General features: G+C 39.3%; 8 protein-coding genes and 3 long non-coding RNA genes across 13 annotated transcripts; 7 read left to right on the top strand and 4 right to left on the bottom strand.

Annotated features, from left to right (window-relative positions):
- Window positions 1-10,229: 10,229 nt before the first annotated feature.
- On the bottom strand, window positions 10,230-25,089 carry LOC141578830 (uncharacterized). The gene is made up of 5 exons (XR_012509575.1): window positions 24,826-25,089; window positions 17,967-19,494; window positions 17,212-17,355; window positions 16,009-16,107; window positions 10,230-11,392 (listed from the first exon to the last, which is right to left on the bottom strand). It is a non-coding gene; the product is annotated as an uncharacterized LOC141578830 (long non-coding RNA).
- A 17,125-nt stretch (window positions 25,090-42,214) lies between these two features.
- On the top strand, window positions 42,215-43,504 carry LOC141578936 (uncharacterized). The gene is made up of 3 exons (XR_012509848.1): window positions 42,215-42,303; window positions 42,802-42,961; window positions 43,390-43,504. It is a non-coding gene; the product is annotated as an uncharacterized LOC141578936 (long non-coding RNA).
- Window positions 43,505-64,137: 20,633 nt separating this feature from the next.
- On the bottom strand, window positions 64,138-74,443 carry LOC105070082 (membrane-spanning 4-domains subfamily A member 6A). Of its 2 annotated transcripts, XM_010956364.3 has the most exons (7): window positions 74,289-74,443; window positions 73,525-73,687; window positions 71,734-71,868; window positions 69,846-69,902; window positions 67,212-67,415; window positions 65,189-65,290; window positions 64,138-64,414 (listed from the first exon to the last, which is right to left on the bottom strand). In XM_010956364.3, exons 2-7 carry the CDS (start codon window positions 73,669-73,671, stop codon window positions 64,319-64,321), a joined length of 741 nt encoding a protein of 246 aa, XP_010954666.1. In that variant the 5' UTR covers window positions 73,672-73,687; window positions 74,289-74,443; the 3' UTR covers window positions 64,138-64,318. The 2 variants fall into 2 exon arrangements, with proteins under 2 accessions (XP_010954666.1, XP_074228063.1); XM_074371962.1 differs by lacking the exons at window positions 69,846-69,902; window positions 71,734-71,868.
- A 6,665-nt stretch (window positions 74,444-81,108) lies between these two features.
- Window positions 81,109-99,475, bottom strand: LOC105070175 (membrane-spanning 4-domains subfamily A member 4A). The gene is made up of 7 exons (XM_074371961.1): window positions 99,255-99,475; window positions 93,371-93,521; window positions 92,160-92,294; window positions 88,890-88,946; window positions 87,562-87,708; window positions 83,856-83,957; window positions 81,109-81,533 (listed from the first exon to the last, which is right to left on the bottom strand). The coding sequence occupies exons 2-7, from the start codon at window positions 93,503-93,505 to the stop codon at window positions 81,408-81,410; spliced, it is 702 nt and encodes a 233-aa protein (XP_074228062.1). The 5' UTR covers window positions 93,506-93,521; window positions 99,255-99,475; the 3' UTR covers window positions 81,109-81,407.
- A 17,102-nt stretch (window positions 99,476-116,577) lies between these two features.
- On the top strand, window positions 116,578-134,117 carry MS4A7 (membrane spanning 4-domains A7). 2 transcript variants are annotated; one of them, XM_045517679.2, is made up of 7 exons: window positions 116,578-116,780; window positions 121,083-121,236; window positions 125,906-126,040; window positions 127,490-127,546; window positions 129,630-129,836; window positions 132,778-132,879; window positions 133,726-134,117. In XM_045517679.2, the coding sequence occupies exons 2-7, from the start codon at window positions 121,084-121,086 to the stop codon at window positions 133,795-133,797; spliced, it is 726 nt and encodes a 241-aa protein (XP_045373635.1). In that variant the 5' UTR covers window positions 116,578-116,780; window position 121,083; the 3' UTR covers window positions 133,798-134,117. The 2 variants fall into 2 exon arrangements, with proteins under 2 accessions (XP_045373635.1, XP_010954667.1); XM_010956365.3 differs by having other exon boundaries at window positions 116,592-116,780; window positions 121,080-121,236.
- Window positions 134,118-138,891: 4,774 nt separating this feature from the next.
- On the top strand, window positions 138,892-156,609 carry MS4A14 (membrane spanning 4-domains A14). The gene is made up of 6 exons (XM_010956491.2): window positions 138,892-139,029; window positions 140,874-141,002; window positions 143,349-143,399; window positions 145,895-146,044; window positions 148,561-148,659; window positions 154,813-156,609. Exons 1-6 carry the CDS (start codon window positions 138,892-138,894, stop codon window positions 156,607-156,609), a joined length of 2,364 nt encoding a protein of 787 aa, XP_010954793.2.
- A 6,328-nt stretch (window positions 156,610-162,937) lies between these two features.
- MS4A5 (membrane spanning 4-domains A5) lies at window positions 162,938-182,896 on the top strand. The gene is made up of 5 exons (XM_010956492.1): window positions 162,938-163,090; window positions 169,096-169,224; window positions 171,555-171,611; window positions 172,591-172,743; window positions 182,783-182,896. Exons 1-5 carry the CDS (start codon window positions 162,938-162,940, stop codon window positions 182,894-182,896), a joined length of 606 nt encoding a protein of 201 aa, XP_010954794.1.
- A 4,886-nt stretch (window positions 182,897-187,782) lies between these two features.
- Window positions 187,783-206,787, top strand: MS4A1 (membrane spanning 4-domains A1). The gene is made up of 7 exons (XM_010956367.3): window positions 187,783-187,939; window positions 192,866-193,040; window positions 193,490-193,609; window positions 194,994-195,053; window positions 196,634-196,870; window positions 203,943-204,044; window positions 204,910-206,787. Exons 2-7 carry the CDS (start codon window positions 192,882-192,884, stop codon window positions 205,123-205,125), a joined length of 894 nt encoding a protein of 297 aa, XP_010954669.1. The 5' UTR covers window positions 187,783-187,939; window positions 192,866-192,881; the 3' UTR covers window positions 205,126-206,787.
- A 5,677-nt stretch (window positions 206,788-212,464) lies between these two features.
- Window positions 212,465-244,605, bottom strand: LOC123617235 (uncharacterized). Its single transcript, XR_006725368.2, has 4 exons — window positions 244,519-244,605; window positions 244,263-244,343; window positions 213,922-214,037; window positions 212,465-212,946 (listed from the first exon to the last, which is right to left on the bottom strand). It is a non-coding gene; the product is annotated as an uncharacterized LOC123617235 (long non-coding RNA).
- Window positions 224,633-237,773, top strand: LOC105070178 (membrane-spanning 4-domains subfamily A member 12). The gene is made up of 7 exons (XM_010956493.3): window positions 224,633-224,703; window positions 229,171-229,458; window positions 233,072-233,209; window positions 233,846-233,902; window positions 235,486-235,602; window positions 237,123-237,233; window positions 237,431-237,773. Exons 2-7 carry the CDS (start codon window positions 229,192-229,194, stop codon window positions 237,548-237,550), a joined length of 810 nt encoding a protein of 269 aa, XP_010954795.2. The 5' UTR covers window positions 224,633-224,703; window positions 229,171-229,191; the 3' UTR covers window positions 237,551-237,773.
- Window positions 244,606-248,031: 3,426 nt separating the features above from the next.
- MS4A13 (membrane spanning 4-domains A13) lies at window positions 248,032-263,503 on the top strand. The gene is made up of 6 exons (XM_074373008.1): window positions 248,032-248,088; window positions 251,330-251,470; window positions 254,776-254,832; window positions 255,829-255,948; window positions 257,901-257,996; window positions 263,444-263,503. Exons 1-6 carry the CDS (start codon window positions 248,032-248,034, stop codon window positions 263,501-263,503), a joined length of 531 nt encoding a protein of 176 aa, XP_074229109.1.
- The last annotated feature ends 7,202 nt before the right edge of the window (window positions 263,504-270,705 follow it).

Below are 270,705 nucleotides of genomic sequence, written 5' to 3'. Positions count from 1 at the left end.
TTTTGGTTTGAACTAGCCTGAGTTTCTGCAAGGCCTTGGTCATGGTGATAGGTTTAGGCTGGCAATTAGTCTATGTCCGAAAGTTAGGGGTTTTACATGGTAGAGCAGTTTTTGATGATTTTTTTTTTCTCAAGAGACAATAAGATAGATGCCTATGCTTCCAGCCAAATCTTTTGCCATTTGTAAATAAATTAATATTTTACCTAACAGGATTCCATGGTTATGACAATGGACTAGAATAAGGGCTGATTCCCTGTTGGACTCAAGACATTTTGCTGGAACCCAGAACAGAAGATATGAATATACTGTGCATCCTGCCTTTAGGAGCTCATATTAATATAGAGAAAGAGAGAGATTCACCTGGGCAAACAGAAGATGCTGTTAGAGCACAGAGGGAAGGTACCATGGGAAATCAATAACTAATTCCAAAAAGTTGAACTGGGAGTCTAAATCTTGCAGGAGAGTAAGAAAGAGAATAAAGCTAAAATTAATTGAACTTCCAGGATGTCTGCTGATCTATGTTACTTCACTTTTATCCATTAAAAAAAACTTTTGAGGTAAGCAAGTATCTCTTTTTTAAAGCTGTAAGCTTCTTTATACAACAAAGACAAAAACAATTGGCTCATGGCTGTTTAGTCAGTAGATCACAGAGCTGGGATTTAAACCCAGGCCAGATTGTCTTCAGCATCCATGTTATTTCCACTCGGCTCTACTGCCTCTCTTAGTTATGGGAGATGTGCTACAAATGAGCCTTGTCCCCCAAGTGACTGGTCATCTGTTCCTGTTGTAGAAAACGTGGAGTGTTGGAGTGACGTCAGCATCATGGCAACATAAGACAACCTTCCTTTCAGGTCCCCTCTAACCTTTTGAACAACCAATTCTGAATCCAGCCCTGAACAAAAGTATCTCTGTAGGAGTTGTGGGATTCAGTAACACGTACAAAAGAGTCTCAACCACCAACACATCTGCTATTAGCAGACAGACCTTGGTAGGGGCCTTGGAGCCAGCAGGAGCTTGCTACCTGGCCACAGCCTCTCTCAGTCCCAGCAAGGGAAAGCCAAAAAGGTGTTGACTTGGGAAGACGCCCATGGATGAGAGATACTTGGCAGAAGTCCAGCCTTCCCAAGGAGAGATTCTAGGTCTCCCTTAGAGAAAAGAAAATGAGTTTGGACATGTTAAAGTGGGTAAGAGGAACTCTGCCAGTGGCTCTCCTTCCTGGAGGTGGTGCAGCATGGGGATGAAGTAGCCAGCGGTGGCTTCTCCCAGGGAAAAAGGGAGAGCAGTGCATGGGCTCCCAGCTACCCCAGTGGTGGGGGATGCTGCTGGAGAAACCCATTTCCTTCCTGCAGCATCTTGAATATGGAGGCAGGACCTCCATGACTTGGGGGAGGAAGAGATCAGGAAAGAGAGAGATAAGAACATCAAAGGGCATTCAAGAGATTTCCTTTAGGACTCCAGCAGGAAGCCCACCCACATTGCTGGGAGAACCTCACCTAAGGTTTCCCACATGGCCCACGGGGGACCCCCAACACCCCACCTGCTAAACCCACACCACCCCCCACACTGTGGCTCATTCCTTGTGCACGTTCCAGAGTGCAGCAGCCAGAAAGCCCCAGGAAACAGTCTCCTCAGAAAACAGATCAGGATCTGTGGACAAGGGAGAAGCCACAAACGTGAACTATAGTGTCCCCATCTGAGAAAACAAAAGAGTTTTCCAGGAGTCAGCTTGATGAGATGTAAGAACCAGAGAAGACAAGCGTCAAGAATTCTCGCCACAAGGAGTGAGAAGTGTGGAGCAGGTGTATCCAAACAAAGTTGGAGAAAACACCAGACACAAGCAGAACCAACCAAAAACATCTCCCACAAAGAGATCTGAGGAAGTGCCTGCTGATTCACACGTGAAAACAGCAACACAGACTCAAAGGAACAAATACAAAGAATCAAGGAAACATGCCCCCACCAAAAGGTAAGAGTCTTCCAGTAGCCGAAAGGCACTGCAATTTATCTGATAAAGAATTCAAAATACTTATTTTGAGGAAACTCAGTGAGCAACAAGAAAACACAGAAAGATAATTTGATATCAGGAAAACAATTCGTGAACAAAATGAGATATTTAACAAAGCGATGGAAATCATAAAAAAGATCCTAGCAGAAATTCTGGAGCTGAAGATCTCTTTTTCTCCCAGTTTTGTTGAGCTATGACATACAGCACTGTATAAGTTAAAAGTCTACAACATAATGATCATCTCATATGGGTACAAAATTAAAAGAAACAGAAAATTTTTTCTTGTGATAAGAACTCTAAGGAACTGTTCCCTTAACAACTTTCATATATAATGTTCAGCAATGTTAGTTATATTTATCACGTGCACTACATCCTTAGTATTTATCTTATAACTGAAGTTCGAACCCTTTGACTACCTTCATCCCTTCTCTCTATGGATTAATTTATGTTCCCTTTTACCAGGAAAAAGGAATTTAGAATGGAACAGGATGCTGGTGTGGAAGCATACGTCTGTTATCAGAGACGACTCTCCATAAATAAAATTGAGGGGTTCAGTATGTGGGGAAGTAAACTACAAGCCATAGTTTCTTTTTTTTAATTAAGAATTCTCTCTCTCTTTTTCTTTTTCTTTTTTTTTTTGGTGGGGGAGATAATTAGGTTTATTTATTATTAATGGAGATACTGGGGATTGAACCCAGGACCTCATGCATGCTAAGCATGCATTTTACCACTGAGATATACTACGCCCCCCCCCCCCCCCAGTTTCAATACTGTCTTTCTTCCACATCTTTGTGAAAATGCTCAACTATATTTGTGGATCTGTAGTGCTATACATAATGTCTGGCTCAACGTTTGCACCTTAGACAGTTGAGTCACTCACTAAATAGAAAATCTTTACTCTTTGTTATTGTTAAATACTGGTTCTGTGTGTTCCCAGTGATGGTGTTGAAGATAATTCCATATCTTGTGCAGGAAAAGGTGGTCTCGCAGATTATTCCAGAAAGAGGAAGTTCTCTGCAAAACATTATCTTTCTTGCCTCTCTTCCTTTCCCAGTCATAATGTGGTAACACATGCAATCTCTTGTAATAAGTAATGTACTGGTTTTTTTTTTTTAATTTGGATTCTTTCACTCAGTAAACTTATTTTGATGATCTTCCAGGTTTCTGTGTGTACAGAGTAGTATTCCATTGTATAGATGCACCATTATTTATCAATTTGCCTATTGATAGACATTTGGACAGTATCCAAGTTTGGGCTATAACAAATTAAGCGGTTATGAACATTCAAGCTCAAGTCTTTACGTGGACCCAAGCTTTAAATTCTCTAAGGTAAATTCCTTTCTATCTATAAGTGAAAAGATGTTTTACATTTAGGAAATTGCCAGATGATTTCCAAACTGATCGTGCCATTTTACATTTCCACCAGCAGCGTATGAATGATTCAGTTTCCCAACATCAGTGCCAACACTTGGTATGGCCAATATTCTTAATTTCACCATGCCAACAGGTGTGAACCATTACCTCACTGAGTTTTATTTGTATTTACCTATGACTAATGACGTTGAGCTTCTTTTCATGTTGTCATTTGCTGACTGGGTGAAGCATCTGTGCAAATCTTTTGACTTCTTTTAAACTGAATTGCTTGTTTTCTGGTTGTTGAGTTCTGAGAGGTCTTTATATATTCTGCATGTATCTTAAATATGATTTGAAACTCTTTATTCCCAGCCTTTTGCATCTTTTTATTCTATATCAACATCTTTTTCTTTTTTTTTTTTTTTTTTTGGCTTCAGGGCAAGACCGGTCCGGGGAGCGCAGCCCGACGGACCGCGCGATTCTCCGCCCTGGCGCCCTCTGTGCGTCCCCGGGGACGGCTCCCGCGGGGATCGGGGGAGGGTCCGGGGTCGCGCGGCGTTGGTGGGGGCTCGGCCCCGGGAGGGCGGGGCGGCGCCTGTCCCCGACGGACCCCGCGGCGGAGGGAGGGAGGGCGGACGCTGGCTGCTGGCGGAGGCGGCCCGGGGAGGGGGATGGGAGACGGTACGCGGGCCACACCGGCTGGCGCCTGTCGGGGAGAGGGTGGGACATGCCCCGCGCCCAGAATCCAGGCCGCGAAAGGAGCCCGAGCCTCGGCCAGCGGTGCAGCGGGGCCTCGGCATAGAGCGCTCCTCCCCATTCCAGAACCGGGGAAGGGGGCTCGAGGGACTGGGGGACCCCCGGGCTCCGGACCTAGGGGCGGGGGAGAGAAAGGTGTCCCCGGGATCTCAGAGCCTAGAGCCAGGGCGGGGTGGGCAGGGGAGGAGAAAAGGGGCCGGAGAGTCGGGAAGCGGGGCATGGGTGTTAGAAAGGACTGGCGACGGTCCTGAGGAGACCTGGAGTCGCCAAGTGTCGCTGTAGCGCCCCTGGGCTTCAGAAACCAGCGGCTGGTAGCGCGTGAGCCGCGTCTGCGCTCGCGGTCCGATGTCGTCCGGAGGCCTGACTTCAACCAGGCGCTGCCAGCCCGGCTGGTGGTGTCTACGAACCCCAAGATCCCCCCGTACCCGCCTACCATTCCCTGGTCACCTCTGCCCCGACCCGCGTTGTGGGGACGCCCAGACGTGGCGCTGAGGGCCTCCCAGGCTCCGCGGAGGGCGGGCCCTCACCTGTCCCTCAAGCTGGGGACTGCGGCTCTGGGTCGGGAGCGGGGAGTCGCGGGCAGCGGGGATGGGGAGCTGTTTGAGCTTGAGGCCGGAACAGCAGCGCAACCCGAGTTTCTTTCTGAAAGACTGAATTTTCTCTTCCCTGGGCCCAACTACCCACCCCCACCCCCGCCCCCGCCTCGCTCCCCCAACCAAATTCCTCTCTCCCCTGGGGTCAGTGAGGAGGGCAGTACAGAGGCCGGAGTGTCCACAGGGTAGATGATTCCGCCCCCCACTTTAATTTAGAAAGCATCGTCTGATCTATGCCAACATCTTTCAAAGAACGGACATATTACATTTGAAGTCCAAATGCATTTTTAAAAGTGGATTATGCTTGAACTGCTTTCTCCAAATTGATCTGGGAAAGCAAGAAAGAGGTTCTTCTTTAGCAAGTAAGAAAGTCTCTGCCAGTTTACAGGGTACAGGGAAATCCAGGAATTCGTTTCTCAGATACACTCATGAAAATATCCCCACTCCAAGTATCACCATAGCATTTTTTTTAAATTAAGGTCCCTGACAATAAATAAAAGACTTGTTAAAGATACATATCCAGTGTCCTTTACAGTTGTATTATCTTTAAAATTTAAATTTTGTGCCTGATAGATAAACTAAATTCTTCTCTAGTCTACCAGGATGTGAGAACATTCTATTTTCCTTCCATGAACTCAAATCATCTTTTTTCTTTTTTAACATTTTTTTATTGAGTTATAGTCAGTTTACAATGTTGTGTCAAATTCCAGTGCAGAGCACAATTTTTCAGTTATACATGAACATACATATATTCATTGTCACATTTTTTTTTTCGCTGTGAGCTACCACAAAATCTTGTATATATTTCCCTGTCCTATACAGTATAATCTTGATTATCTATTCTGCATATGCCTGTCAGTATCTACAAATTTTGAACTCCCAGTCTGTCCCTTCCCATCCCTCGCCCCCTTGGCAACCACAAGTTTGTATTCTGTGTCTATGAGTCTGTTTCTGTTTTGTATTTCTGTTCTTCTATTTCTTCTTCCTCTTCTTCTCTTTTTTTTTTTTTTTTTTAGATTCCACACATGAGTGATCTCATATGGCATTTTTCTTTCTCTTTCTGGCTTACTTCACTTAGAGTGACATTCTCCAGGGACATCCATGATGGGTGTGAGTGAACTTGACCTAGAAGCATAATATTTGGGGACATAGCCATTTCCAGAGAGAAGAAAAGATGCCCGTTGTAGCTCCCAAGGTGGGATTAACTGTGTCATGACCTGATCTCCATAAACCTCACGTACCTAGAAAAAAATTTGTGGAAAAAAAAGCAGAGGTGCCACCCTCTGAAAGGAAAACGAATTTCTCTAAGAGGGAGAAGAAGATTGTCACGAAACCTTTCTAAACAGCCTTGAACTAGAGGAAAGGTGATGGACTCCCAGGGGTTTTATCCTGGGAACCCTTTCAAACTCAGGAGATGAGAAACAGCTATGTGTAAAGACCAAATTCACCTTCCTAGAAACCTTCAGCTTCACACTCTGAGCACCTTCTTTTTCACTCCCCAGGTGACTCAGATCCTGACTGGTCTGATGAAAATGTGCCTGTTTGGCATGGGCCTGTGGTTCTGTAAACCTTACGTAAATTGGTGTTATGTCTTAACCATCCCCTCAGGATATCCACTATGGGGATCTTTGTTTGTAAGTATGTCAGAATATCTCCGTGGGTTCTGTTCGTTATGGGTTTTGTCCAGCAGAAGTCCCACCACGGAAGAACGAGATTACTCAAGACGTTATCAGGTCAAGAGAGTGAGAGGGAGCCGAAGACCAACTCCTCGAGCTCCTCCAAAGCTCTTGTATATATCGAGAAGAGTCAAAGAATCAAAGTAAAATACGTCATAGGAATGAGTAAGGGGCATGGTGTGGGTGCAGGGATGCAGGTCAGCAGTTTCAGTTCCTGAAAAACAGAAACATTATAATCTTAATTTATACTTAGAGGGAAGGATACAATATTGATAGTACAGACGGTTATTTTAAACCTCAATCAATCATGAGCAAGGTATAGTGTTCTGAACAATTGATAATAAAAACCAGACCACCACAGAGTCTCCATACAATGATCAGAGAACATCTAAGCACGAGAAGCAGCGCAGCTGTTCCCAGCTAAGGGCTGAGTCACAGCCTTCTGTGAGCGAGAGCAGCCCACGCTATCCGCCTATTCCTGGTAAGCGAAGCATGTCCTGCCGGTCAGGGCAGGGGACAAGTTCTGGTTTTCCGTAAGCACAAGCAGCCCTGAATCTATGACCTCGAACTAAGCAAAGCGAGCAAAGCATGTCTGTGCTTTTTACGGCGAGGACACAGTTTGTAGCAGATTCCTGCTGGCAAAGCAGCTTCAAGGCAGCTGGGCTCAGTTCTATAGATAAGGTGGTGACTGGTACTTAGAGTTCAGTCTTTCGCACTCTTAGACATTTTGCTTTGAAGTAGCAGTATAAAGACAAATATAAAAAGCATTGGTTTTGACTATACATTTCCTATGTGTTTACATAAAGGTGAGAATATGATTTGGTAAAAGCAATCATTACAATATCAAAGTTTGTTAACCCAACTTTGCACTCCCACATATCTCCACATTCTCACTAGTAGACTTTTGCAAATATTCCTTCCAGCTTCTCTTTCAAAAAACTATTTACTTCAACATGGTCAGTGCCATTAATAGCAGTTTGCTTCTTAGAGCAAAGTACCTGGCCTAAATCCTCTGGGGTTCTAATGATGTCTGATACAGGTGCAAATGCAGGTACAGGGTCATGGGGCTGAGTGGATTCTTCCATTTCCAGTTCTTCATCTCTGGAGCTCTGTCTATTGCTGCTGGAAGAAAAATGACATTGAACCTGGTAAGTATTTCCCGGGGCCTGGAAGCAACAGCAAAAAAAGGAAGTGCTCTATCTTAAGGCAAAATACGTCATTTTTGATTCTCTGAGCTAACGGGGCTCCAGGGGGTCATTGCAAAGTCTTCCATCAGGAAACTGAGGCTAGACCTCCTATTCCTGCTCCTATTGTCTGAAACTCCATCCCTGGTGTTACTTTGTGAATACAGAATCCAGTGCTTCAGCAATGCTCCTCTCTCCTGCTGAGACTTTGGAAAGTTACTTGAGAATGTGTCTTCAGCACCTTCAAATTAAGTGTTTCTCAAAAAAGAGGAAGGACACGAGACAGAAGAACACAGTGAACATTTATCATTCTCTTACAGATCAAAAGCAGCCTGGGAATGAACGTGATCAGTGCCATCATAGCAGGAATAGGGACATTCATATCAACTATAGAGCTTGCTGCTTCAGTTAGACCTGAAACAGAGTGTCTTATTCTTGTAAGTGTTTCTGAACTGCTTTTGTTTTGGATTTACTTTCCCCCCCTAAATTTATATTAGTATTATCTAAATGTGTGTTAGCCTGTGATGACCGTCCCTCAAAAGATCTGGGACTTTGATTTCATGGGCAGAATTTTCACTCCATTTCCAATAGGTTCTACCAGAATGGTTACCTTTTTTTCTGATAGTCTTCTCTGAATATGATTATGTTACCAAATTAGTAATTAGGCTGTTTCTTCAAAGACTGCAGTTTCAAGTTAAGATGAAAAGGGGCTACTCTGGCAGTCCAGTTAATCCCATGTTCTTTGTGGGGTGGGGTGAGGCAAGGGGAGTTAGAACACCAAGCCAAGATGGTGAGAGCCTCTTAGCTATATGCATATGGGGAAAGGACAATGATATAGCTTTCATAGAGCTAGTTCTTTGCTCCTTAGAGGATGGCAAATTATAAATTCATCCAGGGAGGTTACTGTAAGGCCAGTTACTTGAAGTAGACAACAGAGAGAATTTATAAGCCAAGAAAACTATGGGGGTATATCTGATTTAATCTCAGTTCCCCTAAGGATATTACATGTCAGAATAGAATTCCTCTGAACCCATTTTAGGATTTTTCCTTTTCAAATTTTCTGTTTTAGTTTGACATGAGAAAGATCTACTTCCATAATGGAGAAGGAGTCAGGTAGGAATCAGAGCATCTGAGAACAAGGAAGGTATCCAACTATTAACAATATTTCTCTGTCCTTTCTTTTCTCTCTTCACGGAATCTGCTCCTTTTTAGAGGGCATTTGATATTGTGATATTAGGCCTCTCCCTGCTGGAAGCCAGCATCGCTATCTCTGTGTGTGCATTTGCGTGCAAGGTGACCTGTTTTGATACCCAGGGAAGTTTTCAGGACCTGATTGGGGTTCAGATTTGTCATGCAATGTTGAGACTATGTCTTTGTTTCTTTCACTGTCTCTCTCTTCCCCTCTAGACTAGTGAGCAGGATGAGGAAGCAAAGTCAGGGAAATGTTGTTAGGTACTTGGGTCCTTCCTGAAATTGGAGGAGACAGCAAACACAGAAATAGAACTACATCAGATGTTTCCAAGAGCCTCATAGCTCCTGTTGTATATTGGTTTTTGTCCAGCAAGGGGTATAAATCCCTGAAGGAAGGGATATTATCTCATAGGTCCCAGAAAAGAAGCAGGGGTTCCCAGAATAAATGTGAATTGCTATGGCTGATGAAGTATGTAACTAATGGTATATACTATTGTCAGTTTCCACAGGTGGTGGTTATTCAGTCAACAAATGACAATATGCCCTCAGTCATAGCCCTTTATGAACATATTTATGAGGCGCTGGAGTTTTAATAGAATAGCTTCTGATTTTTTAAAAAAAATTATTCATTGTATATCACTATGTCTATAATAATTCACCTGCCTGAAGGTGTCCAGATCTGTATATGAGGACATAGTTAATACAAAGCCAAATAAAAACATTTTTTTTCCTCTACACTGATTGTGATTTTGAATTTTCATCTTCCTACATCCCCCTACTGAACTTATGACCAGGATGCTTATTTTAACTTTTGAAGAAACCATGACACACATACAGAAAAATGAACAAATCATGGTTGTAACACCTTTATCAATTTTTTTTCCTTATCTATTTTGATCCTGTGTTAGTAGGTGCATACATGTTCAGGATTTTTGCATCTTCTTGGAGAGTTGCCCACTTTATCATTATGTAATATCTCTGTTTATTTCTGGCAATCCTCCTTGTTCTGAGGTCAAATATTTCTGAAAAAAATAGAGCCACTCCAGATTGTTTAAATTAACTAAACTACAGACTTTGTTCCAATTTCATCATTTCTCCATTAATGTTCATGATGATGTAATGTTCTACATTTGAGTTTTCCAATATGATAGCCACTCTCTACAAGTGGTCATTGAACACTTGGAATATGGCTACTGAGACTGAGAAAGCTAGGTTTTAAATTTTATTTAATTTAAAATAATTTAAATTTAAATAGCCATATGTGGTTAGTGACTATTGTACCATTATAGCACAGGAAAAGGATTCTTGGTTTCATAAGACACAGCTTCAATTTTACTAGACATTGAAAAATTCTGGGTGTATTCCTCTAGGTAAATGGAGAACACTTAGATTAATTGTCACTGAGTCAATTAGCCAACATAAGCTTTTATTAAGGACATACCTTATATTTATAAAAATCACAAAAGCGGAATGTACTTAGAATGGTACAGTATATCTAAATTAACCTAATGCTGTTTAAAAATATTATAATACATAATATTTCATATAATTAAAAGTATTTTTGCATATATTTACTATCTTCTTTGCTGGTTATATCAAGGAAGCCAGTAACCAAGTAATCATCTGGTGTAATCAGATATAACCATCTGAACTGAGTAAGCACAAGCTCAACCATTTCAGAAATAAGAAAATTGATGTTTAGTGAGGAAATAAACATATTCAAAATCAGTGATAGAGCAAAGGCTTCATGAAAACTATTTTCACAATTAGTCCAGGGAACTCTATCTTTAATTTGCTGTTTATCATCCAAGCTTTAAGGAGGGGATGGAACCTTAGGTCTGTACACCATAGAGTTGTAGGAACTGAAATTCTTTCTTATGTTCAATTATGAATGAATGAGGGAACATGATTTCCATGGGTTTACGATCTCAGATACTAGATCATGGCTAGTAAAGAAAACTTTGGTAGAGATAATACTATTCACTAATGTTTTACATTTCCCTTCTATTTTCCACCTCCCGTAAAGTTAGTGCTGGGAGTGTAACCATTTAATGGTTTGGGCCAAAAGTGACACATGCTTCTTCCAAGCCAAAGTATTTCATTGCCAATGTCCAACCTCTAAATTTTCCTTCCTCTAACCTGGTAAAATGAAAAATTATTTTGAAATTGTATCATTCTACTTGATAGAACCCATATCAGTATGGGTCTGAAGTGACCTGCCAACTAGCAATAAACGTGTGAAGAATGCAGTAAATAAACTTCTGATGTTTTAAGCCACTAATATTTCAAGGTTAATTTTTTTTTAATCAAAGCATAACCTAGCCAGCAATGACAACCAACCAGAAGAAAAAAGAAGGGGTACAACAAAACTCTTGATGTCATAGATGTTAGTTGCTGTCTCTGTGACTTTGAACTACACAGTTATAGCCGCATATGCATATATTTACTTGAACTTCTTTCTGTCACTGTGGATCCAAAATACAGAGGTACAGGCTCATATTTGTTTACTGGTATCTGTGAGTTAACATGATGGCATTGCTTCTTGTGCTCAAGTTCTTGATAGATTGAAGTTTGAGGCAATAAGTCTTGATAAGGACTTTCAGAAGCTGATTTCCAGCAAAGCAATGCAGAAATCTGTAAATAACCCAAAATACCATTCAGAAGAATGTAATTTAAAGTCCTCAGTGATTTGTTTTCAAATACATGCTCTCTTATTCAAAAGGTAAGCTGTGTGGACTTTGGACCCAGAGAAGTTTCATGGTTGTTCTCCAAACAAGGTAGAAGTTGAGATCAATTTCAATCATAACTAAAACTAACCCATGATTTATTTTTTTCTAGATATTTAGCCAGGTGAGTATTGGGCTAACTCACATACTAGTATTTATAGAGTTTGAGGAAGCTAAAGGAAAATGTAAGCATATCATTGAAATAATTCTTGAACAATAAAAATAAGGGGACGTAATAGGGCTTACTTCCTTCCTTTATGATTTGGGTATAAAGAATATAAGCCAGTCAATCTTGGGACGTTTGTGTATGTGGTTCATCACTGGTGGGTTAGAAAATGATGAGCTACTGATAAAATATAAATGAGCCTTTAAGAGTGTCTAAATATGTTATGATTTTTTTTAACATTTTTTATTGATTTATAATCATTTTACAATGTTGTGTCAAATTCCAGTGTTCAGCACAATTTTTCAGTTATTCATGGACATATACACACTCATTGTCACATTTTTTTCTCTGTGAGTTATCATAACATTTTGTGTATATTTCCCTGTGCTATACAGTGTAGTCTATTCTACAATTTTGAAATCCCAGTCTATCCCTTCCCACCCTCCACCCCCCTGGTAACCACAAGTCTGTATTCTCTGTCTGTGAGTCTATTTCTGTCCTTTATTTATGCTTTGTTTTTGTTTGTTTGTTTGTTTTTGTTTTTGTTTTTTAGATTCCACATATGAGCGATCTCATATGGTATTTTTCTTTCTCTTTCTGGCTTACTTCACTTAGAATGACATTCTCCAGGAGCATCCATGTTGCTGCAAATGGCATTATGTTGTCGGTTTTTATGGCTGAGTAGTATTCCATTGTATAAATATACCACATCTTCTTTATCCAGTCGCCTGTTGATGGACATTTAGGCTGTTTCCATGTTTTGGCTATTGTAAATAGTGCTGCTATGAACATTGGGGTGCAGGTGTCATCCTGAAGTAGATTTCCTTCTGGATACAAGCCCAGGAGTGGGATTCCTGGGTCATATGGTAAGTCTATTCCTAGTCTTTTGAGGAATCTCCACACTGTTTTCCATAGTGGCTGCACCAAACTGCATTCCCACCAGCAGTGTAGGAAGGTTCCCCTTTCTCCACAGCCTCTCCAGCATTTGTCATTTGTGGATTTTTGAATGACGGCCATTCTGACTGGTGTGAGGTGATACCTCATTGTAGTTTTGATTTGCATTTCTCTGATAATTAGTGATATTGAGCATTTTTTCATGTGCTTTTTGATCATTTGTATGTCTTCCTTGGAGAATTGCTTGTTTAGGTCTTCTGCCCATTTTTGGATTGGGTTGTTTATTTTTTTCTTATTGAGTCGTATGAGCTGCTTATATATTCTGGAGATCAAGCCTTTGTCGGTTTCACTTGCAAAAATTTTCTCCCATTCCGTAGGTTTTCTTCTTGTTTTATTTCTGGTTTCCTTTGCTGTGCAGAAGCTTGTAAGTTTCATTAGGTTATGATTTTTGTGTGCGTAAAATTTCAACTTTTTTGTGTGTGGTTTTCTATGTGTCTCATAATTAATGACTGTTTGATGAGAGAAAATAATGTGAGTCTTTTAAAGTAAAAAATGATTATTATATTTTCACAACTTTTTTATAAGACTAAACCGATGGATCTGTTACTAACATTTCCCTTCTTCTCTTGACAACATAATTTGTTTTTATGGAGATAAACTTGTAACTGTGTTTCTTAGGCTCTTTTGCAGCTAATTATGGGCAAATTTGTTAAATAGGAGACAGTGAAATGTGAGGATAAATAATGTGTCTCACTTCGGAGTTACACACTTAAAAAGAAGGATGTGTATTCTCACATCCCTTTTTCTTTCTGCTGGCCGGGATGTGAATGTGATAGTAAGAGTTGGAACCACCTTCACAAAACTAGAGATGAAAGCTACATTTTGACAGTAAAAGATTTATCCTTCCACCCCTGTTTTTGGTGAAAGTACATTGCTATAGATGGCAAAGACCTGGCTTCCAACAATCAGGGCATATTTGAAATATAAAGCAATTCCAACACTTCCTGTACCATCAGGAAGTGGGAAGCAAATGTTGAGAAGCACCTAAGAAGGGTGTAGTTGCCAATGTCTATTCTAGTGATGGACGTGAAAATCAGCGTACAAAGGGCCAGAGAGGAAAATGGATAAACTAACTCCTCCCAGAGAAGTGATATAACTTAAGTATTTTATATCATTTCAAGGGGCAGGGACTCTCCATAATTCCTGCCTTAGAAAATTTTGTAATTGTTATAGATCAGTAATTTCACATTTCTCTTTTTCCTCCAAGTTGTTTGTTTTTGTTTTTTGTATAGCATATTTGTATAATGAGTCTGAGTAGGGATAGGGCAAATAATTTGTCTTTCAGACATCATCATGATGAGTTACTTCAGGATTTGTTGGAGAGAACTAGAAATATACAAAGATCTTGGCATTTGACTACAGGGCAATAAATGGTTTGGGTTATTGCTCTTTGAGTGTTGGTTACTGTATTTTATACATGGAGAGAATGGTAGATGTGAATGTTTGGTGGCTATATAGAATAAGATAATTGAGACTGCTGCTCATTTCCCTTTCATAATAGAAACTCTATATATTTTAGCTAAACTTGAACCTGACAGAATTCTGAAGCCTCCATTACAGAGCAGTGTGGTCATGCAACAAATGTTGGGTCAATGTGCTATGCGGGAAGATACATGTTTCAGAAGTCTCTTTAGATCCATGACCTTACAAGAAATAAATATTTCTTCATCTTCTCTGTATCTTTTCTCACCGGGTGGTGCACAAATGTAAAGAAAGGAAGTGTGGTGGGCAGAATGTTAGTGGTGTTATTTCTGCAATTATGTTACATCACGTGGCTAAAAAAAGGCATTATCTGGATGAGCCGACTCTAATCACAGAGGTCCTTTAGAAGCAGAGAGTTTTCTCTGGATGGTAGAAGAGGAAGTTAGAAAGTTTCAAAGCATGAGAGATGTTTGACAAAGAGGAAGTTCTCTGTTGTTTAAGTGGAGAGAACCACAGGAAAACACCTGAGAGAGACTTGCAGGAGCTAAGAGCAAGTGACCCCTGGCCAACAAACTCAGTCTTTTCATCACAAGCAACTGAATTCTGCCAACAAGAATGAATGAACAGATTTTATCCTAGAGTTTCCAGATAAGAGTCAGGTCCAGCTAATACATTGACTTCAGCCTTGTGAGATCCCGAATAGAGAATCCAGTTTAGTCCCCCCAGGGTTCTGATCTACAGAACTATGAGCTAGTAAGCAGGTGGTACATATTGCTTTAAATTGACATGCTTTTTGTTACATACCAATAGAAAATTACCATGTGTTTTCGTACTGGAAATGGGGTGATCCCATAATCAGTATCTAAAATATGGGAGTGGCTTTGAGATTGGGAAGTGGGATGAAAGAAGTTTGAAAAGAATTTTGACAATGAGCATTGAGAACACCTAAAATACTTCAAATAGTTTGTTAGTGGAAACAAAGACATTGAGAATGCTGTCAGTGCGGCTCAGAAAGGAGTGAGGAACACATTTTTGAAACTGGAGAGAGGATCTTGTGATGCAGGGGCAAAATGTCTGACAGAATTTTCTCTTGCAGTTACCTGGAAAGCATAACTAATAAATGGTGAATTTGGATATTCAGCTGAGCATATTTACAAACAAAGTGCTAAAGGCAAGTCTCGGCTTCTTCTTGCTTTTTGTAATAAAATACGAGAGAGAAATTCCACCTCTGGATGACCCCTTCCACCATGCCCATGGGTTCAAGCCAACCTACAATCTTTCTTTCCTGACTGCCTGCCCTAAGTAATTCAGACTTGCTTAACCATCCCTTATAATCATGTAATCCAACTGCTTGTAACAAATGTTTTATACTTAAAATTAGGGAAGTTCTGACTCAATAAATGTTTCCATTTTTCTGTTCAAATTGACCCTAACTGATACACAGCAGTAGCAATAATTTTAACCCAAAAAAGGCCATGTAATAAGGTTAGAAAAAGTATACTGCCAGCTCTATATTACTTATATCTATTACATGTGATAATGAAACAAAAAATTTTAACTATATTTGTATCTCTAGTTTATTGTATGTTCAACTGGGTATGTCTGCCATAATATATTTCATCTCTTCCAGGCTTTTCAATTCATTATAACTTGACTCTTATTATTTTTGGATGGTATATACTTTCTGTATTCATCACACTAAATTGTGTATTTCATATAGTAAATTAATAGATGAATGAATGAATTAATGGATGAATGAGTGTTTGAATTCATGGGTATACCAATGGGTGAGAGTTTCTGTATGAACTAGAGAATTTTGTACCATGTATTCCAAGTGTGCTCAATACATAACTAGCAGCCCCTAAGTTATCCACAGAACTGCTTATAGTTTTTGTTCATTTTACCAAAGGTAAAGAATCATAGAAAACAGGATTTAATGAAATAGTCCAATTCATCCTCATTCTTCCAAGAATTGTACTTACCCAGCCAATATTCTTGTCCACACTATAGATGAGTACGGAGAGAGGAAGTGAAATTAAAATTTGCAGAGAGGTTAGGAACATTAGGATAGTTACAAGTCCCTGTTAAAGAAAATAAAATTTCATGGCATTATCTTCCATCCTGACGGTTGTTTAGAAAGTTTTATTTCAGAGCTCCACATCAGGCCCTCAAAAAGGGACACATCATGCTATACAAAACAGTGGCAAGGTGTTGAGTCAGAACCAAGAAATACATGTGCTGCTATAGAAAACAAGAGCTAGAGATGATACTCAAGATTCCTGGATATATTAATACAAGATGGGAAGTAAAACTTGATGATATTTCAGAATTCACAATGATTATCCCACATCTGATTTTTAGGAATAGTATTATAATTATTGGTGGTGGTGATGGGTTATTAATAATATTCTTATTGATGTTATTGTTAATCTATAATAGATACCATAAATGTTGCCAATGCTTGCCAAGCCTACACTTCTAAATACACATGGGAGAAATGGCAAGGGTTCAGATCTCCCCAGGGAAATATTAAAATTTTTCAACTTTCCATTAGAGTCCTAATTAAAACTAGAAGGTCTCCTAAATTTTGAAGACATTTTAGGATAAAAGAAAATAACAGTTGTGAAACTTCTGGTCATTGTCCTCATAAGAAAATTTTATCTTCTAACACTGCAATGTTATTGGTTTCTTCTACTGGTGAGCTCACCTCTTCCTCTGCACCAAACCATCCATCTCCATTTCTTTCACATGGCCTTATTGCGAAAAAAAGGTCTACTCTCAGATACTGGCAAGTCAGAATAAATAATAATTCTCTGTTAGCTTTGGGGAATACTTATTTTTAAAATCCTAGTAGTAATGAATCCTTAAATACAAAATAATTTTAAAATAATGAAGGATAAAGTAACATTACCCCAATCTTTGACTCATATTTTAATATCTTCAGTCTATTTCTTCACCATTTTTTCTTGAGAAATAAAATTTAGATCACAGAATTTGGGGCTCTCTGCCATTATAGAGAAATATTTTTCCCTTCTTAAATATGACCTCTTTAGGGAGGGATTTAGAAAAAATCTAGAAGCAAGAATTTTTGTCATGTTCCTGAAATATATCAATGATTGTGTCTCATCTTCATCATGCTCAAATAAACATTCAGTCTTCCTGGAATTGAGGAGGATAATACTTACAGTTGCAATTGATTTAATGCCAAAGCACATGGTTTCTTCCTTGCAATCATGGTGGAAAATTTTTATTAAACTGTATGACAGAATACAGATCCCAACAATTGAGACCACAGTGCTAAGAATGTTAGCACCCAGATTCCCCGTTAGCTGGAAAAAAAAAAAAAAAAAAAAGGAAATAACTAGCTTAACAGTTAAGGACCATGGGTTTCTAGACCCTATAAGCCAGGAGGGGAATTCTGACTCCCTAAATTTATCTGTGCGATCTACAGACATCCATTACCCCTATACTGCCAACTCAGTTCAATGGGAAATCACAATTGGAAGAAGGAAAATTGGAGAGAATTGATATTTCACAAACACATACCATGAATAGGATAAAAATCAAACATTTTAGTGTCTCTAGTTTCTGCTCTGTGTTAGCTCTTCCCTCCACTGAAAATAAAAGTCTGCCTTACTCAGACCTAAGCCATGCTGGTCTCTTTATTAACGTTCCCCTGTCCCACCACCAAAGAGACTTTAATAACTACATAAACTTTGACCACACTTCTTATGGTGATAAGATACAGGGATCAGCATTTCTAAAATCCAGGAAGATCCACCCTATCTATGTCTAGTCATAGGATAATTACATAATTCATTGTCCCAAAGGAACAGTTACATGATGAAATGTCCTAAAACATAATGAATTCCCTGAGTGACTCGTGTTTATATGTTCTCATTTTCTCCCTGAATGAGGAATGGGGAAATTGTTAACTTACCAGTAATTTTGTTTGCTTCTTGGCAGACACAATAGCCAGAGATCCAGATATGACACACTGTTTATAAGATAAGAAAGGTATCTACATCTCCTTCCAACTCACCCCTTGCACCCCACTGCCAGATGCATATCTTGCTTCATATCTAGTGCCCCCTTCATGGGCCATCCCTTCAAAACTCTGAGGAAAGCAGATTATTAAAGTGTATGCACTACATGATTAAAGCATCATAGTCATTCTTTTTTTTTTTCTTATGAGGAGTAAAATTTCCTTAGCAAAATAGGAGACATAAAAACAATAATGGAAAACTATTCAATATTGAGAAAATAAAGTAGGGTAGATACAGTTTGAAGACACACTTTGGGGTGAAGAAGAGGGAAGATGTGAGCTCAAATTACATGGCATTTATCTCAATGTATTTGGCCAAGAAGGATGATGACACAAGAAGAGTAGCACTTCCCCACCCCCCAGCCTCTCCACCAAGCCCAAAACTATTACATTTCAAAGACTCTTCTTCCAATTCTTCCAGGATTTTCTCCTAAACCAAGATAGCATTATGCTATATACCAATGCATAGAATTCAAGGGTCTTATTATATTAGACACATATTAAAGGTTGGAAATTAAATCTTAACTAAATATCTTTGAAAGTACTCTAGAACTGACAACATGCCAAACACACAAGTTGTGATGATTTGATGAATGAGTGAATAACTGAGCGATCATTAACTTGAGATGTACATGAAATACTCACAGACAGTGCCCCCCACAAAGGGAAGCCTGTGTAAAATGAGAAGAAAATACTTCTGTACTTTCCAGAAACAAGAGCAAGATATCCAGCTGACCCATAAAAGATGCATTTTGCAGCAATCATAGATGAGAGACAAAATAAGCAGAATTACCCAGCATCCAAACTAATAAAATAAAAATACATATTTTAAAGACAATAGTGGGCATTTTTCAGGGGAGAGAACCACTTGACCCCAAACATCATGGTTACCCATAGGATTGACCCCCCCCCCTTGAAAATCATTAAAAGATCTACTGAAAAAAAGACAGTGCCTGGAGAATCTGCTCCATTTTCAGAGGCCCGGGCCATATTGTTTAACCTTGTTCAAGTAAGTATAGTCATTATAAGGCTCATCCAGGAGATTAGGACTTCTATAATCTCTTCTCATTGCACCCTTTCCATCCCCATAAAAACATGGTTCCTTGCTTTTAATCAAAATGTCTTTATTTTACTCCACAGAATGATTGACAGAGGTAATAATCTGACACCACCTTGCCAAGCGTATCATTAGCCAGAATAATCCCCTATCCTCAATATAGCTCCCAGCTTCTTCTCATTCAAACTCTTTATTAGTGGTTTACTTACCCCAAGAGCTTTTAGATTCCTCTTCAGGAATTCCTGCAAAAAGTCTTGTAGATGGTCCAAGGTATCAGGTGTTTCTGTCTTTCCTAATGAGGTTCTTTGGTTTTGGTTTGGAGGAATGTCCACAGTCATCCCATCAGAATCCAAAGTTTTGTTCATTCTGTAATACATGGTCATCTGTTAATAGCATCAGATATGCACTGTTGTATGCCAAACACTGTACTTTTGTTGTAATGGAAGTAGATACCATGATTGTTTTATTTGAGGTCCTTGTCACATATAAAGATAAGTCATTGGCCAAGTGGTGTTCATGTGTTCATGCTGCTAAGCCTGCTATCACTGATGTGATAAGCAACACTGTATGTCAAGAAGAGAGATGATAAGAGGCCGGGAAATATTAAGTCCCAGGTAACTGTAAGGCATTCTAGGTTAAGGAATGTTGTAAACCTCCAGCACAGTTTTTTTTCCCCCTAAATTGCATGTGGCCACAGAATTGTATAAAAACACCAACCATGGGAGTGGTGATACATCTATTTAGCCTACTCCATGGGACATTCATAGAATACAGGCCTACATCAAGAAGCAAGACAAATCCTATATAAACGATCTAAATGTACATAGAAAAAGAAGATGAAGCAAAGCCTAAAGTTAGTAGAAGCAAGGAAATAATAAAGATCAGAGAGAAAACAAATGAAATGGAGATGAAAAAAATTAGAAAAAAATCAATGAATCTAAGAGTTGGTTCTTTGAAAAGGTAAACAAAATTGGAAAACCTTTAGCCAGACTCATCAAGAAACACAGAGAAAGAGCCCAAATAAATAAAATCAGAGACGAAAGAAATTACAACCAACTCTACAGAAATACAAATGATCATAAGAGAACAGTATGACCAATTATATGCCAACAAATAAGACAACCTAGAAAAAAAATGGATGAATTCCTAGAAACATACAATCTTTCAAGGCTGAATGATGAAGAAATAGAAATTTTAAATACACTGATTATAAGTAGTGAAATTGAACACTCAGTTCAAAAACTCCCAAAAAACAGAAGTTAAGGCTTCATGGGTGACTTCTACCAAGCATTTAGAGAAGAGTTAATACCTATCCTTTTCAAATTATACCCAAAAAGTTGAAGAGGAAGGAACACTTCCAAATTCATTTTACAAGGCCAATATTACCCTGATACCAGGCAAGTATGCCCCCTACCCCACAAAAATTACAGACCAATAACTTTGAACACAGATACAAAAATCCTCAACAAAATATTAGCAAACCTAATTCAATCATACATTAAAAGGGTCATACATCATGATCAAGTATCATTCATTCCAGGGATGCAAGGATCATCTAACATCTGTAAATCAATTAATGTGATACATCACATTAATAAAACAGAGTGATAAAACCATATTAACATCTCAATAAATGCAGAAAAAGCATTGACAGAATTCAACATCCATTTATGATAAAGACTCTCAAAAAGTGGGTATAGAAGCAACGTACCTCAACATAGCAAAGGCCATGTACGGCAAACCCACAGCTACTATTACACTTCTAAGATCAGGAACAAGACAAGGATGCTCATTCTCACCACTTTTATTCAACATAGTATTGGAAGTCCTAGACAGAAAAATTAGGTAAGATAAAGTAATAAAAGGAATCAAATTGGAAAGGAAGAAGTAAAACTGTCACTATTTGCAGATGACATGATACTTAATCTAGAAAAGCCAAAGAATCCACAAAAGCTATTAGAACCAACAAATGGACAGTAAAGTTGCAGGATACAAAATTAAGGTACAGAAGTATATTGTATTTTTATGCACTAATAACAAACTATCATAAATGGAAATGAATAAAACAATCCCATTTACAATTGCATCAAAAATAATAAAATACCTAAGAATAAATTTAACCAAAGAGGTGAAAATTCTGTACTCTGAAAATGATGACACTGAAGAAAAAATTGAAGATGACACAAGTCAATGGAAAGATATTCCATGCTCATGAGTTGGGCAAGTCAATATCATTAAAATATCCATACTACCCCAAGCAATTTACAGATTCAATGCAGTCCCTATCAAAATAATGCATTTTTCACAGAACTAGAATAAATAATCCTAAAATGTCTATTAAATCACAAACAACGTTTTTATATGCAAAGCAATCTTGAGAAAGAAGAACAAAGCTGGAGGAATCACAAACCCTCATTCTGAACTATACTACAAAGCTACAATAATCAAAATAGTGTGGCACTGGCACAAAACAGACACACAGGTCAATGGAACAGAATAGAGAGCCCAGAAATGAATCCATCCTTACATGGCCAATTAATCTACAACAAAAGAGACAAGAATATACAATAGGGAAAAGACAGCCTCTTCAATGATTGGTGTTGGGAAAACTGAACAGCTACATGGAAAAGAATGAAACTAAACCACTTTCATACAGCATCTATGAAAAAACACTTCAAGATGTATTAAAGACTTAGATTTAACACCTGAAACCATAAAACTCCTAGAAGGAAATATAGACCACTACTCCTTTGACATCAATCTTAGCAAAAGTTTTTTGGATATGTCTCATCAGACAAGGCCAACAAAAGCAAAAAATGAACAAGTGGGCCTGCATCCAACTAAAAAGCTTTTGCACAGCAAAGGAAACCACCAACAGAAAGAAAAGGCAACCCACTGAGTGGGAGAAGATATTTGCAAATAATATATTCAATAAGGGATTGATATACAAAAAAAAATAAAGAATTTATACAACTCAGTATAAAAAACCAAACTGATTAGAAAATGGACAGAGCACCCGAATAGACATTTTTTTCCAAAGAAGACACACAGATGGCCAACAGGCATATGAAAAGGTGCTCAACATCACTAATCCTCTGGGAAATCCAAACCAAAGCAACACCTGTTAAAAAAAAACAAGAAATGTTAATGAGGATGTAGAGAGAAGTGTGACCTCATGCACTATTAGCGGGAATGGAAACTGGTTCAGACATCACAGAAAACAGCATGAAGTTTCCTCAAAATACTGAAAATAGAACTACCATAAGATCCAACAATTTCACTTCTGGTTATCTATGTTAAGGAAATGAAACAACTAATTTGAAAAGATACATGCCCCCCCATGTTCATTGCAGCATTATTTACAATAGCCAAGGTATAGAAGCAAACTAAGCGTCCCTCCACAGATGAATGGATAAGGAAGATGTGTCATAAATATTTATATATATAATGAAATATTACTCAGCCATAAAATTGAATGAAATCTTGCTATTTACAGCAACATGGATGGACCTGGAGGGTTTTATGCTAAGTGAAATAAGTCAGACAGAGAAAAACAAATAGTGCATGAGTTCACTTATATGTGGAATCTAAAAACAAAACCAATGAACAAACGAAACAAAACAGAAACTGGCTCATGAAATACAGAGAACAAACTGGTGGTTGCCAGAGGGGAGGCAGTGGGAAGACAGACAAAACAGATGAAGGGGATTAGCTGGAACAAACTTCCAGCTACAGAATAAATGAGTCACAGGGATACAATGTACATCTAGAGAATGTGGTCAATAATATGGTAACAACTTTGAAAACGGGTCATAGCTGGTCTTATTGCAGTGATCATTTCATAACATATAAAAATATAGAATTATTAAGTTGTATACCTGAAACTAATACAATGTATGTGAATTATAACTCAATGTAAAATTAATTAGTTCACTTAAAAATTTTAATTTAAGAGAAGAAGTTAGTTAGGATGTGTTTTGGTACTCATTTTTGAAAATAGTGGTGGAGTTCCATGGTAGAACAAACCTCAGAAAGGCCACTCTTGTAAACTAGAATCTGATCCTTCATATAACCGCTTATTTATAGAATTTCTGGATCAAAATGGAAGCATAATTTTTGGCTCTTGAGGTTCACATCAAATTTCTAAACAACAGCGACAGAAAATTACACTGGCTCTAACAGTGTTTGGGTGTGTAAACTTCTCCGCAGTCCCAATGAAAAATTAAGATTTCTCAGCATGGAACTCGTATGGGACACGTAAGATTAATTAAAACAATGCAACTTTTCTCTTCCCAATAGTTGCTTTCAATTAAAGAGTTGAAACAAGGAATTTGTTTTATGTGATCGTATTTAAAGTGCTTATGAGAGAACTTTTTAATTTTCTTGGTGGATGATTCTTGTCTGTTAATATTTCATAAATACTCATTTCATTAAAAACTCGATTGGTTATTATACCTTATATGTAAAAGGTGACCCTTACATACGAAGATGGTAAATAACTTGCTCAAGTTCACGGACATATTTATAGACACAGGACCAAAGTCCACAGGTCTGTTGAACAAAATCTGCTCTCTTTATGTAAAGCATGGCTCAGCCTAACACCTCCCTTATTTACTCCCTGAAATATGACAAGTTTGAGTGTTTGAGGTAACAATTGCTGTCAGAACAATTTTGTTGGGAGAAAATAAACCGTTGACTCTGAAAAGTATTCCCTGTCACTCCTCACTGCAAATCTCGTTAATTTATTCCCTCATTTATTCATCCATCCTCTCAACAAATGTATTTCAGGCTCAGAATCATTGACCGTAATCTTCTGTGGGCACGTTTTTATTCACTGATGTCTTTAATGATTCTTATTTCAGATACATGTAATTGTATACAAAACAATTCTATCAAGTCTTAATAGTAATTCAGCCTTTGACTGCTCCTTCAAGCTACAATCCAACTGTCTATCAACATTCTGAGTAAGATTTTCACATTTACATAGTCATCCTCTTTCCAAAAAGTCCTGCTCTTCACTTCTGCTGTCTATTTAGAAAACAACACTGCAGTATCTCTTAATTACTCAATTCAAAATATAAAAATTAGCCTTGTTTACCATATTGTCTTCACCTTAAATATTAACGTCAAAATCCTATCACCCTTCATTAGTTAATATAGCTTCAAATCTACCCAATTTCTTTCATCGTATCTCTATCACATTAGCTATGAAATCCTCATGATTCTCACTATTCCTACAAACTCAGCTGGCTCACCATCTCCAGTTTTGATGTTTCAAATTTTCCTTGCAGATTGCAACCAGAAAAGTCTCTATGTCACAACTCTAATAAAATTATTCCCCTGTATCTTAAATTGAGTCTGCTAGAAAATATGGATGGAGAAAAACTTCCTTGTTAATGTTGTCTTTCTACCTATCCACTGATGGGTAAGTTGCGCTTGCATAATAAGAAAGGCAGACAGCAGGAATGAGGACAAAATCAAACTCTTCTAAGTTACAGACACTTTGCATATTATCTAAATTTTTTTTCCTGAAGTATTTGGTATTGAATATCGACAAGTGGAAAGAAAGGACTGTCTCTGCCTCAAGCCCACGTTCTTTCCAATCTGTCTGGCAGGTTCTACATCTTTGCTTCTCAGAGTATAGACAAAGGTACTTTCTGGTGCCCTGATACAGAGGAACAGAAAAGTTCTGCCTACCTGGGACCGCTGCAGCACACAGACGTGGAAGCCTCGAGTCTTAAGCTTGTCTCCTCCGTATCTATCAAAGACAGTGCCAGCACGTGAGGGAGAAAATCTACACTCTGATCTCTGTGAGCTTCCTAACTTGCTATATTTCCACACCCGCCAGATAAGCAGTTCTGATGTGTTTAGACAAAGTTGGTATAAATTGTGTTTCATCGCTCGACATTAGAAGCATTACAAGCATAATCCTCAGTGCTCACTGGTAGTTTTATTTCAGCATCCTCTTTCTTTCCATGTCTTTTCATTAATCTGACAGAGATCTGACAGAGACTGTATTTGTTCTTCTAACCGAGGAAATAAAATCATTTCCTTTGAAGCAAGTTCTAGTTCACATTTTCAACCAACTTCTTCTTCTTTTCTTTTTTTTTTTTGCTTCAGCTCATTTTTTTTTTAATTTTTAGTTTTTTCTCTTTTCAACCAACTTCTCTTGGTCTTTGCTTTCACATCTTATTAACTATGCTTTCACAAAAATAAAATAAGTATATTTCCAATGAGGAATATTAGAATAATAATCAGTAAAATTGATTGAACTTTGTTCACATTGACCAAGGGAAAAAGAGAGAAAATTAAATGATCAATGTAAGGAGTAAAAGAAAGGACATCACTGCAGAATCCACAGACATTAAAAGGATAAAATAAGTTTATGAAATAAATTTTACATCTTGAAGAATATAGAATAATTACTTGAAAGACATAAATTATAAACTTTCACTCAAGAATAAATAGATGACTTGAATAGTTCAATATCTATTAAAGAAATTGAATGCATAACAAAACCATTCCAACAGCAACAAAACCATCTCCATATTATACTACTGGCTAATTCTACCAAATACTTAAGGAAAAAGAAACAATTCTACATAATTTCTTCTGTTTTATGAAGTCAGCATTACTCCAATACCAAAACAAGAAAAAGATGTGATAAGAAAATAAAACTACACAGCAATAACTCTCAACATAGATGCAAAAATCTTCAACAATTTTTTTTTGAGTCAAATCCAAAAGTATATCAAAGGATAACACACCACAACCAATGGGATTTAGTTCAGAGAAGCAACACTGGTTTAATTTTTAAAAATCAATGTATACAATTCACCATACTAACAGAATAAATCAGGAAACCCATATGATCTTCTCAATATATGGAAAATAAATTTGCCAAAATGTAACATTCATTTATGATAAAGAAAAACTCTCAAATAAGAATAGATATGATTTCTCATTTGAAAAAAGCTATACAAAAAGCTACAGTTATAATGTACTGAATGGTGAGAGACTGAATGTACCCTCTTATTCCCCAACATTAGGGTATTTGCCCTCACTCGTCCTATTCAACTTTTAGTGGAAGTCTTAGCCAGTGTAATATGGCAAGAAAAGGAAGAAAAGGCTTACAGTTTGGAAAGTAAGAAATATAAATGTCCTTATTGAAGATATAATTATCTGTGTATAAAATCCCAAAGATTCTTTTTAAATATCTTCTAAATGAGTAGTAAATGAATATAGAAAAATTGTGGGATGCAAGATCAATATACAATAGTTAATTATATTCCTATATACCAGTAAAAAATTTTAAATTTAAAATAAAATATATCACTTAAAGTAACACCAAAAAAGCAATAAAGTAATAGGTTTAAATCTAGCAAAATATGTGTAGAATCAATATGTGGAAAATACAAAAGCTGGTAAAAGAAGCCATAGACGAGCTAATTAAATAGAACATGATATTACGTTCACGGGTTGGAAGACGCAAATTGTTAAAATATTGAATGAATGTAGAGGTAATTTTATTATGGTGTGACCTGTGTATTGATCCCAGATCATACTATATTTAATTTAGAATGGGTATTTACAGCATGTAATTAAAACAATTAGCATAGCCACACCACCATTTTGTAGAATCTTCCTACAGTGTCAAATTATTCGTTTGTTATCCATATTAGTCAAGTTAATAAGTGATATAAAAAGAAACTCTAAAATTTCAAAACCTTAACAGGATGAAAACTTTACTTTTCTCCACCTATATTGAGATATATTCCATTGTCTGGGAAAGACTTCAAAGTTTCATTTAATAGATTGTTACTTTCATCCTACAGGATTAATGGCATATATATTCTTCTTCACTCTAAAAACACACCCTGGACTAACTACATTTTATTTTTAAGCTGAATTGCCTAGAAAAACTTTTTGTTTTTTTTTTTAAAAACTTCATCGCCATAGCACCCTGCATGGTTTCTGAAACCGCTGATCAGTAAATCTTTGTGGTCTCAAATTCAACTCTCCAAACTCCAGTATAGTGGACTTTGCTTTGGGGAAGAAGAGCATTAAAATAAGAGATAAAGTTTAATTTGTTAAGCCGCAAGTGGAAGTCTCGTCTACATTTTTGTTTGTTTGTTTGTTTGTTTGCATAGATCCTAGCCTAGTGTTTACTGCCATTGACAAAACGCTATCAAATCACACTACTTTCTATGTTGGGTTCACACAGTGGGGCGCCAGTGTCTTATCCTAACGCACATGATGCAAGGCAGTTCTGCTTTCAGCCACCTGCTATTACCTCCAAAAAATTTGGCTAGACATATACTAAGAGGGACAACACATGTCTTTTGGCTACAGATTATAAATTGATAATGTTCCAGGTCTTTCAAAATAGTTGAAATGTGATGATGACTGTTCCCGTGTGGCACAGTGTGTGGACTATTTCAGGCTGCATCAGGATCCATGAGGCAAAGGGGAATAAGGACCTGCAGGGGAGAATCACTGAAGAAGGGAACCTGTGTGCAGAGAGTGTATTCTCCTATTTTGAGACTTCAGTCACATTTTACTCACTGGGTTGGTTTTATAGAACCCTAAGATTAAAAGACCTCATGGTGTCAAATATTAATTGTGTGGAAGATACTAAAACGGAAATGAAAGGAAATCATGCCAACTGCGAGGTCAGAGAATAAGAATAGGGTTTATTTTAATTCATGTATTTCATGGAAATGTGTACTCTGTAGGGAAAGTGTCAGAAACAGCACAGCTGGTCCATTGAACAACTACAAGTATAGTGTTAAGTATATGGTCTGAAGTGAACGGCTTCTGAGAAATCGTGTGGATTGGTAGTTTTGACACCTACTTCCCAAGGTCAGACCAGAGTCCTAGAAAACCTACAACCTTTCTGACAGGTCTCTTTTTTCATGCTACAAAAGTTATGAGATGATGCCAGTACTGACGCAGATGAATTATACGCTTCATTTATCACATTCAAATGTAATTTCATAAATTAGGCAAAAAGTGACAGACTGTAGCAGAGCCAACATCAACAATTTGCTGTTGACACTTTAAACTATTTACTACTTGATTACGAATATACCTTGAAGAATATAATTAGAGCAGGTGTAGGAATAGCTCAAGAGTTGAGACAGCAAACAACTAAGTGGGTTGGAAAGCTACGTCATCATAATCATGATAAGAATCAGCCGTGGCAAGTCGGCACTCACTGGAGGATAAGTCGACAACCACCTGCAGAAGGAAAAAAACACAATAGATGATATTTAACTATATGATATATTTCACTTGCCCATGGCCCTCATTCTCCCAATGTCAGGCAGATCCCTGTGGGATCTATTTTAATTCTTTTCTTTTCTTTTTCCTTCCTTCCTTCCTTTCTTTCTTTCTTTCTTTCTTTCTTTCTTTCTTTCTTTCTTTCTTTCTTTCTTTCTCTCTTTCTCTCTTTCTCTCTTTCTCTCTTTCTTTCTCTCTTTCTTTCTTTCTTTCCTTCCTTCCTTTTTTCTTTCTTTTCTTTCTTTTTTATTGATGTATAGGCAGTTTACAATGTATCAATTTCTGGTGTACAGCATAATAGTTCAGTCATACATATACATACACATATTCATTTTCATATTCTTTTTCATTATAGGTTACTGCAAGATACTAAGTATAGTTCCCTGTGCTATACAGTAGAAATATGTTGTTTATCTATTTTCTATATAGTAGTTAGTATCTGCAAATGTCAAACTTGTAGTTTATCCTTTCCCACCCAACTGGTAACCATAAATTTGTTTTCTATGTCTGTGAGTCTGTTTCTATATTGTAAATAAGTTCATTTGTCTTTTTTTTTAGATTCCACATACAAGTGATATCATATGGCATTTTTCTTTCTCTTTCTGGCTTACTTCCCTTAGAATGACAATCTCCAGGTCCATCCATATTGCAGCAAATGGCATTATTTTATTCTTTTTCATGCCTGAGTAGTATTCTGTTGTATAAATATACCACAACTTCTTTCCACTTGTCAATGAAAATTTAGGTTGTTTCCATGTCTTGGCTATTGTAGAGAGTGCTGCTGTGAACACTGGGGTGCATGTATCTTTTCAAATTTAAGTTCCCTCTGGATATATGCCACACACCCAGGCACCTTCCACTAATGCTAGTTTGATCTTATGCATGTGGCTGTTAGGGGCAGAACAGAACACTACAGGGTCCAAACATGAAACAGAGGCTCAGGTGTTTTATATACTTTGAACTTTTAAACAAAATGTAGAGACATAAATGTAAAAATGACGAGGGATATTGTAGAACACATTCTAAGTTCTCTGGATCACAGACACTCACGGCGGTCATATCGCAGCAGATAGCACAGCATCCAAATGCAGAAAGAGACACCGAGATGATGAGTCCAAGTGCTGTGAGGATGAGCTCCACAGTCACGATCCCCTGTAAATTACAATCACGCGTACAGAAGAGATGGGAGGACCAAGCAAGGGAGTTTCTGCGTGAACCCTGCTTACCCTCATTCTTAAGTAGCTGGCATACCATCAGTGGTGGTAAAATACCCCACCTTTGCTTTCTCTACAGATAAAATCTAGGCAGAAATGCATATAATTAACTATACAAATTTACCAACTCTAACATTTGCAATTTCATTCATTTATAGTTTTCACACAACTGAAATGAGATCCTGTTTTCCACTCTTTCTCCATGTAACCAACTAATAAAAAGCCTTTTCGTTTGCAAACCATGCTTTTTTGAAGTGTCTGAAAATGAGAATGTTTTAGGATCCCTTCATACCTCATAGTAATTTGCACCACATACTCAATACATTAATGTCAGTTCTGTTAAATAAACTATCTCGAGAAGATCCTGGATTTTGTTTATCATTGTTTTTGAATGGAACAGAACACCTAGACTTTGCTCCTTTTTTGCCTTAGTGAAGACAGGAATCACAATTGTTAAATGAATTCATTGGTAGCCATTCTGATCTTATCTTAAGTAAGGGTTTTATTTAGCTTCGCCTGATGTAATTAAATCTTAACTTCACCAGTTTACCATACAGAGATATTTATTCACTCAAGGTCAAGCCCTGACCCTCTTTCTTTAAGTGATTTGTCAGTTTTAATCTGTACTCTGTTGCTCACCTGTAATGAGAAATCATCTGTGAGGAATTTTGCATAAGTAGATAAATATCAGAAAATCTTTTCACTGGATCTGGAAATACTTACAGTCATGAGTTTGTTAACTAAGATGCGTGACATGAAATATTCAAATGAGGCCAAACTGCATGCAAGGATGATCAGCGACAATCCTGCTAGTATGGCAGCCACAGTGTTTATTCCAAGGCTACCACGGATCTGAAAGAGAATCAGAAACTGAATCCCTATTGTTACACCCTTGAACCTAGCAAATGATTATACATATGTGTGCAGTATATTTAAAATTGGAACCTATGATTCACTCCCCAGCACCTCCACTGAAAAATAAAATAAAATAAAATAAAATAAAATAAAATAAAATAAAATAAAATAAAATAAAATAAAATAAAATAAAATAAAATTGGAACCTATAAAAATTATGCCAGGAGTTGCTATCAACTACTAGGGAATTTGTCATGTGAGCCAGACATAAATGACATGACCTGTAGGGGAACAGGTCAGGAGATAGGTCACATCCTGGGACCTCAACTCATGGCAAAGCAAGACCTGTGAATCTGAGACATCTCCATTATTTTGGAAATCAAGGTTGATCTCTGCTACATCTCTTTTAACTTTCTGAAATTATCAGTAAACTCACCATATTCTTTGTAACTCTCTTTCCAGACACAAAATACACAGTTCCAGATATGAGTAACTGTGCTAAGGTAGAGTTCAATGAGTTAGTTCATGAATAGATTATCTGCAGTCTTTTTTCCTAACACCAAACACTTCTCAATGCTTTTCCCCAAAGTCTATGCTCATAGATGATAAATGAGATAAACATTAAGGATTGTATGAATATTCTAAGTCATAGAGAAATCAGTGATTCTAATTCACTTACAAAGATTGGTCCCAAAGGGACAATGAAGGTAAATGCAGTGTCAAATAGGTGTAGATGTAGGTTGTGAAACAAAAGTAAGAACTTGACCATAATCCACAGGCTTATATTCATCAGGCCAGTCATGATTTGGCTCACCTAGAGAACAAGAAAGTGCCCGTGAGGGAGCAGACATAAGCTTTACCCTTAGGATCTTTTTACTCCTAGAATGCTAGGCCATGTTTGCAGGTTGTGAATGACTCAGGTCTCTTAATTTGGGGAAATTCCATGAAGACCAGTGCCAAAATTTTCATTTAGTGTTCCCAAACACAAAACTGTTGAGTGATCTGGCTAAATAATACTGATGGTCTCTTACCTAAAAGCCCTATTTTCCTCTTGATGTCGGAACTACCGCGATCACTCCACACTCTCGTGTAATCCTGTAGCTTTGACCCAGGGCAAATTTAGAGGAATGTTAAGCCACATCACAGTCCTTAGGTGGCCTTCGTTGTACTTACCCCAAGAATAACTGGCTCCCCTTTAAGAAAGTCTTCAGATTGCTCTGTGGCTCCTGGGGGAAAGGCATTGGCCCAGGCTGGTCCAGGTGGATGGTAGGATAGCGCTTTTGAAGATCCATCGTTGTGTCCCTTGATGTGGTTGCCCTTCACAGCCTGGTGCTCCCTCTGCTGGTGATACTGAAGCACAACACCGTCACAACACATGAAGCACGTGTTGGCCAGGAAGATCAGGTAAAAGGATGAATCTCTTTGATTCCATTCAAAGGTTGGTGTTCATATATATTTTAGAGTAAAATGTAGGTGCTGTGCCAAGTGCAAGAAATTAGGCTATGTAATTATTTCAGTCCTTGGAATGGAAAATCTGACACTCATTAAGTAATTTAGCATGAGTCTCAACCAATATGGCGTGCCCTCTATTCTGGTATTCCGTTCCAGAAAGTTGCAGAAATGTGAAGTTACTCTGATAATCTTACTCTGATAATCAGAAGCTGAGGATCTTAGCCTGAGTTCATGTGACTTATGGATACTTTGTCTTGAAACAATGTTGATGATCCCAACAATGAAGCTGGAAGTAAATATTAACCACCAGTCCTAGTGTTCCTGCCCTATGGAGAGACAATTTTAGTTAGTTACTTTCTTTGTTTTGCTATGTGGAGCTCTTTCGTTTGCATATCTATTCCTCGGTAATACCTGGCATGGCTATTTTTGCTTTTTTCTCTGGGTTCAGGGTCCTCCTGAAGTTTAAGAACTAATAGCATTTGAGTCAACAAGCCACAACGTAAATGCCTACTCTTAGACTCTTAGGCTGCTTCCTTTCAATCCCTCACTCTAACTAACTAGCTACACAAACTACACACAACTCACAGGAAGCCCTGAAGGGAGCATATGTCCCTGCACCGGCATAGCTGTGGAGGTGGCGTGGCACCACATCTGTCTGAGCCCAAATCCTTGCTCGTGATCTGCCTATAGAAATGTTAAGCAAAATCCTCACTGTCCTTCCCTAATGACAAGAAATCTTCTTTCTTTCTTCGTACACATACATCTTCCTGAGCATAAACAGAAGAGTACCATTTTTACATCTTCATCACGATGGCAACTGATAGACTCTGTCTCGTGTACATTTCATTTTGAAGCGAAATCGCAAGAAGCGTGGTATGGTCCCTGGAGCTACAACTTCACTTCTAGGATTCACTATAACAATTTCTACGTGTATGGTATACGGGTATATTCAAGTTGATCAGGAAAATATATATATTTTTACCACAACGGTGGTAAAACAAATATTCTTTCGACCTCATTAAGTACTATAAAATCTAGTGGTTCTTTTAGAGAAGTCAATGCCTTTTGGAGACTGACCAAGAAAAAAAATCATTATATTATTTTCAAGTGGAAAATGAGTGGGGAAGAAAAGCCATAAACATGAAAGCTGGTATTTAGATGCTGAATTTGCACAAGGATCCAAGTGGGAATGGAAACATTTGTGTTTAATGCTGACCAGTAACCTTTTATATGGAATTGTCCCATGATATTCTGACTTTATTCGTTAGTTTCAATGACAGTTACCTCACACTGTGTTCTCATTCTCAAAATCTGTTTTTATTAACAATGGACACAATCAGTTAAGGTTGGAAAAAATTGTATTTTTTAATGTCTTAATAATATTATAATTAATGCAATACTATCTTCACTATCTAGTTTACTTTTTTTTAAAAAAAATCCCTTTTCTCATCATTAATCAGGTCTGAAGAAAAAAACATGTTTCTTTGGGAAACCTGACTCTTCATAATATTAAAGTCAATATTTAAAAAAATATTTATTCAGTGATTCCTGATTTACGAAGCAGTTTTGGGAACTGAGAGTTGTCTCGATGCCAAATATTTTTTTCTCAACAAGACTAATGATTATACAGAGAATATAACTCCAGATAGGAACTCTTGGATCAAAGTTCTTTCATTGATAAAACTATTCAAAATAATTATTTGTTACAAAGAATTGGATAAAACAGCACTGAAAGAATGAGCTGCCAGTCTTAGGGACCACTGGAAAAGTTCCCTGTGTTGCAAATTCTAGATAGTAGATGCTTTTTAGGCAAATTGTTTTCTGCCTTTTGAGAATGATTATATGACTCAGAGAATTTCAGAGCACACTTTGGAATGATTCTACGAGTCTTTAAAATCATAACATTAAGACTGCTACTATTAATAGAGTCAAGCATTTCTTTTTTATGGAAAAAAAATGTCCCCCTTTAGACCTTTGACGTCCTTCTCCAATAACTAGTTCCATAAAAAGTAGCTTTTATAAGATCGTTCCACTGGCATCATTTCCTCCCATGGCGCAATTCCAGGAAGACGTGTATGAGCCCTAGGCACTGGCACGAAATCGGCATGCCGTCTTACCCACCAGAGGAATAGCCACATACAAAAGAATGAAAAAAAAAAAATACATCCCTCAGTCCCAAAACAACATTCAGTCTTAACTAGATATCCGTACAGGACTTGGGGACATCATTACGCCAGAGTCAGTTTCAGAGCATTTGCAAGGAAGTTCTCCCAAAGCAGCAAGCAGCACACGATCCCTGTCTCTCTATTAGGTGGGATAGGCTGTGGGAACTGGGTGCATTTTACTCAACAAGACAAAGCTCCTTGTTGAATAAGAGATAACGATTCACCATCCTGAAGGGCATCTTCCTGCCTTGTGTTTCTCGCAGTTGGGGATCTCTGATGGGGTGAGTTGCATGATGCTGACAGAGATCATCTTTTATCTCTGCTGCTCAGGTGGCCACAGTTTTGAGTGCCCAAGTTCTGCACACCCGTTTCCATTGTGAGGGTAAATCCTAAGGTCTATTGACACACCAGTCCCCGGAGACCTTGCTAATGAAGCACGTGTTTCTGTCTGGAGAAGTTGTTTGACTTATAATAAAATCTTAATTTGTCCATAAAACCCTCATTTTTTAGATTTTATTTTTTATTGAAGTGTGGTTGATTTACAATGTTAGTTTCAGGTTTATAGCAAAGCAATTCAGTTATACATATACATACATTTTTTTTCTTTTCATATTCTTTTCTATTATATGTTATTACAAGGTATTGAATATAGTTCCCTGTGCTCTACAGTAGGACCTTTTTGTTTATTTATTTTATAAATAGTAATGTGTATCTGTTAATCCCAAACTTCCAATTTATCCCTCACCAGCCATTTCCCCTTTGGTAACCATAGTTTGTTTTCCATATCTGTGAGTCTGTAAAACATTAATTTTTAATAGAAAATATGGGATTTTTTTCTATAAAATGGGACCTTTACTCTCTTTGTCCTCTTCTTATATTTTGTATGTTTTGTTAACAAAGCTGATTTCTCTGCAGTGCCTTTAGCTTCCTCACTCCCACTTCTGCTAACTCATAATTATATGACAAACAATGATAGAAGAATAGCACACAATGTTTATAGAGCCCATTTCAGGAAACCCAGGGGTAGGAGGTATCTGCTGATTGACCACGTCTCTGGAATTATATTCTCCAGCGCCATAAGGGTGCCTTCACACATTCTGTAGTCTTTGCTAAATTTTCCTCTTACTTAGAAAAAAAGGTAGAAACATGCCATCCTCTGCACTCTAATTTCTCAGGGATTTTTTTTTAAGACTTGTACCTTGTACTTGTAATATCATATTTCCTGATCCTAGGTCTCATAAATATTCAGGCTTTCAGTATTCAGAAGAAAACACAGCTCTAACTAATTTAATGCCAGGACATAAATCTTCTTTCTCATGATTCAGGAGGATACTTTTTATTAAGTGGTTGGAGAGGCTAATATTTCCAATACTGGAAACAATCATGCCAAGAGTGTTAGCGCTCCAATTTCCTCCCAGCTGGAATACAAAAAAAGGTTCATTCACTGAAAATATTCAGGACAATTTTCTTCCATATTGTTATAAGGCCTCCATAAACTCTTTCCATGGAAGATATTCACAAAGAATTTTAAAAATCTTTTCTTTCTGGTTAAATTAAGTGGTAATCCATAAATGAGCAAAGGAAAGTTGGTGGCAACTGACAACTCAATAAAATATACCACAGGTAGAATCAACACTTGTGAGCATTGATTATTTCTCTTTCCTACTGTGGATGGACCCAAATAAATGTCTACCCTGTCCAAGCCTAAAGCATGTATTTCTCTGTATCAACATTATTCATTGTTTCATTGTTGGCATAGAGCCTATCTCAGTTTTACTCAAGGGGATGGGAGGCATGGAGATGTGTGTTATGAAAATCCAGGGAAATAGATCTTATCTAAATCTGAGACAACTTCTGATTGTGTCTAGGAATGAGGTGATCAGGTAAACTATTGGGAAGAAAGGACATTTGTATATTCAAAGGTATCGACAAATATGGAACTTTTGGGTTATTGAGCTTTGTATAGGATATCAGACTGTTAGAAGGCCACACGTTATTTATAAATAAAGCGAGTTAATTGATACCTTACCAGTGCATTTGTTTGCTTCTTTGCAGACACAATGGTCAGATATCTAGAAATAACGAACTGCTCATAAAATAAGAAATGTGTAGGCATGTTACACTTCTTCCAGGTAGTTCATCTGCTGTCCGTCTCTAAAGGACCACCTTTATCCTCACCGAGTATTTTTTCCTATGAAAATCCCTTCAAAACTTTGAGCAAAGCAGATTATTGAATTGTATACACTGCACGACTAAACTTGCATTGGTCTGCTCGCGTCCTTATGGGGAAAAAGGCAATACTTAAAGGTAAATATTCTTATCTAAAGTAGAGGGGGTGGGATCAAAGGAATAGTGTGAGTGTTTTAATGCAAAGTGGAGAAAAATTTAAAAGAGAGTTAGATATAAATTAAACATATTTTGAAGTTCAGGAAAGGGACTGTGTGTACTTACATTTCATAATACTTGTCTCAGTAATTTTGGTCAGGAAAAATGACCAAAAATTGAAAAGAGTGCTTGTTCACTGCCTCATCATAATTTTCATCAACTCAACCCTCTACAATTAAAGACAACTGTGAATCTCAAACTCCCAAATTTATCCCTTCCCACCAGATGTTAGCCACTATATATAAAAATAGACTTAAAAAAATCAAGTTCCTTCTATATAGCACAGGGAACTATATTCAATATTTTGTAATAACCTTTAGTGAAAAAGAACATGGAAATGAACATATGTATGTATATGCATGACTGGGACATTGTGCTGTACACCAGAAACTGAACCATTGTAACCAACTGCACTTCAATTAAAAAAAATTCTGCTATAAATACAACTATGAATACAAATCAAGCATTATCTAAGAACCCCAACTCAACACAGTTTCCTAAAGCATGCAAGCAGAATTATATTGTAGACTTTATGATACACATTTAGCATTCCATGAACAATCATTAACACACAGACCTTAAGACTCACATTACAATAGAAGGTCCAGGAAGGCTGAGGTTGAATGTTGAATTGTAGATAAGTGTGTTTAACTTCCAGGAGGTTAATGCGCAATATGGGTCTACTGATTTGATGAATGATTAATAAATGATTGATTTAATCAACTGTCAATTTTAGATGTACATCAGATATACTCACAGATAAAGCTGCCCATGTTGGGAAACCTATTTTAAATAAGAAGAAACTAGTTTTGTGTGTTGTGTAATGGAGAACAATAATTTCAACTATCTTATAGAAGATGAATTTCACACCAATCATAATCTGAGCCACCTGGATAAGAGACAGAACAAAATAAAATACATCAGTGAACATTTTCCAAGAAAGAGGATTCCTTTGTACAAATATAGAAGTCACCCATGAATTGAATCCTCAGACATCACTAAGAAGCACTTCTAAAAAGAGTCAGGTGCTGTGGTACCTGCTCCCTTTCCTGACGCAGCTGCAATGGTGTCACTGTGACTCTGAGCTTGCCTCCTCTTCCCAGTATGGGTCCCCTCCTCCACGGAGCTGTCCATCAAGATCTTCTCCATAGAGTTCTCAGCACTTCACTCTACCACCTCCTGTGCAACCCAACAGCCACCACAGCCACCATCACCACCCAAAATTCAGGAACACTCCCAGTCTCTCCTCACTAAAAATTCTCCCTCATAGAAGCTCACTTACCTCCAGTGGCTTGAGGTCTTTCCATGGCATTTCTGCAGCTTGTTTGATGAATGTCCTGAGGTTTCCAGCCTTTCCTAACAGGGTACCTTGGCTTTGACTTGAGGAAATATCCAGTCATCCCACTAGAATCCACTGTTCTACTCATTCTGTAACAGGCACCATCTGTCAACAGCATCAGATATGTATTCATTATTCACAATACTCTATGCTTTTATCTGAGAACAATTAGTAGGAAAGCAGACAATAGCTGGTGGGGAAATATAACCGTCCTTGCCAGAATCAGTTCTGCTTTTCAGTGATAGTCACCTCTTTAATGTTGCCCAAGATCCCCTGGCTTCATCTTTATTTTTGAAGGAATATTCATTGGGTATAGTCTCCCTCTGCACTTTCTACATTTTCATTTTCTTCTTCTTTGCATATTTTCTAATGAGAAGTTTGTTATTGTCCATACCTTTGTTCCTCTGTATGTAATATAGCTTTTTCCTTGGGCAATTCTAAAGATTTTCTGATTTTGGGTGTTCAAAAAGTTAATTGTTATGTGTCTTGATGTGGTAATATTAACATTTATTCTGCCTGGGATATATTGCTTTGGGTCAGTGGGCTCATGGTTTTCATCAAATTTATCAAATTTTCTGCTAAATTTATTCTCAATTTTTTCCTGTTCTTCACCCTCATTCTCGCTTCTTCCATGACTCCACTTATACTTATGTTATACTTGCTTGTTGTTCTTTCACAGGTTAGTGACATGCTGTTCATTTCTTTTAAGGCATTTTCTCTCTATGCTTCAATTTTTGTATTTTCTTTAGCTATGCCTTCACATTCACTCTTCTTTCCCTCTGCTATATTGAATCTCCCCTTAATCCTATCCAGTGAAATTTCATTTCAGAAAGTTTTATCTCTAGAGGCTTTATTTTTTTCCTTTATGCAGATATTCGTCTTCTGTACTCCTTATATTCCCATTTACTGTAATCTTTAAGCATGTTATAATGTTTATAACAGCTGTTTAAAGTCCTTGGTAATTGCATCATCTCTAATTTATGGGTCTGTTTCAATTAATCGATTATTTTCCTGGTATGGGTCACAAATTCCAGCTTCTTGTCATGTCTAGAAATTTGGAATTTCTCATTGGCTAGTGCATATTGCGCATGTCATTTTGAGTTGTGGTATTTTCCTTCTTTCTTTTACATCGATCTTCATTGCCTTGGGCACTTAGGTTATATGCAGACCAGCTCGATATTTGCACAGTTCATTTTTATGCTCTGTTAGTATGAGTCTTACATAGCCTTTTACCAGTAAACTTTATCCCTTTTCCTAAAGCATGCTCTTTCTGTGGTCTCTACTGAATGTGCTGAGTGGTTAATAAGGACTCTTCACTCCAGTTCAAGTATCTTCCCACATTATATGAGCTCATTTAATTTTCTGGTCTCAACTTTCTCTTTGTCCAGATTTGTGGAGTTTCACAATACGTATTATATTTCACTATATGGCAAAAGAATCAAGGGACTCCTAAGCAAACTTCTAAAGTGTGTTTCCACATAGCTTTCTCTTTTGAAATTTTCTTTGCAACTGATAGTTGCATAAACCTCCCTAAACTAAGGTCTCTGTCTTTTCAAATCAGTAAAGCTGGTGTGCTCTGATTTTAGCTTTCTGTGCTGGAAATCAGAATGATCCTTTAGGCTGAAAGCCTGAACGCTGGGCTCATCTTCTTTGTTTTCATGCTTTCAGAGATGAAATCCCTCAGCTTCCTGTTTGACAGTGTCTGGGTGTGAGTTCTGTCCATTGTGGGTTTTGTCCAGCAAAAGTCCCACCACGGAAGAGTGAGATTACTCAAGACGTTATCAGGTCAAGAGAGTGAGAGGGAGCCAGAGACCAACTCCTCGAGCTCCTCCAAAGCTCTTGTATTTATCAAGAACAGTCAAACAAAGAATCAGAGTAAAATACATCATAAGACTAGGTAAGGGGCATGGTGTGCATGCAGGGATGCAGGTCAGCAGTTTCAGTTCCTGAAAAACAGAAACATTATAATCTTAATTTATACTTAGAGAGAAGGTTACAGTATTGATAGTACAGACGGTTATTTTAAACCTCAAACAATCATAAGCAAGGTTGCAGTGTTCGAATAATTGATAATGAAAACCCAGACCACCACAGAGTCTCCATACAATGATCAGAAATTGTCTAAGCATGCAAAGCAGTGCAGCTGTTCCCAGCTAAGGGCTGAGTCACAGCCTTCTGTGAGCGAGAGCAGCCCACACTATCTGCCTATTCCTGGTAAGCAAAGCATGTCCTGCCGGTCAGGGCAGGGGACGAGTTCTGGTTTCCCATAAGCACAAAGCAGCCCTGAATCTATGACCTCGAACTAAGCAAAGCGAGCAAAGCATGTCTATGCTTTTTACGGCGAGGACACAGTTTGTAGCAGATTCCTGCTGGCAAAGCAGCTTCAAGGCAGCTGGGCTCAGTTCCATAGATAAGGTGGTGACTGGTACTGAGAGTTCAGTCTTTCGCACTCTTAGACATTTTGCTTTGAAGTAGCAGTATAAAGACAAATATAAAAAGCATTGGTTTTGAATATACATTTCCTATGTGTTTACATATAGGTGAGAATATGATTTGGTAAAAGCAATCATTACAATATCAAAGTTTGTTAACCCAAGTTTGTGCTCCCACATCTGGGGAAAATTCATATATATATTCCATATAGCGTTCTATTTGTTTACATTAGGAGAACAATTCAGGTCTCTGTTACTCCATCAAGGCTGATTTCATATTATAAAATTTTTCTTATTTGCTAGTAAGGTTATGCATCTATTTTTCATATGCTGTTGGACACTTCCATCTTTTTGTAGGTGTCTATTTAAATTTTGTCTATTTTTTAATGTTATTTTGTCTCTCTTACTTAATTATTTGTAGGAAATACTTATATATGTAGAAATTAGCCTTTTGTTAATTATAATTGTGGCAAATATCTTCTGCCATATAATAGTTTGCCTGAAAGTATGGGTAGGGAGCCAAGCCAGCAACCAGCCTACCTGCAAGGCACAGCCTCCAGCCCCTCTCAGATACAGTGCACAGCCAGAGACCCCACCCAATGGGAGAGCATAGCCTGCAGCCTTACCTGACTAATGAGCCTAGCCTGGGGCCTCATATGATTACAAAGCCCATTAGCAACCCTGCCCAACTGTAGGGAAACTGGGGTTCTGCCTGATCAGGAAGCCTGGACAGAAAACTTGTCCAGCGGCAGAGGACAGGCAGCAGCTCTGCCTGGGTAGGAAGTCCAACCAATGACCTGACTCGACTCAAGTCATAGCCTGATTGCAGAGCCCAGCCTGCAGCATGCTTGAGTGTGGGGCGGTGCAGTGGCATCACCTAGGCAGAGATCACAGTCTGAGGCCATGGGACCAGAGATAGTGGAGCCCAGCGAGTAGCTCTACCTAAATGTAGGGCCCAGACAGCTGCCCCATCAACCACGGAGCACAGCCAGCAGCCTCACTCAGCCTCAGGGCACAGGCAGCAGCCCTGCCCAAGCAGAGACCCTGACCACAAGCCCTTCCACCCACAGATGCTGCAAACTGTCCTATTCAGAACCTCAGGCTCTGAATAGAGCTCCGGGCTGACTGTTAAAGATCTTCCCCTGCTGAAGCAGACATGTGAAGACTGGAAGAGGAGACTGCTTTGCCAAATACCCACATACCAATATAAGGACAAAGGATTCACAAAGAGTCAGGTGACACCTGAATCAGGTATCATCAATATGACACCACCAAGGAAAACTAATAAAATGCTAATAACTGACTCTAAAGAAATGGAAATCTATGAATTAACTGACAAATAATTCAGAATAATGCTCTTTTCAAAAGTTTAGTTAACTAGAAATAAACACAGACAATTAAATGATAAGTTGGAAAATCCAGGTTGTGTGGCATTGGAGAAAATTCTGGCAAACGATGACTTACAAGTCCAGCAAAATCACATAGAGTATGATGAAACTTGTCTATACAACCAGAAAGATGAATATAGAAAGTGTATTATGTAGTTACAAATGCTACGTAATAAAAATTAACTATATTGATCACACAAAATAACATAGAATGGAATTAATTTTAAAAAGGTTTCAAGCAAAGTCTTGATGTATGAATATTCATATTTGCACCCAGCTAACTTAAAGGTAGAGTCATGTGGGCCCTACTAGGTGAGGATGTGGAAAGTGAAGCCTTATGCGTAGCACTCAGGAGGAACGTGGCAATGGGGAGCAGCTGTTGTTGAGAACACAGGTTTGCCTTCATACAGCCTCTAGCATGTGAGAAGTGAATTTGATTATTATCTTAAGGACATAACATAAAGCTTAAAAACATTACAGATACTCATCTGGCAAGTTGAGTGAGATAAATCACAGGAGATAAATGGTCAACCCGGGACTCCTGGCAATGTTTTCATCACGCATCACACGTCAGAGCCAGTCATGCTCTTTGAGGGCTGTGAATTAGAGCCCACGCACCAGAAGGGACAATAACTCCCATTTGTGTCCTCGGAGGATGCAAAGGTAGGAAGAAACCATTGCTCATCTTAGCCCTATGCTTTGTCTCCAAGAAGGGATCTGGGTGGGAGGGGTGTGAGTGCCTCGGCTGTGGAGGTCCTTGTAAGTTAGCCAGAGGAAACTTCGGAATGAATAAAATCTTGCCTGACATCTTGCTGCAAATGGGTAGTTGCTTTTGCCTCTGCAATCTGGGTGGGGAAGGCAGATTTCCAGGTTTCAGTCTTAAACTGCTTAGACCCTCTGCTTCAGGATCAGTAGCTGTGTACACATTGCTGAGGGCAGGCAGCTGTAACTCAGTCTAGATTTATCTGAGCTGGTTGCTTGGGTGGGTACGGGAATGAGGAAAGAAGTAAAAATCTGGGCTATGCCCTCATCAAAATGCAGAAATAAAATATGATTCCCCAGGGCTGCAAAATCCTCTGTCACTGGATTTCGATATTGATCAAGGAAGATATTCAAAAGTGAATATACATTGAGAAATATTCTCTTTCCTGATGCCAATAGCAACACCTGGACATGTGAGGCAGGTGCATCTAAGGGATCGACAAACCTTCCTGAGAGTGAGACCACAGTACAACTACGCCAGCTGGGGACCTGGATTTTGCCCTTCCAGCAGCAGAAGGGTCTGCTGCTCTTGCTGAAGGGACAGCCCCAGGCCCTAGGGGTGAGTGGGCCAAAGATCAGAGCACAGGCCTTGGGGATAGGGCCATTTCCTGAGACAGAACTGGGATTTCCTCAAAATATCCAAATTCTGTAAATCATTGAGAGTGATAATAAGCTGAATGGAACCATCCTGAACTGCACAAACCTTACAGATCCAGAAAATGGAAAGATTCAGTGAGCCTGTCCATCTCTGAAAGGGAAAAAAAAAATTGCCTCTACCTAAGTAGCAAAGATATGAATAAAGACTTTTAAGATCAATGACAATGTCCTGTGTTGCACAAAGGAAAATACTTGATGTGCAGATTGCTATCTTCCTGGGAGACCTCCCCAAGTGTGGAGTCTCTAAGGTGGGAAAGTGGTTGGTGTGCACTGACCTTAGGGGAAACCTCCCTTCTGAGAACTTCTCATAGGCTGTCTCTCACCCTCCAGGTGGCTCAGATCCTGACTGGGCTGATGACACTGTGCCTGGGGGTGACAGTCGCTCCTTTTTTTCCACATGCCGTTGGATTTTGATTTTACATTATCACTAAAATATACCGTCCCGTGTGGGGATCCTTCTCTGTGAGTATTAGTCATCGTTTCATTGCCTCCAGTTTCAGCTATCTGCAGTACCTTCATCCTTGTCTCTCAAAAACCCCTGCATTTCTTTTCAAGCCTTAGGCCAACTGTTTGGGTAGATAACACTTATAGGGAAGTGGAGGGAGCTAGGAGAATGTCATAAGGCTGAGAGTGCATATCCAGGCTCTGAGTGGATTCTCTCTCTCTGGTCAGTTCTTCATTTCTGGAGTGCTGTCCATCGCTGCTGGCAGGAAAGTAACAAAGGGTCTCGTAAGTGTCTCACTGCTGAATCTCAAATGGGTCTAGTGAAACAGGGAATTAATCAGCTACGAGGCTAAAGCACACAAGACTTGCTGGTTCTCTAAAGAAGGGCCCTAGAAATGGTCTGGGGAGCTCTCTAGAAGTGCTGTCTCCGTGACACTTGGGCAGGAATGACTGACTTAGCTCTGTGTTCTGTGACATTCCATGCTCAACAGTCTCCCTGTACAAGAGCCTGGGGGAACCAAAGCTGAATCTCTATCAGATGCTTCCTTCTTCTTCTTGAGAATGGGGAAGCTCCCCCATGGAAACGTCCAAACTCAACTCAGCTGAGTTAAATGTCACTTACTGACCTCTCAAACACAGGTGACCATGGGACTGCAAAAATCTTTCTCGCTCACTCTTTTCAGATCCAAGGAAGCCTAGGGATGAACACAGTCAGTGCCATTATAGCAGTGTTAGGTACATATCTGGCAATTCAAGAAGAAATAGTTCTGTGGCAAGAAATTACGTGGGAATATTCTCATGAAACTGTATTTCTTATTGTAAGTATTTCCTGTTCCAATAATGGCATTCTGGAAACCAGCCTTGTCTGAACTTTTCTTTGTAAATTCTCACCATGGAGCTGAATGGGGACTTGGGTTGCCTGGATGCTAGATTGAGGGTTGAGGAATCTAGAAGTACTGAGCAGTAAGGTTAACTTTTCAACATTATTCATCTCTGGAGGCTCTCATGTAGTGTGATTGGCCAGTGGGAAATTCTGTAAGAACTCAGATTCTCCAAGGAGCACTTTTCTGTTGATTTTGAAAAAAATCTGAGGAGAAAAAGGAAAACTGGTGTTCCAGTTGCTCCATGATTTTTAGGGATTCTGAGCAACCAATGGAAATGACCAGAGTGTATGTGTATTTCTTAGATGTGCTGTGCAGTCAGGATAAGGGAGAAGCTCAGGGGATTAACTGCAGGCTCTTATGTGTCATAAGAAACAATTGCTCAAAGTCCAAAGGAGACTTTTAAGTCAGAAAATTACTGTTGAGGGTAGGAAGTGGGGAGGAGCAAAATGAACCAAAAAAGTCACTATGGAAATACTTGGCCTTAACTGATATTCTTGCGTCCAAGAGTGAAATGGTAGAGTTCCACTGATTCATTTTCAAGTTGTTTACTTAGTATTTTTGAATTGAAAGAAGAGCCAGGATTCCCTACTAAGGAAAGGGGCTCATATTGTAACGAGATGAACTAGGACCAGATATGAAATTCTACCAACTATGTCTGCCCAGACCTTCTCTTCTGTGCCCTGGTTTCTCTGTCTTCTACAAGCTTGACTTTGTTGTTGTTGTTGTTGTTTGTTAGTTTGGTTTTTTTCCTCCTGGTTTACAGGCAACGCTGACTGGAATGCTGATCCTCTTTCGGATGGAAGTCTGCACTGCTTTGTCTCTCTCCATATTTGGGTGCAGGGTGGCCTGTTCCATCAACAACATGAGTGCTCTGGATTTTTATGGGTTTTCTTTCTCTCTTTTCTTTTCTTTTTCTATCTCCTCTCCCTTTCTCTCTGTCTGTCTCTCTCCTGTTTCTTTCTTTCTGTGTGTGTGTGTGTGTGTGTGTGTGTGTGTGTGTCCTCTCTTCTTTCTGTGGGGAAGATTAGGGAGGGGAAAATATATGCAAACCCTGCTTATCTTTGAAGGAAGTAGCACAGATGGAGATGGAATGACATGACCAATTGCACTCAGCCAAAGAACTGTCCCTTTTTCCTCTGGAGTCATTTCTGGTATTGTTGAGGAAGCGTCAGGAAAGAGAGTGAAAGCCAGGATGGGAATATAGACCTGCCAGGTACCAGGATTCAGAAGGAAGGTGCTAAAGATTATATTATTTCCAAGGCATGTGGAATTCCTTTTTGCCTCCTGATAGTTTGACTACAAGATTCTAATGTTCTGATTTTTTCACAGGTGGTGGTCCTCTTGCCAAATAATGACAACAGACCTTCAGCAGTCTCCCCTGAACATGTCTATGAGGAGGTCACAATGCAGTAGATCCCAGTGGTTTGACAATTCCATTCAATTTGTCCTATTCTCACGCCACTGGCTATTTACTGCGTACATTCATGCGTCTGACTGTCCTCAAGTTTATACATTTGAAATCCTGTTGTGACAAAACAGAGTACAATAAAGACTTCTTTTGATTTTATGCCGACGAAGGTTATTCTTTTAATTCTCCACCATACCATCCCTCAACTTTTCGAGGAGTCAGGAAACAGTGTGGCACTTTAAAGTCTCTAAATCTATGTAAATAGAAACAAGTTGTAATTGGATTCAGATTTTTATTACATCAGTCCATATCACACCAAATCTCTCATAGGAGAAAAAGAAATCTACGTTGGTTATTTCTCATTCAACCGCTCTGTGTGGTCCTGCTTTTTAAAATTCTGTCTCTCTGAATGAAGGTCCGGGACATTTCTATGCCAGTGAATTCTTAGCCAGTGTCAACCAGAACAGCACCTGTATCTTCCTTCTGTGTTCCTTGATAACACTCTCAGACAAGGGCAGCGTGCATTCAAAATAGTAGCCCTACGAAGATCTCTGCATCCTGATTTCCAGAAACTTTGAATATGTTATATGGCAACTGGGAGTCAGAAGTGACAGAAAGAATTAAAATTGCTAATCTTGGATTGTCTCTTGGGCCCAATATTGTAACAGGGAGGAACAGGTCTCACTCCATATTAGGTCTGTTTCTTTTACTTTAATCTTTGCATTTGATCACTCTTGCTACAAGTTAATCACTAAAGGGCTGTTGACTATAGCTTAAAGTATACATAATGGCCCATCCTCTGGAACCCTGCCTCCTACGCCTGAGCGTTGAGTTAAAATACCTTTGTTTAGCTCACAGGAAACATTTTGACCAGGCTCACCTATGAACGACCGCAGGAGGGAAGAAACCAGCACACCTCCAGATCCAGGAATGTCTGCAATAGCTTAACCACTTTTTTATGCTACCTCCTCACCCCCTCCCCATTTTTGCTCTATAAAAGAACCTAACATCCAAACCCTGGCAAGATGGTTCTTTGGGACATGAGTCTACCTGCTGACTTTATGAATAAGGTCTCTATTCCTTGCCCCAATGACTGGTCTCTCGATTTATTGGCCTGTTGTACAGTGAGCATTATGAGCTTGGGCTCGGTAACAATCTAACCATATGGGTTCTTAAAAGGAGAGAACTTTTCTCAGCTGCAGTCATAGAGAGTGACATGTCAATGGAAGGAGGGTTAGAGAGACATGATGTGAGAAGAACCTGACCCACCATTGCTGGATCTGAAGGGTCTGGAGCCAAAGAATGTGATTATGTAGGGTCCAAGAGACAATCCAGGATAATTGCCTTATTTTAAGATCAGATGCAAACAATCCTGTAATAAGCAATCCTCACTCATCCTCTTTGAGTATCCCACCAATTTTCTTTCAAGTTAATAAATGATAGATGACACTCATGTAGACTAGGTGGGGGAGGGGACATAACCATTTAAATAAATCATGCTCAATCAATAATCCTAAGTAATCTTAAGGGAGAAAAAAGCTGAAATTGTACTTATAATGCACATCATAAAAAAGGCAATTCCACATGAATGATGGATTAAGTTTGAAAAGAAAACCATCATCAAGACTATAAGGCAATATAGAATAATATTTCACCACAATGAGGCACAGAAAAATGCCTTAAACAAGATGCACAAAATTTGACTGAAAAGTGTGTTTTACAGTCTGCATAGAATTAATTTTTTTATCAGATAGAAACATAAGGAGAGTTGGCAGATCAAGAATATATTTCTAGAATATTACTGTATTACACAAAACATCAAAGGGTTAATGTGAACAGTCTTCATGGACAGCAACAAATCAACTTTTTTAAAGACATAGAAGAGGGAAAAAATATTAACAGGGACCTCATAGAAGAAAGCATGTAAGTACCAGAGACACAAGAAGACTAACCACCCTTATCAGTATTTAGGGAAATGAATTAAGTCCATAGTGTGATGCATAGTGTGCAAGTACACACCAACGAGGGAATCTGACAACACCAGCGTTGGCTCAGATGTAGATCAATGGGAACATTTATTCCTATTTTAAAGGATAAATTTGATTAAAAAACACTTCGGGAAATAATTTTAAGTTTTCTCATAAAGTTACATGCTACATTTCCTATGTACCTGTTATTCCGCTCCTAGATAAACTTCTACAGATGTGAACTAGGACTCATGCACAACAAGGTATTTTAAAGCCAGGATGGTGATAGCAAAGAGTTGAAGCAATCCAAACATCCATCTATAGCATGTTGGATAAAATACATAAATTATAAAGCAGTGAAAAAATAAATGAACCGCAGCTGTGCGTGACAATCTCCAGGAGTCTTCAAAATGCCGAAAGTGGAAAAGCATAGAACATGAGAATAGAACATGAGACTATATATTCATTATGACTCCATCTGCCTTTCTACTCACCCACTGAAAGTTTACATTGGAAATATATATGTGTATGTATATATACACACTCACTAATGTTTTATGCAAAAACCAATAAATGATTAGCACAAATTAAGAGTGGTAATTACCTGACAGGTAGGTTACCTCTCTAACCTTTTCTCCGTCACCTCTCACTGAGTCACCATGTCTAGCCACAGCCTTCTTGAAGTGAACAAATGAAGCTTACCCACTGCACTGTTACCTCTTCCTGGAAGACTCTTTTTAATTCCTCAACAATTTTAAAAATGGGACCTTTTCAGGGAAACTTTTGACCATTCTATTCAGAATTGCAAACCTACCTGCAGCGCGCTTAATCCCTTTAAACTTCACATTTTGTTTCACATTCTTTTTTGTCCTCTAGCGTAACAACATAAATGTGCCTATGTACTTTGCTTATTTCATTAATTTCCATTAGAAAAAGTGCATCAGGAGGGATTTTTATGTTTTATTCACTGCTTTATCCCCAGTTGCCTAACACAGCATTTGCTGCATAGAGAATTCTCAAATAGTCTCTGAATAGGAAATTAATCAACTCCATATAGAGCAAATGATCCATATGAGATGCTTCAGACCTTGCTGAAGTTTTGAGAGAATGTAGGTCTGAGGGTTTAAACAAAGTAAATCTCAACTTGTTTGATTGTCTCAGGAGCCGGGGGCTCAACCAAAACTACAGAAACCCAAATTTACAACCAACTTTGACAACTTCTGGCAAGTTAACCATAAGGACTTCTTATAAGAAAACAAGCCACTGACTACCCACGTTAAGCTTGGAGACGTTAAGGGTGCAGGGCCAGCCTCAACCAGTCCCTTACCATTTAGTAGATGACTCCATATGAGCTTCAGACATATCCTAGGACTTCTGACCAATCCATACACAGCCTTGAAAGTGTATTCATAGGTACAGCACAATTATTGACCTGAATATTTACAGAGGCCCAAGAAGACCATATGCTGGGAATGGAGTCTGAGGAGGGGAGTGTGTACAGTTGAATCAGAACAACTATTCCTTATTCACAGAAATGATACTAAGAACGTTGTCATTTCCTCTGTGGGCAAAGTGCGTGGTAAAAAAATGTTATGATGTCTCATGGATCATGGTTAACAGGATCCCTGTCTTGCAGAATCACGTCTTCATAAGTTTCAGGTGGAGTCAGTAAGTCTTGGTAAGGATCTTCAGAATCTGATCTGATGCAGCAACTTAGTGCAGAAACCTGGAAATACGACATCATAGCATCTGTAATTATGTCACCTAAATTGTCAGTGAGTTTTTTATCTGATCTTGTCAGTTATCTTTGTAACACTTTATTCAGTCCACAATTTCTCAACTGATGGTAATCTTACCCCACCACGGGACATTTTACAATGTCTGGGGACATTCTGGTTGTCCCAACTAGGGGTGGAGGAAGCAGCAGACATCTCGTGGACAGAGGCTGGGAATGCTGCTAAACACCCTACAGTGCACAGAACATCCCATCACAGCAAATAATGATTCATCCCAAAATACCAACAGTGCCAAAGCTGAAACTCCGCGGTCAGCTCGTGTTTTCACACTAGCCAGCTAGGGGAGCAGGGATGTTCCAGCCATGTCTGGGAACGCCTTGAAATACACTTTTCAGTGGTCTTGCAGGGTATTAGTGTGGTCAGCAATCCATGCCCGCATCTACAGGATTTCTAGGAGGAGTAAGAGAGAGGGACATTCCATATAAAAAAACAAACACAGTGCCATCCATGAACACAGTGAGGTGTGTTCCTCTCTCTGCTGTCCTAGGGACATGGAAACAGAAGTATCAGTATGACGAAGTTGGGGCTGTAGCAAGGTCAACCATCTATGAGGGCTTTGCAGAATCTATGGCTGGCGGATGTCATACACACACGGCGACGTGCGAGATGACATGTAATATATAAATATGTATGTGGACATGAACACATGGACATATTGGTGTGTATATGACTGATGGGATGGCAGGAAAGATGTTACGAGGGCTGAATTAACATCAAGACTACACTTAGGCATTCCTAGAGCTATTTTGTCTCTCACTTGACTTACAATTTTTCCATTTAAGTATTTATTTTTATCTACTAGGACATTCACTTCTTGAAGACGTGGGTAGTGTCACTGTTTCCTTATCTCACAACACAGTAAGCAACATAGTACATATTCAATATTTTTTAAGCCTTTTTTTTTTTCCAATGGAGGTACTGGGGATTGAACCCAGGACCTTGTGCATGCTGAGCAGTGCTCTACCACTAAGTTATACATACACCCCTCATGTGTATTTTAGATGATCAAATAAAAAAAAGTATGAATGAATGAATGAAACTGACTTTGTATATAACTCACAATGAATCAAAATGTTTACACAAAAGAACATTTAGCAAACAGAGTGCCTGGTGAGTATAACACATAATCATTGTTCTCTAACCCCACCATCTCCCACTTTACCATTAAGAATTTATTTTTGCCAATTCTCTACCCAATGAGAGATTGAAGTTAGCAAACAGGACATGTGATTCTTTGAAATACTACTTGAAAAGCTTCTCCCCTTCCCAGTAAAGAAGGCTACTCACCAAGCTGAGAACATTGCCATTCACGTGGTAAGTGAGCCCGCAGAGTGAGAATGAAATAAGAATTTGCACACAAGTCAGCATCATTTGAAGGATCACGATACTCTAGGGAAGAGAGGAGGACAGAGTTCAGGTTTCCCCAGTTTCCGCCTGCACTGTTCTCATCCTGATTGCCCAGGGCTAAGGGTTGGTGGATACTTTGCACAGCAATGCATTTCCTATTCAAGACATGCACATTCTGTTAAGACGGAATATTGGATCTGACGCAAACCTTACTTACACCCATAAATCTAATTCTACAGAAACAAATATGGGTTATGGGAATTCTAAATGGCAAAGCTTCTGCAAAGGAACTCCCTTGACATTCTAGAGCTACTTTTTAAAAAAGTTTTTAAAATTATTAGTATTAAAGTTTAGTTGATTTACAATGTTGTGTTAGTTTCTGGTGTACAGTGTAGTGATTCAGTTATATATATATATATATTTTTTTCTTTTTCATTACAAGTTATTATAAGATAATGAATGTAGTTCCCTGTGCTATACAGTAGGTCCTTGTTTATGTATTTTATTCATAGTAGTTTGTATCTGCTAATTCCAAACTCCTAATTTATCCCTCCGCCCTTTCCCCTTTGGTAACCATGTTTGTTTTCTGTCTGTGAGTCCGGTATCATATGTGGAATCTAAAAAAATAATGATACAAATGAACTTATTTTCAAAACAGCTGAAGTTACTCTTAGTTCAAACACTGCTTCACATGTAAAGCATGTACTTTACTCATGTATAGGATAGATTTGCCAACATTTCATTGGGTTCTTAAATAAACATAGAAAGGACTCAGACTAGCTCCCAACTTCTGTAGAATTTTAACTACTAGAAATCCACATACCAATTCTCAATTAATGCTCCAGATCAGGCCTCCTCTGGACACACTGGTCTATAAACGGCCTTTTTGTTATCGTATTTTTATTACAGAACATGTTCATTAGAGAAAATTTGGAAAGGTAAGAGTATGTTTTAAAACAGACACATACACACAATTCTGTAATCCTAAAATTGTGTTTTTGTTTTGATTTTTAGCAAAATTTGTGATTGCGTTTGTTTGAGTTGGTTTTTATTTCTCTATTCCTTTTCAGCATTTAGAAAATGTATCTTTAAGCTTTAGTCACTGAGAACTAATGTGGCTGGAAACAAACATCACAAGTGAAAACACCCTCCAATTAAAAAAGTACTTACAGTTGTAAAAGATTTAACCAATGAACATTCAAGAAACTCTGAACATCCAAGTATGATTATATCAACCAAATTCATTGAGAGAAGAATTATTCCAATGCTTGAAAGTACTGTACTTATAATGTTAGCACCGATATTGGCTGTAACCTGAAGGAAAATAGTACATTTATTGAAAATACTCAGGGCCTTTTTTGAATTTCCAGGCGCATCTTCTGCAGCATCCCAGATGCACACCCTACACTGGTTGGTGCAGGGGATCCTTCCTAAGCAATTCAGTTCCCTTTGTTCCTGCAGCAGTGTGCTGAAAACCCATCGCATGTCATCGGAGAGAAGGCTACAACCCTCCCATCACAAATGAAAGGCCGTGGACAGAGCCAACATGATGGGGGTTCTGTGCTCTGATGTCACTGGTGGCAATGACCTTTAATATGACTCCTCTGAATTAGAAGCTCCCTGGCACAAGCACACACAAGCACTCACATATTTTCACCTTCCAAGATGTATCTCAACTACTGTAACAAGGTCTGCAAATAGAGGCTCCCTTACTGTGCTTCTTACGGGGAGAATTTTTGTTAACGTCTGCTAAAATTCAGACAGTTGGACACCTTCCTCTCCTCTAAGAAGTTCTTTTTTTTCTACAGAATTACAGAGATCATTGATGTGAAAGTTACAAGTTCATCACCAAAATAGATTGGAGTATCCAAATTTTGTGTGGTCTGTCTTTGTACAGAGAGTCATTGTCAACTGTTCTTACTCATTAAGCGAGCAAAAGGGGAAATAATACTCACCAGAAATTTTGTGTGTTTTTTTGTACATGTGACAGTCAAAGATCCAGAAATGATGAACTGTTCATAAGACAGAAGAGACATCAGTGGGAGAGAGCTGCTCTCCATCTACCTCACCCACCTCCACCCTCGCTGACCCAAACTGAACCCCATCTCTCTTCCAGCCAGGGTGTATATTCTGAAAAAATAATCCTGAAGGCTAAATCACTGAACTGAACTGAAATGAATATAAGTCTATTATGGCTCTTCTTAGGTTGCTAGAAAGACCTGGAAGCATTGTTGCAGTGAATGAACATAGAACTATACAAGTGGAAAGACCAACTAATAAATATCTTTTGTTGCAGCTAAAGATAAAGCAAAAAAAAAAAAAAAAAAAGGAAGAGGGGTTTCTGGATAGAAGAATATTGCTGTGGGGAAAAGGTAAGGCAAGAACTCATTGATTGCGATAGAGTTAGAAAAGAGCGATCCTTCTCTGCAGACGCCCATCCTAATCTATCCAAATATGTTCCAACTTGAAATTCACTTGCTCTCTAAAGGATGCCTGGATTATCTCAGTTAAGAATGATGTCTCCTTTCAAAGGAGCCAGCAGGTATCTCAAGAACATTTTTTTTTTTAGCCAAAAACTTGCAATTGGTCCTGAGGCTAATTTTGTCTCCTACTTTCTTACAAATTCCCTAAGTTCTTGGCACAATGTCTCTTCTAAAAAGAGTCTCAGCTATTGTCTTTAAAAGTTATAAAAAATTAAATATACATATCTAATTATATATATATTTTATATAACTTTGATTTCCATGGTGGTTGAAACAGATATACTCACAGACATTGCAGCCCAGAATGGGTAGCCAATATAAAAGCAGAATAAAAAATTCCTGAAGTTGGAAGACCAGTAAAAAAAAAATCTCAATTATCCCAAATAAGAAATATGTGGAGCCAATCATTATCTGAGCTGCCTGGAGGAAGGAAAAAGAAGGAAGCCGCTAATGTAGAAAGGTTATACATATGAATCTCAAAATCACATATGAATCACATTCTATCTTTTCTACCTTCAATGCCTCTTAAAAATTATCCTGAGAAGAGTGAAATCCTAGAAATTTGTGTTAGTTTACCAAGCCCTATTCATGGATATTGCCTCACGGGAAAAAAATATTTGGGGAAAAAACAGTTCATTTTATCTCTAGGAGCCCATAACACCTTCAAACCAAAACATTTTACCTACAGGTACTCCCAGATACATTTTCTTTGCCCACTTTTGATCTAATCTTGTAAACTGGTATAATTTAATTCATTTCCAAGAAAATTATAGACCATTTAGCTTTTCATACTCAACCCCCACATGTCTACAGGACTGACAATAACTTACACCAAGGGACTGTAGATTGTTTTTAAGGAAATTAGTCAGCTTGCTGTGTCGATATTGAGCAAAATCAGATGTGTCTGCCTGTTCCACCCGAGTGCTTTGAATCTTGTTGGTTGGAATGCCCTCAGCATCCCGAATGGCGTCAGCGATGTTGCTCATTCTGTAAAAGACCACATGTAGTTAAAATTCTTAGTTAAGCTCCACCACTTCCAAAGTGCAAAATTTCTGAAAGCCATTTCACAGACAGCAGCCACTGTACTTCCTAGAACTCAGAGGTTTGTATTTAACAGGAAGAGAAGGGACTGGCAAAAATGCACCACGTGTAAAACTTGGTCACCCGGCTCTCAACAAACCTATGGGAAGCAGGTGACAAGCCACCCTTTCTTAGGGCCTGGAAGGGCTGGTTCTGAGGTGCTACAGGATGGAATCAGTGAAATGTGGAATTAGTGGGAAACGGGAGTGGTTCAATGCACTGCCACTGGGGCTTGGACCAGCCTCGTTGCTACTTCCAGAAATTAAAGATGCTTACCTTTGTAAAGGGGACACGTCAATCTAATTTCCCACGTACCTGAAAAGACAATGGCTTGAATTGAAAGAACACACACTTTAATGTCAGGCCAACTCAGGCGTAAATCCCAGCTCACTCACTCACTTGTTCTGTGACTTTAAACAATTCACTTATATTCTCTGAGTTTCCGTTTCTTCAGCTGTGACTTAGGAACAGTGGTGCTTATCATACCTCATAAGGATTTTCTGATACAATGTCATTGAGATAAGCTCATCAACATTATTTAATAATCAGTCAGAAACATGATGAGTATTTCCAGCTAATGTCCTCTCTCCTCAGAACAAGAGCAATTTATGCTTTCCTATTAATTTTCCATGGAATTTTATACAATTCCAATATGATCAGTTTTTAGACTAGAACAGTATGGAACTTACTTAACTGGTCTTCTCATCTAAGCCTCATTTTTCTTTAATTCTGAAAGCAATACTATTTTTATATATTTAATATAATAAATGTAATATAAGCTTACAGCAATTTTGAAAAATAGAGAAAATTTTACCTCTAGTAGCACTAACCAACACAACTAACAGCATTTGTCTTCATTCCATTCCAATATTTCTTGATATACATAAATGGCTTTGGAGAGTTTAATTAGGGTTTATGTGCATACTTGTATCTAGATTTTTTTTACACTTAGCATTATGTATTAAAAATCTATGCCTCTTCCAGATGACCACTTTTATGTCTGCACAATATTTGTTAAAAAGGGTAAAAGTATAATTTATTAACCATTCTCAAGGTGCCATATGTGTAAGTGGCATTTTTTTGTTATTGTATATAAATATCCATTTAACATTTATATTTGTAAATGTCCTTTTGTGGGGTCACTGGATCAAAGTATAATAAAGATACTGTTACAGCGTGTGCTGCTTATTCCAAATTGCATGCCAAAGATGTTTTATCTATTTATGCTCTCACTAGACATACCTGGATTAGCAAGTTATGACACCCTCACTGAAAAACTTCTAAAGATTAAGTCAGATGTTGAAGAGAGACTTCAAATTAAAAATAAAAAGGAGCAGCAACAATTTTCTTTTTCTAGTAACATAAGATTTTCTTCACCTCTGTGAAGAAAATCTTATGCATATAGAATATCACTTAGCATATAATGGGAGAACAGTACTTTATTTATTCAATAAACTAATGTCAAAAAAAATAAAAAGATTTGAGTCTATTGCTGAAATCCTAAAACAAAAACAAGTAATACTTTTATGGATAAGTCATGAATTCTGATGCAAACAGACAGAATTAAAGGTGATACTTGCTGCTTTAGAAATGTCCTGAGTTACTTTTGACTATTTATCATATACACGCCTCTGTGAGAAACCTTTCTGTCTGTGGCTTTCAGAGTTTCAGAAGATGGCATATTCAGCTTTGGGTGAAGAAAAGTCTTATTTTTCAAAATTCTTTAATTACCTTTAAAATAAAACACTACCCTATCATGTGTATGAGCACATATACACATGGTAAAATTTCGATACAGGTGGGAAGGAGACAAACCGTTCTCAAAAGAATGATTGTCTTTGAGTGAAGAAAAGAGAAAAATGGGATGGAGACTTAGGGTAGAGGCTTCAATTCTACCTGTGAAGATTTATTTATTTGCATTATGTAACATGAAGGTAAATATGGCAAAAAGCGACTCTGGGCGGTCGACTCTGGGCGGTCGGTAAAGTAGGTGTAACAGTATTGTCTGGCTGTATAGCATTACTATGTAACATATAACAGTAAAGGGAAAATACTGCCCCAAAACAGCTGCCATACTGACAGCGAGAGAAGGTTTTGTTTCACCCCCAGTCCTCACCCCTCCAGCTGAGACCTGCTCCCAGCACAGGGGTTTTACATATCCCCAGCCCAGACTCAAGTACAGATTCATTGTCAAGTTCTGCCAGAACATATAAACCCCAAAATGGGTTGTGCCTACCTTGCTGTCTGTCCAAGGCTGCTCAGGTTTTAAGTTGCAAGCTACGTGGGTTTTTAACCAAAGGATTGTCACTCTAGGCTTCTGCAATTCCAACTTTAGACTGGGCATAAAGGCAGTAGAGATAAGCCAGCACTGACGTTATCAGAAGATAATCAACACTCAACCGTGCTCAGAAACAGAGATATTTTGCCCGCTTCCTGAACTCTTCTGATGGTATATATTCTACTGTATTTCTGTTTTTACTTGCTTCTTTTATTTAGATTCAAACTCCCTTCAATTACATTCATATTAATTAATTCTAGTTATGTTTTTAAGTTACCCTTATCAAAAAAGACAACTTCAAACCCTGGTATCCTCCTGTGTCTGACCCTTTTGCACTTTGCAGAGAGAACACTTCTGAAAGGCTAGAATAATATTTTGTTGCCCTCATCTCTAACAAATTATTAGAGAGTGGTATGTATATAAGTAACGTTTAATGGGCTGGTTTAATGACCAGTGCTCAGCATTTCGTTGTCCAACCCTTACATAATCCGATGATTGACTTGTCATTTGTATTTTATAATTAAAAAGAAATGGAAGTTGAGAAGGGCTCCAAGCTCACACAAGCAGTGATTAATCAAACCGAGTCTGTCAAAGCACATCTCTGGGTTATTAGAGTTAATTTCAGCAAGCTTGAAATTGTCATGAGCTGTTCTGCTTAGAACCTGCGTGGCATTGACCCTTAGTCAAGACATTGATCCACAGTGTTGCTTTGTAACCGTGGATGTGAGGAGTTTCTGGGCAGTTTCTACCAGCTTGTCAGCATTATTTATTGATAACAACGTGACTGGTGATTTGCACGTGGCTTCAGTGAGACCACAAAGTGGGTCTGCCGTTGGGGCTGGTTTCATAACAAGAAATATACCCACATGACTAACCAGGTATGAGAAGTCCCAACCACCGCTACGATTTGGGGCTCCCTGGTTCTGAGGTGTTCTGCCAGGGCTGCCTGTCAAGAACAGAGCATGTGTCACAGCGAACCGGAGCCTGGCATTCTAGACCTCTTGCTGTGAGGCAGTCTTTAGCTGGAATGCATATCCTTTGTCTCACATTGCTGCTGTATTGTGTCCTATCCCTGCATAGACCCCAAAGTTGTAAGCATTGTTCTGTTGGATCTTGTTGGTTTTCTTTAGAAATAGAACCCTATCTAACGGCCACCGTTAGAGCATTTGGTATCAAAACTGACACTGCACTAAAGACCCAGACTCATCTTTAAAAGTATTGCTGAGAATTTACTTTCAAGTAAAGAGGATGGCTCTGATAAAAGGGATACTGAGGTGTTATTGAGCCATTTTAGTCTGAAGTAGCACAGGCTTACATATAATAAATGGAAATATGTGGAAGTATAATATGGAAATAACAGAAACTTAATCTTAGGATCTAGCAAAATGGATGAGTAAGGAACTGCAAAAAATGGCAGGTCAGCTAAAAATCCATTTTCAGTGTTGCTGCTTAGCAAAAACATAAGTGAGCCTTTTCCCTTTCTGGTCAGCAAGATTTGGTGCTCCAGCCAAAAGAACCCAGACAACCGGGGGAAGGGTATGGCTCAAGTGGTAGAGTGCATGCTCAGTACCCAAGAGGTCCCAGGTTCAATCCCCGGTACCTCCTCCAAGCAGATTTCATGAAGAAACCTAATTACCTCCCCCTCAGCAAACAAAAGAACCCAGGCAACCAAAACTGAGAAATTGGTTACAGCTTTTAAAATGGCTCCCAAGACCTTAGAGTTGACCAGAACGGATTAAGGGAAGGGTGCGTCATACGTACTCAAATGCTCTGCTGTCTGTCCTTTGTCACATAAATGGTCAGCACCTACTGGAGACATAGAAATTCTGCAGATGCTGGGGTATGAGAATGGCTATATGAAGACAAAAACAAGCTTCCAAATGGGATGCCCCTCACCTAGGTTCTGATCGATACTATGATAAAAGAGGCGCCACCCAAGTGGGCATCTCATTTGACTTTGCTGGTGTGATGTGACTGCAGGAGGATATAAAATGGTAGTTATGAGGCATACTTTTCTGACTTTTCTGTAACTTCTTTTCTAACATCTTTGTCTGGCTTTGGTATTAAATTATACCGGCCTCATGGAATGAGTTGCAAGCATCCCCTCCTCCTTTCCTTTGTGAACAAGTTTGTAACGGACTGCTACTATTTTTTCTTGAAATATTTGATAAGATGTACTCGTGAAGCTGTTTGGATCTGAACTTTTCTTCGTGGTAAAGTGTTGTTTAAATATTATTTCCATTTCTTTACTTACTATAGATAGATTCATATTTTCTAATTCTTCTTAGGTCTGTTTTGGTAGTTTATGTTTTTCTATGGTTTTTTAAAATTTCATTTAATTATGTAAGTTGTTGGCATAAAACTGTTTATAATTCCCTTCTAACGGTCTTAATTTCTGTAGAGCTGGTGGTGGTGTCCCCTCTTCTGTGACTAATTTTGGTAATGGGTGTCTTCTCTTTTAGTTCTGCTTGGTGTGTCCAGCTGAAGTTTGTCCATTTTGTTCTTGTTTTTCAAGGAGCCAACTTTTGGCATCACTGATTTTTCTTTATTATTTTTCTGCTTTCTATTTGATTTTCACTCTAACCTTAAGTATTTCCTTATTTCTGCTTACTTTGGATTGAGTTTTCTCTCCTTTTTGTAGTTTCAAAAAAAGGGAGCTTAGGTTATTGATTTGAGAGCTTTTGGTTTCTTATATAGGCATATAAAGCTATAAACTTTTATCTAAGCCGAGCTTTAGCTGTTTCCCAGAAATTTTGATATATTATATTTGTTAAATTCAATTCAAAATATTTTCCAATTTCTTTTTTGGATTTCTTTCACCCATGGTCAAGTGAGAAACAAATGGCTTAAATTCCAGTTATTTGACAACTTTTATGATTTCTTTCTGCTATTGATTTCTAAGAAATTCTGTTTTGTTCAAGGAACATTCTTTTTATAATTTCAACATTTTAAAATTAATTGTCTTAAGTCCTAGCATATGATCTGTATCTGTTTTCTATTGCTGTATAACACATACATCAACACAAACTTAATGGCTTAACACAATCCAAATTTACTATCTCACAGTTTCCTTGGGTCAAGAGTTGAGCAGGGTGTGAACTGGTTCTCTGCTCGGGGTCTCACATGGCTGAAATCAAGGGTTGGCCAGGGCTGTAGCATCATCTCAGGAATGGGGTCCTCTTCCAAGTCGTTCAGGGTGTCGGCAGCATTTAGTTCTTTGCAACTCTGAGAATGAGTTTCTGTTTTCTTGCTGACTGTCGGCTGGGCGCCCCCTAGAGGCCACCCACGATTCACTGGCATGTGGCTCTCTCCAAGACATGGCAGCTGCCCCCTCATGGCCAGGAGGAGATTATCTTTGCTGCTTTGAATTTCTGATTTCCTGTCTGACTTCTAGACCCAGATTTAAAGGGCTTGCGTTATTAGGTCGAGCTGCTCATATAATCTCCCTTTGATTAACCCCAAATCAACTTATTAATAGCACTAATTATATCTTCAAAAGATCCTTTGACATATGACATAACATAATTCTGGGAGTGATATTTTATAATGATCACAAGTGTCACTCAAATGCTGCAAGAAGATTATGCAAGGTGAAAATCACTGGGGATCATTTTATAATTCTGCCCACAGTGTGGTCTGTGCTGGAGAATGTTCCATGTTTGCACTTGAAAAGTACGGGTGTTCTGCAGTGCCTGGAGTGTGTGTATATATATAAATATACATATTTAAATATAAAATATATATTTATATATGTATATTATAATTTTTATATATATTTATATTTATATTATTATATTATTTATGTTTGTTTAAGTTGGTTGCTAGTGTTGCTCAAGTCTTTTATTCACTTCTTGCTTTTTCTGTCTGGTTTTTGTATCAATGATTGTGAATGGGATATTGAAACCCGGTTAAATTTGGTGAATTCTCTTTTCAATTCTATCAGTTTTTGTTCATATATTCTGGAGCTCTGCTGTTAGGTCTCCATTCATTTACACTTTATCTTCCTGCTGTACTGACTTTTTATTGTTATAAAACATCCCTGTTTCTCTCTAATAATACCTCTTACATTAAAATATGTCTTACTTCATATGAATATAACCAGTCCAGCTCTTGTGTGGTTATGGTTTGTGTGGTATCTCTTTTTGCAGAGGCACATAATGAGTAATTTCTGAGAGATGTGCAGGTCTCCCCTCACTGATCACTTATGCAGACAAAGATTGCACGTATGATTTCCTGTTGGCGAGTTAGCTGCCTTCAGGGCGATTTTCCAGGGAGACTGAATAAGTATCCTGGCTGCCTTTTCTATTTCTCTGAGGGTTGAGGGGAGGAGGAAATTCCTCCTCATTATCACCACTGGATGTCAGCAGAGTCACCTGTGCGGAAGTCCTGAAAAAAGCTCACTTACATGTGGACTCTAAAAGTTAATAAAAATGAATCTATATACAAAACAGAAACAGACTCACAGACATAAGGAAAAAACGGGGAAGGGGAGGGGGTAGGACAGATTAGGAGTCTGGGATTAGCAGATACAAACTACTATACGTAAAATAGATAAGCAACAAGGTCCTACTGTATAGCACAGGGAATTTCACTATCTTGCAATAACCTATAATGGACAATAATTTTTAAAATAACCTTTATAGAGATAACTCAGTCATTTCGCTGTACTCCTGAAACTAACACAATATCGTAAATCAACTACACTTCAGCTTTTAAAAAGCCATTAATTCTCAAATCTTCCCCTGCAGTAATGGGAAGAGAAAATAGAAATAGTCTCAGAAAACAGTCTGAGACTCTTGTCTAGAGCCCTCTACGACTCTCCTGAAGAAACAGGATTTTATGAGACTAATCAGGTTCAAAATCACAGAAGTGGATTGGGAATAAAACTGACTTTAGTCACAGAGAATCAAGTTGGAGCAGGGGAGGAGAGGCAGTAAGGAAACAGAGAACAAAACTCCACTAACTGAGTATCTTCCATGTGCTGGATACAACAGTAAGTGCGTTACAACTTTGTTTCTATAAATCTTTACATGTCAAGGTAGACACCATTCTCATTTCACTCAGGCTAGAGGGGCATCGTTACTTAAGAGGAAAGATATGGATGTCTGACTTAGCATTTATGTTGAACCTACGACAAGAAGTGGCTTTAAGTGTTGCCCAAATAGCTAGCTGCCTTCTCTGAGAAAGAAGACAAAGCTAAGAGAGGCCCAGGAGGAACTCTGGGGACTAGACATTTTATTGGATAATTGTGATGGAAGTGATGGGGCAGTGGAGGTGAAGATATGGTGGCAGGGGGTGAGGAAAATGAGCCAGCATGAGACTACAGTGGGCGGAATACACCAATTGTATGTTCTGGGCCATATTCTTCCCTCATGGAAGGAAGGTGGCACCATGTGATTGACAACCCCACTAGGATGATGTCCACTGGGAGGTGGAGTTCTCAAAGGAAAGAATCTCTCTCTCTCTCTCTCTCTCTCTCTCTCACACACACACACACACACACTTTTATTCTCTACAGTTTTTAGACAGAAGAAGGTGTTCTTTATTCTGTGCTCAAATAGCACTAATGCATTAAAGGCGTATAACACTCCTCTGATTCATTGTCCTCTGTTTCCCCTAACTGATTGTGAATTTCTTGAAGCCAAGAAGTGTATCTTATTCATCTTTATAACCCTAGCATCGAGCATAGTGTCTGGTGCTCCAGAAGTGTCCATAAATGTTGAATGTCCATGTTAAAAAATTTATAAACAGAAACTGTAAGTAAATAGAGACAAGAGACGAGAAGGGGACATACTGAAGCCCTGTGAGGGACAGCAGAACCAAACAGGAAGAGGAAAGAACACTTCTCTCCTGGCAAGAATTCAGCCAATGAAAAGCCACTGACTCTTTGTTCGCTATGGACTTCCCAACTTCCTCTTCTCCTCTAAAAACATCCTCCTCCCCTTGCTGTTTGGGGACTTGCACGTGGCTAGCAATGTTTGCAGATGCTGAATGGCAATTCTTTGCTGACCCTGGATAAACTCATTTTTACTGGAGAAATAATGGCCAGTCCATCTATTTCAGATCAACATAGGCCAATAAAAAAGAGGAATAGTGAACATATGTGAATATGTGTATGTGTGGAGCGGGGAGCAGAAGGAAAGGAGAAGACATAGTCAGAGAGTTTGAAGAAAGAGCTAAAACCAGAGGAACCAACATTCTCCTCTCAGATTGGAAAACAACAGAGAAACTGGGCACGGGAAGATCTGATACAGTGGGTACGGTCCTGATAACACTGGGTCCGGGCAGGGAACATATGAGATTGTTCAAAGAAATGGACCTCATATAAAATTGAGGATATCTTTCTACACTTGTGTGTGTGTGTGTGTGTGCGCGCATATGTATATGTTTGTGTGTGTTGAGGCTTAACATTTGCACTTGAACAAGTGTTCCTTCTTATTTTGATACCAGAAAAATATTTACTGGTCATCTCTTAATAACAGTGAAGTATTCCAGTTAGCTTTTGCTTGCTTGTTTGTTTTGTTTGAATAGTTGGTGAAGGGGAAGGAAGTTCAACTGTAGGTTTATAATCAATCATTTTTCAGTTACTCTCTGTTTAAAAGGAAAACTAGGAAAATGATTTTTCAAAGAAAATAATTGTGTAATTGGGGTACTGTGATTTATAATAAGAGATATATATTTGGTCCTACTGCCAGTTCCCGGTACGGAGCTCCTAATACCACTTAGGAATTTCCTAAGTGACTGAGCAGTAAAGATGACTTTTGTTATGTTAATGAGGTGACTTTGGGAAGCTCTTAGGTGCTCTAAGATGGCAACTGGTTGCCAGGGGAATGGATCTTAATTAGACATATGGAACTTTCTGTCCTGCCCCTGGACTTCCTGGGGGAGGTGAGGGGCTGGAAATTGAGTTCAGTCACCAAAGGCCAATGGTTTAATCAAGCAGGTTTATATAATAATGCCTCCATAAAACCCAAAAAGGACAGGATTGAGAGAACTTCTGAGGTCCTGACCACACGTAGATTTGAAGAAAGTGGCACAAACCCCTTCCTGGACCTTGCCCTTCGCATCTTCTCTATTTGGCTGACTCTAAGTTATTTCCTTTTATAATAAACATCTAAAAGGTAAATGTTTTCTTGAGTTCTGTGAACTGCTCTAGCAAATAAATGGAACCTGAGGAGGGGGTCTTGAGAACCTCCGATCAACAGCAAGTAAGCCAAGTCTTGTTGGCAATTAAGGGGCCCAAGAAAAAGTTGTCTCCTCTACTTCACCGTGACCCCACTGAATCAACTTTCTCCCTACTTTTCTGGGAAATGTTTGTTTGGCCAGTCTAGTCAATGGTAGTTCACTGTTTTGTGCTTTTGCTGAAGCCAACATCAAGGCAAATCAAGGAATCGCCATTGAACACATATTTTAATGACAAGAAAACAAATACTGTTTTTTTAATGTTCACTACATAAAAGTCTACATTTTAAGAAGCTCAAACTTTGCTTTCTTGGGTTGGGTTTCTTTGTTGGTTTTCATTTATTGTCATAAAACCAAATTTCTGTTGAATATTTTTCCTTTTTTTTTCCCCTAAGGCGTCAATAATTCTTCACAATCAGGGTCAAACGGTGCCTTTGAGGTCGTGCTGGATTTATTCTTGTGACCTTCAGGCAGGAAGAGTACACTCTAGAAGAAACAAAATATATTAGTTCTTCAGACTTCACTCAGGTTCAAATTACATATACATAATTTCCTCCAAACTTTGTACAAAAAACTCTTAAGTGTTCCAAGAAGAGTGTAACATGTCACTCCGTTTTTAAATAATTGCTGTTCATCAGTCTTATATTCCATTCTTCTATCTATAAGAAAATTGTGGCTAAGTCAAAGCTTTGAAATTCAGTTAAATGAGGTCATGTGTGCATGGTGGCCATACGGTGGTGTCCCGTGGAATTCTGTTCAGCATTTTTTAAATATCTTCTAAGGAAAAAAGAATTTTCAGATCACAAGAGGAGAAAATCAGAGCATAGGACATTTATTGAATCCAGCCACATTTGTAAATGCCCTTTTCCAAGTCAAGACCATGAAGGAAACTATTGGCTGTAGCAGGAAGTCTAGCTGCCTGGAAGAGAGGCTAACCAAGTTCTAGCGACTCACTGCATGATGGCTGGGCAAGTCTTTTCACGTTCCAGGTCTCCGCATTTACAAAACGGCAAGACTGAACCTGTTGATTTCTCAGATTCAACTATCTTACTCTCCAGTGAGCCCTCAGCTGGTCAGCTACCCAACTGCCATCTGCTTTGCTCATCTCACCATCTTCCATCACCATCAAACCACCTCCTACGTGTATCTCATGACCAACCACTGGCTGTCCCTTCAGCCACTCTTGCTGATGTAGCTCCGTACGGCCCAGAAACGGAGACACGCCAGGCAAGACTCAGAGAGACCAGCCATCGCACTCACCTCAGGGGAGTCAGAGCGAGCCTGTTTCTGCCAAGCCACAGCAGCGAGCACAGCTAGGAAAAACTCCAGCACTGTGCAGATCAGCATCAAAGACAGAGTTCCCTGAAAGGCAGGAGACACAAAATTGGTGAAGCTTGGTCAGCAGAAGCTTCCGTGCCTCGTTGGGAGGTAACTGCAAAGATGAAAACCCCCTCAACCATCAGAGGATGCAGAAAGGATGCCATTAGGAAGAGAACAGGCTTATTCCAAGCCTGCTGGCTCATTGCAGTCCCTTTGTTCATTTATTCCCTTGAGGGGAAGAGGAGGGAGGGGCAATAACTAAATCAGCTAGCCCACTTGTTGCCCACCGTTCTGAGACAGAGCTAAGTCCGATTACTGTTCACTCAGCGGGGGAGCAGAGATGAGTAAGGACACCCGGCACCGAGAAGCACCAGCTCCCAGTCCAGCCCCACTCTTCCTGCTTAGTAGCTGTGTGTGCCTGAACCAGCCTCTACTTCTCTAGCTTCTGTTTCCTCATTTATCAGATGGACATAATGATATTTCCTTCTCAGAGGGCTGTGAGAATCAATGAGGCTTTGGCTGTGCAAGCGCTTTATAAAATTCAGTAGCAACACCCCCTTCTCTGTATCTGACCCCCTTTGGATGGACTTCCTTTGCCTTTCTTGATGGCAGCAAGAATTAGAACAATCAAGCCAGGAAACTGCCATAGCTGCTAACAACCCAAACCAACTCGAAAAAGATACCACACCAAGAGGCTAAGCTCTACCATTTCTGTCCTGAGGTATTGTTCACGCAGAACTGGTCATTTGATAGAACAGGAGAAAAAGAAGTGATTGCACAAACCTCTAGTTTACTTACACACCGCCAAAAAGGGTGTGCAACTTGCTTACATTTCCTAGAAATGGACCCAGCAAGTAAGCTCAACCTAACCCCTTCTGTTTATGATGTAAAGTTGTCCCATCATGAATTCATACATTATCCACGCAAGTCCCTCCCAAGCTTCTCTGTGGAATTTTTTCCCACAGTAGAATTGGCTCTGCCATGTGTTGGTTCATATCGATTACTACCAACTTCATTTGCATATGCTTTTCCTTGTTATAATATAATTAACCTGGGAAGATGCAGCTTCGCGTAAAGAGTGGTTTACAAGCCAGAGCTTGGCCGGCTCTGCTGTTATCTGACTGAACAGCAACTATGTCCTTGACTTAACTCACTTTTATGATTGTGAGACAATAAATATTCTGCAGCCTCTTTATTCTTGTAACTTGTTTTCTTTTTTCTCAATGTGTTTCTGACAATACACGTGCTGCTTAATGTTCCAACTTAAGACTGTTATTTCTGTTAACCAAACTTCATTGCTTTTCTTTCTCCAGTAATGACAATCATTATCAATTTTCATTTTTCTCCATCTTCTTATATTACTATTTGATAAATCCCACCTGTGTAAGTTGTAACAAAAACAACAATGATGTTGCCTTTTCATCTCATCAATGCTACCCATCACTGTGGTCACTGGAAAGAGGAGATGTCCTCACCTTCAGGCTCCATCCTCCCTCCTCACCACTCCTCAGCGCAGTGCCTGTATCTGCTCAGCCCAAGGACCCGCCACCACACATACATCCTTGGTCTCCTTATTGGCATTTCCTGATCACTTGGGTCTTTCTGCTATTTTTGCTTTTCTTAATTCGCTACTCCATGTACCAAGATTTATAGCTTGAAAATCTCACATTTTGTGCCTCTAACAATGGAATCAATTTGATTAACAAAAACTCTATCAACAATTATTAATGTTAGTTTTTCATCATCAACTTTATCTGATCTTTACTCTTCCATTCCCCCTGTAGTCTAGCTTCTTTATCTCAGTCACATAGTCCTTTCACCTTTACATACCCCTGGCCTTCCTTTAGATGCTGAAATCAGAAAAAGAAAAATCAGGGAGTTTTTCAAAAGGAGAGACAACAAGAAGACAAGATTTTCAGAAGCCTCATAATTTCATTGGAACATCCCATTTAAAAATACTTACAGCCAGAACAGATTCAGCCAAGTAGCAGTCCTTAATAGTCTCGTGGAAATTTAATGGATAAAAATGATGATATGTTAATTCTTCTCTGGGTAAGTCACACAACCGAAAGGCAGGACCCAAAGCAGCCAGTTTGACAGAGAGGAGGATGAAACCCGCTAGAGCAGATAGAGAACTCAGAATGTTTGCAACCAGGGTGCTCTGAGCCTGGAAGAAAAATGCCGGGTAAGAATCACCCCTAATGAGCAACACGTCTCTTAACCTTTTTGCTAGTTCATTGCAAAAGTTTATTTATTTATTTTTATCTGTGTCCCTCAGGAGGTCTAAACCTGTATGTCTCTCCAAAGCCTGGAAACATCTCTGAACCTAGAAGGTAAATCTTGGCTAAGCAAATAAATAAATGAAATCTTTCCCCCTAGGCAGGGCTTCCATAGGATCGCAGAGAATATTGCTTTCCTAAATTCTTTGTCCTGGACTGACACTAGGGCTGTATAAGGCTGACTGCAAAGTCCCCAAGAGGCAGAGTGACCAAAGGTAGATGTGGTGTTTCACTCCCCCAGCTCACTTGGAAACTCCTTGTGGAAGCAATGGCCACATACAGGAGGCAGATGAAGCAAGTCACTCCTCCTTGCACAAGGCCACCGTTCAATGCGTGAGCACTCATGCGCGTGCGCGCGCACACACACACACACACACACACACACACACACACAATCCTGAGATGAGCATAGGGACAGAGTTCCAGTCTCAGGTGGGCCCTGGAGTCTGGCCAGGCTCTGGTTGGACACACCCAGGGCCACATGTGGATGCCTGTAGACAGAGACCTAGAGCCGGACCCAAGGATGGCATAATATGTGAGCGGCCGCATAGGGTACAAGAAAAATTGGGAGGAAACCGATCACGGTAGTAGCTTTGCCTCTGACCCCCTCAGTTTTCTCAAGTGCTCAGTTCCTCAGTTTCATTTCCCACTCGGGGTCTCATTTCTACATTTACGAAGTGAGGGGAGTGAACAAAACTGATCTCAGAAATGTCTTCTCTGCTACCTCAACTCGCAGAAGGAGAAGCTGAGCTAGGACCATTCTGAAAGCTCTATTTATAGGTCGGTGTGGTCCAGGGCACGCCCAGTCGCCATCAATTAGAATATTACTTAATCCCACTTAGGGTGCTCTTCTTCTAGGAACTCAGCAGTGGGAGTTTGGGGGCACAGTAGATGAGAGGCAGGACATTTTTCTCTTCCAAAGCCCGGTGTGTCAGGAGAATGACTAAAGTACACGCTTCTGTGCCTCCTGATAGCCAGCAACAGTCATGATTTCTGGAGTGCATATTTCTTAGAATAATACACCTAGTAAATAATTAGGTTTGTTTTGTGACAGAACTATTCTTCAATCTCAAAAAGGGCTGATACAATGTGTGACCACAGTAGAACTCACTGCAAGACAGATGGCTCGGGTAACCCTGAGCCAACTGTATTCCTCACCCTGTATCCTTGAACTTGTTGTCGTAATCATTGAGGTGCTGTTTTTCTCTAGTAAGAGCCCCACATGCTCCTCCCCGAAAATCTAGAAACATTATACTCGTATTGTGTTGTCCATACAGCTGTCATCAGCCACGTGGGATACTTATATTTAAAGTAAACTTAAGTAACATTTAAAATTCAGTTCCTTGATTGCACTAGTCGCATTTCAAGTTTTCAATAGCCACATGGGACTGCTGTGCTGGACGGCTACTGCATTCCCACCATCTCGGAAAGCTCTATCGGACAGCATGCCCTGGTAATTATGAGTCTGGGTGGGGATTCTCAGTAATCATCTCTAAATCCTGATGAAAGAGAGAGAAACGTGGGCATCATCCTGAGCACTCTCTCTAACTTCTTCCTGACTTTGGGAGATTTTTGTAACCAGAGCTTCCAAATTGGGTTTCTGGGCTACTATGTCATAAGGCAGTCTCACGCCTGACCCTGAACATCAAGCTACTTGAGGGAAGTAGGATTGAGTGAACACTTGGTGAATCTTTACAGATTAGAAAATTTCTCTCCTCCCTGCCACTTTAATTCTGATTTTCTCTGGAAAAAGTTAAAGGGAGGTAAAGTAGTTTTCTCAGTCAATACAAATGATTAATGACAACTTTTAGGATGCAAGAGTTCATGCTCAAATCCAGCAGAAAAGTGTTGGCTTTCCGATTAGGTAGATAAAAGAATTAGTGATCGTTTTCCACAAGAACCGACATTTTGACTGGGTTTCCTCAAGGGTTTTGACAGATGGACTTAAACAGTGAATCCACAACAAAGAGACCTCTTTATAATACCGGCAGCTTCTTTATCATTGAAGATCTAAATTTAAAGGCCAGTTACCACCAAAAAAGTATTCTGAGGAGGGAGATTTTTTACAAAATTGATTTCTGGGCACTGGTCTAGGATATAATACAATATCTTGAATGCAGACTGTGCTTTAGGGAGCAGCAGATGGAGTGATGGGCACTGGACAGGAATACAGATGAGCCAGGCTCAACTCCTAACTGCCAAGTATCTTCTCTGAAACTCAGCTGCCAGCGCTACAAAGTGGAGAGAGTGACTCTGAAGTGCTCTCCCTAAATTTCGTTCTGAGCCGCTGAGTGGTGGCTTACGACTCTCTTACTTACCAACCGCTTAGTTGACTTTTTCTCTGTGATGACTGACAGAGATCCAGAGAGGATAAACTACCCAGAAAGGAGAGAAAACAGGTCAGCTTCTATGTACAGATGAATCTACATTGTTATCATCACAGTGCTTATGGAAAACTCCCATGGAAAAAAAATCCCCGGGGAACCAATGAACAACCCAACTAAATGGACAGATACATCCCTTTTGCCTACAGATTATCAGAAAAGGCAGATATGAGTACTAAACTATTCCAGTAAACACAACGAGGGCTTTAAAAGCCAGGAAAGAGGAGACTTTTCGAATGAGAGAATAAAGTTTTAAAGAATTATTTAGAGAAACACATGAATGCAATGGTTTGGGAAAAGAAAAGAATGGGGGAAGACAGCAGATATGGGACGGCAGAGACATACACTTTAAGTTGGTGGTTCCCAAGGCTAGAGTAGAATGATAATTAAGAGCATTGGAAGGATCATGCTGGATGTCAGAGAACCTTTAAGGCTGTGATCAGAAAATGAAAGATACTACATTCACTCTCCAGAGTATTCATGATCTAATACATTTGGGATAGCTAAGTAACAGAAAATCCTCTGACAATGGAAAAAAAAGGGGACAAGCTTTTTTTTTTTATAGTTCCAGTGGTCCCAGCATTAAGCAATTTATGTCTAAATAAGTCCTGGGTCTTAAAAATTGGATGTGATGTCTGTCCAAATGTGGGCTGTGCTTAGTGACTTGCTCCCAAAGAGCGGAGTATGGAGAGAGTTGGGAGGAAAGAAACTATGCAGTGGAGAAACCTGGCGAACACTGCCTCAGCCACATGACCAAGCTCAACTTCATCAGTAACAAAGCATGTTGATAGCATGCCCTTGATATGACAGTGAACCTCTGTCACCTGCTACCTAAAAATCCATTACCCTGGTCTAAACGTGAAAAAAACATCAGAGGAACCAAAATATAGGAACAGTCTACAAAAATCCTGGAAAACGCTACTCACAATTAGCAACATCGCCAAGGATAAGGAAAGTCTGAGAAAGTCCAGGGGAAGCCGAAGGAGGCCTAACGACTACATCTACTGTAGTATCTTTGGTGGGCTCTTGGGACAGAAAAAGACCTTTGGAAAAAATATGTGAAATTCAAATCAAGTGTTGACTTTAGTTCATAAAAGAAGAAAAGTGAATCAAAGACATAGGGGGACTTTCTGAATGCATCAGGCAGAGAAACGAGGGCACGGAAGGCAAATGATGGCCACTGAGTTGTGGGAAGTTGGTAGAAAAACCGTGAAACATAAGCTTGATTGTGAAAACAGTTCATCCACATCAGCCTGGAAGAAAGCTGTTCTTGACATCACAGACTTGAAGCTGCTTCAGAGGAATTCCCAGGCCACCACTAAAACACAGACACCCGCTCAGTGTGTTCTGGGTCCCACACAAAACAGCAAAAAAAAAAAAGGTGTCTTCAAAGTGCTCCTTCCTCCGTGACCCCACGGGCGTGTGTGGGCGTCCCTGTATGTGTCTGCTTGTCTTTCACTGGTGCTCATTTCACTGGACAGAAGGCTCTCCTCAGTGTTATCCTACCTTATGGATTTTTGCCTAAACCTGGAGAGAAGTCTTTAGCCTCATCACAGCTCAAGCTAATGAGGTGAAAAGTAAGATGATCTACAAAAGAAATGTTTATTTGAGCCAGCTAAGAAATAGATTTGAAATCAGGTGGCTTCTGCCCTCTCACCCCATTCCGTTCTTCCTGGGCTACCCACATAGGAGGACAAGTTCTACTGTTGAGCCCCTGCCCCTGGCAGACAGAAGCATAGCAAGGTGACAGGTGAGGAGCCTGCGTTATTGCATCTTCCTCCCAACCCCATCCCATCTTGGCCTCCTAAGGAGCTCTACTCACACACAAGGCTCCTATGAATGGGTAAGCAGCTTTCAACAGGGTGGAAAACACTTGGGTAAAATACTGAGCGAAGGGAGAAGAGGCCAATATGATTCCCAAACTCAACACCATCACCCCGCACATGATCTGGACAGTCTGTTGGAAGAAGAAGGGAGATGGAGGGTTAAAATCAGCATTTGTGAAGACAGGGCTTCCTCATCTCTCCCCTGGTGTTCCTGCTGTGTCGCAGCGAGGACACGGACATGGTGAAAGCTCTGGGATGAGAACTATGAGAACACATTTTGGAGGAGATGCTGTTGGACCACCTGGCAAGCGCTCAGCAAGCCTTCACGCACTTCTGCCTTGTTAGCTCTTGTCTGCTCGTGACCCTTGCTCGTAGCTCATGACAGGTATGAATCTCTGTCTTGCCTGCCTCCCTGATTTGCATTGCTACTAACTCTCTTTCTACCTCTTAAGGGAACAGGGGGCCACCTGGAAGCCCTCACACTCTCTTGAGCACTAGCAGTGTGGAGCCCCTTCTCACGCATCCCTGCTGGACCTGGCACAGAGCCTGGCCTCCTCCTCAACTTCTTAGCGTCCCTTCAGCTGAGGATCCTGAAGCTCTGTTTTCAGAGGAAGAGTTTTCCTCCTTGACGTCCATCTCAGAATTCACAGCTCTATTAACCAAGCAGCTTTCTAAACCTCACATCGTATCAGCATCGCAGGAACTCACGTGAGTATAGACTTGAGGCAAGGCAGTCAGTCCTACCAGCTTCTTCAAATTGGTCAAGTGGAGTGCCTCACCTCACAGCATATGAGAACAGAGCCAATTCTAGGAAACAGAGCTCTGTGTTTTCCTCCCAGTTCTGGAAACATTATTTTTTATTCTTTTTTAAATTGTGCTATAGTCAGTTTACAATCTTGTGTCAATTTCTGGTGTACAGCATAATGATTCAGTCATACATCTACATACATATATTTGTTTTCATATTCTTTTCATTATAGGTTACTACAAGATATTGAGTATAGTTCCCTGTGCTATACAGTAGAAACTTATTGCTTATCTATTTTATATATAATAGTTAGTATCTGCAGATCCCAAACTCCTAATTTAACCCCTCCCACCTCCTGTCCCTCTGGTAACCATAAGTTTATTTTCATGTCTGTGAGTCTGTTTCTGTTTTGTAAATAAGTTCATTTGTGTCATATTTTTAGATTCCATGTTCTTTCCTCCCACCTCCCCTCATTTAGTAGAGCTTCTTTAATAAATCATGCATGAGTGAAGAGAAACAAACAGAAGGTATGGGAAAAAGAGGCAAAGGAAATTTATATTTCTTATAGTTTCCAGTGAGGGAAAAATTCCCTTCAAAAAAATCAGTCAGATTATTAAGCATGCAACTGGTGAACACATAGGAAAAAAAGGTACATAAAACATGTAATTGTTTACCACCATTACTTTTGTAAAAAAAATAGATGTACAACTTTTAGTATGCCAATTATACCCCAAGTGGTCCTTAAAAAATGAAAATGTAGAGAAGTAATCTACTGCAAAAATACAGAAACAACGAAAACTTAATTGTCAATATTCAGAATAGGGGAAAAACATTTTTAATATCATCTTATGTGGAAAAAGTCTGGGAAAGTTTCAAATGGCTCTCCAAGTGGTCTCCATCAGCTTGGAGTCCCCCTGGCAAAACTTAAAAAAGTCTCCACACTCACAAGGGGTCTCCAGTCTCAAGACATGCCTAGTTTGTTCCCTGTGCCCAACCCCTGCCATCGATCCCACTGCAACATATTCTGAACTGGGCTTACCCCAAGAACTTTGATCTCTGCCTTTAGACATTTCTCCAGGCTAGCCTGCCTCTGGGTGGTGGGTTTGAGTTTCTCTGCTGAGGGGAAGTAGATGCCACTTGGTGTGAGAACTACAACGCTCTCATTGGTCACGGGTTGTGGTATCATGCTGGTGCTGCCAGTGCTGGAAGAGAAAATGAAATACAGCTTTTAAAAAGTACAGAGCTGCCAAGCCTGGCTCCCTGAACCGTGAGTCTGTATCTGACCGTGGGTCCAGACTTGACCTGTCCTCTAGGGAAGAAAACGGGTCTTACGGAGCTGTGAGAACCACAAAACCTTGGTTTCAGGAGTATTTTTCCACATTGTTTGGCACTGTCCTATCATTATAGACAATAAACATGTCATAGGGAAGTAGCAGAATGAATCTTGAGAGGTCTCAAAGTTCAGAGGCAAATGATCACACAAAACTTGCAAAATGTAGAAATCTCTTTTTCCTAGTCCCACTGCGTCGTTCTCAGCCCACGGACTGCTCAGTTTGCACATGAAGAGGCAAGAGCTATGCTCCCACTAATCACGTGGCACTAGGCAAGGGACTCAAGGAGACCATGCAGTTAGAAAACAGCAGAAGCAGTTAAAACCAGATACCCCTCCCCTTTGTCCATTCTATTTCCAAAATACTCTAGTGTTCCTTAACTTCTCTCAAGGAGATTCAAGTCAAAGATCCCCTCTAATGGAATCACAGCAGGGGAGTGGTGAATTGGAGAAGGTCTCTTAGCTTTGCCTACCTGTGCCTATGGCCCGGACTGCTGGCTCCAGCTCTCAGAAACTCCCGGGAGACTGTAACTGCCCTACGGTCCTGTAGAATTTCCTACTTATCTTCAGCTAAAGTCACCAGCCCTTCCTTACCGCAGTGTTTACAGCTACACAGGATGTGATAGTTGGGAGTGTGTAGATTTGTGAAAAGTATCTTCACTTCCTTTTTTTTTTTATTCCTAAACTCTTAATGTCTTTAGAAAAGTCACAAATAGAACCAACTAATGTTTTAGAGAATATGGGAGTCACGGAGCTGTGTGTGTGAACTGCCAGCCCCAAACTTACTAGCTCCGTATCATCAGACAAGTCTGTGATCTCTGAGCCTCCGTTTTCTAATCTGTTAAATAAGGGAACAATACCAACAATGAAGATTTGTTATAAAGATTAGAGAAAATGTTTATAGAAGGTCTATCCTGCTTCCAAGGAGCATCCAATAATATGTAATACTAGTAATACTGATAGTACAGGTAATTATTGATAATTAATAATGTTTAGTAATACATAGCTAACCATAGTAATAATGACTATGTTGCTTCCCAGGAGTATTTGATAAAATATAGCTAACACTAGTAATAATACAACTTAAAAAATTCTTCTTTTGCTGTTTATATATATTTTCCTTTTTCCAGTTCCTCAGACTCTGGACAGACTGAAGCAGCCTGACAGCACTCATTGCCTGATTGTTGCCTGCCACAGAGTCATCTTCTGTGTCTGGCCTGTCTTTCTCTAACAGTAGATCTCCACCCTACAGAAAGGCTGGACACCCATAAGGAAGAGATGAAACTGGACAGATGCATAGATGGAGAAGATTCTGCAGGACCTGCACAAATTCGACAAACTAACTTATACTTGGGATAGTTCTGTGAAACAGAGGGTTCCTGTGCCTCTCTGAGTCCCCAGATGGGTGTCCTTTGGAAGTTGGTTTTGATGTACTGGGCAACAGCACCAGAGCCAGGGCCAGCGCAGCAGCTGAACAGTCTGATTCCACACCCTTCCTTCCTTTCCTCGGAGGAACGCCAGGAAGCACCCAGGAACAAGGCTGGAGCTGTCACTGTCACCTCAGGGGGCAGTGAGTTCTGCACTTAACGCCATGCATTAAGTCTTCCGGTAAAAAAAAAAGGAGTTAAGATCGGCTTAGTTCTCAGGATCAGAATGACACAGATTACTAAACGCGAAAAAGTGTATAATGTTGAAGTTCCAAACCCCTCATGCAAAGCTCTGCACTGGTCATGTTTTTTTCCCTTCCCTTTTTTAACTATGAGTGAAAACTTAAACGCTGGTGTAATTTTTTGACCCTGTATTTACACAGAGGTAAAATTCTTCATGTATAATCTATTTGCATAGAAATGTGGAACATCTTTTTTTTTTAATTAACTTTTTGTTGCCTTAGCCTGGTTCTTTAGAAAACAGAGATCAAGACAGGGATTTAGCACTGATATTTTAGTTGGAAGAACATAAGAAGTGTATAAATTATAAGTGTACACTCAATGAACGATTGCAAAGTGAACACACCTGTGTTCCTCCCTCCCAGATCAAAAATTAGAAAAGTGCCACAAAGGAGTGAGGTGCCTGAGCTCCAGCAAGAGTGTGACCCTCCTCCTCTTGATGGTCAACCCCGTTTGGCTAAACTGAAGACGTCCACCCAAAAGATGAATGCAAGTTAGAGCTTGGTTCTGGTGAAGCTGTATCTGGTACCTGAGAAGGATTAGAGCAAGCTGTTTTGATCTTTTTCACTGGGGGAAAATAACCACACTTTGCTGAAATTGACAAAAAATAATTGGGGGTGAACCACAAGGAACTTTCAGAATTGCTTCCCCTGCCTGAATGTATGTACCTATTGGACATGAAAAATTAAAATGTCTAATATCAGCAGCCTTACACAGCTAATCAAAGTCAGTAAAGTTCCTGGAAATCACATGAGCAGTAGCAACCCCAACAAATCTGTAAGCAAAAAAATTGTTGACTTTAAAGATTCTCTAAAAGGAAGTCAAATGCATTGTCCATTTTGTTAAAATCATATCTCAAATTTAGATGTTGATTAATCTGTTTTTCTCCATGCACTAGCCAATCAAAAGAAAATGACTTCGTATATCTTTCCTGTGTTTATCACATAGCAAATTATAAATATAAACCAAGGGACATATTTTAGTTAATTCAAAAATATAAATATTTTTGCCCTGAAATTTGAATAGCATTGTCTTATTGTGTTTCTGATGCTTGTGTTGTGGGAAAACAAAAATTTCCAGCATGGATTAAAACTATCTGGATATTACTCAATAAAGGCGTTGGAAAATATCATAATTTAAAAATAAAATAACAACTGAAATGAGTGTCTTTTATGAGTTGGTTCTTATGGAATCTAAATAAGGTGGCTTAAAAAATCAGCATATGAAAATTGTTACACTTGAACTTTATGGTTGAAGATTTTAAATTATCAGGTAGGTGTTGATTCAATTAAATTACATATGTCAACACCCTTAAATACATTTTAAATATTGGAAACTGAAATAAAAATATAAATACCTATGTTTACAAATACCTTTTTAAAACTGAAGTTCAATTCTTGCAATCATACTAGAACCAGGCTTATTTTCCCACTGTAAAACTAGAAAACTGGAAAAAAAATTAAATAGCTGCTTTCAGACATTGTACAGTAGTCAGTGTAGGGCTTTCAACAATGAGAAGATGGAAACAAACATGACTATAACAATTGCTCTGGCTTTCTGCATAAGGAACTTTCTAGACCACAGTCAGGGAGATGGATCCCTGCTGATCTTACCAAATTGAGAAGACAGAAATCAGTTTGAGGGAGGTGAGGCAGCTAGAATTAGTAGGTGGCAAACCATAAAGGACGTAGCTATGCAGGGAATAGAGTTCCTGAAAACTGCAAGAGAGTTCCCTTAAATTTGTTGAATACTAAGCTGTACCTTTACAGGTTGAAATTCCAAAAGTCCAGTCAAACAATAAACAGGTAGTTGGGTAGTTACAAGCTGAATGCTGACCAAGACACACAGAGGTGAGAGACACTCAAGTTCTGATCAGTTGGAATGCAGAGTCTTCCACACATACTCAGAGTATAGAATAAAGACCCCCAGAAAGGTTATTATGCTTTAATAATAAATCCAAACTAGCCCAGAGTAATAACAACTCTAAACCTTCCCTAGAAAGGCTTTTTAAAAGCCTCAAAACTTCAAACTTGTCTTCACGTTTAACTGCCTGTCAGAACAATACTCTTTGAAAAAAGAAAATTTGAACAGTCACATAAAAATGACAATATCCAGCACCTGATCAAGAATTACTATACATGCCAAAAAGCAGAAAAATAACAATAACCAATAACTAGGAGAAATCAAGTCAATCAACAAAAGCAGATCTATAAATTACTGTGAAGTTTAGAACGACATGATGTGAAATGCAGGCAGTCTTTTTTAAAAGCTTCTTAGAATCGTATTATCTTGCTCTAATAGCCTAGATTGTTTCTATGATTTTTTTGTGACTAAAAATGTACCACTCTTAGGTCGCTTATATAAATATGAACATGAAAAGATTTATGCATGTAAAAATTTTGACAAAAGGAAGGCATTCTGAGGCCATTTTAAATCAACCCAAAGCAATGTATCAGCAAATATGAGTGTAGGGTATTTTTATAAAATCCAAGAGATAGTAAATGATCAAGTGATCTAGGATTTTATAGGGCTTAGTATGAGCTTTAACTTTTATTCTGAATTAGACAGGAAGCCATTAGAGGATTTTGCCCAGTATTGTACTACCTGAAGAGTTTCATTTTAATTTCTTTAGGTACTAAAAACTTCAGGGATTGATCCAATTCCAGTTACATCTTGACTCAGAGACTCAAAGGACATCATTAGAAATGAATTTTTCACTAAAAACTTCTCAGTTCTGCTCTCCTCTGTAAGCATTTATCTTTTTTATTTTTTACATTTTTTATTGAGTTATAGTCATTTTACAATGTTGTGTCAAATTCTAGTGTAGAGCAGAATTTTTCAGTTATACATGAACCTACATATATTCATTGTCACATTTTTTTTTCGCTGTGAGCTACCACAAGATCTTGTATATATTTCCCTGTGCTATATAGTATAATTTTGTTTATCTATTCTGAATATGCCTGTCAGTATCTACAAATTTTGAAATCCCAGTCTGTCCCTTCTTACCCCCTGCCCTCTTGGCAACCACAAGTTTGTATTCTATGTCTATGAGTCTGTTTCTGTTTTGTATTTATGTTCATTTTTTTTTTAGACTCCACATATGAGTGATCTCATATGGTATTTTTCTTTCTCTTTCTGGCTTACTTCACTTAGAATGACATTCTTCAGGGACATCCATGTTGCTGCAAATGGCGTTATGTTGTCATTTTTAACGGCTGCATAGTATTCCATTGTATACATAAGCATTTTTGTCTTTGATGGGATTCATATAGCAGCATGATGGCTACTAATAGCAGAAGATTTACATCCTCATAGCTCCAGGCCCAGTGGGAAAGAGAAAATAAGAAGACACTTTCCTGCTCAATGAAGCAAAAAAATGCCAGGATTAGCTTTGATTAGAAATGTGTCAGCCATTCATACAATTGATGTTTTTATTTGGTCACAAGACTGTCACAGAACCAGTCACTCAGGTTGGATTGATCTAATTCTGCCATTGTCCAGATCTAGGAGAGGTTAAGGTTAAAGTCAGCTCTAAACTTGTATGTGAGTTGGGAGTAAAGGAATAGTAGTTTCTTAGAAGAAATTCAGGCCATGATTATCAGAACAAATGGGAATAAATGCCATGTATCAAAAGTTGTAAAATGTAAATGAAATATTGAAGAAAAAATATAAATGAGAGAAGTAGCATATTCCCTTATTCAAAAATATCAACACATAAAAAATAATTGTAAGACTGTGATTGGTACAAGAATAGATAAATATGTTTTCACTGTATGGTGAAATAGGCATAAAATGAACAAATAACTTACAGAAGAAGAAACATGACAAAAACTCTGTTACAATTAATAAAGCACTCAATTGAAATGGCTTAAACTATAAAAATTATTTACTAAAAATCAGTTAAAAGAAGCTTCAAGAGACAGCCTCTCAACCATGAAATCAAAGAGCCATCTTATTTCTATTTCTCATTATTTCTGTTTATTTGACTTTTTCTTAAAGCTTGTTCCTTTATAAAGGCACACAAGTGCCAGTAATAAGCCAGGTTATCTGTATCTTCCTTGATGTCCAGCAATAGATAGACACAGGATATCTATTTAACATAAAAACACTAGTTTTAATATTTACCTTAATGGACCTTGCTTGATTGTTGTTTAATCCTTAACCAAGAAAAAGAATGCATTAAGTGGTTTTTGTAACTACTGTCAATCTGCGGAGCTGGCAAAGGCAGACAGGAGGGTGTAGAGACAGGGAGGCCTTATATTCCCATGATCCTACAATGAGCATTCTTGAAGAAAACATAGATACTGAAATTAAAGTGTGCATGGAGCTCAGAACGGAACTATAAAAAAAAAAACTGAATAGAAACTGCCTTGATGCAATTCCATTTGTCTATTTTTGCTTTTGCTATCTGTGTTTTGGAGATCATATCCAAAAAAATAATTGTTCAGATCAATGTCAAGAAAGGTTTTCACTATGTTTTCTTCTAGGAGTTTTATAGTTTCAGGCTTTATGTTTACGTCTTTAATCCATTCGATTTGACTTTTATGTATATTGTGTGATATAGATCCAATTTTATTCTTCTGCATATGAATATCCAACATCTTCTATTGAAAAGACTGTCCTTTTTCCATTGTGTGTTCCTGGCACCTTTGCCAAAGATCAGGAAATGTGATGCCTCCAGCTTCATTCTTCTTGCTCTATATTGCTTTAGCTATTTGGGATCTTTTGTGGTTCCATATGAATCTTAGTATTGTTTTTTCCTTTTTCTGTGAAAAATGTCCCTGAAATTTTGATAGGGATTGCATTTGATCTGTAGATCACTTTGAGCAGTGTGGACATTTTGACAATATTAATTCATCCAATTCACAAACACAGGATATCTTTCAATTTACTCCTGTCTCCTTCAAGATCTTCCACCAGTGTCTTGTAATTTTCAGTGTACACATCTTTTGCCTCTTTGATTACATTTATTCCTAAGTATACTATTCTTTTTGATGGTATTATAGATGTGAGTCAGCACTAACTCTAGAAGCCCTTGGCTTTGGTCCCACCCACCAGTGAACCAAACCAGCTCACTGCTGTTGGAAATGCAAGTTGGTACAGCCATTATGGAAAAAAAGTGTAGAGGTTCCCCCCAAAATTAAAAATGGGGTTATCATAAGATCCAGCAAATCCACTTCTAAATATATAGTTGGCCTTTGAGAAAGGCAGGGGTTAGAGATCTCCAACTCCCACACAGTTGAAAATCTATGTATAACTTTTGACTCCCCCCAAACTTAACTACTAATAGCCTATTGTTGACCAGAAGACTTACTGGTAACAAACAGCCAATTAACACATAGGTATGTGTTACATATAACACACACATATATAACATTTGTATGTTATATGTGTATCTACATATATTACATGCATTCAAGACATAACTAACTTTTCTTAATTTTTTCAATATTTCTAGACTATGCAGTTTGTGCATTTTTAAAACAGTTGCAAATCTCCCCAAGTTTTTCCAGAATATTTATTGAAAAAAATCTTCCTATAAGTGGACCCACATAGTTCAAATCCGTGTTGTTCAAGGGTCAACTGTATATTCAAAAGAAACGAAATCACTGTCTCAAAGAGATATCTGCACTTCCACATTTATTGAAGCACAATTCACAAAGTTAAGATAGAGAAACAACCTAAGTGTCCATCAATAGATGAATGGATAAAGAAAATATTGTAATAAAATTACACATATATATAAGAAAAGAGGGGATACTATTGACTCATTAAATGCATGATTTATTTATTTAACGTCTGCTATTGTTTACAAAGAGCTAGTGAAGTGAGCTGTTGAGTGCTTAGAGGAAAAAATAACATGACTCTGAATTTTATATAAAATAGTTGGATTCTGGTACTCTCCCAAACTGGGTTCTCGCATTACTGTAGGGATACATTTTCTGGAACATTTTTCTGTTGATCCATTAGTGGCATCAAACCTCCTGTAAATGGTGCGGGAGATGCTATTTCTGCCATGTGAGGATTTGATGGCAGAATGAACACAACCTGTGAAATTAATCAGAATGCCATAGGTGAGTCAACCAAATAACCTCAGGGCTTCTCTCTCCTGTCTACACAATGTCATCATTATCAGAGTCTACCCTTTCTCTGATTTCAGTTTCAAGATCTAATTGGTGGAGTTTCTCAAGAATTCTTTAGATCAGGCTACAGCTAAGAAAAAACATTCAGTGGTAGCTTTTGGGATGAGATGCTGATAGCTGTTGCTGTGATCTTACAAGTGGCTCGGTCTTACGTGTGGATGATGGTACCCAGCACGCTGGGTAAACCACAGTGTTACTGGAAAACATAGAGCTCTTCTTCCAAACCAGGTTTATGTCGATGGCAAATACCCAAATCACTGATTTGCTAGCCATGACTAAAGCACTGCGGAACCCACAATGACCCAGAAAGGCAGGAATCATCAGGAAACTAAGGAAAATGCTGGTCCTTCTTCCACAAACTCAGTATGAAGTGGAGTGTTGCGGGGTGGGGGGGGGAGCGGGAGGTGGGATGGGTGAACCAGGATGAGATAAAAGACCCAGGCATTATATGCCCCAGAGCCATTGCTCTTTGGCATCACACTCTCCAGCCGTCATCAGTGGGGTTAGTGGGAGACGTATTTCCCAGTTCTGTCACTTCTCTAGGAGCAAAAGGAAACACAGGTCTAGACATAAACACTACTGAAATACGACATTACTGAGGAGTGTGGTGTTGTCCAAATGGCTCACTTAATAAGAACAAAATGCTTCACTTAATGAAACTACAAAATCGATAGAAATTGCGAGAAACGCTAGCTTCTAGGGTCTTGTAACGTCAAAGTCCACTCACAGAGTTGATGTGATTTAGTCAATCTCTCTTCCATGGGGAAAGGCTGTGGGGGTGGGGGTTGTGGTGTCGCACAAAAGCCCCAAAAGAAAGTAAAGAGGCACAGACTGGTATAGAAGAGCCCCAGAAAAATCACGTCATCCCACTATTATTATTTTGTGATTGGCTTTGGGTAACGAAGTTAATGAACATCTCTTAGGGTTTTAATATCCATTTTCTCACCCTGAACCCTTAGTTCTTGGAAGATACACTTGTCCTATTCTTTCTAGTGCCGTTTGGTCCCTTTTCTCCTCCCATTTCCAAACCATCTCTATGCGACCTTCTCTCTGCTTAGCAGCCAGGAAGATCTGTTGCAGGTCTCAAGGTAAGAAAATGGGCAAATGTACGTATACTGGGTAAGTCTGAAACCCTGACTTGCTTCAGTAGCTCAGGGAAGGTTTCCAAAATTGGATAATGGAGTAAAAATTGGGCACTCTCTGGAGACTCTCTACATTGTGAAGTATTCTCTCATCTGAACTAAGAGAGATGCCCTTTGGGGTAGTAAGGATGGAGGAAAATAGTTTTTCTTTATCCGCTGTGGCAGGCAGAATTCTGAAGTGACACCCGGTAACCCATGTCCCTGTATAGATGGCCTCCCCTTGAGTTGTGGGTGGGACTTGTGTATATGATGGGATATCACTCTTTTTTTTTTAAATCAGTGTTTAGTCTTTTTTTTTTTTAATTGAGGTATATAGTCAGTTTAAAATGTGTCAATTTCTGGTGTACAGCACAATGCTTCAGTCATACATGAATATACATATATTTGTTTTCATATTCTTTTTCACTGTAAGCTATTACAAGATATTGAATATAGTTCCCTATGCTATACAGTATAAACCTGTTTATCTGTTTTATATATACCAGTCAGTATCTGCCAATCTCGAACTCCTAGTTTATCCCTTCCCACCCCGTCCCGCCCTGGTAACCATGTTTGTTTTCTATGTCTGTGAGTCTGTTTTTGTTTCACAAATAAGTTCATTTGTCTTTTTTTTTTTTTTTTTTTTTTTTTTTAGATTCCGCATAGGAGAGGATATCACTCTTTTGAGTAGGCTACTAATCAGTTGACTTTGAGTTTATCAAAAAGGACATTATTCTGGATGGACTTGACCTAATCATCTGACCCCTTTAAAAGAGCTGGAAAGCACCAGGCGCTTTAGCTCTCTTGCTGCGCTCAGAGTAGAAGCGAGTTGTCATGAGTTCCTCAGTTGAGAGGAAAGAAATTCTGCCCTGGGAGCAGGAAAGAGGACCAGAGGCCTCAGCTGAGACCACACTGCAGCCAATTCTGTGATGACAGCCTTGTAAGACCCTGCGCAGAGGACCCGGCTCAGCCGTGCCCAGGCTCTTGACTCATGGAAACTGAGAGATAGTAAATGTGCGTTGTTTTAAGCCACTGAGTTTGTGTAATGTGTTACACGGCAGTAGAAAAACTAATATAGACATTGTCAAGGGAAGCTTGATACTTACCCCATTAGGATTACAACATATTACTTTGCATCCATAGGCAGAGAGAGACACGGCAATGCAGAACTCCAGAATACTTAAAAGGAACATCATAACGTCCATACCCTAGAGACAGATTCGTAAGAAGGAAATGTAAGGGATCGAGATGACAAGTTCAAACACTGACCACTGATTACAAGGCCCCAAGGGAAGCAGCACTGGCCAGAGATCAGAAATACTGGCTCCCAACTGAAGCCAGGTTCTTTTCCCCACACTCTGCTTTCTAGGGATATTACAGACACAGAATGTGAAAATGCTACAGAAAGGAGGAAGGGATCATGAAGATAATTATCAAACGAGTTCTTTCAAACAGTAGAAATTCCATACAGTTGATACAATAATAACGACTTCCCATCCTAGTAATTGTAGGCAGAGGAATGTTTGTAGACAGACTAATAAACAGACCAAAGAGGTCCACATTCTAATGCCCAGAACCTGTCCGTGAATATGTCAGTTTACGTGGTAAAGGAGAATTAGGTTTGCAGAAGGAATTAATGTCGTTGATTATTTGACCTTGAGATGGAGGGGTTATCCTAGATTACCCAGGTAAGCCCCAAAGAATTACAGAGTCCTTGTAAGTGGAAGCAGGAGGAGGAAGAGTCGAAGTCCAAGAGATATTGGAAGATGTTGCTCTGCTGGCTTTGAAATGAGAGGATGGGACAACAAGCCAAGGAGTGCAGACAGCCTTGGGAAGCCGGAAACGGCAAGGAAACTGATTTTCCCACAGAGCCTCCAGAGAGGAAGGAACACAGCCCTGCCAACACTTTGATTTTAGCTCAGTGAGAACCATTCCAAACTTCTAATCTCTAGAACTGTAAAGACAATAAATTTATGTTGTTTTAAGTCACGAAGTTTGTAGTAATTTTGTTACAGCAACAATGAGAAACGAATGCAACTGCGAAACTGCGGTGGTTGGGCTTTAATCCATCTCCCCAGAGAACTGGCTTTAGGTCTTTAGCCATTGGCTTTAATCTTCAGCCAAAATACATGGTCAGATTTGAGAAACACTAGGCAGTACTCTTCTTTCTAAAAATTTGAATCAGTTGCCTGAATTGATGCCAGAGATTATTTACTCTAAATAGTTTCTCTTTTTCTCTCCATGAATAGGGGTAGTACCTCTGCTGTGGAAGAGCCAATAGAGCAAGAGCCAGGCCGTATGTGATACTGACTCAAGGGGACCTGAAGAATATTTGCATTCATTGCTTCTTTATCTATTGACTCATTTCTTCAACATATTCAGTAGACTCTCTGTTTCAGGAACTGTTGTAGGCGTAGAAGACAGAGCAGCAAACCAAGCAATTTCCCTAACTTCAAGGATTTTACCATCTAGTAAGGCAGACCAGGGGTTGACAGACTTTCTGTAAGGGGCCAGCTAGCATATGTTTTAGGTTTTGCAGGCCATAAGGTTTCTGTCACAAATATTCAACTTTGCAATTATAGCTCAAAAGGAGCCACAGATAATATGAAAACAAATGAGTGTGGCTACATTCCAGTAATATTTTATTTACAAAAACAGGCACCAGGCTAAATTCTCAAGAAGTAGCAAAAAATATAGATAATATATAAGGGGGAGCTAAAGGAAGCTGCCGTCTTTCTAAATCAAGCACAGTTGATCGCTGGCAATTTCATACGGTCCTGCCCAATGATTCCAGGTAGCGTCTGCTCTACTCTTTCCTACAAAGAGCTCATCTTTTTCCAACCTCTCTTTTACAATTATATTCAAAAGTAAGCCCTCGGGGTTTTGTCAACCTCTAACTGCTTTCCAATATTTCTTTCACTCCTAGGAAGATGAGCACCCTGAAGACGAGCCTTCTTATGTCTCTCAGAGGGCCAACCCTAGGACTGGGCATGAAACATAGGCCCATAGACCTGGGGACTGGCCGTGCAGGTGTCCAGGTAGGAACAGACTTAATGCTTCAGATGTCAGGAAACCCTTATCGATGTGCTCTGCTATCAGGAGAGGCAGAAAATGATCACACAAGAGGAATTTGTGATGGCTTCTGGGAGGTGACTGAGATGAAGGCAGGACTGGCTCTATCATTTACAGGGCCTTTTGTTAAAAAGGTATTAAGAACTTCAAGACAGAAACAGCCGAGTTGTAAACCAAGCCTCAGGCTCTTCTAACTACAAAGCCCTGTGTGACCATGCAGGTCCCAGGCCTGTGAAGCCAGCCCTGTGCAGCTGGTAGATTTTATCCCTGTCATTGCCCTTGGAGTCTATGCATGGAAAGAACTTCAGAAACTGAAAGTAAGATTCTTCTTCAGGATACCTACATGGAAGAATATGAAATAATAGGAGGATGAGAGGCAGGAAGGTACAGTATCTAATCTTGCTTTTGCCAATTTCTAACCACATGACCTTGGGGAAAAAATGTTAAGTGTGCTGAAAAAAATTCTTTTTTTTCCAAAAATTTTTTTTGAGCATTTTTAAAAACAATTTCACATTTTTATGTATTTTGAGAGCAGGGAGGTAATTAGGGTTTTGTTTATTTATTTTGATAGGGTACTGGAGATTGAACCCAGGACCTTGTGCATGATAGGCATGCACTCTACCACTGAGCTGTATCCTCCCCATCTTTCTTCTTATTTTGAATGAGTAGCAAGAAATAAAATTGCTTACTGTAAGAACTGGAAAAAAAAAAAAAAAAAAGAACCGTCAGGAATCTCAAGAGGAGTAAATAAGTTTAGCAAAGACACTGAAGGGGTTATTTTGGTGTGACTATATAGCACTCAAGATTTACCTAGGATTAGCAAGGAAAAAAAAAAGAAAAGGCAATGCAATTGATCTGCATAGTAAGTTAGGAAGAATGATGAGTTTCCAAATTTAGGTGATTAAAGGACATAATGGGACAAAGAATTAAGCAGCACAGGGAAAGGCCAGAAGCTCACATGGAGCTCAGATAACAGACACTTCAGTGGTGTCGAGAAAGGCTAATAGACTTTTTAATAATATAGATTTAACTGCTTTTCAGTCTGCAAAGCTGTGCTGCAAAAAGTCTTCCTCCCTACACTTACCCAATGGCCCCAAGCTTCAGAAAGTTGTACTACCTGCAAAATCTGGTGTTGGAGACTAAAGCAATTAGGATAATATCCAGGAGAGGGCAAGTGGTACAGAAAAGCAGTTATATACACAACAAAGACAGAATTTGCCAGGAGGTGGACATTGAGGCCAAAAGTGCTTAATCTTACAAGAACATCCAGAGATGCTGAAAGGGATACTGGGTCATTCCCTACTTGTTGGATAACGTTTAAGACTATTCTACTTTATATTATTAGGGAACGCCATTAGGCTCCATCAGGAAGGCCTGGGGATACAGAGGGACTGACATCTGGGCTCCATTTTTAGAGCAGATAACAGTACATAGTTATGCATGTTTTGCAATTAAACAGGAAAAATTATGCAAGATACTTACCAGCCCAACTATTAGGAGTATTTGTTCTATAACTATGAGCTTCCTTCCCGCTTTCCCTCATCACACATAGAAGAGGTACAATGAGAAAGATGAGATGCGGGCATGACTCCTAAACAAAACACTGTCCTATTTCTCAATCATCTCCAGCTTCCCAAAGAGAGTCATCAATTAGAGAATACAGATTGTTACTTTTGTCAGAGCCAGGGGTCCCTTGACTTGTTTCCACCACAGTATCCCATGAAAAGAAGATGCACTCACTATTAAAATAGATCTGATCATGAAACAATTTCCTTCCTGTTCACAGTAAGGGATTTCTAAACCCAAAATCATGCTGATTGCAGTGAGTATGACCCCAGATAAAGCCAAGACAGAGCTGGCGATGTTCAATCCTAGGCTACCTTGGACCTAGAAGGGAATGAAAATCAATTAAACAACGCAACAACATCCTCAGATGTCTCCATCAATCACATTACACCCACCCACTTCTTGCCCCACACAGTCTATCTTCTCTGTCTTGATGACTACAGGAGCTCCCTAACTTGTCTCATTCCCTGCTCTGACCTCCTGCTAAGGCACAAATCTCATCCCGTTATTCCCAAATTTAAGTCCTTCAGGAAACTCCCATGGGCGCATGAGATAAACTCCAGTCTCCTTAGCAGGGCTTTCTATACCCTTCACACTTTAGCTGCACAGTCCTGTCTGCTGTCTACCTCCTCCTACGCTCTCCTTCAGGCGCCTGACTTCTCAGTACTTTCTAAATTCTGCCTGCCTCTCAGCCTCCATGTCTTTTGCATCATACTATCTCCCTCTGTTGTATGTTCGTTTTCGTACATTATCTTCTCATGGCAAAGTTATGGAGGTTTGTAGAAGAACTAAGATTCCCTAAGAGAGTATAAGAGGATCAGTGCGGCTGGAGCACAAGGCAGATCTTAACGGTTACATCTGGAGGAGATGCTAGGGAGATAGGTTGAGGTCAGATTTGGAAAAGCCATACTGACCATGCTCCACAGTTTGATACTTGTCCTTTGAGCAATGGAAACTCAAAGACTGTCTTTAGCCAGAAAAAAGGAGTCTGTTGGGGTCTGGGCTTTTGTCTTTTATTGGCTTTGTGAAAGATATATTGGCATGAAAGTTACGTTTTAAACTGTCTTCTTCTTATTTAAATAGCCTCAGTGTAAACTTCTTTCATTGCACACTGAATCCAAATCCTTTCTGCATACAGTTGGGATACACAGCTTAATCAATAAGTCAACAGATACTGGCCACACCAGCATCGTTGCCACTGTCATGGCCTGGATCTCAAACTACAGGGTTTGTTTGACCAATCTCATTTGACATTTCTCCTCAGGAATTCTCTGTGCTGTCATAACCATTTTCTCAGCAACTACCTTCCCAAACTATTCACTCTCACGTCAATAACTCTACTATCAGACAATTTTTTTAAAGACCCATCCGACTAGTTAAAATTTACAGTCTGTCCTGATTTTTTAAAAAACAAACAAAATCTGTTTTCCTCTCTGGCAGAATACATACTAGTTTGATCCTTCTTTTCGAACGAAAAAGAACAAACAGGAGACAACACTCACCAGACCTTTTGTCGTTTTAATTCCTGCTGCAATTGAGAAGGACCCTGAAATAATAAACTAGTAACAAGAGGGAAAATGCAGGTAAAAAACTTTGAACAAATACTTGAAGTCCCAACTTACTAAAACATATCCCTAAATGTGATAAATATGTTAAACAAACCAATTATATTGGAAGAAACACAAAAGTTTATACATAACCATCCCTTTTACCCAGAAACAACAGAGACATTCTATCAGAGTCACAGGAGGATGTATCGAATCTTTCCAAAACTGTCTAACTGCAATGGTGTTTAAACTGCTCGAGGGCAATGAAATATAAAGGAGGCTCCTAAGTTCCTGATATGAAGGTTTGTTTGTGTGTCTATGTGAGTTTAATTTTTTTAAGGCGGGGAGGTAATTAGGTTTATTTATTGTTTATTTACTTATTTTTGACTGAACCCAAGACCACGTGCATGCTAGGCATGCACTCTACTGCTGAGCTACACCCTCTCCCCGAAGATTATTTTTACTTAAAATGATGATTAGAAGTTGTGAATAAAATAGTAACAAAAAAATTTAAATTCCATATTAGATAATGATTAGAATATATGATTTCATTTGACTCCATCAACTTGGTAATTATTTTCCATTTAGCTAAAATGGCTGGAGTCAAGTCAGTTGGGCTCCCTGCCCTGAACTATTTGACTGTTTGAATTTTGGGGTCTGCTTTCCAAAGCTGATTTCTGAAGTTTCAATAATTGTACCTTAATACCAAAAAAGACATGTAATTAAACAGCTTGATAAATTTCTTCAGTGAGTTTCTAAATACCAAGACATAGAGATGATTAATGTAAACTGAGTCACCTTTAGAAAAAAATAGTAGGAAGAATTATCCATCATATTTTATGAAATGAATCATGAACATGTGGGGTATTTCTTAAAATGTTCAGATTTTTAAAATATTGAAACATTATTACAGTTTATGACATTAATATATTTAAGGAGAAAACTCACACACTAATTGCTATTCATGTTTACAATGTTGATAAAACATTTAATAGAATTCAATGTTATTACTGACTTAAACATTTGTACAATACGAAGAGCTGCATTTTCTATAACATGACAGAATGTGTCTCAGTCAAAAAGTCTACATCATGTTTAACAAAGGAACAGTAGGGCCATCATCTCATTAAAGAAAGTATCAAGATAAAAATGTAGACTATTAGGTATTATTATTCTTAGTAGAGCACCAAAAAAAATTATACAAGAAAAGTATTTAAAGCAAATGGTTAAAATTACTGTTGCTTAAATATGAATATGTTATACTGCAAAATTCAAGAATATCAACTAAAAACTGCTTTAACCTCTAGGAAAATTCAATAAGGCACATGAGAACAACATTATATACAGACATTTTATATATGCCTATTATAAATGTGTGCGTGTTTGTGCGTTTGAAGACAGGATTTAATAAGAGAACGTCATTTACCATAGCAAAAAAAATATATGAAGTTTCTGAGAGAAGAAAAGCTTAATAAGGAATGTGAAAAGTAAATATATCTATATATGAATAAAACTTCACAATGTTTCAAAAGTACACAAAAGAAAACCTGAACAAATAGACTAATGTGGGGATAATTTCATAGGATTCTAATAAGTGACATATAACTGTACTGGAGACTCCAGGGCCAAAAATAAAAGAAATGTGTGATTGGCTCTCGTACTGCAGAAGGAAGAACAGAAGGCACTTCCCAGGTGCGATCTGGAAATAAGTTGAAAGAATCACTGAAGGTAGCAGTAAAAAATACTCTGCTACTTAAGTAAAGGCTCATCTAGCAGGATCCTGACAGGCAACATTCTGAGTGGTACCTCCATTTACAAACACATTCCTGCAGTTCCTGAGCATCTAATGAACATGTGTAGAAGGCACACATTATGAAAACTGGATTCAGAAGTGGTCTTGAAAAGGAAAGGAAAAGGTGAGCAGAAGGCTAGTGGTTCAGTGTGTGCAATACTGAGATTAGACTGACCCTGCTTGGGCCCTGATTCCTGTACCAAATAATTGTGTAATCTGGGGCAAGTTACTTCATCTCTCTGCATCTCGATTTCTTCATCCATAAATTTAGGTCAATGACAAACCCTTTCTCAGAAGTCTGTGATGGTTGTTTGAAATGTGAATGTAAATGTATGTAATTTACATATAAGGCACTTAGCAGAGTGACCAGATCACGGTAAGAGTTTAATAAAAGCTATTTCTGACGTCAGCATGATCGGACATAGAAAGCGCTGCACAGCTGCCCAGATGTAGAACAGCATTTGCTGGTCTTCAAATCTTGCACTTCTTCTGTTAACAGGTGAGGAAGAACAAAAAGCCACCTCTGCGATACAACTCTCAACTCAGTTTCGGAGATAAATGGAAACCTTACAACACCTGAATTGGTTCCTTGATTCTAACACAAACCCAGTTAACAAATTTATTTTCCTTTTGTCAGTAGGTAAAACTTGACAGTTTATGCTCTGTTTACATTCTCAATTTGTATAGAAACAAACCTGCATTTTGTTTGCAGCGGGGAATTTTTAAAACTTTCCTAAATTTTAATTTAATTTTAATTATAGTTGTCATTAAATTTATGAGACAAAATTTATCTAATGGCAGTTGCATTTGCTAAAATTTGATAGTCGACTTTAAACTGCCTGCATACCAGCGGTGTCTCCTCTTCTTCCTTCCTAACAAAATCTTCATTTTGTTCCATCTCTCGTAAACTTCAGTGAACCCTTCCCAGACACAGAGGTGAATCTTGAATAGTCCGAGCCAATAATGGCAAATCTATTGCCTTTGCCCATAGTTAGCTTGAGAGTGAAAAGCATTCATGCACACAGAGCATTTACGAACAATGAAATGGGTCAACAAGGCCGACATGGTGTGACACCTGTCCTCAGTGAGGCTTCTGCACTCCTGAATTAACCAACCCTGGAAACAACAGGTCTTCTTGTGGAATAACCAATGCTTTCAATGTTTAATCCATTCTGGTTTGGGTCTTTTGCTACATGCCACTTTAATATCCCCTGACTGATACCTATTAAATACTTAATCTACCAAGCTTTCTATGAGTTTTATGTTATTTTTCCCATTTCAAATATGACAAAATTGAGTCAAAAGGACGTGAGCTATCTTTCTCAAAGCTACAGAACTACAAGATTGGGTTAGGGTATGATTCCAAAGCTCAGGATATTAACAACTATGTTAGGTTGTCTCCAACTACGTCTGACGGTATTCTCCTTACTCACCATCACTGACCCCCAAACCGTATACCCCGTGTACGCTGAAAAGATAGTAATAGTCAGTCCTGTATCTGGGAGCGTGACACACATTATTACTGTTCCAAAGCTCAAGTTCATCAGGGCAATGAGGATCTCCATGACCTAGAAATGATGAGGAAAGTAAAAACAGATTGTCTGCCACAGAAGTGATGCCCAAGCCACGCCCTTTCCAACCCTCATTCTCCATCTTTGGAAAAAGTCGGATGGTCTTCTTGATATACTCTTGTCACTTCTCTTTCATATAAAGAGCTGTGGCTGTATCAGCTTACTAAAACGATCTCTTAGGATGTCTATCCCAATCATGCCAGTCATTTCAAGGTAACAAGAGTGTCCCAGGACCCACCCAGAGGTGCTGTGCTGATACCCATGATGCTATTCTAGCCACAACTGTCACTGTCCTTTACACACCCCCAGACAGGCACGATCCAGACATGAGGAAGTGATTACTCCAGCAAGGAGCAGTAATCTGAAGGAAGGAGAGTATGTCCAGGGGAAGAAAAAAGAGAAGAGCAATATGGCTTTTTCTCCGGGTCTGGGGCCTGAGGATATGAGTGAGTAGAGGGTCTAAAAATAGGATTTGGAGTACAATTACATTTAAAAAAAAAAGGCATTAAAAAGGATCCAGGGTGTCATTATGACTTTGTACCATTGGTTCAAATCTTGGGCTCAAAATAAACCTCTATTTTCACGATCCTTCTACCTGAATTAACCTGTTCTTTAAACCGTCCATTATTTTAGGCACACCCAACTGAGACTCCAGACAGAAATGCACACACAGAAGATAAAAGAATTTTTATCCTCTGAGGAGCAGGCTAAGAAAATTCCCCAGAAAGACATGGTAACCATATGGGGCCATGAGCTATCGGGAAGGTCTGTGGAAGGGACACCACGCGGCCTTTTCTTCTGCTACTCCTCCACACTGACATTAAATACAGTTATCACGGATGATCCACAACCCTAGAATCAATCTAAAGTCACTATATTTTAAATACAACTACATTAGAAACATGGCGTAATAGAATACTGTATCATTTTTCAACTCTAGAACGTCAAATATGGATGCCCCTAGGGCTGGCTGATGGATATGGGGCTACTGGGACAGAGTATGTGGCATTAGATCTGATCAGTACTGGATTTACAGGATGACTGGTCTTCCCCCAGATCCACAATGGACTTACCCCAAGGACTTTGGGTTCCCCTTTCAGGAACTTCTCTGGCATCCTTTTCCACAGATATGAGTGTAGAGAAGCAGGCTGGTACACACCAGGGCCAGCCCCTGGTGCGGTCAGTTCCATTCCCGGTGTGGTTGTCATGGCAGCAGAAAAGGGGCTACAGTAAGAAATGTAATTGAAGATGAGGTCCTGGAAATGACAGAACGTTTCCAGGTCTGGTCTATATCCACTCCCTCTATTATAACAGGCAGTAGAAGATCTTTGCAAACTGTAACTATTGCATAGACCAGCTGGGAAAATGGAACAAGAAACATCTTAAGGAGAGATGGAGGCACGTAGAGAGAGAGAGAGAGAAAGAGATGCCACGTGACATCAAGATTCAGATGCTGGAAAATTTTGAAAAGAGGAAAATGTGGATAGAATTGAGGTGAACATGCTGAACTCCTCAAATTAGGGAAATGTCTTCAAGTTCCTGTATCAAGTCTGCACTCATATTTTATCTCTATCCCTGTTACTGTATATTCTCTTAATTACAGCCACTTCTCCTCTGAAGGACAACTTTTATAACAGTAATAAACTGCACAGGACCATCTGCATTCCAGTTTATTGTAGACTACTTTGTGGTCCCCCTTTTCTAATCACAGTGCACTTACATTCTCAGAGCTGGAAACCTGACCCTGTTCATCTTTACTAAATGTTATGGAATTATGGGTTTCATCCTATAAACTCTGGACTTTGGGGATGGAATTTATGATTTCAAGTCATCTCTGTGGCACCAAGAATTTAAATCTCTTGTTCCATTAAAATGTCTTAAATCCTGACTTGCAATGCCTAGCAAGGACACATAAAATTATTTTTCTGAGACTCAAAGCACAAATATAATACTTTTATGCCACTTTCTCTCCTCTAAATAGTAACCCCAATTGGGTGTGGTGGAGATGGGTTTAAGACACTTGAACACTTTTATCTGCTCATTTGAATCCATATCTAGATGTTGCATGGCTCACTTCCACACATTTTGAGGGAAGTGAAACTTGTTAAGACTCTGCAAGCCACAATCAATTCTGATATACTGTTTAATTTATACCAATTTGATATACCATTTGATTTATAACAATCATGCAGAAACTTCAATGTTCACAGATTACAAAGAATACAGACTTTGAAGAAGAGATCAAGAAGTCAGTAAACAAGCAAGCAACAACAACAAAAACCCCAGCAATGACAACAGCCACAGCCACAATGAACCCTTTGTAGGGGGTATTTGAAAAGATCAACAAAATTGGAAAATCTTTAGCTAGACTGAGCAATAACAAATGCAGAAAGAAATCAGTAAAATCAGGAATGAAAAAAGGAACATGATTATCAGCTTTACAATAATAAAAGATAAGGGAGTGATGTGAACAACTGTATGACAATACATTAGGTAACTTAGATTAAGCAGTCAAATTCCTATGCAGACACTAACTAGTGAAACTGACACAAGAAGAAACACAAAAGTCTTATAGCTCTATAATAAGAAATTAAATTAGGAATTAAAGTAATACCCACAAAGAAAATAAGCCCATATGGTTTCACTGGTGAATTCTAGTAAGTATTTTTAAAAGAATTAATAACTCTTCTTCAAAAACTCTTTGAAAAACTAGAAGAGGAAGGGACACTTCTCAATTCATTGTATGAGGCTAGTACCAAAATCAGGAAAAACCACCATAAGAAAAGAAAACTGTAGGTGAATATCTGTTATGAATAGACACAAAAATACTCAACAAAATACTAGCAAACAGAATCCAATAATATGTAAAAAGGATTATACACCTAATCAGGTTAATATCAAGAATGCAAGTTTTTTTTTTAACCATTAAAAACACAAACAATATAATATGACATACTAATAGACAAAAAGACAAAAGCTGCATGAACCCTTTAATAGATGTAGAAAAAAATTTAATAAAAATCCAACATCTTTTCATGATTAAAACACTTGACAAACTGATCAAAAGCAGCTGTGAAATACCACAGCCAAGATTATAGTTAATGCTGAAACACTGAATCTTTTCCCTTAAGATCAGGAACAAGAAAGAATGCTCACTCTCATCTCTTCTGTTCAACATTGTATTGTATGTTCCAGTCAGAGTAATTAGGAAAGAAAAAGAAATAAAAGACACTCAGATGGAAAGGAATAAAGTAATCCATCTTAATTCACAGATGACATGATCCTGTTTATAAAAAACCCTAAGGAATCTGCCCTCCCTTAACCCCCCAAAACTATTAAAATTAATAAACAAGTTCAGCAAGGTTGTAAGATACACATAATATATACAAAACTCAATTATATTTCTAAACATTAATAATAAATAATCTGAAAATTAAAATAAAAAGAAAATTCTATTTATAATGGAAAATAATAGAATATTTAGGAATAAATTTAATAAAAAAGTGCAGGACTTGTTAAAATATTGTTGAAATAAATTAGAGAAAAACTAAGTAAATGGAAACACAACCCACATGAATGACTTGGGAGACTTAATATTGTGAAGATGGCAATTCTTCCCAAATTGATCTACAGACCCAACAAGATTCCTATCAAAATCCTAGCAACAACCTTTTTCCCAGAAATTTACAAGCTTATAATTTAAAAGTCATATGGAAATACAAGGGACTCAGAATAGTAAAAACAATCTTGAAAAAGAAAGACAATTTGGAGCTCTTATACTTTCAAATTTCAAAATGTACTACATGGCTACATTTTCAGAACAGCTTGGTGCTGGCACAAGGACAGATGTATAGAACAAGGGAACTGAGTTGAGACTCCAGAAACAAACCCTTGCATTCATAAATAATTGGTTTTGACAGGGATGTCAACACTATCAGGAGGAAAGAATAGTCTTTTCAGTAAATGGTGTTGAAAAAACTACATACCCACATGCAACAGAATGAAGTTAGACCTTTCTTCACACCAAAAAAACAAACCAAACCAAAAAAACTTAGAATGGATCAAAGACCTAAATATAAGAACTAAAACGATAAAACTATTAGAAAAAAATATAGGAGTTAGTCTGTGTGACCTTGGGTTAGGAAATTGTTTCTTAGTTACAAAAACCAAAGTTCAAGCAATTAAACAAAAACAGATAAATTAGACTTCAAAAGGCACCATGAAGAAAGTGAAAAGACAACCCACAGAATGGGAGAAGATATTTGCAAATTCTGTATTTGATAAGGAGCTTGTATCCAGGATATTTGAAGAACACTTACTATTATAAAAAAAAAAGAACACAATTTAAAAATGGACAAAGAACTTGAATAGGCTAATTTTTCCAAAGAAATATACAAATGGCTGATAAGTATATGAAAAAATTCTCAACATCATTTGTCATTAAAGAGACATAAATCAAAACCACAATGAGATGCCACTTCATACCTAGTAGGATGGAAAAAACTAAAGACAGTAACAAGTGGTGGTGAGGATGTGGAAAAATTGGAACCCTCAAACGTGGATGTTGAGATTGTAAACCAGTGCAGCCACTTTGGAAAACAGTTGGGCAGTACCTCAAAATGTTAAAGACAGACTTACCATATGACCCAACAATTCTACTCCCAGGTATATACCCAAGAGAAATGAAAACGTAAGTCCACCCAAAAACTTGTGTTTGCATTTTGTTAGCAGCATTATCCATAATAGCCAGAAGATGGAAACAAACTAAATGCCCATCAACTGATAAGTGGATAAATGCATAAACAAAATAATTCTTCCATGTACCAGGCTAGTACAGGGCATCCTCTTAAGCAAAAGAGCTCTGGGATTAGATCACTGGGATTTCAATTCTATCTCTGCCACTCTTTACTCAAGTTACTTCATCTCGTGTTTCTGTAACTCTATAATGTAAATAATAGTGCTTGCCTGTTGTGGAAATTTAATGCTGAGCTGATGCATTTCACATAATTCATACTAAATATATGTTAACTATTATTGTTGTTATTACTACTGTCATTTACCCATCTTAAGGCTGTATCTATAAAATGTAAACTTCCTCTAACACTCCTTGCCACTTGAGAACATGCTAGAGAGGGACTTTATTCCTGGCATCCTCCCGCTCCAACGTGCTCCTGTCTTGGGGGAGGTGGAGAGTCGGAGGAGAGGGGCTTATAGGATTGGTTAGAGCGCGTTATTCATTGTGCCCTGTGGTCAGCAGTTGAGTCTTCCTCTTTTTCGGTTTATCTCAAAAATTGGTCTGAGAGGCCAGGGCTGTCCTCTGTTTTCTGCTCTCATGAAGTAAGTTACATAGAAGACTACTTAGAGGCAGACCAGGAGACTGTCCCCTCGATCTTCCAGTCTGTGCTGATGATAACTGGGTTACCTATTGCGAGTTGTTGACTACATGTATTCAGACTTTTCTGTCTACTTGAGCATCCCCTGAGCAGGACCCGAGATCTCAATTCAGAGAAAAGAGAATAAAATAGGTAGCTTTCTTCTTGGCCTTCACTCTAATCCACATCCTCTAATCCAGTTTTTCCTGGGAGATCTGCCCCTCCAGAAGCTTAAGTTAAAGTCACTATAAATAATAAAGCCCATAATTTGTTCTCCATTTAGCAACTTTTCCCAGAAGAGAATAGGGAGAATTTCCACTTCAAATGTCAGAAGACTCAGACAGAAGATCTCCAGCCTTTCTTAGCATTTTTCATTCAAAAAACTAATGCAGTGCGATGAAAAGTATGTAGAGGACACTATTTCAGAGTCGCTAGTATAGAGTGACAAAGGATAAAGATCACAAGAACCGTAAGAGGGCTACGGGAACTCCAAGTGTTTTTCCTCAGTGGGAAAATCAACAATTAGCTCATTTTTTTTTTTTTTTTTTCAAATTAAAAAGCCTGGTAGTTTGTTGTTGATGCCTTTTCTTAGCTACCCTCTAGGTCCGATCAATTGTGCTCTTCTGATCCAACATGACCATTTTCAAACTCTGGGTACATTTCCTACCATGTCAGACCAAGGTATCCTCTTATTTTTATCAGGAATATTGTCATAGCCTCTTAATGTTTTCCTGTGTCCATCTGTTACCCTGGATGTCCCGTTTATTCCCCCCAACTTGTAGCCAGAATGATCACAATAGAATGCAAAACAGTTCTGTTACCCTCCTCTTTAAATCCTTCCTTGACATTCTGGTCCCCTTCCTGTAGAGTTAAAATGGGTAATGTAGCTGATAAGAGAAACTCTGCCACTTCAACTCATCTCTATTATCCCAACCTTACCTTGAATCTCTCTTCTTTTTATTTTTGAAGCCAGCGCCAGGAGGGAGAAAGGGGTGGGTGGAGGGATAAACTGGGAGTCTGGGACTTACAGATACTAACTACTATACATAAAAGAGATAAACAACAAGGTCTTACTGTAGAGCACAGGGAACTATATTCAATACCTTGTAATGGCCTATTATGAAAAGATATATATATATCTCTGAGTCACTGTGCTGTACACCAGAAACTAACACAATATTGTAAACCAACTATATTTCAATTAAAAAAAAATGACGTCTCAGAGACAGAGAATAAAGACCATGGAAGAAAAGGCATCAAGAGTACATGAAATAATAAGTCAAAAATGCATTCAGTTCCCTGATAGCCTGGGGATTTAGAGAACAAAAATAACTAAAACAGCCTCATCCAGCATCAGCCTTTGGGAGCCTGTTCTTACTCCCACTCTCTGCAGCAAATATTGTTCCCCAACCTCCACCCCCAAACAAACATCGAAAGTTTCGCTCAACCCATCCCAACCCAGAATACCAGCTTCTGCCATGGGAGGTGACCGCATCCTCCCTCATTCCACTTTCAGGGATCCCAGAACCAGTGGATGAGAAAGCCATCAGCCCAAAAGCCTAGGAAGATGTGTCTTTGGACCTACCTTTCTTCAAGCCTGCAATGTCTGCTGGGACTCTTATAGGTGCCGGAGTCTCTGAGCAAGTGCTTTCAGTTCAGATACAATCACTTGCCCTCGCTCCACTCCCTCACTCAGTTTAAATCGGCATTTCTCTCCTAGCCACTATCCTAAAACCCCAAAGCTGTGCTAAGTACTTCTGAGACCCACAGCTAGTTCCTCTTTTGCGTCGGAAGCTAACTGATTTTATGTCCCTGATACGAGTGTGCATGTCTATTGTGAAAATTTGCTGAACAGGCAGTGACTGCTTCACGGTCTTTTATAGGAAAATAATAGTGGTTATCACTGCTTATATCAGGGGAGATCAGTGGTTGAGGATTTACCGTGTGTCAGGCTCTGCTCAAAGGTCTTTATATACGCAAATGAACTTAATGGCATTTAAAATAACTTGAAAAGCCCCCTTTCACAATTTCACATATTTTCACATGTTCCTCTTATCTCCCTAGAGAACCAGGTCTTACCATTCTACACACAATTTAAATGTATTATTTACATGAAATTCCACCATTTTGGATAAACATCTCTAAAGTGGCAACAAGTTGATTTTATAGCAATAATTAAAATGATCCCTTTCTGAATCAAAGAGGCAACTGGTATCATAGAAAGAGACTGAACTTTGAATCAGACAAACCCAATTCTAATCATTTATTGAATGACCTTATTATTTCTCTGGACCTAAAATTCCTCATTCGTAACATGAAATCAACATTTAATTTATATAGTGAAGGAAAGCAAAGTGGTGTTCAGTTGTCATTCACTCAACATTTTATTTGAGGAAAAATATTTTGAGCCAAACAGTGCGCTGCTATGTGCTGTGTATAAAATAGTGAAAAAATATAGACACGGTCCCTGCTCCCAAGAAGGGTATACAGACTTATACATAGTATATATACACAGTGTATAGACTGCTGGGTATACAGACAAGTGAATATGCCATCCTCATGCAGGATGGCGTCACAACCGATTACATCTAGCAGTCAGTTCCCTGCAAACTAGAGTGCTGTAAGAGAGCTCATGGGAGGAGCAATTAATCCAGTCTTGGATATGCAGAGGAGACTTCCTGGAGGAGGGGGCATTTAACTGGGGACCTGACGAATGAGCAGGGGACAAATGAAGGATAATTAGGGGATGAAGAATATTGCAGACAGAGGCATCAGCATGAAGAAAAACCAAAGGGCTGGAGGGATCATGGTGTATCCAAGAAACTGAAAGAGCATCATAGTCACTGAAATGGACCAGGAGCAGAGAGCGAGACTGGCCAGATAATTCCCCTGAATTTACATCACCTTCAGGACGTTTCCATCTGAGTGATGGGAATTTATAAAAAGTTGTCAAGTTAATGACTGTAACTATATCCATACTTAAAATTGATTGAATGTTTACTACAGGTCAGATATGCTTTAGATGTACGTCTACTTTGGTTTTCACAGGAAATGAAACTAAAGCTCAGAGATGTTCACTGAGTTGGTGTAGGTGAGATTGAAATCCAGTTTTGCCTAATCTGAAAGATTATGTTATCTGGAATCCTTTGGAATTATCATTCTCAAAATGGAAAAAAAAAAGTATTTCAAAAGTATTATCCTGGTCTCCATACAGAGAAATGATAGGAAGGAACAATGCTGAAGTAACAGAGTTAGACTCATGGAAGCACCAGTTACCTAGGGAACAAATGATGGCTACCTGAACCACTGCTGGTGCTAATTAATGTGGACAGAAGCAAAAGGGCTTGAAAGATGCTTGGGGAGTAGAAATGGCAGTCCTTGGTGGTAGAATGGATGTGTAGGATAAGGAGGAAAAACAGGAAAGGATGACACTCAGATTCGGTTCAGGGAATTGAATGAGTGATAGGACCATTCACTAAGGCGACACACATGAACAGAAACAGTATAGGTTCCATTAGCAAAATTTTGAGCATATTTAGTTTAAATTGTGTCAGGATCTTCAGACAGGGTTGATAGGAACTAGATTACTGGCTGGAGCTTGACTACAGAGGTGAATCCAGGCAATTATCACATACAGAGGAATGAGATCACCCAGGTTGAAGGTGGAGGCAGATAAGATCAAACCCTTTGAGAGAAGATAAAACCAGTATTAGCAGAAGTAGGAGTTCCCAGAGGAATATAAAAAGAGAGCTACAGAAGGAAGCAGGAAGACTAGGAAAGTGTGGCATCCCAGAAGCCAAAGGCTACAGAGAGTTTCATGACTTCACAAGAGACAGATGGTAAACTAAGGACAAGTGTCAATCTCCCCTCCCACTCCAAATTGCATGAAATGACTGAAAGGTTAAAGACATCATTAGTTGACAAGTGATTTTGAGGAATTATGGAAACATGGAGAATAATATAAATGCATGAATAGAACTGCCCTACCCTAAAGTAAGCATAAAAGAAAACTATAGAACTAAGAGTAAATTCAGAAAGAGTCCAAATTCGGTGCCCAAAGCTATAAATAACAGGGGAGCAGGGCAGAACCTGGGGAAGTTGTTTTGGTATTTGATTTTTAAAGTTATGTTGGAAATGGCTGGGTCAGCTGGTCCCGGGCACCACACAACAACGTGGTTTATCCCTAAAGCCAAGGTTTCAGAACTGTTGTCCAAGCCACACTACAGCTCTTCTCCAGGCACATACAGAGGATGGGTGTGCTAGATCTGATAAGAAGGAGAACAGAGGCAGGAATACATTCAAACCTTCAAAATAACAGGGGAAAAAAGAAAAAGTAGAGAGAAGGGTATTATAGAATTGGCCCCCAAATAAAAGCCCTGAGTACACCCTCTAGAGCCAGGATTCTGATGATGGAGGCATGGAGGGCACCTGGGTCTGGAGAAGCAAGGTGCTCTCTCCCACCTACATCACAACCAACCTGCACATACCACCTGGTTTAGTGCCTACTCCTCTTTCACAATCACCAGGTGTAGGTTACGCCAAGCAGAGTGTACATCCATGACATGAAAAAAGCAGCTACCAAATGAAAGTGTGAATAGACACAAAACATTTAGTGAAACCAATACTATAAAATAGAGGGGGAGAAAACAAGCAAATGAACAAACAAAATATGTTTTCTATTTTTTTTGCAACTGCTCTATATTATTTTATCTCCCCTATCGTGCATTATTTTCAAGTAATTGAGTATTTTTTATAATTAGATTTCTCCCTTCAATTAGTCTGGTAATTATACAGTCTTTATTACATGTCTACTTACAATCCTAAAAATCACAGCATGTAATACATGATTTATCAGATTTATAGTAAGAATCAGAACGTTTATTTCTTCCAGGAAAGCCACTAGTAGTATGGTAGATTTGATTCCAAATATATGAGTAAATACATTATGTGTAATAAATGGCAAAGATTTCAAACTAGATAAAAAAAGTTGAAACCTAACTACTTATTTAAAAGAGGCAACTCTTAATAGATACAAAAACACTTTTAGTAAAATAGTGAGAAAAGATATATCAGGCAAACTCTAAACCAAAAGCTAATTAATACCAGACAAAGTTGACCTTAGAGCAGAAAGTATTACTGGTATAAAAGAAAAACATTACATAACTACAAAAATAGTCAAATCTCCAGGAAGATGTAATAATTTTCAATGTGTATACACATAATAACAGAACTGCTAAATATATAAAGCAAAAATTGACAACCCACAGAGTATTAAATGGCATTTTTAATACATATAATCAAGAGAGAGTATATATCCAGAACATATAAAGAATTTTCACAAATATTAAGTAAAAAAGAGACTGCTCAGCAGAAAATTGTTCAAGAGATTTGTCCAGGCACTTCACAAAAAGAGAATATCCAAATGGCCAAAAAAGACATGAAAACATGTTTAATTTCATCAGCAATCAAGAAAATGAAAATTAAAACCACAGTTAGATACCACTGCACACCCACCAGGATCAACAAATGCTTTTAAATAAAAAGCACTCACTTCTCTGAGTTTCCTTATTGTTTTAAAGCAGTAAAGGAAAATCCCAAGAGATGGTGAGTTGCCTCTGGCTATTCAAATTCTCTGGTCTTTCCTTCTACTTTCCAATTCCTGCCATTGGCCAAGCCCAACCAGATGGCAAAGGTCATTTCTACTACAATCCCTTGGTTCCAAAATGGGTTATTCTGGTATTTCCCAAAGTGTTTCCATTGAAAACTAGTCCCCTGAGATACTCTGGGGGCAAAACCAGAATGGGTAGATTCCACGCACCATTAAGTTTAGAAGGCACCAGAAACTTCACTACCTTCTGGAAGGACACAATGAACATTTAACATACTGAGAACTTCTGAGAAGTCCTACAAAAAGATTCACACTCAAAAGTGAGGGCAAAATAAGTACTATCTAAGAAATAGCTGGACACAGAAAGCCACCTCAGAGCTTCTTGGAATTATTAAAGTATATAATCCAGCAAAACAAAAAACTAATATGAAACAAAGAGAAAAACATGAAATAGCCCTAAACAGAGAAAGCAACGGGACATTTAAGCCTGAGAGATTTTTCATGTAAAATATAAAACGTAACAACCAGAACTCAAAAACTACATGACTCCAACATGAAGGAACAAACACAAGTATTCTAATGGTCCACTTGCAACAATGGAGCGGTATTTCTCAAAGGAAAAAATCTGAATACATTTCCGGAAAAATTAGAAAAGATGCTGTCCAAGCAAAAGCCATATTTACTGTTTCATTCCTCCGATATCCAGTTCACAGACCTACAACTATCTAACCAAATCTTCATCTATCTGTCATTTATCTATCCTTTTTAAAAGGCTGTGCATCTAATACAACGTACCCATCCCACATACGAACAAAAATGCACCTGTCTTTTCCCTACAGGGATAAAGCACAGAAAGGTGCTGTCATTGCATCCAATCTCTTTATTCTGAACAAAGGGTAAATTTTACTGCCTTATCCCGTTCATAACTGATTCATGTTCTGCATGCTTTATTTTCTGTATGCCTAAAACTAGTTAATTCCCAGATACTCTGCCATAAGCATAGAGCTCTCAATGTCTACAGACTCATAGGATAATTGATCAGTTTTATTTATTTATTTTCTAGAGACATTCCTCCTGGAGCCCTGTATTCTCCTGTTCCAGTTAGAACTGGTTACCCTCTAGGCCTGTTGAGACCTTAATTCACTATTCTTTGTGAATTCACTTAGTTTACCGTTCACTAGCTTCTTAGACAGAACCAGCTCAATACCACGTCCACCAAATACCACATGCCACTGGAGGCATTTCCAATTTTCGAGGCTTATAGCAGTTCTGCAAAGAGGATTAGCCTTTCTCCAGGATTCCAGCTCCACCAGTCAGATTTATATTTTCTGTAGGCTGCTAAGTCACTTACTACTCAACCATCTGCTTACCAATACTGAAAAAAAAAAAAAAAAGTGACGCCATTTTCTCATATTATTTTTTGGATTTACGGATTTATGACTATCTTCCTACCCCTAACTGTCATTTTCGTTGGGTTTCATGAGGGAACAGAAATAGATGTACTTAATCCACCAAGATTAGCCACCATTCAAAATTTTATTCTTATGTATCTGCTTGTCTTACCCATTTATTGTATCTCTGAAGGTGGGAGTGTATCTGACTTATTTTTCTGATTTCAGTATTCAGCAGACCCTGATACCATACAGGGGTATTTCTGTTGAATATTTTGGGGTGGGTAAAACAGAGTCAAATGGAGGAACTGGATGTAGGTGATACATCAGGAGTGAGTTGAGATACATTATCAGAGAAAACTGTATTCTAACCTCAGCAAAAGACAAGGGTAAAGCCTCAGACACCTGGTATTAGAGATTACAGCAGAGGAAAAATGTGAAAACAAATATACTGGGAAATAGGGGTCAAAAGTTGAGAAAACATGCTTAAGCGTTGCTCTTCATTATTTTTAATCTAGGAAGGATATTATTTTGCTATCTCTTTTTAAAAATTTATTTATTTTTCTTGGGGGGAGGGAGGTAATTAGGTTTATCTCTTAATTTATTTTTAGAGGAGGTACCGGGTATTGAACCTAGGACCTTGTGCATGCTAAGCATGCGCTCTAACACTTGAGCTACATCCTTCCCCTTGCTATCTTTTAATAAAAGATTTTTTCCCAGGTCCTCCATGATTCCAAATTAATAGCACAAACATATAGTACATTTTCCTGTACGGGCTTCCACTAGAATTAGGAACAAAATGGTTCATATAGCAAAGAAAGGTACTACTCTTAAGAAATCACTCTTTGAGTGCTTAACATCTAACCTCAGACACTTGTACCTATACATACTAATACGTAAAATATATGTCAGAGACCCCTAAGGACAGGGTCTGTTTAGTGACAACAGCCCAACTAACCCATGTCAATATCAAAGCAATGTTTACACCTGCACATTCTTCCCTTCTTCACCAGTATCAGCTCACTCAGCTCTGCCTATTTACTGCTCTGCAATCATTTTGCCAACTAAGTAAATTAGGTTTTTATCTGAACTTCTTGGAGACTGTCTTTCAGACCAATCAAATCACTCAAACTGAACAAAGAAATATGTTTTAAAGGAAACAAAAGCATTGTTTTGTTTTGTTTTCCATAAGACTAATTCTAAAGGCTTACAATTTCAGGGAAATCTAATCTCACTTCCTTAGAGCATCGAGTTTCACAGAAAATAATAATCACCAACTGTCTCTGGCAAGTAATTTCCACAACACTTCCGTTTTATCAAGAGTCATAAAGGCATGTTTTTGGTACACTGGACTTGATCTTGTGACTCTAAAGCAGGAAAAAATTAATTCCACAGACAGCCAAATCAAAACACCTTACCATTTCTCCAAAACCAACTTCAGTGGCTTGATATGATATTTCTCACAGTGTCATTTCCTCTGCATTCTGAACCCAGAATGATTAGCTATCCCAAGCTTCCTATAGTATACTGTGTGTGTGTGCGTGTGTGTGTGTGCGCGTGTATAGTAATCCAAACAAATGCTACAACAGTCATACATTATGATTTGTTTTAATAAAATAGTGGATGACTTAAAACTATGGCCCTGGAGCTATACAAACTTTGTTTTTGTTTTTGTTCTTTTACTTTTTGCTAAGGAGACTGAAGCAGGGCCTCTGCCCCTGAATGTGCTAGTGCAGTCACACAGAGAAACTGACCCTGGTGGGTACCCAAATCTGGGAAGAGCTGCTGCTAATTGAAGGGCTATTCTGAGCAAGGCACAGGACAAGATGCTTTATATAAAAATCTTTAATCCTCACAACAACTCTACAAGGACAATATTATTAGTCCAAATTATAGCTGAAGCTCAGAGAAGTCAGGACACAAAGCTAGGATCACACAGCAAAAAAGTACCAAGTCTAGATTTGAAACTAGAGAGTCTTTAAAGAGCCCCCTCTTCATCCATAAGGTCCTCCACCACTATGCCTAGCTCCCACAAGGAAGAGAATGGTTCTGCGCAACTCATCCCAGACACCAGGGGGAAAATGGTTACTGAGTCTTCTTGAATTTGGAGGGTATGCCCTAAGAATTCTTCACAGTCTCAGCACACAGGAATCTACCTGCCCTCCTCATCGGGCTCTGATGAGGGAGTGTGAGTGCTTGTTAATAAAATGAGACAAAGGACATGAATATACTTTGTAAATTTCCAGGTGCTTCACAAATGCAAAGGGATTGCAACTTATTTTCCGTCATGAGCACAATGACTCTACCAATGAATTATGAGGTTGGATTTCTATGTTTACTACTTCTTTCTTGAGATATAGCTGACATATAACATCATTTTAGTTTCAGGTGCACAACATGATTCGATATCTGCATATACTGTGAAATGATCACCACAATGTTTAGTTAACATTCATCACCACAAGTAGTTAGAATTTTTTTCTTGCGGTGAGAAATTTTAAGGTCTATTTTATACACGAACATTTTGATAGGCCAATGAAGTCTGATTCAATAAGGTTATCACTCTTGCTCTATTTTTTAGAAAAAGAATATTAAAACCATAAGGGCAAGAGTTGAGAGGAAGCAGAGATGGTCCATGGTAGTGAGGGAAAACTGGAACAAACAGCAGCCACCCAACTCATCACACATGCGAGAACTTTCTGCTGTGAAGACTGTCTAAGGAGCAAGGTGGCTGAGTGATAAGGCGCATGACTGGGTGTGAGAGGGCCCGAGTTTTCATCTCAGCTCAGCCACTCAACTCTGTGATGTGAGTAAGCTTTTGTTCTTCTTCCCAATTAAGGAATCAAAATAGATAAGTTCTAATGACCAACTAACCTGATCTCCACCTGGGGAGACCTGATTCCATGTCTGGTTGGCTGCTCACTCTTCCCATCTGACGATCTTGTCAGTTAGCTCCAGCTTGCTGAGCACCTCTTCCCTTGCCACCAATACCATCTTCCATATGTCTCGTGACCATCACATCTTGTAACTGTTATTTCTGCCAACCTGAGAATACTCATTCATAAAGCCCGGGCTTTGATATACACGGTGAAACATGGTGGCATTCTTCAACTGGGAGAGTTTGAGTTGAGCTGCCTGCAACGCAGTAGCATATGCAGGCAGAGCTCCAGGGCCAAAGGGTCAACACCTTATCCAGTCACCATGTCTCCAGCAACAAAGAAGAGTAGACGGTGCCTGAGATAAGCCAGAAGCACAGGAGGATTTTTCTCTGATTGTCACCCTGAGAACCTGGTGGGACTCTTAAAGGTAAAACTCATGAAAGCATCTCCCCACCGAACTCTCAAGTTAATCCCAGCCTTTATCCTTTATTACCAGGTGACTCCAGACATGAAAGTTACCTAGAAGATCATGAAGAGCAGTGGAAACACTATCAGGCAGAAAACACTGCTCAAGCCAAACTTGGGGTTTAGACCCACTGTCACCTCTTTTTTCCTCCCTGGAGGAGAAGAAAGGGAGTGAGCAGATCCTTTGTCTTCTCACCCACTTCTACATTCAACTTTTCAGGTTCATCCTCCCTGTGAGCCAAAGCCAAGTTTCATTTCATCATTCCTCCCAGAAAGGGGGACCATATGGAGTCAGGGATAGAGCCTAGGACTCAGAGGCAGCAGATTTGAGCTCTAGATTGAATCTGGCTACTTGCCTACTGGGTGCCTCTGGGAAAAATCTCCTCAAATCTCCAGTAAGTTGGGTATAATAAAGCAAGCCATACAGAGTTGTTCAGAGGATTAGAGGCTAGAGGCTAACAGGAGGGAAACGGGCAAAGCATTTCTTCCCCATCCTCTTCCTGCATTGGCATAGCCTCTGGAATGGAATTAGAAGCTCCTTCCCTCACAGTTATACTACAGAGCAGCTCCTCTTCCAAGACTCCTGCTCAACTCACTCCAGTAATACTGTCTCCTTCTCAGACCCTGAGCCCTGGATGTGGTGCGGTTCCTGCTGTTTCCCATCTTTGGTGCCTTCCCATCTCTCCTTAGCTCCCTGAACGGGGCACAGCCTCCGTAAGGTCAGCATTAAAGTCCCTTTAAATGAATCACAGGGAATGAATTCTGCTTCCTGGGGAAACCGATAACTGGGGAGTCAAAATGAGCGAATGTGGGAAAGTGAAAGGAAGAGAAGTGCTTGACCCAACCCCCCAGGCTTTATTCTGAACCAGCCTGGATCCTCAGATGCTGGTACGCCGTGGACTGAGCCCCCCTTGTCTCTCTCTTGAACGACTGCAATAGCCGCCCAACCATTGCCCCCACTTCTGCCCCTGCCCACCTCTGGTCTGTTTTCAACACGGCACGCCAGCCAGGGTGATCCCGATAAAACACAGATTTTGTCTTTCCTCTGCTCAGAATCCCCCAGCGCTTCCCATCTCACCCAGAATAAAAGCTCAAGTCTTTAATATGACCTCAAGACCTAATTTTATGGCTTAGCCCCCAGGCATCTCAGACCACATCGCCTTCTCCTCTCCCATCCCAGTCTCTGCTTCACGCCCTTCCCCCTCAGAAACTCCAGGCACATACTCACCTCGAGGGCTTTGAACTATCCGTCTCCTCTGCCCAAAGAATTGCCGGTGAGTTCTAGGGATCTGTGTTACCAGGTTCAGGAAAACTGCTTGGTTTAATGTTTAACATTATTAGGTCAGAAGAACTGTATTAAGTTAGATTAAATTTTATTCATCTAAATTCCTTTTGTATATTAAGTTAGATTAAATTTTATTCACCTAAATATCTTTTGAAAAAAGTCCTTTATTAGCTATTTTGAATAGAGAGTGAGGGAACCCTACATGGTATTCAGGCAACACAAGATGGTGGCTAACCTACTGGCATGAGAGAAGGGGTAGGTAATTAAAAATTCCTGTGGAGGAGACAGGGCTGGAGAAGACTTAGAATAAATCAGTGAAGCTCTACAGTGTGTAAAAGAGACAGAAGCATTATAAAACAAAACAAAAAACTCTACAGCCCAGCCGTGATGGGACTGGGTCTTATAGAAACATCCAGACGTCCTGATTTTATTTCACTTTTTAATTTTTCTCCCAGCTCTCCCACCGATCCACCCCATGATGTCAGGCAAGTCCACTCTTACCTGTCAGCTTCATTGGCTCAATCACCACCAACGGACACTTCCAGCTCCAGAAATCATGCAAGTCATTCTAGTATCTCTCAGTTGCCATAGTTCCATAATATGTGGTCTAGATGTGCAATACCTGGCATGCGGCAGCCTCACAGGCTCTGGTTCAGGTTGTTTCCTACATTAGGGGCCAGTGGCTGCTCCGCTGAGATGGGAGGAAACCAGGCACAGGTGATGCCACCTGGTTAATCACCCTGGAGCCTTTCCCAACCCTCATCTTCTGCAGTAAGGTCCACTTTCTGGGGAAGAAAAAAAAGGAGGACATGGCAAGGTCTCTGGTGTCCCATTCACAACTCAGATCATTCAGAATATGAGATTAGGTGAGATTTTAGTCTCAGTCTCTCCTTCTGACTTTATCCAAGCCGTTCTCCATCCTGCTGGTGCTCAGACTTGCCAGAATTTGAAGACAGAGAAGGGAGAGGAGACTAGAGCAGGTAACAATTACATAAAGTCCACACGGTGGCTTCAACTTACCCAGAGTGTAGAGAATGGGATGGGAGTGGAGGGCACAAAAAGCGCTCTTCCAAATTAAAGCATTATCACTATTTCTGTCATTGTTGTTCATACGTATTATCTTGAAAATCAACTTCGTGCTAAGCTTTTCATGGGCAATCTCGATTATCCTTACAAACACCTTTCTACATAAGTAATAGTACTGCCATTTAGCAAATGGGAGGAAAAAAAGAGGTTCAAAAGGACGAATTAATTTATCCACTAAACCCCCAGATAATATGGGATAGAAATGGGACCCAACCCAGACCAAGTATGTAAAACCAGAACTGGCACGCAGGAGATGAAACACTAGTACTGACAGTGAAAATATTCCAAATAAATGACTTTGAAAGAGGGGCTGTGGGTGAGGGGGAGAATGGGTGAGTTTAGAGAATAGCTAAATAAAAAAATCTAAATCAGGATAAATATGCTGGAAAGTCAGGGGCTTGATTTAAGACAGTGAAGCTGGTATGTGGCTCTGGAAGGAAGGCAGATACTTCTAAGGATGCCTGGCTCCTACTGAACAAGAAGAAATGGCTTGTGTTGGTCATTTCCCTCCTATTACAACTAAGCTGGCACACGAGGCTGAAATCTTCATTTCAGCATCATAGAAAGTCTCCTGCTTGTTGACAGTGCATCTCATATGCCTATAAAACATTATTTTTTGAAGAAAGAGAGATGTTCAGAGGAAGAGATATCCCCAATCTGACAATAAAAACTTATGAGAAAGAGAGCTCAGGAGACACCCAGATACTCAGCTGCTCTGGAGGTGAAGAAGCAGGTGGGTAGGCTGGCTCGCTTTTTACTCCAGAATTCTTGGATAATCTTTGGCTTGAAGGCAGGTTTCAGAATCTGATGAAGGGGAGATTAGGGGGATTGGAGTACCAACGGTTTGAGCTCTTCCCAGCACATCCTGGGAAGCTTGGCTCTGGTATTTCATAGCAGGAAGGTTTGGCCCACATCTGGATGCATGGGACCAGAGCACTCTTTCTACCTCCTACAATGTGCTACGTCTAAGCGAAGCATCTCCAATCCCTTGGATTTCCCTCTTAAAGGGAAGCCCTAGGTGATGGTCAATGGGCAGAACATTCCATGGTTCTCCTTAAAGTCTATCAAGGACAGAGATAAAAGCCTCTTCTGTCTGGGTGGGCACTGTTATTCCCTAAGGCTTTTAGAGGTTGGCTTAATTTTGTTCCTTCCCGGGCTGCCAACCAAACGATCAAAAAACACACGTATCTTTGAATGGGTGGCGAGCTGAAAGGTATTCAGTGAAGCAAAGGAAATTAACCAGGGCATGGTAAGGAACTATTCTTCTCTGATTCTCTGATTTTCTATGTTTAGTCTTGGGATGCTGGCTGAGACCAGGCTGGCCTGGGTGTCCACTGATGACCTTTGTCACAGGGTCAGTCCCAGGCCTGAGCACTGAGGCCTCTCCAGGACTTCCTCTGAACCAGTTAAACAAGATTCTGGATGCCAGGTACAGGAGAACCCTGGAGTTGGAGGAGTTTTCTCAGCTTGTGTTTCAAGAAGGGGTGAGGACAAAAGACGTTGGACAGCGTAAGGTTTGATGTTCGACCCTCTCATTCAGCCTTCCTCATTTGACCATTTCTCCAGCCCCAAGAAGATTATACCAATGTCATCTGTGAAACCACACCATGGACATAATTATTCTACATTCTACCTGGACACAAACAGAAGACTGCAGGACCTGGGTTTCACCAGCAGCCCCTAAGTGACTGCATGACACTCATCACATATTCTCACTGAAAGACTCCCTCTGGGAACTTGGACTCCAACCCTCATCATGCTCATTGTGCAGAAGGCCCAAGGTTGCATGTCCTATCCCAGCTTCCCCTTTCCCAGGAACTTCCGCATCTTGACTGTTCCTCCTTCGGGTACCCTTAGAGCTCTTCTCCCCCACCATCCCTTATTTTCATTTTAGGACACATCACTTTTCATTTACTTGACCACACAAATCATTTGCTTTCGAATCCAATTGTTTTTCATGTATAAACACAGGGCCATTTCTAGTTCTTTTAGATGAATTGCTCAATCATGTCTTTCATCCATTTCTTTATTCCTGTTTGTTTTTCTTTCTCTTGCTGCTTGTTACAGATGTTACAAATATTTAACCCTTCTTACAACTTGGCTTTGCCTTTTGAGTTGTTTATCAGGTTTTTATGTTAATTAAAGAATGCTTAAATTTCTGAGCAATTAAACACATTTTCATTTTTTTTTTTGAAGTACAGTTGATGTACAAAAGTATTAGTTTTCTGTATAGCAAAGTGTACAGCAAAATGATTCAGTTTATACACACACACACACACACACACATATTCTTTTTCAGATTCTTTTTCATTATAGGTTATAACATGATATTGATTATGGTCCCCTGTATTGTACAGTAGGACCTTGTTGTTTATCTATTCATTATATGGTAGTGTGTATATGTCAATCCCAAACTTCAAATTTCTCCCTCCCACCTTTCCCCTTTGGTAACCGTAAGTTTATTTTCTATGTCTGTGAGTCTGTTTTTGTTTTGTAAATAAGTTCATTTGTATCATTTTTTTAGATTCCACACATCAGTGATATCATATGATATGTGTCTTTCTCTATCTGACTTACTTCACTTCATATGATAATCTTTAGGTCCTTCCATGTTGCTGCACATGGCATTATTTCTTTTCATGGCTGGGTAATATTCCTACACACACACACCCAACCACCCAACCACCACATCTTCTTTATCCGTTCATCTGTTGGTGGACATTCAGGTTGCTCCCATGTCTTGAAGACTGTACATTTTAACTACTGAAGTGACTGGGGAACTCTTCACTTGCTGATGATTATTTATCTCAGATTTTAAACAAGAAGCTCAGGAGAGCTACTTCCACTGAGAATTTTTAGAAAGGACAGTTGTGGGGAAAGAATAAGGTGGTTTTCTTTGGATTCTGTGAGTCCCACTTATTCAAGTAAAGTTGCAATGATTTTGAAAACCCAAACATGAGAAAAAGTGTTACATTATTTTTCTGTTCTCCACACTGCATATATTCATGCTTTGGAATTCAGCCATTAAATTCCTTAACTCCATGTGATGCTCCTTTAAAAAAATTGGGTTTCTTCAAGTGCTCTATCTTAGAAAAAGTGCTCTACCCCCAAATTCTATAATTAAAGAACCATAACTGTAAACCAGTTGTAACCGTTATTTACTTACTTTAACTAATCCACTTTTTCTATTTAAATAAATGCATTTAAAAATAAAACAAATGCCATCACTGTACAATTTTTCCGCAGTACTATTTTCTACAATGAAAGGTAACCACAAATAAATGTAATTTAAATGAAAAATCATTACATTTTAAATAAATAAACATCTGAAACAATAAACCTAATTGACAAATGACAAGAATTAGCATGATTATAATCGGTTAGTGATGAAGAGATTTTGTCTGAATACCACTTACTTAAAAGAAAGATGACATTTCATAACAATATCTTTTTAAAAACTTAACCAATATGAAGACTCTCAAAATCACATGTATATGGAATCAGAAGGTTCATGAGATTTTAATCCCATTATCTGAGATTTGATGTGTCAGAGTAAAATAAAAATCACTAGAGTGTACCCCAAATAAATAAGTAAATTAAGCTGAGTTTGTGTGTTTATACATGTGATCAGTGAGGAAACATCCCAGAGGAAATCCTTTATTCAGTGAGGGTAAAGTCAGTAGTTTGCCAACTGGTAAGAAGCCCGTTTCATACTGGTTATGCAGACTGAAGACTGAAAACTAGCACTGTGGTGGGAAGAATGAGTTGTTTAAAACAAGTTCTGTTGTTCATAATTGATAATCATTTATCAGCTTCAGGGGCTTGAATCAGTTGTAATGAGACACAATGATCAGTTTTGATTTATTTCCTAGAGATATTTACCTTTTATACTCAAAATTAATGGTTAGCCAAAATTGGAGAAAAAAAAAATTGATGAGTAAATTTTGGTCTTTTAAAATGCCATTAAAATTTGATATAACATAGGCATTACGTGTTTAAAAATGAAATATAAAATTCTTCCAGATGTATCTTAATAATATCTGCAAAGTGATGGGAAAATGGTCCCACAGCCATTCACTGCTACTTTCTGGTTTTAGAAAATACTTAAGAAGAACTCTTATGGCAGAGAAAGAGAGAGCTCTGGCCTCTTCCTCAGTTTCAAGGACACTAATCGCTTTATGAGGACCCCACCTTCATGACCTCATCTAAACCTGATTGCCTCCCAAATGCCCCACTTCCTAATATCATCAACACATAAATTTGGGGACCACAAACATTCAGTAGGTAACACATCCCCTAGAGAACAGTATGGCACAGAAAAGGCATTCAGAGATCGTCATTCTAAGTAAAGTAAGCCACAAACAGAAAGAAAAATACCATATGATATCACTTATATGTGACATCTTAAAAAAAAAAAGGCACAAATGAAATTATTTACAAAACAGAAACAGACTCAGACATAGTAAACAATCTTATGGTTACGGGGGAAAAGGGATGGGAAGGGATAAATTGGGAGTTCGAGATTTACAGATACTAACTACTATATATAAAATAGATAAGCAACAAGGACCTCTAGCTTTCATTCTGCTGTTGTGATGTGAGATTCTAAGAAACAGAGGGAAAAAAAAACATGAGTGGAGTCAATTACCAAAGTCAAATGCCAAAGAGGACGGTGCACTGTTCTCCAGGAAATCGCTCCTGGACAGTAGGACCCTGCGGCCCCCATTTCTAGAGAAAAAAATCTCAGTCACCTCCGTTCAAGGTCAGTAGAGATCTGAGACGCACGTCCACGTTTACTAGCTTCATTGTCAGCTGAAGGGCGAGGGAACTGGGAAGTCCCTCCACTGCACCCATAAAGCAGGCTTAGGGCCAGGAGTCAGTCACTCACCAGTGCGGAGCACCAGGGCACTCAGAAAGAGCTGAGTATGTTCGAATCATTGCACAAGAGGATGGGTTGAGAGTAAATGTAGAAAAATTACACACAGAGACCAGAGATCATTCTAGAGATAAAATGCACTCTTCTATAAAGGGGATGGGAGAAGATGTACAGCAAGGAATACAGATTCTTCTGAATGTTAACATATGTCAGACTATGGCGTAATCCTCACAAAACTCTGAAGACCTTTTGATTATCATTTCATACATGAGAAAACTGACTGGATATTTAACTGATTTTCCTACAAATTCCTTCTCAGACTCAGAAGGGGTGTGAGAGAATCCAAGATGACCAAGAGCCTTCTTTGGCATTTGTTCAAAGCAGGTCACAGACCTAGAGGAAGGTCTGGACCCTATGGGTTTTCTTACATGAAGAGGACATTGGTCGTGGGGATGAAGATGACGACAAAATGACAAGTGTATGATGTGTGGTCGGTTTCTTCAGCAATATCATCTCATTTGGAGAATAAGAGGATTGGACTAAAATTCTCCCCAAGTATTTTATGAGTTTCCTACAGCCCCCTGGCTTACATTTGCTCCTCTCTCCGGGGCAGCCTTGCCAGCATTCCGGAAACTGAAAAAGCACGGGGCACATCTTGCTGTCAGCTGTTGCTACAGGCTGCACGTCCCAGAGCCGTCCTAACCCCTGCACTTCTGAGCGAAGGCTGTTCTCCAAGCAGCCTTAAAAGGATGTGAAAGCGGCAACAATGTTCCCTCCGCAGGCCATTCCTCCCGGAGTACGAGCTCATGCAGCCCTGATGGCTCTGCCTCTGACTCCAGCGCACTGACACTCTTCCCAGGATGTGCCTGGACCTCCCTGAGTGCAAAGTAAGGAAGATGCGAAGCCAGAGAATGAAGAGGCACCCGAAGGAAGCAACAATTAGGCAATGAGTCCCCCACAGGTTGCTTTCAGTTTGCCAAGAGCCTGCAAAATGGGAAAATAAATTCTCCCAGATTCAAAATTAAAATCTTTATGATCACAAGTCATCGAGTGTCTACTCTTCGTAAACTCTTTACATCCTCACTTTCTAGTTCTCCCAAAAGCCACGTGGTGGGATTATTATTGTCCAACCCCATTTAGCAGATAAGAAAACTCAGGCTAAAAGGAACCAGCTGAACTTAGCAATCAGAAGGGGAGAAATAAATTCTAACTGGGAATCATGAAACTCATCAGTCTTCTTAAATGTGTTACTTCTCTTCTGTGTTATTTTCCAGACTTTGAAATTTAGAAAGAAGAAGCAGAGGCATTTTTCATATATCAACTATCTGAAAGCACAGCAAAATTTGTATCTTGTGTAATCATCACCACCACCCTGAGAAAGGGACAGGAAGTCTCGGAGGCTGGGGACCTGAGCAGCAGATCGTTCTTGCAGGAACAACTTGTAGGAAGTTCCAGTTGAGAGCTCCCCTGAGCTGAGCTGGCCCACCAGCCACAACGCACAGGACTGAGCTGCAAGAACAGGTAGGCACCTTGGTTTGGATCATAAATTGGGGGGGGGAGTGGCGTGAGAGGCAGGGGTTACTGTCATTTGAATGGACAGCCAGGAATCAGATCATCATCCTGTCTCCACGGCTGACCACCTGCCTGAATTGGTGAGGCCCCTCCGGGTCTCAGTTCACTCACTTTCCAAGTTAGAGAATTGGGTGAAATGACCCTCAGGCTTCTTTCGAGATTTGGGAGAATGCTTTTTTACAATTCTCTGCATTTCCTGGCATGTCACTCGGTCTTACACAGAAGACGTTCTCAAAAGGTCCTGTGCAATTAGATCGAATCCTGCATTGGAGTCCCACTTCTCTGTTTTAATTCTGTAAGAGAGAAAAGCACTCTGGGCAGAGCAGTTGGCCTCCAAGCTACGATGTATCTCTAAAGTGGGGGTTTCAGAACAGTCTTGAAATGTTGTGAGGCACCTCAAGTTTGTCTCTCTTGGTGAATGTGGAAGGACAAAGGCTCCCTCTCAGATTGTGGAAGTTAGAGATGACATCAGTCTGGAGACTCCTTGCAAAGCCACATAAGAATTTCTGTTATACAGAATTTCTCCTAAAAATCAGCAAGATGTGTCTTTACGTATTATGGCTTTAAACTCACTAGATACTACACTTCTAAACCTCACTCTAAGAAGGTAACGGAGTAGATGTAGCACCACAAAGGGGCAAAGACGTTCATTACAGCGCTGTTCATAATGGGAACAAAATAGAAGCAACGTAAATCGCCAAGAATACGCGACTGGTTAAACCAATCTTGAGACATCTAGTCATTTGAATACACGTTTGGCTTTTTTTATTGTGGTAAAATACACATAACACAAAATTTAGCATTTTAACCATTTTTAAATGGCATTTAATAATTCACATTCATGTGCAACCTTCACCACGATTGAACTCCACAACTTTTTCATCTTCCTGAACTGAAACTCCATGCCCACTAAACAAGACCTCACATTCCCCTCTCCCCTGGGCCCCTGGTAACCATCATTCTGTCTCTGTGAATTTAAGTACCCTGGGTGCCTCACAGAGGTCCAATCATACAATACCTGTCCTTCAGCAACTGGTTTATTTCACTTTGCATATTACCTTCAAGGTTCATCCATGTGGTGGAATGTGTCGGAATTTACCATTTGGCTCTCAAATGTAGGATTTTTATTATGTATGTCACTACCGTAAAAGATGTCCACAGAATAATGTGGAGCGCAAGACTTCTAAATGGCATGGATAGAATGACTTTGTTTATGCAGAATGAAGAATACGTATAAAACATAAAGAAAAGAGAGAGAGAGACAGCATGAGAGAGGAGATAAAAGAGGATGTACAAGGCAGGGAGGGTGGAGCTCTGTGGTAGAGCACATGCTTAGCATGCACAAGGTCATGGGTTCAATCCCTAGTACTGCCATTTAAAAAATAATAAACAAACAAACACCTAATCAATGTTTTTTTTTAAAGAGAGAGCATGCAGAATCTGTATGAAACAGTAGTTATCGTGTGGTAGCTGAGATTTAAGGAAGTTTGCTGCCTTCAGCAAAACTTATTCCCTTTTTGATTGCGTTGTTATGCTACACACGCTTTTAAACAAAACAGATGATGAAAAAGTAATAGAAGAAAGTAAACATACATAGTATACGGGAGTGATGTGAGGAAGAGGGTACCAACTAGGATTCCAGGTTCTAGCTTCAGGCTTAGAATCCAGCACATCCTGTAGTCCTCAGGTAGGACAACGGAAAAATACAGGAAGGAATCCAGGACTACAGAGACTCAAAAACAATCTTTAAGTTGAGGGTCAGTCTTTTTTTTTTTTTCCCTTTCTTCCCAATTTTATTTTCATTTTTTATTGTGGGAAGAACAAGTAACATGAGAGCTACCCTTTGGACAGGTTTTGAGATGCACAACACAGGACTGGCACCTGCAGGCACAAGGTTGCTCAGCACATCTCTGGAACTTATCTGGCATGACTGCAATTTTACACATGTTGTACAGCAACTCCCCATTTTCTCTCCCCCAGACCCTGACAACCACCATGATAGTCTTCACTTGTAGGAGTCTGACTATTTTAGAGACCATATAAAAGTTGAATCATGTAATAATTGTCCTTCTGTGACTGGCTTGTTTCACTCAGCACACTGTTTGCGAGAACAGCCTTAAACCAGAAGGAAGTCCTGCAATATGTGACAATCTGGATGAACCTTGAGAGACTGATTATTAAGACTAGAAAAAAGAAGGGGTCTACTTGGCATATTTTTAAATAAAATTAAACCTATTAAACCCACGAGGAGCCAGGCAGAAGCCAAGTTACCAGAATATGGGAACAGTTCTGGAGAGAGAGACCATCAGTCCACATTCTCTAAGGCCAGGAATGTTCCTGTGGGTGAGGAGGAGCTGATGAGGGGTGGTCAGGGCACTGCAGCTGTAAAAGAGGAAGGACACGGGGGCCCTATTGCCAGGACTCAGTGTCAACACTACTCCCATCCTCGTTCATGTAACCTCACCCATACTTCTACCCAAATGGCAAACACTCACAGAAACGAGAACTAGATCCTCCTTAGACCAAAACAGCCTTATTTTTTAACAACTCTTCAAAAAAGGTGCCTTACGCCCAGAGAGCAGAAGAAACTTGACCAAGGCATAGCTCCAGGAGTGGAAATGGGGTAGATGTCATGAACTTCTTACTGAGTGTTGTACGCACCTGATAAAGATCAGAGAGGCACGGAAGAAGGCTGACACGTACCTCACCTCAAGTGCATCCTCACAGGGGTCCTTCGTGAGAGCAGTGTTATCCCTATTTTATGCGTAGTGAAACTGAGGATGAATCAGGGGAAATGACCTGCCTATGGCCAGCTAATAAATGTCAGAGATGGAGTTCCAGTGAGTTTTAGACAGAACTGCTCTGTACTGAGAGTTTATCATGTACCCATTACGTGCGCCATGAACCTATGAAATGGCTGAAATAACTTGCCTACAATGAGTTTAGGAATCACTGGCAGGTATACAACATGAGCATGGGACTAGACTCCAGGACACATGCTCAGAGACGCAGCTGGATGCCGGGGCATCGGATGCCCAGCCCAGTGCCTCTTCCCACCTCCCTCCCAGTAACGGTATTGTGGATGCTGGTTCCAATCTTGATGTGTTATGCACTCCATCCAAGAGAACCTAGGACCATTCCTAAAATCCCAAGACACTGAAGTGAAGCATCAGGGAAAAGAACTGTGGCACTATCAGATAATCACAAGACTTTATCCAAACTGTGACCTTCAAGAGGGAGAATGTTGTTCTGAGTACTGGTCTGGGGAGCAGCCCCGGGGCTGGACTCCGCTGTGGACCCCACAGAGGCTGGTGGACAGCAGACAGCTTTCTCTCTGAGGCTACACCAAAACTGCCAATGGTAGGAAGACAGACAGGGGAGGAAGAGAATTAATGGAGTCTTGAGAAAAAAACACAAGGCTCTGAACCAGATATCCTCATTCAGACACTTTCCACTTTCTATGCGAATACAAGTCAATAATAATTACATTTGCTACTACGTATTCAACACTTGCTGCGTGCCAGGCTAAGTGCTTTGGGTGACTATTTCCTTAAATTAAGATCACTTGAACTTGTTAGTCCTGAGTTTCTAATGTATAAAGTGGATTTAATAACATCTAAATTGTTGTAAAGATTAGCGCTACTATGGCCTAGTGCCTGAAATTAAGCAGGAGTTAAATAAATGTTTGTATTAACAATTATTAAGCTAATATAGGCAAGAGGGGTCATTCTAGGTGGAACAAGCCATCTATAGGAAAGGGACGTGGAATAGGATTAATCAACATCTTAGTGGAAAGAAAATAAGACTATGCTGGGAGACTGAGCAGTATAGATGTAACATGAAAGTGCAAAACTGAGAGATGTGGTTGGTTGGGAGTGTCCCAGAGGTGAAGCAGAGATACAGGGGCGAGGAGGGGAAGCTGGAAGCAGGGAGGGAGGAGGAAGGTGGATACACTCAAGGCTGCAGAGCAAGCTTTGTGTGAACTGTTGGCCTCTCCAGTGTGGGACTCCTCAAAATGTTTACAGTTTTCTCCTAGTGACCCACTTCCCATCCACAATGGATGGACTGTGCCAAGCCCGCCATCTTTCCAATACTTCCCCGGCTCCTCATATTCAGTTTTGTTCCTAAAGGACAGGTCACCCCTTGGACAATGGAGAAAAATTGTAAGTTTCTGCAAAGTCTGGTCCTGAGAGTTTCAGATCTTTAAGTCAAACTGTGGGTCCCAACGGAGTTCACTGCCTTTTTCAGCAGCATGGGCATCATGTCACAGCCCAAGACCAAGGGAGCCTTTGACGCCTTCACTTCAAAGGGCATCATTATCCCTGAGGGAGAGAAACCCGGGCACATCTACCAAAAAGAAGATAACCCGCAGGATAGTCTGCAAAAAGAAGCCACAGTTCTCGGAGTAAGTTCATTTCCTTCTAAGGAGAACACGGGGGGAAATGTCATGAACATATCCAGACTATGGATCGACAGTGGATGTGGGAGACTCCTTCATTTTTTTTTTCCTGACTCCTAGTTAATTGGGACATGAAATGGGGTTTATAGGAAGACTGTATCTTCCAGACCCGTCTCTAAACTAACTAAAACCACTAGGTCTTTGCCCCTGAAATCTACACAATAAGGTCTCGTGTAACTTGTCTTTAACATCGTAGAGACTTGGGATTTGACCATATGATTTTACTCAATATGGTTAAATTAGATCTAATTTTGAGCATATTTCTTTTTTCTTTTTTTTTGTAGCATTCCTTTTATTTTTTTAAATTGAAGTATAGTTAGTTACAATGTGTCAGTTTCTGGAGCATGTTTCTTAAACATTTGGAAGTGGGACAATCCGGACTCATCTTATGATTCATTTTCTCCCTGTTCACCTGAGTACCTATGAGACACCTAGATGTCCTAGGTCACGATCCATCATATCCGGGACTTTAATTTCCACATGGTCCTGAATATTCCTTTTTAAGACCCAATTCCTACTCGTTCCCAAATTGGGAAACCCACCCAGTTGTACCTACTGCAATTCAGGGTTTGTTAACAGCATTTTCCTCTTTATTCCCCAGTCTGCTTCTCAAGGCCTCTTCATCTATGGTGCAAACAGAAATCTAGCTCCCAAGGGCACAGTTTTCACCGCCGTCCTCACTAGTAGGCATGGAAGTGAAGGCAATCTTTCCTTCGCTTCTCATGGAGACTTCTAGATCAGTCTTTTCCTCTCATCTCTAAAAACTCCTACTTTAGAATCTCACGTCACCCTACTAGGTAATTCACTCCCACGTTTAAAAAAAAAATGCAGCTGTCCCTTCTATTTATTATTTTAAAAAATCCCTATTCAATCTTCCACCCAAAAAATAAATTTTAAAAATGTTATTTATGTTTCAAACACTGGAAGAGAATAAGCATTTCAAGTAATTGTAGACAGTCGTGAATGCCAAAAGGTCTTTTTAGGTAATTCTAGTATTAGGAATAATTGAGAATTGATAGAATTAAAATTTAAGAAGATCAAATTTAGCTTAAAAACCTAAACATAAGCAGTGTTTTAGAAAATAACATTAAATTATGTATTGGAAAATTTGAAGTGTTCATCCTTAGAAAAATTGGTAATATATTGCTTGAAAATAAAGCCAATTAATGTTTGTCATTCTACTATCATTTACCAATACTCACTCCTTAATTTACTTCCTTCAGATAACTAGTTCCAGGCTGATTTGTCTTTGTCCCTGAAACACCTTGTTTATTTTGCCCATGGGTCCTACAATCTCGCCTACAGATAGCCTAGTGTCACACATTTCATTGCTTGCTTCAGCAATCAGTAAGAGATACTATGAATATGTTTATTCATTCATACATTCATCTCTCATTTCTTGAGCACCTCCAATGTGTCAGCCACTGTTTACACACTTTGGTTAATCACGAACTACACAGTTAAAAGAAGAAGAGCTCTAAAAAATTATATAAGAGCCCCATTCTCATACTTCGTATGGTATATTGGAGAGGCAAAGACCAATTTCAGTGAATTCCTACTTCTTCACTCCCAGGTAATTCACCTTTTCCCCTTCAAGATATTGACTGTTCAATGGCTATCACTCCCTCCAGTAGAGATTCTATCAGAAGCCTTGGCTATTTCAGTCTTCATGTGTATGATCCTGCCAGTATCATGTCCTCTCAGTTCCTGGACCTCTTCTCACAGCATTTCTAGTCCATCCTTCCTTAGACTAACATTTCCTGAGTCATACCCTGGACCTTATCAATACTAACAGCAGTAAAACCATCACTGTAACATTTCAAGAATCTCATATTCCAACTACCAATTCTAATCTTTCAAGGTCATTCCCTCTGACTCTACATTGATGCTAACTTTCTTTAATCTTGCTGAGTCTTACTGATAATATCTCTGTTTCACAGAGCCTTCCTTCCTCTCCTAGCCAGGATCCCAGGATCCCTTGTGAATTCTCTGAACAGCCTTGTCCTCACCTCCTTACAAAACACTCTTCAGAAAAAAAAAAAAAAACTGTGACACTGATTTAATTCTAACTCTGCCCCTTTGCCTACTCTATACCTGAGTCCATGCAACTAATCTTGGCTGAAAACATGCAAACACCCCCTCCACACACACACAAACTCCACTTTTGATTTATGACCATAAAATCAAATGGACTGTAAAGGCTTCCTAAAAAGTACATGGTATTTCTTTCACCCATTCACTTTCCTGTGACCCCAGAAAAGCATCTCACACCGTCTTTCCCCTAAACCTCTAATGCATCTTCCTTTCCCATTGACCCCCTTGCTTCCTACAATGCTAAGAAAATTGAGCCAATCTGAAGAGAATGTCCACAGGCTGCTGCACATCTACAGTTACCCACGCCTGTGGCCACGTATTCATTCTTTCTCTCCTCCTGTTACTAAAAATAAAACGTCCACTTTCTAATGAAGATGTTCCTCCCTTTGTGCAGTAGAGCCCATCCCTTATCACTTGTTCCAGTAATTCTCTCTTCAATTTTTTTTTATCAACTCCATGAGCACAGAATCTTAGTGCAATGTCTCCTACCTGAAAACAAAACAAGACAAAACAAAACAAAACAAAAAAGCAAAATCAAATACTGTTAACTTCACACACTCTCCAGCTAATGCCCCATTTGCTACTTGCCTTCCCAGCAACACTTCTCTGAAGGGTAGGAAGTCAATGTCTCTAGTTATCCTTGAATGATCTTCTCTCTGGAATCATATCCAATGGTATTTGTCTCCTTTGCTCTGCATTATTAACCCAATGTCCAAGTCTTCATTGTTAACTTTCTTGAACTAATAGAAATGTTTGGTGCAGCTGACCTCTCTCTCCTTGGACAGTCTATTCATTTGGCTTCTTGGGCATCACATTCTGGTTTTCCTCCTTCCTTCATGGCTGCTCCTTTTATGTCCCTTTACTGTTTGCATTTATTTCTCTGATCCTAAATTTGGGGTGCTCCATAGCTCAGTCCTTGATTCCATTCTCTTTCTCTATTTGCTGCAATGAAGACCTCATCCAATAATATGGAGTTAAAATTTTCTTCTCTTATGACTTGAGGGGAAAAAGATTCTATCCCTTGCCTGGGTCTCTTCTCCAAATTTAAGACTTACATATCCAAAAGCCTATGTACATCACTGTTTGGGTATCTACTAGACATCTCTTCCTTAACCCATCCCAGACTGCAATCTTGAGTCTCCTCCCTGCAAGCCCACTCCTCATACGATATTCTCCATCTCAGATCAGTGTCAGCTCCATTCTTTCAGATACTCAAGCCCGGACACTTGGAGGCAACCTTCATCCCTCTTTCATAAACCACATTCAAACTGTCAGCACATCCTATAGGTTTCATCTTCCTAGTACATCCAGAATCCAACTACAGTACTTCTCACTACCTCTGCTATCCACATCTTCTGTCTGGACAACATCATCTCTCATGTGAATTACTGCAATACCCTCTTTGTTGATCTCCCTGATCTGTTTTCTTACAATCTATTCTCAACACAGGAGGTAGAATGATCTATTAAAAACATAAATTAGATCATGTAATCTCTTTGATGAAAATTATCCAGCAGGCTTCCCTTTTTACACAGAGTGAAAGACAAAGTTGGTAAAAACAGCCTGGAGCTCCCTACATAGTTTGCACCATGTCCCCAGTACTTCTCAGGCCCCTTCTCCTGCTACTTTGTTCTTAATTCATTCTGCTTTCCAAGGAACTGGTTGGTAAAGGACACAATTCATGTCCAGTGCCAGTGATTTGCATTTGCTTTACTCCCTTGATGCCTGACACAAAATGGTCAATAGATATTAACTGTATGGATAGTTGACTTCTCTTGATTTTAAGTTACATCTATGTTTGCATCATCTTTCAATTACATATACATTAAATGGTGAGTAAGAGTGTGGGCTCTCAATCGAACTCACGGGGGTAAAACCCGAATTCTTCCACTTGGCCATGGGTGTGGGTTTGTACAGGTTATTTAAACTCCCAGTGCATCATTTTTCTCATCCATAAGTAAGATAAGATGGATACTCAGAATGCAGGAAGTGTTCAATAAATGTAGGCTACTATTACTATCATTGGTGTCATTAAAAAAGTAATTATTATTAAAATCCAAAAATGAATGAGATAAAATGAATTACGACATTACAGACTTCCTGCCCTCTTTTATTTCAACTGAAATTGAGCTCTTTATTAACACTTCTTTGGTAAGTTTGCTTTCTATATCCACCTAACCGGACTATCGTCCAGAAAATTTCTATCTACTTCTCCTAAAACCAAGACAAAAAGAAATTGTCAACTATATTTTTCAAAATAAAGTTAACATATACATATGATCACTCCCTGATTTGCTAGTTTAATAATCCTATCAGAAAAGAAAAGAGGTTAGTTATACATGACTTTCTCTTGGAGAATGACCATTGGCTCCCTGTACCACTTTGTTTTCCTTTTTAATGTGACAAATTATAACATACACACTTTATACTTTAAAGTCTTTGTAAGTCACAGCGTGCATTCAAATGTTCACTGTCATCTGTTTAAAGTGCTCCCTGGAATTCTCCCTCTTGTTTCTTGTAGATCATCCAGATCCTGTGTTGCCTGATGATTTCAAGTTTGGGTGCCATTTTGGCTTCTGCTCCCTACTCTTCCCACTTCAACCCAGCAATTTCCACCATTGTGATGTCCGGGTACCCGTTTTTAGGAGCTCTGTGTGTAAGTAGAGTGGGGTCTCCCAGAGGGAGTATATTTTATACATGCTAACTGGTTGCTAAGTCATGGAGTGACTCAGTCCCAAGAGGCAGGAAGACAGGCGAAAAAGGCTGAGTCCTTCCATGTTCCCTCCACCACATCATGTCTCTCCAGCTCAGGAAAAGCAGCAGTGGGGCTTAATCCATCCTTTGTGTGAGCCTCCCAGGAGTGACCGGCTGGATCCAGAGGCAACAGGGCAATACAATGGGCACAGGAGTACAGCATTTCTTACCTGGCCTCACAGCAAACTTCTGCACAAGTGGATGACTTTTTCATATCCTTCTTTGGCCCTTTGATGAGGCCACTGAATTCCCTCCAGTTTAAGAATAATCCACCTATCAAGTAGAGAGTGAAAAGGTCATTTTTAAAATAAAATGAGCACCGCTGGTAGATGTCATGGGTTTGCAGGGAATTCAACTAGCAACAGTAAAATTCACGGGAAGCAGGGGCACCCTTGCAATGTGTTCAGAGGTAATCTTGAGCATTTGGAAAACTTTCTTTTTTTGCTGCCTTCCAACTAATGGCTCATGAAAAAGGACCCAGCAGATCCTTGTCCTTGGAGACTAGCCTACTCACACCTTCCACAAAGAGCCACTTCTTTTCCATGTATAGCATCCTACACAAAGGAGACAAAGGCACACATTCTGGGCAGAGAAATTTTACAAGGCACCACCTCTGTATGGATACAGTCCCCATGTGAATACAAACTGTGCAGTGATGCAAGGCGGCCCTGCTCCTGCCTCCAAAGCAAAATTTGTCCCTGACTTCCCTGTCTAACTAGCAGTTAGGGCTCCCACATTCTCTTTTATGAAAGCTGGCACTGGCTCATGCTTGACCCTCTGTGACTATCCAGTCCTGAAGCCACAAGTTTAACCAGTGTTTCAGCTTCTCAGAACACCCTCCCTCCATCAGCTGGTTCCTTACCACTGGGAACCAGCGCAGACTTCTGGGGCTTCAGGATGAGACACTCTTCACATCTGACTCTTTCCATTGCCCCCTAACTCAGCCACCCACACCAACAGCTTGAACCCTGTGTTTCTGCACCTTGTGCCATTAGAGCCCCTTTCCTACGTCTTCTGTTGGCTGCTCCCATCTTTCTACCTGTTCAAGTCATCGGTCAAGTCAACCTCCTCTCTTCAGTCTAGTGATTTAGCACTGCTCTCCTCCTTCCATGTACACCTCCTTTTTAGGCCTCCGAAGCTCCTGGGGTTTTCACAAACATAAATCCAGCTCCCCTGTGTGTCGCCCGACTCTGCACAGTCAATGTAAGCATCCCACGGGCAGAAATCAGGCCTCTCTATCGATACAGACCCCCATCATTTTTCTGTACATATTGACTGAGTGACTGACAGTAACCTGGTGGTACATTTTCACAAGACAACTGAACTGATCATTTCTTTCCTTTCTGAGCAGTTTGCCATTTCTGGATCCCTCTCAATTATCTCTGGGAAAAAATCAACCAAGCCCTTTGTAAGTATGAGAATCATCAAGTTTAGTGGGTTAGAATAAAAGGAACTTCTGATTTATTTACTTACTTTATATCATTAAATGCAGGTTTGTGGACTAGATTCCTAGTCCATTCTTTTTATTTTTATTGAAGTGTGGTCAGTTTACAGCCAGCATAATACTCAGTGGTGAAAGGTTGAAAGCCTTCCCACTAAAATCCAGAACAAGCCAAGGATGCCCGCCCTCACCACTTCTACTCAGTACAGTACTGGAAGTCCCAGCCATAGCAATTAGACAAGAGAAAGAAATCAAAGGGACCCAAATTGGAAGAGAAGCGGTAAAATTGTCCCTATATGCGGATGACATGATTTGTTCCTCAAGTTCAAAAATCTCCGTTTGACAGCTTAGGGAAACAAGGCTCAGAGCAAGTGAGGCAGTCCACCCAGGTTCTCCCCCGGGTCCACTGGCAGAACCAGGAGTAAAGCCCAAATCCCTTCCCTTCCAGACTGGGGTTCTTTCTCCTACAAAATAGTTCTCCTGGATCATATTCTAAGCTTGGGGGAGGTTTACTTCAGATGCTTGAACAGTTGGAATGTTTAAATACACCATGAACTCTCTACAACTTGTTATCTTGGCCCTGGATGGGGTAGAAGACCATCCCAGCTAGAGCCTAGAGATCCTTTTCTAGAATGCCCTGCCTCATAATTTCCCTAAACGGCAGGGTTGGACGCAGAGGTATGTGGGCTTAGATCCTGTGGCTATCTGCTCCACCCCTCAGAGACAAGGAATTATCAGACTGGAGCCACTTCCCTGACAAAGCTGAGGTCTTTGATCCTCTCCATAGCAACCCCTCCCTCTCCTCTGCCACACACCCACAAAAATGACCCAGGGAAAAGCCACATCCTGACTCAGGAAGATCCAAGGTCTGGTTAGCCATGGATGATGGCACATCAGATAGTGCATGAGGCTAGTATAGGCTCCTGATGCTTGATGCTACAGCCTTAACCCCAGAAGCAGTGGACAGGGTTTTGAAGAGTTCACAGCATTGGATGGAGTCAGGGTTCTGGCCTTGGAATCATGAAACTGGTACTTCCATTTCAGCTCCGTCACTGACACAGCTGTGTGCTTGAAAGAGTTCCTTCCTTCTCTGGGCTTCAGTTTTCTCATTTACAAAATGCAGAAGAGGTGGGAGAAGATCTCAGAGGTGGTTTCCCAAGTGCCCTGAATACACTGAAAGGAAAAACCGTAGTTGGGATGACCTGTCACAACGTGGGCTCCACGTTGTGGGGCCCAGACAGTATGTGGGCTCCATTGCCCACATGGCTGCTTTGGGCAAAGGCACTGCCCATTCAGCTTGTTCTCCCTTCATGGACTCAACACGTGAAGCCATCCAGCTACAAGGCCAAGAGATCAGAGGGCAAGGCAACCATCCTCCCCGACACACAGTCTCCCACAATGATGTTCAAAGAGAAAAGAGTATGTGCCGGGAACCTGGCCCGGAGCCTGGCACATCAGTGTCTTTGCAGAGGAATCATGTCCCGTGAGAGCCCTTTCCCCCTAAATGCAGAATATGACCCAGGAGAGCATGTGATGAGGCTGCTTCTCAGGCTTGATCCACCTATGGGTGGGTATTCTAACGTCTCCCAGTTAGCTTCTACCTTTTCTCTGAAGCTGCTTCTTTATGGAAGGAGAAGCCATAGACTTGTCTTCCTAGGAGGAATCGAGGGCCATATTCCAGAATCCCTTAGAGCAAAAGAATGATTCTAAAGCTGTTGAAGAAAGTCAAGGGAGATGTTGGCAGTAACCTGAGCAGTCCCACCCACCTCTGTCTTCAGCGCTTCAGAGAGTCAACGAGCCAGACCCCTAGCCCTAAGGAAGAACTATTCGTACATTTTCTCATTTAACAAATTTACTAAATACATCAGGTGATAAACTAGGTAGTGGATTGGGATACAGAGGTGAATAAAACACAGTCTGTGTCCCCTAGAGGAAGCAGATTGGAGGGAAACAGACTCAGGGAAGCACCAATGCAGTGCAATGGATGGAGAGATAATAGCATTACATGCTGCTTCTGTGATGAGATCCCAACGCAGAATTTCTCTTCCAGGTCATGAGCAGCCTGACCTCCAATGCAATGAGCTCTCTCGCTGCTGGAGCAGGTCTCCTCCTCCTCGCTAACAGCCTGGGAGCCCTGAGCATTGTCTCTCAACTCTGTGACTCAAAACAGGATTATCCATCCTCCTTGCCTTATTCAGCGTACTATTATGCAATATATGAAGACAAGGACTGTCGCCTGACTGGTGTCAGCCTAACAGTAAGTAATGTCAGATTGAATTTCCTGTCATGTGAAATCTCGGTGTCTCCCCTTTGCATAATCTCTGCTTTTTCAGCAGTCTCTAGCCCTGTTGGTCTGAATGCCTGCAAGAAGAGAGAGAGAAAAAAAAAATTATGGTGAAAGAACGCTGTCAGCAGACTGCATAATATGGGGGCTGCATTATGCAAGGTCAAAAAAGGGAATCAAGAGGGCAATGAGGAGTCCATTCTTTCAGTGATCTTTCTTAAATAGGAAATATTCCCTTCTCAGTAGGTTTAACCCTCCAAGTGCCCTCTTTGTTGAGCAGGCTTTTCTTTTCCTCAACCCAGGCAGAAATACACTTTACTTGAATTTGATTTGATTTGGGATGTATGTATCCTACATTAAGTAAGGTATAGAACTTGAACCTTAAGCCTAAATAGACAGTCTTCAGACTTTGGCTCAGCAGGGCTGCAGAGAGTGAGAGAGGGATGGGAGATGGCCCACCAATGGATTCAAGTCCGAGCAGAAATGTCAACATCCCTGGGCAGCATTTTCTTGCCACTTTTTCCCCAAACTTGATGGTGGCCACCTGTTGATGGTGAGAACCCTGGCTTAGTCAGTCCTCTATATACTGGCTCGTGGTTTTAAAACCATAAACTTTGGTCCTTCAAGGAGAAGGATTTCTTCCTTTGTGACTCCTCCTCGTCACAGCTGGGGAGACAAAGGCAGTATCTCTCATTCCTCTGGATCTACCTGTCTCATGAATCTCCAGGAACATGTGCTGGTTTCAGAACTCACCATCTTCTGTGAGTCTGCCCATGTGACCCAGAGGTTGCCCAAAGCAACCCCTCTGATCTAGGAGTGTGAAGAGGTGGACCCATCTGGTTAGAAAGCAGCTTGAAGAAGCCCAGGAGATAGAATAACACTGGTGCAGGGCAGACATCAGGCAAAGCAGTGAGGATATTTGGGGTTTAATTTAATGAAAACTCATCTCAATACATCAAACTGCCTCTCACTCTCAGATAATGAGAGCCAAAGAGAACTTCCTGCAACATCAGAGAAAATGCAACATGGCAGGCTAAGCAGACTTCAAAGGTCCACTCTTTATTTATTTTTCTTTTTTTTTTAATTTTATTTTTTACTGAAGTGTAGTTGATTAAGATGTTAGTTTCAGGTGTACAGCAAAGTGATTCAGTTATACATATAATACATATAGATATATACGTATATTTTCAGATTCTTTTCCATTATAGCTTATTACAAGAAATTGAATATAGTTCCCTGTGCTATACAGTAGGTCCCTGTTATTTATCTATTTTATATAGAGCAGTGTGTATCTGTTTATCCCAAAATCTTAATTTATCCGACCCCCTACATTCCCCTTTGGTAACCATAGTTTGTTTTCTATGTCCATGAGTCTATTTCTGGTTTGTAAGTAAAATTTGTATCTCTTTTTAGATTCCACAGATAAGTGATATCATATGATATTTGTCTTTCTCTGGGTCCACTCTTTATTAACATAAAGATAACCCGGGAAACGTAACAAATTTAAAAATTAAAAATATATATCCAAGGTTGGAAGATGGAAGGAAGGGAGATGGAAGAAAGGAAGGGAAAAAAAATCAAGAAAGAAAGACATATTAGATTTCAGAAACTAAGAAGGATTCTAAGGCCAGGTAACCAAAAGAGCAGAGACCAGAAAACCATGGAGGCCTGAATAAGAACATAGGTGTGAGAGGCTGGGACCACTGAATTTTAATGCTCATGATGGGACATGAGGTTCTTCAGGCCCACAGGACGCAGGGAGTTCATACTGAATGCCCAGCAAAAATGTTAGCACCTGAGACTAAGTATTTACCCTATTTATGAAAATGAGACAAGGGAAAAACTCTGTAACTACCTCCCAGGAAGCTTCAAGAAACTCTGCCATAAAGGCTTCTAAGATGAAATCATCTCACCAAGCCTTGTGCAGGTATGGTCCCCAAATCCAACATTACATATAAAATAGAGGAACCCCAAATAAAAGGATTAACTTGAAATTGTTCCTAGATCTGTGAAACTCCAAAGGTTCTATCAGAATCAAACCTAAAACTACCATCTACAGAGATGTCCATAAATCCAGCTTATGAGTCTCCTACATATCAGAGAATCCCCACCACCACTGCTACCACCCACACACTGAAATTACCTAAGAATAAAATATTCTGAAAAACATAAGGAAAAAATGGGGAATAGCAGCCAATGGAATAGACATGAAAGTTAGTGGCTCAAGAATTGGAGATTACATAATAGTTTGGGGAAAAAAAGCTATCATGAAAAATACATTTTAAATGATTAAAGTTATTAAAAAGGAATTGAAACCAAAATGAAAGAACTTGACAATAAGAAAAAAGAACAAGTGGGCTTGAAAAAAGTGCTAAATAGTATGATGAGAAATGAAAATTACAATCTTTGAAATTAAAAACTCAGCATCAGTTAAAGAACAGATTCAACGTATCCAAAGAAATAAACAGTGCAATGAAATTCGGGTCTGATTAAATCACACAGAACACAATATACTAAGATTAAAAATTTGGAAAATGTGAATGAGAGGTTAAAAGACTTGGAGGACACAGAGAAGTAAAAAGATTTGGCACACATGCCAGCAGGACAGCACGGGGGGAGAGAGGGTACAAGGGAAAGAAAAAAGAAAATAATAAAAGCAACTAGAGAGAAATGAAGGCTTGCTCTTATCTCCGAATGTGGAATACTGAGGTCCTGAGATGAAATCATTGCTATTTATTTCCCTTCTTCAGTTAAGAGATCCAAAAGAAAAAGTAGAAAAGAGAATGAAGCAGTTTTCTCTGTCCCCTATTCTCTACACTGCTAGAGCCCTGACCGCCCTCCTCCCCCCAGGTCTTCTCTCAGTCAGGCACAAGAGAAGGCTAATGGCACCAACCATTCCTGTCCTGATTTACAGGGTGGGCTGATGGTGATGCTCATCTTCACGGTGCTGGAGCTCCTACTAGCTACATACGCTTCTGTCTTTTGGTGGAAACAAGTCTGCTCCAATAACCTTGGGGTGAGTATGCTGACATGTCACATGATGTCTCTGGTTCCCAAGAAATTCGAGCTATAATCATCCAGGTCTACAAAGTGGCAGAAAGAGGAGTCAATGACCGACCATGAGCTACATACAGAAGGTGACTTTCATAGTGAGAAAAAGTTCTGTGAATACACTCCTTCATGATGACACTCTGGTCATCTGAGATCAGCTGGTGCCTACTGGGCAGCAAGCCGGGTAGAGGATTGTTTAACATGAAGCTAGATGGCTTTAGAATAGTCACCCTGCCCAGCCCCTTACAAAAGAACCAAAGCTTGGGCAAAATCACATAGAGCATGAATGATACAGACTGACTGGGCTGAGAATGAAAACTTGCATCTTCTCACTCTTGTCTTAAACACAGCCACCTGACTCCCTAGAGAGTCTTCACAGCCCAGTCCCCTTGCTAATGGGATGAGATTTTGCTAGCACATCTCTGTTCCGATTTTGCTTTCCTGTGTTTTTCCTGACTTCCTCTTAAGTCTTGATATTACAACTTCAAAATACATTCCTTTCCTCTAAAAGCTACAGGAAAAGAAAAGAAAAGAAATGAAGAAAGAAAGAAACAAAGAAAGAAAAGGGAAAGTTTTAAACTTTCTGAATAAATTATGATTCAGTTACAGTCTTATTAGAAAATGGCAAAATGATTAGCAGACTGGAGAATGGCATTTGTTTGAACTAATATTGATGGAATTATATATTGTGGTGAAATTGGAAGAGTTACTACTGTACAACATTTGGGGGGAATGCATTATAAATTCATATCCAAAAAAGACTCCAAAATCAGAGTTTAAAAAAACTGTTAACAAACTTTACCTTCTCTAGGGTGCCTTTTTCTTGCCTCAGTCACAAGATCGTATCCAACATGTCAAAAAGAGTTCAAAGTCATGGATATAAGTAACTCTTGGCCTTAGAGGAAAAAGGAGGAGAAACCCAGTGCTCACAGCAAAGTGCGATTAGATTCTCCTGAAATTTCAGCTACTTTAGCACTGAAAGAAACTTCCAGTCTTCCAAAATGGCTATAAACTTTACAAACTTCTCTGGGTAAACTGAACAGAAAGTGTGCATCTCCCCATGGATGAAAAGATTGAAAATGTGCACTCTAAGTCATTGGCTCTGCAGGCCCATTTCTGCATTGTTTTCATATTCATATCACTTAAATATTACACATTACCAATTGTAAAAACATTGCAATTAAACATACTTTTAAAATATGACTCAATTTCTGTTAATTGAATGATTTTAGTTTCTGTCAATTGAGTATGGCTCAATATTCTGTCTCATTTAATGACTTCATTATTAAATTTCTGGATTCAAAGATCATAATTTGAGGCTCTCTCCTATCTAAGTTCTAGACCAAATAAGAAGTTAGATATATAGAAATAAAATCAACTTTATACTGTACTGGAGTAAACAACATGACCTACCCAATAAAGAGGTTCCTAATACTGCCCCCTAGTCTAGGCCTTGAGTCCTATCCCAGAAGAGAATGTGCAACAGAAATGCATATGTATGTTTTCCAAATGGCGTGTACAAAAATGGTCATAGAAGTAATGCACATAATAGCCCCTAAGAGGAAACTATCCAAATGCCAAAAAGCAGAAGAGACAAATAAAAATTGTGGTATATTCAGACAGTGGAGTATGATCCACCAGTGCAGGTGAACAAACAATTACATGCATCCATATAGATAAATCCCACATGATGTTTAGGGGCAAAAAAAAGCTACGTATAACAGAATGCACACTGTACATATGTACATATGATTCCGTGTATATGAAATTTAAACACAAGCAAAACTAATATATAGTGTTAGGACAGTGGTTACCTTTGAGGATAATCTTCAGAAGGGGACCCAGAGGGCCTATGGGTTCCTGGAGATGTTCTTTTTCTTGATCTAGAGTCTGGTGCTGTTTTTATATGATTTGTGCTTTCTTGTTTCTATGTCAAAATTGAATTTAAAAAAATTTTTTAAAGTTACTTTTTAGCTCTTGAGTTTGTCTAGTTATTGAGCCATCTCTTACTTCTTATCCGTAGTCAAATTCCTTCCAAAAATAATCATCTCCTCAAAACCCTGGAGTCATCCTTTACCCTTCTATTTCTTTTCCACACCCAATCTAACCTATCATCAAAACCTGCTAGTCCTAGCTTCAGAATATCCAGAGTCTGATTACTTCTCACCATCTCATGAGGACTCATTGTCCACTGGCATTCTTACAGTGATCAACCAACCTGGCATCCACACCCTCAGTCTGTTCTCCATAGAGCAGACAGTTGGGATTGTTTTTAAGCCTAAAATCAGATCATGTCATTCTTCTACTCAAATCCATTCTATTTCATTAAAAATAAAAGCCAGCGTCCTCAAATGTCCTTACAGGATCTGAATTCTCACTTCCTCTCTACTCTCTTCACTTCTCTCCTCCTTGCTCCCTCTACTCCGGTCACATCGGCTTTTGATGTCACCTGGCATAGTCTTTCTTCAGGAGTTTCACACTTCCAGACCCCTCTACCTGGAATGCTTTTTTGCAATTATTTCCATTGCTTTCTTGCTCACTTCTTTCAGGTCTTTTCTTCAAACTTCTCAGCCTCAAGGAAAATTTCCCCCACCAACCTATATAAAATCATCACCTTCTTTCCCCTTCATTTGCTTAATTTTCTCTATGGCACTTACCATCTGACATACTACTTGCTTTATTTGTTTGTTAGTTCTATGTCTACCCGCACTGGTCTGTTAACTACATTAAAGTACTCACTTAATATTCCCTCCTGAGGTTTTCAGCTTCTACTTGAGTATTTTCAATCACGTGTGTGCGCGTGTGTGTGTGTGTGTGTGTGTGTGTGTGTGTGTGAATATTTTAAACTGAGGGTGGAGGACCTTTGAGAGCCCTCTTTATCCTATAAGCCAACCATTGCCATTTAATAAAATTATATTTTATCCAAGATCTGTTTCTTATTCATTTGTTTTCTGCTACTAATAAAAACTTCTTCAGAATATCTGAAGAATTATATTCAGAATTACCTGGAATAACATTCCAAACTGATGGAAGGTATGGTAAGGACATTCCATCTTTCACTTGGACCTCTCCTGGCACCCCTCACCCCAGTCCATTTGCCTTTCAAAAATGGCATGACCATCCACTCAGTTTCTGAAGTCAGAAATTTGGGAGGCACATTTGACTCCTTCCTTTGCTTTGCTACCACATTCAGTTTGGGAAACAAATTAGGCAAGAACCACTAACAGGAAGGAATAATAAACTCACAGCAAGAGAAGGAGTGGAGAGTTTCAATCAAGCCCAAGAAGACACTGCACACATTTAACAGACAAAGTAGAAGTCCGAGTTTTCACACTTGATGTTTAAAAAATGCAGCTTCCCCAAAAGTATAACCCCAAATTAGTGGTTGAGCCACACATACTCAGATCCTCATTACGAACTCTCCAGTCCCTCCTCTGATCTTAGCCAACTTGGTGGATGACTCTCCTTGCTGGCCTGATGCAGTGAGTAAACAGCCACCTTGAGGAGGCAAGGAACTCAGGGCATCCTCTATTTCCGATGGCAGCCTCTAACCTCGAGCCAGTGAAACGCAGGGCCCTTAGTCATACAACCACAAGAAAATAAATTCTGTCAATCACCTGAATATACTTCGAAGTGGGGTTTCCTCAGTGGAGCCTCCAGATGAGAATATGGCCTGGTTGCACCTTGACTGCAGCCTGGTGAGACCCTGAGCAGAGGCAGCAACTAAGCCATGACTCAACTCCTGATCCACAAAAACTCTAAGATAATAAATGTGTGGTGTTTTATGCCAATAAATCTGTGGTATCTACACAGTGATAGAGAACTAATACACACTTGACTGCTGTGTGGAAAATGGAAGAGGAAAAGCCAAGTTCGCCTTTCAGCTGCACCACTGGCCAGCAGTTAGCATGACCTCAGTTATCATCATCTTTAAAATGGGTATGATAATAGATCCTGCCTCCCAAGGTTGTTGGGAGGGTGACATGGTAATACATGCAGAAGGATTAATTTAATGAGGGAGCAAATACCTCTTTTTATTTAGAGCAGTGTTGGCACAAACCAAGTGTTAAATGTAACTGCCCAACTCAAGGTGGTCTTCTGTGGGCTGAAAGCAAGAGGGACACTGTCACCACCCAAAGAATATTATCCTGTTTGAAGTTGCCCCTAAAAGATTCTGTCATTTCACATCTCCATGGAATAGCCTAGCTCCTGCCTTCTGGTCTGAGCCCATAGACTGAAATACTTATTCTTTAAGAAGCTTGAAAGTCAGAAGCAGGAGGAAGAAGGCAGAGGCTGACAACTATAACCTAGTTGAAATGATAAAATGAGTGCATTTTGAAATAAACAAGGCAGATTAGAATTATAAGCTCTCCTGCTTAATACCAGTAATCCATTCATAAAAATTAAGAACTCTGCATGAAGATAGCTGTTGCCCATCACTTTAAAGGAAGGAAATTATGTTATTAGTCAAAGCAAACTCCCACCCAATTTCCTAAAATGTAAGTAAAAGGCAGTAAAATATCTATTTAGTAGTAAGTGAACATGTCAGGTTATAAAACGCTTAAAATATTGTAATTCCTCGATCACCAAATAACCACAATGGTTGGTAACAAACAGATGTCTTGCAGTAAGTGGCTGCACTTGGAGTCAGCACCCTCCCAGGCTCACTTGTCTTTGATGGACACAGCAGGCTTTTCAAAGCTCCTCTACATGATTCTGATGCTCCATCACTTCTGCTTAGAATTTAAACACAAAGAGAAAGACATACCTTCTCTAAAGTTTGGATGTGAAAAATAAAAGAGGCACTCTTTAGGAGAAAACAGAGGACACCGTCTGCAATTATCCATCAATGGTTCTCGTTCTCAACTTGGAACGGTTCTGCCCCCTAGTGGACATATGGCAATGTCTGGAGATAATTTTGGCTGTCACAGCAGCGGATGTGCTGCTAGCATCTAGTGAGGAGAGGCCAGAGATGCTGCCGAATATCCCACAGTGGACAGAACAACTCCCTATAAGCAAAGATTCTTAGGGCCCCAAATGCCAGCAGCATCGAGGTTGAGAAACACTGCTTTCCATGGTTGCCACAAACTAGGAAAGACTGAAGATAATATTTGCACTGTTTCTTTTGGTTTTCTAAAGCTATTTACTTTATGATTTAATTAAAATCATAACAAATGTAGGAATATAATGGATTAACACGGAAAGCAAAATTCCAAAAAGGCATTTTTTGTTGTTTTAACTGTATTTGCCTAGTTTAAACCAGGAAGACCCAGAACGGAATTGGTTTTACTTGTCTTTCTGAAAGCTAAAATACGCTCTATTAAAGTGGCAGTGACTTCCGGTCCTGTATCTTTTTAGCTACTGATTTTTATGCTACAGAAGAACGTGGTTAGGCAATAAATAAGTCAGGCAATAACTACAAGTGGGACTCCTTTCAAAAGAGGGTGGCGTCATAGTTGAATAGAAACAACACATATTCTGGAGACAGACACGCAGAATTGGACTCCTTCGCATCCGTTGGTATGTGACCTTGGGCAGCTTAACCTTTCTGTACCGCAATTTCAGCACCGTAGAATTGTGAAAAGAAAAAATGCTACTACGTGTTAAAACAAAACACCTTCCACAGTGCCTGAAACAGAGTGGATAGCCCATAACTTCAGTTCCTTTATATCTGATGAACACAGATACTAGGATTTGTTGTTATACCAGAAATTTACGTTGTGTTTACAATCTGTTTATAAATAAATTGACAAGAAAGCAAGTCTTTTGGACAGCTGGATCCTTCACCAGGAAGACAGAAGAACATGCTCGAGAATTCTAAGACTTTATGACGCAATGACTGTGATTCTGTGGTTCTAGCACTGAGTAATTGCTAAAGGTTCACTGCTAAGGACTCCACATGAGGCTGATGGAAGACCATGGTTTTGACTGCAATGTTTACTCACTCATTCATTTAACAGAGCTTTGCCATTGAATCATGGAGTCATCATCTGGGGTCAAAAGATCGACCCAAGTCTTCACTTTACAACCAAATGAAACTGTACTGACTGCACTTCCCTATGGACCTCATAGCTCTCTGCTGGATTTCCTGAAGGGAGAGCCAAAAGTCTTGGGGGTAAGTCGCCTCCCACCCATGGGTCTCCCCAGAAAGGAATATAAATATGCTCCCCAAATATGTCTGCAGAGAGGCTTTTTGGGAAGGAAGTTGACTCCCCCTTTTTCCTCGCTTTTCATCTACAAGGCATCTTTCTTGCTTAATAAGTTCCCCTAAGCCATTTGCTTGTACAAATAATTGGATCATCAGTAGAAGGGCCACTGTGTAGCCTAGAATACCATCTCCCTACATTTTGATAAACAAGAGAAACAGAGTTCTGTTTAGAAACACACAGTGTTTGCCTCATGTCTTAGAAATGTTTCTGAGGGTTTATTTAGCTCTGAGAAATCAAATACTTAACTGTAATTAATAATTACAGTAACCCTGAGGAAATCCTAGGGCTGTTTCAAGAGGAGCCAGTGCTGGTCTTTAAATTTCAGCAGAGGGGATGCAGGAAACAGTGCAAATTTTCCATATGTCCCGAGGAAACGACCTCAGGGTGCGGTGGCACCTCCCTTGGAGCTAAAAGCCAGTAGAGGGGGAGTGAAGCTTCTCCTTTGTGCCGTTACAGGCACTGGGAGTTCTTTGAAAGCCATAGTCAAAGCTCCGTAGTGAGCCATAATGTCGATGCACATACACACATACACAAAATTTAGTCATAAATGAACTAGAGTGAAGTTGTGTGCACAGCCCCCACCGTTAGGACAAGAATACAGTCATGACCTGTGGCACAGAGTCCCAGAGGTGTGGCCTGGGGGGAAATCCAGATGCCAGAGGGGAAGCTCTGCCCTGAGAAGAGCCACTGACCCCAGGGGACCACCATGCTGTTCCTCTCTCCGTGACTCCTGACAGGCTGAGGAGCCCACTGGGTCACTCGTGGCTCTAAGCAGGTCCTCACAACAAGAAATGAGACACGACCTCACCCCAGCTTCTCTGCTCTAGATCAGCAAACTTCATAAGAGAGAACTGGGCTGAGGCTGTAATTCCAAAAGCATATGCTGAACATGGAAAATGTGCGTGTGTGTTGGGAATGAGGATAATAACAGGATGCTGGTGCTACAGAAGGAAAACATATGAAGGTGAATAGTCTGGAGTCTGTGTCTTCAGGAAGCTTGCAATCTAGGGGAAAAGCCAGACATACACTCAAATCTGACACGTGAGAAGTTGGTAACACCAGGAGACACTGGAGGTAGGGAAGGATGAGAGAAAAGGATTCGATGAACTCTAAACAAAAACACATGGATAATTTCTGCTCATGTTCTTTTTGACGTCAAGACAACTGAACAAGAGGCTGGAATTAAAATCTTGATCCAGCTCTCCCACCAACTAGCAAGTAACTTAACATGAAGAGCCTTAACAAGTTGCTTAATATCAAAGCATCTCAGCTTTCATTCATTATTTTTTTCCTGATTGCTCTAAAGAGTCCATGAGAAAAATGTGAGTGCATAAAGTCATTGTCAGCACAATTATAAATATTACAAGACAGGCACTAAGCCAAGAAGCAAATAAAATACACCCTAACATACAAATCATTCAAGTGTGTAGGGAAGTATGCAGCTATGCAGACAACACACTTGGTCAATCTCACAACTTTCTAATCGAGACTTCTGATTTGTCTGTATTAGTAAAAGCTAATAAGCTGCATTTTTTATTAAACTACAAAAGGGGGATTCAAACAAGGACCCAGGTAAGCATGATGAAGAAAGAGACCCTGATAATCTGAGAGTGTTCAGTAAACAGAAGAGGAAGGTATTGAGATGGAGGGAAGTGTGACATTTAAGTACAGAAGGATGCCTAAGGGACCCGGGAGAGTCCAGAGAGACTGGGGCACTTGTGACACACGGTACCCATTTCTCTCCCCGCAGGCTCTCCAGATCCTGCTTGCTCTGATCATTGCGGGTGTTGGAGCTATATTTGCATTTAACTACTTCAATTTCACCCAAAGATTTCCGCTCGTGTTCTTCACAGGATATCCATTCTGGGGAGCACTTGTTGTGAGTACCGCCAGTTAGGAGCTGTGGGGGAATTACTATTAAAGACTGGTTTGAACTGCCTCAAGTCCTGGGATGATGAATCCTATGAACATGGTCTCCTGCACAGCACAAGAGGTGACTCCATTTGGTCACTGCACTATTATCACCATCACTGTAATAATGATGTACAGATGTAAAGGTGTACAGTGTTAAAAGCTTCCAAAGCCCTTCTGTGCACAGTAAGTCCTTTGCTCCTTACTACCAATCCAGGAGATTACAGGGACAAATATCCTATTTTCCCCTTTGCAAATAAGAAAATGGAGTTTAGGAGCAGGTAATAATTTAAATGTATCTAGCTAGTACTCATGGAATCACAGAGTCTCACAGCTCAAGGAGAATTTTAAGTGTTTATTACGATTCAAACCCCTCAGGATGCCCAGAGACAGGTTTATGAGTGTCACTCATCCAGTTCATAATAGAGCCATAAATACAATTCTTAGTACAGTGCTATTTCCATCCAATCCCCACAGCCTCGGTTCCTAATCTTGTGCTGTAATATTTAAGGGTACACTCATTAGAGCTCCTCCCACTCAAGCTTACAGTCCCAAGAGGGCAAGAATACTGTCTTAGTTGTTACATTCTCGGACCCTAGAATTATGCTGAATGCCTCGTAGGCATCGATGACTGAATCACTCAGTAAACAGATGGAAGAAATAATGAGTAAGTGAGACTGTCTCTGTTAAAAGTCCTGTTCTCTTTTGATAAACACAGATATCCTATGCCTCTTCCATCATCTGCATTTCAAAACCAACTCGTAATGTTTTCATTTTGCAAATGTAAATAACATAATATTGCATATGATTTTCAAAGTACACATACAGAAAATCAAACAGACCAGCTCCTCACCTCCCCACTTTACAAGAGAGTGTTCTCACCATGATGCTGTGTGATCTCCATGCATGAATCATAATGAGGCTCTGGCACACTGCTTTTTAAAACTCCACTCTTCACTGGAAAGATATTTACCGAGTACCCACATGACACGCTCAGGAGTGCCCTAGATGCTTAGAGAGTGCTGGCAGACAAGGTCCTCTCTGAGAGAAGTGATGAACTGCTCTTAGAATTACACAGGGTTTGTCATCTAATAGGGAGGCTACAAATGAAAAAGTAAAAAATAACTCCACAGGTATGTTATCACACGTGTGAAGCACACTGAGGAGCTCCAGGCACCATGTGGAGCTTCAGTGGAGGACTCACCTGGCCTGGGAGGTCAGGAAGTGCTTTGCACCCAGGTATTCATTGGGTGAAGTAGAAAGAAAGTGCCCTTTTGGCAATGAGCCTTGATGTGGGAAAGAGCAACAGAAAAAGAGACCAATGAGTCCATTGCAGTGGCACAAAATGAGGCCAAAAATGGTCATGCCAGTCCTTGTGGTCGTATAAAGAATGTGGAACCTTAATACCAGAGCAAGGGGAATCCACTGATAATCTTTAAAGAGGTAAATAGCATTTGAAGACGTGTTGTCTCTGAGTGGGTAATGAATTCAAGGACGGTAACAGCAAATCTGGGAGAACCAGTTGGGGAGAAGCTGTGAGAATCCGTGGAAGGAAAGCTGGGACCCTGACCAGCTGGGCAGCAGGGAAGATAAAGATGGATGGCTTTGAGGCAACTTGGAGGCAGAGCTAATCTGATGCTGAATCCAGTGTTGGGGCTGTAAAGGAGGGAGGTATCAAAGGTAACTCTCTGATCTCTGCATGTCACCTCAACCTCCTTGGACTCAAGGCTCACTCTCCCTAAGGTCCAACACGCATTCCCCCAGGAGAGGTTCTGATTCTCAGAACACTGAAAAAGTAAGTAAGGGACTCCACCTTGGGCAACAGAGTCTCATTTTCCCGGCATGGTACCAGGTCTTTACGTTCCACATAAAGAAGTGGCTGAGATAGCACCGCGAGATTCCAGCCCTCATTCCGGCTTTTAGAGAGTTCTGTCCTGAGAAAGTCTCCCTCTGTCTGCTCAGAGCAGACAGAACTCACCCTCCACTCTTCCAGGCCCAGAGCCCAAGATTATCTATTTTGATGGAGCCCAGCTAGGCCAAACATCTGGGTGATATCTTCAGGACCTTAAAGTGGGGCCTGCCTGTGCCTTCTGGCCCTGGCAAAGAGCCCTTGCTCAGTGCCGAGCACACCCAGCGCAATATTTCTTCTTACATCAGTGCCCACTCTCCTTCCTCTCTGATGGAAAAGGCCAGATATTAGATGGTCTGGGAGAGTCACAGACATGTAGATTTCCACACACTCTCTGAGGGAAATTGTATTGTGGGGTGGTCATACATATCACCTGCTAACTTTTATCTCTTTTCTTCTTAACAGTTTATTATAACAGGATGTATCACAGGATCCAGCAAAAATGACAAATGTCTGGTAAGTCACTTTGGTGACTCCTATGCAATTTAAAACCTTCTACCTGCTTTAGATCATTTCTGTGTAGAAAGCCTTGAGTAACAAAAGATCTTCCAAGAAAATCTTTGCACATCAAATTTGCGGTTCACCATTAGCCTGACATTTTTCCACTGGTTCCCATTTCCCTGGTCAAATAAACTGAAAGGTTGCTTATTAAAAACCATTCTCCATGCTTCTAACTCAGCGGTTCTGAGTTAGAAGATATTTGCACCCGCTGCCCAGTTCTGCCCTCAGGAATATTAACAATGCCTGAAGACATTTATGGTTGTCACAAGTCGGTGTTGGTGGTGGGAGGTGCTATTGTCATCCCGTGAATAGAGACCAGAGACGTTCCTCAACATACTAAAATGCATATAGGCTAGTCAAATTAAAAAAAAATTATCTGGCTCCAAGTATTTATCAGGTCAAGGTTGATATACCCTACTGTAACTGAAACCAATCCTAGGATCCCAGTAACCACACCCCAACTCTGACAACAACAACAAGAGGCTTTTCTCTGGGCCCTGCCCAAGGTCTCAAGGTCTGAAGGAAAGAGTCTGGCATTGATGCTAGATCATTCCAGGATTGAATCAAGGCTACCACCCACTGATGTGTCAACTTTGAAGGATTATTTTGAGGATTTAGTAAGATATTACATATAAAAGGCAAAATGATACTTAGATGTTTGTACTCCCTTCTAACCATTCTGAATTTTTTTTAAGGCCCTGGAGATGTGGACCTTCTCCCAAAGCCATTTTAACTCTGTTTTTATGGTCTTCTGCCAATTTCCTCTAGTGATAGCTACAAACCACAGGGACGTTCTGAGGGATGAAAGTCCCCATCTCTCTCCACCGGTGGAAATAAATGCAGGCAGTGCAGATGAAGCCCCAAATGCTGTTCTCTCTGCACCGACTTCCCTTCAGAGCAAAGGAATACACTAAGGATAACACAGACACACCCATGACTCGCTGAGAGCCATGCAGATGATGGAGGAAGACAATTGTGTATACGGGAGTGCTAAACTGGGCATCAGAAGATTTGGCTTTCCATCAGAGCTCTTCCTCCAAACTCACAATCACTTAATTCCTGAGCCCTACGCATGTGTAATGTGGCGATAACAAGCGATTTACCTCCATCATAAAACTACAGTGAGGATCAGATGAGACTAAGGCTGGGCATAGTCTTTGTAAGCTGTAAAACACAGTACACATGATGAGTTGCTTATCTAGAGACTTCAGTCCATTAAATGTCCCATGGGAGCCAAAAGAGAGCCTTCAAGAGAACAAAAGACTGATTGAAAGAGATGGTTTATCTGTGTGACTCTGGATATTTTCTGCCAAAATTCCTGTTTGTAGAAAAGACCTGCATTCAGGGTAAACATTAAGCCACAGGTGTATGTCCAAGGTCTGCCGCGGTAAGCCACAGGGCTCCCGGATAGGACAGGCTGTGTAAACGTGCCACTGCATTTCCCACCACAACAGACGTAGCACAATCAGGATGTAGTAAATGTCTACTGAACTGAGATGTGAGGTCTTTCTTTGTTTTTGCTAGAGCAATAGGAGGGCTGGGAGTAGGTGCGAATAAGGCGTCCCCCTTCCTTCAAAGGGACTCAGACTTAAATAACAAAACAGAAAACTGGGAAGTAACGGGAACTGGAACTTGGTGGGGCAATCTGAACTTTCATAGCTTCCGAATTGGAAAACTGAAACCACCACCCATGGGTGTATCCATCTATCAAAATTCATCAAATGGTACATCTGAATATTTGTAATTTACTGCATAGGAACCATACCACAATAAAGGTTAAAAAAAAAATTGGAAAACTGAGAGCAAAAGAAAGGAAACCATTAAACCTCAGTCCAAACTCATTAATCCACTGTCCTCCGTAAACATGTTGGTGATTCGGTTGGTTCCTGTTTGGATCCCCCCAGGGGGTTGATGTCAGCCACAGAAAGGCAGGACCTCATCTGGAGTGTTTCTTTGTCCCACAGGCTGAATGCAGTGCCTGACACAGTTATGCACAATAATATTCATTAAAACAAATGAAAAAATGGATGCTGCCCTGAAGTTAGGTGACATCATTCTCATTTTTAAAGGCAGAAATTGAGATTACAAGAGATTGGTCAACTTGCACAAGGGCCTAGTTGAGGACGCGACATCAGGTCTACTAACAAGGCCAAGACACTTCCCAATACACTCTTTTGCTAATAGATTATGAAAGCTGGTGCATGAGGATAAAAGGAACATTTTCTGTAGCATTAACCAGAGAGCACGGCTTTTCTACCTGTTTTCCTCGCTCCCTGGCTCATTCTACAATTTGGTCTGTCTTCTGACTCTGATGAATCAGAATGCAGAACTGATGGAGTGATTCTGGAGGGGTATCTGGAAAGATAAAAGCATGAGAAATTCTTAAAAGGTGTTTTTGGTTTGATTAGGTTTTTATTTATTTTACTATTATTGTTTCAACTATTTTCCAGGGACAAGATGCCACAGGTATGAGTATTATCAGTTCCATGGTTGCGGTAGCTGGGATTACCCTCACCGTTATCAGCTACAGACAGCAACACATGTACTGCCAGGCGCCTTCCCTTGAAGGAATATGTGTTATAGGCAGAGTCCTTTACAACGTAAGTGGTCTTATTCTGTACAATGGATCTGTAGAATCTAATCGGAACAATTTCATGATGTATCAGTTCATTGATTATGAGTCCAGTAACCAAAAGTTGTCTCACCATTTGAACTAACTGCTGAGAAACATAGTGTGATTCGAGAGCCTCAATGTCTGGATGTGAATCGTGGTTTTGTCACTTAGAAGCTTGTGACCATCGCCTAATATTCTGTCTTCTCTGAGCCTCCATTTTCCTTATGTGGAAAATGAAGGTATAAGACTACCTCCCTCACTGGGTTGTTGTGACAATTACTTCATTAAATTAGGGCACCACTTAGTACCGTGTACGTCGTCAACAGGTTTTAGCTATTTCTGTTAGTACTGACGGAGATTAGATTCAGTTTTCCCTTTGCAGCATTAATGAGGAACAGAATGATCTAACAATACGAAAACCAAAATAGAGTTGGAGAAGGTGTTTAAGGCGCTTCATAAAGTATTTGAATAATTTTGGAACATAAGTCATTTTACATAAGTGTAACAACTGTATTCATTAGAGCAGATGAGTTGTATCTTTACCAGAAAGTACAATTGTAGGTATAATTTTATGTGCTTGTTTTGCAAGCATTCAGTGACTATTTTTATGCATGTCAGTGATTCCAAGAAGCCTTTCCCTCTGCTCTCCAAGCAAATCCTGAGCTTTCATTCTATTTCAACCAGGCACATCTTATAAGGCTCTGTCCCAGAATGTTAATGAGGCTTGACTCATGTGGATGGAAGTGAAATAGAATCGTGGGGAATTGTCTCCTTCAATAAAGAAGGAAAAGGAAAAGAGCCATCAGTTGCTGAAAACAAGATCCTATTTAATCCTCACAATCAACCGATTAAAGTGAACCTAGGACATTCGTATAGGTTCTGAGATAAAATCCGTTAGATTCATAAAAGTTTAAAAGGAAAGACAGAAACCAATGTAAGGGACAAAAATCCCACCCTAATTGGGCCAAGAAGATGACACAACATCCTTACCCTTTTTCCTGGTGGACAGGAGGCCACTACAGTACATTACTTTAGTATATACAGGGAAGAAATTCCATACTGAGGTTCAGTCTCCAGATAAATGAAACTCTGCTGTCTACTTCCTGCCCACCACGGATGGGCACTGCAGGATTCGTTCCCACACACAGAATCCTGGAGAACCTGTTCCAAGACCTCCCTTGTATCACACCACAGTTCCTTGCTGTTAACCCAACCCAAATGTCATAAATAAGCTTAAAAAAAAAGTGAGAACAGTGGGCTTTAGACATCTTTTAGACTGACCTCGGTCCCAGAGACCAATGCATTTTCTACACTGCAGCTAAAGTCATCACTTAAAAATGCACTTTGAGCATATTACTCAATGGCTTCCTGTTAAACACAGAAATAAGACCCAAACCTTAAAAGGCTTACAGGACCCTATAACATCTAAGCTGCCTACCTTTCCAGTATTACTCCAGGACTCTATCCGTCTCACTCCACTCCCCCCTCCCACCTCCTGGAATTCTTTAAAGTGTCAAGACCAGCTTTTGCTTGTTTCAAATGTTCCCCAGCCCAGTGCCTACGCTTTTCCACCTCCCCAATGAACTCTTCCCCATTCCTGAATCTCAGTTTAAACGCCCCTTCTTTAAGAAGGTCCTTCCTGATTGCACCTCTGCCCATTCAGGGCAGGCCTCCCATCACAGCAGTACAAGCTCCTAATACTTTTTCATAGCACTTCACAAAATTGAGTTAAGTAAATAATTGTCTAATTAGTTGTCACTGTCTGCCTCCCTTACAAAAATGGAAGTTCTACAAAGACCAAGACCAGGTCCATCTTGTTCACCAGCTGGAGGTGGTAAGTTTACAGTAGGCATTTCATACATTTTGGTATTATCAACCAAATACTGTGCTGCAGGGAAACTAAGATTCAGATAGACTCAATCTCTCGTCCAAGGTTAGCTGCACCCAGTTCCTTCTATCTCCAAAGTCTAAACTGTTTGAACACCACACTGTTCCCTGTTGCTGCTTGAGCTAAGCATTTACCTTAAAGCAGAGTGTGCAGAGTGGCAATCTGTGGGCTATATCCAACCTGAAAATATGTTTCATGTGGTTCACACAGATGAATAAATAACTGGAAAGTTGCACGTTAAAAATATGTATATACAGCTACCTTAGGAAAGAAAAAAGACAGGCATCCTGGGGTCCATATTCCCACAGGGCAACTGTTGCCTGGAACTGAGTGATGGATGCTGAAGAATACTTTTACTCTCTACTTTCTCCCTTCCTGTTTCGCTCATTTGGCATGGTGGTCCAGCCCCCGTTAGCACTGGAGTTTGTTACCCACCCCTACTTATCAGAAAGACGTTAGATGACAATTGTTCAATCACTGGTGGCTCCAGACACATCTAAAATATGGGTTTTTCCCAAACATGGTCATACAGTGTAAGTGGTCCTTGACTTAATATCTTTAGAATGATGCAGCTTTCATTTCAAATGACATATATTTACCCTCATTATTCACAGGGAATTTTGTCAGTCTTGCTGATCAGCAGCATAGCACAGCTCAGCATCTCTGTGACTGTCGCCTCCTTTAGAAGCAAGTGCTGGACAAGGTCGAATGAGGTGCGTTCAGTGTTGTCATGAGAATGGATTCCTACTGGGACACTCCAAGGTGGCCTCTGGCCTATTAGTGGTCAGAGCAGTAGACTCAGATGCTGCATTAAAACTTCTGAGTTGAGGAAGATCGAGGATGGTCACTCCACCCTTTGAGACAACATGCTTCTTTGTCTTGCCCGAGCTGCTGTTCACGGTCATCTCTGTTCAGACGTAGCTCCTCATCTCCCTGCCAAACTATATGAATAATCAGACTTATGGGGAACCCAAAGTATTGTAACACGGGGAGCTTATACCTGGGCCGTGAAGGTGTGTGAGACAATTCCCTCACCAGAGAAGAAGCAGAGAAACAAAATATTTAAGAGAAACAAAATATTTAACAGTGACACTCAGATTATTTATCATAATCATTATAGCTCACATTCATTGAATGCTAGCTATGTCAGTCATTAGTCTTATCACTTAGCACCAACTTAATCTTAACAAATTATTAAGGGATGAAAGCTTACGATCTTTCCAGGAAAGATCTTTTCCGAGTCTGCATCTTTTCCTGGGCAAGCACAGTGGGCTTCTACGTTCTCCCATATATAGAGTTGTTTTTGAAAATCAAAAACAAAAACAGTTGGAAATTGGAATAGTTCTCCCACAAAGTTGCTTCAGCCAGTATGGGTTGAAAGACTGGCATCCAGCCTCTGTGCCTGCTCATCAGTGATCAGAAGCAACAATCTGCAGTTAGAACACCACAGAAACCTGATACTTGGAAGACAAGGTCCTTACTGCCCATCCTGGCTCCAGCCAATCACACCAGGAACGTGGGTTACCTTCCAAGGGCTGGGAGTGAGAGATGGGTAGTCACTACTATGCTGAAGGCTGAAACTGACTGATAGAACCTGTCAATTTACCAATCAGGATTTCCCCTGGAAGCTGCAAGTGTTCAGACAGACTCCAGAGTTACAAAATAGTTACTTCAGACAGTTTTTGCCAGTATGATTATAGTATATATGAATAGACAGATTCCAGAAGCCTCCTATTCTGCTTGATTCCCTGAGATTCCTCTAGAATAATTCTTAAAATCAGGTAGCACAAATTTTCTTTGTTCTTTTTCAAAATTGTTTTTGGCTGTTCTAGGCCCTATGGATTTCCATTAATGTTTTAGGATCAGTTTATCACTTCTTAGGAAAATCTTACCGATATTTTGATTGGAGTGGCATTGAACCTATACAACATTTAGTAAAAATTTACAGATTAATAATATTTAGTCTTCTTACCCATGTCCATAGAGTATGTTTACATTTTCTTACATTCCCTTTTATTTCTTTCCAAGATATTTTGTAGTTTTCAGTGTATAAGTCTTGGATACATTTTGTTAAGTTTATACATAACTATTTTCATTTTTCCTGCTATTATATATGGCACTTAAACAGTTTACTTTCCAAATGTCCATTCCTACATATAGAAATGCAATTTATTTTTCTATGTATACTATAGTATACTATGACCTTACTAAACTTATTAAGTCTAGTTGTTTTTTAAATTGATTTCATGTTATTTTATAGGTATACAACTATTTTACCGTAAAGACATTTTTATTTACAAATTGGATGCCTTATTTTTCTTGATTTATCACACTTGTAGAGCTTCCAGAGTGATATTTGTTGTATTTTTTTTTAAATGCTGAGCACACTCAGCCTTCCTTGTTCTCAATCTTAGGGTGAAAAGTATTATAGTTCACCCCCAAATGTGATGTTACCTATGGGTGTTTCATAGACTAAACTTATCCTAGTTTGCAGAGCATTTTTCTTATCACAAATGAGCATTGACTTTTGTAATGTTTCATCTTATGCTTATTTTTTTATTATATTATCTGAGCCCAAATATCTGGCGTATTGCTCTTTTCTTGATACAACTACAGAAGAATACATAGTTCTGTGGGAAGCTCTTTAGGAGCAATAGTAAAACAAATTACTCACACTGAAAAGCTATCCAATTTAATTCCATGCTTTTCAATGGCATGTCAAGTGCAAAGTACAACAAAAGATTTAATGATACTATGTAATATGCACCCAGCTCTCAAGAAGAAGAAAGAAGTGAACTTTTAATATTTACTGTGCCTACCACAATGCCTAAAAGCATTGTTTCACATAGTCTTCAGTCATAACCACCCTGGAGTAAGGTACGACTGACGCAGTTATTACAAGGAAGCACAGATTAGAGATTAGATAGAAATGCACAGGACCTATAATTCCATTGCAAAGTATGAATCCTAGCTTCCCAAGCTGGTAGCCCTACGACACTGGTCACGTTACTTAACATCTCTCTGAACCTCAATTCTTTCAGTCATAAAACAAGGATAATACATCATAGGGATGTTAAGCCAATAACTTGACATGACTTTAGAACCCTGCTTAGCACCTGACAATCTTTCAGTTATCATTAGGGATGAGTAAGCTTAAAAGCATAGCGCTTAACAGCATGGATAACGTTAGAGGAAGTATAATTCACGCTTCCACATCTCTCTTTTAACAAATCAATAAACTATAATTTAAATGAAACAGAAGTTTTGGGGGTGAGTAAAACTGCAGACATCTTCCCCAAAGTACCATTTATCCTTACACAAATAGCCTTTCAATAGGGATGAAATATAGGTTTGGAAACAAGCTAGAAGGGTGGGGAATGACAATGTATAGTGTAAGAAAATGTGGAGATTCTCATTTTAAGCCTGCCATCAACCAACTAGGTAACCATAACTAGGCCATTTAATGACTCAGAGTTCCAACCACTTCTCCAAATAGAAGCAGCAGTCTATTCTGACCCTGTGAATGACTTCAGAAAGGGAACAGGCTGACAAAAACCAGACTGGTCTGTAATGACAACCCCTCTAAAAAAAACAAACAAAAAGGCAAATTGTAAGGAATGGGAAGCACTGACTAATGGCTATATCAGATCAGATGCTGTCACTTAGCTGTTTAAAAAAAACTTCTATATACCTCACTTGTACATAACGGAAAGCCCGAATTTCCTAGCCTAATGTCTTAGTCCATTCAGGCTTCTATTTAAAAAAAAAATCACAGACTAGGTGGTTTAAATAACAAACAATTAATTTCACAGAGTTCTGGAGCCTGGGAAGTCCAAGATCAAGGCGCCAGTAGACTCAGAGGCTGGTGAGAGCCACTTCCTAGTGTATAGACAGCCATCTTGCTGTGTCCTTACATGGTGAAGGGCCCAGGGACCCCTCTGGGGTCTCTTTCTTAAGCACACCAGCCTCACTCATGATGGCTCCACCTTCACGACCTAATCACCTCCCAAAGGCCATATCTCCAAATACAATCACACTGGGGATTAATTTTCAATATACGAATTTAGGGTGGGGAACACATTCAGTACACAGCATTCCATTCCCGCCCCTACCAAATTCATGTCCTTCTCACACGAAAAATATATTCTTTTCATCCCAAAAGCCCCCCTAAGTTTTATCTTATTTCATCATCAACTTTAAAGTCTAAGTCCAAAGTCTCCTCTAAATACCATCTAAATTCTATATGGACGAGACACAAGGCAAATTCCCTCCAGCTGTGAACCTGGGAAGCCAAGCATGTTATGAAACCAAGCTTCCAAAGCACAGTGATGGAAGAGGCACAGGACTGACATTCCCATTCCTAAAGGGAGGAATGAGAAAGAAGAAAGGTAGGTCCCAAGTAAGACCAAAACCTAACAGGGCAAATAACTGAAACCTTGAGGCTCAAGAACAAACCTCTTCACCCCGATGCTCTGTCTTCCAAGTACACGGGGCTGCCACCATCACCCCCGCGGGTCAGCAGGAAGACCTGGGCTCTGCCCCTGCAGCATCTCTCTGCCTGGGCCCAGTGGCTCTCCTCTCCTGGGTGGAGTCCTACACCTGTGGTTCTGCTGGTTTGGGGGCCCTAGCCCGTGACTCTGTCAGGCAGCTCTGCCTTTTGAGGCCTAGGTGGGGGCAGCCTGGTTCCCATGGCTCCGCTGGGCACAGCCCCTGTGGCAGCTCTCTGTGATGGCTCCACCCCTGAGGCACTGGGTGGGGGCATCTTGGCTCTGTCTAAACCAGAGAGGTGGTCCCATCCTTTGAAACCATTCTTCTTTAGGGGTCCTTGCACTCAGGGCCTGTGGTGGGAGTGGCAGCCCTAACGATGAATTGCTTTTGGGGTCATTCGTACATTGTCTTGGAAACAGCTTCTGACTACTGTTGAGATGGCTGATCTGTAACAATTTCCTTATCACGCCAACCACTTGATCTACTCTTAAATAAATGTTCTCATTTTTTGCAAGATGGATGGACTGAGAATTTTCCAAACCATAAGTTCCTGCTTCCTTTTGGCTTAACAATTCCACCTCTAAGTCCTTTTTCTCTTCTCATGTTTTACTAGAAGCTGTCAGTGAAGCCAGGCCTCACCTTCAACACCTCACTTAGGAAAGGCTTCGGCTAATTTCAGTGCTTGCAAAGTCTACCTTCCACAAAATACTAGAACACAAACAAGTCAGCCAAGGTCTTTGCCACTTTATAGCCAAGATCACCTTCCTTCGGTTTTCAATAATGTTTTCCTCATTTCTGCCTGAGACTTCATCAGAATGACCTTTATCATCCATTTTTCTATCAGCATTTTGCTCAGGATCACCTAGGTCCTCTCTAAGAAGATGGAGGCTTTCTCCACAGCTCTCCTTTTTTCTTTCTGGGCTCTCATCAAAGTTGCCCTTAGTGGTCCATTCATAGCAATGTAAACTTTTTCTAACATGCACCGTAAAACTCTTGCAGCTTCTACTCATTATCCAGCTCCACATCTGCGTCTGCATATTTAGGTATTTGTTACAGCAGCACTCCCACTTCTTGGTAACAACTTCTGTCTTAGTCCAGCGGGGCTGCTATACTGAAGACTGGGTAGCTTAAATGACAAAAATGTATTCCTCACAGTTCTGGAAGCTGGGAAGTCCAAGATCAGGGTGCTGGCAGGTTCAGCATCTCATGAAGACCTGCTTCCTGGTTCACAGAGGGCAGTCTTCTCATCATGTCCTCCCAGGAAGGAAGGGACAAGAGTTCTTTGGGGGGTCCCTTTTTTAAGGGCATTATTCCCATTTACAAGGGCTCCACACTTTAGATCTCATCACCTCCCAAAGATTCTGACTCTGAATACCATCACACTGGAGATTAGATTTCTACATATGGTCCCAGAGGGACACAGACATTCAGTTTATAGGACCTAGCACACCATCCAGTAATACCGAACTGCTTACCATCTGCCATCACACTGGGCTGCATGGCAGCCTTGTGTTTTTTGTACCCACTCTTTCCACGGTTTCCTCTCCCTGGATTGTGGCTCCTTACTTATTTCATCTTACCTTTTTACCCGAGAAATTTCTGCTCATCCATCAAGACACAGATCAAATATCTCTTCTGTGAATCATTTCCTGGCTTTCTCAGAATTCAGTCATCTTCTACGTTCCCATGAAACACATAGTATCTACTTCTATAACAGCATTTGCTAAACTGTATTGTTATCTATTTATATCTAGTCTACCTATAATTGTGAACATCTTGTGGGCAAAACCCACACCTAACTATATTTGATCTCCAGCATCCAGTTCATCTCGTAGGTGATAAGTAAATCATTATAAACCTGATGTGTGAACATTGAGTGGATAATTTAAAATGTCTTAGAAGTTTTTTAATAGATTTATTTATTTTATTTATTTTTTGAAGTGGGGGAGGTAATTCGGTCTATTTATTTATTTATTTATTTATTTATTTATTTATTTATTTATTTATTATTTATTTAATGGAGGACCTGGGGGTTGAACCCAGGACCTCATGCATGCTAAGCATGTGCTCTACTACTGAGCTATACCCTCCCCCTCTTAGAAGTTTTATATAAGGTATGGGGAGAATATTTCAGACAATCTTAATAAATCCCCTAGTCAATATTCGAGATAATAGAGGGTAATGACTTGTCCATAATAAAACCAGTGAGTTGATGGTAAATTCAGTACTGGTATTTGTTTCCCGACTCCTCCTGTAGATGTTACTCCCTATCTACTATCTTAAAGCAGAGATGAAAAATAATTTTGGAATACAAGAAGAAAATAACATCAAAGACGATTCTGTTCTATTAATGTTTCCCCCACTGCTTGATTTTTTAGATCGTGTTTTTCTTGCCTTCGGATGTTACTCAAGATAGTGAACTATCTGTCCCAGAAGAAAATGCTGTAATACAGTTTGAGCATCAAGAAGAATCAACAAGTGATGTGTCAACAACAAACATACAACCTGTTTTCTTCGGAGGCTATACTTTCTTCAAGTTAAGAGTCACAAGACACCCTTCAGCCTTCCAACATTCTGTATCTGTGGCAGATGAACAACAGAAATACAGCCCTCCACCTTTAAGCCTTTATGAGGAAGACCTGGAGCTGGAATCTCTGCCCCTCAGTTTAGAGCTAAGGCCTTCAGAAATTATGCACACCAACGAACTAAATGATGAAGACCTACGAATTGCTATCATACAATCCCCAGAAAAGAAAACCCAACTGCTGCATGCCCGACCCTTGCAACTCCAAGCTCTTCCACCTTATGCTGAAAAAGATTACCAAGCTTTACAACCCCAAGTCTTACCATCCCAACCTTTGCCAGCAAAAGCCCAGCCATCTGAAGCCCCAACATCTCATGTCACAGAGTCTCATGGACTGACGTCCCAAGACATGCAGCCCCAGCATAAACCATCTGAAAATACACAATCCGTAGATACACTCTCTCAGTGCAGACTAGGCCCAGATACACCTTCCCAAAATACCTTTTTCCAAAGGCGAGTTCTGCCAGTAAATGCCATGCCATTTGAAGTCCCAACAATACGCATTGTGGAGCCCCTTAATACCCAACATCGAGATCAACAATCTCTAGATTTTCAACTACAAAACATTCAATCTCAAGACCACCAATCTATACGTTTATCCTATCAAGACATTAAATCAGAAGTCAAGTTACTGACTGAAGAATGGAAATCTGAGGAAGAACTTCATAGAAGGAAATCATCAAAGCAGCATTCCCTGTATCAGCAAAACGAAGACTGGCAACCTCTAAAAGAGAAACCTCTTGACTTGAAAATCCAAGCCCAACAGTCCCCAAGGAGGAAATCCCTAGACAAGCACATCAAAATCTGGCTATCCCAAAAGAAGCAATACAAAGATAAACAAGTCCAAGTTAATGAAACCACACTGCAACTCCTGGATGAGCAAGTTGACGACCAAAAGGGCAAAGAGGAGAAACCCCCAAAGCAGCTGTACCAAGATCAGCAATCCCAAATCCAGGAATACCATGGCTGGCAAGCTCAAGACCAGAAAATTCAAGGCTGGCAATCTTTAGGCCAGCAATCTCAAGACTACAGAACTCTAGAATGGAAAAACAATGAATGGAAAGCACAGGAACGGCAACTTGAAATGCAGCATTCCCTAAATTGGGAATCCCAAGCCAGGCAAACCCAAGATCTACTACTGAAAAAATCCCTCAAGCAGAAAGCTCTCTTCCAAGAAACCCAGCCCTTGTATGCCGTAATTCCACCTCACCTAGATGGACAAGTACAAGATGTTCCCTATCAAGACAGTCAGCATCAAGATAAAGACCAAGAAGACCTTCAGCCCACAAGAACTCGAAAAGAAGATATGGAAAGAGATGCTGTGCAAACAAGAGACATCAACCCAGAGGACGTGAATTGTGGAAGCAAAAGCCCAAGTGACGTGCAATCAGAAGACATGAAGCCAGACTTCAACTGTTCCTCTTACCAAAGCTCAGCACAAGGCACAGATTTCACCTATTTGTCCAATTTAAATTCAGAACAAGACGTGCAACAAAACACTTCAGTGTGCTCAACTGCAAGCAAAGACCTGACTTTAACTCCTACCTCAAGTTACCCAAATGAAAGACAGCAGTCTGAAGACTCTGACTAACGTGCATCGATTCAAATATCACGGAATTATGGAATCGAATTAGGGGAAAACAGTATACTCTCCTCCAACCTCTGTTCTTAAGTGTGGTTGCTACCTTATTCACTCACCAGAAAACAAAGGGCATGCAGAACACTCAAAGGAGATTTGTCCTTAATTATAATAAAATGACACCAAATATTAATACTGTATCAGAATTTTCTGAGGGTGAAAAAATAATTCACATTGAAATTTTGTTATCAATCTTAGTGTTTCAATTTATGATCACCAGCTCATTTTACAGCTTAATATTTAAGGGGCCTACTTTTCTATGGTGCTAATATTTTTTGCCTTCTCCTTTGTACTTTCTAGAGGCTCAGTAAGTCAACAGCAAGAAGTCTACACAGGCTCTCTAAGGGTTCAAGGACCAAAAGAATTGGCCAGGAATAAAAATTAATTCCACCATTACCCTGCTTTGCTGTTTCCAATCACCCAATTTATTCCCCTGCCACCCCAAATCTACGCTGAAGATACATACCTTAAGTTTGTTCTATTCATAAGGCAGAATGTGGCAGTGAGTACAAAACGCGTACAGGGAGAGAGGGTAGTAGGGGGCAGGGAAGGGGAGAGATGCAGATGTCATGGTAGAAAGTATAAGACTAACATACTGAGTGAAGCTCTAGCTCCCTTCATATGCCTGCACTCACTGCTTCTAATTCCTCAACCTTGTGACATATAATTTCAATCTCAGTGGTCAAAGGAAATCATGTGGTCAAAAGCCTTCAGTTACCCTCCATCCCCCAAACCTAATTACATTTTTCAATCCTCTTCCCTCCCTGAAGTCTTTCTGATCCATTTGGAGTTATTAACCATCCCTTCTTTCTCCAATATTCATCCGCCTTATTGGCTTCTTTGGATTTTTCAACAGCAATACTGGAAATGAGAAGTCAGTGATGCTTTAAACATTAAGAATAACTGCTCTCATCTAGAATTTTGTACCGAAAACAAACCATCAAACTATTGAGGGGATATGAATTAAAACATCTGCAGGCATGCACAGTCTCCAAATTTTCTGGTTTTTCTCTCTTCTCTTCTGTAACTGCTATTGAACCTCCTCAATCAGACATTTTTTGTTATTATATTCTCTTCTATTTTCTATTTTCTTGCTCTTTTCTTCCACATTCTAGTTAATTTTCTCTACCACGTATCAAAACCCTTTACTGAGGTTTTCTTGCTGGCTATCATCGTAATTTTGAAGAGATCTATTTGTTCTCTTTTTCCATTTTGAACAGCCAGAAACAGCAACTCTGGGGGGCAAATGCTAAGTCTGGGTGCAGGGGAGCAGAAGAGCAGGCCAGCTCAAGGCAAAGAAACTCTGCCTGGTCAGGAAGGGGCTAGCCAAGCTACGAGCATCAGCAGAGGCAAGTGAGACCGGTTAAAACCTGGAATACTCTGCAAACCAACAGTAATTTTTGTCATATGATAATTAACTCCTGTATGGTCAGGACCCCTAAGATGGCAGTTCTCTTACTCTCTGTCCATCCCCCTCCCAACCAGGCCCTGCCTCACCCTTACCTTCTGCCCATGACTGCCTCTCCCTCCTAAGCAGAAAGTGTAATCAATTAACTACCTGCACGATTGGCCCTACCCCTAGATAACGATTGTTCTGGCCCTTGGACCAGAACGGCTCCAGTATGTTTGGTCATCAACAGGGAACAGCAGCCCTCACAATGGTTAGTAACCCAAAAAGCGGGGAGGGGACATGTTCCAACAGCCCCCCTGGCAACCAAGGAGCCCCTCTGACGTCACATCCCCTATAAAAGATACCCTCCTCCTCCCCGTGTAGCAAAGATTGCTGCCGTGTCCTGCCTGCCTTCGGCCATACGTGGTGGGGTGTCACTCCAGGACCTATGCCTCTGAGTTGTAAGACTCCCGGCCCAACAAATCACCGATGTCTCTGTCGCTGACGCCGGGTTCTTCCTTCAGTCTAGGGGCTGCGCAACTGCAAGGATGGCAGGACTGCAGGGTGCAGTCCAGTAACTCCATCCCACAACTCCCCTAACTTTGCTGAGAAAATACCAAGTGGGATGGCAAAGGAAAAAGAACTTGCCCAATTGCATTCTTGTGACGCTTGGGCCACATTACAGCCCATCACCCTCTGCGCAGGGACTAGCTTCCAGGCGGCTGCAGGAGTGACAGTGTTGGCAGAAGCAGCATAAGGAAGGTAGGAGGTGGTCCACTAGAGGCGAACTCAGCCTTCGTAAAGTGGCAGCTGAGTCCTCGATCAATTTAAACATTTGATAAAACTGGAATGATCACCTCTTCACATCACTACAAAGCTTAGCAAAGAACTGTCATTCTCTTTTAATAGAAACTGAACTGCAGCATTCTTCAATCTCCACTGGTTTTCTATACACAACACCTCTTATGAAATCAAAAAACATGAAAATGAAAACCACAGTCAAAGAAAAGCAGTAACAGAAACCAATCTACAAATGACCCAGATACTGAAGCTAATAGAAAAAGGCTTTAAAGTAACTTATACATAAATTTGAGGAATTACAGAAAAAGATGGAAATGGAGACAAAATTTAAATGAGCACTATAAAAACAAGGCTGACATTTCAGATCTGAAAAATATACCTGAAAATTTTTTAAAAATGTCTTATTTGAGATTAACAACAGAATAAACATGGAAGAATAAAGGCATTCTAAACTCAAAGACAACCAATAAAAATTATTATAAATGAAAGAGAAAATAATGTTGAAAAAGACTGAACTATAAGCATCTGTCACTTGTGAGACAATTTCAAGTAGTCTAAACAGATGTGTAATCAGAGTCACAAAAGAAGAGAAAAAGTGGCAGAAAAGACTTTTAAAGAATTATTGGCAGAAGGAGTTTCAGCTTTGATGAAAACTGTTAAGCCCACAACACCAAGGACCTTAATGAACCCAAAAAATAACTAAAGGAAACTATACATACCTCACCTTTAGGGGCCTGCTGGGATTTCAATCTAGTTACAGGCCTAGAAACAAAGAGAGGGGTGGGGTGGGTCCTAAGGAGAATCAGCTTGTCTTGCAGGGAAACTGTCTCAGGGGGAGTCATTACAGGCCATGCAGGGTTGATCCCTTCAGATGGGGTTAAAGAGGCCTCTACCACTGGGGTGACAAGGCCACTCCCAATGGTGTAGAGAAGTTTCTTCCACTGGCAGAGAAGGCTCACTAGACTCTAGGGTCTCAGTGTCCCCAGCTTTTATCAAGATCTTCCAACATGTCCCCATTCCAACTTGCAGGAGCCCATTCTTTCCCCAGTCAATGCCCCCACTTCAACAGCAGATACCCTGGGATGCTGCGGGGCGTTTAATTTACATTGTAACTCATCCAGTCCCCGAATGAGATTCTGTATTGGATTTTCAGCAATCTCAGCCCTGTGGCTATAGGATATATGGGTCTCCTTCAGGGCACACACACAAGCTGTTGGGTCGTTTATGTGGCAACTGGACTAGGAATCAGAATCCCTGAACTCACTGTTTTTTCTTACTTCTTTGTCCAGTGACAATAGGAGCAACGAGCCAATTCCGTTATATTCATTAGTTTCCCCAAACTGTTCAAAAGCATCATATACAGCCACTCAGCTCCTTGCTACTGACATTCATGCAGTAAACAGCAAGAGAAAACTGGAGAATTAGGGACCCCTAAGCAGGTGACGTGATCGCTACTGCTGCGCTCTGTAGAATACAGATGTTTTAAAAGGGGAGAGATTCTGCAACAGAGAGAAAGACGAGAAACTTAAAAACAAAAGCGAGCTTCTGCTGCAGGAAGAGAAGAATAAGAGAAAGAGCAGAGAGAGCCTTTCCTGGACCTAGCAAGGGAATCAGAGAAGAGGCTGTGAGAAGAGGCTTAATCCCACTGATTACGACTCAGAGAACTCTGACCTCTTGGATCCTCCTAACAACTGTGGAGCGGACTGATGCTCTCTGGAGTCATAAAACCCCTACCCCTGGGCTCTCTGTGTGCCAGGAGCCTAGTGACACCTTAACCCCCACACCCACACTTTGCATACCTGCATTTCTACAAGATAAAAGCATCCTCAATTGTCTAACAAAACTCATCGCCCCAGGAGATAGCCTGTCTCACAAAGCCCTCAACGGACAGGACTCACATCTTTCCCAGATCAAAGTAGTAAATCCTATTATTCAGAGAAGTCCCTGACAGATCTTACAACCAATCAGGTACCTGTGCACAGACTGATCATGCAGCCCCTGCTCCTTGTGTTCACAGCCCCTTTTCCCCAATAAAAGACCCTGCACGCCCACCCTCGGGCATCTCACGCAGGCATCTCTCTGTGTGGCCCACTGTTGTCTGTAGCAGCACACCTATTAAACTTTCCTAAACCTTCTTCGTGGCCTTTGGTAAAATTCTTTTACCATTGGCGACCCCTGCATTGTGTCCACAACAGAAACTTCCCTGGAACAGTCAGCAATAAGAAGCTTGAAATAAAGGCTCGATTTGGGAACACTGAGGAATACAGGAACATTATACATTATTCCATAGACCACTTTAAGGCTAGAGTTAACTCTCATGAGAAGAGTAGGCTTTGACAGATTGGAAAGTAAGAAGAAATCTAAGGCTACAGGAAGAAAGAAAAACGGTGTACAACATGCTATCCGTGTATCAGTGGGTAGAGGATTTATTATCAGGAGGCTATGGAGTTCCATAGTCACCTTGAAATGGATAAATGAGGTAAAATAACTTTTGGACTAACTCAGTGTGACATTTCCAATGTTCTTATAGACAAGTTCACAAAAATACATGGGACATTTGGCTGATAAACCAACCAAAATGAGCTTTGGAAGTAATGCAAGCATAAAACAAAACAAAGCACCTGGTCACCATAATCAAAATGGTAATACTAATCGAAATAATATTTATTGCTATTATTTTTAATCCATTAATTTATTCAACATCCACTACATGCCAGATACTTTATAGTTCACTCACAATAACCCTACGAGGTCAGAATTATTACTTCCATTTTTGAATAAGGAAGGCAATGTTTCAATAAATATGTAAGTGAATACGAATATGTAAGTTAATATACCACTTAGCCAAGACTCCAGAACTAGCAAATAAAAGGGCTCGGTATTAATTCTAGGTTTCTATGCTCCAAGGACTGACTCTTCCACTAAACCTCCAGAATTAGCTCACATGAATTAAAGTTATCTTTAGTTATTTTTCTACCATTTGTCACAGTTATTACTACATTGTTCTGGTCATCAATGCAAAAGAGAGAGACAGAGAGAAACTAGAAAAGGTCCAGAGGAAAGCTAAAATGTGTGCAATGAGGATGAAATGGTACATTGTAAAGTATCTGGAATAGAGTTTGCTTAACTCAGAGAACGCTAGCCCAACGTCAGAGGATTTCCATAAAGGACGCTCACCATTAGGATTCTATGCCCATGGAAAACTGAATGCTAGAAGGTAAATTCAGAGAAAAGGACTTGTAAGGGGGGTAGTCTTATAAAATGTTCTAACTGGCAAGTGGCTAGATGCTGCACATCAGGATTTTCAGTTTAGGACGAACTGATCTTAACAAGGAACAACAGAGGATGACAAAACAGTGTCTCAGTGGACACAACTCTTCCCCTCCCTTCAGCGCTGCGATACGACATACAGACCCTCCCCTAAAGATGTGGAATCTTTTTTCTTACCCCTTGAATCTGGGTTGTCTATGCCATTTGTTTAGGTCATTGGGACCTTAGCACACATGAGTCAGCAGACTTTTGAGAAACATTGGTGCATCAGAGGAGAATCAAGAGTCTGCCAACAGTCAGATGCGTGACTGAGGCCACACGAAATCACCTAGCTCTGGGCACTCCTCTCATTAACCACAGATGCATGAGAAACCCTGGTAGAGCTGAGCTGAGCTGGACCAGCAGAACCACCCACAGAACCCACAGAACTGTCAGCACGGTCAAATGTTCAAAATACTCATTTATTTGGGAACTGAAATGTCTTTACAGATCACCTAGTCCAACAAGATCAACGGATACATAAGGAGGCTGAAACCAAGAGGGAGGGTGTGACTTGCCCAAGGTTAGGGTGAGTTCCTGACTGAATCAGGACCACCAGTCAGGTCCTCCGACCCCCAGTTCAGGGCCTTTTACTCACTAACCTTCTTGAGATCTCAACCAGCCCTGAGATTCCATGACTCTGTGACTCGATGGTTCTATAATTCCAAGACAAGGCACAACAATGCCTGTGCTCCAGACAGCCTTGGTACAGGAGAACATGATCTAGACGGAAGCATCAACCAAAGCAGATTTTCACCTCAAAATATCAACGACACCATCATGAATTCAAACACTGCACACAGCCCTGTGTTTCTGGTATTTCCTCCAGAGATCACTGTTCCCGAATTTCAGTCAACGGACCATACAGCCACAACCTATGACTCTATTATGCCCTTTCCAAAACGACTTACTAAAAAAATGAAAATCTTAGGGGTAAGTAAGATTTGCCCCAATGTAGACCCGACTGAGGGTATATTATGGGCTTAATGTTTGCTATTCCCAAAATTCATATTTGAAACCATAATCCCAATGTGATGGTATCTGGAGGTGGGGCCGTTGGGAGGTAATTAGTTCATGGTGGTGGAGCCTTCATGAATGGGATGAGTGCCCTTATAAGAAGAGGTCAGAAAGCTAGCTAGCTCTCTTTCCAACATGTGAGGATACAACAGAGAAGTCAGCACTCTGCAACCTGGAAGAGGGTCTTCACCAAAATCTGACCATGCTGATGCTCTGATCTCAGACTTCCAGCCTCCAGAACTGTAAGAAATAAAGTTCTGTTGCTTACAAGTCTATGGTACTTTGTTATAGCAATCTGAACTGACCAAGACAGCAGAAATTGGCAAGAACTGAGGTGCTGCTATAACAAATACCTAAAACTGTAGAATCATCTTTGGAACTGGGTAATGGGTAGAGGCTAGAAGACTTTTTTTTTAATTGAAATATAGTTGGTCTATATGTTGTGTTAATTTCTGGTGTATAGCATAGTGATTCAGTTACATACATATATTTATTCTTTTCATATTCTTTTTCATTATAGGCTATTATAAGGTATTGAATATAGTTCTCTATGCTATACTGTAAGACCTTGTTGCTTATCTATCTTATTTATAGTAGTTAGTATCTACTAATTCAGAGCTCCCAATTTATCCCCTCTACTCCCCTCTCCTTTCCCTCCTGGTAACCTTAAGTTTGTTTTCTATGTATGTGAGTCTGTTTCTGTTTTATAAATAATTTCATTTGTGTCATTTATTTACATTCCATATATGAGTGATACCATATTGTATTTTTCTTTCTCTTCTGGATCACTTCACTTAAAATGATGATTTCTGGGTCCATCCATGTTGCTGCTGATGGCATTATTTTATTATTTTTTATGGCTAAGTAGCATTCCATTGTGTGTGTGTGTGTGTGTGTGTGTGTGTGTGTGTACACCACATCTTCTATATTGAGTCATCTGTTGATGGACATTTAGGTTACTTTCATGTCTTGGCTATTGTAAATAGTGCTACTATGAACACTGGGATGCATGCATCTTTTTGAATTAGAGTTTCATCCAGATATAAGCCCAGGAGTGGGATTGCTGGATCATATGATGTCTATTTTTAGTTTTTTAAGGAATCTCCATACTGTTTTCCATAATGGTTATACGAAGCTACATTCCTATCAACTGTGTAGGAGGGCTGCCTTTTCCCCACACGGTCTCCAGCATTTATTGTTTGTGGATTTTTTAATTATGGCCATTCTGACTGGCATGAAGTGATACTTCATTGTAGTTTTGATGTGCAATTCTCTGGTAATTAGTGATACTGAGTAAAGTGTCAAAGGAGTGGCTTGGCTCTTCCTGACTGCTTACAGTAAAATGCAAGGAGAGGAATGACTTGAATATTAAGCAAAAGGTAACCAGAACTAAAAGATTTGGAAAATTCTCAGCCTATCCATATTGCAAAAACTGAGAGTGTTGGGAAGACAACACGAAAAGTGTGGCCAAGTGGTCATTTGATAAGGAGATTAGGGTGGGTATGGATCACCTTAGAAGGGAAAACTGGCATTTTGAAACTAAGGGGAAGGAGATAGAAAGGATTAAAGGAAGGCTGTCAGACTTCTTGTATTTTACAGTACAATGCTTTAAGGTAGTTCCAACTTTTATTCCCATTCAGTTCGGGAAGTGTGTATCACATTTCTATATCAATGATTTACATGCTTCTATGGAAAGGAAAATATTAAATGAATAAGCCAAGGTCCCTAGGCTCTTAAAAGTGACCATCAAAGTAAGAATCTTCAAACTGACCACTGATAAGATTTTTTCCAGTCAAGTTCAGGAAAAAAGAAAGGAAAGAGAAAACCAAATAAAAGTCAACAGACCAAATTCTACACCCTGGGTTACTGAGTTCTGTGGTTTTATATTTTCCCAGTGAAAAATCAGACTTCAGTTTGACAACATGATATGGTATTTTTCTGTGTGAGGCTTTTACAGAAATTCCTCTTAGTACCATAACTCCTCATCTACCCATTCATCCATCTATCCACTTCATTAATATTAATTATATTTTATTTACCAATCCTCCTTTCAGACAACATCAGAATTCCAGGTATGTTTGAGGCTATAATACTGCCCATATCTTAGAAAATATCTATCGTTTTTATCTCCAGCCTCTGAGAATGGAAAATAGAAAGAAATTTTTTTTCAGGAAAAAAAAAAAAAACAGATTTACAGAGAAAGATGGCCCACTGACATGCAGAACAGGGCCATCAGTCTAAACTGCTTTAGCATCTATTCAAATATTATGGTAGGCAAACTTCTGCTAAAGAGTGCAAAATATTTTAACAAATATGTATTGAACCATGTGCAAGAAACTATGTTAACCACTAGTGGGGTTAGAGAAATAAATACAATCTAGTTTCTCTCACTGAGGAGAGTAAACACATAATTTAAAGTCAATGAAATGAAAATATTAATAACTACATCTCAATGCAGTATCTACTAACAGCCACAGATAGTGGTGGTGATGGGGTGGCAGAAACCAGAGAGGAAACAGTTACTTCCTGCTAAAAGGGATGACACAGCATCATGGCAAGTCTGAACACTGAAGAAGAGATGGAATTTAACGAGGGAGTGGAGGGAGGTGCAATGTTCTAGATGAAGAAAGAACCATGAACAAGAGTTCACGGCAGCATGGCTTGGGGACGGCAAAGGAGAGCTGGCAGAAAGCAAGCTAGGCTTAAAAGGTGTGAGAGGATTAAAAAATACAAAATAAGAAACAAACAGGATGGATTAAATCAACCGTGGTACATCCACACAATGGACTATTACTCAGCCCTAAAAAGAAACGAGCCATTAAGCCGTGAGGGCACACGGGGGACGCTTAGACACACATGGCTCAGTGAAGGAAGCCAGCTTGTAAAGGCTACCAACCACATGATTCCAAGCATATGGCATTCTGGAAAAGCTGAAATATAGAGACAATAAAAAGATAAGTGGTTTCCAGGAGATGAAGAGGGGAAGGTGGGATAAATTAGGTGGAGAAAAGAGGATATTTTACAGCAGAAAACTATTCTGTACAATACTATAATGGTGGATACATGTCATTTTACATTTGCCAAAACCCACAGAATACAAAACAAAGAGTGGAGACTAGTGTAAACTACAGACCTTGGTTGACAATGATGTGTCAGTGCTGGCTCACCAGTCGTAACACATGTACCCCTCCCTCTGGCAGGGGCTGCTGAGAGTTGGGGGAGGATATGAAGGAATGTGGCAGGGGACATATGGAAATCCTCTGTACTTTCCGCCTGATTTTCCTGTGAGCCTAAAACTCCTTTCAAAAATAAAGATTGTTAATTTAAATAAAATGGTAAATTTTATGTATATTTCACCATGATGTCAATAAATACAAAAAAATACTAAGGGGTGGGGGGAAAACAACAGGAAGGTATTTTGGAGGCCTGATTGCCAAGAATCCTACATTCCTTCCTTACTTAAGTTTCAGAATGGAGACAAGTAGTTTCTGATCTGTAAAGTCAATAAAATGACCTAAGGAGCTTTATAAAATATGTATCAAGTCCCCAGGCCTCGTTCCAAAAGTACTGAACTGCAATTCTGAAGGGGTGGGGGGCTAGAAATCATTTCTTGCACACTTCTCTGAGTGAATTTGATGACCACTAGATGGGGGAGCTATGTTTCAAACAACGTTGGATGGAAGTTCTGTTTTACAGTCTTACTTCAACACTGGCACAACGCTGGAATAGAGACTAAGGAGGCTGGTGCAGAAAGGCCAGTCAGAAGGCAATTGTAACCATTTAGATGAATGGGTAGTGGCTACTGAGCTGAATGTATTCCCCAACTATCAGGCTTCCCCATTACAAGAGCGGTATTTATTCCTAGAAGGTTTAGGGCACCAAGAAGCGGAAGAGAATGTGTGCTCACCTTGAGAACTCTCTCAAGAAGGGAAGACAAGGGGCTGGGCTCTCCTCATCCAGCTTCTTTGAAACTTGTCAACTGTAGCTGGAGAAAGGCCGGGAACATCTGTATTGACACACGGGAGGGGCTTAGGGTACATGAAACAAGTGCCCCAGCATTGGTCACAATGGAAAAAAATGAAAGGAAAAAAAAGCCAAACATTTATGATTTTGCAAGGAAAGGGAAGAGGAAAGCTTTACTACTTTTTTATTGTTGGGGATCAAAGGACATTAGAAGGACAGAAGTTGACCTTAAGGCTTCAAGCCTAAGAAAAAGATGGAGCTAAAAATAAAGACAGAGAAGGTAGAAAGAAGGCAAGGTTTAAAGGGAGAAAAGCGAACTTGTTGAGCATACTGAATACAAGGTGGTAGCAGGACAGTCAAGCGGGGGTGTCTGATGAGAGCTGACAACGTGGGTCTGGAGTGGAGGGAAATGGTATCATTTACAACTCACCTACTTAAAGGGGACCGCTGCTATGGGAACAAGTAAGAATGACTGAGAAGGTGGACTGACAATAACAGAAGGCGGGGACATAGACTCAGACATCGTGTACCACCATTCACGTCATTCTCATCAACCTTCCCTAGCAGTCGTCGAACCACAGCTGGGTGCTGTAAGGCATCACGAGTGTGGCAAAGGGAGAAAAACCAGACAAAAAGTAGAAAAGACGGGGAGTGCTCTGGGTCCAGGGAGGTGACAGTACCTCCATGGGCTCAGAGGACTGGCTGTCCACAGAAGGATTTTCTGACAGTTCACTTCTGCTTGAGGCCAGGCTGGAACGATGATTTGGAATTCAGTGTTTCTCAAACCATGTATATGCGAAAGAACTGGAGGGCTTTATTTTCCAGCTTTAGTTGAGATATTATTGACATTAAACACTGTGTAAGTTTAAGGCGTACAATGTGATGATCTGATACATGTATAAACTGCGAAATGTTTACCACAATAAGGTTAGTTATCACATCCTTCACCTCACATAATTACTGTGCTGTTGTTTGCTGTACCTGAGACCCCAAAACCTGTAACTGGAGGTTTGCACCCGTTGACCAGCATCTCCCCATGTCCCCCGCCCCACAGTCCCTGGCAACCACCATTCTGCTCTCCATTTCTGTGAGTTCAATGATTTTAGAAAGATCATACAGTACTTATCTTTTCTTTTTGACTTATTTCACTTAGCATAATGCCCACAAGGTCCATCCAGGTTGCTGTAAACGACAGTATTTCCTTCTTTTTTACAACTGAAAAATTTTCCATTATATATACACCACATCTTCTTCATCCATTCATCTGTCAATGGACACTTAGAATGCTTCTATGTCTTGCCTATGATGAATAATGCTGCAATGAACATGAGAGCACAGATAGCTCTCTGAAATAATGATTGCATTTCCTTTGGATATGTACTCACAAGTGGGGTTGCTGGGTCATGTGGTTGTATTATTTTTCATTTTTTGAGGAATCTCCATACTGTTTTCCATACTGATACATTCCCACCAATGATGCCCCCTTTTCTGCACATCGTCACTAGCACTTGCTATCTCGTCGTTTTGAGGATAGCCATTCTAACAGATGCGAGGCGATACCTCTTTGTGGTTTTCATTTGTATTTCCCTGATGCTTGGAGAGTTTAAGACACAGACTTCTCAGCCTCACCCTGGAGATCCTACGAAGTAAGTACAGGACGGGGCCCGGTAGTTCGCATTTCTAATTCCCAGGTGATCCTAATGCTGCCAGTCCACGGATTACATTTTCAGGTACAGTGATTCAGAACATTTTACCTAAGACCAAATACCAGGTAAAGGGGTCAAGAAACTACCTGTAGAAGCTTCTACTGTCATCATAAAGAAGTTTCTACTATCCTTCCCTTTTTTATAAAATAGAGTAACTGCCAGATCCTTTTAACCAAAAGGAGATCTAAATTTTCCAAAAGGAAACCCACCATTTTGCTTTTTCCTCACCATGACTTTTTCCTCTGTTTACAGACTATCCAGATCCTGTTCGGACTGATGAACTTTTCTTTTGGAATCATTTTACTTTTCACCTTTGAAAACCCATACCCAAGGTTCCCCTTTATATTTGTTTCAGGATATCCATTCTGGAGCTCCGTTCTGGTGAGTAGAGTCACTCAAGTTCAGTCTGAAGCCGTGCCAATAGGGATATTAGGGAGTTCTTAATAATGAAATGAGCTACATCCAGTTGTATGACATGCTTTGAAAAATTAAAATTCTACCTTGTTGAAATTATTTCTGATGAATTTAATTCATCAGAGTTACTTGTATTCAATCACTGGGTCTTGAGGTTCCTTTGGGAATCTTTCTTTGAGATTTTACATAATTGTCCATTCATTTCATTTGAAATGAGTGACTATTTATTATAAGCCAGATACACAGAGAAAGGCAATGAGGCTCCAAAGGTTACTAATACATGGGCCCTCACTATGGAAAACAGTATAGAGTTACCACAAAAAATTACTACCATATGATCCAGAAATTCCACTTCTGGGAATATATCCAAAAGAAACAAAAAAACTATGTCAAAGAGATATCTGAACTCCCATGTTTATGGCAGAATTATTTATAATAGCCAAGACATGGAAACAACAATCCGTCAGTGGACAAATGAATGAAGAAGCTGTGAGATATATATAGAGTTTACATATTCCTCATTCATTAAAAAATGAGGAAATCCTGCCACTTGTGACAACATGAATGAAACTTGAGGGTATTATGCAAAGTGAAATAAGTCAGACAGAGAAAGACAAATACCATATGATGTCACTTACATGTGGAATCTAAAAAAGAGGTCCGATTTGTCATTACAGGGGGTGGGAGGGAACTGGATGAAGGTGGTCAAAAGGCACAAACTTCCAGTTATAAGATAAATTATGTACTAAAAATGTAATGTATGACGTGATTCTGTAGTTAACAGTGTTGCAGTGATAAGAGGAAATGTTTTAAGAGTGTAGATCCTAAAAGTCCTCATCCCCAGGAAAAAAAATTTTTTCTTGTTTTGCTTTCTTTTTCCTTTTTTCTTTTTGTACCTATGTGTGATGATGGATGAATGTTTACTACTTTATTGTGGTAATCATTTCATGACATATGTAAGTCATATAGTTATGCTCTACACCCTAAACTTATCCAATGTTCCATGTTAATTATATCTCAATAAAACTGGGGAGAAAAACAAACAGAGGAGAATAATACTGCATGAGCCCTTCCTTCAAAGGGCTCTCAAGTCTAGCAAGAATGAAAATATGCAAACAGGTCATTTCAAGGTAATCGATACGTGATATCTGCTTATATACGCAGAGATGAAGGATCAGTTTACTCTTTAAGAAGTGAAGAAGCAGGGAAGGCTTCTTAGATGGACCTCTGAGCTGCACAGAAGCATTTACTTAATCACATTCAATGAACATTGTTTTAGCATCTGTTTTAGTATCGGAGAATCAGACTCAGAGCAGAGAATGGGCAGCATGTGGGGATTCAGAGAAGGGCAGTCCCTGGTCTCAAGGTCTCAGCTGAGAGTATTAGACAGTTACCATGTGGTGTGGTGAGTGGTGACAGAGGGACACACAGCTACCTCTACAGGAAGATGCCACAGCACAGAGGTGAGGTTCCCCAGACACATTTCCAGCTTGACTGAGTCTTAAAGGAGGCGTGGTTAATCAGGTGAGGACACACACAGAGGAAGAGAGGGGGAAGATCTGGGTGTAAGGGGGAGGGATGTCTTGCTGATGCCGAAGGAGAAACATGGGCAAAAGGGCTGAAGGGGTGGGAGAACATCTTCTCTTCTGAGAACTTTGAGTTCAGCACACAGAGTGAGTGGAGGGATGAAGCTCAAAAATGCCAGTCAAAGGATTAGAAATTTTAAAATGGATGTGCTGTAATCAGATTGGAAGTTTCTACTACACAATGGAGCTACCAAGTATGACTCGCCTCCGTGAAGCTTACTGGGATTTTTTCCAGTTTCCAGCATACTTGCCACAGCTCCACCGATGCTCTCACCCAAGAGAACACAATGGACCGCAGGTGGGTGTGAAGGAGGTTTCTTTTAAGAACGATGGAATCCAACCTGATTGGTTGTAAGCTGACTTGACACTAGTTTCTCAGGACGTCAAAGCTGAGTAGCTTTGATGCTGTGATTTCTCACAGTAGCTGTAAAAGGAGGATGGATGAGAAAACTGAAGCCCACTAAGGTTAAAAACAAAATTCTCATGTCCGAATAAATAGGTAAGACTAAAACAAATTTCAGGTCCAGAATTTTGTCCACTGTGCGTTTGTGGACAGTCATACAAGGCATCTCACCCTGCTCACTGTCCGGAGGATGATGTGAACTTGGAAGAAGGGTGTGGGAAAGAAAGCAGGTAGAGGTCTAATCTGCGAGAAATTGTTCAACATCAGCTAACCATGTCCATCACTAAGATATTTATTTTTCTTAACAGTTCATTAATTCTGGAGCTTTTCTAGTTGCACTGGAAAGAAAAACCACAGAAACTCTGGTGAGTTATATGGCCCCTCTACTAAAAATGCATAACTTTGAAATACTGCATTCTAGCCTTGAACATGAATTTGGAAAATCAGTAAGCCACTCTAATTCCACTGTCAAGTACTGATACCAACCAATAGCGTTTGCTTCTTTTTCTCATAGAATTTAAAGCATTAGTGCCAGAAGAGTCATCTAGTTTAATTCTTAGACACTGTGGCAGAGAATAAATGATTTGTCCAAGTTAGTCATCCAGTTGGTATTCCAGGATGACTCAATATTCCAGGAACTCCCTTTCATTCTTTCTGTATTTTTGGTACCTACTGCACACTCGACACTTTGGCAGGCACTGGTTTGACTCATATGATAGGCACGCTGTGTAGACAACCTAATTCCACGTTGTAAGCAGAAGCTCAAAATAAGTAATACAGCATTAATGAACACAAATTTTAACTTACCAGTGAGTTATAAGCAGAATATTTTTACTTTGCTCAAAGAATCAAAGACATTCACTGTTCATTAATAGGCCAACAAATTATTTTCAGAAAAAGACATCTCCTGTGGGTTGGTGGTTTCAGGAAGAAATAAAGATTGCAAAGAAATATGATGCTTAATTAAGCAGAGTCATGAAACAAAAATATAAACAGATCATGACTTTTTACCAGAGCATCAAAATACAATGTAATGTAGCCAACCCCTAAGCATATCTCTTTTGTCCAGAGTGCGCCCCACCCACATTTAAATGGGAGCTAATTTAGACACAGTGGCGGGGCGGGGAATGGAAGGGCTATTAAAATTCACTGGATCTTCTCATTTCTGTGGATGAGGACCTGAAGCCCAGAGAGGTAAAGTGACTCATATAAGATCACACAGCTCACACAGCTGCTTCGAGGCCCTGCAGTATTGGGACTAAAATCCTGCTGTCCAGTTTCCCCACCTTCCACTGCTTCCACAGCGGGGCTGAGTCACTGCCTTATGTTCTTATTTTCTTTCAGGTGACGATGAGTCGAACAATGAACTGTCTCAGTGCCCTGGCAGCAACAGCTGGAATCATCCTCCTCACATTTGGTTTCATTCTAGATCAACACTACTTTTGTGGCTATTCTGAAGAAGCCAGTCAGTGTCAGGCGATTACCACCCTATTCATTGTAAGTATCCTGCATTTGGGGGGCGAGGAGTAACAGGTGTAATCATGAAGACTTACTAGCACCCAATCAGTACCATCCAAATAATGCTGCAGACACATGTATTTTCTTTTATTCACAAACATTTACAGAAATCACAGTACCTGACAGACATTACATCAGGCATTGTGAAACTGAAAAATAAATACACTATAACCCCCACTTTTAGGAATTCACAGATGAGTAGTGGAGATGAAACATGCACACCAGTAAATATAATCAAAAGACAGTGATATACTAAAAGAAAAATGCAGGAATAGCAGTATGGTAATGGTTCAAAGCCCCAGATGTACATTAGAATCATGTATGGAGTATTTTTATGGTTTTGGTTTTCGTTTTAATATTTAGACTGGACTTTTGATAAAACATGGTAGATTGAAAATATGCATTTATTTCTGCTCTTTCCAAAATACCACTAAAATGAGCATAAAGGAATGTACAAGATATGAGTCTACATGAAGAGGAAAAAGTTAGCCAACAAGACCCATCAAAAATTACTGAGAAAGCTGAAAACTAATCACCTAAGGAAAACGAGGTCTTAATAGAAGAAAAATATTTCATATGGCACATTCTAAGTAATATGGAGTATTTGGGTGTACCAGAACTACAGAAAGCTGAGCAGAAAAGAAGATAGACTGGTAATCGTAAATTGAGCTATTTGGAGCAACCCTCCTGAGAAAACAAAGCAAAATGTCACATAAAAAATGGCACAAATGAACTTATCTACAAAACAGAAACAGACTCACAGACATAGAAAACAAACTTATGGTTACCAGGGGGAAGCGGGGTGGTGGGGAAGATAAATTAAGAGTTTGGGATTTGCAGATACAAACTACTATATATAAAATAGATAAACAACAAGGTCCTACTGTTTAGCACAGAGAACTATAGTCAATATCTTGTAATAATCTATAATGATAAAGAATATGAAAAAGAATATATGTATAACTGAATCACTATGCTGTACACCAGAGACTCATACAACATTGTAAATTAAATATATTTCAATAATAAAAAAAAACTACGTTAAAAAAATTTTTAACACCTTAAAAGCACTGAAGAGCTGAAAAGTCAACTGGAACTCCTAGATCAATTGTTACAAGAAAGCCTAACCTAGAATCTGTCAGTGGGCCACCAAGGAGCAACAAAGCTGCTTATGCCTTGAGGCCATTTGTCAGTGTTGCGCTTTTGGAATCCGACTCCCAGCTTATGGGTAATGAAGGAAAAAGAAGCCACAGCCCAGAGTCCACTCAAGGTAGAAAGACCTAGAAAAGACATTCCCAACATTGCACTGGGTTGTTGAAAGATTACTGCACTCTTCAGATAAGGGCAAAAAGACAAAGTACTCTGCCTCATAACAGCAGAGGCAGCTTGATGAACAGAGTGAAAAAAGAAAGAGAGAAGTCCTTGAGAAATCATGGCCCCATATCAGACCCCATGACAACCTCCTCCCACCCTCCACCCCAACTGGGGTGTTAACATTTGATAACATAAACTGGGTGAGCCAAGAATGGTCGAGCCTGAATTTGGTCTTGATATTTGATGTACTTAGCACCCAACAAAAGCAAAACCAAAGGCTATTTGGAGGGAAGAACGTCCAACAATCTCAAGAAACTCCTACCAAATTTGGTGCCATATTTGATACTACACACTGGATAGATCAGAATGAATCATATTTCATGGAGACAAGGAATACAGAAGTGAGAATAAGAGATATAAAATATACAGTGAAAAAGTCTACAATATTTACAGAGAGAAGGAGAAAGAGAAAATGATAGATTTTTAAACCAATGAAAAGCATAAGACCACATATGCAAGAAGCCCAGTGAATCCCAGACACCTTGACACATTACAAGGAAAATGTAGAAAAAAAAAGATAAAAGAAAAGTTGGAAACAGCCAGTGGAAAAAGATGGATTATCTTTAAAGAAAAAAAAACCAATTAGAATAGTGGAGTTATCTTCTGAGGGATAATAATTGGAAGGAAGGATGACAGGGACCTCCAGGGTATGGGTTTATGCTTATCTGGAAGCCTTTGTAGGAGGGTGTCTACAAAAAGACGGTGTTCGACATATTTTTTTTAACTTTTAAAACTCTGAGTTAAGTGTACAGTTTAACAAATGTTCATAAACTGAATATATCTGTATCTTAAGTTATTGTTTCCACCCCCAACCCGTTCTGTATCATAGTCTTTGTATGAAGTCACTACGTGCAACCAACAGTTAAGGAGTAGGGAGTCAGGCTCCAACTCCTTGAGGATAGAGTATCCACGTAAATTATTTGAAATTCTTCTAAATAGGAAATTTGCCTATTCTCCTTCTACTTAATTACTTACTTATTCACTTATGTATTCAATCATGTATTTATTTCATTACAGATTTATAGGTATTTATTTTACACTTTGGGTTGGAATCTAAAACTATTTTGTTGTGTAAATTGTTCAGTTGTAGCCATTGGGAACTCTTTTAGTTGGCTCCTGTGGCCCTTTGACTTACCTCTGTGTGTTGTGGGGGAGGGGAGCTGTCTGTTTTAGCATTTCCATACTTTCTCGCACTATGAGACTTTCAAATGCGTTTTTCATATTAATTGAGATGATCATATTTTTTTATCCTTATTCTATTGATATATGGTATATTTCATTGTTTTTTTTAATCTTAAATAAACCTTACATTTCTGGGTTAAATCCCACTTGGTCATGGTGCATAATCCCTTTTGAATGTTGTTGGATTCAGTTTTCTAGTATTTTGTTAAAGATTTTTGCATACATATTTATAAGGGATGTTGGTCTGTAGTTGTCCTTTTTTGTGATGTCTTTGATTTTTGTGACTGGTTAATACTGGCTTTACAGAATGAAGTGGGAAATATGCTTTCCTCTTAGACTTTTTGGGAGATTTTGTGAAGTAATGGTATTAAATTTTCTATAAAAATTTGGAAGAATTCACCCGTGAAGTCATCTTAGCCTGAGTTTTTCGTTGTAGGAAGTTATAAAATTACTTGTTATATGTATATTGAGATTCTCTATTTCTTTGGGATTTCAATAGTTTGTGTCTTCCTAGGAGTTTGTCCTTTATTGTCAGCAAGAGTGAATGAAGAAATACAACAATACAAATTTTCAAGGAAGACTGTCTTGGTGGTACCACTTTAGTATGGTCGTCTACCAATAATCTACCACCTTGAAGTACCACAGAGAAGAGAAAACGGCCAAGAGGATAAGCACATGGCCATCAATGGCATCTGCCATTTTGAGGGGAGGTAGCTTGGTTCCAATAGTCTTGAGTGGAACCAGCTTAGTTGCTAACTCTGAGGAGCTTGGGCCACTTTATCTGTCAGCTGTCCTATCTTTTGGACCACTTACTTCTGGAGAATTTCCAGAGGACTGCAGCTTAAGGTCAGTAATAAGTACGTGATAGTGGTGGTGGTTTTAGTAAGATCTTACCTAACAAGGCTCAAGTGTACTCTTTCTCAGATGATGTTTCCAAAATAACTAGTCTCCTGCCCAAGGTGACCAAGAATGATAAACAGTTGTCAAGGGAAAGTAGTCCATATCTGCTAGCGGACAATACTGACAAGTTTATTAAATAATCAGTATGATCAGCACGGGGGTCAAATCATGCACTGAAACATAACACAGAATTAATTTCTGAGGATTTAGTCAACGACTAAACAGGAAGTGAGAAGATGTTAGGAAGAATGAGAACTCTGGAAAATCCACCTCTGCCTGCTGACATAAGGAATCAGCTGCTTCTGACAGGTGAAAAATGTGAAAAAGAATCTCTCCAACAGAAATTTCTCACATATAGACAAGACTTTAAAAAGTTGTTAGGAGATTTTAATGAGTAAACCAAGACAGTTGGTCCCAGAATGGATTTTGGTCAAAGAGATCTTTTATTTATTAGTCCCTGTGGCTGGCTAAGAAGACAGAATTACAAAATCTGTAATGACTCCTATCCTGTCACTTATTCTCATAGAAACACAAAAATATAGATAAAAGGCAGATAGGCAGACAGGATGGTTAATGGCAAAGCTTTGGCAGGCCTTCACTAAGGAAAAAGAAAACAACAAATCTGAAGAGGTAATGAAAAAGTCCTGGGAGACCAGATTCCTGGGACAAATAAATAAACCCTGATCAATGAGCAGTGCTATACTCACCTCACCAACACGGCCGTGCACACCCGACAGGGAGGATATCACAGGGATCCCGTGGAAGAGGCACTAGATGAATCAAAAGACCAGGATCATAGTGGTGAGGGTTCTGGCTAGACCTCTCTGGGGCCTCCATGACTGCCTGGCACCTTCAAAGACCACTAGGAAAATCTTTGACAATTAAAAACTGAATGTATTGGATTTGCTAAGCAAGAGAGAGCACAGAGTGTCAGGCTCAATAGGGGAAAACAGGGAAGTGTACTAATAGGGTTTCCCAGCTGGAGTTAGTCATAAGGTGGCTTTAGGGGAGAGTAACAGTAGTCTAGGAAGGAACTTGTTAAATTTGCAAAGCAGAATAGTTGCTGAGACAGTCAACGGTCTTATTTTTGGAAAACATGAATTAACATAAAATTGCCATTGAAACAGTTCTCTGTGGTCTTATCCTGAATAATAATAAGGCTCTGAAAAACCTTACTTTAAAACCTTGAACTTAAATAGTAGTCTTACACGCCATGCTTTGGTGCACTTTATCAATTTGGTGGGTACAGGTATTTTTCAAATCATGGTTTCATTTCTCAATTCTCAGTAATTGTAACTAAAACCAAAAAGAATTAAAGACTTTGAAAATTAAAAAGAAAAAAGCTGAAGCAATTGGATTAACAGCTAACTTCCAAAAAGCAACAATAAAAAAACAGAAGACAGTAGAACTACGTCTTCAATGTACTGAATAAAACAACTGCCAACCAATAACCTATCAATGTCCATTAAACTATCTTACAAGGATGAAGGTGAAATAAAGAATTTTCAGAGATTAAAAAAACTCAGTCTGTCTCCTATAGACCCACATTAGAAGAATAATAAAAGATGAACCCCAAATAGAAGGGAAATGATAGCACAATGAGATGCAGTGAAGAACATGTGGACAAATACTAGCGAATACTGCTTGTATAACACAGTAATAATACATACATACTGGGCTTAAAAATAAAGTATTCAAAATGCCAGACAATATTAACATACAAGTAGAAAAGGAAGCAAATGGTGTTTTTGCTATCTGTGTTTGCTAAGGGCTTTAGTTTTACCTGAGAAGGGGGTAAATGTTTGAAGAACTGTAGAGTTTGGTCTGAATGCTTATGATATCATCAAAAATAAGAAACTAGAGCTAATAGATATATTTAGTCTACTACACCTGACAACAACAGAATATATATTTTTATAGCACATACCAACAAAAATGACTATATATTCATAAATAAAACAATTACTGATTAATACTGAAGGCTAAAGTCATACAGTGTATGTCCTATGCAATAAAACCAGAACAATTAGAAAGTAAAAAGGAAAGAGAAGGAAAGGGAAGGGAAGGGAAGGGAAGGGAAGGGAAGGGAAGGGAAGGGAAAAGAAGAAAGGAAGGAAGGAAAGGAGGGAGGCAGGGAGGGTGTGAGAAAGGAAGAAAGGCATCAAAATCAGAAAGGAAGAGGTAAAACTGTCTGTTTGCAGATGACATGATATTATATAGAGAAAACCCTAAATACTCCACCAGAAAAACTGTTAAAACATATAAACGAATTTAGTAAAGTTGCAGGATACAAAATCAATAAACAAATCAGCTGCATTTCTACACAATAATAACAAACCATCAGAAAGAAAAATTAAGGAAACAATCCCATTTAAAATTTCACCAGAAAAGATAAAGTACACGAGAATAAATTTAACCAAGGAGGTGAAAGATTAGCACACTGAAAACTATGACATTGATTAAAGAAATTGAAGAAGACACAAAGAAATGGAAAGACAGCCCCTACCCATGGATTAGAAGAATTAATATTGTTAAAATGTCCATATTACCCAGAGCAAACCAATGCAATCCCTACCAAAATTCTAAAGGCATTTTTCACCAATACAGAAAAAAAAATTCTAAAATCTGTATGGAACCACAAAAGACCACAAATAGCCAAAGCAATCTTGAGAAGAAAAAACACATACTTCCTGATTTCAAACCATATTACAAACCTACAGTCATCAAAACAGTATGGTATTGGCATAAAAATGGACAGATGGATCAATGGAACAGAATAGACAGCCTCAAAATAAACCCATGTATATACGGTCAATTAATTTATGGCAAAGGAATCAAGAATATACAATAGGGAAAGGCCAACCTCTTCTGTAAATGGTGCTGGGAAAAACCAGACAGCCATAAGCAAAAGAATAAAACTGGATCTCTATCTTATATCATACACCAAAATAAACTCAAAATGGATTAAAGACTTGAATGTAGGACTTAAAACCATAAAACTCCTAGAGGGAAATACAGGTAGTAAGCTATTTCACATTGGTATTAGCAATGATTTTTTGGATTTGACATCAAAAGCAAAGGCAACAGAAGCAAAAATAAACAAGTGGAACAATATTGAACTAAAAAGCTTCTGCACGTCAAAGGAAACCATCCACAAGATACAAAGTCAACCTGTGGAATAGGACAAAATAGTACGTCTGATACAGGGCTGATATCTAAATTATAATTTTTGAAAAGTCATACAACTCAACAGCAAAAACAGCAAAAATCCAATTAAAAAATGGGTGGAGAATCTGAGTAGACATTTGTTTCCAAAGAGGACATACAAAAGGCCAACAGGTACATGAAAAGATGCTCAATCATGAGGAAAATGCAAATCAAAACCACAATGAGATATCACCTCAGACCTGTCAGAATGGCTATTATCAAAAAGATAAGAAATAACAAGTGTTGGTAAGAATGTGAAGAAAAGGGAACCCTTGTGCACAGTTAGTAGGAATGTAAATTAGCACCACCACTATGGAATACAGTATGGAGATTGCTCAAAAAATTAAAAATAGAACTACCACATGATCCAGCAATTCTACTCTGGTGTTTCTCCAAAGTAAACTAAAACACTAACTCAAAAATATATGTGTACCCTCATGATCACTGCAGCATATTTACAATAGCCAAGACCTAGAAACAACCTAACTGCCCATTGATGTATGAATGGATAAAGAAAATATGGTGTGTATATATATATGTGTGTGTGTGTGTGTGTATATATATATACACACCATATTTTCTTTATCCATATATATATATACACACATATATTTCTTTATATATATATGTATACACACACACACACACACACACACACACACACACACAATGGAGTATTATTTAGCCGTGAGAAAGACGGAAATCCTACCATTTGCATCAACATGGAAGGACCTTGAGGACGTTATGCTAAGTGAGATAAGTCAGATATTGAAAGACAAATACTGTATGATATCACCACATATGGAATCTAAAAAAGCCAAATTCAAAGAAACAGAGTAGAATGGTGGTTACCAGGGGCTGGAGGAGGGGGATTAAGGGAGATGTTAGTCAAAGGGTATAAACTTACATTTAGAAGATGAAGAAGTTCTGGACATCTAATGCACAGCATCGTGATTACTGTTAACAGTACTTCAATGTTGCTAAGAGATTAGATCTCAAATGTTCTCATTACAAAAAAAGAAATGATAATTATGTGACATGACAGAAGGTCAGCTAACGAACACTATGGTAATTATATTGTACTATAGGAATGTATCAGATCAACATGTTGTACACCTTAAACTTACACAGTGTTCTATGTCAATTACATCTCAATTTTTTAAAAAGTAAGTGAAACTGCAAGCCACAGAATGGGAGACAATCTCAATATATATATATATATCTGTCAGAGGACCCATATCCAGAATACAGTAAGTACTCCTGAAAATCAGTAATAAAAAGACCAAAAAATAAATGAGTAAGACTTGAACAAGCACTTCACAAAGAAAGATACACCAGTAGCTAGTGAGCATGTTAAGTATGTGCTCAATATCATTAGTTACCAAAGAGCTGCAAATTAAAATCACAATTATGATACCACTCATGCACACCAGAATATCTTTAATCAAAAGAACAGGAAAAACCAATTGTTGACAGGAATGGGAAGTAACCAGAATTCTTAGACAATTTGGTGGGAGTGTAACATGGTTCAACCACCTTGGAAAACTATTGGGTAGCTTTTAACAAAATTAAATATAGACTTATTTTATGTCTCAGCAATATATACAAGAATGGTTATAGCAAATCTAGTCATAACAGTTAAAAGCTTGAAACAAGTCAAATGTCTGTCAATAACAGTGGCTGAACAAACTGTGATTATTCAAAGTATTCAGAATACTGAGGTATGCAGCAACACAGGTGAAAGTCAATCCATCATACTCAACAAACAAATTCAGACACAAAAATTAGCATGCATACTTAATAAAGGGTGTTAGGAATCAGAATCGTGGTTCCTTCTGGAGGGAGCAGGAGGATCAACCAAGAAGGGACACTAGAGAACTTACTGGGGTGATGAAGATGTTGAATATACCTGGTCTAGGAAGCAAAAATGGGGTAAAATACACATATTTACATAAAAACTCTGGTATGGTAAAAGAATTGGAAAAATAGCTTTAAAGTAGGTGACAGCAAAGTTGTAATGTTCTTATATACAAAGAGAAAAATGTAAGTGACAAAAAATCAAGAACACACACAAAAAAAAAGAAACAAAAGATTAAGAGGAAGAAGCTTACAAAAATGCAAATGTAGCGGCCAAACATACTCCAGGTGATGCTCAAATTCATTAGTAGTCAGGGAAGTGCCAATTAAATTAGCAATGTATTAAGATTTACATTCACTAGATAGGCAAAAATTAAAGAATTATAAAAATGATCACAGACAGGGAAAATGGTGAGAAGAATGCTCTTGTGCAGTGGTAGAAATGTGAAATGCTGCCACCATTTTGGAAAGCAGGGAAACATTCACTTATGTGAAAGATACACATACCTTTAGCCCAGGAAGCTACCCCCACAGCAATTAGGCCACCTATGTATACGGGTGTGTGTGCAAGACGTGCATTGTAGCATTGCTCAGGGTGGTAAAAACAAACAACAAACAAAAAAGAAAAGAAGAGAAGAAAGAGGAAATAAATGATTTCCTGTCACTACAGAATAAATGCATTATGGTAACTACACCATGAGATACTATGGGACTCTAAGATAAAGCTTTTCAACCTGTAGCCAAAATACGCAGACAAATATGGTCATAGAATAGAATGTTAACCATATTAATATTAACAAACTTTCACCAGCAAAACACTAGTGCGTGCAGCCTCTGGGCTGTTAACAAGGTGTGTGTCCCTATATGTGCTCTTAGTTGTCAAAATACAGAAAGATTTTACAGGTATTTAGTGGTGACAAAAAGGACACAAGAAGTTACTATTGGCTTATTTTTACATGTTCCTCTTTTTCTGAGCCCATAGTTTTCTTTTTTCCCCTTTTTGCTTTCCTTTTCTTTTTTTGTTTTCAATTTTTTTTTTTTTAAATGGAGGTACCGGGGATTGAACCCAGGATGTCGCGCATGCTAAGCATGTGCTCTACCACTGAGCTGTATCCTCCCCCTTCCTTTTCTATTTTTGCTTTTTTTTCGTGTTTTCCTTAACTTCTTTTCTTTCTCCTTCAAGAGACCACTTTTTAAATATTATTTCTTTGTATTGTACGTATTTATGAAACGGAGTTACTTCCTACATATAATTTAGAAAGTAGATGATTTTGGATGACTTTCTCTAAGAAGACAATATGCTGTTCCATGCTGTGGTGTGCTCTGCTGGACTGCCTGCGTGCTCCCAGGAGCCTCCGCGAATTTGCTCCCTAAGCCTCGGTTACACTGTAGACACGTGGGGCGGCTGTCCTTACCTGGGCACCACCACCTCTCTGTCATCAGAAAGCCATTACTGTGCTAACACTGTGACTTCTTTTTTTTTCTTCTTCTGTTACAGGGAATTTTGATTATGCTGATGGCCTTCAGCATTATTGAACTAGTCATTTCTCTGTCTTTCTCGATTTTGAGGGGAAACGTTAACGGTAGTGACTATTGTGAGGAATGCTGTTGAATAGCACTGCAAGAATAAAGATGTGTTATAATATTATTGAGCGATGAGTTATGCTTGTGAGGAAAAGCCAAGAGGAACATAATCTTGAGGCTGGCGATTCTTGGAGGCAAAGAGAAGTGACTCAAGGGAGTGGGGTCTGGAAACATTGTAGCTAATAAAACACATCGTGCCTCTTGGCAGCGCCATCTCCTCCTCTCCCCAAATCACACAGTCTCCGTGGTGTCAACTCCTCTGTTAGTCATGCATTCACTGAAGAAAAGGACAGCACTGTAGGGTTGGTTGTCACTGTCCAAACAGAGAAATGAACGAAAGCCCAGCACATGGATGGAGAGACCAGGTCCAAGACACCTCCTGCTGATTCTCCAAGAGACTCTCCCTTGGGGCTCCTGTTCCACTGCTGTGTGGAAAGATGGGTTGGCTGGAAGAATGGCTTGCCCCACAAATCTTACACTCATCAATGCTGGTCACTTAAAACAACTAGAATAGCAACAGTGATGAGGACAAATATGGGGGAAGCCACTACAATATTCCAGGCGCCACGCTAAGTGCTTTAGGGGTATTCCTCATTTAATCTCACAAAAACTCTAAGAGGCAAATTTTATTAGTACACTCATTTTACTGGCAAGGAAGCGGAAGCACAGAGAGGGTAAGTCATGTACCCAAGGTCACAAAGACTGCAGTGGCAAAGTCATGGTATCAACAAGTAGTCTGATCCCAGATCCCAAGGTCTTACCCACTGGACCAACATACCAACGTATCTCAAACTTTTGGTCTCAGAACCCCTTCACATTCTTAAGAATTATTCAAGACTCATTACACATTAATACAAGTAACATTTTTATTAAAATAACTACATTTTCCAAAATAAAAAATGTAGTGTGGAGAGTAGCTCTGACAGATAGCTTTGCAAATGTCTTTTTTTTTAGGTTACTTGATGTTCATTTATTTTTATCTCCTAGCTTTCTTTATAGTTTATAGACAAAAAAAAACTGCACACATTGAATATGATCGTATGTCCCGATGCCACCACTGTAATAACCAAGGTACTTAGCCTAAACATCACCTCCAAAGTTTTCCTTGTTTCTTTTGTGGGATTTTGTTGTTACTTTTGTTTTTTGGTAAAAGCACTTAACGTGAGATCTGTCCTCTTAACATGTTTTCAGGGGCGCAATGCTGTATTATTAACTATAAATACTCGGCTGTACACCAGCTCTCTAGAACTTACTCATCTTGTTTAACAAAAAACTTTGTACAGACTGCCAACCAAATCCCCATTTAACTTTAGTGCACATTCAAATCACCTGAGGAAATTTTATAAACCCCAATGCACCACATACTAATTAAATCAGAATGTGCTGAGAGCCGGACATGGATTTTTTTTTCTTTTTTTTAAGATTTCAGGTGATTTCAAAGTGAAGCAAAGTTTGGAAACCACCGCTTCTCTCTCACTTAATGGAAGGCAACTGGATTCTCTTAGCTCCTTTTGCGTTCAGTCTCACGTTCTGTAGCCTGTGATGTTACCCCTATAAACCCACCAAAAGGGGAGATAAGGCCTGAGTGTTACCATGCAAATTGCTCTGAGGTCACAGACTCCCTAGAAGAGTCTCAAGGACTCCAGGGGATTCCCAGACCAGACTTTGAGAACAGCTACCTTATGTTATATTGCCTTCCATTGCCTGAATACCTGCAAAGTGTTAGAGATCTTATTTCAATCATCTCACTGAATTGTCACCACCGCCCTCTGAGATGGATGTAATGGGCCCATGTCACAGACATGAAAACTGAAGCTCAGAGTAGTTAGCGAGTATGATTTAGAACCCAGATTTGAATCAAGATTCCAAACTCCAAATCCCATTACTCTACGCTTCTTGTGGAATAGAAAAAAACTTAGCATACTCAAATAAACTAGCAGGCTTTCATTTCTGCTAAAAGCTAGAAGGAGAGAGGCCTGTAGGTGGGAGGACAGGGGATGGGGGAGTGAAGTTCTGATGAAAAATATCTGGTATCTGAGTGAGGTTCTGATGACGTGGGGTTTGAGATGTATTTAAGGGTGAGTGGCCCATCACCTAATGGTAAGGGCTGTTAAGTCAGACCTAGGTTTAAATGTCAGTTTTGCAATTTAAAGCTGGGGGACCTGAACAAGTATTTAACTTCTGTGAGCTTTAAATTTCCTACACTAAAAGGTAATCATTAACACCTACCTGATGCATTTACTGTGAGCCTTAAATGAAACATTTGCGAACTGCTTCTGTGAGTGCTTGGAACTTAAAAATCACTTAGAAAATTATAGGTTTTATTTTAAATGTATAATTGAAGTTTTCTTGCTTCCTAAACATCACATTTTATCACTTACTGTGTGACTTGTAGCCAATTTCCCCCATTTCCTGAACTCTGGTTTCCATAATTATAAATGGAATCAATCCTACAGTGCTATATGAACAGTGCTTGGCATATAAGCAGATATTTAACTAATGTTACTTTTTGTAAAATGTAACGTGGTCCCTCAAAACAGAAAGAAGACCCCATAAACTGCAAAGCCCCTAAGTACTCAAATTTATATTTTCCTTAGTCATAATTATTTTTATAAGTACAACACAACACTGGGATTTGCCAATATATAACCCAGTATTTTTCAAAATAAGATTTTTCGTTTCACCTCTGCCTCTCCCTTACCAATTCTTTGAAACCAAAACCCTTCCACACCAGATGATCCTGGGTGCCAACGCCCTGCTGAACAGTTGGGAACACATCATAGTATTACTTCCTGATACTGGATAGCGTTGCGATACCCAATCCAGATGGGCAAAAGGACCAGAGCAGGACCACGGCCTCTCACTCACCACCGAGAACACAGCAATCAGAAAAACCAGCCCTGCTTTCCAGGGACATACAGACCAATGGCTAAGACAAGGAAACAAACAGTTATGATGTAGAATGTAGTTCTCATAAGAAAGGTAAAACGCCTCAAGGATTAAAAAAAAAAAGAAAACAGGAATGTTAGGATGTAGGGGGAATAAAAGACCTATGATGCAGACATTAAAAGGTCAGTTGATAAACTTGGACGTAGACTTTTAGAAAGAGGTCATTAAGCAGGAAGGCCAAGAGACAATGACGAGGTTTAATTCAGAGAGACAAATTTTAAATGCGTGGTGATAGACCTAATAAAATATGCTCCAACGTTACAGAGAGGGAAAAAAAAAAAGATGGAATAAAGTGCTCCTGACAAATCCAAATCATAGTAGGATTTCAACACAGTCTAGCACTGAACAGTCAATCAATCCAAGTCGACAAAGACAAAGTGAAAGTTTATTTATTTATATAATTTCAAGTTCAAGCTTAGAGCCACCTACAATCTCATCGGCTACAAAACCAGAGTAGCAAACACCCCAAGACAGACCTGGGAAAAACAGAACCTACACAGAGAAAAGGATATGAAAAACCCAGTTGTCCAACCCCAATCCAACCTCATTAATGCCACACGTTTGCCAAGTTCTAACCCCTCTTTCATACTTGGTAAAACGAAGGCACCCTCCCCTAATCACCCATCATCCTGGACTCAAACCTCAGGCCTCAAAATCATCCACAGCTCAGACCCTACGTAGTTACTGTCCCTACCACCAAGCACCCAAGCACTTCAGCAGGTTCCCACAGACCCACAACCAGAATCCTAAACAGACGGCAGATCGTATGTCTCCACCCACCTCCTCACCAGAGCATCAGTGAGAGGTGATCGCATGGCTTCTACCTGTGGATATTTGATGACAGCAAGTTCTCCATTCAAGTGGCAGCCTGTTCTGTGAATGAACTGTTCTAATGGTGGGGAGATGGCTTTTTTTTTCTCTGTAGCACCAAAATCAGCCTCCCCAGAATGACTTTTACCATTGGTTCTAAACCTCTGACTCCAGACCATCTTAAAGGAAAGAGAGGCAGAGGGAGAAATAGGAGAGAATGAGAGAGAAGTTACAAATAACCTCAGATTCAGCAACAGAGCTACCATATTTCAGTCCTTTAGATGAGACAAACAATTCTCTAACAACCACCCTGGGTCTCTAATGAAACAAAGCAATGGACAAGGAAATTATAAAGTAATGGAAATTGACTGTATTCCAATAAAAAAATTTTTTTTTAATTTTTAAAAAGTAATGGAAAACCCAACATATGAGCGTAGAGGTTGGGAAGGGAATGCACTATCCTGGGCAAAACTTTCTTTGATTCATATCCCACATGTTTTACTCTCCTGGCCACCAGCTCCCTCCATTTCCTCACTTGATCTCACAGTGGGCTCCAGCCCAGACTGGAAAGAGGGGGACACAAGAAAACTAGACAGATGGAGAGAAAGGTGGGCTTGGAGGTAAAAAGTGCTATTTCAATGGATATCCCAGAATATGGAACTCTTGCCTCAAGCTTCTGGGGACATGCTCTACAGCACTAAAATATTTTTTTAGGCCATTCCTACTAAAATCCACATGAGACATACAGGGTCCCAGTGGAACCCTAAGTGTGGTCAAACGAGGACATTATCTGGGGACAGATACCTACAACAGTCTCAAGGGTGTGGGCTTAATGATGCTTGAGTCTTTCTGCGCGGCTGCCTCCTCCCTACCTACCCACTCCTAAAAGTAACATAAAAAGGTAAAAGTCCTACCAGCCCATCTTTGGAGAATTTCTAGAGCCCTTCTTGCCCTTGGGGACCCAACATCCACACCTGCGTACAGGGTGGGGGCTGCAAAGTTCTTCTAATTAAGGCAGCGTAAAGTACGCCTGGCAGTCCCCTGGGATCTTTTTCAAGAAGTGAAACCTCCTGGTACAGCAGAAACTTTTTTGTATATCCTCTGGCTCTGATAAGTGTGATTAAACCAAAGTAATTGGGGCGAAGCCCAAGGTAGCAGAAGCCACTGATTTCCTGTCACCTGGTATCTGTCAGAGATCCCAGGCCTGGACCATCTCACTCACTCGCTGTGTGCTTGAGAAAGTAGCTGTCGAACTGAACTCAGCAGCAAGCATCCGAATCCTCCCTTGAGCCCTAAAGCCTTGGAGACTCAGGTAAGGAATCAATCAACTTGCTTTGTTTAAGTGACCAGAAGGGATGGATAAGGCATGGGATGATTTTGGAGACTGGAGATTGTTGGATTTAATTCTAGGGCTTCCTTGGTCAGGTTTTCTGAGAGTGTCATCATTTGAGGAGGGGCAATACCGAGGCTTGCTGCCCACCTACTACCTTAACCTTAATCTCTCTCTCTCTCAAGAATGACCCTGGCCAGTCAACTGCGAGTCATTCTACAAAAGTAGTCAATTGCATCATGTCCATTAAAGCATAGTGACTAACTTGCTGGGCTCAAACCTGAGCTCTACTATTTATTTACAAGCCATATAACCTCAGGCAAGTTACTAAACTTCTCTGTTCTTCAGTTTCCTCATCTATAAAATGGGGGCAGGAGTAATTAATACCCACTGCGTTATGATGATTAAATGAGCTCAAAACCTGAAGCTCTTAGAACCATCTGGTACCAAGTAAGAAAATAATCAGTCATGGCTCTAATGAAAATAACTCCATTCCTCTAGCTTTAAATGCTTTTGTCTCCAAAGATATCCCACTAAATGTGAATATCCCTGGATGGTGTTAAGCTTCTCAGGTAGAGCTGATGGCCAGGTGAAGGGTTCCTCTGGCAGGTGATTACAGATTGGAGCAAAAGCTCAAGTTCAGGGAAAGCTGAACTTCAGCAGTGATTGAGGAATCTGATCTAGCAGCCTTGGGAGGATGGATTAGAAAAGAGAAAGATGGAAGGTAGAAAAGCAAGATTTTTGTGCTAAACCAGGAGAGGAAATGAAAGGAGAGGAAATGAGAATCAAACTCATGGAGGGGGGGCAGTGCTGGGAGGGAGCACTGGAAGTAGAAAAAAAGTCCACGTGCAAAACAAGAGACTTTAAGGAGGTTGAAAGGGCATGACTTGGCCATTGACCCACCATGGGAGGTAAAGGAGCTGGAGAGGAACATGGCTCCAACGTTTTCAACCTGGGTGACGGGGAAGCAGAAATGAAACGATCTGAGGGATGCTGCCTGGCTTCTCAGCCCAGTCCTTGAAGCAAGCAGTTTCAACTGAGTGGCTCTGGCAGAAACTAGCTGCCAAGTGCGAAGGAGGGAGTGGGTGGTGAGGAAGTGGAGGAAGCGAGTGGAACGACACGCTTTTAAAAAGCTAGGGGTACAGGGCTGGGGAGACTGGGCAGTGGCCGGGGGACGGCGCTAGATTAAAGGCATGCGGCTTTGGGATTGGGGGACACTGCGGCGCGTTTTAATCCTAAAAAGGGTCCAGTAATAACAATTATTCTTTGAGCGGTTAATAGTTTATCAATTGCAAATGATCTCATGTTTTCAAAACAAGACTTTGAATAGAGATTGAGAGATCGGATCACAAAAGTTGCAAGGGACAGAGCTGGGACTAGCTTTTTCTGCTACACACCACCCTGAACAGAATGAGACTGAAAGATGCCAGACTGATTTCTCTGAAGGACTAACGTCTTGGTGGAAGGAGAGGGGCTGAGAAGCAAGTAAGGAAGGAAAGGAAGTAAGAACATTCTTCCTCAGAGATAAGCGCCCAGGAGGCCACAAAGGATAAAAATGCAAAACTATTTTGAGTGGCAAAGGAGGAAGTTGAGGTAACAAAAGCTAGGCAGCTTTGAACTTCACAGTAAATGATGGAATTATTGGACCTAAAAGCCATTATTCAAACCAAAACCCATAAAGACTGTGAGATCTTCTTCAGTGGATGGATGCAGAAACAGGGGTGCCTTTTAAAAATCAGAAAAGATTTGCAGAAATTGATATAATAAAATAGGGCCACGTCTGATACACTGAGTCCTCATTTTAATACAATTTAGTGAAAATAGAACCCTATTATTACCACATTTTGACCAACGTGGTCGGTAACCACTACTAGTGTACCAACGAGTCTTTGAGCACAATCGTTCACTGAACAACACACAGTTGAAACAAACAGTCATTGTTAACAATTAAGGGAAAAAACATGTAGGCTAAGGCTGCAGGAATCTACAATATCTGTAAGAGTGTATGGTCTAGTTTTATGTTCCCATAGAACGAAATCTTTCATTACTCAGTTAGTCTACAATGACCTGGCATAAAAACATGTATATATTTCAGAGAGATTATTTCCATAAAACATAAAGCAGCATATAGAAACAAGTATATTTATGTTTATAAACTATTTTACAGTAATATGTGTTGAAGGCTTTGTAGAAATATAGCTGTCATGGTGAGACATCGTTTTAAGAGAAATAAAATACTCCCCTCCAAAGGTCATTACTGCCATTAGCCGTTGTAGACACAGCTCAGGCAGGACTTGTTTACGTAAAAGGTTTATCCCACCGATCACACAGACATAGCCTTAGGCAGTTGAAAAATAAAGAAAAATTAAAATAATGGTAGTCCAATCATCTCCTTCTGTCCAATGGATGACCTTTGATCTTTAAGTTGTCCTCATTAAAACGAGCCCTCCAGACAGGAGTGTGGTGACTCCAAGCTCATTGCATACATATTCTGGAAAAATTAATTAACCCTTCAGAACCTCCATTTTCACATCTAAAAAAACACAAAATGCCCACTTAGTAAGGAAGGTGTTGGGGGAGTTGGAACTAGATACACAATAGCCCAGTAAACAACTTCAACTCTGTGGTTCAGCCCGTGGTGTAGCAGGAAGACCACCAACCTCAGAGCCTTGGTGGCTGCCTTCTGGTTTGGCTCCATCTATAGGTGCAAGGTCTTCACCAAGGCAATGTCCCAGCCCCAGGCCACAGCTTCCTCATTTGTCAAATGAGCAAATGGTTTCTGAGGTTCTGATTAGCCTTAAAAACTCTGCCTGGAGACCAGAATCAGTCTGTAAACTCCTTAGTGGTCGATATTCATACATTCCCTTGTGCTGGTGGTCTTGTGGGGTGGATTGTGGTACAAAGCAGATCCCTAAGACCACATGACATCTGGTAATCTAGAGCTGGGACAGAAACAAGTGTGGAGCACCCCAAGTCTCCTGTCTTCCCCTTCAGCCATGGCCCAGACAAGTATTCTGTTTTCAGCTGATTTACAGTCATCCACTTAGCACATCTGTTTGAAGAAGAAGGAAGAGATTCATAAGTGAAAGGCGGAAGTCCTATTCCCCACGGAGGACAAAGCAGCCTGGTACCATCGATACCCTGTTGGCTAGGCCTGAGTCCTCACTTTAAATCTCTGATGGTTATGTCACTTTGAACAGGTTACCTAACTTCTCTGTGCCCTTGTTACCCTTTCTACAAAATAGGGGCAGTGATTCATCCCTTGTCTACACTGTGAGGCTCAGATGAGATTCTAGGTGTGAAATGCCTTTGTTACTAGAAAGTGGGTACAGATGTGAGGCCTGGGAGACGCCCACGCACCTGTCCTACGGCAAGCCTGCAGGTGCCCGCCTCTGCGTGGCTTTAAAGATAAGCAAGCTGGACAGACAGCCTTGGCCTCCAAGGCCCCTTACATGACTTACAGTCAATAAAGACAAGGCCAAAGATGTGTCCCTCAAGAGAGATTTCCAGGGAGGGCCCAGGAAAGACCCAATAGGATTCATGTAAGTAACTGACATAAAGAAATGAATACCAAAGGGGATGACAAGATGAAGAGGGCTGAACAGTCCTAAAGTGTCAGAGCTGGAGAGGGACGTTTCTCTCCAGAAACGTGTAGACAAAGAATTCTACGAACAAACAGCATTTACTACTTTCTCCCTGCGTACTAGGTACTTTCACATGTGTTAACGAACTTATTTCTCACAACATGTCTGTGAAAGGGGTATTGTTCTCATTTTTCAGATAAAAAATAGAAATTAGTGCTCATAAGGGTAATAATATTAAGAACTAGAACAGCAACAAAAGCAGCTAATAATTATTGAGACACGAGTGCTATATATACATTTACTTCTTTGATAATATTTATGAAGACACTACTAAATCCAGGCATAATTTTAAATATTGAGTAAGAGAGAACACAAGATCTCTGCTTTGATGGAATTTATATTCTAGTGGGGAGAAACAGACAAGAAACAAGCAAACACATAAGGTAATTCCTCAAACTGATAAGGCCATGAAGCAAATAAAATGGGGTGTGGTGAGATGCACTGTGCACTAGGGGTTCAGGGAAGGCTTCTCTGAGAAGCTGACATCTGAGCTAGCCACGCCCCCAACAATGAAAAGACACCAGCCATGCACACACCACCAGCCCATTTAAGTCTTACAGCAACCCTATGAGATGAGAATGATTACTATCCCCATTTTATGGCTGAAGAACTTGAGACCCAGAGAATTTAAGAAACTTGCCCAAAGTTTCACAGCAAATAGAAGAATCATGACTTGAACCTAGGCACTCTGACTCAGGAAGCTATAGTCTTACACAGAAACTTAGAGAGCCTCCTTGACATGATTTACTCAAGGTCGCAGAGTTAGAGGTACGGGAAGACTGAATCAGGCCCTCTTCATTCCAAGGATGGCTCCCCATCATACTCCATCATGATGCATCTGGTCCATCACAATGGACAAAAGCAGATAAGCAAAAGGACAAGGACAAGTCAACACAAAGTACATTTTCCAATATGAAAGCGGACGAAAAGCATCCAAGGATGACAGACACACAGAACATACAGATATACGAGCATGATATTCTCTATGAAGAGAAAACATGTCCCAAACATGGTTGCCCAGAATAATGGCAGGGATCCCTGAGCCCGTCCATCCTTGTCTGAGACGCCCCCTCTGGACACTGTCTTGGGACATGGCAGTAGGGCTTGCCTCAGATCCAAAGCTGCCAGGAAGAGGCCATGCCTCCCATCAGTGACACCCACAGAGAGAAGACAGAGGGAAGTATTCAGATGCATGACACAAGACAAAAGGCTGCCAAAAATCCTGTTCTCTCTCTGCTCACTTAATTTTTTGCTCTATTTGTAGGAGTCTGGAGGGTGAAATGACGACACCCAGAAATTCGATGACTGGGGCTGTCCCAGCAGATCCCATGAAAGGTCCTATTTCCATGTATCCTGTCCAAAGACGGATTCCCAGGAGGGTGCCTTCAATGGTGGGCCCCACCCAAGGCTTCTTCTTGAGGGAATCTAAGGCTCTGGGGGTAAGTCGGTTGCCCTTCATTCCACACCCCAGGGATTCTCTGGCCTATAGAAGCAGATGCTGTAGGCCAGGTACAGAGTTCAAGCCGACCTGAGGGTACTTGATCCAGCCTGAGGTGTTCTTTCTGTCTGACACAGTGGGCAAAATCAGAGGTGTAAAGAGAAATTACCATGGTGATTTTATGCCCCTTAATTTTGAGGCTTGCAGAGTTAGGGGTCTCCCATCCCAGTTCATTACCCAGTTCAACATCCGAGGCATAACTGCCTTGGAAATGCCTCAGGTGGTGGGGAAAATGGATCCGAACCAGACAAGGGTCTTGATACCTTCAACACTTGCTTTTGGGCATCTTATGCAGCCCCACTCAGCTCAAGAGCTAGGGCTTCCAGCTTCGTCTCTGTTTTCTGACTGGTGATTTCAGTTCATCCATCAGTGCCCCTGTTCCCTCCCTAGGCTGTCCAGATTATGAATGGGCTCTTCCACATTGCCATAGGCGGCTTCCTGTTGATCCACATGGAGGTCTACGTACCGATCTGTGTAATTCTGTGGTACCCTTTCTGGGGAGGCATTATGGTGAGTAAAAACTAACAACCATTTGGGGAGTGATGCAGACAAAAACATTAAAAAGCTCCACAGGAATATACTTGATGATTTCCGTGTAGAAGAAAACATAGGAAGGAAGTAGGTTATCTGGTTGAAGGAATTTAGCAGAAATAGAGGTTGACTAAATAGAGCATGAGTCCCACAGTTGAGTGGGCATGCTTGATGGGAATTCAGAGAAAGCTGCCCTACATGGATCTCCACAGGGAAGGAAGACTGCCCAAAGCAGGACCTCTCCAAGTCAATGGCGGGGGCTAAGGCGGGGTGGGGGTGTGGGTACTAGACATTTGGACTGTAGAAGAGCATGATATTTCAGAAAGCAAAGAGGAGCAGGAACACCCCACTTCCTTCTGCCTGGCCCTTCTTCCCTACAGTTCTCTTTAGTTACTGTCCACGTGGTGAAATCAGTCTCAACCCAAATAAATCTCCTCTCACTTATCAGCAGAGCAGTATTCCTTATGTCTGTCTCATGTGCATGTCTTCCAAGCTCGTAGCCCTGTCTGGATGTGGTACAGGGCAGTGATGTTTACATCACCATGACACTTTCATAGTCACTATTATAAACATGAGTCCAGGATTGAAATTTCCAGAACAAGAAGAGATGGATTAGAACATGAGTTTCCTACACTTTACAGCCTGAACAGTGGAAAAGGAAGATGAGACATAATGATCACTTCCTGTGATTATTTTAATAGCATCATATGACATTCAGGCCAAGTATTTCTTCTACTTTGATTCACTCTTTGATCTCCACCAAAGCTATGTAAATCACTGTGAACTCCAAAGAGCAATTCCACAAGTCCACAGATGAAAGAAAGAAAGAAAGAAAGAAAGAAAGAAAGAAAGAAAGAAAGAAAGAAAGAAAGAAAGAAAGAAAGAAAGAAAGAAAGAAAGAAAGAAGGAAGGAGGGAAGGAAGGAGGAAGGAGGGAAGGAAGGAGGGAGGGAGGGAGGGAGGAAAGGAAAGAAGGAAGGAAGGAAGGAGGGAAGGAAGGAAGGAAGGGAAACTAAAAATAAAACTTTCAGATTCACAGTGTGAGTACTAATTGGCATGGAAATACCAGTTCTGCCTCTGGTCTTAGTATATTTCTGGTCACAGCTCCCCAGTCAGTTGACTAAAAGGCATGGACTGAATGCGGCTGAATCTGAATAAAGGAGAGATATGGCTGAAAAAGTGAATGAATCCAATAAAAAGGGCTGGATAATTTAGTGAAAGTGGTGAAAGTGTGGATAACTTTTTGACAACCACTTCTCAATGTTTAAAGTGATCTCCCTCTCTGTCTGCCCTCCTCTCTCCCTCCCTGCTGCTCCTCCCATCTCTCCCACCCGCTTCCCCACCCACCACCTTTCTTTTTACAGTTTATCATTTCCGGATCACTCCTGGCAGCGGCGGCGGAGAAAAACTCCAGGGAGAGTTTGGCAAGTGATCGTTATGTCCTTCTTCCCCACACATCAGAGAAAATTATCTATTTTCTCAGTTGAAATCAAGGACCTTGCAGACCTTTGGAATCACAGTAGTACTGAGTTATCTCTTAATCTGAAAAAGCAAAAGATCTTCTATGATGCTGTTGTTGGCTTTCTTCATTAAAAAAAGAGGGAGGGGGATGAGGTCCACCTGAAATATGTCCATGGAAATAGAATTAAAGGCAGATCAGTAAAGAGCATGCTTATGGTCTTAGGAATGTGAAATGCTCCGTGAGACTAAGATCTCTTTGAAAGCCCTGTCGTTTCTCAGACCAGGATTTAGGAAGACTGTGTAATCAATGTTGTGATTGACTCAAGTCCTAGTTAACCCTGAGCTGTAACCTTGAGCAAGTCAGTCTACTTCTACGTACCTCTGAGTTTTCCCCCAGAGAATGGAGATGACAGTCCTTGCTATTGTATGCAATTATCCTGAGGGTAAACTGGAGTCACGCATATGAAGGTGCCTCAGAGGCTAGGAAGAGCTAGAGTGTTCTGCTACGTATAAGCCCTTGGGACACAGTCACATCCAGGAAGAACTCCCAATTCTCTGCAGGTCAAGAGCTTACCAGCAAGTTTCCTTCCTCAGCTTTTTTTACACTTACTAAGCTATAACTAATTTAAGTCACTTGCAAAATCAGTGAGGGACTGAGGAGATTAAGATGGCACCTCTCTGGAGGTAGTCTGACAAACTCAATTTGGAGGGGAGGGGGCGCTGTTTATGAAGATCAAGTTGTATTTCTTCTCCAAACACAGCCAGTCCTACTGACTTGCCACCTGTAGGTCGTACAACCCGGGGTGAAGTATGTGTCTTAAAATAATCATCAATAACCCCGTATCATTATGGTACTTGTCACATATATCTTCCTGTTTCAACCTTGTATCCCTGCAAGGTAGAATGGACACACAGGCATCCTCTTACCCGTGCTACCCAGAGACATCAGCTCTAATTGTATTTTGAAAGATGTCTGACTGGTGCTGACTGCATCCTATGTCAACAGGGAGCAGGTGTTACTGTTCTCGCTGCAGGCTTTTTCCACTTGATGGTTTGGACCTACAGGGTTCTATCTGCTCTGTCCCTACCTATACCCACAATACCATCCTGATTCACTGTGCTGAGGAACCTTCTTCTCTCTCTCCCTTCTCCCCTCTTATGCAGAAAGATAGAACCTGGTTACTACTTATTTTCATTTACTCAACCATTGGGTACCGAATGCCTAGTAGGATGGTGGCAGTGGCAGAGAAAGCAAGTACGAGGATCACTCATAGAATGCTTTCTTGATAAACTGACTGGATGGTGACGGCATGAAGGAGACAGGGAAGACTGAGAAAGGAACAGGCTTGAGATCTGGAGGTTTTTTCCTTTTTTAATTTTATAGTGACCAAGAGACTAAAAACAACCAAGAGAAGTCTAATTTAGTATGATTTAGGTGTAGTACTTTTTTGAGTCAGGGGAATGGGATCTGAAATTCCATCCTACCTTATATTCTCTAATTATGAATTAAGCCCAATTGATAAAATTTATGTATCTGTTTCAGGTCAAAGGGAAAATCATAATGAACTCGTTGAGTCTCTTTGCTGCGATTTCTGGAGTAATTTTTTTGATCATGGACATATTTAATATCACAATTTCCCATTTTTTTAAAATGAAGACTTTGAATTTTATTAAAGTTCCCACGCCATACATTAACATACACGACTGTGAACCAGCTAACCCCACTGACAAAAACTCTCTATCTATGAAATATTGTGACAGCATACGATCTGTGTTCTTGGTAAGTGTGAAACTAGATTTATTTTCAGGGAGGAAGTATGGCATTTTTCTTATGACCATAAGCTCTGGATCCAGACTGTCTATGTCTGTTACTTATTGCCTATACAGCTTTGAGCAAGAATTTTAGCCACTCTGTACTTCAGTTTCTTCAACTGTAAAATGGGGAAGGTAACAGTACTTATAAGGCTGTTTTGAGGGACGAGTTAACACATGCAAAGCAGGTAGAATAGTGTTTGGTAGATAGAAAGTGCTACTTTAGTGTTTACTTTAAAATGTACCATTATTATATTATCATTAATGGAATTAATATTCATTATTATTATTGATTAAGATGAATACTGAAGAAGCTAAGTTGTAATGAACATCTTTTGCCTCAAGGACTTTTTTGGTATAGAGTTTGAAGGGGGAAAAAAATGCATCTCCCAAGTATGTAGAAGTTTCCTTCCCATGATACCACACCACCTAAAGCTGGATACACTTAATCTGGGACTCAGGAGTTATTCCTGCCTACATAGAATTGATTTTTCAACTAATTATTACTGCCTTGCTTTCTTTTTTTCGTTTCTTTTTTTTGTTTGTTTGTTTTTGGTATTACCATTTATTTATTCATATGTGCGTGCGTGTGTGTGTGTATGTGTGTGTGTGTGTGTGTGTGTGTGTGTATATGTGTGTATATATATATATGTGTGTGTGTGTATGTATATATATAAAAAAACACCTTTATTGTGGTATGATTCCCCTACAGTAAAATACACATATTTCAGATGTACAATTTGATGAATTTTGATAGATGCATACCCCAATGAAACTACCACCACAGTCAAGATAGCTAACATTTCTATTACTCCCCAAGAGTTGCAAATTTTGAATTCCTGATTTATCCCTCCCCACCTCTTTTATCCCCTGGTAACCATAAGGTTGTTCTCTATGTCAGTGAATCCATTTCTGTTTTGTAGATAAATTCATTTGTGTCTTTTTTTTAGATTACACATATGAGTGATATCGTATGGTACTTTTCTTTCTCTTTTTGACTTACTTCACTTAGAATGATGATCTCCAGGTCATCCATGTTGCTGCAAGTGGCATTATTTTACTCTCTTTTTATGGCCGAGTAGTATTCATCATTGTATATATATACCACATCTTCTTTATCCAGTCATCTGTCGATGGACATTTGGGTTGTTTCCATGTCTTGGCTATTATAAATAGTGCTGCTGTGAACACTGGGGTTCATGTGTCTTTTCAAACTATGTTTTCCTCTGGATATATGCCCAGGAATAGGATTGCTGAATCATAGGGTAAGTTCATTTTTAGTTTTTTAAGGAACTTCTATACTGACCTCCATAGTGGCTGCACTAATTTTTATTCCCCCCAGAAGTGTAGGAGGGTTCCTTTTCACCACACCCTCTCTAGCATTTGTCATTTGTGGCCTTTTTAATGATGGCCATTCTGTCTGGTGTAAGGTGATATCTCATTTGTACTTCTGATTTGCATTTTTCTAACAGTGATGTTGAGCATCTTTTCAGGTACTTGTTGGCCATCTGGATGTCTGCTCTGGAGAGATGTCTCTTTAGGTCTTCTGTCCATTTTTCGATTGGGTTGCTTGCTTTTTTGATATTAAGCTGTAAGAGCTGTTGGAAATTATTAAATAATTTTGGAAATTTAGTCCCTTGTCAGCTGCATCATTTGCAAATATTTCCTTCCATTATGTAGGCTGTCTTTTCACTTTTTTGATGGTATCCTTAGCTGTGCAAAAGCTTTTATGTTTAATTAGATCCCATTTGTTTACTTTTTGCTTTTATTTCCATTACTCTAGGAGCCAGTTTGAAAAAAATAATTCCATGATTTATGTCAAAGGGTGTTCTCCTCTAGGAGTTTTATAGTATCTGGTCTTACATTTAGATCTTTAATTCATTTTGAGTTTATTTTTGTATATCATGTTAGAGAATGTTCTACTTTCAGTCTTTTACATGTAGCTGTCCAGTTTTCCCAGCACCACTTATTGAAGAGACTGTCTTTTCTCCATTGTATATTCTTGCCTCATTTGTCATAGATTAATTGACCACAAGTGCGTGGGTTTATTTCTGGACTTTCCATCCTGTTCCATTGAGCTATGTGTCTGTTTTTGTGCCAGTACCATACTGTTTTGATTACGGTAGCTTTGTAGTATAGTCTGAAGTCAGGGAGCATGATTTCCCCAACTCCACTCTCCTTTTTCAAGACATTTTGGCTATCTGGGGCCTTTTGTGTTTCGATCAAATTTTAACATTTTTTGTTCCAGCTCTGTGAAAAACATCATTGGTAATTTGATAGGGATTGCACTGAATCTGCATATTGCCTTGCATAGTGTGGCCATTTTAACAATATCCATCTCTTCTAATCCAAGAATGCAGTATATCTTTCCATCTGTTTATGTCATGTTCAATTTCTTTCATCAGTGTCTTATACTTTTCAGAGTACAGGTCCTTTGCCTCCTGGGTACGTTTAATCCTAGGTATTTTATTCTTTTTGGTGCGATGGTAAATGGGATTGTTTCCTTAATTTCTTTTTCTGCTATGTCATTGTTAGTATATAGAAATGCAACTGACTTCTATATATTAATCTTATATCTTGCAACTTTACCAAATTCATTGATGAGCTCTAGTAGTTTTCTGGTTGCTTCTTTAGGGTTTTCTATATATAAGTATCATATGATCTGTGAACAGTGGCAGTTTTATTTCTTCTATTCTGATTTGGATTCCCTTTATTTCTTTTTCTTCTCTGATTGCTATGGCTAGGACTTCCAAAACTGTTGAATACAAGTGTCAAGAGTGGGCATCCTTGTCTTGTTCCTGATCTTAGAGGGAATGCTTTCAGCTTTTCACCATTAGTATGATGTTAGCTGTGGGTCTGTCATATATGGCCTTTATTATGTTGAGTTATGTTCCCTCTATGCCCACTTTCTGGAGAGTTACAATATATGGATGTTGAATTTTATCAAAAGCTTTTTCTGTATCTATTGAGATGATCATATGGTTTCTGTTCTTCAATTTGTTCATGTGGTGTATCACACTGATTGATTTGAAAATATTGAAGAATCCTTGCATCCCTGGGTTAAATCCCACTTGATCATGGTGTATGATCTTTTTAATTCATTGTTGGAGTCAATTTGCTAGTATTTTGTTGAGAATTTTTGCATCTATATTCATAAGTGATATTGGCCTGTAATTTTCTTTTTTCATGATATCTTTGTCAGGGTGATGGTGGCTTCATAGAATGAGTTCAGAAGTATTCTTTCCTCTGCAATTTTTCAGAATAGTTTCCGAAGGATAGGTGTTAACTCTTCTCTAAATGTTTGGTAGAATTCACCTGTGAAGCCATCTGATCCTGAACTTTTGTTTGTTGGGTGATTTTTAACTACTGATTCAATTTCAGTACTGGTAACTGGTCTATTCATATTTTCTATTTCTTCCTTATTCAGTCTTGGCAAATTGTACCTTTCTAAGAAATTGTCCATTTCTTCTAGGTTGTCCTTTTGTTGGTGTACAGTTGCTCATAGTAGCCTCTTACGATCCCTTGCATTTCTGTGGTGTTGGTTGTGACTTCTCTTTCATTTCTGATTTTATTAATTTGGGCCCTCTCCCTTTTATTCTTGATGAGTCTGAGTAAAAGGTTTATCAATTTTGTTTATCATTTCAAAGAACAAGCTTTTGTTTCATTGATCTTTTCTATTGCTTTTTTAGTCTCTATTTCATTTATTTCAAGTCTTTATGATTTCTTTTCTTCTACTAACGTTGGGTTTTGTTTGTTCTTCTTTCTCCAGCTACTTTACGTGTAAGATTAAGTGTTTATTTAAGGTTTCTCTTGTTTTCTGAGGTAGGTTTGTATCACTATAAACTTCCCTCTTAGAACTACTTTTGCTGTGTCCCAGAGGTTTTAGATCATTGTGTTTTCGTTTTCATTTGTCTCAAAGAATTTTTTGATTTCCTCTTTGATTTCTTCAGTGATCTACTGGTTGTTTAGTAGGATATTGTTTAGCCTCCACGTGTTTGCAGTTTTTTTCTTGTAGTTGATTTCTAACCTCATAGCGTTGTGGTCAGAAAAGATGCTTGGTGTGACTTCAATTTTCTTAAATTTACTGAGGCTTGCTTTGTGGGCCAACATGTGATTGACTCTGGAGAATGTACCATGTGCACTTAAGAATGTGTATTCTGTTGATTTCTGATGGAATACTCTACAGATGTCAATTAAGTCCATCTGGCCTAAGTATCATTTAGGGTCTGTATTTCCTCATTGACTTTCTGTCTGGATGATCTGTCCATTGATATAAATGGGTGTTAAGGTCCCCACTATTATTGTGTTATTGTTGATCTCTCCTTTTATGTTTGTTAACAACTGCCTTATATATTAAGGAGCTCCTATGTTGGGTGCATATATATTTACAATTGTTATAACTTCTTCTTGGATTGATCCCTTGAGCATTATGTAGTGTCCTTCTTTGTTTCTTATAACAGTCTTTAAGCATCTATTTTGTCTGATAAAAGTGTTGCTATTCCAGCTTTCTTTTGGTTTCTGTTTGCATGGAGTAGTTTTTTCCATCCATGCACCTGCAGTCTGCATGTGTGTCTAACTCTGAAGTGGGTGTCTTATAGACAGCACATATATGGGTCTTGTTTTTGTATCCATTCAGCCAGTCATATCTTTTGGTTGGAGCATTTAATCCATTTACATTTAAGGTAATTATCGATACGTATGTTCTTATTGCCATTTTGTTAACTGTTTTTGGTTTGTTCTGTAGGTCTTTTTTCTCTCTTTCTTCTTTTTGTTCTCTTTTCTTATGGTTTGATGACCAGAGAAGTTCCTTTAACATTTGTTGTAAAGCTGGTTTGGTGGTACTAAATTCTTTTAGGTTTTGCTTATTTGTGAAGTTTTTGATTTCTCCATCAAATCTGAACAAGAGCATTGCTGGATAGAGTTTTCTTGGTTTTTTCCAAGAAAGTTTTTCCCTTTCACCACTTTAAATCGTGCCACTCCCTTCTAGCCTGTAGAGTTTCTGCTGAGAAATCAGCTGATAACCTTATGGGAATTCCCTTGTATGTTATTTGTTGCTTTTCTCTTGCTGACTTTAATATTTTCTCCTTATCCTTAATTTTTGTCAGTTTGATTACTATGTGCCTTGGCGTGTTCCTCTTTGGGTTAAAGAGGAACTGTGTGGAACTCTGTGCTTCCTGGACTTGGGTACTGTTTCATTTCCCAAGTTAGGGAAGTTGTTAGCTATTATCTCTTCAAATATTTTCTCAGGTCCTTCCTCTCCCTCTTCTCTTTCTGGGACCCCTGTAATGCAAATATTAGTGTGCTTCATGCTATCCCAGAGTTCTTTTAAACTATCTTCATTTCCTTTCATTCTTTTTTCTTTTTTCTGTTCTGCAGTGGTGACTTCCACTAATCTGTCTTCTAGCTCATTGATCCATTCTTCAGCCTCATTTAGTCTATTCTTGGTTCCTTCTAGTGTGTTTTTCATTTCAGTAATTGTATTCTTCAGCTCTGTTTGGGTATTTTTATATTTTCTAATCCTTTGCTAAAAACTTCACTCTGTGCGTCTATACTCCTCCTGAGTTCTCTGAAACTCTTCGCCATATTTACTCTAAACTCTTTCTGAGATAGATTGCCTGTCTCCCCATCACTTATTTCTTCTGGGATTTTATCTTGTGCCTTGGCCTGAAAGATATTCTTCTGCTGCCTCATACTGTCTCTCTTTCTATCTGTATTTTTAGGTAGGTTAGTTACACTTCTTGACCTTGGAGATGTGGCCCTCTGTGGGAGATGTTCTATGCATCCCAGCAGTATACTCCTCTCTTGTCACCCAAGGGCCAGGGTCTAGCCAGTCCCGGGTGAAGTCTGGCCTGTATTTGCAGATTCCTTCCACAAGCTTTGGGATTGTAGTTTCCTTATTTCTGGTGTCTGCCCCCTGGTGGATGAGGCTAGACTAGAGGCTTGTGCAGGTTTCCTGGCAGGAGGAGTCAGTGCCTGCCCACTGCTCAGTGGAGCTTGGTCCTGGCCCTCTAGTGGGTAAGTCTGTGTCTAGGGGTGTGTCTAGAGGTGACTGTGGTTCAGGAAGTCTTCTGATGGGTGGGACTGTGTTCCCACCCAGTATGTTGCTTGGTCTGAGACTTCCCAGAACTTAAGCCTACAGGCTGTTGGGTGGGGCTAAGGCTTGGTGCTAATGACCCAAGCAGCCTCCAGGAAAGCTCATGTAGATAAACACTCCAGGAATGTCTTTTCCCCCACCAGCTTTTATCTCCCCAGGGTGAGCCACAGCTGCCCCCTACCTCCCCAGGAGACCTTCCAAAACCAGCAGGAAGGTCTGGCCCAGGTTCCGATAAAGTCACTGCCTCTGCCTTTGGACCTGGCATGCACAAAATTTTGTTTGCACTTCCCAAGAGAGTGAAATCTCTGTTTCTTCCAGTCCTGGGAGTTAAGCCCCATTGGCCTTCAAAATCAGATGTTCTGGAGTCTTCTTCTCCCGGTGCTAGAACCCCAGGCTGGGGAGCCTGACGTGGGGCTCTGAACTCTCATTCTTGTGGAAGGGCCTCTGTAACTTAATTATTCTTCAGCTTGTGGTTGCCCTCTTGGAGGGGATGGGGACCAATTATATCATGAGTACGCCCCTCCTACTGTCCTGCTGAGCTTCCCTCTTTATGTTTCCACTTGAAGAGGATCTTCGTTGCTAGTCCCAGTCTTTTTTTTTTTTTTTTTTTTTTTTTTTTTTTGATGGTTATTTAGCAGTCAGTTATGGTTTTGTTGTAGGCATGAGGATAGGCAAGCTCGTGGTCCTACTACTCCACCATCTTGACTGGAAGTCCCATTATTCCCTTACTTTCTGTCAGCAACATGATTAACTATCTGTTGTGTGACAGGAGTTGTGCTAAGGGTTAGGGTTATACAAATACTAGTAGTTTCTATAGTTAGTCATTACTCCCCTCAAGAATTAATCTTTTATTCATTTAATTTTAGTCAACAGTCATTTACTGACTACCAACCATATTCTTACATTTTCATTATTACATTTTCACCCTCATTTTACTGTTCTTCAGGGCATTTTTGCATTGTTGCTGATCTTTGCTTTATGCCAGAAACTTGTGACAGCTGGCATTGTTGAGACTGAATGGAAAAAAATGTGCTCCAGACGCAAAGCTGTAAGTAGAATATAGTTCACAACCCTCCTCTAGGAAAATCACACCTACAAAGGATCATTTATGGAGAATGTAATCTGATGAGACTTTGGGACTGGGAGCGTCATGGAAAAAAATGACCCTGGGGGGCAGAAAATACCAATAATGAGGGAAAATGAAATAAGTTTAAAGGGTGGACAGAGGATCCAGTTCTATGGTATGTGCATCATCTTAATAACCCTGAGTTCTGTTTGACTTCCATCATCCACCTTGATTTCAGGATTCCATACTTAATGTATAAATGCATGGCTCAAGGTCAAAGACTGATTAAGGCCACTAGTTCTCCCACTTCATCCTCAGTATCCCCTTCTCCCCACTCTTTTCATAAAATCCCTCTTCCAAAACAATAAGTTCAAGGTGGTTCCACAATTGGGAGATATGAATATCCCCGTGACAGATTTATTATCAATGGCTTCAGAACCATAGAATGTTGGGTTTGGAACAGAATTTAGAAATCATCATTAATTCCTTCATTTCACAAATGAGGAAAATAGGATTAGAGAGAGAAGATTATTTCCCAAGGTTATCTTGAAGAAAGGCCAATCAAAACTAAAATCTAAATTCCTCCACTATTGCAGTGTTCTTTTCCAAATACTGAATGATCATTCCAGGCAAAGTGTCAGATATCCACTGGACTTGAGAATGAGCCTTGATAAGTGATGTGGTATGGATTTTTGAACAGCTGGGAAATCAATCCTGGGATTTGGAAACATGTAGAAAACAATATAAATAACATAAAAACTAGGAAGTATTTGATATTCGGACAGAGTGTTGAGAGATGTTCCCTTTGATAAAGGTCAAGAAAAATGTATTCAATTTTGTGTTTTAGAATATAGTTCTCCTGTCAGCTGAAGAAAAAAAAGAACAGGCAATTGAAATAAAAGAAGAGGTGGTTGAGCAGCCTGAAATAGCTCCCCAACCAAAGAATGAAGAAGACATTGAAATTATTCCAGTCCAAGAAGAAGAAGAAGAAACAGAAATAAACTTCCCAGAACCTCCCGAAGAGCAGGAATCCTCACCAATAGAAAATGATGGTGCCCCTTAAACTACTTTTCTGTTTTCCGTTTTCCTTTTCTTAAGCATCAGTGTTCACAGCTTCCAGGAGACATAGTTACCCCCACTTCTGGAGGTATTCTGCCTGCATCCTGCACATCTCTCTCTGGTCTTTACATGGAGTGACCACAGCTCCCTTCTCCCATCCTCATTCAGAGAGTGAATTATATAGGCCCTTGTAGCAGATCGTGTCGTCGTGTTTCTTGTTTAGGACAGTTTTCTTACATTAAAAGAAAAGGCTGAATAAGGGCTGCAGAACGTGATTCCTTATTAGCCTTTTCCTTGGGTAAGGTATAGTAGTAGTTGCAGTAGTTGCAGTAGTAGCAGCAATAGTAGGGTTGGTTTGGGTTTTTTTTGTTTTTTGTTTTTTGTTTCATTTTTCCCTTTGCAGTATGGAGACTCCACACCAGGAGAAAAAAAAAAAGTGTTCCATGCCATCCCTAAACTGATCTAAACTCCTTCCACATCTACATTTTTTGTGCAGTCTCTTTAGCACCACTGTTTTAAGGAAAGTAAAAAAATAATAATAATGAGGTATAATAAAGAACCTATTCTGACTATGTTTCTATGGGGCTGGCACTGTGGTCTCCACACCCCATCAGTGAAGCTCTAAGGAGCCAGTACTCAGCCTTGTCTTTGTACAAAGAGCACTGGTTTTACATGGACATGACGTCACTCTCTGTCTTAACTTTCCCAAACTCCTGCTCTAGCCTCTTGTCTTGCACTGTCTACCTACTTTCAGCCTTTCATCAAGAGAAGAAAGAATGAAAGAAAAAAATGCCACCATGAGTACCCAAACTGCATATGGTAATCAATACTTGTATTTGTAGAATATTTTCCAGTTCATAAAGTATTTTATCAAATAATTGTGATTGGTCTTCCATGATCAAGGAAAAAAATCCCTATCTCTATTTTACAAATGATTCAAAGAGGCCAAGTAGCTTGTAAATAAGGAAAGGTAATTTGTCAATGGTCACAGCTAGCAATTTTGAGAGCCTTGTTTCATACTCAGATCTTCTTATTCAAATGCTGTCATGTTTGAAATAAACAAATTGCCTATCCAATGCCTGCATAAATCACTAGAGAGCCATGTCAACAGGTTTTATCAAGCACCTACCCCCTGAGTAGCACGAAACAGGTGTTGAGAGAGACATACACAAGAGTCAGAAATCAGGTTTTACCCCTTGGTGATAAAAAGACTTAGACGTTCACAAACTTCAAAGAATCATTCATATATAATTAGCTGTCAGATTATATAATGCAGACACTAAGTGCTACAGGCATTCTGAGAAAGATCATACTTGAAAACAGCATAATTAGTTACAATGCCAAACCGTAGGGAATAGTTACCCTACTTCCCGATTCTTGCTCATATTTAGAGATACTAGTACTTACCTACACCTGGAAAGATGTCACTATAATCTATCAACTACATTTGAGCATTTGCTACATGCTGAGTGCTACCAGACTCTGGCAGGTATATAGACAATGTAATTGCCCCCCTCTGTGATATTTCCACTTTGTTAGGGTCCACCAATGGAAGACAGTTCCTGTGATTAGAAAAAAAAAAAAGGAAGTGGGATATTTTCTGTCTATGTAACATCCTCAAAATGGCTTTAAATGAATAAAACTGTATTTGTGTTCTTGTCAGCAACAGATGATTCCAACATGATATTTCCCCAGTCTTTTTTACTCTTGTAGCATTTTGACTATGGGAGGCTCCTGCAGCCGTAAGCATGTTCACATAACCCCAATCTGGGTTTGAACTGTGAGACATCAGGACACTGACTATTCATGTCAATATACTCTTACACACCTCCCCAAGGAAAATGTTCATGGAATAGTCATTAAGAACATATTCCTCACTCTCTGTACTCCAGAACAGGACTGCAACATATGGCAATGGACTAGGACTAGTCCCTGCCTTGAACTAGGGGAAAGGGAAGAAGGTGTGGCAATGGTAGACACAAGGCAGACATCAATGAGAAAACCACCGGAAAAGACAAGATCTTATTTCTGTTTCATTTTTTTGACTTCTGAAATGTATATGAGTATCCATCTCCACGCCCATGGTTTCCTTAAGAATTTCCGTTTATTTTATTCATTTTTATAGTCTCAAATAATTAGTTTTTACTGACCTCATTTAGAACTCCTTATGAGACACCACTGATGTATACTCTCAAAAAAGAATGAAAATCCTTGCTATGACCTTCTCCCCAATCATCCCTTGGACCATTTGTTCAAAGTAGGGTGGCTGACCACCCCAGTTTGCTTGGGACTGAGAGATTTCCTGGGATGCAGAACTTTCGGTGCTAAAATCCATACAGTCCGAGGCAAACCAGGATGGTTGATCATCCTAGTTCATGGCAACACGTAATTTTACCCAGTCACAGTCACTGCATAATACAATCTTTTTATACTTAAATTTACGTCCTAATATTCCCTTATTGATACATAATTTTCATAAGTATCATTTTTAGTCGCAACTTAGCACTTCACTGAATCAACAGAGAATAATTCACTATTCCTCTTCTATAATTGGGTACTTAGGGTATTTCCTTTTTTTTTTTTTTAAGTCACTTTTAGAGTTGCAGAACTCATGAGCAAGAAAGATAACGTATTTCCTCTTCTCATTATTCAAAATATGGCTTCACACGTCAGGCCTTGTCACACTGCCAGTAGGAAGTACTGGCACTTGTTAAAAACCAGGAAATTAATTTTTATTACACTTTGACAAGAAACAAATCCAACACACAGAAATGAGTTTGGATTTGATTTGTTTTTAATTCCTGGTATATAACCTAAAACACAAATGAGCAATTTTCCTAAGTAAAGTCTGGAAACTTTAATTCAAAACCTGCTTGTATACCCTTTACTTACCCCTCACCTTGGTGACTTAGTGTAAGAAAATTACTTACCTAGTATGTATTCTGCGGCAAGAGAGAACAAAACTACTCAAGTAAGACATGAACTAATCAGTAAGCAATCATTAATTCACTCATCCAAGAATATTTATTGATTTCAGCTTACTGATGAACTAAAAATAATCAGAGTCCTCTCCTTTCAGAGCTTCCTATCTGGCTGGAAAGAGAGATACTGGCAATGCACCCATTAGGCACCTACTATGGGTTGGCCTACTGTTAAGTAAAGAAGGGTATACCTAAAGATAAAAGAAGCTCCCTGCCTTCAAATCTTAATGCCAAACTGGAGATGATAACAAATAAATGTACTAAAAGATAACCAGTAGGGATCCAAGGAAGTTCAATGGGGAAAAAATAATCTTTTCAACAAATTGTGATGGGGAAAGTGGACACCCACATGCAAAAGAATGAAATTGGACGATGACTTCATACCATATACTCAAAGTGCATCAGAGGCCTAAGTGTAAGAGCTAAAAATATAAAACCCCTAGAAGAAAACATAGGTGTAAACTTCATGACCTTGGATTAGGCAGTGGTTTCTTAGGTATGACACCAAAAGCATAAGCAAACAAGAAAAAGTAAATAAACTGAACATCATCAAAATTTAAAACTTCTGCACTTCAAAGGGCACCATAAAGAAAGTGAAAGCAATCCACAGAAGGGGAGAAGGGGAGAAAATACCTGCCAATTACATATCTGACAAGGGTCTAGTATCCAGAATGTATAAAGAAAGCTTACAACTCAACAGTAAAAAGACAAATAACCCAATTAAAAATTGGGCGAAGGATCTGAATATACATTTGTCCACAGAAAATATACAAATGGTCAATAAGTATATGAAAAGATGCTCAACGTCACTAGTCACTGGGGAAATGCAAATCAAAACCACAATGAGCTATTGCTTCATGCCCATGGGGATGGCTATAATCAAAAAGAAAGTAACAAGTTTGGGAAGGACTTGAAGAAATTAGAACACTTGTACATTGCTAGTGGTGATGTAAAATGGTGTAGCTGCTTTGAAAAACTGTTTGGCAGTTCCTCAAAAAGCGAAACATACAGTCACTGTAAGGCCCAGCAGTCCTCATAACCAAGAGAACCAGGCTCACACAGCAACTTTAAAACAAATGTTCATAGGAGCGTTACTCGTAATAGGCAAAACGTGCAAACAACCCAAATGTCTATCAACTGATGAAAATGTAGTACATCCACACAATAAAATATTATTCAGCCATCAAAAGGAATGATGTGTTGGTACATACCACAACATAGATGAGCCTTGAGAACATCATGTTACATACAAGAAACCATGTGTTGTATGATCCCGTTTATATGAAATGCCCATAATAGGCAAATCCATAAAAACAAAAAGTAGACAGAGCCTGGGGTGGGCAGGGGGAAAGAGAAATAGAAAGTGAACATGACTGCTAATTAATTACTTAATTAGGTTCTCTCTAGAGTGATGAAAATTTTCTGTAACTATATAATGGTACAATGCTGGTTGCATAGTTCTGCAAAAGCATTAAAAACATTTCTTGAATTATATTCCAATAAAAATAATTTTAAAAGAGATGATAAGTAATGTAAGCAAAGTAAAGACTAAGTAACAGTAAAATGCTCTAGTGCCTAGCACAAAATAATTGCTTTATTACAGGAGTGAGCTCAGTGAAGGATAAGGTATTAAAGGAAATCTCATGGACTAGGAGAGATTTGAGTTCAATATTAGAGAATAAGTAGAAATTACATATATAATAAGAGAAAAAGGAAAGAATATCGCAGGTAACAATACCTACACAGGATGAAAACAGAAACACTCTAGTTGTGTTCAGAGCCAATAACAATAACCTAGATGGATCACGGTTAAATCAGGGTGTACCTAGACTTCAGGCAACAGAAAAGGGCTGGGGCCACATTATGCAGTGTCTCAAATGCCCACAGCATCTGTACTTTAATCCATAAGCACTAGGGAATCACTGGAGGTGAACTGAGTAGGGAAGAAAGAAATCACAATTAATGGTTTGGAAAATAAGTGGGGCAGTAAGAGAAACAAGAAACCAGACTTGAACTAAAGACGAGAAATAAGGAGGGTGATATTTTAGAGAGATGTTGGGGTAGAAAGGACTTAATAAATACAAAGGAATTCATTAGACATAAAGAGTGAAAAAAGAGGAAGAAATCAAAGACCTCTCTCAGCTTCGAGCCTGGACGATGAGAAGTAGGAAGGGTGTTAGACGGTGGTGATGCTAATAAAGGAGAGTGATGGGGACTGAGGAAGGAGAAGCCAGGGGACTGGCTAGTGGGCTCGGGTTGGACCAGCTCTGCGATTTTACATCACACATCGAAGATTCATTATGATATGCGTTGCAAACATCTGGAAACAAAAGTCTGAAAATCAGATGAGAGAACAGGATTGAAAGAAGATGAAATTGTATGAAGTATTCACCTAAAATTGGTAAGTTATGGGAATGAACGCGCGTTCCCAGGGGAGGGTGACACTTTGGGCAGAATGCCCCCATCCGGCTGTCAGAGAAAGTGAAATCACTGAAGATGCAACTCAGGATGTCTAAGAAAGTAGGAGAGAGACTTAAGAGAGCATTCTGTTTTGGAAGCTAAGGAAGGACAAGGGTCTCAAAGGGCAAGGAGGGGAAGCAGCGCAGTTTTGTTGAGAAATCCTCAAGAACGGAGGGTGAACAGACACCATGCGATTCAGGTATTAGGTCATCACTGGTGGCCTAGAAGAAACAACTTTAGAAAGGTATTATGGAGAGAAGAAAGACTAAAAAATAAACATGACATGAAAACACTGAAGCTGTGAGAGCAGGCTTAGCTTTGGGAATGTCTGGTCACAAAAGGAAGGAGAGAGTTGATTGACGGTTTGAATGAGAAGCAGGGCGAGGAGTTACCCAGAATGGCAGGTGGTCTAACACCTGCAGGCACAGATAGGTACAGGCTACATTCATTTGACAAATTCACATATTTACTGCACTTGGCACCGGTTCTAAGTGATGAGGATACAAGCAGTGAACAACGCAGATAAAAGCTCCTGCCTTTGTGGAGTTTACACCATTCAGATGCATTAATCTGCTGTCACTGGTGTAGCAGTCAAGAGGCTCCTACAAAGTTGGGACATTTCCTTTCACTGAAGAGCTAGGGTTTAGGTGTATCACTTCTAAGTTATTGACATTCTCACAACTTATTGACCACTGTGTGTGGCTTTTACAATGTTCCTGATCTCCAAAGCAGTATTTCCTCAGCTATGATAGGAACAACCACAACAGCCAATACAGCAGAAACAAATTTGTGGGCTGCAGCATCAGTGACAAGAAGAGAATCACTCCATGGACCAGGCAAAAAGCTCTCCTACCATAACTAACAGGCACCAATTTTCATCTGTTTCTGTAGGGAAAGGGCTGCCCAGAGATCTATCAATAATTCTCTGTGCTTTTATCTGTGCAGGAAATGAAACTTGTTAAAGTTACGCTTTTGCATTTTGCAGGAAACAGCTGCAGTGAATCTAAGTTCATGACAGGAACAATCCAAGTCATGAGATGGTAGGAAACTTTACTAAAACTTATTCACTGAAGCAGCCACACGAATTTTCTTCTTTTAAGAAAACTTGACTTTTTAAAAACTCTCACATGATTCAGTTTGAGGACCGCTATTCTAAATTCCTTCCATGGAATCCAAATAATTAAGATTTTAAAAATCGAGGTAACTTGTTATCACTTTAAATAGCTTCTGAAATGTACTTCTGAATCATAAAGACAATTATTTTAAGAATTTTGAAGACATGGCAAGAAAAATAAAAACAACATAAAACTTCTTCCAATGGCCTTTTCTGACCACCGATTTCCCCTTATCTCTGAATACTCCCTCCCATTTCATCTTAATTCTCTGCGTGGCACTCACTTACCACAGTCTGATGTTTCTATCATTTATTTGGTTGTTGGCTTCCCCTGCCTCGAATACAAGTTCCTGAGGGCTGGGACCTGTCTATTGTGCTAAACACTAAAACTGCAGTATCTAAAAGAGTGTGGCACATAGTAGGTCCTCAAACTTATTAAATGATGGTTAAAAATCAGTTCTGTTTTGGTTACTCGTATTCATATTAATCAACATATTCTTTTCTCTACATTACATTTATAGGGGGTTTCATGTTTGTATTTTTATCTTTCCATATTCTCATTTTAATGATTGTGTAACAGTCCATCAATAGAAATACCAGAATTACTTTACACATTTACCCAGTGGGTGAACTATCTCTGCCTACTTGATTCTGATTGTATGTTGCTACCTCCCTATCTACATATTGACATATCTGTCTTTTCCTTTATCTATTAAAATATGAACATTCAGTTTTATTCTTCTTTTATCCCTTTATTGAAGAAGTTTACATTAAAAATCAGTGAAATATTGAACCAAAGGGATTTCAATAATTGGCATGTTTTCATGTGTGACAATTTTTTCAATATAGTTTGTAGTTAAGATATACATTTCCCCTAAAAGTCAAGTGTACCCTGTTTGCTAAATTTAGAAGAATTTTAATAAAATACCACTCTCTCTTTCACAGCCTCATCACATTAGACAGAATATTGTATGTCATCTTGATAATTTCTTATTGCTAGTGAAATAGAATAGTGTTCTAATATATTAATTGAATTTCTTTTCATTTTCTTTTCATATTTTCTGCCCACTAAAATGTGATTTACCTTTGTGTACTCTTTTAACTAAATTAATAATATCAAATCTTCCAAACAGAGTAGAAATTCAAGACATACCAAACCACAAAATCCAGGCAATGTGGAACAAAATTTCCTCCCTTCCTCCCTTCCTTCCTCCTATCCTTACTTCTTCTTTCTTTGTTGTTCTTTGGTTTTATTTTTTGGCAGGGTCACCTGTAAAAAGAGGTGGATGCTGTCATTTCTGAAGAAATGAAATATAGCAAATCCCTTTGAAGACAGAATTTAATAAAGAAAGCAGCGTTGGAGAAGATACAGTGAAGTTAGATGAAGTCAGAGAAGACATGAGTTAAAGAGACTATGATTAGAAGATCATCAGAGAAAAGAGAAGATGAAGAGGCAATATTTAACAACACTCTACAGCATTATCTGAGACAAAGACACAGCACACGGGCAATAACCTTGAGGAGCTAAGCTACTTCCCATAATAGTAGAAATGAGAGTTGCTCTTTTTGTGATCATTATGGATATTCAACCAAGTATAAAATTAGGGGCCCACAAGAGATTTTACAGGCAACCCAAGGTTAAGATGGAAGCAAACAGGTGTCTTCTTAACAAAAGGAGGCAAAATCAGTAACTAGATGAGCTATTTAGAGGTAAATGAGCCCATCCTGCATAGGTCTTGGCACAAAGCGGTCCAGGTAATGAATCACCGAAGTCTACACTCCTACCAGCAAGGAAGGAATGAGGACAAAGAGCAAGGCGACAGCAATGGCAAGAAGAGCAATGCTCTGTTTTCAGACTCCTCAGTAGGAGGCATCTTAGCATGGAACCATGCCTGCACATCAGAGGACTGAAACCAAAGCAAACTGATCTAAATGAATACAAGAAATAGACTGGTTTAACTAAGAGGAAGAGAAACTAATTTTCATTAAATATACACCCTCTGACGGGCATTCGGGGAGAAGCATTATAGCCAGTAAATCGTTTATTCCTCACCTCAACCCAGCTGAGGTGAGTGTGATCCCTTTTTACAGATGAAAGGATGGAGTTTAAGGAAACATCCCTTCCCAGAGTCATGCAGCTTAGTAAGAGGGGTGGTGGGATCAAACTTCAGCTTAACCACCAAGTCCTCATCCTTTCTCCTACTGTCTCTGAAGACTGAAAAGGAAAATCTGTCTTCCAACTTACATGAATTTCCTAATTCACTTTTTTTTTCTTGTTATAGCATCTTTGACATCTCACGGTGTCACAGGTTAAGCGGCAACATTTTTCTTTCTTCATGTTACATAAAGTAGCGGTGCATCCTACCAAAAAAGATGTGATAGATTCAGTGAAATACTTAGATATATGACTAGCTCTGGCTGATTTCCTGGCAGAGATTTTTTTTAAATAATAAAGTTTTTAGGTTTGGACATTCATTCTTGGACGGGTCTACAACAGAAAATTTCTAACAGGTGGCTTCTTTAGCTCTACGTTTTTACATTTAAATGGTGGCCCTGGCTTCAGAAATATTCTACCTTCCAACATGTGAAAAATCGTTTTCTATAGAAGCGCTTTTGCTTTGCTTGTCTGAAAAATATGAACCTTTTATGATATCCTGCAACCACAAAAAGAACCTCTTGTTAACAATGCAAAGGCTATGGTTTTTGGGGGGTATCCTGTAACACCAGAGAAGGATCAAGGAGAAAACTCAGGGACCCCAAGAGATTAGGCTCATAGTGGACTTCCTTCACCTCTGACTCCAGAAAGCACGAACTTGTAGGGAGAAGAGGAGGTGAACGGGATGTCCATCTGGTGATGGAGACTGGGGCAGGCCAGTCCTATGTTCCCCACTCCCCCAGGTCTGCCTGCCAATGTCGGGATGGGGTCAGGCTCCATTGCTCCCAATCACGACCCCTGGGGGAATATGAAGAGTGACCACCAACTATGACCAGGATGCCCATCCTTTCTGCCCATCTGTGGGACCCAGATCTGGGGAAGAGAAAATGAGTGAATATGAAGACTCTATTAAAGGCCTGTGGTTTAGTGGCCCACAGTATTTGCCAAAATTAAATTCTCATGCTCCTACTTTTTTTAAAAATTTAAGTATAGTTGACCTACAACACTATGTTAGTTCCAGGTGCACAACATAGTAATTCAGTTTTTCTTTACATTACAAAAGGATCACCACGATAAGCCTAGTTGCCATCGGTCACCATACAAAGTTCTTACAGTATTACTGGCTACAGTCTCCACGTTGTACATTTCATCCCCATGATTCATTTATTTTTTAACCACAAGTTTGTACCTCTTAATCTCCCTCACCTATTTTACTCACCCCACCACTCTCCTCCCCTCTGGCAACCACCTGTTTGCTCTCTGTTTCTATTATTATATTTCCGTTTTGTCATGTTTGTTCATTTGTTTTGTTTTTTAGATTCCACACATAAGTGAAATCATACGGTATTTGTCTTTCTCGTTTGACTTATTTCACTTAGCATAATACCCTCTAGGTCCACCCACAGTGTCGCAAACAGCAAGATTTCATTCTTCTCTATGGCTAATATTTCACTGTGTCTATATATACCACTTCTTTATCCATTCATCAGCGAACACCTAGGTTCCTTCCATACTTGGCTATTTTGAATATGCTGCAGTGAGCATAGGGGTGCACATACCTTTCCAAATTAGTGTTTTTCTTTTCTCTGGGGAAATATCCAGAAGTGGAACTGCTGGATCATACAGGAGTTCTACTTTTAATTTTTTTGAGGAATCTCCATACTGTTTTCCATAGCGGCTGCACCAATTTACATCCCTATCAACAGAGTATGAGGATTCCCTTTTCTCCACATCCTCACCAACACTTATCTGTTGTCTTTTTGAGAAAAGCCATCTTCACAGGTGGGAGATAACTCACTGTGGTTTTGATTTGTATTTCCTTGAAGGTTAGTGATGTTAAGTGTCTTTTTCTGTGTCTGCTGGCCATCTGTGTGCCTTCTTTGGAAAAATGTCTATTCAGGTCCTCTGCCCATTTTTTAACTGGGTTGTTTGTTTTCTTGATGTTGAGTTGTATGAGCTTTTTGTATATTTGGGGCATTAACCCCTTATCAGATATACTGTTTGCAAATATGTTCTCCCATTCCATAGACTGCCTTTTTATTTTGTTGATAGTTTCCTTCATTGTGCAAAAGGTTTTTCATTTGATTTATTTATTTTGGCTTTTGTATCCTTTCCCTGAGGAGATATGTTTGAAAAAATATTGCTAAGACCCATGTCAAAGAGTGTACTGCCCGTTTTCTGCCAGGAGTTTTGTGGTTTCATGTCTTACATTTAAGTCTTTAATCAATTTTGAGTTTATTTTTGTATATAATGTAAAAAGGTAATTTGATTCTTCTTCATACAGCTATATAGTTTTCCTAACACCATTTATTGAACTGAACAGACTGTCTTTTCTCCATTGTATATTCTTGCTTCCTTTGTTGTAGATTAATTAACCAAATGTGTGTGGGTTTATTTCTGGGCTTTCTATTCTGTTCCATTGATCTATGTGTCCGTTTTTGTGCCAGGAGCATACTGTCTTCATTACTGTAGCTTTGCTGTATAGTTTGAAGTCAGGGACCATGATACCTCCTGCTCTGTTCTGGCTCAAAATTTTTTGGCTGTTCAGAGTGTTTTGTGTTTCCATACACATTCTAGAACTATTTCACCAGTTTTGTGAAAAAAGTCTCATGGGTATTTTGATAGGGATTCATGTTGCTACTTTTAAACCAAAGATTGTTTCTTAGTCCCAGAGACTCCACTGACCCACCATCTTAGACGAAGTCCTGCTCAAAGGCAGGTTCAAGGATGTCTTCTTTAGTGAAGCCTTTCCCCACCAAGCACTTTAAATTCTTATCTTATGGACTGATTGAATATTGTAAGAACTGTGTATTTCTTTGACTTTCATTCACTGACTCTTTAGGATATGAACTTTTGAAGGTAAAAACCATTTTTTTACTCACTTCAGCATCCCCATTTGCTGCTCAATTAATAGTTTCTGAATTATTATGTCAGGCTTTATCCTTTAAGACCCTAGTGAAACCATCTCTTGACACAATTTCCATCAGCAACATTAACTTCTCAAGGCACTCAGATGAGAACAAGAGTAAACATGTCTTTACCTTCTGCACAACTTTACTTTCCTCCAAATATTGTGGAGATCAGTACTAAGCATCTGAGCTTTTATTCTTTTGGCTCAGACTTTCTGAGAGGGAAGAGGTCCTGCAGATCACTGTTTGTACTTCATCCTCTTCTCTGTATCTTCCTAACGTCCTGTCCCCCAGGCCAACTGGTGAGCCCCACTGGTGTCTTCTACACATGTGAAGCATCCTCCTCCTCTACCCAGCGCCCCCACCCAGTCTCTCCATGACAATTCTGCCCCTGCTGTGGGATCTTGCACTTGTCCTTGTTCCCACGGCCACTTCAGCCAGAGCCTTGACAATTCCTTCCCCACGTCTCTAAGCAAATAAGAACAGTTTTTTTGAGTCTTTCCCATGTATCAAACACTATACGAAGTGTTTTACATGTATTTGTGTGTCCTCTTCACAATAACCCTTCCTTTGGCATAGATACTGCTATTCCCCCATTTCAAACATGAGGTTAACTAATCTGCCCAAGGTCACATCTAGCAAGAATGAGAACAGGAATCTGAACCCAGTGTGACTGCAGTAGATTCCATACTGTTGTTAACCTCTATCTTCCCTTTCTCTTTTTCAAACACCATCTTTCATCCTCACATTTACAACTTCACATCCACCTAGGTTTGTATTGTTGTCGTTTGTTTTGTTTTGTTTTTACTTTTTATTCTGAAATAACTTTAGACTCACACAGAAGTTGCCAAAATAGTACAAAAAGCTCCTGGGTACCCTGCCTTCTCCTGGCTCCCCCCATGTTCATATCTTACATAATCATAATACAACAACCAAAACCAGGAAACTGACATTTGTACAGTACCATGAACCAAGAAACCTTACAACTTATTTGGATTTTATCAGTTTTTACATACACGTCTGTGTGTGTGTGTGTATGTGTAACTTATTTATTACATGTATAGATTTATGTAACTACCACCACAATCAGAATTCAGAACAGTTCAACTATCCCCGAACACCCCTGTAAGAATGCAGAACTCCTCCATAACCACAAAGAAACTCCCTTGTATTTTCCCTTCATGGTCACACCACTGTATCTGACCTCTGGCAACCATGGGTCTGTTCACCATCATATATTCTGTCATTTTAAGTACAGTCTATAGATAGAATTATATAGTGTGTAACCTGAGATTGGCTTTTTTCACTCAACATAATACCTTTGTGATCCATCAGTTGCTGTATGTATCAATAGTTTGTTACTTTCTATTGTTGTGTAGCATTCCATTGAACAAGGTACACAGTTTGTTTACCTACCACTACAGTTCTGTGTACCCTCCTATGCTTCTTCTACTAGAATAATCCAGGGATTCTCAAAATACAGTGGGAGGCCTTTCTTCAACAGGGTACAATTGTTAAAAATGCAGAATTCTGGACCCCATTTCAGATCCATCCAAACTGAGTATCTGTGGGTAAGGCCAAGGATTACAATATCTACAGTTCAAATACTTCAGTGTAGCCAGTATAAGACTGGTTACTTTTCAGTTGCATTAAGCTAGAAACCAATGTAGCAACCATTTAAACTAGTAATGGGGATGGTTAACTGGCCTTCTATTCATATAACTCATTCTCCAGAAGCAATTAGTGGTACTGATCAATATCAGACCCTTTGCTAATTAGAATAATAAGTCAGAATTTCTACTGAAAATGAGTGGCTTACTGTATAGCCTAGGCATGTTAGAAATAGGTTCTCACTGGTGAAAGGGAAGGTATTCATCTTTTAGAAACATCCTCTACCCTTGCATGAACAGGATGTAAGTATCTGGCAGTGTCTGTAGCCTTTACCCGTATGACCTGAACTAATGCCAGATCTTCCGCCCTTCCAAGAACTTGGAAGGCTCCAAAGTTAGGACCTTATCCAGGGAAACCTGGCTTGCCTGCTCAGTTGAAGCTTTCATGCAGAACAGCAGGAGGAGCAGTGCCTAGAGAACACACAGCCTAGGTAGGGGTAGGATGACCCTTTCTGGCTTGTTCACTTATCAAGGCCTAGGGCAGTGCCTAGCACCCAGCCAGCCCTCAGTAAATATTTCGTGGATTTTAAAATCTGCTCTGTTCTCCTGTACTTTCCTAGGCTAACTAGGGTCACAAGACCAATTAGCCCTGAACTAGTGGAATTCAAGGTCTTCAGTAAACAAACGCTTTCTTTTTTTTTTTTCCTTTCATGAATTGGGCTTTTTTTAGCCAACCTGAAAATTCTTCACCTAGCCCTAGAGTCTAAAGATTTGCTATGTTTTTTTTTAAATTTACGTTTTACTGTAAGATGTTTTACATATTTAAAGTTTTACATTAAAGTCTGTGATTCATTTTCAGTTAACTGATTTTACATAAAGCATGAGATTTAGATTTAGGTTCTTTCACTGCTTTCAGTTTGTTTTTTTGTTTGTTTGTTTATGGTGTCCCCTTGCTTCAGCACCATCTGTTTAAAAGGCCATCTTTCCACTACTGAATTGTCTTTGCACCTTTGTGAAAAAATTAATTGAGTGTATTTGTGTGCTGGGTTCTCTATTCTATCCCATTGATCTTTGCATCCATCCTTCTCTGGTACCACACTGTCTGGATTATTGTAGCTGTACCGTGAACCTTAACACTACGTAGAGTGACTCCCTTACTTTATTCTTTTTTAGGATTGTTTTAGCTGTGCTGTAGCCTGTGCCTTTCCACAGAAATTTTAGAGTAATCTTGTTTATGTTTACGAAGAAATTCTGTTGGGATTTTGGTAGGAATTTTATTAAACCTACATATCAATTTGGGAAGAAGTAACATCCTTACTATGGTTAAGTTTCTCCTTCTTTTTAAAACACACTTTCTCCTTAACGTCCATCATAGTATAACCTTCTTATTTTCTCTCTTTTGCTGCTAACTTTATCCTATCTTTCAGTTTCATCTTTCTCCGCCTACATGTCAAATACTTGACAACATTTTCTTTAGGTTCAAGTCACTTGACCCAAATACACATATTGGAGAAGCAATATTCTAAGATTTCCAACCACCCGTCACTTTCTAGGGTTGCACAGGGCCAGGGGAGAAGAAGAGAGACACATTTTCGTGCCTCTCCAAGTTGCCAAGGTAACTTCCTGACACCTCAGAAAGAGAAAAGGAGTGTAACTGCCCAAAACATGCAAGAAATTCAGAAAAGAAAGAAATGAAATGAAAGAGAGAAAGAGAGAATAAGAAAGGAGGGAGGGAGGGAAGGAAGAGAGAGAGAGCATGAAAGAGAGCAAGAAAGAAAGGAAAAGAAAGAAAGGAAGGAAGGAAGGAAGGAAGGAAGGAAGGAAGGAAGGAAGGAAGGAAGGAAGGAAGAAAGGAAGGAAGGAAGGAGGAAAGAAACAAAGAAAGAAACAAAGAAAGAAAGAAACAAAGAAAGAAAGAAAAAGAAAGAAAGAAAGAAAGAAAGAAAGAAAGAAAGAAAGAAAGAAAGAAAGAAAGAAAGAAAGAAAGAAAGAAAGAAAGAAAGAAAGAAAGAAAGAAAAAAAAAAAAAAAGAAAGGGAAAGAAAGAAAGAAAACCTTTTAGGGTTTTCTATATATATAGTAACATGTCATCGGCATGTAGTGACACTTTTACCTCTTCTTTTCCAATTTGGATCCCTTTTATTTCTCTCTCTTGCCTGATTGCTGTGGCTAGGACTTCCAAGACTATGTTGAATAGGAGTGGTGATAGTGGACATCCTTGTCTTGTCCCAGATTTTAGTGGGAAGCTTTTGAGTTTTTCACTGTTGAGTACTATGCTGGCTGTAGGTTTGTCATATATAGCTTTTATTGTGTTGAGATATGTTCCCTCTATACCCACTTTGGTGAGAGTTTTTATCATAAATGGGTGTTGAATTTTATCAAATGCTTTTTCTGCATCTGTTGAGATGATCACGTGATTTTTGTCCTTTCTCTTATTGATGGCTTATATCCAGAAGGAACCCTACTTCAGGATGACAACTGCACCACAATGTTCATAGCAGCACTATTTACAACAGCCAAAACATGGAAACAGCCTAAATGTCCATCAACAGGTGACTGGATAAAGAAGATGTGGTATATTTATACATGGAATACTACTCATCCATAAAAACCGACAACATAACGCCATTTGCAGCAACATAGATGCTTCTGGAGAATGTCATTCTAAGTGAAATAAGCCAGAAAGAGAAAGAAAAATATCATATGAGATCACTCATATGTGGAAACTAAAAAACAAAAACAAAAACAAACAAACAAACAAACAAAGCGTAAATACAAAACAGAAATAGACTCATAGACATAGAATACAAACTTGTGGTTGCCAAGGGGGCGGAGGGTGGGAAGGGATAGACGGGATTTCAAAATTGTAGAATAGATAAACAAGATTATACTGTATAGCACAGGGAAATATACACAAAATGTTATGGTAGCTCACAGAGAAAAAAATGTGACAATGAATATATATATGTTCATGTATAACCAAAAAATTGTGCTGAACACTGGAATTTGACACAACATTGTAAAATGATTATAAATCAATAAAAAATGTTTAGAAAGAAAGAAAGGTGAAGAAAAGAAGAAAGAAGAGTGCAAAGATTAACGAGGAAGGACATCTGGTGGTGAAATCCATCACCATCATGTCACAATTGCTTCTCTGTACCATGCTTGCCACTTGAGGGTGCTGCTCAGGTTTAGATGACATGCAATTTCCAAAGCCTTGTGAAAAGTTACACCATGGAAGCCCTATGCATCCATTCTTTGTTCTTTTTTTTTTTTAATTGAAGTATAGTTGATTTACAATGTTGTATTAGTTTCTGATGTACAGCATTGTGATTCAATTATACATATATATATATTCTTTTTTCATATTCTTTATCATCATAGGCTATTACAAGATATTGAATATAGTTCCTTGTGCTAAACAGGATCTTGTTGTTTATCTATTTTGTATATAGTAGTTAGTATCTGCAAATCCCAAACTCTATTTATCCCTATTTACTTCTCCATCCCCCATAACCCTAATTAAACTTAATAAGCTTTTGCACAGCAAAGGATACCATAAACAAAAAGAAAGGCCAACCTAAAGAATGGGAGGAGTATTTGCAAATGATGGGACTGACAAGGGTTTAATTTCCAGAGTATACAAACAGCTCACACAACACAACAACAAAAACAACAACAAAAAACCACTTTTTAATCAAAAAATGGGCAGAAGACCCAAAGAGAATTTGTCCAATGAAGACATACAATGGCCAACAAGCTTATGAAAATATGCTTATTACTGCTAATTATCAGAGAAATGCAAATCAAAACTACAGTGAGGTATCACCTCACACAGGTCAGAATGGCCATCATTATAAAGACAACAAACGATAAATACTGAAGAGGGTGTGAAGAGACAGGAACCCTCCAACACTCTAAGTGGGAATGTAATTTGGTGCAGTCAGTGTGGAAAACAGTATGGAGATTCCTCAAAAAACTAAAAATAGCATTACCATGTGACCCAGCAATCCCACTCCTGGGCATATATCCAAAGGAAACTCTAATTTGAAAAAATACATGCACCCTAATGTTCATAGAAGCACTATTTACAATAGTCAAGACATGGAAGTAACCTAAATGTCCATCAACAGATAACTGGATAAAGATGTGGTGTATATATACAATGGAATACTACTCAGCCATAAAAAAGAATAAAATAATGCCATTTGGACCAACATGGATGGACCTGGAAATCGTCATACTAAGTGAAGTAAGCCAGAAAGAAAAATACCATATGATATCACTTATATATGGAATCTTAAAAAAAAAGGGGACATAAATGAACTTACTTACAAACCAGAGACGGATTCACAGACACAGAAAATAAACTTATGGTTACCAAGGGGGAAAGAGGGTGGGGAGGGATAAATTGGGAGTTCAGAATTTGCAGATACTATTATATATAAAACAGATAAACAACAAGGTCCTACAGTATAGCACAGGGAATTATATATTCAATGCCTTTTAGTACCTTATAAGGATAAAGAATATGAAAAGGAATATGTATGTATAAATGAATCACTATGCTTAACACTAGAAATAAACACAGCATTGTAATTTAGCTATACTTCAATAAAAACGGGGGAAAAAACATATCACATTCCTTCTAGGCCTTAGAATTATTAAGATCATTTAAATATTGAACATATCAATCAAATAAGTGAGTCCGGTAATAGTCACATTTTTGAAAAGTTGAGACCAAACTATCTTCTTATCTGGGGAAACACAAATACTTCACTTCCTATTTCCAATGTTCTCCACAGAATTTTCTCATTGAATAATGTTATAAGTAAGGCTTCCATTTTTTCAAATTTTCATATGGCGGGGGTGGGTAACGGTTGACAAACCAACCTTAACATGTCACATGTTGTAATGTCAAGTGCTGTTTATGGGACACTATCTGGTTTTACATTAATCTCCTTTAACATTCAGAAATACCCTGTAATAGATTTAACTGCCATTTTATAGATGGGGAGGGGCTGAGTCAGCATGGCGAGAAATCTGACTAAGGTCATACAGTCAGGAAGTGTGTAAGGGTTTGAGATCTCTGTGTCCAGGTGTGTCAGACTCTGTCCCAGAGCAGGGAACTTGTAAAGAACTGGGTCTGGCTGGGTCTGAAGGTCAATGAGAGCCAACCAGGAAGAGTGGAGACAGAGGCAGAGTACACTCAAGAACAAATGAACCATAAGTTTGTTCTCTGTGTCTGTGAGTCTCTGTTTTGTAAATAAATTCATTTGTGCCTTTTTTGGGGGGATTCAACATATGAGTGTAATAACATATGCTATTTGCCTTTCTTGGTCTGACTTACTTCACTTAGTAGATAATCTCTAGGTTGCTGCAAATGGCATTATTTCATTCTTTTTTATGGCTGAATAGTGTTTCATTTATATGTATACCACAGCTTCTTTATCCAGTCATCTGTTGATGGACATTTAGGTTACTTCTGTGTCTTGACTATTGTAAACAGTGCTGCTATGAACATCGAGGTGCATGTATCTTTTCAAATTAGAGTTTCCTCTGGATATATGCCCAGGAGTGGGATTGCTGGGTCACATGGTAATGCTATTTTTAGTTTTTTAAGGAACCTCCATACCGTTTTCCACAGTGACCGCAAAAAATTACATTCCCACCAACCAGTGTGGGAAGGTTTCTGTTTCTCCACTCCAGCATTTATCATTTGTGGACTTTTTAATGATGCCAATTCTGACTGTAACAATTCAATAACAAGAAAACAGACAACTCAATCAAAAATTGGGCAGAAGGCCTAAGCAATGTGTTTTACAATGGCAGGTAAGGTGAAGGGGCAAAAACAAACACCAGAAAGTTAGAAAACCAGAATGTTTATGGATGGTGATCGCAGGGAGCCTAATTTAACAACAACTAGCAAAGAAGTGAATGATGGCTTTGACCTTACACATCTGCAAGAAGCTATTACCAATCACCTTGTGCATTTTATATCCTATCAAAAGAAGATCCACAAATTAAACTTTCCAGAATCCATTTTTTAATTAAAAGAAAGAAGTTATCCTATAACTTTACAAGATGAATTGCTGAAACAGGGTGTCAGAAAAGGCTTCCCAGTATGAGGGAGGGGAAGGTGCGAAAGGACAGCTCATTCCAAAGTTTGCAAACCGGCCTACGCATCCACTCAGGGTAAAGGAATCAAGTCTAAAAGAACTTTGGAATTAAATAAAGTTAGGTTGGTTGGAAATAAGGAAACAAAAAGCACTGATAATATACAGGGGAGTGTCACAGACTGGCACAGAGCCTGGAGAAGAGGAAGAGAGAGCGCAGAGGTACCAAAGGAACAGAGTAAGTCCACTGACACATCTTTGCCTGTCTCTTCACGCAGATCTAGGTGCATCTGGCCCACCTGGCGCGGGCTCCCTGAGGCACGCCATCCCTGGGCTGGAGAGGTGGTGCCAACTCTTGGCTTTCTGTTGGGCAAGTAGATAGTAAGGGAGGAGAAACCATGAGAGGGATGAAAACCAGGAGAGACATGAAAGAGAATGTCAGGTGCTATAGAGCAAGTAAAAGACACTTAGAGAAAGACAAATTCTGTATGTTATCACTTATAGGTAGAATCTAAAAATTAAAACAAATGAATGTATAAAACAGAAACAGACTCACAGACATAGAGAACAAACCAGTGGTTGCCAGTGGGGAGACGGAAGGGGGGAAGGGCAAGACAGAGGTATTAAGAGGTACAAACGACTATGGATAAAATCAATAAGCAACAAGGATGTATTTTACAGCACAGGGAAATATGGACGCTATTTTGTAATAACATTAAGTGGAGTATAATCTATAAAAATATTGAATCACTATGTGGTACACCTAAAACTAATACTGTAAATCAATTTAAAAAATTCAAAAAAAAGCTCATGCTAAGAAAGGTGACATAGGAGGTTCAAATTTATGCCATTCCATGAATATAAATCATGGAGGAAGCAATGTCCCATTGTCAGCAAGTGCTGATAACGTGGAGACTACCTGACCACACAGAAATACTGGAGCACTTGGTTTCGTAATACATGTTAATTAACGTGCTTTTTTATGGCAAAAATAAAAGTAGGTGGGGAAAAAATCACTCACTTGCACTAGGTCAGTATTTTTATTTGCCAATGTACTGGGTGATAATGCGGAAATGACTTGGGATTGTTTTACTATATGTTACAGTGTCTTCTCAAAAGACAGTAGTCATCTTCACTCTGAGAAATTAATGTGGAAGAGAGGTAGAAGGCAACTAGAAAAAAATAAACTTTCCAGTTTTTATTTGAAATTATCTAATCAGAGCAAATTGGTGAGCTTTCCTCTTATTGCTACAGTTTTCTCTTTTTGATCTCATTGGCCCTTCTGTTTTTTGATGTGTTCCTTTGCTTAAAAATAAATGCAGTTGCTCTAATTTTTAGGAAAAAAAGACAATCAATAGTAAGTATTTTACCAAAGATTAAGATAAAAATTGCACTAATAGGTAGAATCTAAGAAAAGAGCCTATGCACTGGTTTCCTTTTTCTTCCATCATTTATAGGATTATCCTTATTTCAACTAGATAATCACTTAGTTATTCCTCTAAGCATTTTTTCTTCCCTTTATACCAAACTATACATAACTAGTAAGGTTATTTACACATTAAGTCACTTTGGTATAAACTAAAATGATTGAGACTGGCTCAGCTCCATAATCTTTTTCATAAGACCAAAACTTGACCCAGGAAAAATGAATCTGAGACCAGCATAATCTTTAAATTTTTGTTGTTGTTGTTAATGGAGATGCTGGGGATTGAATCCAGGACCTCATGCATGCTAAGCATGCGCTCTACCACTGAGCTAAATACCTCCACCCCCCAGCATGATCCTTATAAATATTAATAATCTAGGTTCTATATGGAACTCACAAGCCTTGATCCAGAAACTAAATAGCAGATATGAAATCAAAAAATGTTAAGTAGATGGAAAGCCTGGAGTTTTCTTATCAAATGACTCAATGAGACCGAAAAAATTACAATGATCAATAACTGAAATAGGAGGTAATGAGATCACATATATGTAAAAACAGTTTAATTGTTTAACACTTTAAAAAACACTTTTAAAAATTCTTGTTCTGGTTAATTACTGTCCCGAGTCCTCATCTCCTATCTCCTTGATCTTGGCATTGACCTTTTGAAGCTCAAGCTCTATTATAAACTTTTCATACGGCCACAGCCACTGTTTAAGCAGGGACAGAAGATTTGGAGCTCTAATAATAGAATGACAGTTACCTTTTATTAAGCCCTTGCCAACAGCTGTTCACCAACTTCACGAGAATTAGGATTGTCTGATCTTCATACCAGCCCCTTGGATCGGCATCACTAGTCTCACTCTACAGTCGGGACACAGGGACTAACAGGGATCTGGTCAAGAAAATTGCTCGAGGCCCCAGAGTTTAGTGAAGTAGCAGATGGGGGATTAATGAAGAAGCAGATGAGAGCCTGAACACTAAATGGCCACAGAAACCAGACCCACGGGATATAAAAACTTTGTACTCTCAAACGTTAAAATTTGAGAACTATAGTGAGTCACTCCAAGAATCACAGCTATGGAGTTGATTCTTTTTTCTTGTTAGAAATAACTGCCTGTAGATTAAAATTACTTTGAAAAAGTAATCCCCTTGTAATCAGACGTTTCCAACATGTGTCTTCTACCTTTATATTGAGTTTTCGACCTTTTTTAGTTGTATCAAGCAGCTGAGGAGCTTAGGGTAAGTAAGTGTAGATTCTAGATTCAATTGCCTCACTGTGAAGTGGGGATGATGTAAGTGCCTATCTCTTGAGTGTTTGTAAAGACTAAGAGATAATATATCTCACCTACTTAACACAGCATTAATAACACAGCCAACCCATGGAGTTGTAACAGGTACAATTCTAAACACTTTACATGGAATTACTCTTTAATATTCAAAGTGACCCTATAAGGAAGACACCCTTATTACCTTCATTTTATAGACAAGAAACGAAGGCAAAGAGTGGTTAAGAAACTTGCCAAAGACACAGAGCTGGTTGGAGGAGTCAGAATTCTAACCCAGAGTTCACAGGCCCCACGGTGCCACTGGTAAGCGTTCACCTGGGGCTCGCTGAGCAGAGCCCTTCCTAACTTAACTACTGAGTGACTAAGAAGTCAGTCTGGTTTATAAAGTCCTCTCCACAACATCTCCACAAACAGTAGTTTTGTTGTTGGGCAGTTGCAGGTGCAGAGTCAATACCCTGCCACCTGTCACCAGGTGAAGACACACTCTGTCAGCCCCCAGGATAAGCAGAGCAGCTGGAGGGGGACTACCACCCACAGACAAGAGCCCATGGTCTATTCCTGGCTCTGCCAAACATTTCCCGGGTAACCTTGACTGAGGTGTTTCACCTTTCACAGATTCCATTTCTTTTCTATAAACCAAGGGAATGGGACAGGATAATTGGAGAGGCTCTTCCCTACCCTGAAATTTCAGGATTCTATGAGGACATGGTCTGAATAACTGCCCCTGTTAAAACACCAGTGCTGGAAAGCTTCAGCAAGCTACTCACACTTCATACCAAGGATGAGGGCATTCAGGACTACCTTCTTGACATTCACAACGTACAAGAAAATGGTTTGGAGAGGAGGTCTCAAAAAAGGAATCTAAGGACAATGATGACAAAAATTTTTTAAGTGTCATGATTTCTTTTCCCAAGGGGTAACAGTGATTGCTCTCCGTATCGAGTGCTGGTTTATTTGCAACAAAATTCCCCTTGGCCACCAAGGACTTGAGATGTCCTATGCCTGCAGGTCAAAAATGAGTAGGGAATCTCAAGAGTATTTTTCTTAAAGAACAAGAGAATCAACTTAATGGATCACATGTGAATTATCTACTTGTAAAAGTACTGACAAATAATTTTAAATCTTGGACTGCCTTTCTCACCATCCAGTTGTATTCTTGGCCCCTGTCTTCATTATCTATTTATTGATATAACAAATTACCAGGAACTTACTGGCTTAAAATAACACAAATTCATCACCTGACAGCTCTGTAGGTCAGAAATCCAGCACCAGTTCCATTGAGCTAAGACCAAGGTGTCAGCAGAGCTGTATTCCCTTCTGAACTCTCTAGGAAAGGATCTGTTCCTGCTTTCTCTAGCTGCTAGATGCCACCACGTCCCTTGGCTCATGGCCTGTTTCCTCTGACTTCAAAGTCAGCAGCACAACATCTCTCTGACTCAACAACATCCATCATCACATCTCTTTCTCTGACTCTCTTCTACCTCTCTCTTCCACTTTTAAGGACTCCTGTGACTCCTCTGGGCCTCCCCAAATAATCCAGGGAACTCTCCCTGTTTTAAGGTCAGCTCATTATCAACCATAAATCCTTAAATCCCTCTGCCACGTCCCCTAACGTATTCAGTTTCCTGCATTAGAACGTGGACATCTCTGGGGGGAGAGGGAGGGTGTGTTACTCTGCCTACCACCTCTCTTCCCTCTCTCTGTTGTTCTTCAGATGCAGTAAACTCACAGAAGATATATATATCTTATATATATATAAATACTTTGCAAAATCAAATAGCAATTGGAAAGTAAACTTATCCCCCTCTTCCCTTCCTTCACTTCCTTCAAACTGTAGGATGTACAGGATCCTCAAGTCAAATAAGAATCATGTTTCTATTGGTTGTCATTGCCCATCAACTGCTCACTTGCTTTCCTCCATTTGCAAGGATAATTGATATTTGACAAGATTATCTTTAGTTTCTTATCTGGGTAAGTTTCTCTTCTTGTTAAGTTTCATAATACTTAGGACATAATGATGTCATCCAAGTCAACCAACCACTCCACAGTGTATGAAACCACACTCAGTCCTTACCCACCAAGCAACTCGATGGCTCCTGGGTCTCAACAGCCTCTGAGTTTCAACCACCTGGGAAACCAAGCTCCGAGTAGTCAGCCTCCCTTTATCACTTCCCCTGGAATCGTCACTAACAGTCAGCAGAGTCAAGGAAATATACAAATGGTAAACCCAATTATCGGAACAAGAGCCACGAACTTTAAAGAAGAAGCAAAGACAATTGGGGTAAGTCTACTTACTACTAGAATTTTAATGTTGCATTTGTAAGGGTTTATTGTATTTATAAATTATAGGTGGAGAGAAGTTTATGATCTTGTGGCATACACCCAATCATTAAAAAGTTCTGAATGATACTCTGGAAACAGTATCCCTTCTGGGTAGAAATAATCAGTCTGCCTATCGACTTCACCCTGAGCTCATTTCATTTTAGATTCAAGCAAAAATCTAACGGGTGATAAAAGATTCTTCCCAGCAGGACAATTCAGTAACATTGACATTATGGGAATACCAGTATTTCTAGCTTGGTCTCATTTCTACAAAGGGTATTCTGGGTACCCTCAAATCCTGTCTCTGAATTAGTTTCAAGCCTGGTATTTGTATAGAGATAAATTCACATTAATATGAACATTGATGGCTGCTTTACAAATAGAACTACAAATGGGTCATCTGGGGAAACTGGATGTGAAAGAATCAGGGGCCATTCCATCTGCCGTGCCCTTCCAGTGCCCCTGGAGATGTTACGACCTAACTGCCAAGTTCTCTCCACAAGGGGCACTTTGACCCTTCATAATCTAGTCTATGGAGAGACACTGTAAATCACGCCTTCCTTGTACAGGAAGACTCCACTTCCAGAGGCAGAGCTGTTAGTCCCTTTGCTGTGCTTTTCACGCCATTAACACAATTCCACCAAATAGCACTGTCCCTCCCTGTATGCAGCTCTAACTTCTCTGCTAGAGCATTCAGTAAATGAGACTGAGTGCCCATTATGTGCCAGAAACTCTTCTAGCCACCTTAGGAAAGAAAAAATGTGCCCTGGTCCCCCTCCAACAGGCAGACCTAAGCTGGGAGGTGGCCGCTTAGATCCTCCTCCTGCAAATAGAGGAAATTCCCTGCTCCCACTGAGGAAGTGGGACAAACTAGCACATGGTCCAACTGACCCCTCACAGGTGCTGGGGATACTGCCGAGAACCAAACAGGCACAATCTCCGCCCTTGCGGACCTGAGAACCTACCGGGGGAAATCAGCCTACATACACAATAAAGAACTGAAGTCCAGTGTGTGTTAGAAGGTGATCAAAGATATGGAGAGAATCAAGAAGTGTGGGAGGGATAAGCGGTTCCAGGCAGTGAGGGGTAGCGATTTCAAGCTGGCCAGAGCAGGTTTTCCTTAGAAGATGACATCTGAGCAAAGCCCTGACGTGATGGGCGAGCCGCGCAGATGTCAGGGCAACAGGTTCCAGGCAAAGCCAAAGGTCTGTAGAGGAAAATGTGTGTGGCGTGTCTGAAGAACAGGGAGGAGGCGAGTAAAGCAGAACAGAATGACAGATGGAGTGGGGAGTCAGAAGGAGGGCAGAGGGGATCAGATTCTGTGCGGCCTGCAGGACAGGAGGCTTTGGCTTTTAGTCTCACGGTAGAGTCACTAGAACATTCTGCCTGGTACCAAAGAGGTGCTCAATAAAAGTGCTTTAAAGTGCTGTTTTGTCTTTTTAAAAGATTCGGCTAACAGAAGCACCTTCTTCTCCCCGAAGACTGTACATCTGTGCTGTTAATAGCCCCTGGTCACCCAACGGTGCAGGGGCCCCTGGCAGGAGAATGTGAGTGGACCATCTGTCACAACTGACCCAGAGCTTAAAGTGGGTCTGTGGCCAAAAGTCCAGAAGGAATGAAAAGACTAACTTACTAAGTCTGGCCAACAAGCAATTCTGATCAGTACATGGTACCTCCAGGGTCCTACTAGGCCAAAGAAAGGCCAGTTTTAATCCAGATCTAATTGCTCCTCATCAAGATGATGGCAAGGATGACGATGGAAAGCTTAGAGCCAGATGCTGCAATTGCTGCTCTAGAGAAGAGGTTGCAAAACCAAGTAATTATGTCTAATGCCAGAGTTCTTCAACCGAGACCCACAACTGGCTAAAAGCCAGGACACTTCTGAAGTTATAAGCAAATGTGGGGTGTGTGAATGTATGGATGTATAAGAACAGTTGTTGAGGTGAGAAGGTTCATAGGCTTTATTGGTGTCTCAACTTCATTGTCAAAAAATATTAATCTATCAGCATTATTTAGGAAGCTGTGTGGTTTTTTTCTCTCTGTCTAATTCTGATTCAATTTAATTGTATGTGGTAGCGCTTTACTGAAGAAATAAACAGCAATCCTTGTATTTGCAGTCTTCCTGGATAGATAAGATGTTAACTTGGGAAGAAACAGTGTACCTTCTGGTCCAATGTAGCAACAGTTATCTCTCGCAAATCTGTTTATCTGGGATGAAGGAAGGTGCGCTAAGAGGTACAAAGATGTATCCACTGTCTTTGAGAACATATGGATACGCCAGTAAGGAAATTTCATATACCTGCAATTGACAAACCGTGTAAATGAGCACAAAACCAGTAATATGCTGTGTGATTTATACTGTAATATACAACAGAAATTTAGGCGGAAAAAGATAGCTTAAATTGACTGGGGTAATCAAGAAGACTTCATGGAAGAGGTGGAGCTGAGCCGAGCCTGAGGGAAGGCTGCACTGAATGGTTAAGATGTGGGCTCTGGAGTCACTCTGCTATATTAAATTCCCAGAGCTGCCCCTCAGCAAATGTGTGACTTCAGGCACTGCTATGGTCTGAATATTTGTGTCACCCTGTCAAATTCGTATGTTCAAATCCTAACTCTCAGAGATGATGGTATTAGGAGGTGAGCCTTTGGGAAGTGCTTATTAGGTCATGAGGGTGGAGCCCTCATGAATGAGATTAGTGCCTCATGAAAGAGGCTCCTGAGAGAGTCCCAGCCCTTTGCACCACATGTGGACACAGAGAGGTGTGAGCTATGAACCAGGAAGAGAGCCCTCACCAGAATCTGACCTTGCTGGCACCTTGAACTTGGACTTCCCAGCCTCCAGGACCGTGCACAATACATTTCTTCTGTTTATAAGCCATTCAGTCTGTGGTATTTTATTACAGCAGCCTGAACAGACTAAGACCGACACCTAATTTCTTTGTATCTCTGTCTCCATCCCATTGTTGGAAGGATTACATGTACAATAAGTGTCAAGTGTTTAGAATATTACTAAGCATGTAGTTAATGCCTAATATTTGTTTTTTCCTTCATTGATACTTTCTCCATATCTGAGATTAAACAAGCAGAGAACTGGTCTGTTTACAAAAGATAGCCATCGAAGTCACAGTTAAAGCATTTTTTCTAAGAGTCTTGGAGCCTCTCAGGGATTCTGACGCACGAGTAAGCAGTAGCACTTTCTAAAGAACTCTCCTTGGGCCACCTGCACAAGCATCCCCAAATATCTCAATCAAGGCCTTATGCCGAGTCCCTGATGCTAGTGTAGTCAAAATCTTAATGGCCCACCTCCTGTAGGGGTGCAGCTCAATGCCACCCGTAAGTCTTGGCAGAGTTGACAATAAACAAGCAACAGCAGCAATGACAGTCATGTTTCAGGGGTGCCTGAAGATGAAGGAGCAAATTTTTTTAATTATTATCGAAGTATAATCAATTACAATGTGTCAATTTCTCATAAACAGCACAATATTCCAGTCTTGCATATACATACATATATATATTTGTTTTCATACTTTTTTTGAAGGAGCAGTTTTTAAGTGTCTATTTTCTTTTTCCAGGCAATCCAGATCATAATTGGATCGATGCACATTGGCTTCGGAATTATTTTGGGTCTAATGAACGTCACTTACAGAAATGTTTTGGGTTTTGCTTCCCTTTCCTTTATTAGCGGATATCCATTCTGGGGCGGCCTCTCTGTGAGTAGACTGCTGGAACATTCTCCTGCTCAGTTCATCGAAGATAGCTGTCCCCAGTCTATGCACAACTCATCTTTTAATAAGCCCTGCATCTGATCGGCTGGAGAATTTAGATAGATAGATAGATAGATAGATAGATAGATAGATAGATAGATAGATAGATATCTAATTAACATCTAATAAGGGAGAGCTTTTGTTCTCTATTTTAACTTGCAGCCTGAACTCACACGATAAAGTTTACTCTGATCAAGTAATTAGCAAACCAAAGTCTTACTTCCCTATTACAATTTGGATGGAAATGTATGTGTTGGGTGGAGAGCAGCAAAAGGAGGTAATTGGGAACATGATTTAAAATAGCAATTGATCATGAGAAGAGACTGAACAGTGAGGTCAGAAGTCATCAGAACAAAGAAAGTTTACAAGGGAATGAGTTCTTTATATGAAAGAAACTAAGGAGACAAAAAAGGAAGTCAAGAGGTCATAATCTCTTGAGTGTTACTCCAAAAATTGAGAAGAATGGGAAGAATTTTTGAGAGGGAAATATAAATAGACTAATATGATGATATAGAGAGAAGTAATTTCCAGGAACAACCAAAGAACTCATCATTTCACAAATACATCTGTCTGTTTTTACAGTTCATTATTACTGGAGCTCTCTGCATATCAGCATGCAAGCAGCTTTCCCCTTCCCTGGTAAGTTAGAATGTTTCTACTTTTTAAACCCCTTTAAGGATTAATTTAATTTATTTGGGGAATAAAACAGAGAAGGTGGATTCAGAAAATGAGAAGGGGGGGCATTTTTTTCCCCAAAATATCTGTTGGTTGCCTCTCCATGATATGTGTGTCTTCGCATCGTCCACACGATTTGCCACTCAGGAAATGGCAGAGTTCCCCATCCCGCCTCTTTAATTCACAAGAGTGGAAATTAGTACAGATGGGGTTTCCTGAGGCTCTCTGGTTCAGTGGGGTCACATTGAGCTGGGGGAACATTGTGAGCATTGCTGGAACTCCAAGTAGAATCCAAGGGGCCCAGAAACACGTACTTGACACTTCAGTATCAAAGATGCTGCTACTCATTGGCCCTTTCCCAGTTCTGCCTTGCCTTGGAACTTTATTTTTTTCATTTGTGTGTCTCTCCTATTGTTATTCAGATCTGACTTTTGCATCATAGTTCTTGAAACCACCACTAAAAACACCCAGCTCACCACCTAAGAAGAGTTCATAAAAATACATCACTGAGACAGGCCTTCCATTCTCCTGGCCATAGCACTCCACCTTTTGCAGTTTCCTAGTCCACTTCTGAAACAGGAGAAATAAAACGGTTTGCCAAGAGTTAGAGGCAACTAGAGCAGAGGTGGTTTCAAGATTATATTTAATCCAGCACAGGAGGGAAGAATGGGAGAACAGGAACATAGAATTGTGTTGCTCATGCTCTCCCAGAGTAGATTGGACTAGACTAGACTAAATTCACATTAGATTAGATCAAATCAGTCTAATCTTGATTAACCACTCCTGCTGTGCTCCAAAAACAAAACAAAGCACCCTCTCTCTGCATGATTTAGGGATGCTTCCCTCTAACTAAGCTTGTCCAAGCAGAGAATCTGTCCATTGGGAGAAGACAGCTACTAAAATTATACCTAAAGCCATGTTTCCAGGAGCCTGTGGAAGACGCAGGCATGCTGAAGCAGCAGCGCATTCCGAAGAACTCCTAACAATTCAGCGAGGGCTGGGTTTCACAATTACTCTGCTGAATTTCAAGATCTTCTTGTAGCAGCTGGGGAAACTTTTGTACTGTGCCCAGACACCTCTACCCCCAGAAGCCTAACAAAATTCCTAAATTGATCAGCAAAGATTCCGTGTATATATACTTTTCCATCTATAAAACTGGAATGCTATACAGTACTACTGCATATGGTGGTTATAAGAGCTCTATGTGATAATGTATTTAAATAATTTAATACAGTGACTGTGACAGAAACGTGCTCATTAAAAGTTTGTCATTTTATTGTTGTAAAAAAGGGAGTATCATTGTTACTGTACATGACCTTCTGCTTTGGCCTATTCACGTTTTTATACACATTTTAGAGACACCCTACATTTATGCTGCATGCCAAATGGCTTTCGTGGTAACTACTCAGAAGGGCAGAGGAGAAAAAAATCATTTCAACCTCCAAGTTTTTTTTCAAAGTTTCAGAGAATAAGAACCATTAGATTTAATTGATTCTTATTTATCATTCACCCTATATATTATTTCTTCTTCTTGTCATCTCTATCAGATAAAAAGCAGCCTGGGAATGAATATTGTCAGTTCTGTCTTTGTCTTCATTGGGGTGATTCTGTTGCTGGTGGATGTGAGCATCAATGGGCAACCTAATCAAGACTACTGGGCGGTGGTAAGTATCCTATGGTCTGCCATTGCCTCCACTCTTCCCACTCACGTGGAGTGGGTCTGTTTTTATTTCTCATTACTGCCCAGCAGCTCTAGCAGAAACTCCCTTTTTCTATCCCAGCCCTACTCCTAGTCATGTGATCTCTAGGACTAGAGAATAAAGTGGGAGAGTTACCTCTGCAGATGGACTAGGGCAGAAGGGCCTTCTTTACTGGTCCATCTCATGGTGAGTCACATGAACAACTGGGAAGACTCCTAAAGAGTGTACAGAAAGAGTGAAAAAAATTCCCTGAAATAAAATAATAATGGAATTTATAGACTGAATGGGAATAATCTGTAACAGGAGAAAGCGATGCAAAGTAAGTGAGATACAGATATAGATATTAATATTGATATATAGTGATACACATATGTATCCTTATTAAGGCACAAGGTATAGAAAAGGATTCTTTGAGATTTTAGGCAGAATAACAAAATGACTTACAAGCAGGAAAAAAAAATCAGCTGGACTCAGTCACTCCTCCAGGAACATCCAATGAGGGGAAATAATGGAGCAATGTCTAGAAAGTTCTGATGAAAAGAAAATGTGGCTCATGAATAACACCTCCAATAAAATCCTTGTGAAAGTATAAAAGTAACAGGAAGATACTCTCAGTAAAAGAACAATAACACACATGGGCACTGCTGCTAAAAAAGTCGTAATGTTCAACACACATGAGGTAAAGTAAATCAAGAATTCAGAAAGGCAGGAAGAAGCAGTGTGAGGACATGAGTGAAAAGCACAAAAATCAGGAGGCAAGGTGAGGAGGGGAGCAATAAAATGAGAGACAAAATAAGAGTGCTACTCACTCATTTTTCATAATCAACAACCATCTAATCCTGCTTAAAACTGAAACTTATAAAATGACGTCAACTTCTTTCAGAATTTCCAAAACTTAATTTAACTTAACATCTTTTTATTCTTTTAAAATCAAGTAATGCTTTTACTTCAAAATAGGAAGTACAAAATGATTCCATTCTTAAAGAGTAGTATTTCTCTCTTTTGCTCTCTCTTTTTTCTCCTCTCTTTCTGTCTCTCCATGCATCCATTTTTCCGTTTGCCTTTTGCCCATCGACAGAGTTCTGGAATAATAGGCCTCAAGTGTTAATTTTGCTCATTTCTGGGCAGTGGTGTTTGAGATGACTGGTTGTCTTTTATATTGCTTGATTTCTTTCTTAATGAGCAGATAAATCTATACATATGTATATAAAGAAAGCCACTACAAAGAAAAAAAAAGTCCATTTCTTTTCCAATGTTTCAAAATAAAACAGTCCACTGGAGAAAAGAAAAGTCTTCCAGCATTTTAAAGAAATTCCAAGATTAATTCACAATCCTTTGAAATAAGCATGTGATGACAGTCGAGAAATAATCCCAGAGCGAGTCGAGGATAAGCAATAGCACATCTGATGAGTCAGTAGCTTTCTGAAGCCTGAGTGAAGCCCCCCGATCAGTCAGAATTTCAGTGTGTTTATTCCTGATTTCAGCTTGCTGGGAAAGGGATTTCAGCCATGCTGATCATCTTCTCCATCTTGGAGTTCTGCCTAACTTGTACCACAGCCTATTATGCCAGCCAAGCAATCATCAACACCAATGGGGTGAGTTGGGCCTCTTCCCTGTAAAGCAATCTGAGTATGTAATGGAGAAATATACACGTACGTGTCAGCGCAGCCCCACTGTGGGTTTACCAGAGCGCACTCTGCCCTCAGCTCTGATGGAACCAGCATGGCGGGGTTGGGGTGGGTACTGAATAGGACTGTAGTAACTATTTTCTTGCTTCCTTCTTTCTTTCCAGGCTGTCCTGGTTGTTCCAAATGTGTATACAAACAGCCCCTTGACCACAGGCTTGCCCTCGGTTCCTCCCAGAAATTATGGCCACCTAGCGCTCACCCCACCTACCACCACTGGGTATTAAAAGACAAAGGAACATCATGCAATCTCACGGGGTAAAACCACCTGCAGAAACTGCCTAAGAAGCTGGCCTCTACCACTCACGATGACTGCTGATCTTTAGAGACTGTTTGGAGATTTGCTCTTAGTTTGTCATGAATCATAACTGGATAGATCTCCTTGTTACTGTTTCTTCCTACGTGCCACCACCACACACTGGCAAAAGTAAAGGACCAGCATGCTGCAAATGACTCCGAACCTCTCTTAAAGTTAGAAACATGCCTGTTAATGTTACCCTTTCCTAGTGGTTACCAGTGGGGATGGGGAGGGGCAAACTACTGGGTATAAGATGGGCTCGTGGATGTATTGCACAATACAGGGAATATAGCCAATAATTTTGTAATAACTATAAATGGAAAGCAACCTTTAAAAACTGTATAAAATTTTTTTAAAAATTTTTAAATAGTTAAGCCAGAAACCAAAAAAAAAAAGAAAAACAAAAAAAAAAAAAAAAAAAAAAACCAAAACACAAGAATTATTTTTCCAGAATCCATACAAACAACATTTGCATTTGTCACATCCCTCTAAAAAGTAATCAGTCACAACAGTTCCCTTTTCCCATGGAGCAGATGCTGGCCAAACATATCCTGAATTTAGGTGATTGGGAGGAAGCTCGTAGAGACTTCCCAGGCATTTATTTGCAAGAGTGATTTGAATCAAGGAAAAGGTCTGGAGGAAGCTGTGAGCTCAGGTATCTGAAGCAGAAGCTGAAACACTGGGACGTGGCGCCCGGTTCCCAGCCTGACTTCCGGGACGGGTCTGACCCCTTTGGAGAAAGAGGTACTCTCATTTGTGCATGGACTGTAGTCAGGCTCCTGCTCCGTAAGGAGGACGGAAGGAAATGCAAGGCTGCTGAAACACCCCTGGGGGGCTCGGAGCTTAGGGACTGCTGGGAGACCGCACCTGGGGCCAAGCAGCCTTCGTCCAGAAAAGCAGCTGCCAAGATTGAGAAGGCTGAGATGCAGATGGAAAGTGGGGGCCCCACACACGGTGCCGAGGCTCAGCAGAGGTCTGCTGTGCTAGAGGACAATGTGAAAACTCCTTGAAATACTCTGGAAGTGGGGATGTGCAGAGAACCGGGGTGTGCCCACGCAGGTGGGGGTGCAGGCCAGGCTAATGTGGCCGTGTTGTCTGTGTGTCCTTCTAATTCCCACAGGCTGGAGAGCACTCAGACATCAGCATTTCCCTACAACTGGCTATTTCTGCCTTTCTCCCTTCCGTTTGTAATGAAAACGAAGCCTTCCTCCCTCCAGGCTATTCTCTACAAGACAATTCATAACGTGGAAATGTTTTCTCCTCTCCTCAAACCCACCTCCTCTCCACTCCTGATAGCTGTTCACTCAATTCTCAACTGTTTACCCCATGACTCAACTCAGTTGGTGGGGATGTAGTTTGCTGCAGCCATTATGGAAACAGTATGGAGATTCCTTAAAAAACTAAAAATAGACTTACCCTATGATCCAGCAATCCCACTCCCGGGCATATATCCAGAGGAAACTCTAATTCAAAAAGATACATGCTCCCCAATGTTCATAGCACCATTTACAATAGCCAAATCATGTAAGCAACCTAAATGTCCATTAGATGAATGGATAAAGAAATTGTGCTATGTATATACAATGGAAAACTACTCAGCCACTAAAAAAGAATAAAATAATCCCATTTGCAGCAACATGGATGGACCTGGAGATTGTCATACGAAGTAAGCCAGAAAGAAAAAGAAAAATACCATATGATATCACTTGTAAGTTGAATCTAAAAACATAACACAAATGAACCTAATTACAAAACAGAAACAGACTCATAGACATAGAAAACAGACTTACGGTTACCAGAGGGAAAAAGGAGGGGTGGAAGGATAAGTTGGGAGACTGGGATTTACAGGTACTAACTATTATATATAACATAGATAAACAACAAAGTCCTGCTGTAGAGCACAGTGACTATATTCAATACCTTGCTAAAGCCTATAATGAAAAAAATATGAAAAGGAATATATATGCACAAGTGAATCACTATGCTGTACATGAGAAATTAACACATTATAAATTGACTATACAACAATTAAAAAAATAAAATAAAATGTGAAGGGGAAAAAATAAAAAATAAAAATGGATAGCTGTTTACTCAATTCCACCAGCTCAGCAGTACTCAGCTGGCTTCACTCAATCTCCTTCTCCACACGTGGGCTCTACCCTGTTTAAGTTGTACTCACAACTTTATTTTTCACAACTCTTCCCACTCCCCCAAATATTTAGCAACACTTTAAAATTTGGCAGGGAGATTGCTCAAGATGGTGGAGTAGGAGGATGTGAAACTCATCCCCCAGCATCCCCTTGCTGCCACTACAACAGACACATTAAAATACATCTACATGTGGAGCAGTCCTCACTGAAAACTAACTGGAAACTGACACAAAAACACCTGTACAACCAAGGCTGTAAGAAAGACACACACGTAATCGGGTAAGAAAGAAAGAGAAGTGATCAGGTCAGGACCTGTGCCCCCCAGGAGAGACTCAGAGGGAAGGGAGATTACACAGGTGGAGATTCACCTTGGGGAGTGGCTGGTGCACCTTACTGGGCACCCCAGTCCAGGGTCCAATACTGGGAAGAGGAGCCTCCTTGGCTGGTTGGAGGGCTGCTGGGACTAACAGGAGGGCTGTGGGAAGCCCAGACTCCGCTGTGTGGAGCACCCACATGCTGGTTAACCCCCAAGGCAAAGCAGAGAGGGCAGACTGAGGACTGCTCTAGCAGATGCTCAGTTTCCCCACTCTCTCCCCAACACACCTCAGCATGAACCAAGGGAACGCTCCAGCCCTGCTTACTCCACATCACAGCAATGCAGTGGAACTAGGGCTGGCTGCCAGGACCAAGGAGAGAGCTCAGCCAGGGATTCAGACCTGGAGCAGCACCTGAGCAAGACAAGGGCAACAACTGCTGGCATCTGCATAGGTGACACATCAGAGGCAGCTCGGACCTCTGTCTGTGGCGGACCCATCGCCACTCAGGCCCTGTCAGCAGCAGAGAGCCTATTGCTTCCACACTGCTCCACTGTGGGGCAAGGGTCTCAGTGCTGGGAGGGGAAAGCACCAACTTAAAGACAACAGAGCTGTCCCTTAGGGCTTCTGCCCCAGCAACTTGGGATCCAATCCCCCCACCCTCCACTACACAGGGCAGTGATGGCCACTAAGTAGAGGGGAACCCCACCTCACACTCGGCAACAGCTCTAGCCCCTCCATCTCCAGCCTGCCAATACTGAATCAGGAAGAAACAGACAATACAAACACACCTATCACTAGTAGTTAAACTGAATTTTTAATTAAAAAAAAAACTCCCAGCAAACAAAAGTCCAGGCCTGGATGGCTTCACAGGGGAATTCTATGAAACATATACTGAACAGCTAATAGCTATCCTTCTCAAACTGTTCCAGAAGACTGAAGAGGACACAACACTCCCACATTTTACAGGGCCACCATCACTCTGATACCAAAACCAGACAAAGACACTACAGAAAAAAAAAAATTACAGGCCAATATCTTTGATAAATATAGATGCAAAAATCCTCAACAAAATATTAGCAAACCAAATCCAACAATATATAAAAAAGGGTTCTATACCATGCTCAAGTGGAATGTAGTCCAGTGATGCAAGGATGGTTCAACCCCTGCAAATCAACCAATGTGATACACCACATTGACAAAAGGAAGGATAAAAATCACATGATGAACAATAGGCATATGAAAAAATGCTCAATATCACTAATTATCAGAGAAATGCAAATCATAACTACAATGAAGTATCACCTCACACCAGTCAGAATGGCCATCATTCAGAAGTCCACAAATGACAAATGCTGGAAAGGCTGTGGAGAAAAGGGAACCCTCCTACACTGCTGGTGGGAATGCAGTTTGGTGCAGCCACTGTGGAAAACAGTATGGAGATTCCTCAAAAGACTAGGAATAGAGACTTACCATAGGACCCAGGAATCCCACTCCTGGGCATATATCCAGAAAGAACCCTACTTCAAAAAGACACCTGCACCCCAATGTTCATAGCAGCACTATTTACAATAGCCAAGGCATGGAAACAGCCTAAATGTCCATCAACAGATGACTGGATAAAGAACAAGTGGTATATTTATACAATGGAATAATATTCAGCCATGAAAACTGACAACATAACACCATTTGCAGCAACACAGATGTTCCTGGAGAATGTCATTCTAAGTAGGCCAGACAGAGAAAGAAAAATACCATATGAGATTGCTCATATGTGGAATCTAAAAAAAAAAAAAAAAAAAAAGAACATAAATACAAAACAGAAACAGACTCATAGACATAGAATACAAACTTGTGGTTGCCAAGGGGGCGGGGGGTGGGAAGAAACAGACTGGGATTTCAAAATTTTTAGATACTGACAGGCATATGCAGAATAGATAAACAAGATTATAGCACAGGGAAATAGATACAAGATCTTGTGGTAGCTCACAGAGAAAAAAAAATGTGACAATGAATATACGTACATTCATGTATAAATGAAAAATTGTGCTCTACACTGGAATTTGACACAACATTGTAAAATGACTATAACTCAATAAAAAAAAAAAGTTAAAAATAAATAAATAAATAAATAAACTATAGCCAACCAAATAATTTCCTTGCTTTGCTCCCTTGTCTTCTATAAACACCCTTCCCCTAGTTCCTGTCAGCAGAGTGCTTCTAACCATTTTTGGTTTGGTGCAGTCAGCTTCACATCAGTGTTTGCTCAAACTCTTCAAGATTTTAATGTACCTCAGTTTATCTTTAAACACATGTAAGGCATGTAACATTGCCTGGACATAGGAAGAAAGAGAGAAAGAGAGGGAGGGAGGGAGGGAGGAAGGATGGAAGAAAGAAAACTTTTAAACTACAGTTGGCCCTTGAATAACACTGAACTGCATGGGTCCATTTATATACTGATTTTTTTCCAATATGTAAATACACAATCCAACACTACATAATCCATAGTTGGTTGAATCCACAGATGCCCAACCATGGATATGGAGGGCTGACTGTAAAGTTATACGTGGATATTTTACTGCATGAGGGTCCCCCATTGTTGTTCAAGGGTCAATTGTGTTCATTAGCATTTTATTAAATAATCACTAAGTAATAACGCTGACTATATAAAACTGAAATTTACTATACATATGTATGTATGTGTGCATGTATGTGTATACATATACATACACACTTACTTTATATAAATATTTATACATATTGCGCTTCTACAATAAACCCAATTGCTTAGTTTCCCCAGGGTTTCTTGTCTTTTGTATCCTGAGAACCAATTCGAGGGAAATTAACAACATAATCTATATGGAGAAAAATTTAAGATGACAAAGAGTAAAAGTTAAGTCAAACTAGATGTCAAACCATAACTAGTTATCTATTTATTTGTGGAAGATGTAGAGTTATTGAGGCTCAAAGGGAAAAAACTAAAAATAAATGAATTCCGAATTTCCAAATCCAGGTTATAGGTACAGAGAAAAGTAAGTTTGGTTTACTGATCTGTGATATTATCAGAGGATGTCCTGTCTCTCAGTTTGACTGACTCATCTATTCTCACCTATGTTCCTACTGAATACATGTGAATGAATATGTATTCATATTCACAGAACAAAAATGAATCCATATTTGGGCCCAATTCAAGAAAATGGTCAAAGTAAAGATAATTTCCAGAGACTGTTGGCTAAACCTTAAATATATATTTAAGAAAAAGATGTATCACTTATCTCACAATCAATCAACCAACCATGGCAGCAAGTTACAACAGGGCACCATCTTATCAGAACTGACTCTTATTTCTACTAAATCTGTAATCTTAAGGTTAAAGGTACATTCAAGTGAGTTTCTGTTTCTTTAGCATGTGAACTACTTAATATTGTCAGGTGCCCCTCTGCTCATAGACAGATAAAGCACAAAAGAAAAATGCGAATGATATAAATTATGGTATTTTATTACTTAAAAATGAAACTAAAACTTTTAATGATATACTGACCAGTACAAAATGTAAAGGTTTCAGCAGAGCTTGGCATATTTTTTTTTCTTTTAATTGGGGGAACTTTTACAGTTGCAATGTAAGGAAGCTAGCTGTGGGGCTGAAGATAGTTAACTGAGTTTATAACTGATTTTCAGGCCATAAAATTACCATAAAAGTTCTTTGCAGCTTTAAGATATACTTGTAGTTGTACTTTGGCCAAAGGTGTCTGTGGCACTTCAGCAATTCCTTTATCAAAGAAAATCAGTCTCTCTTCAGGAATGTTTTGCTCACTCGGCTATCATTCACTAATATTTACATCACAAGCCTGAATTTTAACTTTTCCAAAATACCAAGGTAAATTTTTCTGGAATAAATTAAAGTTCATAAATATTCAGAAGCTGCTCTCCGGTTACTTTAACACCTCAGTAAGTCGTGCATAACAGGAAGATCTGTACATGTCGGTTCATTTATGATTACACTGTTTACACTCCAGTTTTTCCCCCCCACTTCCTCATCCATGTCCCCAGATCTGACTCTTCTTTATCTTCTAGCTGCCACCTCTATTTCTCACATCTCTTTTAAAAAAACTGTTTTAACTCCTGTCCATGTCAAATATAAAACTGATGCCAGGTAAAACCTGAAAGCGAAACTCACCTCAGCCGGTGGATCACAAAGTCATTCCAGTGTCTTGCTATATATTCTTTTCATTAATTTCTTCCTTTCACCACATAACGTCTGAAAAATAAGAGAAAGAGGAGTCAATGACTCAGCTACTAGACTTTTCCAATACGTACACTTTCTAAAGCGCCTACGTGGCCAAAATTTTTCCTTGAGAACCAAGAAGATGAAGGGCTGACTTTCTTCAGCCATCCTGGTTGCTCTGCAGCGGATGCATATATAAGAAGCTCACCAGACAGACCAATACCAGAAATGGAAGAGAAGACACTTCCAGAGACACCGAGCAGTAGTTGGCGCGTGTCTGAGCACACGGTCGGCCAGACTCTAGTGAGTCTGCGCACGCGCTTTGCTCCCAGCATCCTCCTGGGGACTGGAGTTGCGCAGGCGCACCAGGAGCCCGCTGTTGCCGTTGGAGACCTGCGAGACCTGAGGAGCCTGAGGGCCGGCTGGGTCCTGGGCGCCTTGGTCCCTCAGTGATGGCGGCTGGGCAGGATATGGGGACCCGGCCCTGAGGGCGCCGCCAGCTGAGATCGGCATCTTCAGCCGGGCCTGTACTGGCGGGAGGCCGCAGACTGGGTGCTGGACAAGCTCTCCCGGGCAGGGTGACCCGCCCACCCGGGGACCCCTCCTCCTTTAGCCAGGGTCTGGACCTCGGAGGGCGAGAGTCGATCCTTGGGACCTTGAACATGTAAAATGAGGGGTAATGATGTCGCTTTGCTTACGGGATTTGTTAACTTAAAAGCCACAAGGAGGCATGGAGACAGATTTCAAGGCCTCCCCACCCCCACCCTCCTGTGTGTCTCCTTCCCTCCCTGTGCGGAGGCTGGAAGGCCGGGCCTCACTACCCTCCACTGCCTCCAGTCTTTTTTTTTAACTGTAGTTGATTTACAATATTGCACTAGTTTCAGGTGTACAGCTTCAGATGCTTTTCCATTATAGGTTATTATAAGGTATTGAATGTAGTTCCCTGTGCTATGCAGTAAATCCTTGTTGTTTATCTATCTTATGTATAGTGATATGTATCCTCTAATCCCAAACTCTTAATTTATCCCCTACCCTTCCCCCTTTGGTAACCGTAAGTTTCTTTTCCATGTCTGTGAGTGTCTTTCTGTTTTGTAAATAAATTGATTTGTATTCGTTTTTTAGAGTCCACATATAAGTGGTATCATTTAATATTCATCTTTCTGTCTGACTGACTTCACTTAGCATGAAAACCTCTAGGTCCATCCATGTTGCTGCAAATGGCACTTCTATTTTTTTATGCTAACTAATACTCCATTGTGTATATATACCGCATCTTCTTTTTCCATTTATCTGTTGATGGACACTTAGGTTGCTTCCGTGTCTTGGCTATTGTGTATAGAGCTGCTATGAACTTTGGGATGCATGTATCTTTTCAAATTAGAGTTTTTGCCTTTTCTGGATATATGCCCAGGAGTGGAATTGCTCAGTCATGTGGTACTTCAATTTTTAGTTTTTTAAGGATCCTCCAGACTGTAATCTGTAGTGGCTGCACCAATTTACACCCCCATCAACAGTGTAGGAAGGATCCCTTTTCTCCATACCCTTTCCAGTATTTGTTATTTGTAGACTTTTTGAGGATGGCCATTCTGACCAGTGTGAAGTGATACCTCATTGTGGTTTATTTCATCAAGGTTGAGTCTCTCAGTCACAGCCCAGGACTGGCCCTGGACATAGAGAAATGAATTTCTGGACTTCTGGGCGCCCACACTGACTTGGGAGCGAATCTTGAAAATCAAGTTCAGATTGCACCATAATATAAAGTATGCACAGAATATCAGGGGGTCAAGGAGAGGAGTATCTAACAGACTCGTGAGGCAGAGGAGGCTTCCCAGAGGTCTCTGTGGCAGCTGTTAGGGTTGAAACTGAGGGAGTGGCCAGGATGAGGCTGAGAAGGTGGGCAGGGAGCAGTTCATCTAGGGCTTTATAGGCCCTGCCAAAGACTTTGAACTTTATTCTGAAGACAGTGAAGAGTTGCATCCCTGCTAAAGATAGAGAAGTGGTTTCTAGACATGAGCTCTCTGTGACTGTTCCAGAATTTTATGTAAGGCAAGTTTATGGGGTGAGGATATGGGTGAGAATTAGGGACAGGGACTTACCCTGCAGCTGCCTTTGGTTTAGTTCTGGGAACGCCAGAAAATAAAAACAAATAAATGATTTATTTTATTTTTATATTCTATTTTTAGTTTTTAACTGGGTTGTAGAGTAAGAATGTAGAACTTTTTTTAAAATTTAGCCATCATTTACTCCAGGAATATATTGTAGCATTTCTTCCTTTCATCAATTAAGCTGAGGATTTTAAACACACACATACACTTTTTTTCTTAGTATTTTAATGAATACCTCATTTGGGGTGGTTTTGGTGAGGGCCTGATGGAGGCTAGAGTGATGCTAAATTTTCTACTTACCAAGTCACCCATGGTTCTTCCACTATCAACTATGAATGTGAAAAGAACCTTTCTATATACACAAAAGGACTTATTTTATTATTTTCCTTTTCTCTGAAAAATGACAAATAATAGCAATCTAGGTATGGCTTTTCTTCATTACTTTATATATCGATTCTGTAATTCTGTCTTTTAAGCAGAGTGATTAATCTTGGTTACCTATAGGCCTATACTCTTTCTTTGGTATTTCTCAAAGGTGATGTTAGAATATATAAAGTTTACCATTATACTTCAGTTATTAACATATTGTTCTCTCTATTTGCTATCACCAGCTCCTGTATTTTCACCCTAGCCTTTTCTGTTTCTATACATTATAGAATTTAGAGACATTCAAGAAATCAATTTTAGAAATCAAAGACTCATTAAAATAATCGAATCATGAGATTTTAAGGGTGCAGGGAATGGCAGATCATGTGGTCGAACTCCTCCCTCATTTCTGGACGGTCCAAGGCTTAAGTTTTGAGATTATCCATTAGATGATCACCTGGATGGCCAAGTGGCATAACTCAAGTTATTGACCTAAGTGGGTCATGTTGGAAGATGTTAAACAATGTAATTTCAGACGCACAAATGGACAAAATCCCAGAAGGGGATACAATTATTAGCCAAGTTTTTATGTTCCTGTAAATAAGAAGGTGATATAAACACCAGGGAGAAATGCAGGAATAACAAGAAAAACAAAACCAAAAAAAGGCCTTTAGGATTTTGGAAGCAACTTTGATAAGTTCCTTCTCTGAGGGAGGAAAAAGTTCATCCACATAGAATGAAGAACTAGGTAGCAAGTATGTGTCAGAAAAGTCACAAGCCAGTGATGAGCTTAAGTCCAAGAACTCAGTTTTAAAAATGCAAACATGGCATTATGCAATGCATTGACTTAATTATAAATTGCAAATGAATCGTTAAAAGCTTTACTGAAAATCCTCTAACACTCTTTCCTGGGTGTTCTTTATACTTTATCATCCGGAGACAATTTCACTACTCAGGGAAAGTGTCTGTAATATGCCAATATTTTTTAGTCGCAGAGGGAGGCTTTTCAGTTATGGAAGCTGTTAATCAGAATAGGTGAATGCAAATTGATGCCTCTAACAAGGCATGAAAAGCAGAAAGTGATTGCTTCTGAGTTTGGGGAGGTGGTTGCAAAACAATAGGAAATGAAACAAGTATTCTCTTTTGAGCAAAGCATATGTATATGTGTTTTGTATTGTTTTGTAGAAGTTTGCTAATAAAGATATCATCAAAGATTAGAGACATAATCATCTAGAGGAAATGCTGGTAGTATGGCTTCGTGTGAGTGTTGTTCAAAAATCTCTACAGCAGATGCTCTTGTCTTAGGGGTAAGTAAGACTTCTCTTTGACTAAATTCAGGATCGCACACTATTTCAATTTAATAAGGAACATTCTTGAATCTGAAGAGGGGCAGATTTGGTCAAGTCAAAAGGGTAAAAGGCTTTTTTTTCTTAAGTATTGATTGTCTTCTACAAATTTGATGTCATTGCCCTTCATAAACAAATATGTGCTTAGATATAAATGTACTGACTAAATCAGTATACACAGGGTAATAGATGAATCCAAAAAAGGAAGAGAAGGAAAAAAAAGTGTTTTTTAACTGTAGAGGTATCTATTGCTGATTTTTTTATTTTTAATTTTTTATTGAAGTATAGTTGATTTACAATGTTGTGTTAGTTTCTGGTGTACAGCATAGTGATTCAGTTTTATATATATATATACTCTTTTTTACATTCTTTTTCAGTATCAGTTATTACATGATACTGAATATAGTTCCCTGTGCTATACAATAGGACCTTGTTGTTTATCTATTTTATACATAGTAATTTGTATCTGCTAATCCCAAACTCCTAATATATCCCTCCCCGCCTTCCCCTTTAGTAATGTAAATTTATTTTCTATGCCTGTGAGTCTCCTGTTTCATAGATAAGTTGATTTGTATCATTTTTTTAGAGTCCACATATAAGTGATAAAATATTTTGTCTTTCTCTGACTGACTTCACTTAATAAGAGAATCTCTAGGTCCACCCATCTTGCTGCAAATGACAATAATTCATTCTTTTTTATGGCTGAGTAATATTCCATTATGTATATGCCACATCTTCTTTATCCATTCATCCTTTGATGGACACTTAGGTTGCTTCCATGTCTTGGCTATTGTGTATAGTGCAGCTATGAACGTTGGGGTGTATATGTGTTTTTGAATTAGAGTTTTCATCTTTTCTGGATATACACCCAGGAGTGGAATTGCTCAGTCATGTGGTAGTTCCATTTTTTTTGTTTTTTAAGGAACCTCCAGACTGTTTTCCATAGTGGTGGCACCAAATTACATTCCCACTGACAGTGTGGAGGGTTCCCTTTTCTCCATACCCTCTCCAGGATTTATTGTTTATGGACTTTTTAATAATGGCCATTCTAACTGGTGTGAGGTGATACCTCATTGTAGTTTTGATTTGCATTTCTTTGATAGTTTAATGCTGATCTTTTAAAATTACCATATTGATGTCTATGCAGTAGGATTATTATTAATTTGTCTTTTCTATTAAATTATCAACAGAATTTATCTAGCTCTCTTAATAAACACAAAGGAGTTATGAAGATCACATCTGAAGAGGAAAAAATTTTTCTGATGGATATGAAGTTTTCATTTAAATTTGGCTACTTTGTAGACCAGTTGTCTAAATCTCCTACCTGACTCAGGTTTTTTGGCTTCTTTCAAGTCACAGACCTCTTTGGGCTAGGAAGAAAGCTCTAAATCTTCTCCCCACACTTAGGCACATATCATAATCCTCTGCACTCATTGTTGTGTGTATGTGGGTGGGGAGGCCTATGACCTCCTGGAACCCATGCATTGGCTCTAGGTTAAGAGTAATTTTTAAATAAGAAAACTCATCTTGTCTTTCTCCACATACTAGCAGCCTTGCTTTCTTGTAAGAGCCCTTTACAAGATTTGGCTACCTGGATATTTCATAGTTTTGTATTTAACAGTTGCAAACCACATAAAAGGAGATACCATTTATCAAGCCTACTCACTCCTTTTACAGTTAACAGAAAGTGATGTGGAATTAATATTCTTGAGACTGATATGCTTATTCAAGAGGTATTTACTGGGTGACTGCTGTATGCTGGGTACTGTGTTAGAGGCTGGTGGACAACAAAGGGACTGTTGAAGTCACGCTCTCAAGAATTTTGAGATCTAATAGAGGATTTACTCCCAGTCAAATCCGAAGAACCTTTGAAAACAATGCAATTTTTCCAAATTTGATGTAGGGGAAACCTTAAAAATCAAACTGTAAATGCATAAGGTTGTTACCAAGAAAAGTGGTTTTTCTATACGAAAAGAACAATTTCCCTAAAACATATCTTTAATATTAGCCAATTGCATTTATGTGTTTCATAGATTACTTGCTTTACAAAGAGCTAGAACTATTTTTTTAACATTTTTTATTGAGTTATAGTCATTTTACAATGTTGTGTCAAATTCCAGTGTAGAGCACAATTTTTCAATTATACATGAACATACATACATTCATTGTCACATTTTTTTTCTCTGTGAGCTACCACAAGATCTTGTATATATTTCCCAGTGCTATACAGTATAATCTTGTTTATCTGTTCTACATTTTGAAATCCCAGTCTGTCCCTTCCCACCCCCACCCCCTTGGCAACCACAAGTTTGTATTCTATGTCTATGAGTCTGTTTCTGTTTTATATTTATGTTTTGTTGTTGTTATTGTTGTTTTAGATTCCACATATGAGCAATCTCATATGGTATTTTTCTTTCTCTTTCTGGCTTACTTCACTTAGACTGACATTCTCCAGGAACATCCATGTTGCTGCAAATGGCATTATGTTGTCGGTTTTACAAAGATCTAGAACTATTAAAGTTAAACACTGAATAGCTTCATATCAAAGTTTATATGAAAGTGAATATAATGTACCCTCTGAAGTTTTTAAAGAGTAATTAAAAATGTGATTCAGTAGGCAAAATAGCAGTATACATATAATTCTGAAATAAATTTATTAGTACATGTTTATTGGGTATAATTATCTTACTACAAATTAAAATTGAGTAATGATTCTCCCTTGCCTTAACCTATTCCCTGTCCAACAGGGAGACCTGGTGCAAGTAAGTCTACTCTGGGTACTCTTGGCATCTCTGTGTTGACTCGACCTCGCCTCTGCATGCTTGTGAAAAAGATCCCCACTAAGTGTGCCTGGAAGGAAAAGAAGTACCCCCACTACTCTCCTCTCATGCCACTACTTGCTAGTTAGGGGTATGGCCAGTAGCAGAGTCAGACTGTCAACATTCTCATGGGAGAATTCACCAGAATTATTACTGAACAGTCTGATGATCCAAGTATGGCTGATTCCTCTTTGGTAAACCTCAGTACTTCCTGCTTAAGGCCTTCTTTTTGAACTAACCAACCCAGGGATTTCATGGTTAGGTGCATTGCTATTTTACTTTCATCTTTTGTAAAAATGTTGAATGTGTCTTATAATTAACAATTATTGGAATTATGTTATAAATCACATGGTTTCAGTACTAATAGCATTCTCTTCTCATAGGCTATCCAGATTATGATTGGCATCTTTAATGTTCTCATGTGGTATCTCCTATTGATTTTGTATATGGGACAAATTAAAGGAGTCTTTGGGACATATGAACCTATAACTTACAGAACAGGATGTTCTTTATGGGGAATTATTGTGAGTAGAATACATTTATATGGATTAACATTCAGTAAATAATATTCATGTAACTAGTGGAGCATAGGGCACAATTTCTAAACAAAGTTTTCAGGAGAATTAAGTAACTAAATCCCATGTTGATTATTTATTCAAAGTCAAATTTCTTTTTTCAACAAATATTTATTGAGCACCTTTAATTTATCAGTGCTATTACAAGAGATAAAGAGATGAGTGAATACACAGTGACAACCATAGGTTGAATTGTCCTCAGATATGTGAAAGACAGAATCTTAAAGTACAATATCCATTAACATGCTTAATTTTCATGTTTAGAGTCTTTACCTTAGGTTCCTCACACAATGCGTCTATACTCACACATTTTCTAAATTTGTCATTACCTGCACTCTTCTATGGCTTCTAGACAGCCATAGGTAGTAGGAAAGTCTGGAGAATGTGACACCCTGGAAACCAAGTGATCAAAGAAATAGAGAAATATCAACTATATTAAATTTCATTATGTTGCCAAATAAGACAAGGACTTAAAATTGACCGTTGGATTTAGCAATATGGAGGCCAACAATAAACTCAACAAGTAGTTTCAGTAGAATGGTGGGGCAAAAGCCTGATTGGAATTGTTTTAAAAAATAATAAGAGGAGAGGAATCAGAGACAGCAAATACAGACAACTCCTTTACGGGCTCTGGTGTAATGGGGTATAGAGAAATGAGGAAGTAGCTGGGGGAACCTAGGGTCAAGGCAGGGTTTGCGTATTTGTTTCAGTCAGTTTGCAGTATCATGTCTTCCATTGAGGGGACTGAACCAGAAGAGAGAAAACTAATGATGTATGAGATAAAAGGGTGAAGGGAGGGGTTATTAGAGTCATGGACTTGTGTAGGTAAGAAATGGTGCATTTTAATACACAAATAGCTAGGACTATGGACAGTTCATCTTTAGCAGTGGTTCTCAACTAGAGGTGATTTTTTTTTTTTCCCTCAGAAGACATTTGATGTTGACCTTTCTAATTTTCACAGCTGGGGGTGTAGATCTAGTGGGCAGATGCCAAGGATACTGCTAAGCATCCTATAATGCACAGGACAGCCCCCAACAAAGAATTACCCACCTTTAATGTAAATGGTATCAAGGCAGGTAGCAGGAGGGAAGGTAGAGAAACAGAGAAAAGACAAATTTTATAGTTAGCTAGTGGCATGTTGGAAGCCGGTGGACTTTTCTTCTGATGGCTTCAAATATCTCAGTGAATCATGAGCTGAGAGTGTGAATGAAGAAATGTTGGTTGGTTGAGGAGAGAGAAGATGATAGGAAATCATCGGCCAGGAAAAGTGAGAGAGTGCATGGATTGTAGAAAGGTAGTTTGACTTTCATGCTGCATTAAGGACTTGCTTAAGCTTTTGGCATGTGATTGTATAGTGAGGTGGGTTGAGATGGTTGTGTACATCTTTCTCAGGCTGTGTTCGACTGCATGGGTACAGGCATGTAGTAAGAAGGAAAAGTGCATTTAATCAGGATCCCGGTTTAACCATAAAACTGTGATCAAACAAGAAAGGTGCAAAGGAATTGAGAATGTATAAAAATGAGCATCTTAATAATTGACCATGGAATTTAAGCTGGTGAAGGAGAGAACATAACAGAGGTAAAGGGCTCAAATTATAGATCCAGATGGGGTCAAAGAATTTTTAGGGTTGTCATACTGCAGAGCATGAACTAGAAAGAACGTGTAGGTCAGAGTGGGACAATTAAAACTGAGCTGTGAAAGGTGTTACTCTCATTGACAAACATGTCAAGAGAATGAATATGGGAGTGAGTGACTGAGATAAGATGGAGTGAAAGGATTAGAGGAGAGAAATTCAAAGAACTACAAGCCCAGGGTACAAGAAGCATCATAGAAGTATATATTGAAATTACCAAGGAGTAGGCGATGTCAGAGAGAGAGAGAGCTAAGAGCTAAACTCATCTAGAAAGAGAAGAGTGACCAAGGGGGTCCGTAGATGACTTCAAGCAGAAGGGATAGTGGGTGATAGAATCTGACAACCTCTGCTTCACAGCTGGAGGAGACAGAATGCATGGAAGTAACAATAAGTAAGGGGGTCACTTACCCATGCTTAGAATCAGTGATGTAAGGGCTGTAGGAGAGAGGATGGCCACCGTTTGAGAGGGCTGTAGGGGAGTTCCCCTGCCTTTGCACCTTGGCTGACAGGTGTCAGAGCATTGCCTTGGAAAACAATAGGAGAAAAAGAGTGAAAGTGCTGACAAAATCCAGATGAATGATTCACGTCTGTCATTTATGTTATAAAAATAGCATAGTTAGCTCCTGTATTAAATTATCTACAAGTTCAATTAAATTTAATCCAATACAAATCTTCTGCTTTAGGTCATAAACTTTGAAGGGCATTTTGTAAAGTACATGGTTTGGTAATCTAGTTAGCACTAGTTTAAAATTCACAACGTATTTTCACTTTATATTCTGAACTAGTTCGTACCTTCACTGTGTACCTTCTTCTGTGTAGCTTTTGCTACAGAATGGAATGCTTGCTGATTATGTAGATTTAAGTTATCCTTGAGGAGTTAGTAAGCTTCAGGCTTGGCCTTCCTTTATATGGTGTATACTACAAATGCTATTTTTCCAGAAATTAGCCTTTGACTTGGATCTTTGTCAAAGGCACTAAAACAGATAAGACAAAAGGAATATTTCTAAGGGATTGTGCAACCCACATTCGAACAATATGACATAGTTTTACGCTTCTGGGAAACAGACAAAATTGCCTAGTATGAAATAATGGAACCTCTTTTTTAAAAAAACAAAGGTAAAAACACGAATAGCAGCTATTACCTTAATAATGGCTACAGTCTCACTTAAGAGCTGTATTGTGTACAAACACAACTTGGAATAGAGTTATGGACTACTTTTTCACATGTGGATATATACACAGTAGTTAATAACCAGTGGTATCATCTCAATAGGAAGCATAGCATTAGAAGTAAGAATTGAACTAGTTCAGAAAGTACACACAGATATAAATAACTTGGTCCCTGATTCAGAGCTGCTTAGGTCATCTTAAGTCATTCCACAACCCACTGCCTGAATTATGCCCAGTGTCCCTTATATGTTTCTGTTATTAGTGACTCTACTATTGTCTTTTACCGCCTGATGTAAACTTGTCCTGACCCCTTCTACTAAAACTTTCTTATATTTTTTTAACTCTGAGTATTCTAAAAACAATTGACTTAGAAGAGGGAGTTGTTAAAAGTATATTTTAATTTGATGAGCATTATCAATGAGTATTTATAAATATATGTTTTTATATCCAGTTTATCATTTCAGGAGTCTCCATAATAAAAGTAGCAAGGCATCCAACTCAACGCCTGGTAAGTTAAAATGTTTAGGTACCCTAGAAATTGCTGGTCACAGAGCTAACAGGTGGTAATGAAAAGACACTGAACATCTAAACAATGAAGGAATCTACCCTACCTGTAAAATCAATGAAGAAATTAAGTGAAAACCCAGAAGCACATAATTTACTGTAGATAAACATGCTGTATTAGTTAGAATTATATTGTGTAAAGATTTCTAAGTTTAAGTGTAGAGGTTTTCTTTTTTTGGCTTGGTATTCTACCTTTTTTAACATTGTATGAATTTTGCTGTTAGAAAAAATTTAACAGGACCTAATGCCTGTGTATGTGTGTGTGTGTGTGTGTGTATATATATATATATACACATACATACATACACACACATAATACTGCTGTAAAACTTCATTTTCCTAACTATCCAATTTGGAAATAGGATTGTATCTTGTAACAAAATAGAAGATCTATGGTATAGGTGGAAAGATACTGGGAAGAAAAAAATCTTAGACTCTTAGGGCTAAAAGATACGTTAGAAATTAATTAGTCTGCTCTCATAATTGTACAGATAAAAAACTGATATCCAAAGATATTGATGGATTTCCCCAGAGAATGAAAACCGAGGATTAAAATTCATTGAATCCTATTTGGCCTGTTTCTACAAGCAATCAGTTTTCATCTTTTATTTTCTTTTTGCAGTGGAATGCTTTCTGTTGAAATCATATCTTATAAGACTTTTTTCCAAGTGACTCAGAAGATTATAAAATAAAATAATTTTGAGCCCAAGTGGAAGATCGATGCTTATTGGTGTGATGATATTTCAATGTTTCCTCCAAATTAACCAGGTTTCATATAAACCACAAAAAGATTTTACTCTAATGGCAAGCATACCAACACTTCTAAAGCTTTAGAAACTAGATCAAAATTTTAACTAAGTGATCTTATTCAGCAATGCAAACTGTTTAACCAAATTGTTTTTTCTGAGTATAATAAATTTACCCCATATCTTCTTTTCAGCTTATATGTGCCATGATCATGAACATCTTGTGCATGATTACTGTGATTATTGCAACGGTTCTAACAGTATTAGAGTTGTCTTCTTTTGATTCTGTGTCATATAGGAATTTTGGACAAGCGGTAAGTGATCAATTCTATAGTAACATCTTAATTTCAAAATTATTCTTTTCAGAAGTTTTGAAGTTTTAGGAGGTAAAATAAGGCTTTTGTTGGTCCTCATTAAATTCTTTGATTTAGTAGTCAGCTCTTGATTGAAAGTTTTAATTAAAAAATAACTCTAATGTAATTTTTATAAATATTAATAGGAAATTTGATTCTTGATATGCTCAATTAAAATAAAGCAAGCAAAAGATTTGAAGGCTTCAGTGATAAGTTTTATATATATATATACACACACACACACACACACACACATATTAGGATGATTCTCTTAATGAAAGGAAAGTACAATCCTAGACCTTAAAACCATTCCCAAAATCAACAAAAGAATTCTGCTATTGATGCATGAAGTTGGAATTGTATACATCTAGTAATTTTTGGTTTAACATAAATATTTTCATATACAGCCTACTTCTATATCTCACATGAATTTTGCTTTAAGTCCTCAAATGCTGAATGTACATGAATCTACTTTGCTTCCATTTAATTAAATATCCAATCACATACTTTGTACCAAAGAATTAACTACAGTTCTTTTTTAAGATACAACATTCCCCAATAAATGTAAATCCCTTTACTGATATCACAGTAGATTTATTTCACTTGTGTTGGCTTAAAATTCAGAATCATAGAATATTAGTGCTGCCAAAGATTTTGGCAATACTTATTAAAATCTTCCATTTAAAATGAAAACAGTTTAGAGTGAAGCTTCTCTTTGTTACTGAACAACAGAACAAAACAAATAACAATTTGGAAATTTTCAATTCACAGTAATTCTAAGTAAAAGAGTCACTGTAGGTGAGGGATAAGCTTCCTCCTGCTTCCCTATATACCCCTGTCCATACCTGCAGTATATTATAAAAGGGACCGTCAGGGGAAAGGAATCCAAGGTTGGGGAACAAAATCCTAGAAGACAATAGGATGATGAGAGAAGATGCAATAATACTTCCAAACAGATTATCTGTAATGAATGATGTTTTGATTTAAATAAAATAAGCGTGCATCAGATTTTGCCTGTAAGTTGTAAGAAAATTTTACATTTGCCCTGGAAATTTTGTCTAGATATCTTCAATTCTAATTTCAGAGGCAGAGATAGGGAGGGGAGGAATCAATTTAGTAAGTATAGAATTCTTTCAAGTTATTTTATCTTACAACTCTTACTCATAAGCTTATAATCTCAGTTTGAGATAATACGGCATAACTGCCAAGACTTAACTTTTGCAGGAAGTATTACAAGCCATTGGACACTGTATTTATCTGACCTGAACTCAGTACTAATGATGTTTCACAATCTCCCAAGCACACAAGTTTCAGCTCTGTTTGCTGTGATGAGTTACACAAAATGAACTTACATATGCTGTGTTTTCCTAGACACATTATAGAATTACATACCTAGGCAGCCAATATTTTGCAAGAGTTTCCATACTCCAGTTTTTCTAACATAAGCAAGTGGCTTAGCTAAATCCACAAACTCATCAAGTGGTCAGTGTTCTCAGGTAGGTTCAGCCATCCCCCAAAGTCCATGCCTCTGAAATATACTTCTCATATAGAAAAATGGTTAACAGTATAAATCCAGAACTAGGCTGCCTTTATTCAGATGCTATCTTTCATACTCACTGTGTCTGACCCCTGGGACAAGTTTTTTACTTCCCCATTTCCTTAGTTTCTTTATGTGTAAATGAAGGAAACGCTAACTAAAGCTCTAGGCAATAAACTAGGGGGATGAAAGTAGGAAAATGAAGCAGAAGGTGCAGGAATAGAAATTCCTGGGGAAATCAAACAGTGAAAGAGGCTTCCTTGTTCTTCTGTTTCCCTTCTTTTCTTTGACGCTTATATTAGGAGCTCCTTCTGTGAACATATTTGCATTTATTAAAGGTAATAATGCAAGATGTCTCCCTACTTTCTGGTTTCAGAGACTCGGGAGAGAAATTTCACGTGTTTTACTGGGCTTCTACCCCTTGGAACTTTGTATCGCATTCACATACACGATCTTTGGCTGTATTGGTTTGGTAAGTGTTTATCTAACTGTCTGGCAAATCAAGAATGTAGATTTATTTCTAGTAAGCAGACACTATGAGGAGATAAAGTATTCTGATACCTGGTTGGGACTAATAAAAATGGAATATGTGATAATAGTTACTTCACTTTTTAATTTTTTCTTTATTTATAAAATTACAAAAGTAATACATGAAACAATATTAAAAAGTAAAAAATTGTAAAGGTTGTTGTCCTCTTAATGTAGTCCTAATCATGCTTACATGTCAAAATCTACACAAAAAGGCACATATACAGTTTTCTTTGTTACTAATTGTGTAATCATATTGTTTTGTCACATACATTTTCTCAGCTATCATATACAGCTTTCCACTTGGGAGTTTGAGACTTACAAATGTTAGCTACTATATATAAAAAAAGATTTAAAAAAAAGTTTCTTCTGTATAGCACATGGACCTATGTTCAATATCTTGTAGTAACCTTTAATGAAAAAAATATGAAAATGAATATATGTATGTGTACGTGTGACACATACATTGTGCTGTACTCCAGAAATTGACTCATTGTAATTGACTGTATTTCAATTAAAAAATAAACAGCTTTCCATTATAAAGCATATCTAAACAATGCCTTTTAATAGCATTATACTTTTCCTTAGTATTTATTTTAACATTCCTTTATTGCTGCTGCATATTTAACTTTTTTCCAGTTTAAATTATAAGCAATGATGCAATGACCATCCCAATACAAATATCTTTGCATACAAGACTAGTATTTCTGTAGGTGGTTAATTCCAAGAAGTGTAATTGCAAGTTTAATATTTCAAAATGCTGTACTAATTCACAATACCACAGAAGTTCATGAGACTGGCTATATTCTCTCATGCTTAAAAAAATTAGATATCCAACATTCATGCATTCTTTCACAAATAAGGAAAGCCTACTTTTTACTAGGCATTACATTTACTAGGCATTTTTACTAGGCACTAAGGGTACAATGATTAACAAAACATCCCTACAATCAGGGAGCCTACATTCCAGTGATGGAGAAAGACAATAAACAAACAAATATATAATAATGTCAGGAAGTTCAAAAGTGTCATAGAGTGAAATAAAACACAGTAAGGAGATAAGGCAAAGACTGACTTACATGGGATGCTGTCTGAGCAGAGGCTAGCTGAAGTGCCTAGGCAACTAGGAGACTATATGAAGAAAGGTTTTCCAAGAATAGGGAATGGTAGGGCTTCCAGAATGTCTGGGTGTGGATTTGACAAATTTCCCTAAAAAGAAATTATAAAACTGGACAAAATTGTCAGTAAACAACCTTTTAAAGATTCTGGAAATTTACCAAAGCAAATTGAGAAGTGTTTGTTTAAGAAAATGTATGGAGACTTGATAAGAACAGGGGATGTCTGTGACATTTTAGCTGGGGGCTGCTTCAGGTCCTTCCGATTCACTCCTGCAAACCCAGGTTCCATTTCATAGAAGTTTCCCTGGGTGAGTCAGACTGAGGACCAGCAGCCTCACTGCTGGAGAGGGCTGAGTTTACTTGGAACAGAGCACAGAAAGTTTATGACCAGGGATGTTACTAAAACAATAGTTATCTCAGTTGCAGTCTGGAAAAACCAATATAACACCTAGTCTAACTGAGATTACAGTACTTGTCAGGGCAAGAAATTGGCAACCAGCCAAAAGTTAACAGGGAGACTCTGAGAACAAAATAGCCAAAGTGGGCCTTGATAATATCCCATTTATCCCTCGTGGCCTGAAGACTACAAATGCGCATGGGGCAGTGCGTGCTGTGCACTGAGGAGACTAGAGAGGGTCCTAGTAAACTCACCGCTGGCTGAGTAAGAGGCCTTGCAAACACAGAGTAAACACTGTGACAGATTTATAAATGGCCTACACTTTGAATACTTTCCTTAAGCTACAACGATTCATTGACAAAGGTGGTTGTCTTACTGGCTTAAGGTGTATATTACTTCGCTAGGGCTACCGTAACAAACTGCCACAGACTGGGTGACTTAAACAATAGATACTGTCTCACAATTGTGGAAGCTGGAAGTCTGAGATCAAAGTGTTGGAAGTGTTGATTTCTTCCAAGACCTTCTTCCTTGGCTTTCGGGTGGTTTATTCTCTCTTTGTCGTTACATGGTCTTCCCTCTATATGTGTCTGTGTCCTAATTTCCTCTTCTTATAAGGACATCAGTCATATTGGATTAAGGCCCACCCTAATGACTTCATTATAACTTCATTACTGCTTTAAAGACCCTATCTCCAAATACAGTTACATTCTGAGGCACTAGCGGTTAGGACTTCAACATGAACTTTAGGGGAACATAGTTCAGCCCATAACAAGGTGTTTAAGCATAACTTCTGACCACTCACTGGCTGATCACTTATGCAGACCCAGGGGAAAAACCCAAGGAAACCAGCCTTAAAGATAAAAACAGAGATTTAAAACTGGAAAAAATGTAAGTAGATATATCAGAGGCCACATACTGCAAGGAGTACAGACTCCACAAAATTGATAGAGGCAGCTCACAGAAAAGAAGCAATAACAACCACTGCAGAGGGAAAATGGGACAATCAGAATCCAAAGTCGCTACAACATATTATCTAAAAAACTCATTTTTCAACAACAGCAACAATGTATGACATACAAAAAACAGTAAACAGTGACCCATATACTTGGGAAAAAAAAGCAGTCAATAGATACAGTCTTTTGGGAAGAGGGGAAGAAAAATGTTGGACTTTAATTAAAGGAAAACATGTATAAAGAATTAATGGGTGATATAATAGCTCGTTAAATAAGAGTATCGGTGTCTATAACCTTGATTGTGGCAATGGTATCAGAGTGTTTGTATATGTCTAAATTCATCAAATTGTACACATGAAATGCATATAGTTCTTTGTATTTCAGTTATGCCTCAATGAAGCTGTTACATTTTTTTAATAAGTACAATAATTAAAAAGATAGAAATTATTGAAAAGAACCAGATGGAAATTCTGGAATTTAAAAATACAGTTACTGAAATGAAAAACTCAGTAGAGGGCTCAAGAACAAATCTGAGCTGACAGAGGGCAAAATCAGAAAACATGATAGAACAATATAGACCATCCAGTCTGGAGAACAGGAAAAAAAAAAAAAAAAGGAACAGAGCCTCAGAGGTTTGGGGGACACCAGCTAGTGCACCAACGTATGCATAATGAGAATCCCTGAAAATGAGGGAATAAGAAAAATAAAGAAATAATGACCAAAAATTTCCCAAATTTGATGAAAAATATTCTATCCATTGAAGAAGCTGAATGATCGCCAGTAAGAATAAACACAAAAAGATTCACCTCTAGGTGCCTCAGAGCCAAAGTGATAAAAAGAAAATCTTAGGGGGAGGGTATAGCTCACGGGGTAGGGTGCATGCTTAGCATGCGTGAGGTCCTAGGTTCAATCCCCAGTACCTCTTCTAAAAATAAATAAATAAACCTAATTCCCTACCAAAAAAAAAAAAAAAGGAAAAGAAAAAAAATCTTGAAAGCAGCAAGAGTAACATGAATTCATGTGCAATGTAACCACAATAAGATTAACAGCTGACTCATCAGAAACAATGGAGGCATTAAGGTAGTGGGATGGCATATTAAAGTGTCGGAGGGAAAAGCAGTCAGGCATGAATTCTATATCCTTTAAAACTATCCTTCAAAGATGAAGGTGAAATAAAGACATACACAGATGAACAAAGACAGCAAATATGTGGCTGACAGAACTTCATTACAAGAAATGTTCTTTAGACAAAAAGGAAGTAATATCAGATGCAACTTAAATACACATGAAAGACATAAAGAGCGTCAGTAAAGGTAATTGTGTAGATGAAAAGCAGTGTAAACATATCTTTTGCTCTTTCTTGACTGACTTAAAAGACAATTGCAGAAATTGCACTGGACTCACCCAAATCTTCCAAGATAATCCCCTTATGTTAAGGCCATGCTATTATCAATCTTAATTCCATCTGTCACAACTATTCAATTCTACCTTATAACATGAAAGCAGTTATAGACAGTTTTTAAATGAATGGATATGGCTTTGTTCCAGTGAAACTTTACAAAACAGGTAGTGGGCCAGATTTGGTTCATTTGTCATAATTTGCCAACGCCTGGTATTTAGATACATATTTTCTCCTTTTTTCTCTGATATTTTAAAAGATAACACTATATTGTTGATTATATAACATATGTAGGTGTAATATATACAGCAATAATAGCACAAAGGAAGGGGAAGGAATATAGCTACATGAGAACAAAGTGTTTATATTTTAATGGAATTAAATTAGCATTCATCTGAAGCAGATTGTGATAAATTAAAATGCATATTGTAATCCCTGGCCAATGACTAAGAAAATCCAAAAGATTATAGTAAAATAAAATTAATAAATTAAGATAATACACAGGAAGTACTTAATTTTTAAAAAACAGGTAAAAGAGGAACATAAAAGACATGAGACATATAGAAAACAAATAGCAAAACGTCAGACATAAATCCAACCTTTTCAAAAATGTCCTTAAAATAAAACTACAGTGAGATATTAGGTGCCTAACAGAATGACTAAATTTCAATATATAATTCTAAGTGATAATAAGGACTATGGATGTAAGAAATTTCTCACACACTTCTAGTTGGAATAGAAATTATTGCAACAACTTTGAAAACTTTTGGGCATTATTTACTAAAAGTTAAGATGTGCATACCCTATCAGTAATTTCAGTCCTCATTATATACCCAACAGAAATGTGTGTACAGACGTAGCAAGAGACACTTCCGGGGAGGGGTGGAAATATATATATATATCAGTATTATTCATAATAGTCCCAAAGTGGAAATGCATTCAGTGAGTAGTGAATATATTTAGTCTACAACTGTAATAAAATTCTGCATAGTGATTAAAATAAACTATATCTACACTTAACAACATAGATGAATCTCATATATATAATGTCAAATACCAAAAGGCAGGCTCAAAAATGCATACTTTTAATTTCCATTCATGTGAAGTTTGAAATCCGGCAAAACTAAAGCTAAACTATAATGTTCGGGGAAGGATGGAAGCTATTGGTAAAATTAAAAAGAAAGGATTGATTACCTAAAAGTCAAAACGACAATTACTTTCAGAGGGAAGGAATAGGTAATAATTGGGAATGTCACGACAAGGGGACTTTTGTGGTGCTGGCATCTGCTCATGTTGCAGAAGACCATGAATATTTTCTATAAAGCTCTGGGAGTATACCAAAGGTTAAAAGTGGTTCAATAGGAATTAAAAGAGTGGGTTGAGATAGAAAACAAAAAGAGGACAAATGGCATTTTATTCTATAAGTAATAGTATTGCTTATATTTTTTTTTAAAAACTATACTTATTACATATATGATTGTAGGAGTCATAATGTGGCTTATGAGAGGTTAATTTTTTTTTCAGTGTCGCAAAAATGAAGAGACTTTTGCAGCTGGTACAGAGGAAGCTGAGAGTGCTTTGTAAATCCTTAGAAATGTTGAGAATTTTCCTGGTGCTCTTACCTGATGTGGGCCCTAGTGATATCTCGGTGTAACAAGCCTGCTACAAAGCCCACAGATTTTTTGCAAAAGAAAATGCAAAACAAATTGGAATTTTTCTTTTCGGTATTCAAGAAAAGTCTCTGCGCATATTTTTGTAGGCTCCAAGTGGAAAGCTTTTCCCTAATTAAGTATGCTATTATTATAAGGAAGACTTTATTTTCTAGGCACTCTAGCATAGCTGTCAACTGTACCTAATGGAGCTCTTGTAAGAGACCATAAAAAAGATGTGTGATTGTCTCTACATGCAAGCTGCATAGACTTGGAGCAAGATATTGTATCATTCTTAGGAGAATTTTAAATAATTTATGCCTCTACATGTAAAGAGTACATTTCAGTCTGAGTTATTCTTCCTGAACTAGCTTCTACCTGAACAAAGTATGAATTAAAAGGCATCCAATTCATAGTCCCTTCATTATTCTTTGACTGCTCCTCTCCTCATTAAAATTCCCTTCTGCCCTGAAAGTCTCTGCTGTCTTTCATCCCTTTCATTCCCCCTTGCTTCTTATTTCTTCTCATTGCTTGGATCACCTGTTCAATTGCTTTGCAAAGCAAACAGGCTGCTTTTCCGCACTAAGGAAAATTTCCGAAGGATTCGTTGTGAATTCAGATTCATCCTTTCTTCAAATGTGGAACAGAACTTCAGGAAGCCTTGCTCAACAATATGAATCATGCCAATGAGTATGTGTAACTCTCTTTTAAATGTGCTGCTGTTTCTTTTTGGTTTTCTGCCTTGTCTCTCAAGAGGTTTCATCAATCATTATCTAATACTACAAATTAAGATTTTGTTGTTCTGGGAATTTCAGTGCTTAGCTCATGTCTATCAGTTTAACACACATTAACTGAGTGTCTATTGTGTATCAATGAATATATTAAACTTCAGAATATCAAAAATTAATAAGGTACCTCATCACAAAGAGCTTTATTTCAGTGGAGGAAACCAGCAGGTAACAAATCAAGATTATGCAGTGTGATACGTGTATTAACAGAAGTATAAAAAAATTGGAATAGTGCGGAAAAGATAATGACCCTACTGTTGGGAAGTAAGAAGGAATAAAGTTTTATGAAGAATATTGCCTCTGAGCAGGGGATTAATTGTAGTTTATCAAGCAGATTGAAAGGTGGGAAAACATTTCAAATAGAAGGAATAGCTCATGCAAAAATTGTGAAAAAGATAATTATATATGTATGTGTGTGTGTGTGTGTGTGTGTGTGTGTGTGTATAATTAAAACGTAATGACAGGGAGGAATAGGTCAAGGGTGAAAGTTGGAGAAGTAGGAAGAAACCAGATGATAGGGTCAGGTCATTCAAGACTGATGACTTAAAGTGTTGAACTATACCTTGCAGACAGTGGGAAACCACTGAAGGGTTTTTAAGTAGGGAAATTATACACTTGGATTTACACTTGAGGAAAAAGTGTTAAATAGAGGGAAATGCATTAGACAGGATAAATTTGATAAGAACAACTAGAGTGTGGAGGAAAGTAATGGATGACTACTGCAGTGATTCAGACAAACAGTGAAAAAGAGGGTACGTTTTAGTTTTGTTAACTGATTAATCATAAAGTATGAAGGAGAAAAAAAGAATCTAAAATAACTCCCTAGTTTCCAGATTGGGTGATACTGGCAATGATAAAAAATGTAGAAGGCACAGTAGGATTGGATAAAATGATAAATTCCATTTTTAATAGGTTGAATTTGAAATAACTATGAGACATTAAAGTAGAGGTGTCTGTTGGGCAGTTGAAAATATATAACTTGAGGTTGGAGAAAGGTTAGCTATATAGAAAGAGATTTATTTTGATGGTAATTAAAAATATGGGAATAGGAGTGTTTCCATTTCCAGCAGTTAAAAATTAGGTTCCTGCAGCTGAAGCCTCCTACAAAGAACACAACAAAAGCAAGCCAAAATTTTAAAACATCATCTGTTTAAAGGTATTGGAAATCTAGAATTTAAGGGAACTGGGGTTTAAGGCACCAAGATTCCAGAGTTGAAACCAAGAGATGATCCAGGCTTTTAGCATAGCTTTTCCTCCAGGTGCATTTTCTAAATCATACACAGCAGATGAGAGGTTAAGAAGTTAAGACTCCTGCAGGATACTTACAAGATTGTGAAGACAATGATTGGAGCTCATGCTTACCAGAGGATGAGAAGCTCGTTGACACCCAAAACTTTCTGTTGTGATCCTTATGAGCTAAATCCTAACAGTAAAAGTGAGCAAAAACGAGCCATGACTCTCATAGACTGATGCTAAGCTCAGTTACAGATTGTATTAAAGTGAGCTTCCCCAAATCTAACATTCTATCAAAGTAAAAATAAAGCATTCCAAGAAGAAGATAACATTATCCAGATCAAGTTATCACTACAATTTTTCATACACAGTATCTAGAATTCAACCACAGTAAAATAAGAATTGACTGAAATCCAAGAAAAAACACAGGCCCACAATAGATCCAAATAACAGAATTATAGAATCTTAAATGACAAAATTTCATCAGAGAAATTAAAATTATTTTTTAAAATCAAGTGGAAATTAGAAGTAGCACAATAACTGAAATTAAGGTCTAAACATACGAATGGAACAGGAATTAGACATAACTGATAAGAAATCAGTAAGCTGGAAGAAAAAGCAAAAGGGAAAATCAGACTGAAGCATTGATAAAGTGTTGGAAAGTACAGTGTGGAGAATGGACAGGATAAGAGATGACATTGATGAAAAGTTCTAATACCATGTATTTGGAAGTTCAGAAGGAGAGTAGAGATAAGAGAAAATAAGTAATATTTAAAGAGATTATTATATCTCGGAATTTTCAAGTTGATAAAAAAATGACAAATTATAGATTCAAGAAGGTTTACAATCCTAAGCTAAGTAAATACGAAGAAACCTACATCTAAGTACATCATAGTAAAACTGTATAAAGCCAGCCACAAAAAGTCTTAAAAGCAGTCAAGGGAAAAAGATACTTTACCTTGAAAGAAAAACAATAAAAAGAATGGTGGCTGACTTGTTAACAAAAACAATAAAAGCCAAAAGTCTTCAATGCTGAATTAAAATTTTAAGTATTCTTCAGGCAAAAGGGGAATGGCCTCAGAAGGAAACTTGAAGAAGCAGGAAAGTAAGGAAAGAAGTAAAATTTTAAATGGATAAATGTCTGAGTAAATATAAGTAAGTGTGACCATATAAATAATAATGTCTATATGTGCAGTATATTGGGTATATGTATTTACATGCACTATATTGTATATGTGCAGTCAAATTGTAACAATTCTACCTAATAAAAATGAAAAATGAAAAATTCATGTCTAGGCATACTAAGATATATTTAAAAGAGACTGAAGTAGCACAAGGCAGGTGACAAATATAGTTAAAGTGTTCTAAGGTCTTTGCCTTGTCTGTAAAGCAGTAAAGAACTAACTTACAACAACCTTTAATAAATTGAGGGTGCATGTTGTAATCTCTAAGGTAGACACCGAAAGAATAATAAAAGACTGAATATCAACCTAATAGTTTATTAAAATAAAATGTGAAAAATCCAAAAGAAGGCAAGAAAGCAAAGAAACAGAACAGAGGTAAGCAAACTAGTATTAGAGAAAATATTAAAGCAAGAGAAATTGAGATGAAGAGGAATTTTATCAAAGCTGTCGATCTAGCAGGAAGATATAATTCTATATTTGTGAGTAATATTAAAATACATAAAGCAAAAGTTGAAAGAACTAAAATGAATAAGAGATCATCCATGATCATACTGGAAAATTTTTAGCAATTTTTCTCAATTGATGGAACAAGCAGGCAAAAATCAGTAAGAGTATAGAATATTTGAATAAAATGTAACACTACTCATCCACCTGAATGGCAAAAAAATTAAATTTAAAAGAGTGATAATACCAATACATGTACCCAATGTTCATAGCAGCACTATATACAATAGCCAAGACATGGAACCAACCTAAATTTCCATCAACTGATGACTGGATAAAGAAGTTGTGGTCTATTTATACAATGGAATACTACTCTGCCATAAAAAAGAATAAAATAATGCCATTTGCAGCAACATGAATGGACCTAGAGACCATCATTCCAAGTGAAGTAAGCCAGAAAGAGAAAGAAAAATACCATATGATATCACTCCCATGTGGAGTCTTTAAAAAAAAAAGGACACTGTGAACTCATCTACAAAACACTAGCAGACTTGCAGACTTAGTTATTACCAGGGAAAGGGGGTAGGAGGGGATAAATTTGGGAGTTTGAGATTTACAAATGTCAGCTACTATATATAAAAATAGATTTTAAAAAATAAGGACAAATTGTTGACAAATTTGATTTTTTAACAGCAATCACCTTAGAGAACAGTATTGGAAATATATTTCTTTCAAAATAAACTAGAAATTAAAAATGTTTTGAAGCCATTTTTTAAAAACTAAATAAACAAACAAATAAATAACCTACAAGACAAAATGTTTTCAGCCATTAAAAATTAAGTGCCAGCCTCTGAAATTGAACGAAAAAGGAAAATAGATTAATGCTACCCGAACACCAAAAAAAGTTCTAATGTCTGATAATTGTCTCTCCCTACTTAGGGACTTAATCAGATTCATTCAAAAATAGAGGTTTAATCAGAATGACTTTACATTGCAATGGTAACCTGACCTACTCTGACCAAAGGAAAAAAGCGTGATATATTTGTAGAAGAGCAAGTAGTTTGATGGAGATGAACCACGGTGCCTATGGAGAGAAGGTGGGAAATGAGGCTGTATGGGTGGACAAGGGGAGTTAGCACTTGAATGAGAATTTCAGCCAGTCAGTGATGGAGTACTGTGGGAGGAACACAAGAAGTAGAATCATGAGATTTGGGGTTAGTTCCTTGTAGCTGGAACGTGGAGGATGAAACTGAGGTGGCTGTTATACTAAAAGCGGGTTATCTAGGTTAGACAATTACCGCAGTTTTCTAGAGGAGAGCTGGTGCATACCACAGCTAGAATAGTGGGCGATGAAGACCAGGAGGAGAATCCTGAAATGTATATGGAAAATAAAATCAAAAGGATTTGGAGAATGGTTATATTTGCAAGTGGCATCAATGCTGGGGTTTGAGCAGTTAGCTGGTTGGTGATGCTATTAACTGGAAGAGAGGAAAAAGAAACGCTTTATAGGAAAATGATTGATTCAGATTGGATTGTTTTTTTACCTGAGGTGCTTCCTAGAAACATTTACTAGGAAGTTGGAAATATGAGACAAGGAATTCAGTAGAGAATTCTAAGGTGGTAGTTGAGGTTTGGAAGCTATTTATAAAATTGTAGTGCACTCCATATATACAAATGGCATTTCCCATCGAGAAAGCCCAGACCGAGCAATCAAATGTCCACAAGAAACCAGGTGTAAAATGTCACAAAGTAGTGGCCAGATGGTGTCTTAAAGAACCCAGGCCCTATCTAAATGCTCTTAAAATCAGAGTTTAAAAAAAATCACAAAATTAGTGAAATAAACAAAACCCCTCAAAGTTTGTAACTGAACTTGTTTAGTCCGAGGGTCTTTCTAATTGTGATTTCTGACAAGAGTGAAAATAGAAAGGACCCTAGGGAAGAATATCATTTAAGATCAAAACATAAGGCCAAGGAAGGGAGTCCACAAGGAGGACACAAGAGCTGAGAGTCAAATGTTGGGAACTAGAGGGAAAGACAGACGGTGGTGAAAAAGCAAGCACTTTAACCATAATTACTTAAATTAGTTTAATCATTTATTTCTAATCTCTATAATTTACAGTAACACTTAAACATAGTTACTAACACTACCCAACCACGTATGTACTAAATTTGACTAAAAAATCAAATATTCCTATGTTGTTATATATACAATCAATCTTTATTGCTTGTGCTCATTTAGCATACATTTAGGCAACCAACCTTGTTTTAGACCCTGGGTATAAAGACAGACAAGACCCCTACTCTGATGGAGCTGAAGGAGAAGATAAACGATACACACTTTTTTTTTAATGAGCTGGCAAGAGAATTTTAGGAAGTATGGAATTAGAAAGTGCTTTTTAGGAAATAAACCAGATGATGGGCAGAGAGGTGGGGTGGATAGTTGGCGTTATTTTAGATAGGAAATAAATGCTTTTCTAAGGTGACTTTTAGGTTGAAACTAGCAGGAAGAGATGAAGCCAGACATTTTCCAAGTCAGAAGACATGTGCCCCAAGCAGAGGAAATAGAACAAAATCCTGAGAAGAGGCAGGAATTGGCTGGTTTGAGGATGATGTGGCTAGAACTCGCTGATCAAAAAGGAAGGTGATTAAGGGTGAAGCGGGAAAGATAGATGGAGCCAGCTCACTTATCTTTGCCAAAAAGTGCCTTTTTGGCCTTATTAAGTTGTTAGGATTTTATGTAAATATAGAAACAAGATAAGAAGAAGATGAGACGAGCTGAAAGAGGGAAGAAGTTTATAGGAGAGTGAAAAGATCTGAAACAGCTCTATCCCATAGAAATATATATGAGCTATGTGTGTAATTTTATTTATTTTTTTATATTATATATGTATATGTTTTATTGAAGTGTAGTCAGTTTACAATGTTGTGTCAATTTCTGGCGTACAATGCTTCAGTCATACATGAACATACATATATTCATTTTCTTATTCTTTTTCAGTGTGTGTAATTTTAAATGTTCTAGTAGCCACATTAAGAAAGTAAACAGAAACAGGTGAAATTCATTTTAATAATATATTTCATAAACGCAATATGTCAAAAATATATATATATATTTTACATTCTTTTTATCTTATCAAGTCTTCAAATTTTAGTGCGCATTTTACACTTAACACATGTCAATTCAGACTAATTTCAAATGCTTAATTATCACATGTGGTTCAATGGCTGCTGAATCGGACAGTGTGGAACTTGAAGTTTCTGCAGAATTCACAGAAAATGTATTCATCGTTCTCCTTATCCCAGGACTCCTGGTTCCAAAGAGTGAGCGAGTGCTTGGAAAATTACTGCTGTCAAAGGAAAGCTAGGCTTTTCAGGCCAAGGAGGTACAGAAAGTTTCCTGTGAAGGGGCTGAGGGTGTACAGGTGTCTGCTCATTCCCCAGAGAGGATCTCTGAGCCTGTGTGATCCATAAGGACTAACTTAGCCGAA

The sequence above is a fragment of the Camelus bactrianus genome, chromosome 10 (assembly GCF_048773025.1).
Source record: "Camelus bactrianus isolate YW-2024 breed Bactrian camel chromosome 10, ASM4877302v1, whole genome shotgun sequence".
Lineage (NCBI taxonomy): Eukaryota > Metazoa > Chordata > Mammalia > Artiodactyla > Camelidae > Camelus > Camelus bactrianus.
Note: the sequence above shows the minus strand (reverse complement) of the source record. Positions and strands in the feature narration are given on the sequence as shown.

Coding starts and splice junctions, on each gene's coding strand:
- LOC105070082 (XM_010956364.3), bottom strand. CDS start 73,671: ATGATACCACAACCCGTGACCAATGAGAGCGTTGTAGTTCTCACACCA. Junction 71,869..73,524: donor CAGAGATCAAAGTTCTTGGG/GTAAGCCCAGTT, acceptor TTCTTCCAACAG/ACTGTCCAGATCATGTGCGG. Junction 67,416..69,845: donor AAAAGTCAACTAAGCGGTTG/GTAAGTAAGAGA, acceptor TTTTTCTTCCAG/GCTCAGAGCACCCTGGTTGC.
- LOC105070175 (XM_074371961.1), bottom strand. CDS start 93,505: ATGACAACCACACCGGGAATGGAACTGACCGCACCAGGGGCTGGCCCT. Junction 88,947..92,159: donor CGGTTTGGGGGTCAGTGATG/GTGAGTAAGGAG, acceptor TCTTGTTACTAG/TTTATTATTTCAGGGTCCTT. Junction 83,958..87,561: donor TGATCAGATCTATTTTAATA/GTGAGTGCATCT, acceptor ATCTGTCTCTAG/GGTATGGACGTTATGATGTT.
- MS4A7 (XM_045517679.2), top strand. CDS start 121,084: ATGGGCATCATGTCACAGCCCAAGACCAAGGGAGCCTTTGACGCCTTC. Junction 121,237..125,905: donor AAGAAGCCACAGTTCTCGGA/GTAAGTTCATTT, acceptor TGTTTCTTGTAG/ATCATCCAGATCCTGTGTTG. Junction 126,041..127,489: donor CGTTTTTAGGAGCTCTGTGT/GTAAGTAGAGTG, acceptor CTTTCTGAGCAG/TTTGCCATTTCTGGATCCCT.
- MS4A14 (XM_010956491.2), top strand. CDS start 138,892: ATGGAGTCATCATCTGGGGTCAAAAGATCGACCCAAGTCTTCACTTTA. Junction 141,003..143,348: donor CATTCTGGGGAGCACTTGTT/GTGAGTACCGCC, acceptor TCTTCTTAACAG/TTTATTATAACAGGATGTAT. Junction 148,660..154,812: donor GCTGGACAAGGTCGAATGAG/GTGCGTTCAGTG, acceptor TTGATTTTTTAG/ATCGTGTTTTTCTTGCCTTC.
- MS4A5 (XM_010956492.1), top strand. CDS start 162,938: ATGAATTCAAACACTGCACACAGCCCTGTGTTTCTGGTATTTCCTCCA. Junction 171,612..172,590: donor GAAAAACCACAGAAACTCTG/GTGAGTTATATG, acceptor ATTTTCTTTCAG/GTGACGATGAGTCGAACAAT. Junction 172,744..182,782: donor CGATTACCACCCTATTCATT/GTAAGTATCCTG, acceptor CTTCTGTTACAG/GGAATTTTGATTATGCTGAT.
- MS4A1 (XM_010956367.3), top strand. CDS start 192,882: ATGACGACACCCAGAAATTCGATGACTGGGGCTGTCCCAGCAGATCCC. Junction 193,610..194,993: donor CTTTCTGGGGAGGCATTATG/GTGAGTAAAAAC, acceptor TTCTTTTTACAG/TTTATCATTTCCGGATCACT. Junction 204,045..204,909: donor TGTGCTCCAGACGCAAAGCT/GTAAGTAGAATA, acceptor TTTGTGTTTTAG/AATATAGTTCTCCTGTCAGC.
- LOC105070178 (XM_010956493.3), top strand. CDS start 229,192: ATGATGTCATCCAAGTCAACCAACCACTCCACAGTGTATGAAACCACA. Junction 229,459..233,071: donor AAGAAGCAAAGACAATTGGG/GTAAGTCTACTT, acceptor TTCTTTTTCCAG/GCAATCCAGATCATAATTGG. Junction 237,234..237,430: donor CAATCATCAACACCAATGGG/GTGAGTTGGGCC, acceptor CTTTCTTTCCAG/GCTGTCCTGGTTGTTCCAAA.
- MS4A13 (XM_074373008.1), top strand. CDS start 248,032: ATGGCTTCGTGTGAGTGTTGTTCAAAAATCTCTACAGCAGATGCTCTT. Junction 255,949..257,900: donor ATAGGAATTTTGGACAAGCG/GTAAGTGATCAA, acceptor TTCTGGTTTCAG/AGACTCGGGAGAGAAATTTC. Junction 257,997..263,443: donor TCTTTGGCTGTATTGGTTTG/GTAAGTGTTTAT, acceptor TTTTTTTTTCAG/TGTCGCAAAAATGAAGAGAC.